Consider the following 288358-nt stretch of genomic DNA (forward strand, 5'->3'; position numbering starts at 1 on the left):
CAGTTTGCTCGGAGGGTGGTTTTAAGCGTTCCGAAGGCTTCAGGGAAGCCTCCGGACGGTCCCTGAAGCCTCCGGAGGGCCTCTGGGGGGGCAGGGGAGGCTCTTTTCACCCTCCCCGGGCTCCTATAAAGCCTCTGGACCCTGGGGAGGGCAAAAAAAGCATGTAAAAATGTGGGGTGTCGTGCGTTGTGCGCGCATGCACACTGGGGGGGTTGCGCATTGCATTATGGGTGTTGCACACCTGCAAACGACCCCCCTGCGCTCCCCCCACTTGTGGCACGCGAGCCAAAAAAGGTTCGCCATCGCTGTGATAATATATAAATATAATATCATATATCCATTCGAGGTAGCCCTTGAGTTCTGATCAGATTTTTCGTTATAAGTTATTATAGTCATAAGTTGAGTTATAAGCATTCATATTTTACCATACTTGATTTTACCACATCTTTTGCAGCATTAACTAAACATGTCATTGTGTTGGTTAAGCAAATGTGTATTCGTAAGTGATAATCCATTCTTTCAGGCAACACCCCCCCCCCCCCCGCTGCCCCAGCAAACATCATGTTCTGTGATTGTGGGACATAGCATTGGTCCTAAAGATAAACTGGTTGCTGAATCTTCCAAAGACAGTTTCATAAACTCAGGAGTGCAGGTGAGATATGGGATGAGATTTTATGATGACTAGAGATGCTTTGCATCACCTGGGTTCTGGATCTGTCTTAATTCTGAATGATTGTTAAGCGACTTGTCATAAGACGAAGACTGTCTACAGTTTAGGATCTTTTCTATATATGCATAGCTTTAGTTCTGCAAATCTTCAGAATTTAACTCATCTAAGAGGTATGCCACATTTCATATTAACATTTTCTGAAATTAAAATTATGTTAAATACATTTTCCCCTATTTCCTCAGGATCTTGGATCATCAGAATAGTCATGAGAATTCAGCATCTCCCCATCCCTACCCCCCAGCTATAGGCATAAGTATGTATATAGGATTTTTAGGCTGCCTTGCCTCCTGCCGTTTAGTAGACCTTTTTGGTTTAAGCAAAATTGGTTTTGCATAATGTGCATTCAGAACCTGAATTTCTGCATGTGGTATCTATTATTTCACATTATTCTAAATAGATTGCTCTGGGACCAAAATCATCAATAGGATTTTTTTTTAAAAAAAAGTTATTTAGGCATGAGTGCTGTGCATATCGGTGAAAGAATATTTATTCAGTTAACTTAATTTCCAGTTTACAACCTACCTAAAGAAGGTGAAGATGCCTGTATTGAAGAGTTCATTCTTTTACAGATGTAGCCATGCTTCAGTTCACACAGATTATTTTCCCATTTGCCATTCTGACCCTGCAATAACCCACAGGTTTTTCCTGCTTCTGAAGAGGGGCTACCTGTAACAGAGAGTGAGCCAGATTGCCCTATCACTGTTTGATGTCCAAGATAAACATTTTTTTAACTGTAAAAAATCATAATGGTTTTCTGCCTTCTTCTTCAATTGTATCTCAAGATACAATTTTACCTGCTATAATAAATATATAGGAGCTTTGCTATATCTACTGTGGAAGTCTCCCTCTGTGGCTGTGTACCTATCATTTGGGCAAGGCATTGTATTTCTATCCAATTAGACATTGTGTGATTTCATATTTAATTGATCAATGGTGGCTTTTGACAAATGCTATTTTTCTACTTGTTATAATGCTATTAGAACAGTTCAGTGCTTTGAAAGGATGAGTCATTTCAACAAAGCTTCAATACAAACCCCCAGACCAAGATAGTCAAACTGGTATTCTCCTTCAATGAACTGGACTGTAATGGCTGCCTACTTCCCATCAGTGATCTTTTGGGCCCAGCCAGATTAAGTCTGTATATGAGGCAATTTTTCAAGTCAAAGCTAAGTTTCCCTCTCAACTGTCATGAGCGACAGGAGTTATGTGGCACATCAGTGAGGAATGGAGCCATCTTGCACAAGCCTACAAACTCTACAAGAAGATTAGTTTACTTTAATGCCATTGCACTTCATACAATGAAATTAAGTACCATCTTCAGTGTACATCATACATAAGAAAACCATAAAAATAAAACAAAAACACACATCCTTCACATTCTATACAATTTAACTGAAAACCCTTAACACTGTATTAGTATTACACTATACACTATACTCGCGAGCCACAAGCGGCTCTTTACACATTTTAATGCAGCTCTTCTGTGTGCTGGATTATTATCCTCCCTAATCATTGTGGATCGAAAAGAAAAAAGGGAAAGGGGCGCTTGTTTTGAAGCGCCCGCTCCCCTCCCTCCTCTTGGGCACTTCAAAACAAGCGCCCCTTTCCCTTTTTTCTTTTCGACCCACAATGATTAGGAAGGATCCTGAAGTCGGGCGGGGACGAGAAGCGAGGAGGCAGAAAAAGAAACGGAGGCTAAGGAGCTTCCCCCCGCCCCCTCCCAGCAAAAATCTAACCGGGGAGCCGAGCAGTAGCAAATTAGCCAATCATGCGAGGAAAGCGAGGTCTGACCAGGTGGGCAGCAAAACTCCAGGGCTCTCTGTTCTAATTCCCTGTGAAAACTGTTGCCTCTGAAGCGTTTGCTCTACTGTTTGAACCTTTAAGCGTCCCTTTCCCTTTTTTCTTTTCAACCCACAATGATTAGGGAGGATCCTGAAGTCGGGCGGGGATGAGAAGCGAGGAGGCAGAAAAAGAAACGGAGGCTAAGGAGCTTCCCCCCCGCCCCCTCCCAGCAAAGAGCCGGTTAGATTTTTGCTGGGAGGGGGCGGGGGGAAGCTCCTTAGCCTCCGTTTCTTTTTCTGCCTCCTCGCTTCTCGTCCCCGCCCGACTTCAGGATCCTCCCTAATCATTGTGGGTTGAAAAGAAAAAAGGGAAAGGGACGCTTAAAGGTTCAAACAGTAGAGCAAACGCTTCAGAGGCAACAGTTTTCACGGGGAATTAGAACAGAGAGCCCTGGAGTTTCGCTGCCCACCCGGTCAGACCTCGCTTTCCTCGCATGATTGGCTAATTTGCTACTGCCTGGCTTCCCGGTTAGATTTTTGCTGGGAGGGGGAAGCTCCTTGGCCTCCGTCTCTTTTTCTCCCTCCTCGCTTCTTGGGGCTCCACCAATGGGGGAGCAAGGCCCAGCACCAGGCTTTGGGCTAACACAGGGGTCTGCAAAGTTGGCTGTTTTAAGACTGGTAGACTTCAATTCTCAGAATTCTGGGAGTTGAAGTCCACCAGTCTTAAGAGCCAATTTTGCAGATCCCTGGGCTAATATGATTGATGCCCTTGGTGGACTTCAATTCTCAGAATTCTGGGAGTTGAAGTCCACAAGTCTTCAAGCTGTCAGGTTTGAAGACCCCTGGGGTTTTTTTTCTAAAGGGTTAGGGGTGCAAGGATCTTGTAACTTGACAGCTTTAAGACTTGCATGCTTCAAATGCCAGAGTTTATTGAAACTAAAAACAGTGTACCATCCTATGTATTTCCGGTTTTAAAAATGTGGCTCTCAAAATAAATTTCGTGGTTTTGGCGAGATTTGGCTCAGTTGAAAAAAAAGGTTGCCCACCACTGCACTATACTATCATTACCACATTGAGCTAAACACAGCTACTGAGAGTTTTCTGTCAGTATCAAAGGCATCTTTGGGGTGATGAAAAAAGTGAAGGTGACAATACTGTAAGAATCAATGTTTATATACTTCATATAAGAATTCTAGAGCATTTCTAAAGAAAGTGTCAGTTAAATCAAAAATATAATAAATACATCTCATTACAAAAAAAGACTACAAAATATTTAAATTCTTCCCTGACCTACTTAAGAAGAGTAATTTTGGATAATACAACAAGAATTTCCAAATATTCTAATCTTATTATCCTTAAATGTTTACAATTTTCTTTATGAAATACCAATGGCCTTCTAACGATAAACTTTTACTCACCTGGAGCCCAGTTTAAATATTTTAAAGGTTGGTCACTAATCCACTGCCATCCATTGTCAAAATCTGGATTATTAAGACCAATCCAGTAGTCGGCTTCTGAATTTTGTATTAATCCTAGTTGAGAAAGAAAATTCACATATTGATCAACTCTGTAACTCTGAGGCTGAAGACAAAATAGACAAAGTACAACTGAACCCGAAGTACAACTATCATTCCCTTAGTCTGAAGCCATAACTTTAATATATACGTGTGTGTGTGTGTGTGTGTGTGTGTGTGTGTGTGTGTGGTATGTATGTATGTAACAGCCACTATATAAGACAAACAGGCAAAAGTACCATAAAATCAACTAGCAATCAGAAGACACAATCGAAACACAATGAAAACTTTACTAAATATGTTAACTAATCTGCATGAAAACAACCAAGGTCAGAGTGCACCAAGGAATCCTCAATTTGAGCATGGCCTACTTCTCTTCTATTTGTACAACGAAAACTCCTTAACCTCACAATACCTGGACAGACATAACCATGATTTTCACTGGGAAACCATGAGTATCTTATATTTATTTTGTATTGTATTTATTTATTTGATTTGTCAATCATTTACAAGATAATAGGCATAAGAATAAACAAGAGTATGAATGAAATGGGGACGAATGAATGGGGACAGTAGGACAGGTAGGCATGATTGTGCGCTTATGCCAGCCCCTTACAGACTCTTAGGAATGGAGTGAGGTCAATAGTAGACAGTTAAATTTAATCAAGTTAAATTTAAAAATGCTACGGAACTTTTGGAATTTGGCACTCAGACACATAAGTGTGTTGTTTTCTTCCTGTTCTTTGGTGAGATTATTGTTTTATGCTTAATTATTTGGTGTTGATGTCTCCTTATGGGATGTGGTGGCTCATTTGCTAAGATGCTGAGCTTGTTGATCAGAAAGGTTAGCAGTTCGAATTCCTAATGCCACATAACAGAGTGAGCTCCCATTACTTTTCCCAGCTTCTGCCAACCTAGAAGTTTGAAAGCATGTAAAAATGCAAGTAGAAAAATAGGAACCACCTTTGATGGGAAGGTAACAGTGTTCCCTTTGATGGGAAGGTAACAGTGTTCCGTGCATCTTTGGCATTTAGTCATGCCGTCCACATGACCATGGAGATGTCTTCAGAGAGCACTGGCTCTTCAGCTTTGGAGTCAGGAACGACTAGCGCATATGTACGAGGGAAACCTTTATCTTTACCTTTAATGTTTCCTTATCTTAGTGTTAGATGGTTGAAGGGGATGTGTTCTGATTTTTTTGTTTCCCTTTTAGCTTTTTAATTGCCACTTTTGAATGGTATGTAAATCTATATTGATATAGACACATAGAGGTAGCACCATTTACACCCTATTCAAAAGTGAAAGGAGATATTAACATCAAATAATTAAGTGAACACAATACTTTAACCAAAGAACAGGGAGAAAACACCACACTGAGGATGTTGCCTAGTTAGGTAATGAAACATCCTCAAGCAAACAACCAAGTTTAGAGGGCACCAAGAACAACCTGAGCTACAAGTATTTTCTTCTATTGATATTTATGTATTAATTTCAAATCAATCAGATAAATGTTCATCTTTGGAATCCAAATTCAGCGAAATACTTGTTCCTTGAAAGTGGATAATTCAAACAAAGACTGTTTCAAAGCATCAAATATTTTTGAGAAGATAATTTCTCTGGAGGAAAAATAATGTTTCTTATATGAATCTTTTGAGACTGCTTACTACAGATGACATTTTTTTAAAAAATCAGGAATGCCTTTAGAAGTCTTCTAAGAAATGTTTTGTTATGTGATACCTGTCAAATATGCTTGCTCATATAGTTCGTTGATGCTCAATAATTCTGAATTTTGTTGCTGACAGCTTTTTCTTGCTTCATCCCATGTTAGAGCTGAAATTGAATTTATCTGGTAGAGATCTTCCGTCCAGTGATTTTTGGTCCAGAAAAAGTTATCATTTTTATCTGTAAGCATTATGAAAAATAGAGTTAGCTCACTAGTAACAAAGTCCAAGTAGCAAGTAGCAAAGTGTTTATATTTTCATTGCATTATTTTTCATTGCATAGTTTTAGTTATTGAACAAGTAATCTGCAGATTTTGAATGGTGCTTTTCTTTGTCAAGCCACAGTGAAGTAAATCAACTCCCCACTTCTAAACAGCAACATTGTTATACAACTTCACTGGATAACAGAGACTTCTGTACATATGTTCTAGGAGTAAAGCCAAGCAGAGCTTTAGATATTCTCCTTCAAGACACCCTTGCATACCATGCACCTCATTTTTAAATGAGATGTTCATGGAGAAACAAAATGTTCTCAATCGGTTGTTCCAAGGTACTTTTTCTAAAAGGCAATTGGACTTTGTTAGATTTTAATTTGAAAACATTTTCCTTCTCATTCAAGAAGCTTCTTTAGTTCAAGAAACTTCAGAATTGAATAAGCTTCTTGGATGAGCAGTGAAATATTTTCAAAGAAAATAAACTATGAAAGCCCAGTTGCCTTTTGGAAAAAGGATAAGGAGACACATTTAGACTATTGCAACATGTTTCTATGGGGCTTTCTGTGTAAATGGGTGGTAGGAATTGGTTGAAATTGCATTGACCGTATTACTAATGGAGGAAAATCGTTTTAGTAGCATTACGTCTATACTGAGATTCCTTCATTGATTTCCAACAGACTTCTAAGGTGCTATTTTTAACTTTTAAGTCATATATTGTTTGGAACCCATATAGTTTTGTTTAAAATCTCTCTTAGCAAGAATGTGCCTATACAAGATAGGTATCTTGTACATACACTCTGAAAGTCTATATATAGTAAATGGATTAGGAACCCATAGATATTGTTCTTGTGGTAGCCTCTCATTATGCCCCCAAGACATCACCCACTTTACTCACACTTTGCAAAACTATTAAGATCATTCTTTCTAACAGATTTTTGTGCAAGAAATAGATCCCGGCTGCATTTGTGAAAATAACACGACTTTATTATGTTCAACTAGTTTTTGTTTCATTTCATTTCATTTATTTTATTATTTTGATTTCATTTGATTTTATTTTCCCATTTTTGAGCTACCCAATTCCCTCAGAATGTTTCTTCATTATAATGTGTGCAATAATGTTACTACAAATACATAAGACAATAAAATAAATAATGAGGCTCAGTCTAAGTCATTCCCTAAGTCATTCCCTGCTATAAAGATAGCAGCCCAAAGTACCATTATGCATTTAGAGGGCAAAGGGGCCACAAGACTCCTAGTTCTGCACAATTAGTTGTGCATATCTTTATGCCTGGATGGCTGCCTTCATCACAGCCATTAAGAGGATGGTGATATTACCTAGCTTGGGTAAAGGTAAATGTTCTCTTCACACATATGTGCTAGTTGTTCCTGACTCTAGGGGGTGGTGCTCATCTCCGTTTCAAAGCCAAAGAGCCAGCACTGTCCGAAGACATTTCCATAGTCATGTGGCCAGCATGACTAAATGCCAAAGGCACAAGGAACACTGTTACCTTCCCACCAAAGATGGTTCCCATTTTTCTACTTGAATTTTTTATGTGCTTTAGGTTGGCAGAAGCTGGGATAAGTAACGGGAGCTCACTTTGTTAAGGATTCAAACTAAGGATTCAAACCTCTGAATATTGACCTTGCTGACCTTAGCCACTGAGCCACCGCGTCCCTTAGTTTGGGTAGTCTGTAAGAAAACAGCCAAGCTCAGACAGCAACAAGGATCCCTCACTGTCTTTTAGCCTAGCTTGAAAGGAGGAGAAAAATATAGCCTTTGTATCTCCAATTATGAGTATTTTAAAAAGAGGTAAGGAAGTTGTTTTTAAGAAATGACTAATAAGGAACTTGTTGAGTGAATGTATGACTGACTGACTGTGGTTTTAGAAGTGTTGATTTTAGAAGTGCTAGCTTCCTTTTCCACTTCTCATTCTCTGAATTAGCAAATCAGAACAAACAAATTAACAAATCACCCAGTGGAGAGCTCTTACAGCAATCAGATAAAATTCATTTGCAAAAGGCAGGGTGCCATGCTAGCTTCATCCTAGCAAACCATGGTTGCCTGGCTTCTTCTGCCAGGCATGAGAATAACACTGCTAGTGGGGTTCATGAGGAAACATAGAGATGCCTCCAGGCAATCAGGAATCCCCTGAAAATTTTAGGATCTCACTATTATACTTTGATACCAAATTATATACAGGGAGTCCTCGACTTATAATAGTTCCTTTGGTGACCATTCAAAGTTACAACAGCACTGAAAAAAGTGACTTATGACCATTTTTCACACTTATGACCATTGCAGCATCCCCTATGGTCACATGATCAAAATTTAGATGATTGGTAACTGGTTTATATTTATGATGTTGCAATGTCCTGGAGTCGTGTGATCAGATTTTGTGACCTTCTGACAAGCAAAGTCATTGGGGAAAACAGATTAACTTAACGATTGTGTTACTAATTTAAGAACTGCAGTGATTTGCTTAATGAATGTGGCAAGAGAAGTCGTAAAATGAAGCAAAACTCGCTTTAACAAATTTTTCACTTAGCAACATAAATGTTGGTCTTAATTGTGGTTGTAAGTTGAGGACCAAATGATCCAGAATCCAGATCCACTTAACAACCATGTTACTTACTTAACAATTGCAATAATTCACTTAACAGTGGCAAGAAGAATCATAAAATGGAAAAAACTCACTTAATACATATTTCATTTAGCAACATGATTATGGTTGTAAGTCGAGGACTATCTGCATATGTATTAAAATATTATAAGACTATATAAAAAAATTAAGATTCCTTGAAAAGAAGTTTGATCCTGATCACTGAAAACAGAACAAAAGTGCTTTGTGACTTATTTCTTTTGGGATCTTTTCCTAAAATCTTAGTGTAGCCTACAATCTTCAGATTTCCTGGTGATCTCCTCTCACTCCACTACTAATGCTTTCTGGTCAATCAGGATCAGTGTTGCCCATTAAGGCAGAAAAGGTACAATTGAAGTCAATTTTATGTAATATTTTGATATAGTACAGTGGTGGGTTGCTAATTTTATTACTACTGGTTCGGGTGCACTCTCACACGTGCGACACTTCTCCTCATGCGCAGAAGCATCCTCGGGTTGGGGGAGCGGAGTGTATTGCTGCCGCTACTACTGGTTCAGCCAATCCGGGTCGAACCGGGAGCAACCCACCTCTTTTTTAAAAAGAGGGTTCCACATTTTGTGAAAATATGAACTCACAGTATAAAACATTAATAAAATGCATAAGAGATAAATTTATGCCAAAATTATTCTGCTGACATTCTGATTCATCTTTCTTTCTTTCTTTCTTTCTTTCTTTCTTTCTTTCTTTCTTTCTTTCTTTCTTTCTTTCTTTCTTTCCTGCCTTCCTTCCTTCCTTCCTTCCTTCCTTCCTTCCTTCCTTCCTTCCTTCCTTCCTTCCTTCCTTCCTTCCTTCCTTCCTTCCTTCCTTTTGCAGGGCCTCAAGGTGGAATACAAAACACATTTCTCCCCACAATTGCAATCCTGTAAGATAGGTTGGGCTATGATAAACTTTTCAAAATCACTCAGTGAGCTTCTAGAGCTATGGCAGACTTGAACCATGTTTCCCCAGTAGTAGTCCAACCTCTTTTTCACCAGATTCTGCCCCCAAATTGCACCCAACTTAACAAATGCAAACACATGCTCTAAACACCTTAACTATGAAAAAATAGTTACTTCTAATTATATTGCAAGGATGATTTTGAAAATTTTAATTAATCTTATTTTAAAATGTACTATATTAAGTTGTAATTGATAACCCATTACCAAGATGTTGTGACACCACCTATAGGGCACAGCTGCTTTAAAATATTGCAGTAGTAAACATGACACAGTCTATTATAAAAGGCTTGTTTTTAAACATAGCTATAGATATTCTATAGCCGTGATGGCGAACCTAAGGCACGCGTGCCACAAGTGGCACGCAGAGCCATTTATCAGGGCACGTGAGGCGCTGCCCTGTCAGCTGGCCAGTGCACATGCGCGCGCTGGCCAGCTGGGTTCACCTTTTTAAAAGCTATTTTTCACCTTCCCCAGGCTCCAGAGGCTTTATAGGAGCCTGGGGAGGGCGGAAAGAGCCTCCCCCGCCCCTCCGGAGGCTTCAGGGACCCTCCCTGAAGCCTTCGGAATGCTTAAAACCACTCTCCGAGCAAACCGGAGGGTTGTTTTAAGCGTTCTGAAGGCTTCAGGGACCGTCCAAGGCTTCCCTGATGCCTTCGGAGCGCTTAAAACCACCCTCCGAGCAAACCGGAAGTGACTTCCGGGTTGCTCGGAGGGTGGTTTTAAGCGTTCCGAAGGCTTCAGGAACGGTCCCTGAAGCCTCCGGAGGGGCGGGGGAGGCTCTTTTCGCCCTCCCCAGGCTCCTATAAAGCCCCTGGAGCCTGGGGAGGGCAAAAAACCATGTAAAAATGGGGGGGTCACGCGTTGTGCATTATGGGTGCGGCACACCCGCACTCGACCCCCCTGCGCTCCCCCCACTTGTGGCACGCGAGCCAAAAAAGGTTCACCATCACTGTTCTATAGCATGAAAGCCAGTTCAGGCATTAGGCTAAAAAAGAGAGATTGTGAGTTCAAATCCTGTCTTAGCCATGTAAGCTAGTTGGTAACTTTTAGCCAGTTACTCTCTCTCAGTCCAACCCACCTCAATGAGTTGTTGTAGTAGGGAAAATCGGGGGAAGAAGGTATGTTTGTTGCCTTGAGTTGTTTGTAAAAATAATAAAGGTAAAAATAATAATAAATAAATGCAAAATAAATAAATGTATCATCAAATAAGAGTTTACCATTTATGGGGCAATATCCAGTTAAAGAGTCTTTGTCCACATCTGGAGTTGTTCCACACCAAAGTCGTTGGAATCTATCATCATCAACTATACATTCAGCATACCATTTATTCATATACTTGAAAGGAAATATGCAGGGTGCTCCCAAGGAATTGCCTCCTATAGTGAATAGAGCTATTTTAAAAAAATCAAAAATATGCATGTTAGATTGAGAATACAATCTATAAATTTCAGAATTTATATCTTAGAATACAGTAATCATATACATTCATTTAGTGACAAATCAAAGTTACAACGGCATTGAATAAAGTGACATGGCTGGTTTTCACACTCATTTTTATTTATTTATTTATTATTCGTATTTATAGACCGCCCCCTCTCCCGAAAGGGACTCGGGGCGGTGTACAGTCACTAAAATGCGTTATAAAATACATACATAAAACAGTTAAATAATTAAATACGTAGGTGGAGGAGGTTGCAAGACTGTATATAGAATAATAAATATAGTACATTAAAAACTCTAATAACCCAAGAGTTAAAATATTACCCAAAATTACCCATTAAAATATATCCATCGGGAGGTAAAAACTAAGAATGTGCCAGGCCAGCTAATCGAAACAGGTGAGTCTTTAATTTTTGACGGAAGGAACGGAAGTCAGTGGTAGTTCTAATGTCGGGGGGGAGGTCATTCCAGAGGGTTGGGCCCATCACAGAGAAGGTCCTACCCCTAGGCGTCGCCCGCTGGCACTGCCTAGTGGACGGCACCAGTAGTAGTCCCTCCCTGTGAGAGCGGATTGGTCGTAGGGATGTGTGCGGGAGGATACGATCCCGCAGGTAACTGGGTCCTGTGCCATGGAGCGCTTTAAAGATGGTAATCAGTACCTTGAAACGCACCCGAAAAACCACAGGTAGCCAGTGCAGCTCGCGCAGGAGAGGTGTCACATGGGAGTATCTTGAGCTCCCCATAATCACCCGCGCGGCTGTGTTCTGAACTAGCTGTAGTCTTCGGATGCGTAGAGGGCATTGCGGTAGTCCAGGCGAGACGTCACCAGCGCATGAGTGACCGTGCGTAGGGCATCCCGGTCCAGTAGGGGGCGTAATTGAATGTTTCAGCATCCCGATGGTCCCAGGAGCAAAATTTCAAATGTCATATAATCATCTTCAAACAAAGTCAATGGGAAAGCCAGATTTACTTAATAACCATGTTACTAACTTAGCAACTACAATGATTCTATGGCAAGAAAGGTCGTAAAGTGGAGCAAAACTCATTTAACAACTGCCCTGCTTAGCAAAATGTTGGGCTCAATTGTGGCCTTATGTTAAAACTATCTGAATATGCCATTTTTTCTCAGATGATGTAAAAGACAACACTAACATGTTAAAGGACAACTAGGAAGTAATATAATTTGAAATTATACCTTTAGTATTATTATTTTTCAATTTTCAGGTAAAGAGATTCAAAGAGGAAGGCAATTTAGGTAAGCAAATTCAGGAAGAAGGATTAATGTTCAGATATTTACCTTCATATTTCTGGGAGCATAAGGTTTTCTTTGTTCCGTAAATCTTCCAAACACTCTTTTCGGTGGAGCTTGCTGATACTATAACCTTATTCTCATGCCCATTAGCAGGATTTAAAAATAGTTCTTCTGTTGCAAGGACAAGCGTGTCATTTCTGCATCCCCATTTTTGTTCATCAAGGGTTTTGTTGCATGGTGACAGTGTAACTGGAACCATGTTTGTTTTGGAAGGTACACTCAGACATAACCTTACTGCCATATTCAATAACTGATAATCGGATACCCACTTAAAATTTTGCTGGTCACTATACTTGTTGCAGATCTCAAGGGACAAGGAACGAGATTCTTGAAGTTTTAGGCAACGATTAAGATTTTCATTGTATATCAAAAAAGTTTCACTGTCTATAAAATGAAATAAACAATAATAATAAATATAGATTTCTACAACATTCATGCTGTAGAAATGATATATAATCATTTTCTCCCATAAAAATGTATAGTTTTATACTATACTGTGTTATATTATTCTACTTTTATACTATGCTATTTATACTATTACTGTGTTTTCCATCGTCTATACATTTTAAATATTGAAACAATTATGTTGTATCTCACCTATTTAAATTTAAAAATTTTCTATTATTAATTATTAAAATATGCCAACCAGTAGAAAAAAAAGAATTGTTTTTTTAAAAAAGGTATAAAAAGTTTTTAAAAAAACTTTATAATGTTAATCTCTAAATAATTATTTAGATACAATCAGTAATTATAGAGAATGCATCCATACATTAGTGCTGACAAAAAAATCACAAACAACTGAAGAACTGTGACCGAATAAAAATAAATTAAACAATTGAATAGTTAAATAATTAAATTTAAATACATATATTTTAAAACAATTTAAATAATTGAATACATTTTACCTGATAATTGAAAAGCTGGCTGAATGAGAAATAAAAAATTTAGGAACAAAAAAGTATTCATTGTAAATAATAAAACATTCCAGAAACTCCTAAAATTAAGAACCAACTGAGGAAGCTTTTTTTTCAGGAACTCTTTTATATATAAGAGCAAAGAAGACAGCAATATTTACTTCTGCCTTCAGTGTTATGAAATGTGTATTGTAATAACTAGGGCTATAAATAATATTCGGCTTCTATGTAAAAGACCTATTTCCAAAGAAATTTACTCATGAATTTACAGTTAATCATTAAACATCATTCATATATCTATACATGCTTACTCTGCCTATTAAAGTATGCCTTTTGTGAATGAAACAGTTTATATGAAATGAAACTTAGAACTAAGGAAAAATTTCCTGACAGTTAGAACAATTAATCAGTGGAACAACTAGTTGTGATTTCTCCAACATGGGATGTTTTTAAGACGATATTAGATTTTCATTTGTCTGAAGTGGTGTACTGTTTCCTGCCTAAGCAAGGGGTTGGACTAGAAGACCTTCAAGGTCCCTTCCAACTCTGTTATTCTCTTCTATTCTATTCAAAATACTATTTATTCAGTTAGTGACTAGCAAACTTTGAAAACATATAGCGTTAATGTAAAATCAAATGAGTGAGTTAAAACACCAGCATAACAATAATATATATATTTTACATTATAAAAAATATAACACATAACTATGATGATGTTAGTTATGTGTGCAAGTATAAATCTAAAATAGTAATATTAAATATATTATAATTTATTGAGTAAAATACATATCACCTAAAAAAATAGTTAACAGGTCTTTTTCCTTTTAGTTTCAAAAAAAAAGTCAAAATACAAAACTCTCACATTTTTTTAAAAAATAAACAAATGAAGAAAAAATCCAAAACGAACAAGACATTTAACAAGTGCATCAAAAAAAATAAAAAATAAAGAAAAACCTAACACATATATACATATTACCCTCCTACTTGAACACTGCTTAATACATTACTACAATATTACGATTTACCAGCCCTTGTGAAACAGCCCTCCCCAATTCTTAAACGACAGAATCTGTTTGTAAAGTATTAAACTATCAGCTATATAATGTATTAAGAGAAAAACAGAATGGAAGGAACCTTGGAGGTCTTCTAATCCAACCCCCTGCCCAGGCAGGAAACCCTATATCACGGGTGTCCAAACTTGGGAACTTTAAGACTGGCTGGGGAATTCTGGGAGTTGTAATTCTGGGAATTCTGGGAGTAATGCTGGCTGGGGAATTCTGGGAGTTGAAGTCCACAAGTCTTAAAGTTCCCAAGTTTGGACACCCCTGCCCTATATCATTTCAAACAAATGGTTGCCCAATCTCTTCTTGAAAACCTCTAGTGTTGGAACATCCACAACCTCTGGATGCTACTTGTTCCACCTATTAGTATAAGACACACCAGAGTGTAAGATGCACCAAGGTTTTGAAGAGGCAAATTAAAAAAAAAGGTTTTGCACTCTGTAGACCTCCCCAAAATGGGCCCATTTTTTTAAAAAAAGGGCATGAATAGCGTTTAGGAGGCTTGTAGAGATCTCCTGAGGGATGAGGGGACCCAAAAACGGGCAAAATATGGTCCGTTTTTCGTAAAACATGTCCATTGTTTGTTAAAAAGGGGGCATGCATAGCCTTTAGGGGGCTTATAGAGTGCTCCTGGGGATGGGGGGGGAATTGAGCAAAAAATGGTCCATTTTTCACTCATTTGTGCCCTCTCCAGTTCCCAGGAGTACTCTGGAAGCCTCCTAAAGACTCTGCATGGCCATTTTGGTGAAGGGGACAGGGTTTCGGGAGGTAAAAAATGTTGTATGCATAAGACGCACCCAGATTTTCACCCTCTTTTTTGAGGGAAAAAGGGGCATCTTATACTCCAAAAACTACAGTAATTATTCCAACTGTCAGGAAATTTCTCTTTAGTTCTAGGTTGCTTCTCTCTTTGATTATATTGCAGGGATGTCAAACTTGATTTCATTGATGGCTGCATCATTGTTGTGTTTGACCTTGGGGGGGGAGCGTTCAGCATGGCCAGGGTGGGTGTGGCCAGCTCAACATCACTTGTGTCAGGGCGCCTGTTTAGGCCTGAGTGTTGTGCCAGAGAAAACAGGCTCACAAACTTCGTTTTTAGCTGCCACGGCTTCCTGCAACCCTCTACCAGCAAAAACAGTTTTAGCCTCCAGTCCACTAATCATCTTTGTTGCTCTTTTCTGCACACTATCTAGAATCTTAACATCTTGTTTACATTGTGGTGACCAAAACTGGATGCAGTATTCAAAATATAGACTTATCAAGATATTATAGAGTGGTATTAACACTTCATGAGATCTTGATTCTATCCCTCGGTTAATGCAACCTAGGATTGTGTTGGCTTTTTTGGCAGCTGCAGTACACTGCTGGCTCATATTTAAATGGTTGTCAACTAGGATTCCAAGATCCGTCCCACAGTTATTACTGTATTTCCTCAAAAATAAGACAGGGTCTTATTTTCTTTTGATCCCTGAAATAAGCACTTTGCCTTATTTTTGGGGAGGTCTTATTATTTTTGAGGTGCAGGAGGCAGCGAGCATGGTCACCTCATGGCTGCTGCTGTGTTGCAAACTTTTTGAGGAGTGCTTATTTTGGCACATGTGTTCAAAAGCCTGATTGGGCTTATTATCTGGGGAGGTCTTATTTTCAAGGAAACAGGGTACTATTGAGCAAAGTACTACATATACTGTACCTGTGCATTTGGTTTTTCTTGCTAAATGCAGAACCTTACTTTTTTTTACTACTGAATTTCATTTTATTAGATAGGGACCAATGTTCAAGTCTCTCAAGATCAGGGGTGGGTTCCTGCCAGTTCTCACCTCTTCTATAGAGGAGGTTCCACAAATCTACAGTGCCATTTAGAACTGGTTCCAGCTTCCTCCCCCTGCCTGTCCGCACATCATCAAGATGAAGAGCGAGAGGAGGAATTCTGGGAGTTGAAGTCCACAAGTTTTAAAGCTGTCAAGTTTGAACACCCCTGGGTTTTTTTATAAAGGGGTAGGGGTGCAAGGGTCTTGTAACTTGACAGCTTTAAGACTTGCACATTTCAATGCCAGAGTTCCTGAGCCAACATGACTGGAGGAGGAATTCTGGGGGTTGAAGTCCACAAGTCTTAAAGCTGTCAAGTGTGAACACCCTTGGGTTTTTTTTCTAAAGGGTTAGGGGTGCAAGGGTCTTGTAACTTGACAGCTTTAAGACTTGTGTGCTTCAAATGCCAGAGTTTCTGAGCCAACATTTTGGTTGCTAAGCAAGAGCATTGTTAAATGAGTTTCACCACATTTTACAAATTGGCCACGCCCACCCAGTCACATGGCTGGCAAGCCACTCCCACAAAGCAGGCCACACCTACAGAAGAGGTTCTAAAAAAATTTGAAACCCACCACTGCTCAAGATCCTCCTGTCTCTTAAGCCTATCTTCTGGAGTGTAGGCTATTCTGCCACCTTGGTGTCATCTGCTAATTTGATGAGTTCCTTATCGATCTCCTCATCTATATAATCGATGAAGATCTTAAGGAATACAGGCCATAAGACAGAGCCTTGGGATAACCCATTAGATACTTCTCTCCATGTACATTCAGTTCCATTGAGAACTATACATTATGTGTGGTTGGTCAGCCAGTTACTAATCCATCTGGTGGTTATGCTGTCCAACACACATTTTATCAAGTAGCAGGTTATGTTCTACTTTATGAAATGCCTTACTGATTCTTAATGATAAAAATTCTAAGTTATAGCAATAGCAACAGCACTTAGGCTTACATACCTCTTTACCATGTCTTTAGAGTCAGCATATTGCCCCCAACAATCTGTTGGATATTTTTTTTCTTTTTATATGTTGGGTCAATTTGATTATTAGATAAAGACCTCCTCATCTGAAATGTTTGTTTGCATAATATATTTTTCTTGTTAAATAAGGATGAGAACCTTTATAACTATTTGCAAAACCATTAGGTAAGGGGAAGAGAATTTATCTGTTTCTCTATTTTTCTTTTTAGCATCCAGCCAGAGTGGTGGATTGGTTTTTGTTTATGTTTAATGTTGGATGTTTAGGTCATTTTTTAATTGTTGTTATTACTATTGGGTGTATGTTTTTTCTGTTTTTTTCTGTTATATATTTTATTCCCATTGATAAAACATAATACATATATACATTAAAAACTTTCTAAAATATCTTTCAGCTAAGGATTGTATGTTACCAAATGGTCTCTTTTCAGATACTATCCACATTTTGTTTGTCTGTAATCTGATATCTTGTTGCTCTGTGTAACCTAACAACAACGAATAAGGATAGCAGGAAGAAAGAACACTGAAGCAAAGTGAAGAAATAGATAAACAAGCAGGGAAGATATTTTCTGGATATTTATATCCAAAGTTAAAAGAAAAAGAAAAAATAAGCTACAAATGTTTTTCAAATTAATAAAAATGCAAAAACCCTGTGTTGAGAATCCAATATAGATGTAAATCAAATAGAAGCACTTTCAGTATCCAAGGATACAGCTGTGGTTCCTTATGGAAAAGCAAAAGTTATTCAAAACAACAACATAAATCAAAGGAAGGGGGAAACAGAACAGATAAATTCCAGCAGGGATCAAAACAAATCAGCTCACCAGTCAACTTTTAAAGAAAAAAAAAACAATATAAAACAGAAATTGAAAAAGTGAAAGTTAAAACTCAGGCTAATTAAGATTTTGTAATTGTTGTAATTAAGGTTTTGTAATTGTTGTATATAATGTTTTTTATTCTGTCTGTACACCGCCCCGAGTCCTCTTGGGGAGAGGGAGCGGTTGACAAATCCAATAAATGAAATGAATGAATGAAGAAAATGTATTGCCGAAAGGAAGATGGATATCCAGTGACTTTCTAATCACGCCCCCAGGGAACTGGAATCTTCAAGATTCCCTTTTCCAGCTGGGTCCACAGCCATTTTAAAGCAATCTTGGTTCATTCCTAATTGCTCCCATTCAAATCCAGGGAGCAGCACTGCTAGAGAACCAATTTGGCAGCAAAATCAGCATTGTCAGCAGGAAAAAGAAAAATCAGCAGCCATTTTGAGGAGGAGTCATTAATATGTAATAAATCTGAAATGCTAAATAAAGTGTTCTACATACAAGCATCCATGAATATATAAAATATATTAAACAATCAATAACATCCATACAATAAAATTCTTATTTTATTCACTTTTTAGTTATAATCTCTTTACCAAGCATTTTCTTTATTATCCCAGACTTGCATTGTATACTGTTCTTACTTCATTCAGCAAATAGATTTCTATAATCCAAAAGCAACTTCATTTTTTATCTTCATATGATGTGCCAAAGAATAAAGCTTTGATCTTCCTACCCATGCATGACATAAAGCTAATGTACAATTTCCAAATCTTATTCATTCAATTTATATTCTGTTACTTTTCTAAGTAACTTATAAATCAATATCATAAATACATAAGTATTAACAAAAGATTAAAAATGGAATGATTAATGAGAATTATAATATAATCTATTTAATAAACCACTCCTTGCAAACTCTTTATTTCCTGAACAGCAGTACATTTCCGGGTTGGTAGGATGCAAGCAACAGTGTTTTGGCTCAAAATGTGGTTTGGCTTAAAATGTGTTTCTAAGCTAAAGAACTTAGCTTGCATAGAGAAATGTGGATATACCAGCCAAAATGTGCCCAAACCAACCATGATTGTTGTTACTATTAACAGTAAATGAGTCATGTGGAATAATTACAATTAAGGTTGATAAGGTTGGTCTGCTCTTTCTTTTCTTTCACATTTGCATTCAGGAATTTAAAAAGAGCACAATGCTTTTGGAATACTCAAGTATTCTATTTTAATTTATTCCACCATCTCTAGGGTTACTTACTACTTGCATAGGTATTTCTAAATTGAAAATGATTAGTGCATCCTAAATAATGGAGTAATACATTAATGCTGGAGAAGAGTCCTACTAGTCCCTTGGACTGCAAAGTGATTAAACCAGTCAGTCCTAGAGGAGATCAACCCTGACTGCTCTTTAGAAGGCCAGATCCTGAAGATGAAACTCAAATACTTTGGCCACCTAATGAGAAGGAAGGACTCACTGGAGAAGAGCCTAATGTGCTGGGAAACATTGAGAGTGAAAGAAGAATGGGACAACAGAGAATGAGGTGGCTGGATGGAGTCACCGAAGCAGTAGATGTGAGCTTAAATGGACTCCAAAGGATGGTAGAGGACAGGAAGGCCTGGACAAATGTTGTCCATGGGGTCGTGATGGGTCGGACACGACTTCACAACTAACAACAAGAACAAAATAATGTCACCCAATGCAACATTTATCCCTTTTCCATCTTTCCATCCAGATCCCTTGCAGGCTTTCAAAGTCCAGACTTCTATTCCTAATGGTCCATTCTCATTCACAATCACCAGCTTTAGAGCTTAAACTGTGGAAATTCTACTCCTTCAGGTATTTACACATCTCATTCATTTTCAGCTAATTGCTTGTTTATTATATTTCTTTGTTGCCCATCTCTTTGTGAGGCAACTCTGTGTTGCTTACAACAGTAAGATGTAAAATGATAAAAAAAAGATGTAAATACAACAATAGTAAAAAAGGAGTATCAGTTTAAATAACTATAAGTAGCACAGGAGGGAGCAGGATGCACAGTGGGAAGTGGGGTCAGTTATTAGTCTAAGAGCTATCTCCAGCATGGTATTCCCCCATTGTGCCCCTGAAGTAACTATCACAGCTGCCCAGGGACTTAATAGGCAGTACCATACTGGAGGTAGCTAGAATAGTCTTCAGGCAGATGGACATGTAGATGGGTGAAAACTTCCCCCAGGGGTCAGTTCCAAAGGATTGGCATCATGGGAGAAAGCTCTTCCCCTGGACTCTTCCTTGATCGATGGGATACAGAATAGGTCTCCTATGTCGGCATGAGTCCTAGAGCCTGTCCTAGTCAGATGAAATGGTTCACTAGATAACCTGAGCACATTCCATGAAGTATCATAACCAAAACTTCGACCTGCACCCAGAAGAAAACCAACAGGCAGAGCAATTTGAGGAGAAACGTTCTAACAAGAGCTCTTCTAAGGGCTCAAAGATTGCTCATGCTGCCACACTTTATACAAGCTAAAACTTGCAAATGAATTTCAGGGGTAGCCCACGTACATTGTGTTGTATGTACATTGTGTTGCAGTTGTCCAGGTGATGATTAGCACTTGAGTAACTGAATACAGGGAGACCTAATCCAAGAAAAGCTGCAGCTAATGCACAAACCAAAGCAAAGATTTTCCTAGCCATCACTGTCAACTGCTCTTCAAGAAGGAGTCACATTCCAGGAATTTGCCATTAAAAGTTCTGTGTGAAAGCAGATCTGCTTAAGTTTAGGGCAGCAAGTTCATTGTTTCAAAACTATTCAAATTAAAGAACAAAAAAGAAAGTTTGCACAAAAAGTATTTTGTAACAGGATGCAGCCATTTTCAACATCATGGGTGGAGTAGATTGCAGTCGGAAGCATAACATCCCTCCATTGCTGTTTAAACTTCAGTGATGCTTTCTATCAAGCACAGATGTGAAAGTCCTGAAAGGCATAGAAAGCCTTCCATAATGTGACAAAATTAGTGGACCAGAGGAATGCCGTTGATATAGTTTACTTGGACTTCAGTAAGGCTTTTGATAAGGTAGACCATAACCTACTACTAGATAAAGTAGAAGAATGTGGGTTAGACAGCATCACCACCAGATGGATTGGTAACTGGCTGACCAACCGCACTCAACGTGTAGTTCTCAATGGAACTGCATCTACATGGAGGGAAGTATGCAGTGGAGTACCCCAAGGCTCTGTTTTAGGCCCAGTACTCTTCAACATCTTCATCAATGATTTGGATGAGGGAATAAATGGGGAACTCATCAAATTTGCAGATGATACCAAGCTGGCAGGAATAGCCAACACTCCAGAAGATAGGCTTAAGATACAGAAGGATCTTGACAAACTTGAACATTGGGCACTATCTAATAAAATGAAATTCAATGGTGAAAAGAGTAAGGTTCTACATTTAGGCAACAAAAACGGAATGCACAGGTACAGTATAGGTGATACCATACTCAGTAGTAGTAACTGTGAAAGGGATCTTGGAGTCCTAGTGGACAACCATTTAAATATGAGCCAGCAGTGCGCAGCAGCTGCCAAAAAAGCCAACACAGTTCTAGGCTGCATCAACAGAGGGATAGAATCAAGATCACGTGAAGTGTTAATACCACTTTATAATGCCTTGGTAAGGCCACACTTGGAATACTGCATTCAGTTCTGGTCGCCACGATGTAAAAAAGATGTGGAGACTCTAGAAAGAGTGCAGAGAAGAGCAACAAAGATGATTAGGGGCCTGGAGTCTAAAACATATGAAGAACGGTTGCAGGAACTGGGTATGTTTAGCTTAAGAGAAAGAAGGACTAGGGGAGACATGATAGCATTATTCCAATATCTCAGAGGTTGCCACAAAGAAGAGGGAGTCAAACTATTCTCCAAAGCACCTGAGGGTAGAACAAGAAGCAATGGGTGGAAACTAATCAAGGAGAGAAGCAATTTAGAACTGAGGAGGAATTTCCTGACAGTGAGAACAATTAATCAGTGGAACAGCTTGCCTCCAGAAGTTGTGAATGCCCCAACACTGGAAGTCTTTAAGAAGATGTTGGATAGCTATTTGTCTGAAACGGTATAGGGTTTCCTGCCTAGGCAGGGGGATGGACTAGAAGACCTCCAAGGTCCCTTCCAACTCTACTATTGTATTGTATTGTATTGTATTATTTTTACCCTTTATTATTAAATACAATCATGTGTGTAATAAACATCCAAAGTGGTCTTGGTCTGCCTACAAGACATTCCTATAATACGGGACAACCATACAGTGAACTGAAGGTTTACCAATTCTAATGCTTTTGGTTCCAAATACTGACAAAAATGGGTTGGTTTGTTATAATTGACTCTTGCTATTCATTTAACCTTTCTGGGTCTGTAATAAAATGGGAATAAGAAGAGAAGTCATAAGGAATCTAATTAATCAGTTTGTTTCAGATGGGAGGTTGATGGTGGACAAAGCTTCCTTCCTTCCGTCTCTTCTCTTCCCTACTCTCTTCTCCTCTCCTCTCTTTTCTTTTCTTTTGCATAATTGTAAACACCCATCAGGCTGAGAAATTGCTACAATAGACAATTGGTGGCTAGGAAGATATTCTACTTCTGTATGACCCAGCAGATCTTCTTTAGCTGGACTTCTAGGACCCAACAGAAAATAAATTGTCTTTAGAATGCAGAATTGAATGGCTCTATATTCTCTCCTCAAGTATACAGAATCACAGCAGTTAGCCTGATGTCGTCACCTAAAAAAAGGACAATGGCAAGGAACTTTCCCCCAACTATGCTAGGAAAAACCACTCATCTCTAATTACTGGGATTACTCTCTCTACTTTATATATATTTTAGTTTCAATTAATCTCCGTTTTTATTGTTGATTTTTATATTTTATAAAATATAAAATATGTTTTTATATAGGCAATATTTTTAATTGGTTAGTGTTAGATCTGGGCAACGAGAGACAGACTGCGGACACGAAGTAACTTAACAGCTCTTTATTAGTAGTAGTAGTGATCCAGCTTGCTCTGAGGTCGGAGGGTTCCCCTTTTATAGGGATCGGGTACGCCCCTCGACCAATCAGAGGGATACCTGTTTCCCGCTGTAGTAGCGGACCAGAGGGGAGACTTATCTTGATATATGCTAATATCTAACACCCCTCCCCTCCTAGATGGAACGTTGCGGTAGGTAACATAGTCTTTTAGGTATGTGGGTGTTTGTCTTGCTCGGGAGGAACGTCATAGTTCGGGTTGGTTTGAAGTGGTTGCAGGACCGGGTGCGGGTTGGTTCGAAGTAGTTGCAGGATTGGGTGCTTTTCCTGTTTCCCGTTCTGGAGGTCTTGTGCCTTCGTTGCTCGGGCGTTCAGGAGTCTGTTCGGCTGCGTTGTCTGGGGGTTGCTCTGCTTCGTGCGTGTTGTCTTGTCCCACACTTGGCTCGCCGGCGTCGTCGTTTCCTATGATGGGGCTTTCGCGTGGCTGACTTTCTGTAGACAGGAAACTCTCGTCTTCGTTTCGAAGGTCGGAGTGTGCTAAGCGACCCCGAAGTTGATCGATGTGCCTTTTCCAGTTCCGCCCATCTTCTAGTTCCAGCAGATACGATTGTGGACCCGTGATGCCAATGACTTTTGCCGGCATCCATAATGTTCCCCCTGCGTAGTTGTGGGCGTATACTGGATCCCCTACTCTGAAAGACCGGATTTTGCTTGTAGAGTCTGGGGGAGCCGTGGCAGAGTAATTCGGGTGAAGCCGGTCCAGGTGAGACCGTAGGCGGCGACCCATGAGTAGTTCAGCGGGGCTCCTACCCGTTGTTGCGCTTGGGGTAATGTGCTGAATTAGGAGGTAATGGTCAATGCGTGTTTGCCAATCACCTGGACCCATCCTAGCGAGGGCCTCTTTTGCGAATCGCACCATTCTCTCCGCCTGTCCGTTTGATGCTGGATGGAATGGCGCGACGAGGGCATGCCGAATTCCCAAACCTGCTAAAAATGTTTCAAACTGCATGGCCGTGAATTGGGGCCCGTTATCGGATACTAGGAGATCTGGCAGGCCATGGGTGGCGAAAAGTCGCCGTAGAACCTTTATGACTGCCTCTGCCGTGGTTGAAGTCATTAGGACTACATCTAGCCATTTTGAGTATGCACCCACAACTATAAGGAAAGTCTGACCTTGGAATGGCCCTGCGAAGTCGATGTGTATTCGCGACCAGGGTGCTTTGGGTTTCTCCCATTCTGTGGCGGGCGCTTCCGGGGGTGCTGGTCTCGATTCCTGGCATGGGTCGCAAGTGGCCACCCACTCCTCTATTTCTTTGTCCATGTTTGGCCACCACACGTAACTTCTTGCTAACGCCTTCATTCTAACAATCCCCGGATGACCCATATGTAAAGCATCTAATACATTTTTACGTAAAGCATACGGAATAACAACTCGATCCCCCCACAACAAACATCCCTGTAGCACTGAGAGCTCGTCCCGTTTTGACCAAAACATTTTGAATTCCGGGCCCACATTTCCCTTCGGCCAACCCCTCCAAACCCAAGTTTGAACTTGTTTTATTAAATTGTCTTTAGAGGAGAACCTTGCAACATCGTAGAAAGAAACCGGTCCCGAATCCAAACAGTCAATGAGCAATACCGGTACTTCTGGAGTGGGGTCTGGCAGAATGTCAGGTAATGGGCAACGGCTGAGTGCGTCTGCATGTCCAAGAGTGGAGCCCGGTCGATGAATCAATTTGTATGAATACGCAGCCAGGAAAACAGTCCACCTGGTCATGCGAGGAGAAAGGGAGACCGGAGTGGGGCGGTTTCCCGCCAGAAGTCCCAACAGCGGTTTGTGATCTGTGATCAGTTCAAAATCGCGGCCGTAGAGGTATTCGTGGAAACGCTTTACTCCTGCTACGGCAGCCAGCGCTTCCCTGTCCATTTGGCTGTAATTCCTCTCGGCCGATGAAAGAGTTCTGGAGTAGAAAGCGATGGGTGCTTCTTTTCCGTCGGGCATCCTGTGGCTGAGGACTGCTCCAACTCCGAAAGGTGATGCGTCGCAGGTCAATACCAGCGGTAGGGTCTGGCTGTATTGAACAAGCAGTGAGTCAGTGGTGAGCAGGCGCTTTACCCCGGCGAAAGCTGCAGCTTCGGATCGTCCCCATTTCCATGGTGCGTTCCTCTGGAGTAGACGGTGTAGTGGCTCAGCAACGGTCGCTTTCTGCCTCAGAAAAACGCTGTAGAAGTTAAGTAATCCGAGGAAGGCCTGCAACTCGGTCTGATTTCGTGGTGTGGGGGCGTCCTGGATCGCCTTAATTTTCTTTGAAGTGGGGTGTATTCCCTGACCATCGATTCTATAACCCAGGAATTCTACGCTAGGCACGTTAATTTGGCATTTTTCTTTTTTGAGGCGGAGGCCCTTTTCTCTGATTCTGGCCAAAACAGATCTGACTCTTTTGTTTAATTGCTCCTCATTTGCAGCGGACACCAAGATGTCGTCAAAATAGGGGACGACTCCTGGTATCCCTTGCAAAAGTCGTTCCATGACGCTCTGGAACAATCCTGGGGCAATGCTTACGCCGAATTGTAGCCGGTTGCATTTGAATGCTCCTCTATGCGTCACTATAGTTTGGGCCTCCGCTGTGGCGCTATCAACTGGCAGTTGCTGGTAAGCTTGTGCCATGTCTAATTTTGCAAATACCTTTCCTGGCCCCAACGAGTGCAATAAGTGCTGTACTACAGGCACAGGATATGCGCTCTGTTGTAGCGCGACATTAATTGTGCATTTATAGTCCGCGCAGATGCGGACTGATCCGTCTGGTTTGACTGGGGTCACGATGGGCGTTTCCCAGCGCGCGTGATCTACCGGCTCAAGGATTCCTTGCTCCACTAACTTATCTATTTCCTTATCTATTTTTGGGCGGAGTGCAAAAGGCACTCGTCTCGGTTTAAGTCGGATTGGCGCCACTTTGGGGTCTAAATTGAATGATATTGGTTTACCCACATACTTACCAAGACCGGGGCTGAACACATCCTCGAACTCCTTAAAAATCTGTTCAGCGCTGCTGTTTCTCACGGCGTTGATTCCGGTGACTTCTAACCCCAGGGCTTCAAACCAATCAAGCCCCAGAAGGTTCTGCAATGGCGCGCTGGCGATGGTCACGGGCAGCTGGGCTTCGATGTCCTTGAAATGGATGTGGAATGTGCCTTGGCCCACGATGGGGACTTGGTTCCCCTGGTAGTCTCGTAGCAGGACGTCTGGAGCGCGTAGTTGGCTCTTTCTGAGGCTAGGGATAGCCTGTTTCATGGATGCCCCTGAAATGATCGTCAGGGTCGATCCTGTGTCAACTTCTAGCTCGCAGGGTGAGCCCTCCAAGAGGACTGTGACTCTCAGCCTTTTGGGCCGCTTAGGGCGGACCTGATGTATTGTGGTGAGATACGTTCGCAACTCTTCTCTCTGGGTCAACTCTATCTCATCGTCAACATCCTGAAAATACTCTCGTTGAGCGTCTTGATAGAACGCTCTTTCAGCTCTTTGTGTGTATTCTCTCTGGGGATACGCTCGCTCAACTCCTTGTGAGTAATCTCTCTGGGGATACGCTCGTTCAGCTCTTTGGAAATATTCTCTCTGGGTAAACACTTGTGGATTTCTCTCTGGGCGCCCTTTTTGATTTCGCCAAGCCCCTGGGTTGGGCTTCTGTTGGCGGTACATGGGTGGCTGCCTTGAGGCAGGGACTCCGCTCCGGCACACTCGTGCGATGTGCCCAAGTTTGTTGCAGTGCGAACAAACAACGTTCCTGAACCTACAAGTAGACCTGGGGTGATTCCCTCCGCAGCTTGCGCAGGGCGGCAAACGGGATCCGGGTCTCCCCCCAGGCCTCAAGTGACTGCTCTGCATCAGGTGACTGTCCTCGAACTCGGGATTCTCGAAGTCGGGGCTTGTGTCCTCGTAGTGAACTCTGGTTTGTCTTGGTGCTGGCTGGTTTACGTTGGCCCCTCGTTGTATGGTCACTGATGATTTCTCCGCTGACTCTGACGCTCTTGCTTCGTTTAACGCTGTCTGTAGGGTTAAATTCGGGTTTGCCAACAGCTTCTTTTGCAAAGAAATGTCTCTTAACCCACAGATGAGCTGCTCTAAGATGTGCTCTTCCAGATCCCTGTATTCGCAGTGAGTTGCTGCTTTTCGTAGGGCTGCAACATATTGATTGATGGATTCTCCCGCCTTCTGGGTCCTCATGTTGAATTCCTTGCGGCAGACATGGCGGGAAGGTTTTGGCGCGTAATGAGTTTGCAGAGTCTGTTGCAACGTCGTCCACGATACTGCCTGTATTGGAGTAGGCGCGGTGAGGTCTCTGGCCGTATTGAAGACTTCCTTTCCGCAGTAGCCGAGGAAGATGTTTTTCTTCCTCGCATCGGTGATCCCCGTGTATTCGTTCGCTTCGAGGAAACACTCGAAACGAATCATGAAAGCTTCCCATTCGTCGTTTGCTGGGTCGAAAGGAGCGGGGGGAGCATGCATCGCCATCTTCTCAGTTTGAATTTTCTGCGCTGCGGTGATCTGAGATGGCTGCCGGAATTACTGCCGAATTCCTGGGCTGGATCAAATCCGGAGATTCTGGAGGTAGCGTTCTTCGTCCTATCTGTCTCTCAATCCCACCTTCATCGCCAATGTTAGATCTGGGCAACGAGAGACAGACTGCGGACACGAAGTAACTTAACAGCTCTTTATTAGTAGTAGTAGTGATCCAGCTTGCTCTGAGGTCAGAGGGTTCCCCTTTTATAGGGATCGGGTACGCCCCTCGACCAATCAGAGGGATACCTGTTTCCCGCTGTAGTAGCGGACCAGAGGGGAGACTTATCTCGATATATGCTAATATCTAACAGTTAGTGTACATCAATGAGAGTAATTTTTTCTGAAGTAGCTGTTTATATAAGAGAGACAGACAGACAGACAGAAAGAGAGACAGAGAGATAGAGAGAGGAGGAAAAATCCAAAGGGGGAAAATAGTATAGGCATAGAGACAATAATTTCTAGATTGGTCAAATTAAAAACCAGGAAAAGTCTGGTAGTACTTTTAAGGCATAAACTTGTAAGGGCTGCCATTTACCTCATCAGATATAAGTTCACAAAAATTTATGCCTTTTAATAAAATGTGTTAGTTGGAAAATATGCTATCAGACTCTTCCTGGTTTTTTGCCACTGTAGAGTAATTTTTTGTTATCTGTAGTTCAGATTTTATACCGAGATATACTTTTGAAATTTAGCTTACATCCACATGGTTGGTTCATAGTACCACTTTATAAAACCTTAGTAAGACCACAGCTGGAATACTCATCCAGTTTTGGTTGTCACATTACAAAAAAGATGTTGAGACTTTGGAAAAAGTGCAGAGAAAAACAACTAAGGTGATTAAAGTCTGGAGACTAAAACATATGAAGAACGGTTGCAGGAACTGGGTATGTCTAGTTTAATGAAAAGAAGGACTAGGGGAGACATGATAGCAGTCTTCCAATATCTCAGGGGATGCCACAAAGAAGAGGGAGTCAAACTAGTCGACAAAGCACCTGAGGGTAGAACAGATGCTTTGGGTATGGCCAGTCCAGAGAAAAGAAGGACTAGGAGTGACATGATAGCAGTATTCCAGTATTTGAGAGGCTACCACAAAAAAGAAGGGGTCAATCTATTTTCCAAAGCACCAAAGGGCAGGACAAGAAACAAGGGATGGAAACTAATCAAGAAGAGAAGCAACCTGGAATTAAGGAGAAACTTCCTAACAGTAAGAACAATTAACTAGTGGAATGCCTTGCCTTCAGAAGTTATGGGCGCGTCATCACTGTACATTTTAAAGAAGAGACTGGACAGCCACTTATCTGAAATGGTATAAGGTTTTCTGCTTAAGCAGGAGGTCACTAGAAGATCTCTAAGGTCCTTTCCAGCTCTATTCTGAATTAAATTGAATAGTTCAGTGTTTGTTTCTGAAATAGGTAGATTTAGTATATTTGTATTATGAATTCCATAAGAAATAGATTAGGATTAACACTTTAAATTATTTTGTATATTGTTATTGATGTTGTTATGTTGCATTATCTTACGTTGTATGTTATTATGTTATAGAGTCCTACAAACAGAACTGTCCCTGGATATTTTCAACTTCATACATTCAGATAAAAAGCAAACAATTAAGCACCAGCAAAATAAATAATAGCACAAAAATCAATATAAAGAAAATAAAATTTAAAAATCCTGGGAATATTGCAGTCAATGGCGCAAATTAAATCACTTTTGCTCATCAGTGGAGCAGTCATAACCTTCCAGCCAGATGGAACATCTTGTTTAATAGATTTTCCAGATGTAATTGTCTATGAGAATGACCTTGGGAGACGGGAGGAAGAGCCACAGACTAGACAATCATCATGCAAATGGTCTACAGAAAGAAAAGGAGCATGGACATTGTCTGTGAAAGGATCCCGTTAGATACCAGAATCAGTTACAATGGTTACACCAAGGTCCTCTGTTCCGGTGGGAACAGAGATTCAACCTGATTGGTCAAAGGGTCTGACAGTTCCCTATAAAAGGGCTGCTGTCAGACTGAACCTTTGCTGGATTGTACATAGTTGTTTCAGAGTTAATAAAGAACTGTTGCTGCCTAAGCCTGAGTGTGCCTTTCCTTTATCCGATCTAACAGACCCTCCCTCATTTTCAGGAAAGTAAAAGTAAAGGAGGGAAGAAAGGCTTTCAACATTCAAGATTCTGTTACTGTAACCTTACAATAAAGATAATATTAGTACTCATGGCTTTTGCATGTTGTCTGGATTACCTTGAAGAGCTGCCCCCAGTGAAGGTTGCAAAGAGTTGCAACAGATTACTGTATTTACAATCTAAGGGGTAGCACAGTGATAGATATGGAATAAAGATACTTATTTCTCAGTATCTGCTCTGATGAAGACTATCAAAATTATGAAAAAGAAGATGAGTAGTTTTAAATACTCCAAAATCTGTCTGGCTAACATGACAGTTGTAAAATTGCTTTCCATTAAAGGAGGATGAGTTGCTAGACAGCCATTGTGGCATCAGTCTACCTGTTCCTAGGCAAAGGTGAAAGGAGAAACAAAGGTGCTGTTTGAAAATTAAGCTATTAACCTGCACATAAAAGTCCTGTTGCTGAGCACAGATTAATTCAGTAAGAGCAGATTCTTATTGTCAGCTACCAGAGTCCCAAGTCTGGCAAGGAACTAGAAGAAGGGCTCCACAGCTTTCTGACAGAATGGAGATAATGTGAAGTATAAGGTGAGCTGTAAACTTAGAAATATTCTGCATGTGCTGAGGACTACCTCTTGAAATATATGAGCCATCCTCAACTTATAACCATAATTGAAACATAAACTTCCATTGCTAAACAAGACGGTTGGTGAGTTGTACTCTTACAATCTTTTTTGTTGTGGTTGCAAATCAAAATGTGGTTGTTAAATGAATCTGCTTTCTCCTATTGACTTTGCCTGATGGAAGCTGGCTAGGAAACTCATAAATGGTGAACACATGACCCTGGGACACTGCAGTTGTCATAAATGCATGCCAGTTGGCCACACCTGTGGTCATCTTCAATTATCATGTGAGAACCAGTTGCAAGTCACTTTTTTCGATCCTGCTGCAACTTTGCTCAGTTACTAAATGAGTGAATGTATGAGGAATATCTGTAATATATTAAAAAGTCAAAAGGAGTCAGAGAATTGTGTCTATCTGATCTCTGTTGGGTAGCCTTCTAAGGAATCTGTGGTCTGTGTATACTTTGCAGTATTAATAAAGGAGAATATTTGAGGCTCAGCATTGAAATGAAGGTTCCTTAGTGCTTTCTGAGCTTGCACGTTTTCTAGCACACATTTCATTACCCAACTAAGTGACATTATAAGTGCTAGTAAGTGCTAGTGGGATTTGATTTCAGTTTGTAGCTTGCCTTGTCAATTTTGATGGGTTGGTCTTAGATGTTCTTTGCTTGAGCTGTTTACTGTTGGTTGGTTTGACAGTTTCTAGATTGGGATATTGTTTAGTTGATTGTTGATAATCTTGGAATTAATCTCTGCTCATCTGGGTGTTGGTTGTTGGTGGGAAAGTGTTTTGGTGTATCTTTTGCATATGATTTTGTTTATGTCAATATGTCGTTTGATGGCTAATTTGCCAGAATGCCAGGCTTCTAGAAATACACTTTGGCAGTGTAGTGCATATTATCACTATGTAGGAGGTAATAGCAAAAGGGACATGGTGGCTCAGTGGTTAAGATGCTGAGCTTGTCAATCAGAAGGTTGGCAGTTAGGTGGTTCAAATCCCTAGCACCATGTAATGGAGTGAGTTCCCGTTACTTGCCCCAGGTTCTGCCAACCTAGCAGTTCAAAAGCACGTAAAAAATGCAAGTAGAAAAATAGGAGCCACCTTTGGTGGGAACGTAACAGCCTTCTGTGTGCCTTCGGTGTTTAGTCATGCCAGCCACATGACTACAGAGATGTCTTTGGTCAATGCTGGCTCTTTGGCTTTGAAACGGAGATGAGCATTACCCTCTAGAGTCAGGAATGACTAGCACATATATGCGAAGGAACCTTTATCGTTACTTTTTAGTAGGTAATAGCAAATTTGAAAAGCTTCTTTAATGGTCCAAACTTCCTTGTTAAAAAATAGTTTTACAGACTAGTACCAAATGCTCAAAAAAGAATGTAAAGGACCTGAAGTTACCTGAAAGCTATAGAGTAGATCAAAGCACCCTAGGCAAAATTAGCCCCAGACAGACAGAGTCAAGACAATGCAAAATGTATTCAAAAGTGAATGAGTCCCACTTAAACGTTAGCAAGATAAATCAATTGTATGATCAATGCTGCCAGATTAGGAATGAACATGAGATAAAGATTGACATAGCCGAAGAAAAACCATTTATCTTTCAGAGAGTACTGTGAAGTACTCTCTAGACAAAATGGACTGTACTTTTGTTGAATCGGAAGTATTTGTACCTTCCGATTCAACTAAAGTAGAGCCCATTTTGTCTCGAGAGTACTTCAAAGTACTCTCTGATAGATAAATGCAGAAAAACAAAGGCACATATCTCAACCCCAGCAATTTTGAGATATGTGGATTTTAAGTCCCAGCATTCCCAGCGAGACACTGACGACCTCCTCAAACTTGACTGATATGAAGAACCAGTTCCTGAAAATAAATTAGAATTGCTTTTAAATGAATGATCAAGAACTTCTTCAGAAATTATGAAACTATGATTCATATTATGAACTATTTGAAAGATAAACATTTTCTAAGCAGAACAGTATTAGTTCTTTCTATGATGAAAGTTCCTACATGAACAATAAAAAAATAATTAAATATGTGCCCCTCTTTCAAGAGAATCAGGCTGTATGCAATTTCCCACTAGGACTAGCTTGGTAAAGACAGACCTCTTCAGCAATCATTCTCAGAATTCAGAAATGAATAGGAAGGGAAGTTATTACAAAGGTTTGGGAATGTGGAAACTGGCCACCATGAACTGGCACAGTAGATAGGGAATTATACATTTTTTTTGACAAACATAAATTACTGGTAAGAGAGGAGGAAGAGCAGAACGTTCTTTCATAAGTTTTCATTCACATGTTTTACATTTTGTAATGACAATTCGCAAGCATTGCCGTTCAAACAATAGGACTTATCATGTAAACAGAAGATCAGCAGGGACAAGATTTGTCCTTTCCCTTCCCAAATTCATTTGCATAATGTAAAGCGGCCAGGTTATCTAACATATACCGATAGCTACAAGTTCTCTTTCATTTACAATCAGTTCCATTATAAGTTTAAACAGTCATTTCTTTAATGACTGTTTAAACTTACAATGGCACTAAAAAAAGTGATGTATGAGCTGGTCTCATACTTGCAATTGTTGCAACATCCCCATAGTCAGGTAATCAAAATTCAGATGTTTGGCAACTGGCATGTACTTATGATGGTTGCCCTGCCTGGGATCACGTGATCACCATTTGTAATCTTCAGAGCCATCTCTGACAAGCAAAGTCAATGGAGGAAGCCAGGTTCACTTAATAAACAAATGGTTGGTTTAACAACTACTGTGATTCACTTAACAACTATGGCAAAAAGGCAAAATTCATTAAAATAATTGTCTTGCTTAGCAACTGTAATTTTGGGCTCAGTTGTGTTTGTAAGTTGAGGACTGTTCTATAGGGAGAATGAGGCAGACAGAGACTGAGGCAAGGCAGGTTGAAGCTAACACAACCTTTATTGGCACAAAGACAACAGCTCAGAAGAACGGCAGCTCAGTAAGGCAAACAGCAAAGCAAATGACAGCTGACAGCTCTTTTATACTCGAGCTGTCAGGCAACAGTCCAATCAGGTGGCTGGATTCTCCCGCCGGCTGGCTGGTGCATCTTGGCCAATCAGGAGAGGCCAATGCAAGTCAATGGCAGGAGAGTTCGCAAGACAGTAGCAGGCTAGCTGAAGTTAGGAACGCTTCAATGCACAAGTAGCAGGCTAGCTGAAGTTAGGAACGCTTCAATACATAACACCCCTCCCCTCCCAGTTGGCACATGTGTAGTCTGACAAGTACGCAGGCCAACTTCTAAGTCGCCCTGAGCGCCATAGCTCTGGGGTGGCTGTCATCGAAGGAGTCTCTGCTGGTGGAGCCTGCGGAACTACTGGAGACTGAGTGGCCGGAGCAACTGGAAACGGAGCCATCGCTGGACCAACGGGACTTTCAGATAGGGATGGCGAAGAGGCCGTGCTGGACGCTGGTGCCGGAAAACTGTCAGGCGGGGTTAGTTCTCCAGGGTAGGATTGGGCCTGCCCTGGTTGAAGGTCTGGAGTGCCGGTCGTTCTGCGTCGAAGCTGGTTGATGTGCCACCGCCACTCTCTGCCATCGTCGAGCTGGACCCTATAAGAGTAGGGTCCAGTTAACTGAATTATGCATCCTGGAAGCCACTTTGGCTTAGAACCATAGTTTTGCGCAAAGACCAGATCAGGGATGACTATGGGGGTCTCCCAAGGGGAGTGGTCCACTGCCTCTAGCACCCCCTGAGCTATAAGCTTATCTAATTCCGTGTCAACCCTTGGCCTTAGGGCGAAAGTCACCCTTCTTGGCTGAAGGTGGATTGATGCCACCTGGGGGTCCAAATTAAAGGAGATGGGTGTCCCCGTATATTTACCCAGCCGGTCGTCGAACACGTCTGCGAACTCGCTGGTCAGCACGGCCAATGGGTCTGGAACCAAGGAGTGAATGCCGGACACGTTGAGCCCCAGCGCGAAGAACCAGTCCAGCCCCAGGAGGCTGGGCAACTGGCCATCAATGATGACGAGCGGGAGAGGCCCCTCAAAGTCTTGCCAGGTGACCTGAAACATGCCACAGCCCAAGATAGGAATCTGCTGCCCTTGATAATCCCTGAGGTGAATTTGGCATTGCCTCGGGGTAGCCTTAGTAAGGCTGGGCAGGAGCTGCTTGATGGTGGCCCATGAGATGAGGGATTTGGAAGACCCTGTGTCCACCTCCATCTTACAGGGCTTCCCCTCAATGTGGACAGTCAGAAAAATTTTCTGTGCTGGTTTAGAAATTGATGAGTGACTAACGGCCCATTCGGACAGCTGCTGGCAATCAGCACCAGTAAAATAGTCTCGGCGGCATGAGGGAGCTTGCCTTGGGGCTTGCCTCTGAAAAGAGGTTTCAGGAGGTCTGAAATTAGCTGGCATGGCCGCCCTGCACATCCTAGCCAAATGTCCCTTTCTGCCACAGCGTTGACAGGAGGCGGTTTTGAACCTGCAATTCTCTCTGGCGTGGTTCCCACCACAACTGAGGCAACCTGGCTGAGGGGAAAAATCATTCTGCCACTTGCTTTTTTGACTGGAGAGGTTTAGGCGGCTGATGTCCTCCTCAATGTCAGAGAGACCGTCCGCCTCGACCTCATCGAAGTGGACGGCATTGCCCCTGCTGGCTTGGGTGGCCAGAGGCAGAAATCTGTGTATCGCTGCTGTAGACCTGTCAGACATCTCATATGCTGTGGCATCGTCCAGCACAGGGAACTCACAGTGGAGGGACGCTGTTCTTAGGGACGCCATGTAATCCGACACTGATTCGCCCTCTCTCTGGACCCTCTGTCGGAAAGCATAGCGCCTAGCCAAAGGTGAGGGAGTTGGGGAATAGTGATTCTTCAGTCTCTCTAGAAGTGTCTCCCAAGGTATGGAGTGAACTGACAAGGGGCAGCTAGAGCCCGGGCTGTGCCAAACATCTCGTGGCCACAAGTGCTGAGGAAATAGCCTCTCTTACGGCCGCTAGACAAACCCGTGAAGTCGTTTGCCTCTAGGAAGCACTCAAACCTTTTGAGGTAAGCATCCCAGGATTTGGTGGCCGGGCTGAATGCCGAAAATGCCGGCTGTGAAGCCATCCTGAAAAGGACGGTATGGTAGCAGTGTCAGAAGAGAGAGAGAAAAAAAAATTTTCAGCGAAGAGCGACGTCTCGTCGCTTCGTGACTGGAATCAGCTCAAGCAGTGACTCTTCCTTTGTCCTGTACCTCAGACCTGTATCCTACCTTCATCGCCAGTGTTCTATAGGGAGAACGAGGCAGACAGGGACTGAGGCAAGGCAGGTTGAAGCTAACACAACCTTTATTGACACAAAGACAACAGCTCAGAAGAACAGCAGCTCAGTAAGGCAAACAGCAAAGCAAATGACAGCTGACAGCTCTTTTATACTTGAGCTGTCAGGCAACAGTCCAATCAGGTGGCTGGATTCTCCCACCGGCTGGCTGGTGCGTCTTGGCCAATCAGGAGAGGCCAATGCAAGTCAATGGCAGGAGAGTTCGCAAGACAGTAGCAGACTAGCTGAAGTTAGGAACGCTTCAATACACAAGTAGCAGGCTAGCTGAAGTTAGGAACGCTTCAATACACAACAAGGACTACCTGTGTAGGCCTTCTGTGCAACAATATAACTTTTAGTGAGCAGTCCAGCTGCACACGTTCAGCTTCTGAATTCTCTTATGTTCAGGGAGAAGAGGTGGAAGGTGGCTCAAAGTAAGCACTGGAGTCTTCTCTTCCCACCCGTCTTTTCCTGCAATATCTTGAATAATTTCCAGTTGGTGCAAAATGCAGAAACCTGAATGGTTTTGTGCAGACCTTGGTGTTCACATGTATCACCTCTCCTGTGGGAGCTTCATTGACTGCTGATTTGCTTCCGGGTGCAATTCAAGGTGCTGGTTGTCACCTTTAAAGTCCTTCATGGCTTGGGACCAGGTTATCTGAGATACCGTCTCTTACTGGTCACATCTACCTTACCCACTAGAGACGTGATGGCGAACCTATGGCACGCATGTCAGAAGCGGCATGCAGAGCCATTTCTCCTGGCACATGGAACCATCACCAGTTCCTCTTCTGGGTTCCAGCGCAGCAACCAGCTTGTCCTCACATGCATTAGCGTGCCACAAAGCAGAAGTGGAGCTGCCCAGTGTGCATGCACACCCCAGGAAAATGATCTTTTTGTTTCCAGGGTGCACATGGGCGTCGGCCATTTGGTGAGCTGGTTCCTGGCACCATGCACACGCAAAAAACAGCAACAGGAAGAGCAATGGCCGTGCGTGCCAAAAGACGTGGAGAGAGGTTCTCGGCCATCATTTCTTAACGGAGTAGAGCTGTGGTTGGGGTTTCCCTCCCTCCCCGCCTGAGCGGCTTCTTGCATGAACCCAGCCCTCCATCTGCGGTCCGAAGTGCCTGGCCGGCTCAGATGCCCCAGAAAAGCAGTGGCAGCCACAAGGGGAAGGGCAGGAGCGGGTGGACGGCCCCTGTAGTCAATCCCATCCCAGCCAGAAGCAGGATTATGACAGCCACCGGGAGCGAGGGGGCGGCAACAGCAAGAACAGACTTTCCTCCCTCCTCACCTGAGCGGGCTACTTGCACAGCTCCAGCCCACGGCTCTGATGAGGATCCACAGTCTGGAGTGCCTGGCTGGCTCAGGCACCCCAGAAGAGCAGCAGCTAAAGCCACAGGGGGAAGGATAGGAACAACTGGGCAGCCACCACAGCAGCTCCCACATCAGCGAGCCAGGCCCTCGGTGGCGTCTTTATGAGGGTAGCACGCCTACCTGCCAGCAGCTCCTCCAGCATCCCGGCTGGAAGCAGCAGCGCAACAGTCACCGTTACCAGGGGCGGAGGGGTGGCGGTGGTGAGAACGGGTGACCGCCGCCCCTTTGTCCCTTCCCCAACAGCGGCTGTTGTGCTTCTGCTTCCAGCCAGAATGCTGATGCAGGAGCTGCTGGCAGGGAGGCGAGCTACCTGCATAAAGACGCTGCCGAGGGCCTGGCAGAATATATCCCGGCTTGAAGTGGCAGCACTCCGGACTGTGGATCCTCATCAGAACCGTGGGCTGGAGCTGTGCAAAAAGCCTGCTTGGGCGGGGGGGATGGGAGGGAGGGAGGGAAGCCTGGGACCGCCCGTCCTCGCCATCGCCACCACTTCGCCCCTGGTAGCGGCGGCTGTTGCCCTGCTTCTTCCAGCCGGGATATATTCTGCCAGGCCCTTGGCAGCATCCAGGTACCAGGCGCAAAGGGGAGGCAGTGGCGAAGACAGGCAATCCCATGCTTCCTTCCCTCCCACCCCCACCCGAGCAGACTTCTTGCACAGCTCTAGCCTGCAGCTCCAATGAAAATCCACAGTCCGAAGTGCTGCCACTTCCAGCTGGGATATATTATGCTGGGCCCTCGGTGGCGTCTTTATGTGGGTAGCTCGCCTCCCCACCAGCAGCTCCTCCGCCAGCAGCTCCTCCGCCAGTATCCCAGCTGGAAGCGGAAGCACAACAGCCACTGTTGGGGAAGGGATGAAGGGGCAGCAGTCTCCCTTTCTTGCCACCGCCACCCCTTTGCCCCTGGTAACAGCGACTGTTGCGCTGCTGCTTCCAGCCAGGATACTGAAGGAGCTGCTGGCAGAGAGGCGAGCTACCTGCATAAAGACGCTGCCAAGGGCCTGGCAGAATATATCCCGGCTGGAAGCAGCAGTGCTCTGGATCGCAGATCCTCATCAGAGTGGGCTGGAGCCGTGCAAGTAGCCCGCTTGGGTGGAGAGGGAGGGAAGCCCTTGTCTGTCTCAGGAGGGCAGGGGAGGCTGTTTTTGCCCTCCCCAAGCTCCTTGAAAGCCTCTCGAAACTGGGGAAGGTGAAAAACGGGTCTATCGTGGGCCAAAAGGGGGGGTTGCGCGCACATGCTCAGGGTGCACATGCGCACATGCACAAGGGGGTCATGCACATAGCATTATGGGTATGGCACACCCGCATACGACCCCCTTGTGCTTCCCCCGCTTTTGGCACAGGAGCCCAAAAAGGTTCGCCATCGCTGCACTAGAGCAAGGAGTCAAGGAATGTTACGGGTCCCATACCCTAGGATAGCGATGGCGAACCTTTTTTGGCTCATGTGCCATAAGTGGGGGGAGCACAGTGGGGTAGTGTGCAGTTGTGCTGCATCCATAATGCAATGCGTGACCCCCCCAGTGCACATGCATGCACTACAGGCGCTCCCGTCCATTTTTGCATGTCTTTTTTGCCCTCCCCAGGCTCCAAAGGCTTTATAGGAGGGCGAAAATAGCCTCCCCCACCCCCCCTGGGGGCTTCTGGTTTGCTCATAGGGTCATTCTTTTGCCTCTGGAGGCTTCAGGGAAGCCTCCTGAAGGTCCCTGAAGCCTCCGGAGGGCTTAAACCAACCCTACAAGCAAACCGGAAGTCCATTCCCGAACTTCCGGTTTGCCCATAGGGCCAGTTTTTTGTGCTTCGGGGGCTTCAGGACAGCTCCTGAAGCTTCCGGGGGGGGTTGTGGGGGCAGGGGGACTCTTTTCATCCTCCCCAGGCTCCTATAAAGCCTCTGGAGCCTGGGGAGGGCGAAAAATGGCTTTAAAAAAAGCTGGTCAGCTGGCCAGCGCATGCATGCATGCTGGCCAGCTGACAGGGCAATGTCTTGTGTGCCCTGACAGGTGGCACACATGCCATAGGTTCGCCATCCCGGCTATAGGCTATAAACAGTAGTGACCAAAGGCAAATATACATATGTGTCCCAGAATAATTTTGCAGGATCCAGTCTGAGTTGGTCACCAGGATCAGAGGTTTGTTCTTCCAAGCTTTCAGACTCATTGTCAGGCCTGCAGCGGTTCCTTTAAGAATCTTTGGCCTGCCACACTCTCTCTTCTAGCTTCATCTTTAGTATGCATATTCATTAAGGGAGGGATAGCAATGGGTAGAATGTGTTGTTTTCAAAATAAAAAAATCCTTTCTAGAAGCTTATTCTTTGTCTCCACACCTTGGCAACTGACCGGAACCAGCAGGGTGGAGATGACAGCGTGGAAGAAGAAAATTGGAGCATATGATGGATTAGTGGGTGTGGGGACAAGATCATGAAGTTTCAACTGGGTGGGAATCTTATATAACTTCCAGAATTGGGATTCTACAGCACGATGCCAACATGTCTGTCTTATTAAATTGGAACTTTAAGGATAGTTTTGCCTTGGACTCTGATTTAATTCTGCATGATATTTGGAATGCTGACACTCATGCTGGAGCCCGTCCTCATGGAACTTCTCAATCTCACACATCCTGGAGATTGAGAAGTTCGCTGAGGATGGGCTCTAGTTCAAGTCTGAAAATTTGGAAGAGCAAACCTCTAGCCCTGATGACTGGCTCAGATTGGATCCTATAAAAAGTAAGTTACCTCAAGATTAGCTTTATTGTTGGTTACAGAAAGAACACTTTCATCAAAGGCAACAATAGTGTATAGCAGTTAATTTGTTTTTGCCATCTTTCAGATTGCAGGATCCAATCTAGGTCAGTCATTGGTGCCAGAGATTTTGACTTACGAGCTTTCAGACTTGTCCTCAAAGAGCTTTTCCTTAGCAGAATATGTATTTTGGGCTATTCTATCCATGGTATTTATGGTTGTATGTGGGAGTTTAGTTGTTGATTGGGGTGTTGATGGCTGGCTATGGCTATTAAGTCATTGGCTGTTGTTTCTTTGTGCTGCCAGGTTTAACAGTTTAACAACTGTTCAAAGTTTCAACAGTGTTGAATGTGTCATGCTTATTCACCGGTCTTCTAAGTTCCGATCATTGTAGCACTCTATACTCATTGGACTGCAATTTGGACATTCAGGAATAAATTTATAACAGTGATTGCAGAATCCACCCCTCACATGATTGCCATTTGTGACCTTCCCACAACCTTCCCACAAACAATCAATGAAGAAGCCAAGAGAGAAGGTCACAAGTTGCTCTAGTAAGTCCCTCCACCATCCTGTGCATCACACCACTGTATGATGGTATATTTATGTCAACTGGACATACAGTGTCTTTCTCTGGATTTTCAGATGCACTCCTTTTTGAAAATTAAAGTCCCTTCCCCCCTCCTTACATATCAGTAACCTCTAGTCACACAAGCATGGCAGGGTGATCATGAATCCAGAATTCCCTGGCATATGCTTTGTGTAAATGATAACACCTAATAAGGAATATTACTTGGAATTGTTTGAGATTTGGTGTAGCAAGGGCAGGCATAACATTCAGGGTCTAGAACCAAAAAAGGAGCTGCTTTTCTTGAATAATCTCTAGAAAAAGGTATTTATGTACATCAGTGATGTGCAGTCAGGTGAGGCCGGGGAGGCACAGCCTCACCACTGTCATCATGAAAAGAAAAGAAAATGTAAAAGGAAAAAGGCGAGAGCTGAGGTCAGGCTGAGCTAGTTGCTGCCTCACCGTGGATGACTCTGCTTAAATGTTTTAAAAAGCCTATAAAAAAGCACCCTCTACTATGAGGCAGGAGAACTGCATGCCTCATCTAGTCTGACTTTAGGCGTCTTATGATCACTCGAGCAGAGTTAAGCAAGGGTTAAAAGCCCAAAAATTCCTGACGTAGGTGAAGCATGCAGTTCTCCTGCCTCATAGTAGAAGGCGCTCGTTTGGGCAGGGCTTCTTCAGAGGACCCGAGGCAAGAGCAGAGTTGAAATCCTCTCTGAAACAGCTGGAAAAGGTACATGTGGGTCGGAGGGAGGGGAAGGAATTCAAACTTCATCCCCCTGGTGCGGAGCTTTGGGCAAAGGCTGGAGGGAAGGACTCTACCTTGTGCTCTCCCTCCCCAAGTGTAGTTTGATTCCAGGCAGAGCCACATTGCCTTTTCAAACCTGTAATCAATGAAGCTGGGCTGGATCCTTCCAGGGCTGGGGGAAAGTGTGTGTGCTCCAGTATGGCTCTTTGACTGGCTTCCTGTCTCCTCCTGTGGTCTCCTCACCGGTGCTCTACCTCCAATCCAACTTCGTGTGCGTGTGTGTGTGTGTTTGAGAGAGAGAGAGTGAGAGAGAGGGAAGGGGGTAGGAGAGATAGTCCAATCCAACGTGTGTGTGTGTGTGTGCGTGTTTGAGAGAGGAGGGAGGGAGAGAGGGAGGAAGGAGGGGAAGGGAGAAGAAAAAGAAAAAGAAAAAGAGAAAAACAAATGCTGTCGCTTTAAATCGGAACTGAGCATGCCTGGCTGTGGAATTCTGGGAGTTGAAGTCCACAAGTCTAAAAAAATCTGAAACCCACCACTGTGTCAGTGCCTCACCAGCCATAAACCTCACTGCACATCACTGATGTACATACACCTGTTGCACGCTGAGCAGTGTATAAAGCGAACACCTGTGGCCAGCAAGAAGATAAATGGGGACATTGCTGCCTGTGAGGCAGCAGGTGGCTTTATCTGGGCATTGATGCAGGATGTTCTTAGAAATTTGTTGAGATTCACATAAGGAAAAGAAAAAGACCATTTAACTGTGTGTTAAAGATGTAGTTTTGATTCCGCACACAGGAAACACTAATTAAATAGTAGAAACGTGATTCATATCTGGTTTAGGTGACATGATTTTGAAACCCCATATAAAGTTGCTTTGAAGAGAGCACTAAAGGAATCATAATAGATTTAATGAATGTTTGTATACTTTCTACACAGTGTGCAGAAGAACCACTTCTAAGTCTTCTTTAATTAAAATCTTTCATTTGAAAGTATATCATACAAAATATGTTTTTACTCAGTAACTAATAAATTCAGTCTTTTCATATCATGGGTTAGACCAATATACAATATATTGTTAACAAGGTCTATTCCCCCCCCCCCCAAATATTTTAATTAATTTATGAACAATATAATTCAAAATCTTACATTTTGAATGCATTGTGTCCAATAGATTTTATCTCTGGATACATTATTGATTAATTTAATTCTTGATTGTCTACAAGGAATTGTGAATCCTTTTGAAGAATAACCACATTGTCACTATACAAAGAATTGTCAAATCCAGCAGAGACTTGTTGTGGTCTGTTTCTTCTTCTATAGAAAATATAGGCTGCGATTCCTGCACCGATCACTATGAAAATAACTGGGATAACTACCACCGCAACTGTGCCGTGTGTTGATAGAGGTGCCACTCTTTTCTGCTCTAAAATACCAAAGAAAAGAAAAAGCACTGAATACAGTTATATTGTGATAAAAACGTTTTTTTAATTGAGAAAGAAACCAAGAGAGATTGCATCCTATCTAGTAGTCTAATAAACGCAGAGCTAACTAGAGTCAACTACCAATCCCAGGAATTTGTGAACGGTAACTCAGTAAAAGAAAATAACTGTAATGCATTGTTTTTTCCCATTCATTTCAGATCCCAAAGGAAATTGATGCATGTTATCTGTAGAAGATTAGGACTGACAGTATTTTGATGTAAAACTCGATGCTAGAAAATGTGAATTCTTCCACAGCAAATATAAGTATAAATTGCTATGGCTATCACTTATCGCTAATTATTTATTTGGGAACTGAAAATAATCACAATTATTTAATTACACTAATTGAAGAAGGAGGATTTTCAAGTCTTGGTTTCATAAATATAAAGAGATCATCCATGTGATCTCATCTATGGCAGGGGAAGTTAGGAATACAATTTTTGGACGTGTGGGGGGAAAAATACCCTTAGAGATTCAATAAGATTTTATATTGCTTTCGGCTGATTTTTTTTTAAAAAAAAAATCTCTTTCTTTCTTTCTTTCTTTCTTTCTTTCTTTCTTTCTTTCTTTCTTTCTTTCTTTATGTTCTGCAACAAAACATGTTACAGACCTGTCTTTTTACTTATTTTTTCCAAATGTATAAAGGTATAGTTGTTTGAGACTGTATCTATAAAATATTCTTGTTTATGATTGACAACTGTGATATTTGGATAGAAGCTGCTACAATCTCAAGGTTGCCTACAACAAAATTATTTCCAGTACATTCTAAGAAAAAAAAGTTAATAAAATGGCAATTGGCTGCCACCTCAAGGATCTTCACGGCTTCCATTTCATTAAAATAGGAAAAAATATGTAAAACTTAACTATTGTAACTTAACAACTCACTGGATATATGGTAAGTCTTCATAACAACTTTGAATACACTCTATTGTCATCTAAATCTTTTAATCTACAAACATAGGTTGCTGTATTTTTGAGCTATATTCAGCTCACAGATATGGAAAATGTATTTCCTGAACTTTAAAAAATAATATTTAAATTTACTTTCTTACCTGACATTTCTGTAGGCTTTATAGTTGATTCTTCAGTAACTGGAAAATAACCAAAATGTTTTCAATATGTAATTACCATTCATGATTTACTGTATATCACTAAGATAGCAATGAAGAAGGATATGCAAAACAATTTTTAAAAAATCAATTTTTCTGAAACAACAGATATTTATAGTAAACCTTTATGAGTTCAAAAGAAAGAATTATATATTTTCAGGACAATGTCTGAAAAGATTGTTCACAGATATTTGCTTCCATTAAAAGTTGATATTGTTTGATATGAATCTGAATTCATTGACTGTGTTTAAAGTATGTATCAGGAATAATTTAAGACACAAAAATTAAAATAATATTTTAGTCTATGGGTAGAATAGCCAAACAGAAATGCAACATTTCAGAAGTAATAATAAAGCAATCCAAAGTTTCTTCTTTAAACAGATGTAAAATATTATGAAATAAACTTTGTATAGCATCATTCTTGTCTTTTGATATTCAGTTTATTCAGTTCCATGTCCTGGCAATAAAATATTATTGTTCATTGGTGCCATAAAAAGTTGAAATAATAATTGAGGGACAGCAAATGATGAAAAGAAAACTTTGTTGATTTAACATTTATCAATTGCTAACAATATAATTAATTATCAATATTAATGTGTCAATTATTGGTAGCAAAAATTAATATATTATTTTATTTTAGATAATGTATTACTTGAAACAGAAATAATCTAAGAAGAAAGATGACAAGACAAGACAGGGAGGAAGGAAGGAAAGAAGGGATGGAAAAAGATAAATTATAATTAACTATCTAGAAAGACTGTCAAGTGAACAACAAAATACATTAAACGTAAGTTACATTGAGGATTCTTAACATATATCAGTAGAAAAATCTGTCCATCAAGAAATTAGAAATACAGGAAAACTTCAAATATTTTTGGATATAATTTAAAAATGACCAGATAATAACATGGTAAGAATAATTCCAAGTAGCATTCATCTAGGCAGAAAATAGATGAATTAGAGTATTTTATAATTGTATAAAATGATATGATTTAATATATATTCAATAATCAAATATTATCTTCAATCTAACATTGTGATAATGATAATAACTTACTTTTGTTTCTTTTACAAATAAATGGTTTTGATTGAAAATCTCCACAGTGCCCCGTGAACCATTGTCCCGAATTAACATCCATGGAAACACACTTGTCAAAAAACTCATCAAGGGACTCTTCGCTATCATAGTGCACAGAAGTGAACTGTTGTTCATCCCAGTTGACAAAAGCAAGTTCACTTTTATCTTGCCATATCCATTCTCCTATAGATAAAACAAATATATAGCATAATGTTTAAAAAGGAAAAGAACTGCCTGTGATGGAAAGGCATATGCTATGGAAGTATATTAACACTCAGTCTAATAATGATATCTAATTGGGTGATGTAACATCTGCAAGCAAACAACAAAGTATCCTGCCAGATATTTTAGTTGGGTTAATTTTAACTTTCTGGGGTATTTTTAGGGGTTATTTTTAACATGGTTTTAATAGCTTTACTTTAAGATACAGTCTTTTAACCTCCTCATCTAATTTAAGGATTTGTGTATTTATATTTATTCCTATGTATTTGTGTTTTAATTTGACTGTACCCCGCCCCGAGTCCCTTTTGGGAGAGGGGGTGGTCTAGAAATCTAAATAAAAGTAAAGTAAAGTAAAGAGAGCATCACAGACACCTCAGCTTTGGAGCTACAGACATGCTCTTTTATCAGAACCTCATATAGGAATTAAATGTTTTAGGAGGAACATAAATGGAAGAGATTTGCATGTAAGCAAACTTCACCAAGAATCAACTTATTCCTGCGTCATGAATGCATGATAGCGTTACCTATTCATCAATGTCAGATATAAACCCCTCAATAAACTGCACAGCTGGATGAAAAAATAGCTCAAACAAATGATCAGACTGAAGCCAGTTTGGTCTCTCCACTACTCAGTAAACCTTCATGGTATATTAGCTGCCCTATCCTTAAAATATTCTTCCAATGCCATTTTTTCCCCTTCAACAGTCTGATGGACTTGAAAAAGTCAAAACCCATCTATTTTATTTTAGTTTATTTATTTATATTTCATAATTCTAAACATCTCCCTCAAAGCGATCCTTTCTAAGTTATTTTCCTTGCTAAGTAGAGTCTGTCAACATTACTGTGTTGGCAGGGCTTCTAGTTCAGCCTGAGTTCAGTTCATGATTCCGATGTGTATATGATTGTAATTATCCAGGTATTAATAGCCTTGATGTATTTCAGTTTGGACTTCAAGAGTTTCTTCACTTTTTTTTTCACTAGCACATTAGCACATTACTTTCTGTAAGTTACATTTCATCATATTGTTTATAGGAGAGACACTCTTTGTCTGACAAAACCTAATCTAATATGGTTGAACCTCTGGCATAGCTCTCATATTTCTCAGAGAATACAAGCCCCAGCACAACATCAAGGCAGAGTTTAACTGGGGGATTATTATTATTTATATAGATAAATATTAGTTAAATAATTACCATCCAGATTTTTGTATAAGCCTATCCAAAATTCCCTATATTCAAATTGTTCCATTTTTTCTTGTAGAAATTGTAATTCAGTTGAGTCTTCAATTGAAGTCAAGGTGCCACCTATAAAACATGAGGTAGATCAGACTCATTAACATTCTATCCCCACCCCAACAAAACAGTGGTGATTTCATTCCCATCACAAGCAATAATTTTAGGTTTGAATATCTTAAATATGCAAATAGTCCTCCTCTGTTTCCAAAATCTATTTGATTTGCATTATGTAATATGTTTATGATGAAACACCATTGCAGTTTATTTGATGGGTATAATGATACAGAGATTAAACTTGGTAATTAAACAAGCATTCTGCACAAATAGAATTTTGCAGAAAGAATTACAGAAAACAATTTCTTTTGTTCTAAATTCTCCAAAGTATTTGCCACTCCAATTCAAATATATATATATATATATATATATATATATATATATATATATATATATATATATATATATGTGTGTGTGTGTGTGTGTGTGTGTGTGTGTGTGTGTGTGTGTGTGTGTGTGTGTGTGTATTTGTGCTACAACCCCTGGTATGACTAAATATGGGAGGAAGGTCACTACTCCCTCTTTCTGTCCTTCGGCTTATCACAGAAGACCATGCAGGCAGAAAACCATATTTTTATTTTTACTGTTGCCTTTTTATATTTGTGTTGTATTTGTATTGATAAATAAATAAAGGTAGACTAGTCTCCCTTTATTTATTTATCAGTACAAATACAACACAAATATAAAAAGGCAACAGTAAAAATAAAAATATGGTTTTCTGCCTGCATGGTCTTCTGTGATAAGCCGAAGGACAGAAAGAGGGAGTAGTGACCTTCCTCCCATATTTAGTCATACCAGGGGTTGTAACACAAATACATACCTATTTCCCTGGCTCAACTGATAAGGAAGAGAACCCGTGGCTTAGTGGCTAAGACTCCTGCCTATGATATATACAGCCCGGGTTCAAATCCCAGTAAGGGTATGGCTAGCTGATGAGAGCTAATTAGCTCGAAATAGATCTATACTAGTCTCCCTTTATTTATTTATCAGTACAAATACAACACACACACACACACACACACATATATATATACACACACACACACACATTTTTTTTCTTTAAAGAGAAGATATTAACATAAATTCACTCTTATATCACATGCAATTTGGAGAGTGTGCCATTAGCTATAGAAACATAATAAAATCATGGCACACAATAAATGATAAGTACCCAGAGTGATAAACACATTCTGTTTTGATGACCATACTATCTGTCCTGAGTCACTCCCTGAAGTTAAAGAGTAGTTGCTTGAAGGCTCAGCACAGATACATCATAAAATCATAGAGCTGGAAGGGACCTTCCTTAGAGGTGTTTTAGTCCAACCCACTGCTCAAGGCTGAAATCCTTATGCATCCTGGACAAATGAATGTCTAATCTTTTCTTGAAATCTTCCAGTGATGGAGCTCCCACAACTTTAGGAGGCAAGTTGTTTTCCATTGGTTAATTACTGTCATTGTCAGGAAATTTCTCCTTAGTTCTTAGGATGCCTCTTAAATGAGATTCCACTTATTCTTATCCTACCCTCAATTTGGTTTGGAAAGTAAGTCAACTCCCTCATCTCTGTGACCGCCTCTCAAGTATGGGAAGACAGCTACCACATCACCCCTAATCCTTCTCTTTGTTGAGCTAGACCAGGGGGGGTTGCAAGCGGTACGCCCTGGTACGGGTGTACCGGTGCCTGTTCGGAGCACCAGGTACTGTTCCAGTACGGTGCTCTGCAGGTCCCACCTGCCCGCCCGAGCTCCTTACCTATATTTGAGCTCCTTTGTGCTTCTGCCCATGCGCACGGATCACATGTTGCCTATGCAACGCTCCACTAACCAGCTGGAGCATTGCAGAGGCTTGTGGAGATGTTACAAGAGGTAAGGACACATGCGTGCATTGTGCGTGTTCATGTGGTGGACGCTGGGCCCCATTGCACCGTACTGGTTGCAACGGGATCTGGAATCCACCACTGAGCTAGACATACTTACTTACCTTAACTGTTCATCAAGGCTAATGTTAACTGTTAAAGTTAAGTTTAAGGTTCCATCAAGATTCTCTTGAGTTCAGCTGAGTACTTTTGAATATGCCCAGAAGATAATTCTATCAGGGTAGCTAGTAAGATAAAACCACTGCTACTTTTCTTTCTGAGCTGTCATGTGCAAATGTCTTCTAGGTATCTCCAGACATTTTGAAAAGACTTCAGGTGTCTTAAGCAACCATACCAAGCCTTAATTGACATAGCTGCTATGTAACTTTCTAGCTGTGTATCATTAAATTGAAAGAAGTTATTGCATGGTGAACTATCTTGCTTTTCATCCCAACAGATAGTTTTATTCAGTTGAAACCTTTCTTTTAATAATTATTTTCAAAGGACATGAAATATACAAAAGTATTTATTTATCTTTATACTACTTTATCTTTATACCACTCATGCTTTCTCCAAAATATGACCTAATAAGGCCTAATCTTATATTTTTGGGAGGTTCCAAAATAAGCACTAGGTCTTATTTTTGCAGAAATATGATTTTTTTGCACAAGAGGCGGCAAGTGCACGGGGAGTGACAGTATCCAGCAGCAGCTAAGAAAGCTCACTCTGGGGTTGTGCAGCACCATATGCAGTGCAGGTGAGTTGATTTCCTGTCCAAACGGCAGATGGAGGCAGGTGCAGGGGGAAAGGCAGGTGACCCAGACCATATGGGTCATGGGAAAGCTGAGAGTTGTTGGGCAGGAACAGGCAAGAGTCACAGGAGGCTCGTCTTCACGGGGCGGCATCAGCAACAGGCAGAGACAGAGGTGCAGAACAGAAGGCAGTTGATCCCAACCCACCTCAAGGGCCACAAACCAAGAAACATAAGGATTAGCCTTCCCCAGCCAATCGCCCATTCGGACCCACTGACTCTTAGCTTTCCTGCGGCCCACGCAACATGTCTGGATCGCCTGCCTTCTCACCACACCTCTGCCTCCATCTGCTGCTGCTGCCACCACACAAACATGAGCCTCCCACAGCCACCTACCTTTCCAGCCCACCAACTTTTGGCTTTCCTGCAGCCCACTCTGCGCATCTGGATTTCATGCCTCTGCCTTCACTTACTGCTTGGACAGGTACTCAACTCGCCCTATGCAGGTTATGGCTGCTTTCGGACACCATCAGATCACATGTGCTCACCACCTCCTGTGTTCGCCATGCCCTGCCCCTAATCTTATTTTTCACCAGGGCTTATTTTTGGGGTAGGACTTATATTAGGTTCATGCTTAAAATCAGGCTAGGGCTTATTTTTGGGTAGGTCTTATTTTCAGGGAAACGCAATATGCATATTCTATATAACATCTTCCTACATTCTCAACAGCTGTTCTTTCAATAGCTCTATAGAGTAGAATATAATACAATAAAAGTTGGGGTTGCTGCTGAATTTGACACAGATGTGTTTATTCAAAATCACTGTATATGTAGAACCTGGCAAGATTTCCCTAAGCATACTATTATCATTAAGCACCTCAAAAGAATACTAACCTATATGAGAACACAACAGGGATGCTTCTGGCCAAGACACTATTTGAAGGTAAATTTTATAGCAATGACCTCTAAAGGGAATCCAAGATATTTGGCTGTTTTTGGAAGTTTTGCATTTTCCTGGCAATTGTGGAATCTCAGTTGGCACTACACCTGTTATGAAACAAATATGTTTTCTTTATTAAAGAAAGTGCATATGCAAGCAACTAGCCACTAAGGAAAGTATTAATAATAAGCAGGATAAATAATAACTATAATAAAATAATACAGTAAGATATAACATAAATTCATTATTTTCTATGTGAAACTCATTAGACCCCTCCCATTTTTAAAATCTTAGCTTATGATATAGGTAGCACTCAAGTTATGACCATAATTGAGCCCCAAATTTATGTTGCTAAGTGAGACAGTTGTAAAGTTAATGTGGACCATTTTACTATCTTTCTTGCCACAGTTGTTAAGTGAATCACTACGATTGTTGTTCGGTCCCCAATCACATGGCTTGTCAGAAGGTGAACACATGACCTGGACACTACAACTGTCATAAATATGAGTGAGTTACAAAGCATCCCAATTTTGATCACGTGATTGTGAAAATGCTGTAACAATCGTAAGTGTGAAAAACACTTCATTTTTTTCAATGTCGTTATAACTTTGAATGGTTACTAAATGAGCTGTTGTAAGTGGAGAATTACCTGTATATGCCACTTTTAGTAATTAGGCACTAACTAAAATTAAAATGCAAATTCTATTAAAATGGACACATTATTTTTCTTACCATAATATCTCTCGCAAACAGAGAAGTATTTTTCACTGCAATTTCCTGTTTTCCAATAACCATCAGTGTCTAGGTAGACACAGGCTACCTTATGCAATGGTTCTCCAGCAGCCCAGTTAGTGTACACTAGCCTCCAGTTACTAATCCACTTGTACCTAGCATCACTCTGAAAACCAAAATGCATAAGGGAATAATTACAGGAAGTGCAAGGAAACGTATTGTTGATTTAATTTCACTATAGCCAATCCTCACTTAAAAACTCTAAGTGGGACAGGAATTTACATTGCTAAGCAAAGCACCCATTTAGTGAAACATGGTGTCATGACATCACTTAGCAAAAGCAGTTCCAGCAGTCCTGGTTGTTGTAATTAGGATACGACTGCACTGTACATCATCATTAGGCAACAACCTTGCATTATTCCTACCCTGCCACATGCACCTCTGCTTCAATTCCCCATACATTCTCTCTCCACCCTCTGCAATTTTGGCTATCTTCCACTCCACCACTGCCCCATCACCTGCTCTGCCAACCCTCCACAACAGCCTTGCAGAAGACAAGCAGCTGTTTTAGCCAGGTGTGTCTTGTCAGCAGGGAAATGAAAAAAACAGGGTGGGGCAGTGAGGAATATCAGGGTAGTTGTGGGCAGGAATCAAATCCAGGGCCAAAAGGTAGGGTAAGTTGAAGTACTTTTTGTCATCTGAAAAGATGGAATGCTGCAAAGAACATGCATTTTGATCATGTGATCCCAGGAGCGTTGCAATTTGAGGACCAGGCATAACTACCATTGAGCACTATTGTAACTTCAAATGGTTGCTGAGTGAATGGTTGTTAACTACCTGTACCCCTTTTTCATTGCCAACTGGACTCCATGTCCTCTTCCTTAACTGTGAGAAAAAGCCACCCAGAGCTGCTTAAAATAGGAACCATATAAATCTTTTACAGAAATAAATCAATTCTGTGAAAGCATTTAGTCTTCAAGGTCCATTTAGAAAATTATCACATATATGTCATGTCAGGGGTCTCATTTAGTGATGGACACTTACAGCAGAGATGAAAAAGGAATTTTATCTTTGCATTTACAACCTTTGGAGATCAGTAAAAACAAGGGAAAGCTGAAGTAAGATCATAAGCAGTTGCAATTTCACTTAGTGGGCTCTTTGTTTAACAATAGTTGCCAGCCCCAAATATGGTTGCTAAACAAGGACCACCTCAACTATAACACTTTCTACTCTTAGAAATCCGCTTCTTGAATCTTTTATCTATGTGCTAATTTTTCCAAGTATACAATTTTAAATATGGGGCTTCATTGTGAACATATAGATTCTGTTCTTACCTCTTTGCTGCTTAGTCCAATCCACACAGGCTTCTTATATTTGAGCACTTGCAGCCATATGAATGATTCTGCATAGGGGTCTACAATGGTGGCAAGTTTTGCATTTTCAGATTCACATTTCTTCTTTGCTTCTTCCCAGGTCATCTTGGTACTAACCATAGAATAGCTGCTATTTCCATAACTGATATAGTGAGATGCTGGAACTGTTGGTTCAGAGTAACGTTCAGGACCTATTTTTTAAAAAAAATCAGTCAAGATCTCACACTGTCCTGCTATTTTTTTTAATTTTGAAAACCCTTAATATTTAATTTCTATTTTTTCTTAAAATATCCTCTCAGTTCCATACCATGAGAATGCTTAATACTAAAAAAAACCAAGAGCACATTAAACAAATTGGTACAGTGAATCACTTTAAAGAGGCCTTGAGGTATAATATAAATGTATATCTTTAGTTATCCCAAATATGTGAACTTATGAACACAAGACATCTGCTGAATACCTTTTGGCCAATTAATTGATTCAATGCGACTAAAAGCCTTTACATTGGGCTTCAGATCGTTGGTATTACGATTGTGTTTGTTAGTTCACTTTATTGAAATACCTCCTGAAGTTGATGGTTCTGTGATTTAAATTTATTATTTCTATACTTTCCTTCACAATATATTTTCTTGATTACCATATCTGACTTGTTGCAATCTTATTTGGCTCAAACATGTTTATTTACCCAGGTTTTTCTTTTTATATATTCAAATTTTTTTAAAATTTTTTAAATAGATGATAAAATCTAACGCAAACTAACATAAAGTAGAGAAGAAAAAAATAGAAGTAATCAAGCAAAAGTAAAAATTCAAGAAAAGAAAAAAAAGTTGAAGAAAAATAGGAAAGAAAGAAAGATTCCAATGTTCTTCATAGCAGCTACAACTAGATATATCGATGTAGTTATATGCTTAACCTCTCCAACTATCCTAAGTTGCATCATATTGATCTTCTTCCTAGAATCTATATAATGATCAAAATTATAGCTTACAAATCCTCTTTTTTCAAATTCTGATATTGATTTGTAGAAGATAATCTAAACCAGAGTTCCCCAACGTTTTCAGCTTTGCGGACTGGTAGCTGCTGCTCATGCAAATGGAGCACGCATGCCCACACTCACCTGCTGCTCACACAAGTGAGATTGCGAACACACGAGCACACGCTCACCACCATTTCCATGGCCCAGTTGCAAACCCCACACAGCCAACTAGTGAGCCACGGACTACAGGTTGGAAACCCCTGATATAAATTACATGTCCTTATTCTCTGAAACTGAATTATTTCCCAAGATTTCTACAAACTTACCAGTATTTTTTTGGCAGATGTAGGTCATATTAGAAGAACAGTATCCAACTCTCCAATATCCTGCAAACCTTTCAGGTTTTGTCACCATAAAAACGCAGTTACCCTATAATGTATTTGCATAGCAAGAAAGCCAAATACAGTCACTGGTATCATGATTGGAACAGTGTTTTTCTCGAACCCTCCTTAATATCAAAAGAAAATAAATGTGTTTTTCTGTTTCTGGTAACTATAGAAGATGATTGCCATGTCAGTATCTGTCATGTGTCATGATGTCCTGTGGAGTCTAGCACAGAAGCATCCTGAAGCACATACCACAGAAGCCTATTGAGCCTCCATCATTGGATGAAATCTTTTCTTCAAAGGAAGATGCTGCCACTGACTATGGTATAGAATGGAGGGGATAGAAGGAAGTCAGTGGTCTCTAACAATAGCTTCAATGAACCTTTATAGCCAGGGTACTTCAGGAATGTTAATGGCTAACATGCTAAGGTTGTTCAGAATATGTGCCGTCTCAGGCAAAGGAACCATTTAGACAGCCATCTCTTCCCAAAAGTCCCATTCAGAGCCACTATGTTTCTTTGGCAAATCCTTGAAGAGACGTATACGCACAAACACAATCATGGAGACAAACTGGAGAAGCCTTCAAAGATGCCACACTGATCCTTCTAGGCCCTAAGATGGGGAATGAGTTCTTTGCTCGTGTCACCAAGCTTTGCCCTTTGGGATACTGTGCTCAGCTCATTGCATACATCAAAGCTAAGCAGCCATGAGAATCAAATCACTTCTGTGAATTTGAAGGCTGTAACTAGCTTTATGTATCGGGCATTCTAAACCCGGCAGGGTCCTTTCTTCTCCATACTTATTTTAATTTTACATATTTGTATTTTTTACTTCCATAGATTTTTTTATTTTAAATTTCATTTTACTGGATTGTTTTTTCCTTTAATCAAGTGTTGGCAATAGTAAAATTCTCCAAAACATAATATTCATGGGATTTTTCCATTCATAAAAAGAGCAACACAAGTAAAAGCTGATTTTTTTCCCAGTATTATATCACCCTCTATTGATGAGGAGAAAGTACAGCAGATTTTTCTTATTTAATAGACCGAAAAATCTGAAATATCACCCATTTTATTCATTTATGTATTCATTCATTAAATTGATATGGCAGCCATATCACAAAAAAAGGACTCCTTTCCATATAGATTTTATATTATTGCAGGAATTCAACATCAAGAGATTAACTACAGATTTGTGGGGAAATAGAATAAAACCCAACGAATTAGACTTACATGGTATAAACGAGGTGACCCTTTAGCCCAATTTGTAAAATAGACTCCACTCCCATCAGTCCACAGGAAACGTCCCCTCCAATTCTTGTCAGTCAATCCAGTCCAAATAGTACCACTAACACTTTGTAATTGCACTGTGAGAAAAGCTGAGGGGGGAGGAATACAGATATATATTTACAATAAAGTATGTCAGGCTCATAACCAATTACGTTTTGTTCCAACTTTTCAAAAGTTTACTTTGATTATATTAGATTTTAAAAACTACCTCAGTATACCAGACCAAACTCTGTTCACGTACAATATTTATGACTGCCATTTCTATGTTCCCATCGTAAGAACATTCCTGGTGATCATCTATAAAGCCTTTCATGGCATAGTGCTCCTATATCCAATTGTTTCTGCCTGCCAGGTATATTCTGGCAGGAGGATTCATTCCTTTAGTATACTAGAAGGTACCAAGACCACAGAACAGAACAGAATAAAAGGAGGATAGCAGAAGAAAAGATGCACAATTTATACTGCTGCCATAAATTGAATTATTCAGATTGTAGCTTCCATCTCATGTTCCTGATGTTTTAATAGCCAAAAACCATGCCTGTTCATCTTGGTTGCCAGTATTTGGAGTAAAAGTTGCTCATATGTTGATTAGCTAAACTATGGGATAAGTAAATTTTTTATTCTGATTAGTTGGCAGGTCACTGGACATTTTTACAAGAGTTACTAACTTTATTGCAATTGCTGTTACCATCAGATGCCCAATTTTTTAATAAACATGGCATTTTAGCTATGTTGGTCATGTTATGGTTGCCCAGTCTAGCAGACTCTAGGTAGCTTGCCAAATCCACCAATCCACAGTGCATGAAATAGCACAGACATATCCACCCAAAACAATAGCAATAAGATGAAACCACAACACCTGCCCCCAAAATTCATTAACCCCAGGTTTGGGATCAGAACTAAGTCTGAAGGGCTCTGGTCTGGCAAGCTCCTGCTCCAGATTGGGTAGGGGTAGGGGGGCTGCAATACAGAGGGCAAACTTCCCTCCCAGAGGATGACAACATTTAATAGAAGGGACCCAGACTGAATGTACCATATTTTCCGGCATATAAGATGGCCTTTTAACCCAAAAAATTATTTAAAAAATCGGGGGTCATCTTATATGCCGGGTATAAGAAAGGCCATACAAAAAACCAAAAGAAAAGAAAAAGCAACGCCGCCAAGCAAAAAGCCACGCTGCCACCAGAGCAGATGCCGGCCTTTCAATCCATAACCACAGCACTCCTGCCTGGGCAGTTGGATGGATGAGTGCTGGGATAGCTTAGTAAGGTCTGGCTGGCGGTCTGTATAAGGAAGGCGCTGAGCTCAAACTACAGAAGCCCAGCAGCATGGAGGCCTTCAGTCAGCTGGGGTGCCTGAAAGTAGGGGGTCGTCTTATACGCCCAGTCGCCTTATATGCCAGAAAATACAATACTTGGCAATCAGAAACCATTGGATCCAGACAATTCCACAGATAGCCAAGCTGCATGCCATGATAGGTTTTATAGATCACCAAGCACTTCAACCATACTTGGGAGCTGACTGGAAACCTATCTAAAAATGTATTTGATCAAGTGGGGACAAATAGCTCAACAGTCCTAACTACTTAGTGATATTAGGATTGAACTGAAATATGTTTTGCCCCACCCAGGCTCAACAGGCTTCCAGATTCTGGTCAGCACATCAACAGCTTTTCCTACCTAGCACAAGATTGAAATATAAAGCTATCTATCAAAATGTACTGATACAGAACTCTGAGCCAACGAATGAGCTCACTTCATCATATAATCTGTGTATTTTATCTAAGTTTCAGTTTATACTTTCCAGATAACTATGGGAAAAGGTTGGTTCTTCATCAACTTGACCGTTAAGCGCAATAAATAAATATATAAGTGTTGCTCTAAAAATATTCTTTCAAACTCTGCTTTGAAACAATCCAGTTACACATTTCTAACTGCTTTAACTGATACTTTACTCACATATTACTGCCAATGCACATTTTTTATATTATTGTAAAATTATTTTGGATTCTTATTTCCTTTATCATTTCAGCATGGCAACCTTTGAATTGGGAATGGACTAAGAATGGGCATGGGACCATAGAGAAGGAGCAGATCCTAAGAATTGTGGCAATTTCAATTTCATATCTTCTAATAGCAAAAGCTTATATAAACTGGAGCTGAGAAAAGAAAATTGGGCATAGTAATTCTTATAAAAGTAATTTTAAAAGAAATGTCTGGATTTTAAAAGAAACGTTAAGCTTACGTAATTCATATGATTTAGAAAAGTGATTGTACCTTGAACAGCTTTGCTTGGTATACTAGCCAGGTTTCCTCCTAGGTTTCTGCAGTGATCACGTGCAGCGCTCCAGTTTTTCTTCTCCTCTTCTATGAAACCAAATATTTTGAAGCACTAGAAGAATAAGAATGCCTCAAAAAATCCATCAATCAAGAAAGGATTTAAATAAATAAAAAGTAATAGAAACAATCAATATAGAATCATCAATCATTAAATGAAATCAGAATATTTAACAGAATTTAGAATGTAATTCAGTAGTAGTAAAACAGTAATAATAAAATCAAATTCACCACTTTCTTTTGGGAAAAATATAAGCAGTAATAAAGCTAACCTTTTCATGATTTAACTATATACAAATTTACTGTCTGCTTTTTATGATATAATTGACTTCTTAGTAATTTTGTATTGATGCTTGTTATACAGTCAGCTTGTCACTGCCATCCTACTTCTGGAAAGCACCCAGGAGAGAGGGACTAATGAAAAAAAGAAAGTGCCCGAATCTTTCAAAATCTTGCTGGCCTTGGATTTACCATTCAAGGAAGAGAGATGATGTTGCTTATAGATATGCCTATAGTCACTTAGCAAGCATTCACAGTTATGAGACACTCCCCAAAAGGGAGGTTTAAAGTTTTGATGATTCCTCTCTCCCACAGTCATGTGATCACATTTTGGGCACTTGGCAATGAGCCCACACTTATAGACATTTGCTGTGTTCTGAAGTCATGTGACCATGATTTATCCCATTTTCTGTTGTTGAAAACTGATTTTTTTTGTCCATTTCTGGCAAAAAAAAAAAAATGCCCATGAAGATATCTCTTGCTGAACTACCTGTATTCATTGACAGGTCTAAAAAGACCATTGGCTACCTAAAGCAATCTCAATGTATTTATATTTGCCTTTAGGATGTTTGAACAGTAATTCTACCTCAAAATATTTACATTAACTGTATCACTTACCTTGTCATTAAACCAAAGCCAACCTTCACTGCACCCTTTTGGAGTTGCAGGTAATGTGGGCGCTGGAGTTGAACGGACAGAGCTATTGTGTCTCTCACAGATGAAGCTTTTCTCAGCACCACAGTTTATATCATTCCATAAACCTGATCAAAGAAATTACATTGTCACCGTGGAAGATTAAATTATTCTTAAAATAAATAGTAACAGGTTAGCTATGTGTTACAACCAAAATAATAATAGTGCAAAGTACAATAGTACATACTAGAATCCTACAAGTACATGTGAAAGAACAGACCAGGGCTGTCAAACTCATGGCCTGTTGGCCAGATGCATCACGTGCTGGCCCCACCCACATCTGGTGTAGCGAAGGGGGGGAGTCCCAATATGTCACGCGATGATGCCATGACGGCACGAGTTTGACACCCCTGGAATAGACGTAATCCTCACTTACTGACTACTCGTTCATATCCTAATCATGCACATACAAAGAACTGCTGAAAACCTGAAGTTTATTTTACTTGCCTGAATCATAATACATAACTACACAGTGTTCATCTTCATTGGCAAAGTTGGGTTCACTGGGGGCCCAGGCTTCATATGTCACTGGAGTTCCATCCATCCAGCTGAAGAAAAATATTTCACAGTCACCTATGATGCTCTGAGCTCAAAACAACTGCTGGAAGCTCAAGAAGGGCTGTTCCAAGGCTAGGACATGTTCCCACCAATATTGACAATGTTAAACAATAGTAACTGAAAGACTATAATCAAAATGGTATGGCATGCTAACAAATATTGAGAAATTACACATAGTCCTTGAATTACAGTGGAAATTGGAACTGGGATTGGTGGATCTAAGAACTGTGGCTGCAAAGTGTGGTACCATGTGATTTCATTGCTTAGCAATGGCAATCCAGGCAGTCCCGATTGTGATTGTCTTCCCAATTCAGGCAAATTACTAAGTGGGAAGCAGAGGCGGCAGTAGGATACCACAGGGGGCTTGGGAAGGCACTAGGAGGCCGGCTGCAAGCCACTCCTGAGTGGAGCATGAGCTCACAGAGTCCAGAGAAAGTGGATGCAATGGGGTGTGCAAGTACAGGAAGGCTGGGGAAAGATGACAGTGCATCTATATGTATGGGCACAGGGAGGCCACAAAAGCAGGTCTCAGGGTGCATGCAAGCATGTGTCTGCACTGAAGAGAGGCAGGGAAAAAAGGATGTGAACTGCATGTATCTGAGTGAGTGAGATTGGAAACTAAGACTCTGGTTGTTGTGTGCCTGTCTGCTATCACAAGAGGGTCCAGAAAAGACCACTAGTCAGTGCACGCATATGTGCTTGCATAGGAAGGTTCAAGAAAAATGCAGGTGAATATGTCTATGTGAGCACAGGAAGGTCCTGGAAAGGAGGGCACAGGTGAGTGCAAGTGAGCAAAAAGGGAAGGAAGGCACATTGTGTGTGATCAAAGACATTACTGGCCAGGAGTCAAGAGAGGGTAGAGACTTTCCAGAACTATTAGTGATCTCCCTTGTTGGATTTCCCATTGAGTTTTCTTGTGGGAAGGTAGCTTGGAAGGTTGGCAATAGTGAACACATGACTATGGGATACTGCAAGTGCAAGTTCCTTGCCAAGGGACCCAATTTTGTTTATGTGTCCAAGGAGGCACTATGACAACCAGAACCTTGAGGGCTAGTTGTTAGTTCCTTTATTCAGTGCCACTCTAACTTTGAAAAGTTGCTGAATGAAAGGTCAATATCACTGTTCTATAAGAAGAAAACCTCAGAAAGCTTAATCTTACCAGAATGGGGTCTCTATTAAAGGAAAATTAAGTCCTGAGTATTAATTGGGTCCAGGATCCAAGATACAGTTTCAAGTCAAAATTGCAACAAAATAAATCAAAATTATGAGGAGGATGTAGGGTTATGCTCCATAATTTTTCTTAAAAATATGATATAGTAATGAGAATGGTGTCAGACCAATCATTATAAATTTATCTTTTTATTGACATAACTTTCCCTGGGGAAATTCCAGCAGTAATTGGCAAGCATGAACAGACTCCATTTCCCTGGTATCTTTTCTCCATTTTCCTTTGTATACTGGTGGAATCTCTCCCCATGCCCATCACTCACTGCCCCACAGTTCCAAGGAAAATAATCTAAATGTGAGTATAAGAAGTGAATTTTCAGTGACATATTTGCACCAAGTGCTTTATAGGACCTAAGCAAATTTTCCACATGTTTTTCATAGTCAACTGCCTTGATGTTCTCAAAGTGAAGATAAATTTATACACTTCCATGTAGTGCCATTTTCATTGTTCTACCGCACTTTGTCAAGAAGCTACGAGGCATCATAATTATTAGACATCTCCCTCCCTTGTAGCCAAATATTCTTGCCTGTGTATAAATCATTATTGTGAAATATCTTGAAAATTTTAGCCAACCAGCACCTTTATCACCTGTTTTCTAATTCATCTAATCAAAATATGTAAAATTAACACATTTTATCTTGGAGGTTGATAATTTCCCAAAGTTTGTAGATCAGTGTATGTATTAAAGCCATGATGGCAAACCTATGGCATGTGTGGCACAGGTAGCACATGGAGCCCTCTCTTGGTCCGAGGAGGCTGCAGTGAGGCCTGCTAGCCCAAAATGAGGCACAGTGGGGTTCCTGTGCACATGCACAGGGGGGCCAGGTCACATGGGCATGTCATCCGTGCATTGCATTATGGGTGTGGGAATGCATGTGCATGCTGTCTCACGTGCGCACACGCTTTTTGCATGTGAGGACAAAAAGATTAGCCATCACTGCACTAGAGGAACCAAGAGTGTTTGGAAGAATTAATGGTTAAAGGAAACCAGGCAGCCAAAGAACATAGCAGCTAGACATCATCAAAGCTGACACTAGCCAGAGTATAGAGCAACTGAAAGTAGTGCAAGATTGGAAGACATGGAGAGACCCAGCCCATGGAATTGCCAAAGTCGGACATGACTGAATGGATATCATCATTATCATTTATATATTTTGTTCACCTACCCAAACTTTTTGTCAAGACTCAAAATTAAACCAATATAGGAATCTTTATAAATGCCATAGTTGGAAGCCTAAAATGTAAAAGAAAAAAAGGTAATAAAAATAGTTACTTTCTGCTTTAATAGTAATAACATAGCATATCAACAAATCTAATCCAGCTATCATTTAGAGCAGGGGTGTCAAACTCAAGGGCCAGGGGCCAGATCCAGCCCGCTAAATGCTTAGATCTGGCCCATGGAAATAGCAAAGGACCAGCCCACAGTGCCTCTGCCAGCAAAAACAGCTTGGGAGAGCCACACGTGGCTCCCCCTGAACTCAGTTTTCACTGGTAGAGGGTAGCAGGAGGCTGTTGCAGCTGAAAATGGAACTCTGGAGCCCATTTTTGCTGGTATAGCACTTGTGTTGCCACAGATGCCCCCCACCACTAGTGATATTAAGTCACACCCACCCTGGCCATGCCCACCCCAGGCCCCAAGGTCAAACATAACCCTGATGCGACCCTCAATGAAATTGAGTTTGTCACCCCTGGTTTAGAGCATCAGAACCAATAATCCAATAAAGGATAGAATCTTTCCAAGAACCGGTAGGTTTGTCAAACACTATGTATAATTAAAAATATTCTTGCAAATCATGTTGAATAGAAGCAACTAAACACAAAATAATTAGCAATTTTGAAATATTTCTGCTTTTTAACAATATAGTACTGGAAAATTCATTTGAGTAAAAAGGTAAATCTAACCCATTTCATTCCTGAAATAATTGGTTTCCAATTAAGTTGACTGTGCTAAACATCCAGTTAACTTAATGCCCACCATAATACATATTTTATACAAAAGTTTAAAAGAAATTCTTCAGTTTCTGAAAAGTTCTGGCTATCATATACACATACTGTCAACTCTGAAGCTGGCCTGACTGAGGCCATTTTGAGGTTCCAGTGTTGCCACAAAGGAGATGAGGAATGGGGAGAGGGAATAGTGATAGCTGGGGTTTTGTAGTCAAAACAAAATAGTTTCCCCTGTGAGCGAAGGACATTCCCACAGATGGCTGAAGAAAGGAGGAGTAATGTTACCTAGCAACAGGATTGCACCTTGATTGGCCCATGTGACTGATTGTTTGGGGACAGAGGAAAAACTTTGACTTTTGATTAGGTGAAAACTATAGGAACATTTAGAGCCGGTTTTCACCAGCCTGTGCCAATATGATAGATTCAATAAAACTATTATTTGAGGAACATACCCATCTCGGAGTTCTGTTTGCTATGGGTATATTAGTGGGAAACCTGACACACACTCTCTCACACACACACATACACATGCATTATACATACACACAGATATACACTCACATCTATAAATTTTTTTGAAGCCACTTATTTTCATAGGTAATTATTACATATATTTCTTACATATTTCCACAAAAACATTTTTTCCGTTTGACTCTCAATGGTAGTAAGATCACCATGATGTTGTTTGCAGAACTTCCGGGCTTTTTCTGCAGGCATTGTTGTATTACTGAAATAATACTCATTGTTTTCAAATTCAATCCAGCCATCTTCAATTGTTTTATAACTATAATCTGCAAAAGAAAAAATAGAAGAAATGACTTATATATCCGAGCAGTCCTTTTACATCTATTCCACAAAACCACAAAGCAGTCATTTTGAAGTTTCCATGCTGTACTGTACAAAGCTCTTTCTTCAAAGATCTTCTGAATATGAACCTGCATACCCAAAAGATACATCCATATTATAGCTAACAAACAGACTTCAACTGAGTGCTTCCAATAGCTGGAAGTGGCTTCTATGCAAATGTTCCAGAATACACAGAAAGTCAACCCAGATTGTGAAGTTTAGACTGCAAGACAAAGCAATGCAAAACAACCAGGAGGTCATTTTAATTTGCTTTCAAAACTAGTTGGAGAAAGTGAGTTGTTGTCTTATGCATTACTTGATTCAATCAAATTACTATCAAATGCAATCAAAGCTTAGTATATTTTGGAAAGTTCTATTAAAATTTCCAATTATTTTTTAGTAACTCCTCTTTGGTTATAGCCATATTTCTACATATGCTTGGAAAACCCCTATTCAATTATTGCCTGTGAAGAGATCAGTCAATGACATCTACCTTTCATTTAGAAGGAAACACAATGTCTGTAGTTACAAAGCCATCCAGAGCCAACATCTGGCTTTCTTCAGTGCTCTTAGAAATTGGTTTGCTTACAAATTCAACCATCACACATCACATTTTAGGAATGCTTCTTTATGTCATATAGCCAGATTTTGTTCAAAGCAGCCTTATTCAAATCAAACTAAATAAAATGTAGAGCTGTATTAACACGTATATTATAATATTTTTGACATTAAATTGTCCAACATACCAAATTTGTTGCTTGGTTCTGGATTTAAAGGTGCACCTGAAAAAACAAATGTTTTCATTACCAAAAAAATCAAGCAGAATCATATCATATTACATTATTCCTTATTGAAGAAGGTAATTCTCAAAAAGTGAAATGTACCATGTTACTGTATTTCTACATTACATACAAATAGCCATAGATATATGGATCCCAGTTTCCCTAAGATTGAGGTGACTGCCACTTTTGAAAGAACCATGAAGATATGTATAAATACTATTAAATTGCACTCATTTCATATGATCAAAATCCGACAAGCTAGGTTTCAACTATTTGTGAACTGAGAGCTATCAGAAGCACAATCTGGATTTTGAAGAGGCAGAGGAACTAGAGATCAAATTGCAAACACTTGCGGGATTATAGAAAAAGCAAGGGAGTTCCAGAAAAACAGATTTTTGCTTCATTGACTACGCTAAAGCCTTTAGTTGGGTATATTGTAACAAACTGTGGCAAGTTCTTAAAGAGATGAAAGCAGACCACCTTATCTGTCTCTTGAGAAACCATTTTTCCACTTAGGAAAGATCGAAGTATAGAATAGGTGAGAAGGATGTAAAAATCCTAATGGAGAATCACTTAAGTATGAATTGTCAATAATTTTCTGTCAGTGAAAACAATTTATCAGTGGAATGCCTTGTTTCCAGCTATTATAGGTGTCCCATCACTGGAGATTTTTAAGGGATGACATGATAAGCAATGTTCAAATATTTAAGGGGCTGCCACAAAGAAGAGGGGCACCTGAAGGCAGGACAAGAAGAAATGAATGGAAACTAACCATGGAGAGAACCAACCTAGTACTAAGGAAAAATTTCCTGACAGTGAGAACAATTAATCAGTGCAACAACTTGCCTCCAGAAGTTGCAGGAGCTCCATCACTGGAGGTTTGAAAGAAGAGATTGGACAGCCATTTGTCTGAAATAATTCAGGGTCTCCTATTTGAGAAGGAAGTTTGAACAGGAGATCTCCAAGATCTCTACCATCTCTGTAATTCGGTTATTCTAAATAAACTACTTGAGAATAAAAAGCATATTACCTCTTGTAATTTGACAAAGCCAATCAAAAGCCCGATAACATAGTGCTGCTCTCCAGGCTCCAGGATATCCCCATAGCATTCTGCATTTTTCATTTTCATTAGAAGACAAAGTAAAAACTGGTTCATAGTTTACCTATAGTAAAAATTAAAATATACTTATTGTCCAAAAGCCATAATTTTTAACATTTGTAATGTTAACAAATGGCACACTCATTACTCCCCAAGATGCTGCATTCTGGATCAAGTCTAGCTTCTGTGTAGTCTTTAAAAGCAGCCCCATGTACAGCACAGTAATCCAAATGAGAGATCAGGATGTGTGTGACTGTGAATACTGAATAGTGTCTCCCATTTTAAGAAAGCTGCAAAGATACACTAGACGGAGTTCTGCAAAGATCCCTCCTTGTTATAATTGCCTCATGTATCTCAAGCAATATCCATGAGCCAAGAAGGATAACAGTACGAAACAAGAGAGTCTGATTCCATTGATAACTAGATAGTATAGCCCTGCACTCAGTTGGCTTCCTAACTCCAAACTGTTCCATCGTGTTGGGATTAAGATCTTATTTAAGTCTTCTCAGTTAATTTTTTTATATTCATCTTTTAAACATTTTGTAAATCACTCAGAGTAGCTTTATCATTAAGATGGGTGGCATATAAATTTAATAAATAAATAAATTAGAATGTTCATTCCCTGCCAGAACATAATAACCGCCAGATTTCTGGAAAATGTGCTATTCAATCAAAGGCGGGGATGTAAAGTTGTGTGCAACTTACTCGTAATATTTAACCCTGTGTTGGTGGATCACATCCTCCACTAATTGCAGGTAGATGCTAAATAAAAGTGGGTAAGGTATAAGACCTAATCCAGTTTCAACTAACTATTCCTCTCCCCCCACCTCACTCAATCTCTCTCTCTCTCTCTCTCTCTCTCTCTCTCTCTCTCTCTCTCTCTCTCTCTCTCTCTCTCTCTCTCTCTCTCTCTCTCACACACACACACACACACACACACACACACACACACACCAACTGGAATAACTCCTTAAGAAAGAAGGATCATGGCAATGGAGTATTCTTCATTCCGAGTCCTCCAACGTGATGCAGAAGGATACCTCAGTGATGGTAATTAAAGGCCATTGAGAAGTCAATAACAACAAGATTGCAACACCCCATCATGGCCTTGCCAAAATCATGCATAATTATATCTAATATTCTCAGTTCCACTTCAAGACCTAAAGCTGCACTGAAATTGTTCAATGTAATTAATTTCTTCCAAAGTTCCTTACATTGCAGCAAACAACTAATTAAGGAAGAGTTGGAAAATTGTCTAATATTTTTAGATTAAACTAATCTTCTCCTCAAAGCATGTGACACTGGCCCATCATCCAAGAATGCATTCATCACCTCCCCTACATAGAGACACACAGGCAGGCAGGCAAGCAGGCAGGCAGGCAGGCAGGCACACACACACACACACACACACACACACACACACACACACACATTGAATCTTTACCAACCCTATCACCTCTCTTTTATCCTGCATACTGATATAGGTTTTTGTCCTAGGAGAGAGAAGGAAGGAATGAGGATAAATCAGTACTTAGAAATGTTGCTTGCTCAGTTCACTCTTTCTTCCCTAATGTGGATCCATTATCCTTGCATTGTTCCTCTTTCTGGGCCACCACAACTATCAGATCTTTGTTTTCTCTGAATGTGTTTTGCTTCTCAATTACTTTGTAGGTTTTCAGTCTTTTCTCCAGGGACTCAGACATTATGATACTTAGTCAGCCACCATGCCCTCTGCTTTTGCTGCTCTCAAGACCATCTGCTTCATTTGCGCCACGTCATCTGGCACTACCAGTATCAAGTGGCTCAAATGGTGGACGATAGCAGTAACAGCAGTAGTTACCATACAGCAACAAAACACACAAATGTCTATGAAACTATCTATTCTATCTTATCATCTCACACTTGCCCCTTTAATACATTAAGAATACATCCCATATTTGACCTTCAGCTCAAAGTTGTAGGTGTTAGCCCATAACCAAACATGGTGCTTAAGGAAAGGACCATTCAATTGTTCTTAATTAGCTGGAGGTCCTGTCATTCCAGCAAAAATGGATAAAGGAAAAATTAGTAGTATGTGGAATGAAAGATTTCAGGTAGTTTGTCAGTTTCTGTATGAACAATGTAATCAAAACTTTTTTCAATAGCAATCTGAGGTAACTCAAAGAAATAATCTGAATTGGGTCAAATATCAACAGCATATTATATTAACATTTTTAATGTTTTTACACTTAGTTTAACACTTAAAATATTGTTACTTTTAAATCACTACAAGAAATATTATTAATACCCGTGCTCCAACAATCCCCAACCTTTCTGGCTCTGTGGAATGGTAGTAGCGGTGACAGTCAGGGGTGGTGGCAGTGGGTGGGTGTTAGGTTCAGCACAAATGGACTTGTCCGCTCACCTGCCACTTGTGTAAACTGGTTGCATGTAGGCCATAGCCAGTAGCAGGCCATGGACTGGGGGAGGGGGGGGCTGAGCATTCCTGCTGTACTCCATAAATATTAAGAATACCAGAAATTACAGATAACAATTGCATTATAAAGCATGCATGTTAATCATTTACTTACAGGAGATCCATCAGTCCAAGTGTATCCTGTGCTAGAGTCTGAAATTTGCAAACCAATCCAGGTATGTTCGGATTTTGATCTAAAATGTAACAATCAGCAAATATGTTAAAATATATTTTACGCATGTGTCTTGTTGAAATACAACACTGCAATTTTCTGTCTGTGTTTTCTTTTTCACATAGGACATAAGCATGTCAACAAGTGAATAACCCCCAGAAATAACTAAGCTATTAAATATGACATACACTCTTATAGCTGTAATATGATAGATACCTACTTAAGTGGGAATATGTTCTTTAGATTACAATGGAATTTATTTAAGTAGTCATGTACAGGATAATACCAGAAGCATTGTTACTTTATTGAAATGATAATGCTTATGACTGAATCTACATTTCTGACCATTCTTTCTTATTTCTGCTATACCCACTGGAATTTCCTTTCTATTTTCTTTAATAATGATGATCAGTAAAATCATGATCTTTTTCTTCCTCACTGAATTGGAGCTCTAACTAGAGTATTCTAAGAGAAATTTTAACTACATGCAAAATACTTTGCTATGAATATATGTAGGTTTATGAAACTTTCACTAGTTATATATTCCATGATGATGAATTTAGTGCTCCAATAAACTCTTTGCCAGGAGTATGTCTGCCTTAAGATGTAAGAAATAATCAGTTAATTATACTCACAGTTTGTTTAATAATTGTTCCTCTAGTTTATCATGAAAAGAAGCTAGGTCTCCTCCAATTATTTTACAAAAGTCATATGCCTCAAACCAAGTTTTCCTTTCAACTCTCTTCCCTGTATAGGCCTAAATGCATAGAAATATAACTCATTACAAATGAGCATTAACACTATATAAATAGTCTTTGATTTACGACCACAATTGAACTAGAAATTTCTGTTGCTAAATCAGACATTTGTTAAGTGGAGTTTTGCCTCATTTTACAACCTTTCTTCCCACAGTTGTTAAATGAATCATTGCAGTTGTTAAGTTAGAAACATGATTTAAGTGAATCTAGCTTCCCTATTGACTTTGCTTATTAGAAGGTTGCAAAAGGTGATCACGTGACCCCAAGATACTGCAACCATCATAAATATGTCAATTGACAAACATCTGAATTTTGATCATGTCATCATGGGAATGCTGCAAAGTTTGGAGGAGACAAAATAGTCATAAATTACTTTTTTCAGTGCTGTTGTAACATCAAATGGTCAAGTAAATTGTTGTAAGTCAAGAACTACCTGTAGTTGTTTGTTTCCCCTTATGGCTCTTATTATTTATCTTTTCAAATAATCCTCTAACTTTTATATTCAAAATTTTCACTTTTACATATTAAGGAAGACAGAAGCCTTAACACTGAAGTTTACTGAAAACCCACACATGGAGATCAATATTTACCTTTTGATTCCCACCACCCACTGGAACACAAAATGGGATTTATCAGAACCCTCACTACTAAGCTGAAGGCCTGCCTACCAGCAAAGATGGGAAAGAAAAAGAACTAAAACACATCAAGAAAGCACTCAGAACATGTGGCTATCCCAAATGAGCCTTCATCAAATATCCCAAAAAAATCTAGCAGGAGCTCCTCCAGAACAGACAAAGAAGAAAACAATAAACAAAGCATTGTTGTCATTCCATACATTGCAGGAATATCAGGAAAGCTCAAGAGGATCTTCAGCCAACACAATATACATGCACACTTCAAACCTAAGAATACACTAAGGCAGAAGCTTATTAACCTCAAGGGAAAAAACCATTCAGACACAAACTGAGCAACATGGTAAAAGCAGTACAATGCAGTGAATCATATGCAGATCTGTACATTGGGGAAACAAAACAACCACTTCATAAATGCATGGCACAACATAGGAGAACAAACGTATCCGGATAAAATGCAGTAGTCCATTTGTCTTTAAATGACAAAGTCCACTCTTTTGAAGACAGAAAAGTCAACATTTTGGACAGAGAGACCTCTGGTTTGAAACAGGGGTCAAAGAGGCCATCTATATCAAAACTGAATAGCCCTCTCTCAACAGAGGGAGTGGGATATGACATCATCTATCACCTGTCTACAACATAGTCCTTTTCCTGGACCAACAATCCCTGCTCACTGTCATTCATGCCCTAGGCACAAACCTCCATCTTGACTATTGAAACATGCTCTCTATATACCTGCCCTTGAAAAATATCCAAAAGCTTCAATTGGTTAAAAATGCAGAGCTTACTTTTATTCAGGCCTAGTTGTGCTTATCTGTCATCTCTCCTGCAGAAGCTGCATTGTCTGCCAATTTGCTTCCAGATCCAATTCAAGGTGCTGGTACTCACCTACGTGGCTTGGGGCAGGTTATTTGAAGGACTATCTACTCCTGGTCATCTTTATCTGATCAAGGAATGCTTGCAGGTCCCCTTTCCTAAGGAGGTGTGTCTAGTGGGATCAAAAAGAAGGGACCTCTCCAGTAGCTCCCTCCTTGTGGAACATCATCCCCATAGAATAAAATAAAACTGGTCTCACTTTGACAGTCAATTGCAAGGCCCTGAATACTTAGTTTTACTCACAGGCCTGAGTAACACAAGCTGGGATATAGCCCATCAAGTGGCTTATTTGAATGATTGTTGATTGTTGTGAATTGAGCTGAGAAAGAGTGATTGGCTCAAAGTTAGCTAGCCAGCATTCATGCCTAAGAGAGGTTTAGAGGTCACAGCCTCCTGGTTTCTAGGCCAACACCTTAACCACTGCACCAATTGATAATATCCACTTCAAACATATCTGCATAAAAGATGATGCTTCTCAGGAAACCCTGAGAAATTCTGTTGCCAGTAGCCACCTCATCATTAAGACTAGGGACTAGCATGAAGCGCTACAGAAACCCCACAAAATTAATTGGTCCGAACTGATTTTTCATCATTTATCAATCACCTCCTGCTGGCACATAACACACACACACACACACACCAGACATTTAGTGATTTCTTTATGATTGCAAGACATTTATCAATCCCTTGGGTAACGCATCAACTCAGGGGTATATATTGACCACTTTAGAGAACCCTGCCTTAAATCAATTTAGCATTATAAAAGCTATATATCTGAAGACAGAGTATCAGGCCAACTGACTACCTATCACCTTATGATCACTCTTTAACAGTATTGTGTCAAAGGATCTAAGCTCTTCCTTTATTATAATTCAATTAAAATTCAAGATAATAATATCAATTCCTATAGCTCACCTATAAACTAGTCTAAAAGACAGTTAGGCAGCCAGTTTGGTGTAGTGATTTAGTCATCATGCTAGAACAGTGATTCTCAACCTGTGGGTCAGGACCCCTTTGGGGGTTGAATGACCCTTTCACAGGGGTTGCCTAAGACCATCAGAAAACACATATTTTTGATGGTCTTATGAACCGAGACACCAATTTTAGGGTTGGGGGTCACCAAAACATGAGGAACTGTATTAAAGGGTCACAGCATTGGGAAGGTTGAGAACCACTGTGCTAGAAGAAGGGAAACGGTGAGTTCTAAACTCGCTTTAGACATAAAGCCAGCTGAGAGACTTTGAGATTATCACTGCCTCAGACCTAGGAATGAGGCAACAGCAAACAAACAAAAAAAAACCAAAGCAAAAAAACTTTATCTCAAAGCTTCAAAAAAAATTTGCCGAAATAACTGAAGGGATTTATCCATTCTTCAACTGAAAGGGAGAAATAAACTGTTATGACAAATCCACACAAATGAAGCTGTGAAGAGTTAAAATATATGAACTATTGATAGCAACAAAAATGCCAACTTCTAACGTCATTGTCTTAGGCTAATAATAGTTGTTACATTGATTGGATTGATTAGACCACGATTTCTTGGTACATAGTAACTCAAAGTGTCTCAAGACAATTAATGGGGATTTCAGAAAGAGGGCTAGCTGCAAAGGAATGTGACCACTTCCATTTTCTCTATGATTCCTTCCTTGTTCTTCCAATCACTCTATTTTCTTTTCAAAGGAGAGTTAATCATGACTGAAGGGCCCTAAATTTCCCCTGGAAGGGATAGGAGGAGAGGCTGGGATGCCAGCTGCTGTTGCAGTTTATGCCTCTTGACCTGACCTGTCCCAAAGGGCTGAATCTGGTTGAGCAGATTCCAAAATGGGTTGACCCACCTTAAAGCAGACATTCCTTGTTGGACTTGCGGTCCATCCTTCAGGACATGGGGGAGGGGGTGTTGTTTTCGGGATTGGAGGAGGTGTCACCCCTTCAGCCAATTGTTTGCAAAGAAAGGCGGCCCTCTCCTCGCAATTGACAACATCCCACAGTCCAGCAGCATCTCCCGTTCTCATGACAACACAGCCGGGATTTGGGCCTGGCAGAATGGAAGACCAGAGCCAGTTAAATGTAATGCATCTCCATAGACAAGCTAAAAAGGATGAAAGCTTTCCTGCTAGGATGTATTTGCTCTGACAGACTCCATACCAGGCATTTTTGCATTCCAGTGAGTGAACTGAATGGGGTCTCCATTGGTCCAGTTGAAAGTCCCTGGATTTGCTACATCTGAAAGGCCGATCCAGAAATATGTTTCAGGACGGTGTCCAATTTGGCTCGTCAGGAAGGCCTGCTCAAATCTGTGGTAAAAATAATTCAAATCAGGATAATCTCTGATTTTCTTCATTTCCAGATTCTGCAGAAGGTTAATCTTAGGTCCAATTTATACTTTTACTAGTTTTAGTGTTGTGGGGAAAATAGGAGGCAGGAGGATTCGGTACATTTCTATACAGTAGAACCTCTGGTCACAACGATAATTTGTTCCATAACTTTGGTCACAAACTGATTTGGTCATGACCCAAACCTAATTTTGGAAATTGGGTGCTTACAAAAAAAAAAAAAATAGCGCGAAAGGGAAAATCGGCCGTGAAAACAAAAATTGTGAATGCTCTCATGGTCTCTTGACCTAGCTGTCTGACCAAGACTGCAGTTGCATCATAACATTCTCTACAACAGTATTTCCCAATTTTGACAGTTTTAAGATGGTAGGCTTCAACTCCCAGAATTCCCCAGCTGTCTGGGGAATTCTTGGAGATAAAGTGCACATATCGTAAGGTTACTGAATTTGGGAAATACTATTCTACAGCAGTGGTCTCCATATATATTTTTATCACACTTCCTTATTAGTAGAAAAAATAAACATGTAAATATTTATTTTGAGATATTCATTAATCACAAAAGCAATTAGTAAATTAGTAAACTCGTATAAAATTCAAGTAAACCAATCTTTAGATACTATGTCAAATGAATTCATGTAAAGTTAGTGCAAAATTAGGCATAATTAAGAAAAATGAATAATTAACAAACATCAGAATAAAATAATATTTTTGTGAGTAGGCGGATCTATAATTTTTTTTAAATAAATAATTTAGAATATAGGAATAAAATATCTAAAAATATTTTATTTATGCCCAGATAAAATATTATTTCCATGTGCATTACTAGGTCTCACAGCAGAGTTTATCTTAAAGGAAATGTATTTTAAAAGTAGATAGACCTAGGAAATCTGTTTGGTGTTTTCTTTGCTAATATAAATGGATAATATAATATTTTGTTCTGTCCCTTTCACCATATTTTACCTATTCTCCACAGAGATCAGAAATCCTTGGTTTGTTTCACAAGATGTCTTTGCTTCTGAAAATGTTCCAGGTGTCCCTCCAATTAAGTAACAATAGAAACCATATCTTTTCCAGCCCTGTTAACGTAGCATACATACACATACAGAACAATATTAGCCTGGATTTATTGGTTTATATCTCACATTTTTATCCTGTCTCAATCCACAGACTCTCAGATTCACTTATTCAAATGAAAGAGCAATTTTTAATTATTTTAGGTTCATATTTTATGTGGCAGTGAGTGATAGTCTCACTATTCTATAGTATCTTTTGAACCCAAAATCTAAAAGGAACTGTGAAATAAATGTTGATAGACATAAATTCACAGCATTCAACTTCTGTGTCAATAGCTTCAGATTTATTTAATTTTATAAGAACATTGCTGCAATTTGGGTGTCCAATTCCTGTGGCTAGTACAAATCAGTTTCAGATTTATCCCAATCCAACATTTCTATTCTGAAAAAAGATGTGTTCCTTCTGTTTATCTATTAGGCTTATCTATTTATCTGTTTAGCTATTAGCCTTTTTTTGCCATATGGTAAAGACGGATAACTTGTGTTATTATAAAATTGCAAAGAAAATCTTTCTATCTATGGGGTTCCTCAGAGTCGACATCAATCTTAGGAGTGGAGGCGAATGTTCATCTCAAAACAAAATTAGCTTTCTGGATGGTATCCCCAAAACTTCATAAGATGAATAACTATTATAAAAGATCAAGAGCTACACAGTTCCTTGGGCTTACTTTCTGGCATTTTGGATCAGCAACTTCATCTGTTCCAGGAAGAAATTCTGAAGGCTCTTTTTTACAGATGTATCCTAATTCCTCTTCACAGAAATGATCTGCCCAGTATCCATTCTGAGGATGGAAAAGGTGAACAAACCTCAAAAAGAATCTATTATTTTTACCCTGTTCTATTTTGTTGATCGTTTATATAATTTTATTGTTTCAATGTCTTCCCTCAAAATGACACTATAGGGCATTGCACACCAGAACAACTAGACACAAGGACAGTTTTTTGCCTCCCTCACTCTGCTAAACAACTAATTCCCACAACACTGTCAAACTATTTACTAAGACTGTATTACAAATTCCTTGTGAGTCCAGTCACACTTGGCCAATAAAGAATTCTATTCTATTCTATATTGCTTTTGTTCCCATGAACTGAACTACTGCACATTACTTGTTATAGCTGTATTTGTCTAAAATCTGTAGCCATACTAAGATCTTGCAAAGGGATGTAAGTAGTAAGTGTTTAAATGAAGTTGGGAATGGCGAACATAGCTTTTCACCCACAAAAAAAAATTATTTCAAAATATAATTAATAGATATTATGCCAAGTTTCTAAAATGTAAAATATAATTGTATTTTTTCATAAATAAACAGCTAGTAGCAAAGTTAATCCAAATTTAGCATGCCTAAACTTTCATTTTTTTTAGTCACTGCAGGTTAAAAATGTATTTCCAGTCTTCTGAAAAAAAATAGTCAACTGAATTTAGAATTTGTTTTTTTTTTGTTTACCTACTTATTATAATGTAATATACTTTAAAGCAGAGTATTAATTATGTAGTAGCAATCCTATGCAATATGAAGGGACAGCTAAAGAATCTCAGGGTCCATGAGGCCTCTGAATGTTTGTTTATTGTTTTAGCAGCTCCCAGAGCCTTCTCTAATTACAAAACTGTACAATAAGCCAAAACGTAGGCTGTATGTTTCATTTTTAAACCAAGATTTTTATTCCAAACAAGGTTCATTAGTATGACTAACTCTTCTTACTTTACATAATTAATATTAATTACTATCCCACCTAACCATTATATTTATTACTATCCTCCAAAGCCATTATGTGATATCCTTAACCACAAAATCCATACTTTCTTTTTAGACTTAAATACTTAAATACCCTTAAGTATTCATTCCTAACTCTGATAAATAATAATGCCTTTACAAAACAAAAATGCAATAATTATTATCAATGAAATCAGCTCAATACTAACAGAAAAAAATAAGCAAATATTAACATTAAACAAAATCAACAGAACAATATATTTAAATATACTCTGGGATGAGTCCAGAATATAAAAGTAAAGGTAAAGGTTCCCCCCGCACATATGTGCTACTCTTTCCTGACTCATTTTTTCAGGTGTGGTCATAGAATCCTTGGATCGGGGTGGGTTCCTGCCAGTTCTAACCGGTTCGCTAGAAGAGGTTCCACAAATCTCTTCCCTACCCCCTCGCTCACTGACCCCCACCTATTGGGAGACTGCTCATTCGCTCACTCATCCCTGCCAGTCCAGAAGCTGCTTGATTGTCTGCCCATCCGCACTATGCTAGCCCCATCCACCACTCACTGATTGGCTGGCTCACCAATCACCCCACCCGCCTCTAAGAGCCCTATCTAAACCCACTTACCTTTTTTCCTGCTTGGCTCTCTATTGCTGCCTGCCGACTCTGAGGAGGTAAGTAAGCTGCAACTAAGCACGGGGCAGCGGGTGTGGGGTTTGGGAGGGCGGGGTGGGTGGGGGAGCGGTGGCAGGCCAGCTGGAGTGGCCTGTCATGTGCCTGCACTATAAGCAAGTCCGGTGACCTTTTGCGGCCTTGCAAGGATCCAGGCTCGCTTATAGCGCAGGACAGCAGGGCCACCAGCAAGCATGGCGTTGGGGTGGGGATGGCAACGGGAACTTACATGGCATGGCTGGTGTCTTTGGCAAGTTCAGGGACTTCGCAAGGCATTTGAAAGGTCCCCAGACTTGCCTAAGATGCCTGGCCACCAGCAAACACTGGCTCAGGAGTTGGGACGGTGGCAGGAGTTTATGCGGTGCGGCTGGCATCTTTGGCAAGTTCGGGGACCTTGCAAGGCCTTTGCAAGGTCCCTCGGACTTGCCTAAGATGCCTTCCCACCAGCAAGCACGGGCACCCCTGGGTTTTTTTTGTAAAGGGTTAGGGGAGCAAGGGTCTTTTAACTTGACAGCTTTAAGACTTGCGTGCTTCAAATGCCAGAATTTTTAAGCCAACATTTTGGTTGCTAAGCAAGAGCATTGTTAAGTGAGTTTCATCACATTTTACAAGTTGGCTACGCCCACCCAGTCACATGACTGCCAAGCCACTCCCACTCAGTCACATAGCTGGCAAGCCATTCCCACCCGGTCACATGGCCAACAAGCCACTCCCACAAAGCAGGCCACAGCTACAGAAGAGGTTCTAAAAAAAATTGAAACCAACCACTGCTTTGGATCCATGAAAGTAGAATTATTTGCCAACCCATATTGAAAAATAATACAATACTAAAATACTATCCAACAATTGTGGGAGGTCTAGCTGCAGCATATGTATCAATTTTAATTTAGTAGGATAAATATCAGTAACTCATACAAACAAAAGTTCTTTAGGAGTTCTCCATGATTTTTAAATGCGGAAAAATTTGTGCAAAGGAAGAAGTTTAAGAAACATGTGTAGAATAAATTATGTTATGGAATAATAGATTGTATCAGATAAATTTCTAGACACAAATTTGATCCAGGAGAGAACTGAAGAGGAGGAAAAAATCTCCACAAGACAATTAAGGTTTTTTTTTGTTACCTTCCCAGTCATGATGACACAGTCCTCCTGCACGTTGCTTACAAGTGTGGGTTCTCCTTTCTGCCATTTGATGAATCTCACTGTAGTACCATCACTCCACTCAAAATAGGAAGGAGTTTTCTGGTCATTTAGTCCTATCCACAAATTATCAGTTGATTCTAAAAAGATAAATCCATGTTATTCATTTGATCTCAAATTTAACGAATGAAGTCCAGAGGTTGTATATAATCCTCCAGCTCATAGAATTCTGCTATGTTGGTCAGGATATAAGAAAGTTTATATGTGACATAATTGCCAAATGTCTGTCCTAATCTGCCATGAATGTATGCATCATTTAAACCACACAAGCTGAGTAGATTTTTTACAAATATTTTAAGGCCTAAATAAATACTCTTTTTTTCTTGTGATGGCAGTGTCAGCAGCTATTTCTTTTTTTTTCCTGGCATCCATGTACCAAAGAGTATATGAAACAGGAAATAAGCCTTCTAAATATACTTACCATAGCCAAGCTGAGAAAAAACAAAGCTGTATTCCTCAATGTCATGTATGCTTAGTAAATGTCCACCATCCTTTTGGCAGGAGTCTGAGGCATCTTTCCATGTTTTGCGATCTCTCTTCAGACGGTAACAATGCTTTGCATATCCAACCCAGTTCTCTGGACATTTAATTGGCTTAAGATCCTCTAAAAAAGACAGTAATTATATGTCAAGAATTGGGAGTAGCAATAGGGGGCAAATCTCAATCTTGTGTTACAATGTAATTGATTCAATAACTAAAATTTAGTTAATGCAAATCTGACAAACCATCTTAAAGATAAAGGTAATTTGTCCATTGTCATGAGGACATTTTTTAGAAGTGTCATTAGGATTTACTATAATCAAATCTAATTTTTAGTCTAATTTTTTGTGGAACAGGCAGGTACTAAAGTAGCATTTTCTAATGTCCTGCATCATTTTTTAAATATTCTAAAATTACCAATGCTTTTTACAGTGCATGTTAATTGGAATAATTGGAATTTTACCAGATCATTGCTTTCCTTCAAAGCTTTCGGTTAGATACTTGTACTAACTGCAGTGGCTTCCGGCAGGAACAGAGGCTGCTGTCAGACTCAACCTTTGCTGGATTGTTCTCACTTGTTGTAGTTAATAAAGAGCTGTTGTTACTGTTAAGCCTGTGTGTGCCTATCCATTATCCAATCTAACAGTGGTGATGAAGGTGGGATTGGAAGGCAACTAGGCGAACCAAAAAGAGTGTAGCAAACTAGCAAGTACATGCAGCCCGGAGCTCAGCGTGGCTTTGAGCAGCCATTTTTGAGAGGCAAACTCAAAATGCCCTCTGAACATAAAATGGCCATCCACGCCTCACCGACTCCGTATGACCCAGTCACCGAGCACTGGGACTCGTACATGCTAATATTTGACTGTTTCCTTGAGGCAAACAACCTCATGGGCATTTCTGAAGGCCGCAAGAAGAACATGTTCCTCAGGTACTGTGGCCAGGAAGTGTTTGAGATGGTGAAAGACCTTTCTGAGCCGACACCGCTCCAATCAGTTGCCTGGTCCGTGCTCCAGCAGACGCTTAGGACTCATTATGTGCCCAAGCTGTCCATGCACATTCGCCGACATGAATTCAACATCAGAAATCAGAAGGAGGGCGAGTCAATTAATGAGTATGTTGCTGTGCTCCGCAAGGCTGCAGTGTACTGCGAATTCCGAGACCTAGATGAGTTGATTCTGGACCGCATAATTTGCAGTGTGCAGGACATTAACCTACAGAGGAGGTTACTCACTAAATCTAACCTCACTCTGCAGATTGCCTTGGACGAAGCCAGGGCACCTGAATCAGCCGTCAAATCTACTGAAACTCTGCAGTGCCAAAGCACGCCACAAGATGAGCGGAAGAGCACACACGTACATCGCCAGGCTGCAGAGCCCAAGAGTTCAGAAGGAGAAGAAGATGACAGCTGCCACATGCACAGTAGCCGCGGCTAGCCAGCGTGCAAATTCAAACAGCATCTCCCGCCTTGCATGACCTACAGAGGAGACCATGCCAGATCAGGTTGTCTTTTCCGCAACGCAACCTGTCAGCGCTGCGAGTGAAAGGGGCACATCGACAAGATGTGCCAAAGCGAATTCCCTGCCACTACCTGGCAGCCTAGAAGTGCACCAAACCACCAACCGAGGCCCTGCCAAGGGGCCTGGTAGAAGCCACCATGGTGCTAAGTGGGTGACAACAGAGTCACCAACCACATCAATCGGCCAAGTCTGCACCCGAGGGCCAAAAAAGCTGAAGGTCACAGTCCTCATCGATGACTCTCCATGTGAGATGGAGATCAACACCGGGTTGTCACTGACCATCATACCATGGTCTACCCTGAAGAAGGCTATCCCTAGCCTAAAGAAGCAGCATCTTCGCACCCCTGAAATCTGCCTACGCCATTACCAGGGAAACAAGGTCCCCATCGTGGGCCAAGGCATCTTCCAGATGAAATTCAAACAGTTCAGCAGAAAACTCCCAGTGGCAGTGGTCAGCAACAACCTGCAGAGCCTCCTAGGGCTAGATTGGTTCCAAGCCCTGGGCCTAGAGGTGACCGGTATCAACAGTCTTGAAGACGATGGCGCTGAAGCCATCTTTAAGTAGTTCGAGGATGTCTTCGGCACCTGTCTGGGTAAGTATGTGGGAACCCCATCATAGCCCCAATAAGGTTAAAACCCAGGAGAGTACCTTTTGCTCTTCGCCTCAAAATTGACAGGGTAATTGACAAGCTCATAGGCCAGGGAATCATAGAGCCAGTCGATCACACACGCTGGGAGACTCCTATAGTGACACCTGTCAAATCTGACAGGTTTGTCCACATCTGCGCGGACTACAAATGCACAATTAATAAAGCGCTACAACAAAGCGCCTACCCTGTACCCATTGTAGAGCACCTCCTTCATTCGTTAGGCCCAGGAAATTTTTTTGATAAATTGGACATGGCGCAGGGATACCAACAATTGCCTGTAAATGGTGCTACAGCGGAGGCCCAAACCATTGTGATGCACAGGGGTGCATTCAAATGTCACTGCCTGCAATTGGGCGTTAGTATCGCCCCTGGACTGTTCCGAAGCATCATGGAACAGCTTTTGCAAGAGATTCCAGGAGTCGTCCCCTATTTCGATGACATCATGGTATCGGCTGCAAATGAGGCATAACTTTTAAAACATGTACAAACAGTTTTGGCTCGAATTAGAGACAAAGGCCTCTGTCTCAAAAAAGAGAAATGCCAAATTAACGTGCCAAGGGTTGAATTCCTAGGGTACCTAATCGATGGCTCTGGGATTCACCCGACCACACAAAAAATCAAAGCTATTCAGGATGCCCCCACATGTCGCAATCAAACCAAGCTGCAGGAGTTCCTCGGGCTTCTTAATTTCTACAGTGTCTTTCTTAAACAGAAAGCCACCATTGCTGAGCCCTTACACTGTATCCTGGCTAAGAACGTGAAGTGGTCCTGGGGCAGAGCCAAGGCTGCTACATTTGCCATGGTAAAACGACTCCTGTCGGCTGACTCCTTTCTGGTACAATACAGCCAGACCCTGCCATTGGTGCTGATCTGTGACTTTTTCCCGCTCAGCGTCGGCGCTGTCCTCAGCCACCGCATGCCCAATGCAACCAAGGCCCCTATTGCCTTTTACTCCAGGACCCCGTCTGCTGCAGAGCGGAACTACAGCCAGCTGGACCGTGAGGCTTTGGCTGCAGTGGCCAGAGTAAAGAGGTTCCATAAGTATCTATATGTCCATGACTTCGAACTGATTATGGACCACAAGCCGTTGTTGGGCTTACCGGCTGGGGACTGACCTACCGCCGTGTCATTATCTCCTCGAATGACCAGATGGACCATCTTCCTAGCTGCCTACTCCTACCGTCTCATCCAACAACCAGGCTCCACTTTGGGGCATGCTGACACTCTAAACCACTGCCCGCTGCCTGAACTTCCTGCTGACCCTACCCCTGAGATGCCCGTCCTCCTCATTGACTGCCTGGAGACTGGGCCTGTCTTGTCCACTGATGTTGCCCGTCACTTTGCAAAGGACTCCACCATCAAGCAAATTTTGAACTGGGTGTTGAGGGGGTAGTTCAAGGGGCCTGTTGGGGCTGATTTTAAAATGTATTTTACTAAACACGATGAGTTATCGGTTGTAAATGGCTGTTTACTGTGGGGGACCGGGTTGTTGTTCCACCCAAACTGCACATTTCAGTATTAGAGGCTTTACATGTAGGGCATCCTGGAATAGTCAGGATGAAGTCTTTGGTTAGGAGTTACATGTGGTGGCCTAACATGGACAGGGAGATCGAAGAATGGGTGGCTACCTGCACACCGTGCCAGGAGTCCAGACCAGCTCCCCAAGAGGCGTCCGGTAAGGAGTGGGAGCGACCTCAAACACCATGGTCTAGGGTGCACATTGACTTTGCTGGCCCAGTTCATGGCCAGACATTCTTAGTAGTTGTGGATGCTTACTCGAAGTGGTTAGAGGTAGTCCTGATGACCTCCACAACGGCAGAAGTGGTCATCAAGGTGCTAAAGAGACTTTTCTCTATGCATGGCCAGCCTGACATCTTGGTCTCTGACAATGGGCCACTATTCATGGCCATGCAATGTGAGACCTTTCTAGCAGCTCAGGGAATCGGGCATGCCCTGGTCGCGCCATTCCATCTGGCCTCCAATGGTCAGGCGGAGAGAATGGTGAGATCTGCAAAAGAGGCCTTTTTTAGGATGAGCCCGGTAGATTGGCAGACACAGGTTGACCATTACTTGCTAATTCAGCACATCACACCCAGTGCCACTACTGGGAGAAGCCCCTCCGAGCTTCTCATGGGTCATTGGCTAAGGTCCCACTTAGACCGGTTACACCCCAATTATTCTGCCTCATCGCTCCCAGGCTCCACAAGCAAGATTCGGACTTTTAGCATAGGGGACTCGGTATACGCTCACAACTATGCCAGGGGAACTCTGTGGATTCCTGCCACAGTGATAGGCATCACCGGCCCTCGCTCTTACCCCCTAGAGCTCGAAGACAGTAGGAATTGGAGAAGGCATATTGACCAACTCTGTGGCCACCTCTCCAACTCCACTCTTAGACAACCAGAGGTAACTCCTGCACGAGTTAGCCAAAGCCCAAATGGAGCAAACGCCTACTCCTTTCATGGCCAGCTGAAGCCCGAGGGTACCGGGAAACTTATCTGGTTTTGTTGCACGCCTGCAGTGAGCTCCAAGCGAACTGGCTCCAGAAACTCCAGCCACGGGCTGTGAAAGTTTCCACCAAGCAGAGCTGTGGAGCAAACAGGTCCGTCCGACCTGTCCAAGGAAACCCCTCCTACTGAACTGCACAGATCAGGCAGAGCTACCCAAAAGCCCGCCTACTGCATGACTACGTTACCAGTAGGATTGTTCCATCTAAGAGGGGATGGGTGTTAGATACTAGTACTAACTACAGTGGTTTCCACCAAGGTCCTCTGTTCCAGCAAGAACAGAGGTTTAATCCTATTGGTCTGACCCTATAAAAGGGCTGCTGTCAGACTCAACCTTCGCTGGATTGTTCTCACTTGTTGTACTTAATAAAGAGCTGTTGTTACCATTAAGCCTGTGTGTGCCTATCCATTACCCAATCTAACACTTTCATTTTATTTTATAGAAACATGTAGACACTTTCTTGAAAATAATTTTGGAAATGAATATAAAGTAAAACTACCCCACCTTGTAGAGAAGTATATATAAAATTAGTACAGGCAGTTCGGGCCAAATTTCTGGTCATTAAGTCTTTCTAGTCATAAGTTGAGGCATCTGTCTGATGGAACCTCATTTTACAATAGTTTTTGCACAGTCATTAAGCAAATAATTGCAGTCATTAAGCAACTGTAGTCATATAAGTGTCAACCGATTCTTCCAGCAAAAAAGTGGTATAAATCATGATTATGTGACAGTGGAATGCTGCAACTGATCATAAAGGAAACTGATTAGCAAGCACCCAAAGTTCAATCACATGACTGTGGGTGGTGACATAATATTTTATGGTGGCCAGGAGTGATTTACAGGACTCATTCTAGCCCTGTCTTAATTTTGAATGATTGTTAAGCAACTTGTTGTAAATCGATGACTACCTGCAGATTTGGGCCTTTCCTATGCATGCATATCTTTAGCTCTGAAAACATTCAGGCTTTAATTTATCTAAGATGAATGTTATATTTCATATTAAAATATTCTTAAATAAAACTGATGCAAAATATATTTTTAAAAATTTCCTCAGGATATTAGATAATCAAACTACTGATGAAAATTCAGCATCTCGCCCCACCCTCAGCTATAATAGTAGATGTGTATATAGGATTTTTAGGCTGCCTTGCCTCCTGCTACTGAGGGGACCACCCTGCCCTAAGCAAAATAAATTCTGCATCATGTGCGTTCAGAATCTGAATTTTTGCATATTCTCCACCTCAGTAGGCCTATTCCATCACATTACTCACAAAACCATCAGTAGGAAAAGAATGCAAAAATGTTATCTGGGGCACGTGTGCCATGCATATCAGTGAAAGTATATTTATTCAATTAACAATTTCAAGTTTACAACCTACCTGAAGGAGGTGAAGATGCCTGTATTGAAGAGTTCATTCTTTTACAGATGTAGCCATGCTTCAGTTCACATTGATTGTTTGCCCATTTACCATGTCTACCCTGCATCAATCCACAGTTTTTTCCTGTTTCAGAAGAGGGGCTACCTGTAACAGAGAGTGATTATCCTATCACTGCTTGATGTTCAAGATGATAACATTTTTATCTGTAAGCAAATCAAAACTGATTTTTTTTCTTTATCTGCAATAGCTTTTCGATAACATGCTATCCACATATATAGATCAGATCAAATGAGCCAGCCAGATCAAGTCTGTATATGAGGCAGAACAATTTTTCAAGTCAAGGCAAAGCTTCCATCACAACTGTCATGAGTGACAGGAGTTAGATGGCACATCAGTGAGGAATGGAGCCACCATGCACAAGCCTACAAACTCTACACAAGAGGATTATTACCACATTCAGCTAAACACAGCTGCTGAGTCTCTTTTCAGAATTTTCTCTCAGGGTTAGGGCATCTTCCAGGTGCTCAAAAAAATGGTAACAATACTATAAGAATCTATGTTTATATACAATATACATAATTATAAACATGCCAGCACACTTCTAGAGAAAGTGTCAAAAAACTCAAATACATAATAAACATATGTCAATATTTTATACATGTATTAATCATTATAAGAAGACTGCAAAGTATTATTTTAAATGCTAACTAATCTATTTAAGAAAAACTATTTTGCAAAGGATGGTAAAGAATTTCCAAATATTTTAATCTTAATATCTTTAAATGTTTACAGTTCTCTTTAGGACTTAAGAAAGACTTTATAACTGTATACATTTACCCACCTGGAGCCCAGTTTAAATATCTTAAAGGTTGGTTATTAGTCCACTGCCATCCACTGTCAAAATCTGGATTATTCAAACCAATCCAGTAGTTGGCTTCAAAATTATTTGTTAATCCTATTTGAGAAAGAACATTCACATATTGATCAATTATGTAGATCTGACTGAAGACAGAGAGTCAGATAGAACAGACACAGTACAATTCAATGTGAAGTACAACTATCATCTTTCTCTTGGTTATTTAATTTGTTATTAAATGTTATTTAATCTGCATGAAAACAACCAAGCTCAAAGTGCACTAAGGAGTCCTCAGTTCAACCCTGAGCTACATATATTCTCTTCTATTTGTACAATGAATATTCCTGAGAACTGTGATCAAACTAAATTAAAAAAAACTTGGTAAGGAACTCTTGAAATTTTGGCACTCAGACACATCAGCCATCAATAGGCACATAGAAATAAATCACATTTACATATGATGCAAAAGAGACATTTAAAATTTAAGAAGGAAACAAAAAGACCAGAACACATCTTCTTCAGCCTTAACATCCAGAAAAGGAGAAATTAACACCAAACAATCAAGCAGAAAACAATACCATAATCTAGGAACAATTAAGGAGAAAACCAGAGCCCCATCAACATTGGCAGAGGAAGATACTGTTGTAAACAGGGGGCAACCACTGAGGCTATTAGATAGTCAGGTAGGCAAACAACCAAGCTGAAAGAGCATCAAGGATTCCATAGTTCAACATGAGCTATCGTTACTTATATATTAATGACAAATCAATCATATAAACTTTCATTTTTGGAATTGAAATTCAGCTGATGAATTTCAGTTTGATAAAGGTAGAGGGAAAATGTAAAAAAAAAAGGATCTTTGCAAATGGATTGTTCAAACGGAGATTGTTTGAAAGTGTCTAATATTTTTCATAAGGTAATTGCTCCAGAAGAAAAATGATGCTTTTTATGTGAAGCATTTGAAATTGCTTACTACAGATGAGAAAATATTTATTATCAAGAATCTTTTAGAAGCCTTTCAAGAAATGTTTTGTTATACCTGTCAAATATGCTTGTTCATATAGTTCATTGATGTTCAATAATTCTGAATGTTGTTGCTGACAGCTTTTTCTTGCTTGATCCCATGTTAGAGCTGAGAGGGAATTGATCTGGTAGAGATCTCCCGTCCAGTGATTTTTGATCCAGAAAAAGTCATCTTTTTCATCTGTAAGCGTTATGCAAAATAAAATCAGCTCATTAGTTGCAGAGCCCTGGGAGAATTTAAATGTTTTTTTATTTATAATTTCAATGCATAGTTTAAGAACTGCCAAATACTGAACATAGGTTCTGGCACATTTTAAATGGTGCTTTGCTTCACCAAGCCACATGGTGAAGTAAATCACCTCCCAGCTTATTGCCATATACCTTCTCTGGATAACAGAGATGCTGTATCTGTTCCTGTGTATCATAAAGAAATCCAAGCATCCTTTAAACTTTCTTCTTCGGGACATCCTTGCACAACACTGAACCACCTATCTCATTTTTCTACTACTGCAACATGCTTGTATGGGACTTTAATTGAAAATAGATGTAATTGTAGGTAATTGAGGGTGACTCAGATGCTAAGGCGCTGAGCTTGTCAATCAGAAAGGTCAGCAGTTCAGTGGTTCGAATTCCTAGCGCTGCATAACGAAGTGAGCTCCCATTACTTGTCCCAGTTTCTGCCAACCTAGCAATTTGAAAGCATGTAAAAATGCAAGTAGAAACATAGGGACAACCTTTGGTGGGAAGGTAACAGTGCTCCATGCGCCTTTGGCATTTAGTCAGGCCAGCCACATGGAGACGTCTTCAGACAGCGCTGGCTCTTCGGCTTACAAATGGAGATGAGCACTGCCCCCTAGAGTTGGATTGGATTGGATTTATTGGATTTATATGCCGCCCTTCTCCCAAGGACTCAGGGCGGCGTACAGCATTAAAAAACACAGTTAGGAATGACTAGCACATATGTGCAAGGGGAACCTTTACCTTTACTTTTAATTGTAGGTAGTAATCTAGTAGTCCTTCCAAGAGCTCCCTGTTGAAATGGAAACCAATTGGGTTTTTTCCTTTTAGTTAATTTTTGGCTGAGCTTGCTTTTCAGCAGCAGACAATTGTCACAAGTTTCAGTCTTTCTAGATTTGACATTTAGTGCTGTCCTATCCAATTTTTGTTTATTGCGAAACAAGTCTGGGTGGTGGAACTTACTGCAATTCACATACTGGGATTGAAAAACAGCTCAAAATGTTGCAGTGAAATGAAATAAAGTTGTATTTAGTCATACAAGAGTATAACATCTGACCCAGGTTCAGATATTTCTCCAACCAATTATTCTGTCTTTTTAGCCGAGTTTCAAAACAGGAGGAAAAAATGTAATTATCATGCCTCCAATTATAATGAGAATATTAATAAAAAAGAAGTAAGGAAGGACTAGTTTCAATTTTTAAGAAACTACTGATCAAGAACTTGCTGAGTGAAGGTTTGTAAGATTGACCAATGTAGCACTGATTTTAGAAGTGCTAGCTTCCTTTCCCATTCTCTGAGTCAGCAAATCAGAATAAACAAATACACAAACTACCCAGTGGAGAGCTGGTAAAGCAATTAGAGAAAATTCATTTGTAAAGGGTGTCATGCTAGTTTCTCCAATGAATGATGAAAAAAAAAATACAATACAACTGTGAGAAGTTTGATTCTGATCACTGAAAACAAAACATACACACACACACGTGTGTGTCTGTGTGTGTGTCTCTGTGTGTTTTATAACCGGTTATAACACATAACACATCTGTAGCTGCTTTAAAATAATATATTAGTGAACATGAAACTATTGTAGAATACTTGCTTTTAAACATAGATATATATGTTCCTATGCATGGAAGCCAGCTTGGTCTAATGGTTACAGCATCAGTCTTGAAAGGGGAGATTGTGGGTTCAAATCCCACATTTGCCATAAAAACCAGTTGGATGACTTTGAGCCAGTCAATCTCTCTCAGTCCAACCCACCTCACTTTTGTAGAAAAAATAGGAGCAGGAAGGTATGCTGATATGTCTTCTGTCCTGAATTGATTATAAAAATAATAAAGGTGGAATACCAAATAAATAAATGTATCATCAAATAAGAGTTTACCTTTTACTGGACAATATCCAGTTAAAGAGTCTTTGTCCACATCTGGAGTTGTTCCACACCAAAACCGTTTGTGTTCATCATCATCAACTATGCATTTAGCATACCATTTATTCATATACTTAAAAGGAAACACACAAGGTGCTCCCAAGGAATTGCCTTCTATAGTGAATAGAGCTATTTAAAAAATCAAACATATCCATGTTAGATTGAGAAGTACTGAATTGAGAGTAGCAATGCTATTCAAAAATATCTCAGCATTTAGTTCTGAGGAATGTGTATTATTTGTGTACAATACATGTAACCATGATTACTTCAATAAAGGAACAATTTTTAGAATTTAAGTATTAAAATAAATATATGACATTTTTTCTCAGATTATGTAAAAGACAAGAACTCTACTATATTAAAGAAATACTAGGTAGTAGTATAATTCAAAATTGTATCTTTAGTATCCAATTTATTTCAATTTTCAATTAAAAAAGATTTTAAAAAGAAGGAATAGAATTTAAGTAAGCAAATTCAGCAAGAAGGATAAATATTTGAATATTTACCTTCATATTTCTGGTCACACAAGCTCTTCTTTGTCCCGTAGATCTTCCAAACACTTTTTGTGTTTTTGGATAATATAACCCCATTCTCATGTCCATTTCTGGGATTTAAAAACAGATCTTGATTTACAAGGGCAAATCGAGTGTTATTTCCACATTCCCATTTCTGTAATTCAATGGTTTCGTTGCACGGTGACAGTGTAACTGGACCCATGTTTGATTTTGAAGGTACACTCAGGCATAACTTCACTGCCATATTCAATAACTGATGATCGGATACCCACTTAAAATTTTGCCACTCATTAAACTTGTTGCAGATGTCGAAGGTGAAGGAACGAGATTCTTGAAGTTTTAGGCAAAGTTGAAGATTTTCATTGTATATCAAAAAAGTGTCACTATCTAAAAATGAACCAAATAATAGTAATAATACAGAGTAATCATATTGTTGAGATGATAGATAGATAGATAATGGATGGATGATAGATGATAGATGATATGGATATAGATATATACTATATAAATATAATTTTTCCATGAATAAAATTTGGTTTAGTATGATTAGCTTCTTATTGTGTTATCCATCTCCTATACAACTTAAACATTGAAACAATTCTCTTGGGTGTCATTTATTTAAATTTAGTCCTTTCTGTTTATTTATTCTTAGCACACTATACAAACAAATAAAAGTTTTTTTAAAGGTATATAAAAAAAGAGAAAAAAACTTTATAATGTTAACTTCTAAACTATTATTTTACATGAAATCAATAATTACAAAGATACATTACTATTAAGACAATAACTCAAACATAACTGTAGAAGTGTGACATTATTTTTTACAGAATAAAAAGTAAACAACTGAGTATTTAAATGATTGGAATATAAATACATATATTTAAAAACAATTTAAATAATTGAATAAATATTACCTGATATTTGAAAAGCTGGATGAATGAGAAATAAAAAATTTAGGAACAAAAAAGTAGGCATTGCAAGCAATAAAACATTCCAGAAAACTACCCTGAAATTAGGAACCAACTGAGATAGCTTCTTTTGAGGAACTCCTTTATATATAAGAGCAAAGAAGAAAGAAATATTTACTTCTGCCTTCAATCTTACGAAATGTGTATTGTAATAAGGAGTACTATAAATAGTATTTGATTTCCATGTAACTGGACTTATTTCCACAGAAATTTCTGCAGGAATTTATAACTAACATTAAACACTAACTACTCATCTATCTATACAGTACATTCCTATTACACCACTCTCTTTGAGAATAAGAAACTTTATATATGAATTGAAATAGAGAAATACTAAATGGTAGATAGATAGATAGATAGATAGATAGATAGATAGATAGATAGATGGATGGATGGATGGATGGATGGATGGATGGATGGATGGATGGATGGATGGATGGATAGATGGATAGATAGAAAGATGGATGGATGGATGGATGGATGAATATTTTGTTCTATAACTTTATTGTCACTTTGAATGTACACTAATTGACATGCATTCAAATGAAATTTCATTGCATATAGCTCTCAATGGCTCATCACCTCCAATATACACTAAATAAACATGAAAAAACAAGTAAATAAATTCAAAATTATGCATGTATATCTACATATATTATATGACAAAAACAACATAGTCTAGTATGTGTACATCTAAATGGCAAGAAAAATGAATCTTGTGAGTTTACAAGATGGATATCATAGGGAAAAAAGCTGTTACAGAATCTGGAAGTCCTGCTAGTCCTTTGAAGCCTCCTCCCAGAGGGGAGCCACATAAACAGACCATGAAGTGGGTGTGTGGGGTCTCTGACAATGCTTTGAGCTCTAAGCACATAGCGTTTATAAGCGGTATCTTGAATAACAGGAAGCCAGATTCCTATAACTTTCTCAGCTGTCCTTACCACTCTCTGTATGGGCTTTTTATCTGAGGCACTGCTGCCATAAAACTAAACAGTGTTACAATTTGTTAAAATGCTCTCAATTGTGCCTCTGTAAAAAAATGGCCAGGACAGAAGAAGAAAGATGTGTATCTTCATCCGACGCAGGAAGTGCAGACACTGGTTTACACACTTCACTAAGGATGATGTGTGAAGAGGCCAGTTCAGATTGTTAGTTATCTACACTCCCAGATACTTAATACTGTTAACCACTTCTACAGCCGCATCCATAAAACTGTGGAGTATGACCATGCCAGCTCTTTCTAAAATCTACAATGATCTCCTTTGTTTTATTAACATTTAGTACCAGGTTACTTTTATTGCACCAGTCCATCAGAGCCTTCACCTCTTTCCTATAGCATCATCATTGTCATTGCAGAAAAGACCCACCACTGCCATGTCATCCGCATACTTCACAATATGATTCATAGCAGATTTGACACAGCAGTCATAGGTCATCAAGGTGAACAGTAGTAGACTCTAGACACAGGCCTGTGGGCAACCTGTACTCAAGGAGATGGAAACTTTCCTTCCCAACTCGCACAAACTGGGGCCTATCATTAAGGAAATCCAGCATCCAATTACATAAAGGAGTTTTAAAACCTAATAGGCCCAGTTTGTTCACCAAATGCTGAGGAATGATTGTGCTGAACGCTGAACTAAAATCAGCATTTGCACAATAGTATTCTGCTCTGCCAAGCTAAAGTGAAGTACACAGGAAAGTGCATCATGTATGGAGCAGGTCATCTAATAAGCAAACTGTAATGAGTTGGGAACAGAGGTTTAGTCCTATTGGTCAAAGGGTCTGACAGCTCCCTATAAAAGGGCTGCTGTCAGACTCAACCTTCGTTGGATTGTTCTTACTTGTTGTGTTATAATAAAGGGCTGTTGTTACTGTTAAGCCTGTGTGTGCCTATCCATTACCCAATGTAACACTGGCGACAAAGGTGGGATTGGAAGGCAACCAGGTGAACCAAAAAGAGCATAGCAATATAGCAAGTACATCCAGCCCAGAGCTCAGAGCGAGGCTTCGAACAGCCATTTTTGAGCGGCAAACTCAAAATGCCCTCTGAACACAAAATGGCCATGCATGCCCCACCAACTCCGTATGACCCAGTCACCGAGCACTGGGACTCGTACATGCTACAATTTGACTGCTTCCTCGAGGAAAACGACCTCATGGGCCTTTCTGAAGGCCACAAGAACATGTTCCTCTGATACTGTGGCTGGGAAGTGTTCGAGATGGCAAAAGACCTCTCTGAGCCGACACCACTACAATCAGTCGCCTGGTCAGTGCTCTAGCAGACGCTGAGGACCCACTATGCCCCCAAGCCATCCAAGCACATTCACCGGCATAAGTTTAACATCAGGAACCAGAAAGATGGTGAATTGATTAACAAATACGTTGCAGCGCTCCGCAAGGCCGCAGTGTACTGTGAATTCCGAGACCTGGATGAGCTGATTCTGGACCGCATAATTTGCAGTGTGCAGGACATTAACCTACAGAGGAGGTTACTCGCTAAATCTAACCCCACTCTGCAGATCGCCTTAGACGAAGCCAGGGTCAGCTGTCAAATTTACTGAAACTCTGCAATGCCAAAGCACTCCACAAGACGTGCGAAAGAGTACATGCGTACAGCGCGAGGCTGCAGAGTCCGAAAACTCAGAAGGCGAGGAAGATGACAGCTGCCACATGCGCATTAGCTGTGCCCAGCCGGCGTGCAAATTCAAACCACGTCTCCCACCTTGCACTATCTGTGGAGGAGACCATGCCAGATCAGCTTGCCATTTCTGTGACGCAACCCGCCACCACTGTGAGTGAAAGGGGCACATCGCAAAGGTGTGCCAGAGCGAATTCCATGACACTGCCTAGCAACCTAGAAGTGCACCAAGCCGCCAACCATGGCACAGCCAAGGGGGCCTGGAAGAAGCCACCATGGTGTCCAGGGGGTGACGACAGAGTCACCCACCACACATCAATTGGCCAGGTCCGCACCAGTGGCCAAAAAAGCTGAAGGTCACAGTCCTCATCAAGGACTCTCCATGCGAGATGGAGATCGACACCGGGTCATCACTGACCATCATGCTGTGGACCTTTGGACCACACGGCGTTGTTGGGCTTACTGTCTGGGAACCAACCTACCCCAGTGTCATTATCTCCTCGAATGACCAGATGGACCATCTTCCTAGCTGCCTACTCCTACCGTCTCATCCACCAACCAGGCTCCATTTTGGGGCACGCTGACACTCCAAGCCTCTGCCTGCTGCCTGAACTTCTCGCTGACCCTACCCCTGAGACACCAGTCCTCCTCATTGACTGCCTTGAGACTGGACCTGTCTCGTCCAGTGATGTTGCCCGTCACTCTGCAAAGGACTCCACCATCAAACAACTTTTGAATTGGGTGTGGAGGGGATGTTTTGCCAAACGCGATGAGTTATCGGTTGTAAATGGCTGTTTACTGTGGGGGGACAGGGTTGTTGTTCCACCCAAACTGCGCATTTCAGTATTAGAGGCTTTACATGTAGGGCATCCTGGAATAGTCAGGATGAAGTCTTTGGCTAGGAGTTCCGTGTGGTGGCCTAACATGGACAGGGAGATCAAAGAATGGGTGGCTATCTGCACACCGTTCCAGGAGTCCAGACCAGCTCCCCAAGAGGCACCCGGTAAGGAGTGGGAGCGACCTTAAGCACCGTGGTCTAGAGGCCGGTGCACATGGCCAGACATTTCTCATAGTTATGGATGCCTACTCAAAATGGTTAGAGGTAGTCCTGATGACCTCCACTACGGCAGAAATGGTCATCAAGGTGCTAAAGAGACTTTTCTCCATGCACGGCCTGCCTGATGTCTTGGTCTCTGACAATGGGCCCCAATTCATGACCATGCAATTTGAGACCTTCCTAGCAGCTCAGGGAATCAGGCATGCCCTGGTCGCACCATTCCATCCGGCCTCTAATGATCAGGCAGAGAGAATAGTGAGATCTGCAAAAGAGGCTCTCTCTAGGATGGGCCTGGGAGATTGGCAAACACGGGTTGACCACTATTTGGTAATTCAGCACATCATACCTAGTGCCACTACTTGGAGAAACCCCTCCAAACTTTTCATGGAGCTTCCACCAAGCAGAGCTGCGGAACAAACAGCCCTACAAAAATGGAGCAAACACTCACTCCTTCCATGGCCAGCTCAAGCCTGAGGGTACCGGGGAACTTATCTGGTTATGTTGTAGGCCTGCAGCGAGCTCCGAGTGAACCGGCTCCAGAAGCTCCAGCTGCGGCCTGTGAATGGTTCCAGGAGCTTCCACCAAGCGGAGCTACGGAACAAACAGGTCCATTTGACCTGTCCAAGGATATCCCTTCTACTGAACTGCACAGGTCTGGCAGAGCTACCCAAAAGCCCACCTACCTGCGTGACTACGTAACAAGTAGGATTATTCCATCCAAGAGGGGAGGAGTATTAGATACTTGTTCTAATTATAGTGGTTTTCATCAAGGTCCTCTGTTCCAGCGGGAACAGAGGTTTAATCCTATTGGTTGAGGAGTCTGACAGCTCCCTATGCTGTCAGACTCAACCTTCACTGGATTGCTCTCACTTGTTGTATTTAATAAAGCGCTGTTGTTACTGTTAAGCCTGTGTGCCTATCCATTACCCAATCTAACAAGTCAAATGTAGGGGGAAGGCATGAAACCATATACTATTTATTCAATCAATGACTGACAAAATGTGAAAATATATGACATAAAAGGAAAATCAAATGAATGATATAAAATACTAGCATAACAAGGATTTTCTATTATAAAAAATATATAATACTTTCATGATGATATCAATTACACCTGCAAATATAAACCTAAAAATGTTACAATCTATTGGTAAAAATACACATTACCTAAAACAAAATAACTAATGTGATAAATTTGAAATATTGATTGTTTTCATACTATTATCCATGAATAATATGAAATAATCAGGAAGCTATCATAAATCCTTATTTTACTTTTCAGTGATGATCCTTTTCTTTATTATCCCTCACTTCCATTGCATGCTACTTTTAATCATTCAGCCACCAACTTTCTATAATTCAAATTTATTTCTTACTTCCATTCCATTCTTTGTGATTTGCCAGAGGAAAACTTCGGTTTTCTTACCCCATTCTCCCTACTCCTTACTCCTTTCCAAATATTATTCACTCCATTTATATACTGTTCTTTTTTCAAGCATCTTATCAATTAATATCATAAATACATAAATATTAATAAAATATTCAAAATGGAACAATTAATGAGAATTAACATACAATCAGCCTCATAAGCCACCACTTACAAACTCTTCATTTCCTGAAAGGTGATATATTTTCTGGTTGGTTAGATATAAGCAACAGTATTTTGGCTTCAAATGTGTTTTCTGGATTAAAGACCTTAGGTTGCATAGAAAAATTTGAATATACTTGCCAAAATATGCCCCAAACCACCATTGCTATTGTTACTATTACTATTACATTTACTATTGTAAATGAGCCTTGTGGGATAGTGAAATTAAGGCTGAAAATCGGGTCTGCTCTTTCCTTTTCTTTCTTTCTTTCTTTCTTTCTTTCTTTCTTTCTTTCTTTCTTTCTTTCTTTCTTTCTTTCTATTTCACTAAAAAGTATTGTATGATAGTCATCCAGAATATCTAATCCCATTGATTTCTATTCCTTCTATTGATTCAGTACAAAGGCAGGGTACCAGTGCCTCCATTGTTCTGTTGACAGAGGTGGGTTTCACATAATTTTACCACCGGTTCGCTGTGCACCGAAGACCTTCTGCGCATGCACTTTGCTTGCACGCATGGCTTTTACATATGCACATAGCTTAGAAAACATGGCTAAATAGGACGACATAGAGCCTGGTCGGGTCGGCAGGCCCATCCGCAGGTCACCACTACCAGTTCATCTGAACCAGGTCCGAACTGGCTGAATAACACCACTGGCTGTTGAGCTCTACTGAACTATGATCCTCCTCATACAAACTGTTTTTATCTCTTTCCATCCTAGCCATCTCTTGGGGCATTGAAGGGGCTTTAAAGTCTTTGTCTTCAGTTTTATATTTCCTCCTTCTTTCCTGAGTTAGCACGTGTAATTTGGTGATCTTTTCTTTTCCAGCTGGCTAGTCTTCACACATGATAAAAAATTATGTAATTGTAGTTTGCAGGGTGCTTCAGGTCAACTCTCTCTTTTTCTTGATTGAATGGGGTTTCATATATGATCACTTTCTTGGCTGAAAGTCCCTGGGTTAGCCATTTCAGTCTGAACCAGCATCTTATATCTTTGCAGACTTGGCCCCTGCTACATACATAAAGGTATGCACTAATCAAGTAATGATCCATCACAGGTCCTTTGCATATGAGAAAGATGTCTGCTCCAACACCTCTGTATTGGCACTCTAATTCTCTGCAATGACTTTCACCCAGATCTCAGGTAGATACAGCTGGATTCCTATGAGCAATAGTGTACACAGTTAATCTGCAGTTTCTTGACCTTCCTTTTTTCCATGTCTTCCAGAGACAATTCTGGACACTATATAGGTGTTTTACAAAGTGACATAGACATTTTTTTACTGTTTCACATTTACATTCAGGAATTCAAAAAGAGTACAATGCTTTTGGACTATCTAAGTATGCAGTACCTTAATTTATTCCACCATCTTCAGGGACACTTACTAGGTGTTTGTAAACTGAAAATGATTATCATATATTTTGGTGTTGTATATAATGTCACCCAACTCAAAGTCTTCTTTTAGAATGCAACATTTACCTCCTCTTTCCATCCAGGTCCCTTACAAGTTTTCAAAGTCCAGATTTCTATTCCTGATATTTTATTCTCATTCACAATCATCAGCTTTAGAGCTCAAATCTATGGAAATTCTTGTCTTTTCGATGTTTACCTATCTCATTTGGCAAAACTTTTTGCCAAAACTCTGCTCAAAGACAAAATGAGGACTGCTAAAAGTCACATATGGACATTCTAGGAATTTGCCATTAACAATTCTGTCTGAAAAAAGACCTGTTTAAGTGTAGGGCAGAAACTGCATTGTTTTCAAAATCATTTACCTTAAGGAACAAAAAACAAACTTTTCACAAAAAGTATTTTGTAAGTATTTTTAACATATGGGTGGAATAAATTACAACCAAGTAGAATAATATGCCTTCTTTGTTGTTCAAAGCTCAATGAGGTTGTCTGTCAATGCAGATGCCAAAGTCCTGTAAGGCACAGTAAGGCAGACATTCATTTTATTTGCAATACAATACAATACAATAGTAGAGTTGGAAGGGACCTTGGAGGTCTTCTAGTCCAACCCCCTGCCTAGGCAGGAAACCCTATACTGGTTCAGACAAATGGCTATCCAACATCTTCTTAAAGACTTCCAGTGTTGGGGCATTTACAACTTCTGGAGGCAAGGTGTTCCACTGATTAATTGTTCCAACTGTCAGGAAATTCTCCTTAATTCTAAGTTGCTTCTCTCCTTGATTAGTTTCCACCCATTGCTTCTTGTTCTACATTCAGGTGCCTTGGAGAATAGTTTGACTCCCTCTTCTTTGTACCCTGAGATATTGGAACACTACTATCATGTCTCCCCTAGTTCTTCTTTTCATTAAACTAGACATACCCAGTTCCTGCAACCATTCTTCATATGTTTTAGCCTCTAGTCCCCTAATCCTCTTTGTTGCTCTTCTCTACACTCTTTCTAGAGTCTCCATATCTTTTTTACATCATAGCGACCAAAACTGAATTCAGTATTCCAAGTGTAGCCTTACCAAGGCCTTATAAAGTGGTATTAACACTTCACATGATCTTGATTCTATCCCTCTGTTTATGCAGCCTAGAACTGTGTTGGCTTTTTTGGCAGCTGCTGCACATGGATAGCTCATATTTAAATGGTTGTCCTCTAGGACTCCAAGATCCCTTTTACAGTTACTACTATTGAGCAAGGCACCACCTATACTATACCTGTGCATTTTGTTTTTCTTGCCTAAATGTAGAACCTTACTCTTACTCTTATTATTAAATAGCAAGGTGCCTTTAATACTTTACTTGCTTTATATTTTTTTAATAATATGTTAATTTTTTAAAGAATTTTATTGGTTTTTAACCATTTATGGGAAAAGGTAAGAGGATATATAAAAAATTTTGGCAGCTCCCACATTACTGATAGAAATCCATCCAAATCTCACAGTTTTTACAATCTTAAAAACAAAAGATAAAAGATAAGCAGAAAACAGAGTCTTATTCTATGTTGTCAATCGTGTTCAATCATTTTCCTTTGTCACTTTCTAGAATATCAACAATTACTGTTATTTCAAATACTTTTATTTTTGTGACCTGAGCCTTTTCGATATTGCTCTTTCCTCCCTGTCCCCAGGGGGAGCCACAGCCCCACCTCCTTCTTGTCTTGTACCTTGCTGTCCTTTTCACTACCTTCGCTGTGTTTGTCCTCTAGGAGGGAGGGATACTTTTTAATGAAGGCTTCAGCCTCCTGCACTGTATTGATTCTAATCCTATTTCCCTCCCAGAAGATCAACATTCCCTTTGGCAATAACCATCTAAACCAAATTCCTTTATTGTATAATTTCTTTGATAAGGAGGAATACTTCCTCCTTCTCTCTCTTATCTTTTTCGGAATCTGCTTAAGAATGGTAATTTCTTCATCTTTATATTTCAATGGTCTCTCCCTTTGGGTCCCATGCACCTCGTCCCTTGTGGTCCTCCTGAGGAATTTAACATGCAGCTCCCTTGGAACGTTATGACTTCTAACTTATGAATTTATCCTATAAACTAGATCGATATCCCACCACAGCTGTTTTTTTATCTCTCTTAATATAATCTGCTAGAATTGTACTCATAATATCCTTAAGGTCTTCATTTTCTGTCTCTGGTAGGTTCTGGAATCTGAGAAAAAAGGATATTCTTTCAAATTCTATTTTTGCCAAAAAGTTTTCCAGTTCTACATTTCCCTTCCAGACTGCTTTAATCTCTTCCCCCAGCCCAGCTGCTCCCTCCTCTAACACCACAATTCTCTGTTTATTTTCTGCAATATGATGTTTAACATCTCTGAGTTCCTCTTTAAGGTCTGTCATTTCTTTTTTCAACTCATTTTGACCCCTCATAAGTTCTTGAAACATTTGGGAAACAGATAGTTCTTTGGGGCCTTCTCCAGTCCCTTCTTGCTGCAACAGTGAAGTAATTTTTGTTTGTTTCATGCTTGGACTGGAGGTGGCAGATGAGGGAGCTGAAAATGACTTGTCCGTCAGTGGTTTCTTGGGCCACATTTGTCTGAAATTCAGAGATGTGTATAAGTCTTTTCCAAAGATGATGGCATCTGAGGATTGTGCAGCTGTGCCGATTCCGAGGAGCAAACAAATCCGAAAGTGAAGCACTAACTCTCCTTCACAGTTCCAAGGCACTGAGGCAAACCAGAAGAAAGAAAATCGGATAGTCAGAGTTCAGGAAGACCATGTATCAGGAGAGGTTCCGGTCTCCCTCTGAGAGAGTAATAAAGCAGTTCCAAGGTTTTTTTTTTTGAAGGTAGTTTCAAAAGGCAGACTTCATTTGTGAATATACAAACAAAGAAGGGTGGGCGCCATCTTGGCTCCTCTTTTCACAGGGAGAAGAAACAGAGATCTCTATAAGACTTTTAAAAGGAGAACAGCTCAGCTATCATCTCTGGCAATTGTGATAACGATCTTTCTCAGTTAGTTAGTTCAAGTGACGAGTCAGCCTTTGTTCTCCCTCCATTCCAATATAGAGAGAGATAGTTCAAATGCCACTTAATCTGAGGGGGGTAGAAAGAAGAAACACCCCCCCTCTAATCTCCATTCAAGTAAATTGAACACGAATTTACAGGAGTCTGCTGCTTTTCCTTTAATGACGATTGAAGAGATCAGGATGAATCCCCCACCCCCAGGATCCAGCCACACTTCTCCAGATAAACTCTTTCCTCTGGAGCCATTCGGCAAAAGGACGGACAGCCCAAAGCTGTCCCGCACCCCCCCTCTGCTCCCCGGCTCCTAGGTGAAGCTGAAAAGCACCCTTGCCGGCTGCTGCCGATTCTGGGGGGCTTCAGCAAGCCACCCTTCAGCGGGGGACCCCTCCAAGGCCCCCTGTGCTCCTTACAGAGCCAACCGGGGAGACGAGCAGCGGACAACACGTCCGTCACCAGCAGGAACCGGAAGTGATCTTCAATAATATGTTAATTTAATGGCATGAAATTAGAGAGCTCAGGAAGACGTCCAAAGTAGTCTTGATCTGCCTACAAGACATTCCTATAATATGGGACAGCCATATACAAAATAGGTAAGATCTTTGTAATAGTAAAAAGGAAGAGGCCTACCCAGCAAGTGGTCCAATTGATTGAAAAGTGACTTCTTTGCTTCTTCTTTTCTTAAATAAATTATTCTATCTGAAATATGACCACTTTATGACCCATCTATGTAATCTTGAGCTGCAGCTGATTTTGAGGAGGGATCTGCAAGCCCTCTAGGTCTCATCCAATGAAAGGAGAACCAGACACAAGCTAACTAGTTCTGATGGTGAATTGGCTTTATGTTCTATGCATCTGAAGGAGAAATGTACATTGTGTGTGGGATTTAAAATTCTAATATGCATAGGGTCATGGTATCCAGCAACAGTGATTTGACTGCAGATAAGGGAGCAAGGATATTTCCAGGCTCTCTTTCAATAGGTGGAGAGCCTTAAAGACAGAGTGTATATTCCAGTGGTGGGTTTCAAAAATTTTTGGAACCTCTTCTGTAAGTATGGCCGGCTTTGTGGGAGTGGCTTGCCACCCATGTGACCAGGTGGGAGTGGCTTGCCACCCATGTGACCAGGTGGGAGTGGCTTGCCGCCCATGTGACCGGGTGGAGTGGCCAAGATGATGTCACTGAATTATTTGCTCCAATGTATAAACTACAATAAGATTAAAATAAGTACATAAAACAATAAAAGAGCTACTTACAGAAGGAAGATAACTGTCCTTGCCAGTCTTCAGTATCACTGACTCCAATGAATAGCCTGCACAAAGAAGAGACACAGAAATGAACTCTTCCATTGCATGCACTGCATTAGGATGAAACAAGCACATAAAACAATAAAGACAGCTACTTACAGAGGGAAGATTACTGCCTTGCCGGGTCTTCTGCACACCACCACTTCACCACCTTGTTCCAATAACCTGCATAAAGAAGAGACACAGAATGGAGGACTTTAATCGCATGCACTGCATTAGGATGAAACAAGCACACAAAATAATAGAAAAAGAAGGTTACTGTCCTTTTGTGTGTTGAGGTTACCCACTGACCACCTTGCTCCAATGAATGGCCTGCAGAAAGAGATACAGAAAGGAAGAATTTAATTGCTTGCACTACTATATTAAGGATGAAACAAGCACACAAAGCAATAAAACAGCTACTTACATAGGAAAGATGACTGTCCTAGCGGTCATACTCTGTTGCCTCTTCATCCTGTTAAATAGTACTAACTGCAGAAGAAATAAAGCAATATTGGACTCAATTGTGGTTGTAAACTGAGGACTACACTACAGGTAACAGAAGGGACCTCTTTTTTCATCCAAAAATGTACAGGAAGGATGTCCCCCAACAAACAGGAAAGATATAGTCTTTCATCCAAGAAGTTAGATCAAGAATGAATGTCATAGGTAGATTCACAAAGCAATAAAGATTTCTTTTTCTGAAATCTAGTTCTCAGTTCAAAAAAACAGGAATATATGAATTAGGTTCAGTATTTAGTTCAGTCCAAGTAGCTATTCAAAAGTTAGTGGCTAGAAGCAGTGGTAAAGCAAGATATGGATTTAAAACCAGAAATATTTTGTTGGTTATTTGAAAGGGAATACAATACATATTTAATTTTACACATGTTAGCAGCTACTGGAATTGTGTTTGCATAACAGTGGAAAAACAGAGATATGAAAATGAATAAATATTACAATGTGCAGGGAAAAATAAATTGACAATTAAAATCAAGAAGGTTTTGAATACTTTTTCACATGGGATTTGTTTTAGCAATTGCTAACTAACAGAAACAGAAATTAGAAATATAAAAGTATGTAAGAAAACACCAATTATGAAAGGAAAGGTCACTAAAATGTATAAGGAAATATTATTAGTACTTGATCATTATTAATGTGTAGATAACTGCGGGACATTACACACCCACAAACTATGACAGTGCCAGGAAAACACCAAACAATTTTCCCCCAAAAGACTGCAGATGAAACCAGTTTTTTTCCCTAACCCTAAGGACAGGAAAGACAAAGCCACTGGAATAAAAACCATCAAAGCATTGTGGGAAATTATAGATGACAGTGCCGGGAAGCTCACGGAACCAGCAACCACCTCACAATTTACCTAAACAACCAGGTATCACACAGAAACACACAAAATCTGGCAAAGCTGCCTTGCACCAACCTGGCCTGCCCATAGAAAAGCAGCCACTTTGAGACACATAAACCATGAACCAACCTGCACACTTAAAAGCAACATATTGCATAATAAATAAACCATTTGCAAAAAGAAATAACATTTCTTGTAATAAACATATTCTATAAACAATAAATAAATAAAATTTCCCTAAAAACAATTAAAAAATATTTATTCTATAAATAATTTTAAAAGTCCTTAAAAACCATTAAAAATATTCCATACACAATAAATTACAATGAAACCATTAAAAATATTCCATACACAATAAATTACAATGAAACCATTAAAAATATTCCATACACAATACATTACAATAAAACCATTAAAAATATTCTATACACAATACTTTTAAATGTATTGAGTATAGAATATTTTTAAATGGTCTATTTCAATGTATTGTTGATAGAATATTTTTTAAAGTAATCTAAGACAATTTTAAAAGGATTCTACAAACAATAAATTGAAATCATTTTTAAAAATTCTATACTCAATACTTTTAAATAAAACGATTTTAAAAAATTCTATGCACAATGAATAAAATATTCTTTTAAAAAGCATAAAAGAAAAAAAACTGGGTCACTTACCAGCAGGCAGAATCAGCAGCTCTCTGATGCGATGGATGCTGCAGGAAGCAGGCAGGCGACGAGGCAGCAGGTAAGTTGGACTGAAGGGACAAGAGACAACCGGGTCTTAGCCAGCCAGGCGAGACTGGAGATGGAGAGGAGGGAGAGGGTGGTAGCAGGAAGCCCCCTTTCAGCATGCGGCGTACGCGGAGCTCACTGCTTTCGTGAGCGAAGGCTTAAATGCCTTCTCTCGTGAAAGCAGCAAGCTGGCATGAGCTAGCCTTTTCCCCACTGCCTCCACCACCACCTCCACCCACCTCCAAAAGGCCACACAGTGTACGCAAGCTCGCCGCTTTCATGAGCGAAGGCCTGAAGGCCTTCCCTCGCGAAAGCGGCAAGCTGGTGTGAGCTAGCATCTCCTGCACCGCTGCCACCTCCACCGCCTCCTCCGCTCACCTCCAAAAGGCCACGCAGCATATGCCAGCTCACCGCCACCGCCACCACCGCCCACCTCTGAAAGGCCACGCGTTGTACGCAAGTTTGCCGCTTTCTCGAGGGAAGGCCTGAAGGTCTTCCCTTGCAAAAGCGGCGAGCTGGCATGAGCTAGCCTCTTCCCCCGCCACTGCCTCTGCCTCTGCCTCTGCCTCTGCCCACCTCCAAAAGGCCACGCGGCATATGCAAGCTTACCGCTTTAGCAAGCGAAGGCCTGAAGGCCTTACCTCGCAAAAGCAGTGAGCTGGCGTGAGCTAGCCTCTCCCCCCCTGCTGCTGCCTCCCCCCTGCCTCCCCCCACCTCCAAAAGGCCACGTGGCATATGCCAGCTCGCTGCTTTCGCGAGGGAAGGCTTGAAGGCCTTTCCTCACGAAAGCACCGAGCTGGCATGAGCTAGCCTCTCCCCCCCACTGCCACCGCCGCTGCCCACCTCCGAAAGGCCACACGCCGTATGCCAGATTTTAAAGAGGAGTTCTTTGTAGTAGTTTGGAACAAATTGAATGGACACAATCTTTCATAATTTGGAAGATAGACCTGGAGTAATATAATGGAAATTAAGTTATATGTTACACTAAACATTTAGACAGAGAATTTATTTCTCTGACCTCTAATAACTGCTACAATCCCCAACAGCACTAGTCAAAATGATCAGTGTTGGTAGAAATGTATGTTTAGCAACTCTAAGACCTTAGGTTCTCCATCCTGCTGGGTTCAGAAAATTCAGAAAATTCCTGAAAGCGGAAAGTCTTGGATAGTGGCATAAATACTTTGGTGAAGTGGTAGATTCTCAGTTGATAGAGATGTTTCATCAAAGATTGAGGTGTTTTGGAGTAGTGGGGCAAAGGAGGACAACATTTGGCTATGCATAGTTTTGCAAAAAAATGGTGTTTCTGAATGAATATCCGTTTCCTGCCTTCAGAATCCAAACCACAAATGAAAGAGGGACAAAGAAAAACAGAAGTGAAAGTGGCATCAAAAAGTTTCCTGGAAAAATGGGAGTGGTTATACAATATGGCATGAGTGACAATGTTTCATACTCAATGAGTATTGTAACAGAACAAATAGTTATTTGAACTAGGCTGAGCCCTGTCAAGACTGAGTGGTTTTGAGCTGGGGTGGGGGGCTGCAGATTCTAGGCCTATGCTATCTTTGGTGCTGGATGGGATTGCACAGCCCCCGACAACCCCAGTGCACAATCAATGGGTCCTCCCTAGATTCACAAATTCTGTTTGTATAGCAGTTAATAGTTGTGACTAGAATGTTCTTTGCACCACTTGGAGTTGTGTGTCACTTGCACACAACGTGGTGGCTCAGTGGCTAAGACACTGAGCTTGTCGATCAGAAGGTCAGCAGTTCGGTGGTTCGAATCCCTAGTGCCGCGTAATGGAGTGAGCTCCCATTACTTGTTCCAGCTTCTGCCAACCTAGCAGTTAAAATGCAAGTAGAAAAATAGGAGTCATCTTTGGTGGGAAGGTAACAGTGTTCCGTGTGCCTTTGGCATTTAGTCATGCTGGCCACATGACCACAGAGGAATCTGGGTTGGACAGCGCTTTGAAATGGAGATGACCACTGCCCCTAGAGTCAGGAACAATTAGCAAGGGGAACATTTATCTTCACCTTTAGCAGTTGGTAGTTCTGAGTAGAATGTTCTTTGCACCACTTGGGTTTGTGTGCCAGTTGCACTCATTCCTGGATGCTTGCAATCACTCATGCTCTCATTACCTCCAGATTGGTGGTAACTGGTGGTATTTTAAGGTATTCTACATGAGTTTGTCCTTGACGTACATTCAGAAACTCCAGCTGATGTATATATAGTGGCACAAGCAGTAATGGGTATCCTAAGACAGACCTATCATATGCGTACTATGTTGATGCCAGTTTCCTTCCAATTGTTGGTTTTAACCTGTAAAGCCCCTTATGGCATGGTACCAATTTTTCCTTGATTATATCACCCTGATCCATTAGATTTGGCACAGGCATGCTGAGACTACAATCTGCTAGGTAACTACATTTGACCAATCCCAGGAAACAAGACTTTTCTGTTCCACCTTATGGAACTTTGTCTACCCCACTTCCCACCCCTGACATTATGTTAGCTCCATCTCTTTTGATGGAAATCCTTCAAGATCTGGGTGTGTCATCAGGTCTGGGAAATGGAGATTTTTTTTTCAGAGTGCTCTATTATTATGCATAAGGATAGTACTCATTCTCTGTCTGCTTTGTATGTATATATGTCACCGTGAAAGACTGAAATTGGTGAATGTCGACATTCACCGGTGAATGTCGACACATACCAATTTCGGTCTTTCACGGTGACATATATAACGAGTCAGCGTAACGCTTTACTTTTGCTTTTCAATTCGCGGTCCTGGAAACTACTCGTTCCAACCGCGCAGGATCGCAGGTTTTTTTAAAAAAGAAGTCCGCGAATAGAAGACGCTTAAAAGGAAGCGAGGAGCCGAGGTATTAGGGTAAGGGTATTAGGGTAAGAGTGTCGAGAGGATAAGGACATACACCAAGCGACTATGTGAATGTCGACATTCACCGGTGAATGTCGACATTCACCGGTGAATGTCGACATTCACCAGATTTCGGACTTTCATTCACCGGTGAATGTCGACATTCACCAGATTTCGGACTTTCATTCACCGGTGAATGTCGACATTCACCAGATTTCGGACTTTCACAGTAACATATATATTAGTTTTAATTTATTTTTAATATTGATGTTTATATTTTTAGATATACAGTATATGTAATGTTTTTAATTGACATTTTACACTACCCAGTCACATATTTAACATAGTTCTTTACTTACAATCATAGGAAACTGGAGCTGTCTGTTTTCTAAAAACATTTTGGAGGGACTAAGTCTCTTGAATGCAATATGAGTCAATAAAATTTCTTTGCACTATGGAAATTCATAATAGTATTTCATATCAATTATCTCTGGTATTTGTTGATTTTGTCATCACCTGTAACAGAGCTTCTTATTTAGTTATGTTTTATTAGCTACATTTCATATTTTAAGGGTCCATAATCCTTGTTTTGGAATTGGCTAGCTTTGGGATATGAATTCTATAAGAAATTAGAATAGGATTCACATCTTAAGTATCATATCCAGTGGGGAAATTCAATTTTTTTACTACCGGTTCTGCGGACGTGGTTTGATGGGTGTGGCCGGGAAGTATACTGCAAAATCTCCATTTCCACTCCACTCTGGGGCCAGCCAGAAGTGGTATTTGTTAGTTCTCCGAACAACTAGAAATTTCCGCTACCGGTGCTCCAGAACCTGTCAAACCAGCTGAATTTTACACATGATCATATCATATCTCATATAATATCAGCATTACAACTTATCAGGTCCTCCAGATTGAGCCATCTCTACGTATTGTCAGAAATTCAAGTGAAAAGCAAACAATTAAGCACAGCAAAATAAATAGTAGAATAGAAATAAATCAATAGAAAGAAAATATTTTTTTAAAAAAAACTGGAAATATTGCAATCAGTGGCCCAAATTAAAACACTTTTGCTCATCAGTGGAGCAATCACAACATTACACCCCCATGTGTGCTACAGGTAGCATGCAGAGATCTCTCTGCGGGCACACGAACCGTTATCCTAGCTCAGCTCCATCACACATGCACATGCGCCTCCCACCAGCCAGCTGATTTTTGGTCTTCTGCCACACATGTGCAGGGGGCGGGGCACATGGAGACGTGCATGTCTGTGTGAGGGTAGGGGGTCACATGCGCATCTGTGTGGGTTGTGCAGGAGCACGGGGGGATGCAGTGCACCCGCTGTGGTCCGTTTTTGATCCCAGGAAGCTGCAGGGAGGCCTAATAGGCCCAAAACAGGTTGGGGGGTTTGCACACACATGCGTGGGGGTGGGGGAGCATGGGGACAGTCACGTGTATATTGCATTAGGGGTGTAGGCACCCAGATGCGCTATTACATGCCCGCACGTGCTTTTGGCATGCAATGACAAAAAGGTTAGCCATCACTGCCCTACGGCCAGATGGAACGTTGTGTTTAATTGATTTTCTAGATGGTGATTGCCTATGAGAATCACCTTTGGAGATAGGAGGAAGAGCCACAGACTAGACAACCATCATGCAAAAGGTATCTCATCCCATAGAAAGAAAAAGATCGTGGAAAGTATCTTAGAAAAGACCCTCCCTAGTGTTCAGGGAAGTAAAAGTAAAGGAGGGAGAAGGGGTTTCAGCATTCAAAATTCTGTTACTATAACCTTATAATAGAGATAGTACTCATAGTTAGTGCTTTCCAAGACTACACTTGGAATACTGCATCCATTTCTGGTCACCACAATATGAACAAGATGTTGAGATTCTGGAAAGAATGGAGAGAAGAGCAACAAGAATGATCAGGGTCTGGGGGCTAAGACATACAAAGAACGGTTACAGAATTTGGATATGTCTAGTCTAATGCAAAGAAGGACTATGGGAGATATGATAGCAGTTCCAATATTTGAGTGGCTCCTACAAAGACGAGGGAATAAAATTATTTTCCAAAGCACCAAAAGACAAGACAAAAACAAAAAATAGATTGGAAACTTACCAAGGGGAGAAGCTACCTAGGATTAAGGAAAAAATTCCTAATGGTGAGAATAATCAACTAATGGAAGAGCTTGCCTTCAGAAGTTGTGAGTGTTCCATCATTGGAGGCTTGCAAAAAGAGATTAGTGAGACAGTTGTCTGAATTGTTGTAGGATCTCCTAGAGCAGGGGGTTGGACTAGAAGATTTCCAAGGTCTCTTCCAACTCTATTATTCTATATTATAAGAGCAGAATGCATACTCTCACTTACAAGAGACTCCCAAGTCTAGCAAAGAACTAAAGAAAGGACTCAAATGTTTCTTGACCAAATGAAGACTGTAGAGAGGGAGTTGTAAACTAGAAATAAACTATAAATATTTTGTATTTTGTGATAAAAGTTTGTTTGATATGCTTGAAATGAACATGTAGTCCTCAATGCATGACCAAAATTGGGACTTAAAACTTCTATCAGTATAAGTGAGTTTCTCCCTATTTCACAAACTTTTTTGCTACAAACATTAAGTAACACACTGTTGTTAGGTAAATCTGGCTTACTCCATTGACGTTGCCTGTTGGAAGCCAAATAGAAAAGTTGCAAATGGCAATCACATGACGCTAGGATACTGCAAATGTCATAAATACATCCTAATTGCTAAGTATCTGAGTTTTGATCATGTGATAGTGGGAACGCTAGAATCATGTGGGAACCAGTTGTAAGTCATTTTTTTCAGTGCCATTGTAACTTTGAACAATGAGTGGTTGTAAGTCAAAGAGAACCTGTAATAGATTAAAGAGTCAAAATGACTAAGGGTAGGCTTCTAAGAAATCTGTAGTTTCTGAGCTCTGGCGGTATGGTACATACAATATTATGTACAGTAGGTGGTAAATCTGAAAAAAAAAATCTTTAATGGTCAAAACCTCCTTATTAAAAATATAATAGTTTTACTGACTCATAAAAGGCAAAGGTTTCCCCGCACATGCATGCTAGTTGTTTGCGGCTCTAGGAGGCAGTGCTCATCTCTGTTTCAAAGCCAAAGAGCAAGCACTGTCCGAAGATGTCTCTGTGGTCATGTGGCTGGCATGATTAAATGCTGAAGGTGCACGGAGCGCTGTTACCTTCCCACCAAATGTGATTCCTATTTTTCTATTTGCATTTTGTATATGCTTTCAAACTGCTGGGTTGGCAAAAGCTGGGACAAGTAATGGGAGCTCACTCCATTACGTGGCACTAGGGATTCAAACTGCTGAACTGCCGACCTTCTGATCAACAAGCTCAGCATCTTAGCCACTGAGCCACCGTGTTCCCATTACTGTCTCATAGCAATTGTCAAAAGAGAATTTGGAGGACAGGAGGTTAACTGAAAACTGTGGAAAGGGATTGGGGAAAAAATCAAAACAAAGCACCTTAGTCAAAATAAGCCGCACAAAGGGATAGGCGGAATCAAGATAATGCAAGACGTATTGAAAAGTGAATGAGTCCAACTTAAAAATTAGTGACATAAATCAGTGGTACAATCAATGCTGCCAAGTTAGGAATCAACTTAAGATAAAGATTGGCCCAGTCTAAGAAAAACCATTTATCTTTCAGATTGCTGTGAAGTACTCTCGATGGGTTGTATTTTAGTTGAATCCATCTGAATTTTTTCAGAAGGTACCTGACCGTCAAGTGCTCTAATCAGTGGTGGGATTCAAATAATTTAAAAACTGGTTCTCTGCCCTAATGACCAACTGGGTAGGCAGGGCTCAGTGGTCATGTAATTGGGTGGACATGGCCAACTCAATGTCACTCAAGTTGATGGGTGCTTTGCCTTAGATGTAATTCTCCCTGTGTCCCATCTCCTGAATAGTTGCAAACTGGCTGAATCCCACCACTGGCTCTAATGCAGAAAACCAAAGGCAAATTTCTCAACCTCAGCAACTTTAAGATAGGTGAATTGTCAGTCCCAGAATTCCCCAGATGGCATTGAAGAATTCCTCAGGTTTGATTATATGAAGAATCAAAATAAATTAGAATTGCTTTTAAATAAGTTATCAAGAAGTGCTCTACCCCAGAAGTTACAAAACTGTGATTCATAAATATTTTAGATATAAACATATTGCAAGCAGAACAGTATCGTTCTATGATAAAATTTCCTATGGCAAGAATCAGAAATAGTTCAATATAAGTATCCCTCTTTCAAGAGAATCAGCTTGTAGGTACTTTCCCATTAGGTCTAGCTTGGTGAAGACAAACCCCTTCAGCAATCATTCTCAGAATTCAGAAGTGAGTAAGAAGGGAAGTGATTGTAAAGGATATGGACTGTGATCATCATGGATTTTACTGTAGATAGGGAACTATTTTCTTTTGACAAAAATAAATTGCTGATGCGGGAGGAGGAAGAACAGGACATTCTTCCGTAAGTTTTCATTCATATATTTGACATTGCGTAATGACATTTCATAAGCATTGGGATTCTGACAATAAGACATTTTGCAAGTGGAAGACAGAATCTGCACTTCCTCCTTCCAAATTCATCTGTATGTGTGTATGTTATTGATAACAAATACAGGTAGTCATCCTCATCCTACTATCAATCATTTAGTGACTGTTTGAAGTTTACAACAAACACTGAAAAAGTGACTTACACTTACAATCATTGCAGCATCCCATGGTCATGTGGTTAACATTTGGCAACTGGCATGTATTTATGATGGTTGAACTGCCTGTGGTCTTGTGATCAGAATTTTTAACTTTCCCAACCAGCTTCTGATAAGCAAAGTCAATGGGGAAATCAGATTTGCTTAATAGTCAAATTATTCACTTAACAACCGCAATGATACACTTAACTGTGTCAAATGGGACAAATCATACTTAACTGTCTTGCTTAGCAACTATAATTTTGGACTCAACTGTAGTTGTGAGGACTACCTATATAGGTCTTCTGTGCAATAACACAAATTTTATTGAGAAGTCCAGCTGAATAAGTTCAACTTCTGAATTCTTATATGTGAAGGGAGAAGAGGTGGAAGGAGGCTCAAAGCAAGTACTACAGTCTTCCCTTCCCACCTGTACTTTCCTGCAATACCTTGAACACATCATTAATGCTCAAACCTGGATTCTGAGAATGCTGATATAAGCCCAGAGACTGCTTTGTAAAGTTAATAATACTCTAGGCTAGTGTTTTGAAAAATGTCCCGTGTTCCACTTAAAACATTTTTTAATAGACTAAGTTAACCCATTAATGTTGCTTGGGACCGAAAGATTGATAGTTATCAAGGCAGGGTGTCGAAAATAAAAACTTATTTAGATTACCTCCATCAAATGACTCTTCTGATCAATGGAAGTTTGTAAATAGATTAAAAATGTAAAATAGGTCATATTTAGTAACAATAATCACATTATAATATGCATGCTGAGATTGAGAATTTGGAAGTTTTGGAGGTGAATTTTATTGTAAACTATGTTTCAATTCACAAAATCAGCATTCAACTTGGAGTATACATATCTGTTGCTGTTTATTGTAAGAAAATGCAGAGATGATCTAAGTAATATTTTTGTTCATTTATATTTGAGAAGGTGAATCCATTCAACTCTGCTGTAACATTTACATTGAGCAACATTTACAGCTTGAAAACAGTACAATTTCATATGGTCCCTCTTTAGGTATAAAAAGCACCAAAATATCTTCGAGTTATTCTAAGCATCAATGAACAGTTTCAAATACACTTTTGATACAAATAGAGAAGGAAAATTTCAGATTTATTGAAATAGTCAATTATTTCATCATATGAATTTTAAAATTATATAAAATGGATGTGTGAAAATAATTACAGGATTAAAATCACATGCCATAATGAGAGAATTAAGTTTCCCTTCTCCTTTCTTTTTGATAGTTTCTTTTTCTCTACATAGTCTAATGTAACAGACATGGGAAGCAGAAGATCATATATCCCAAAATTCTGAACAGATGATTGGAAAGTAAGATGAGAGCCTTAAGATCAAGGCTATGGACATTTGTTGCTTATCTATCTACTCATCATATCTACCCTTGTTTCCAAAGATTTGTTCAAGACGAGGGGTATAACTCATATGTTTCCCCATTTTTCCTCTGGCAATGTTTAGGTGGAAATACCATGGAATAAATGTAAAGAAGCAGTCAACAATACAACATATCTAAGATGGTATCTTCATAAATCCCCAAATGAAAAATACTTTTTAATGGCCTAAATCTCTCAGTTATTTGGTGCAAGGATATCTGAAAGATTTGAGGCCATTTTAAAAATGATTAAAATTACAATCCATGAAATATGCCAAGTCATGTAGTGACACCAAAAATGACTGCTTCCCCAAAGTTTAGCAGGTTAAAACAAGCTCAAACAAAGGAGACAAATCATACCAAGGTACGTGGAAAAAAGACGGTGGAAAGGAAATAGTGTTTGAATACTGTACATGAAACTATATCAAAGAGAAAATGTTACATAATTAATTTTATTGTAGTAACTGACCAGCATACAGAGAAGATAGTCACAAACTATTTTGCACTGTCCAAAAACTAGAACCAGAAATAAAATAAAAACTTTGTGCTGGTCCAATGGAAAGTTAAAGGTTGTTGTTGGTTTAACCTTTTTAGATTGGTCTAATTGATTTTCCTGTGTAGGACAAAGGGTAAGATTAGAGGATCCTCTGGAACCTTAGATGTTCCTTGGGATCCTTTCCAATTCTACCAGTTGACTATATGAATCTAATCTGAAATTCTTCCTGTAATACTAATATAATGCCAATACTTTGGTATGCAATTTGCAGGCTTCTTGTTGAATAACAATTTGAGCATATGATATATTACAGAAATATATGTTGGATACATTTGCATTTGCAAATTTGCTACTGATTTAAGAAGTATAGCACATTCAATAAAACAATTAAATATTTCAGTAGAATCTTAGATCTGCCTTCCCAATAGGGAATATATCAAAATTTGCTATGTATTCATTTATTAAATTTAAAACTTGCTATCCAGTAATCAAATGATGTTATCCTGTGAATAATTTAGACAGAGGCAAATTTAGTGATGCAAATAGAAGGAACCAACTACAATACTTCTCCAGACAAGACACTTTTTCATATCTCTTATTTATTAGGCCCTTCAAATTCATGCAAATTATTCCATTATTTTTGTTTCACGAATTCAGCATTAGAATATAGCTTACTGACTCAGTAATGCAGTTTTGTTGTTCTTTCCTCTCCCACCTTCCCCCCCGGTGTCAGAAATACCATCAAATTTAGCGGTTGCAATGTTTTCCTCCAACTGCAGTATGAATTTGAGAATAGATCTTCACTTAAATGTTGCAAGTTGCCTCTTGTTATCCAACAACGTAGCTATCGGTAGTATTGTTACTTTGAATGCTAAGCAGCTGCATTACTTAGTGTCTGTATAATATGTAACAAAAATGCTGAAACATATAGGATCATTGTAATTATTTTGTCAATTTCACAATTAGAATGTGGTAGTGTGCTTTCAGAACTCAGTGTTTATTAAACAAGGCACAGTTTAGATTGTTGCCAGACTAATTGGTTGCCTGTTCATTCTTCTCCATGTTCATGACCAGATCTATTCCATCGCTAGTTGTTGGAGAAGCTCCACCAGTAAAATAAAAAGAATTCTCAAAATTGTTCTCTACCAAGCCATGCTGATTCCTTTTCTTGTAGAAATAGAAACTTGTGAGAGCAGCTCCAGTAACAATGAGCATCACTAGCACCACTACAATGATAGTTTTGTTGTGAGTTGCTGAAGGAATGACATCTGTCTTTCTTGATTCTGTAAATACATGCAGGGTAATCACAACACAACATTCAGGGAAATTCGTCTTAACATAGTTGGATCTGGTCCTTCAAAGACCACTGAGTACCATTCCTCCCTATTTATTTTTTTCAATATCATTGTGAGGCAGCTAAACAAGAATCCAGTGAGCTTGGAAGTCATGTGGCATTTGAATGCATTTCTTTGGTTGTTTGTCCAATACTGTAACATCAACACTAAAACATCGCCATACTGGACCAATATGAAGCTGACCCCAGATCTATCTGACCCCCACTTTGGTCCAAGTTTCTTCCTTGACTCAGTTTTACATGAAACTGGAAAAAGCTCCCCCCCCCTTTAAAGCTGAACTGAATCTCATTGGTGAGAATTTCAGTTAGGTCCTGTTTCCCAGCTTCTGTGCTTAAGTGACATTTTATTATTTCTTTCCTCGCCTCCCAAAAGGATAAATGCTTTGTTCCTGGACACTGAAATTATTTATTTCTGTTTCTTTCCCTGCAACTTATCTGCAACTTCTGCACTGAATGTCATGGGGTTTATCTTCGAGGAGAACTTGCACTATAAATAAGGATTAGGAAAATTCCTTATGGGTGGTATTGCAAGTTGTTCTCTGATTTGTTATTTCCCCTGCCCAAAGAATTTATTTATTTATTTTTATTTACTAAGCGCTTATAGACCGCCCCCTCTCCCGAAAGGGACTTAATTTAAATCAGAATTAAGAATTGCTGGATGATGTTCTGACTCCAGAAGGCAACAGTATGAACAATATTCTAACTGGTGCACTCTGATTGCATTAGATCAAAACTCATGTGAATTGGGAATGATACATATTTTGTTTTAATACTTCTAAATACATCAGGTTGAAGGAAACTGAAAGATTCATTTCTTTGGCACTGTATTTTCAAAAAGGCAACGAAAACAGTCCCACATCTTAATATTTAAATTGAATCAGCTAATTGAGAAATTGATTTGAAAATATAATAATATAAAATTAATTATTTTAAGATATATGAGAGATGGGAAAGAGCAAGAGAGAGAGAGAGAGGCAGGCAGGCAGGCAGGCAGTAGGTGACAGAAAGATATGTTTCTCATCTGAGTTTTAAAATTTATTTACTGTGTATAAATTCTTACCTTTGTTTTCTAATATCTTCTTAGTAGGTACTGTTTCAACAACTTAAAAGAAGAGAAATATTATGAAGTGTATTATGTTCAGTCCTTTATATTTCAGTGCTTATAGGCAGAACAAATTCAGTTCCTTCATAAACTATCATTATCATTTATCACAAATTGAATTTTGTATAAATAGCAAGCTAATACGATAGTCAAAACGATAAATGCAGTTTCAGGTTTTACCAATAGAAATATAGTTCATAGGAAGCAAAATTCCCACTACATTCTGCACCAGTCTGACTCATCTGTTAATACTGGGATGTGCTGCTAATGTTTAGCTTTGAGGAAAAGAAATAAGAGCTGAGGAGACATAGGAAAGGACTTTTCAAGTATCTCAAACAGTCTTACAAAGAAGTCCAAGGTCTGACCTTAATCACATCCAGGAAAAAAAACAGTGGCATTAAATAGCAGGAAAGCAGATTCTGGTGGAATATTAGAAAAGACATCCTAATCAGTGGTCACTCAAATTTTTTTACTAACGGTTCTGTGGGCATGGCTTGGTGGGCTTGGCATGGTTTGGTGAGCATGGCATAGCTTGGTGGGCATGGCAGAGGAAGGATACTGAAAAATCTCTGTTCCCTCCTGATCACCTGGGACTCGGGAGGCAAAGAATAGATGTGGGCGGGGGCTAGTTAGAGGTGGTATTTACTGGTTTTCTGAACTACTCAAAATTTCTGCTACCAGTTCTCCAGAACTGGTCAGAACCTGCTAAATACCACTTCTGATCCTAATAGCAAGACAATTCAGTATAAGGTCCAATTACCAAGGAAGTTCCCCTTCACTTCATATATTCAAGCAAAGGCTGGACAGCCATCAGTTTAGGTGCTATAATTTAGATTCATACCGCAATCAAAACATTAAAGTGGAAGGTGAAAAATCATGGACTACCTATAAATCTTCTTGCTTGAAATGTCTGAGGAGACTTATGAGTCATCTCTTTACAAAATTTCAGAGGTGCTGATTTTTCTCTCTCTTTCTCTTCCTATGGATATCTATTATTGCCAGTACAGGTCACATTAGATGCAGGAAGACAATTTGGTGATCGGGTTAGGTGAATTAACTGGATTTTTTTTTCTAGACTGATTTCATTCAAGTTCAAGATAAACATCATCAAATAGTTGCTGATGTATACTTATATCCACATTCAGCAGGTTCTGACCAGTTCTGGAGAACCAGTAGTGGAAATTTTGACTAGTTTGTAAAACCAGTAAATACTACCTCTGACCCGCCCTGCTCCCCATCTATTCTCTGCCTCCTGAGTCCCAGCTGATCAGAGAAAATGGAGATTTTGCAGTAAACTTCCCCTGGAGTGAGGAAGGAATTGAGATTTTACAGTATCCTTCCCCTGCCATACCCACCAAGCTACTAAACTACTACTAAAACATTTTTGAATCCGACCACTGATTTGCTCCCTTTCTCCTTCTCATTTTCAATTATGTTGTGAACAAAAAGGCCAAATGGAGAAAAGCTAGGAAAATAAAATGATTAAATAGAATAATAGAAATATATTACACATTACTTACTTTTTGGTTTTTTACAAATATATCCCTGATATGAATTGCAATAAACATTATTCCAAATCCCATTTGAAGCAAACATTTGTACACAATGTTCATCATTCTGACTTGAACGTTCTCCAGTGTTCCAGTTGACAAAGTTCACAGCAGCATTGTCAATCCATAACCAATCACCTAATTTGAGTTAGAAAATACACTGAGATAATCAGCTCTAGCAATGTCTTCCTTCTTTCCTTCTTTTTTCTTTCCTTCCTTCTTTCCTTCCTTCCTTCCTTCCTTCCTTCCTTCCTTCCTTCCTTCCTTCCTTCCTTCCTTCCTTCCTTCCTTAGCCTATTTTATGACTAAGTGCCTGATTCAATTAAAATGCCTCTAGATTTAAACAAAAGTAAAAAACTTCAGTCATGTACCTTAGCTACAGCTATATGCTGCAGTTATTAGAAATTTAAATTTGTTTTAATTTGCTTGCAAAAATAAAGCAGGAAGACTCTTTCCTGACCATATAGAATATAGCATTTGGAAATATTCTTTTCCTTTGCCAATTTAATAAAATGAGGATGGGTTTTTTTTTTTTTGTTCATTTGGGCTTAGATAATTAGGCAGAACAAAATCATGTGCCAATTTTTTAAACCATGTTATTTAAATTTATCATACTGTTGAATTCATAAATGTAAAAGCCATGAATCATAAATTACAAAGCATAAAGTTAGATTTATACATTACTCTAAGGCAAAAATATTTTTTCAGACAAAGTCCTTATTTTGTGTATTGTATAAAATGACAAGGGTACATGCAAAAACAGTGGGCCAGGTCCCCAAAAAACGGGGGATGAGCTATGGGTATCCATAGAGGCATCAATGGACAGCACACAATGAAATATCACTTTGCAAACTCTGCCTCTTTCATACTTATCATATCACATACAATGGTGGACCTTCAGTTATGATGACATAATAACTTTTTTCTCATTTGTATGAGCTTATCACAAAACAAATGGCTATAACACAAATAAATTTGATGTCATGTTATGTTTCATTTATTTAGAAATTTTATATGGGTGCCCACCCACTCAGTGACTCTGGGCAGCTTACAAAAAATAAAACCCAATATAGAAACAATAAAAATGATAACCCCCTTGCCACTTTAAATGTTTAATTGTTAATTTATGTATAATTAAAGGTATATTACCGTAATTACTTTTGGGGGAAACTCTCAGGGTACTCTAAAAGCTTTTAGGGAGCAGATAGAATGTGTTCCTTCAAGCCAAAACCAAGTCCTTTTACTTTAACCTAATGGGTAAATGTACTCATTTTGCTTTAAGTATTAGATGCATTTTTTTCCAGAGCAGGACATGTAACAAAATGCCTTGTGATGTATTGAAAGTGAGCTGTAGGCTCAAATTCCCAGCAGAATCAATGAAACACTTAACCATATGTGCATACCCCACCTACAAATTCCTACTGATTGATGCTATTAATAAAACCACCTCTGCATTGAATAACCGACTCATCTGCCAGTTAGCTAAATAAATTAATAATGTATTTTATCTTGAGAAGCATTAGACTATGACTGTGTGAAATATCTCAAATATGCTTTTTATTTTTTCTTAATTTTTTGAATTATAGTTTGAGCTATAATTAGAAGTCATTACAATGTCTACATTTTTCTCTGCTTTCTTCTTAATATACAAGGAAAAATTGTAAGGAGTAATCAAACCTTCTTTGATACTTGCCAGAAGACTCAACTGTGATTATAATAAAACATTCACAATGCAAACAGCACTGAGCTTAAAACTTAAATTAAAATATACCATTTAGATTTTTGAACATTCCTATCCAAAATGCTTGGGATTTGCTTTCAAGATTTTCTGTAAATTCTGTTAGAAAGTTTGCTTCAGCTGAATCCATTACTGACACCAGAGAGGCATCTGTAAAAAAAAAATCATCAAACACGCTCAGAGAAAATACTACTTGAATAATTTTTTGACCCATAACAAGTTGAGTAGCTAATTAAAAGAAATATTTTGTTTAACATCAAAGCATGGTTTTTCTTTGATTCCCCACTTTTTTATGTATGGATGCCCTGATCAAGCCAATCACTTAAATTTTCAAAGAAAGAACACACATGTCAAGCCGGCCTCCCTCAGCAACCAAGAAAGAAACCACTTAACTCCATTTTGCAGATTTAAGAGTAATTTTACTGGTTATGAAAAGATAGCAGCTAAGTAAAGCAAGGTCTGAGGCAAAAGCATGCGAAATCATACATATCAATATTTGTCCAACCCCCTCCCCTCGCTATCCCCCATCCCATTGTCCAATCTGCAAATCCCTCAGGTGTCATGTGGGTTTCATCCCCAAGGAGCATCATCAGGTTGGTATGCAGGACGGTTGGCCTTGACCAACTCTAAGCACCAGCCTTCAGCATGTGCAGTAGATGGTGAGAACAAAACTCCCTCTTAACAATCTTTCCTGTACCAAATCTTCCCCTCCCAAATACCAGTCCCCCCTCCCCGTTTCAATGGCAGCCGAAAACAAATAGCGAAGCAGAAGCTGACAACACATCTATATCCATCATGTTATTCGCTCTCAGACATTGTGTGAAATGCAGAAAAAGAGTAAGCAGTGGTAAACAAAAGAAATTAAAGCAGGAATTAAGAGGGAAATTAACTCTAGTTTATAGCAACACTTAGTGCTATATTGTATATCCTTATATATTTCTATTTCTACAAACTATCCTTACTTTCTCTGATTCTGCACACCAGTTTATAAATTGCTTCTTCTTTAAAATTCTTCTCTTTCTAAGGATCTTATCATTTTTTTCCATTGACAAATTTCTTGGGCTTCCTGTTCTTCCCCATTTATTCATTTACCTCATATAAAAAACTATAAATTTTGAGATTAGAATCTTATTCATTCCCTCTCAACCCTGCTCATTGTTCTTCTTTCATATTTCTATTTTATTGGTCACTTAATTTTGTATTCAATCCCCACTCCTTCAGTACCCCACTTCAACTGCATGCAATTTGTGTTTATGTTTCTCCTTACATGATAAAATCACATAACAAATTGGTTATGCGCATAGAGAAAGCCATTTCACTTCTTTTGACAAATCTCAATTTCTTTAACATCAATCCTTTTTCCTGCATTATTCATGTAGGGATGAATAATATGACAAAGATCCAGAAAAAAACATCAATAGACTATCCACAGCTTGGCATGAAAGCCAAGGAGCTAGGGACACAGGTGGTATTTTCATCTGTACTTCTAATGGAAGGTAAACATCCAACTAGGTAATGGAAGATTCTAGAAGTAAAACACTGGCTTAAAGGATGGTGCTGTTGAGAGACCTTTGGATTCCTAGATCAGGATCTACATTACATACATGAAGGCTTCTGGCAGAGGACAGACTGCATATCACATGAATCAGGAAGAATGTGTGTGAAAAACAATCAGCTCAGCAAATATGAAGAACTAAAAGTGGAAGGGCGGGGAACCAATCTTTAGTATCTTTAGGATCTAATCACAAGCATAAGTCCCAAGACAACTAATCAAACAGGGAACTAGGGAATGATAAGAAGATAGGAAAACTCAGATACAAAGTAGGAAAAATAGGAAATAAATGCAGGGACTCAGATGTCTATATATTAATGCTCAAAGAACAAATAGGTCATACCTGAAGTCTTAGCATGTGAGGTCAGGTATCTTATAAATGCCATTACCAAAACTTGGTAAGATGAAACTCATGACTGGAATGTACTGCTGGAAGGATATAAATTGTTCAAAAGAAACAAATCTAACGAAGAGGAGATGGAGTTGCATTATATGTAAGAAATCACTACACCTCTAAAACCAGGGTGAAAGTCTTTTTGAATATATATGGGTTAGTACAAAATGAAAAGGACATGATATTAAATAGGTGCATATCACAGTCCAAACTACCAAGCAGAAGAAATATAAGAAATTTTTGCTAGTCACTTAGCTAAGCTATGAGGGAAACACACCATAGTAGTTGTTCTGACCAGTCTTCACAGGCAATGAGAAACCACTTACTCACAAACAACCCCCTTTTTAAAACAGGGCAGGCTTTATTCACATTGGATAGACAAAACCAACAATCATTAGTCACAAATGAACATCATTTCCCTTTCTGAAACAGAGCACAAACAGTCTCTGTTCACATGAGAACTCAAGATAAAAAGTCCTTCAATGACTAAGTCAAGCAGAAAGAGCCCCCGTTCACACCTGCTGAAGCAAATTCACTCCCTGTTATTTTCCAGCAGGGAGACTCAATTGGCATTCAAATACAAAGCAATTAGTGTTGACAAACCTGATTCTGGCAAAGGAATCTGAACTGATTGATATACACTGGAAAATGAACAGTTGTCTGCGACAACAGGCCACTCCCAAATCCCTACTATTTATTTCCCAGCTAAGGAGGGGCTGTTAGCACCAACAATTTATTTCCCTGAAAGGTCATCACTTCTGGTTCCTATAGGTGACAGATGTGTTGTCCGCTGCTCATCTCCCTGGTGGGCTCCGTTCAGGAGCACAGGGGGCCCTGGAGGGGTCTTCTGCCACAGAGCGGCTTGCTGGAATCCCCCAGACTCGGCGCCAGCCGGCAGGGGTGTTTTCAGCCTCGCCCCAGGAGCCGGGGAGTAAAGGGGGGGCATGAGGCAGCTGCAGGCTGTCTGCCCTTTCACCGAATGGGCTCTGGGAGGAAAGAGTTAAGCAAAAGAAGAGCGGCTGAAATGCCGGTGGGGAGAGATCCGCCCTAATCTCCTTAATCATCATTAACAGATAAGCAACAGACTATTGTAAGTTTTTGTTCAATCCATTTGAAACTGGAAGATTAGAGGGGGGTGTTTCTTTCTCTTTACCCCCCCCCCCCAGTCGGACAAAGCGACATTTGAACTCTCTATATATATATTGGAATGGAGAGAGAATAAAGGCTGACTTGCCACTTGTGCTAACTATCTGAGAATGATTGATATCACAGCTGCTAGAGGTGACTGTTGAGCTGTTTTCTTAAAAGGGAAAAAACTTCATGGAACTCCTTGTTCTTCTCCCTGCGAAAGGAGGAGCCAAGATGGCGACCCTCCATCTTTGTTTTTGTACCTATAAATGAAGCCTGCCTTTTGAAACTGCCTTCAGAAAAAAAAATCTCTGGTAATTGTCTTAATATCCCCTCTGAAAGTGCTCTGGACCTCTTCCATTACATGGTCTTCTTGATTAATTCTGACTATTTGACTTTTCCTCTTTCTGGTGTACCTTTGTGCCTGGGAACTGTGAAGGAGAACTAACTTTTTACTTTTGGATTTGCCTGCCGCCTGGGACCGACACAGCTGCATGCTCCACTGATGCCATTCTCTTTGTAAAAGACTTATCATCTCTGAACGCAGATAAATGGGGCCCAAAAACCTCCAACGGGCAAGTCATTCTCGGCTCCTGCCTCTGCCACCTCCAGTCCAAGCATGCAGCAGACGAAGATTACTTCATTGTTACAACAAGAAGGGACTGGAGAAAGCTCAAAAGAACTATCTGTTAACCAAATGTTTCAGGAAATTATGAGTGGTCAAAATGAGTTGAAAAAAGAGGTGACAGATCTTAAAGATGAACTCAGAGCTGTACAACAACATTTAACAGAAAATAAACAAAGAATTGGAGTTTTGGAGGAGGGGGCAGCTGGATTGGGGGAGGAGGTTAAGGCAGTCCGGAAGGGAAATTTAGAATTGGAAAATTTTATGGCAAAAATAGAACTTGAAAGGATGTCCTTTTTTCTCAGATTCCAGAACCTACCAGAGACAGAAAATGAAGATCTTAAGGATATTATGAGTACAATTTTAGCAGAATATATTAAGAGAAATAAAGAACAGTTATGGTGGGATATGGATCTGGTTTACAGGATTAATTCAGCATATGCTAGAACACACAATGTTCCAAGGGAAGTACATGTTAAGTTTCTTAGGAGGACCACGAGGGATGAGGTGCTAGGGGCCCAAAAGGAGGGACCATTAAAATATAAAGATAAACAAATTTCCATCCTTAAGCAAATTCTGAAAAAAATAAGGGAAAAAAGGAGGAAGTATTCCTCCTTATCAAAGAAATTATACAATAAAGGAGTTTGGTTCAGATGGTTATTGCCAGAGGGAATGTTGATTTTTTGGGAGGGAAACAGAATTAGAATTAATACAGTGGAGAGTCTGAAGCCTTCATTAAAAAACATAGTCCTCTTCTAGAGAATGAAAATCGGGGAGGTGGTGAAAAAGGTAGTAATGTGCAAGATATGAAGGAGGGGGGCTGTGGCTCCATCTGGGGACAGGGAGGAGGGAGCAATATCGAAAAGGCTCAGGTCACAAAAATAAATGTATTTGAAATACTATGATAATTGTTGATATACTAGAAAGTGACAAAGAAAGAGATGATTGAGCATATGGTTGATATAATGTAAAACAAGATTCTGTTTATGCTTATCTTTTATACGTTGTTTTTAACATTGTAAAAATTGTGAGATTTGGGGGGATTTCTACCACTAGCACGGGAGCTGCCAAAATTTTCTTTGTACCCTTTCTACCTTTCCCTATAAATGTTCAAAAACCAATAAAATTCTTTTTTAAAAAAATTTATTTCCCTGAAAGCCTGCTTATTGCCTTTTGTTGCTCTCCTCTCCTCTCTATGCCTATGCATATCTGGGATTGGATGCATCTGCTCCTCCCACTCACTCAGCTCAGGCCCTGAAGACAGCTGCCTCTCCACCTGGGGGAGGATAGAAGGCCCAACACTGCATCTGCTTCTGCTTCCTCATCAGAGCCTCCCAAAGGCTCCAAAGCTGACCCAGGCTCCCCCCCCCCCAACCTCCTCCTCATCTGCTCTGCTTGCTAGTTCTACCGGCTGCCAATAGACCACAATAGTAGTAATCAGGGACGTGAACTAAATTGATATCAATTGAGAAACAAACTCTGCAGTAAATGGAAGATCAAAGGTTTCTGACAAGATTAGCTGACAGCTTTGACATCCAAAAGATAGAGAAGGGAACTAAAGGGTCAGCTGAATTGGACTTAATTCTATTAACAGAGATGAAATGATAGAGGGGATGAAGTTGTAGTCATTTTGGAGGAGAATGACAATGTCATACTGCAATTCAACATAACCCAAGCACAAGTAATAGAACAAAATCGAACAAGACCCTTAGACTTTAGAGTGCTGACTTCAATAAACCAAGAGCGAGTTTAGGAAGTAGTCTATGGATGGAAATCCTAAAGCGGAAAACAAGTCAAGATGCTTGGGAAATTCTTAATAAATGAGATTATAAAAGCCAAATATAACACAATATCACAAAAAATAAAAACAAGAGACCCCAGATGAAACCCGCATGTTTTCATAAAGAACTTTGTGACAAACTGAGAAAAAAGAACAAATATAAAAAAAAATGGAAAGAGGACATATAACTAAATAGAATACAATCAAATAGGCCAAGTCTGCAAAGATGAGATCAGGAAAGCTAAGATTAAGAATGAAGTAAGACTTGTAACAAATGTCAATAATACCAACAACAACAACAATAATAATATTTCAAATGTAAAAACAAGGAAAAAGCAAAAGAAGTAATCAGTAAACTAACAGGAGAAGATGGCAAGGTGATGGGTAGCAGGAAGAAAGTAGAACTGTTTAATTCATTCTTTGTATTTGTCTTCATGCAAAAAGAAAAAAAAGTTCAATTTATCAAGAGGGGCACCATAAAAGATAGATTAGGAATACAAATCAAAATAGGCAAGAAAATAGTAACCTATCTACTCCAATCTAATTCAAATCACCAAGATCAGATAGATTATATTCCAGAGTTCTGGGGCAGCTGTCAGACATGATCTCAGAACCACCAAACAATTTTTCCCAAAGCTCCTGGACCATGAAGGAACTACCAGAGGACTAAAAAAAGAACTGATGTGGTTTTAGCATACAAAAAGGGGGAGGAGCGAATGTAGGAAACTACAGATCAATCAGTCTGATATCAATATCTGGGAAAATCCTCTAGATAATCAAGCAGAACATTTGTGAGAATCTAGAAATATTGACAGACTTGAACACTGGGCTCTAAAAAAGGCCAAAGTAGTCCTAGATTGCATCAATAGAGGGACAGTTTCAAGATCATATGAAAAGATAGTAGTACTTTATACTGCACTGGTGAGACAACATTTGGAATATTGCATCCAGTTCTGGTTACCACAATTTAAAAACAATGTTGAGATCCTAAAAAGAATGTAGAAAAGAACAACAAAGATGATAAGGGCTCTAGAGACTAAACCATAAAATGAAAAATTTAGAGAACTAGGTATCTTCATCTAACAAACAGAAGGATTAGGGATGATATGATAGCTGAAGTTTAGTTTGCCCTTTAAGAAAACTTAGTTCCACTGCAACTATGCAGTTTCCTGGTTCTTCCAGTACTTGAGGATCTATCATAGAGAAGTCAGGATCGGCCTATTCTCTAAAATACCTGAACGTAGGACAAGAAGTAATTGGTGGAAGATCATTAGAGATCCAACCTAGAACTAAGGAGACATTTCCTGACAGTAAAAACAATTAATCAATTAAATGACTTATCTCCGAAAGTTGTGGATGCTCCATCTCTGGAGGGTTTCAAGAAGAGACTGGACATTTGCCCAGAATTTATAAGGTCTCCTTCTCAAGTAGGGACTAGAAGGCCTCTAAGATCCCTTTCAATCATATTATTCTATGTTCTAAGGGATCCACATCCTTTCTATTAAAATATTTGCAAATCTTAGTATTTCTTCAATAATTGTTTCTTCTGCTTGCTTTAAAATGAAATCAGGTATTATAATTAGTGAATGGGAACACTTACCTAGTTGCAGACAAGCTAATGATGCCTTTGGCCAATTCATCTTTGATGAGGCTTCAAAATGATAGCAATGACCACGGAATGGAATCCAAGATTTCTCCACTGCAATTGGGCAGATTCCTGGTTCTTGAGGTGGTACAGTAGGTGGAAACACTGTTTTTAAAAAGCAATACAATTTTTAATTCTGATTAATTTATTGAGAGATTATTATGAGGAACCTTGTCAAAACTACAGTGTTTTTAGTAAGCATCCTTGTTCTTTTTTACAGCACTGTTACTGTTAACTATTTTTTAATTTTACATCAACGCAGGGAAATAGAGATAGAGCTTTAATTAGGTCATTGTGGTCACTATCTTCACACTTCTACAAATATACACTCACTGATCTATGCCCTGGTGGATGTATAACTATTCCTAATATGCTCTTTTATGGCACACAGTCATTGACTCCAAATATAGATCACAAAACTGAAATAATGCAGCATGTGAAAAATAATTGTGTTCCACTGTAGTCTTTTAAAGTCAAACTACTTAAAGGGCAGACTAAATTTGCCAGTGTCTTTCTTCCTTAAACAGTGTTATAATTCAGAAACTGGCTTAACTATCATAAAAAGTCAGAAGTCTTCTCATCCAGTTAAGGTTTAAGGGACAGGTCTTCTCCTAAACATCATCTGAGCTACACAGGTGGCATTTATTGATCTATTTTACATATTAGAATTGTACCCTTCCTTTATTACTTTATAGGCAGCTCTAAGTGACAAACATATCTAATGCTACTTATGCCTCGCATTTCCCCCACAACAACAACACTGTAAGGTGAATCAGGCTGAGAGAGAGTGACTGGTGCAAAGTCACACATCTGGCTTTTGAGCCTAAAGCAGGACTAGAACTCCCAGTCTCCTGGTTTCTAGACACAGCATTTCAACTATCACATCAAATAGTCTCCTCAGTCTGTGATTTCTTTAAGTTTTTGCCAGCATGTATACCCCTACATCAGAGAAGTAAAATTTGGAACTCCACCCCCTTCCCCACATTGCTGAATTACAACTCTTAGCAAGCATCAATATTATTCATGACAAAGACTGCTCGGCATGTAGTTCAGGAATATTTTACTATGTCCAGTCTATAATAGCCTTTAAAAATGACATCTGTGCAAAATGCCCCATCTTAAATGGAAGTATATTCCCTATAAAAAGTAATCTAGATGTCTATGCCACTGTTCTACATTATTCTGAGTCAAGGTTGACTCAGCTTTCCATCCTTCAGTGGTCGATAAAATGAGGAACCAGATTATTGGGGGCAATATGTTGACTCTGTAAACCACCTAGAGAGGACTGTAAAGCACTGTGAAGCGATATATATTGTAAGTCTAAGCGTTATTGCTATTCCAATTTGTGGCACTCCAACATACCTAGGGCTAGAGAAAATTGCTTTAGTCTGAATACGAACCATTAAGAAAAATGTTGACCTATCCTTTAACTTACCTTTGGGATATTTGCAAAGAGGAAAATACTTTATGTTGCATGAGTCTGTCTTCCAGGTCCCATCCAAGTCCATAAAAACACAGCCAAATTTTTGTTTTGGTTCATTTGCTGCCCAATTAGTATATTTCATCCTGAACTTATCAATCCATATGTATTGCCCACTAGTCTAAAAAACAAACAAACCAATCAACAAAAAACACACACTGAATGACATGTTTCTTCTGAGATACACTAATCTGAGCATGTTGGGCTGATCTAGGATTACAATGCAATACAATAGCAGAGTTGGAAGGGACCTTGGAGGTCTTCTAGTCCAACTCCCTGCCTAGGCAGGAAACCCTATACCATTTCAGACAAATGGCTATCCAACATCTTCTTAAACACTTCCAGTAGTGGGGCATTCACAACCTCTGTAGGCAAGTGTTCCACTGATTAATTGTTCTGTCAGGAAATTTCTCCTCAGTTCTAAGTTGCTTCTCTCCTTGATTAGTTTCCATCCATTGCTTCTTGTTCTGCCCTCAGGTCCTTTGGATAATAGTTGGACTCCCTTTTCTTTTGGCAACCTCTGAGATATTGGAACACTGCAATCATGTCTCTCCATGTCCTTCTTTTTGTTAAACTAGGCATACCCAGTTCCTGCAACCATTCCTCATATGTTTTAGCCTCCAGTCCTCTAAGTATCTTTGTTCCTTTTCTCTGCACTCTTTCTAGAGTCTCCACATCTTTTCCACATTGAGGCAATCAAAGCTGAATACAGTATTCCAAGTGTGGCCTTACCAAGGCATTATAAAATGGTATTAACACTTCATGTGATCTTGATTCTATCCCTCTGTTTATGCAGCGTAGGACTGTGTTGGCATTTTTGGCAGCTGCTGCACACTGCTGGCTCATATTTAAATGGCTGTCCGCTAGGATTCCAAGATCCCTCTCACAGTTATTACTATTGAGCAACGTACCACCTATACTGTACCTGTGCATTCCATTTTTGTTGCCTAAATGTAGAACCTTACTTTTTTCACCATTGAATTTCATTTTGTTAGGTAGTGCCCAATGTTCAAGTTTGTCAAGATCCTTCTGTACCTTAAGCCTATCTTCTATAGTGTTGGCTATTCCTGCCATCTTGGTGTCATCTGCAAATTTGATGAGTTCCCCATTTATCCCCTCATCCAGATCATTGCTGAAGATGTTGAAGAGTAGTGGGCCTAAAACAGAGCCTTGGAGTACTCCACTGTGTACCTCCCTCCCTGTAGATGCAGTTCCATTGAGGACTACACATTGAGTGTGGTTGGCCAGCCAGTTACAAATCCATCTGGTGGTGATTCTGTCTAACCCACATTTTTTTACTTTATCTAGTAGTAGGTTATGGTCTACTACTTTATCAAATGCCTTGCTGAACTCCAAGTAAATTATATCGACGGCATTCCTCTGGTCCACTAACTTTGTCACTTTGTTGAAGTATGCAATAAGATTAGTCTGGCATGATCATAGGAATATTACATTATTGCTTCACTGGAAATAGATCCTGTCAGTATTTTGTCTTCATTTGCAGTAACAACAGCAATCCAATTTGAAATACAAATAGTATAGTAAATGCAATGTTGGTTTTTACAAATTATTTCACAAGAGCACCAATCCATCCTGCTTGCTGTCATGAACCAAGAGAAGTCTTTGATTTCAAATTCCAATTCCCAATATTGTTTTTCCAAATGCTCATGAAGTCACATAATAAGTTTATCTTATTAATAAACTCTGACTTGGTTAAAAGTTTTGAGCAGCGGAAAGAACAAGAACTGCTTCAGGGTAAGGTTGGCTTACTTCATTATTTAGTTTGTTCTGAGAATCCACATGCTATATATACATGTTTGAACCTGGCCACTAAGAGTGTGTTTAACAAATACATGATTAAAAATTAAAAATTGGCATATTACCAATATGTTTCAGGGTGGAATTCAAAGTGCTGGTAATTACCTATTAAGCCCTACATAGTTTGGGACCATGGAACCTGAGGGAACATATTCTTCCAAGAGTTTCTATCTGTCCAATTAGATCAAATAGAATGGGCATGCTGCAGATCCCATCAGCCAAAAAATATCAGCTGATGGGGACTAGACGGTCAGTTTTTTCTGCAGCAGCCCCTGTTGTGTGGAACCTCTTCTGTCTGGATATTAGAATGTCCCCAACTTTGTTAGCCTTCTGCAAAGCTTGAAAGACTTGAGTCGGTTCCTGAGCCCTGCCTCCTGGATATATTGTTAGCAGGCCATACGTTTTGCTTTGAATGAACTTGAATTAGACATCTTTATGTTTTTTAGTGTTGTAATGGTTTTTACTGTTCTTGTTCTTTTAAAACATTTTTTTCAAATTTTAACTGCAATATGCATTTCTGAATTGTGAGCAATCCAGAGTCTTTTGCTGAAATGGGTCACTATAGAAATCAAATCAAAACAAAACAACAAATAAATAAGTAAATATCGGTATGTGTGAATTCAGACTTTAGTCTGGGAGAGCGAAGTCATATTATATTGATCTGTAGCAAATACCATAGTCATTTCATTAATTTTTGATAGTTTTCTAATTTTCATTTCCACTGAATGGAACAAGTACCACCCAAAAGTAATAGCATATTCTTGAATGCTCCAAAATAAACAAACAAATAGAACTATGAATAGATGGAACTTTATGGACCGATAGAAGTTGCATTTACCAGATTACTGTTGAGGCCAAGCCATACAATCCTTTTTTGTTTTAGTAATTTTAGCCAGAGATATGAGAGGCCAAAGGGATCTAAAATGCTAGCAAGACTCGAGTCTCTCCTTTCACAACTTTTTTTTGCTTCTTCCCATGTCATTTTGGCTTCAATGATGAAGTAGCTGCTATTTCTATAACGGAAACGCTGCTCTGGCGTGGTGGGTGGAAGAAAAGAATATTTGGGGTCTACAAAAGAAAAAGAACATTGTAAGGCTCTTTTCAAAACTATGAAGACATAAAATGCAAAATGAGAAAACCCATTTTTAGACATACAGTGGAAATGATATTTGGGGTAAAATGATACTTGTTTTAGGAAAATTGGGCATAAAATGGGAAATGTGTTTTTTATTTCAGGGTCAAAACAAATAGCCCCCCTTGAAGAAGGCCACTGTTCCCTGTTGTTGTTTTATTTCATGACCAGGTAATAAATGTGATACCTCCATACTTCTTAGCTGGACTAATGCAATTCATTCTGCATGGGATTGACCTTGAAGATCACTCAGAAGTTACAGTTAGTTCCAACTGCAGCAGCTTAAGTAATGGGTTTAACTCAGTTATCTCTTTGCTTTAAGACATGCACTAGTTACTAAGTGCAATTCAAGGTGGTAATTGTCACTCTTAAAGCACTGCATGAATCAGGACTTAAGTATCTTTGCGATCATCTGCTCTGAGTAAAAGTTTCCCTAACTGGCAAGATCTGGTAGACTAGACTGCCTTTAGGTCTCATCACCAAGGACCATATAGGACAGGGGTGTCAAACTCACAGTGTCATCATGTGATGTATCACAACCTTTTCCCCTTTCACTAAACCAGGCATGGGGGTGGCCAGCGTATGACACATCCAGCCAACGGGGCGTGAGTTTGACACTTCTGATATAGGAGAAACTTCTCCCTGGTCACATCTCTTCTCTGGAACAGTATCCACTCTCTGGTTGTAGGCTGTCCCATCCTTGCTATTCACAAAATAAGTGAAGTACTTGCAGTTAGCGACTGATGAAATTTTACATGAACTTATCACGCATTTTGACCTTATTATTGCATTAATCAACTGTTATGATTCTCAGTCATTTTTCAAGTGGAGAAGCATGTCTTAGTAAATAAATAAAACACCTAATTATTACTCTGCACCATAGTTATGCTCTGAGATCAAAAACCATCATGGTCTTGCTGTGTTGAAATATTGGAGGGGAAAGTTAGAGATATTTAAATCAAAGTATGCTTTTCCTTTCAAAAAGAAAAAAAGAGGTGAGGAAGCAAAAATAGGCAAAATACTCACGAACGTTGGTTTCGCATATGTACCCTTTCTTATAGTAGCAATAACTATTTCTCCATAAGCCTGCACTTTTGTAAGGCAATGATTTCATTGCAATACAATCTTCCTATATGAAATAAAAAACAATAAATGTTGAAAGCGGTATGAATAAACTCCTTAATCCTTCAATCATACCATTGTAACAGCCATGAGAAAACAGGGAAAGTTGGTAGAGAAGGTTATAGGTAGTCCTCAATTTACAACCACTTGTATCAGTGACCATTGATTACAACAACAGTGAAAAAACTGACTTATGGCCAGTCCTTGCAGCATTCCCAACAGTCACATGATCCAGATTGGGACACATGGTAATCAACATATATTTATACTGTTATAGTATCCTGGAATCATCTCCATTTTCAACCTTTCCAGCAGGCTTCTGTCAACCAAAGTAATGGGGTAAGGTAAGGCAGATTCACTTAGTAATGACACTTAGTGATGACTGCAGTGATTTGCTAAACAGCCTTGATTTTAAAAGTTTGTAAAATTGGACATGATTCATTTAACAATCGCTTTACTTAGCAATGAAATTTCTGGTTCCAATTGTGGCCATAAATCAAGAACCTCCTGTACAGAATGAGTCACCACAATTTCTGCCAATATGGAAAAGCAAGAATGTCACATGCCCATGAAGTCACTAATCAACTGGGTACTGCAAATAGTAAATCCCACCCACCCACTCCCCCAATCAAAAGCCAGGGGTAGTTCCACAGAATGTTCCTGGAAACATACAGTAGTTGGATGCATTTGTCAAGATCTGGGATAGAATAAGGAAATATCAGCTCTAATAGCTGCTCTTATTCTGTATGCTATCTTATTACGAAACCTGCTATGTATCAATACAATTCACAGGTAGCCTATCTGTTTTCCTGACAGAGGGCATTGGTCAAGATCGGCATTTGTGTGAGTAACAATCAGAACAGTTACTTGCCCAGTTGCTATCCTTAATTGTTTTGTCTAGTCGGCAGGATTCTCACTCACTTGTCCCTGCTAGCTGATTGTTTAGATCAGCAAATTGGCTAGCGGATTCTGGGAGTTGAAACTGACACTTCTTTTAGTTGACAAGGTTGAGGAACACTGGCTTCTCAAAGGAAGTACCTTGAAATTTGATTTTCAATATTGCCTCTGCTGATTTATTCTACTGGTAGAGATGTGCAATCAAGCTAAAAAGTGCTTCAGACTGCATGGAATGCTAACATAGGCCCTGTCTGCAACTCTTTACAGCAGTCATACTTTTTCCTGTGATTGCATAGCTGCCCTTGACAGTTGCAGCATAATCCTGAGAAATGACACACATCATAGAATAGAATAGAATAGAATAGAATAGAATAGAACAGAACAGAACAGAACAGAACAGAACAGAATAGAATAACAGAATTGGAAGAGACTTTGGAGGTCTTCTAGTGCACTCCCTGCCTAGGCAGGAAACCCACACCATTTCAGACAAATGATTATCCAATCTCTTGTTAAAAACTTCCAGTGTTGGAGCATTTACAACCTCTGGAGGCAAGTTGTTTCACTAATTAATTGTTCTAACAGTCAGGAAATTTCTCCTCAGTGCTAAGTTGCTTTTCTCCTTGATTAGTTTCCACCCATTGCTTCTTGTTCTGCTCTCAGGTGCTTTGGAGAATAGTTGGACTCCCTCTTCTTTGTGGCAACCCCTGAGATATTGGAACAGTGCTATCATATATCACCCCTAGCGTTTCTTTTCATCAGACTAGACCAGGGGTCAGCAACCTGTGGTTCTGGAGCTGCATGTGGCTCTGGAGCTACTGTGGCTCCCTGTCACTAGACAGCTCCACAATTGATAGGGCTTTTGGTTAGGACAGGTAGAGGAAAAAGGATGTTGCACTAGGAGGAGATTCTATGGTCGGCTCCAGAATTGAATGGGGGGGGCTTTCATTTAGGACCTTTGTGGCTGTTTGAGTGTTTAAGGTTGCCAACCCCTGGACTAGACATACCCAGTTCCAGCAACTGTTCTTTATATGTTTTTGCCTCCACTCCAGTCCCATAATCATCTTTGTTGCTGTTCTCTGCACTCTTCCTAAAGTCTTAACATCTTTTTTTATAACATGGCATCTAGTTTTGGAAACTGTAAGGGAGTATCTTATGTGTGCTCCTCTGTGTATATAAGAGAACATCTGCCTTCAAACCTAAATCAAATAAAAACAAACCAATTACCACTCGCAGTTCTCCATTAAATTATTTTGCCTACTCATGCTCCTTTTTTCTTCTAATCATGTGACTCTAATTTCAGACTCATATAACAAAGGTTGAGGGGGGGGGGGGACACAAAGCAAGGAAATTGGGAGAAGTTTTCAAATTATATCCTGTAGTCAAATACCTACACTGTTTGGTCCATAGCTCAGTGGGAATCCTTTTTCCCAGTTTGTGTAACTGACCGCTCTTCCATTTGTCCAGAGGTACATTTGATCCTCATTGATGTCATTTAATCCTATCCATACATCAGTTTGGAATGTATTTAAATGGAAGGTGAGAAAGGCTAAAAAGAAAAAGTAATGGAAGAAGAATGTGAGCAGAAAAAGTAAACATACCTAACATTTGGGACAGCATGAAACCAAAAGTAAATACTTCACTAAATAGAGAATTCTGAAATGAACTAAAACATGTTGAAAAGTAGACTTAAATAAATGCATAATGAGTATGTGAAATAAAAGTTACTGAAGTCTGAAATTTGGTTTGGAAATGTACCTAGAAATTGTGGGAAATAAACACACCTTGAATGTTATAATTCCACTGAGATACTTCTTTTAGTTACAGTAATTTGCCATTATTAACACAAGTTAGCTCAAGCTTTTATAATTTGTATGAACCGCACATTTATTTATGTATTGATTAAAATATTTTAATCTCCCTTTGATCCTAGAGCCATGATGGCGAATCTATGGTAACCACAGGTGGCATGCAGAGCCCCCCCTGCAGGCATGCAAGTTGTTGCCCCAGCTCAGCTCCATCGCACATGTACGTGTGCTCCCCAGTGGCCTGCTGATTTTTGGATCTTGGTTGCGCATGTGCAGGGGGTGGGATGCATTCATGAGATGTGCTTGCATGCACGGGGTGGGGGTCACATGCACATGCATGGGGGGGTGGCACCCTCCCTTGCAGGCAGTTTTTGGTCCCAGGAGTCTGCAGGTAGGCTTGCTAGGCCCAAAATGGGGCACGGGGGGGGGGGGTGTCGTATGTGCATGTGCAGGGGGTGCACAAAGGTTGTTGTGCATGCATTGCATTATGGGTGCAGGTGTGCTTTCGGCACGCAATGACAAAAAGATTTTCCATCCTAGAGCAATACAACTGAATCATAAAACAAATGTGTCTGTGTGTTATCAATATGTATAGCACTTCAATTACAGAAGATGCTCTAAATGATTTACACATTTTATGACTGCAAAAATCTGTAAATATTATGGCTGTGTAAATACTTGGAAAGTGATGTGTTTGACTGTTCAAGAGAACATATAAAGCATCTGTTTTTCAAATTGTTAAAACAGTCATGTTTTTTTCAGGACTGTTCTTAGCTGTCTTAGCATGAATAACCAACAGGGAAGATGCAAAGCAAAGGTTTTTCCCATCTCTAATAAATATATATAGCAGGTACATTCCCTCTCCCCTCCTTTGCTTTTAGTATGAAAGGGAACATCTGAAACTTTCTTCTGTAATTTCTATCAAAACACAATTTTCAATTTTATCTTAAAGATGAAAAATGACTTTTATAACTATATTTGCTTTGGGGCAAATATAGGTTTACCATTATGTCTATGTAATAGTAAGAAAATCAAGGCAGAAGAAAACAGTTGCTCTAGCAATAGCAATAAAGGGGAAAATATGAATTAAGGTATTATAACTTCGCATTTAAAATTCTGGGTTCAAACTAGTATTGTAAGCTCCATAGAAGTGGTCAGGTGGTTTCATCAATGGCATATTTATCCCATAAAACATAATCACCCCAAAGATGATGTAAAAACTCATAGATAAGTAAACATTTATTAATTGATACGGTGCTTATATATACCTTGAATCCTTTTATTGAGTATTGAAACCAGGTTTCCTCCAAATTCTTCCTTCTGACAATCTTTCCGTGCATTTTTCCAATTTTTTTGGTCGGCTTGATTAAATCCAAAGAATTTATAGCACTTTAAAAAAAAATCCAAATGCAAGGATAGAGACAAATAAAGTTAAAAGTTTACTTCATTATTAATTTTTTTTAGAAATGTATATGGTCACAGACAATAAAAGCAACAACAAAATACAGTTTAAAATTCAAACATCCAGGAAAAGAGCAAAAGCAGTTAGAGGCCAACACATTACCCATTTTGCCATTCTTTTTGATCCAAAGCCTGGGGGGAAGCCAAGTTATCAAGATGGAGACCACACAGATCTCAGCTGGGAGGGTCTTTTAGAGAGTAGTGATTGCAACCGACAGCAATCTTACAAGTGCTTTTCTAAGTACATTCACCTGGATTTTGTGGTGCAGAAACTAATTCTTGATTAATGATTAGATTTTTATCCCACCTTAGTTTATAAGTAGCTCAAAGTGGAGAATGTTCATATTACTCCTTTCTCCTCTTATTTCACCCACTACAACAATCCTATGAGGTGGATTAGGCTGGGAAAGAGGAACTGGCCCAAAGTCACCTAATCAGCTTTCATGCCTAAGGGAAAAATTATAACTCAAGTCTTCTGATTTCTAAACCAGATCTTAATCATTATACTAAATTGGTTACATATTTTAAAATTAACTAGATTGACTGATTTTGAAAAATTGGATCTTTTTGGTAAACTGACACGCACCCTCTGTTGCAGGTGTGTCAAACTGGTGGCCCATGGGCTGGATGTATCACACACACAGACCAGACCCACCCCAGCTCCGCGAAGAGAAAAAAATGTTGAGAAACATCACATGACGGCAGCGTGACACCCATGCTCTACTGGGAAATCAAAAGATATCCCAGAAAACCACCTGGGCAATATGTTTCGTTGTTGCCAAAGAAACTGCAGGAACTGATATTGGTACCTATGGACAGAGGAGCAAAGAGAACCAAACCAATAGAAGCAGTGGTCTATAGGCAAGCCCCATCCATTTTCATTTATGCATTGCAATGGTGCACACATGGATAAAATGGACTGAGCTTGCAAGATGATAACGTTACACTGCTTCTGCCATTTCAAGAAAGTAGCAAATACCTTCCAACTATGTGGCTCTGTTATTTTGTGAATGACATTGGGACTCAAGTTTAATGTGAAGGAGCCTTGTAATGGTATGTGCGAAAGCCCTTGGGAGTGTGTGTGTGTGTGTGTGTGTGTGTGTGTGTGTGTGTGTAGAGATGCTACCTAGGCAACTGTCAGACAACATGGCTATAGCTGAATAGTGGGCAGAGCAAGAGGCTTGGAAAGCTCTTGTCCAGAAAAGGTGATAATAGAAGAATTGTACTTTCAGATTTGCAATATTCTGGTAATGTAGTTTCACCATAAAATAGAATTAGTTTCTTTGGTCATGTGTTCACATTGTAAGGCTGATGAGAGTTTACCTTTATTTTATGTACATATGCACAAAATTCCTCTCTGATGCCATCTTATCAAGGCATTTATTTTAATTGTCTAAAAAAAATACTCCATAGAAAGTCCCTCTCTTTTTGTTATTTTTTTGTTTCTTGGAGTGATTCTTTTTTTTAAAAAGGAAATAATTACTACACCTTGTTTTCAAACAAAAGCCAAGATTCAGGGCATCCTCCTTTAATGGAAGGTGGTGTGGGAGCAACAGTTGCATTGACTGAGTTGTTATGTCTTTCACATATGAAAGAACATGGGTAGCCACAGTTTATATCGTTCCAAAGTCCTAAGCAAGAGAAAAGAAATGGTTGAATGTGAGTAGAGGAAGGGGACCAGTGGTGACATTCAACATTTTTTACTACCGGTTCTGTGGGTGTGGCTTGGTGGGCGTGGCAGGGGAAGAATACTGCAGAATCCCCATCCCCTCCCCATTCTGGAGCCAGCCAGAGGTGGTATTTGCCAGTTCTCCGAACTACTCAAAATTTCCACTATCAGTTCTCCAGAACCTGTCAGAACCTGGCGAATTTCACCCCTGAAGGGGACTTCAGAGTGGTTAAACAGCCAAGAAGCTACACTCAACCTTGCAACCAAAGCCCCACACATTTCTAATGTTTCGTGACAATAGCTAAAATCAAATGTCATCTACAACTTCATGAGCTGCTATTGCATCTGTTGGCAGACAAAGATGTCATTAGAGGAGCATTTATCTAGAAAATCCACAAACCTGGATTCATCCATGCTAGAAATGAATATTGGTGGGTGTCTCACAAGACAGCACTGTCTCCAGATGCCTCTTAGCCTTTATATTACTCAGACCATCTAGTCTGCATAAATTTTCCCATTTGTAGTAAGGAATTGATTCCTTTCTATTTTATTTGCTATTAAACATAACATTATTTTTGTTCTTAGGAAACTACTGGAAAGATACAGGTTAATGCTAACTGACTAATGAAATTCCAGATTCTATATCCCTATATTCTGAGCTCAGAATAGTAAAAAGACATTTTAAACACAACTGATTGTTGGCAAAGTAATTAGAAAGACTATGTGGCCAGTATATGAAACAAAATCTAACATTCATAACAATCACAGTACTGAGAATCAATCAACTTCTTCCTTCAGCCAATCAGCCTACTCCAAATTCCTTTCAGATTTGGGGAAAGAGCCACAGCTGGCTATCCAATCTATAGAAGTGAATGTTCTAAAAACAGCATGTTTCAAACTTTTGAACAGGAATCTGAGCATGCTAGCTTGATTCATGTTCAAATATCATATGCATATTACCACTGTTTTTTCAACGCCCTTATTCTGGCAGAAGACAACATTGGTGATATAGATGCACTGTGGTTAACCAGACTGCATGTCAACTGCAGACATCTCTATTGATCAAGGGGAGTCACAGAATATATTGAAAACCAGATTTCACAGCTACTCCAGATGTACCTAATCTCCAATTGCAGCAAATAAATAAACCCAGTCAAAAGAATGGTACTCAGCAATTAGGAAAACGAAATTTGTCCAGAGAGCAGCAGCTAAACCAAAAGGAAATATCCCAATTACCTTCAAGGCTAAGGAAGGACTACAACTAAAGGTCAGACATTCAAGAAAATGTGAGACAGCCTTGAAAAAAGTGGAGAAGGCTGAGTCCTTTAAAAAAATCATAATCTTATAGGATACTAGTGCACAAAATACGTTTTCCCGCAGTCAGAATCTTTCACTATATATAAATATCATGACAGTTATTGATTGCAAGATATTTACAATCAACTTACAATCGACTTACAATCGTTCATTTAGTGACTATTCAAACTTATAATTATATTGAAAAAAGTGACTTATAGCCTGTCCTCACGCTTACGACCATTGCAGCAACCCTACATGGTCAAATTTTGGGCTCTTGGCAGCCAGCATGTATTTACAATGGTTGTACGCTCCTGGGATCATGTGATCACAATTTGTGATCTTCCCAACCAGTTCCTGACAAGTAAAGAATGATGGGAAAGTGAGATTCACTTAATCTGTGAGTCACTTAATAACAATGGGGAAAGAGTAATAAAATTGACCGTATTCACTTAACTACTGCCTTGTTTAACAGCAGAAATTCTGATCCCAAGTGTGTTCATGAGTCAAAGATTATCTGTACATATTTTTATATATATATTCTGCATTGTGACGTACTAAAACTATGAATTTTAGCATGCATACAGAAATACATTTGAAATTGGTATCATCAATTAGCAAGCCATATACCTGTATTCCTATAAATGACCACACAGTTTTCATCATTGTTTGCAAAGTTAGGTTCATGTGGTGCCCAGGCAACATATTGGACAGGAGTTCCATCCATCCAGCTTTAAGACAAGTTAACATATTGTTGTCAATCAATGTAAAAGCAAAAGCTCCCATTAGAACAGTGTTTCTCAAACTTAGCAACATTAAATTATATGGATTTCAATTTCCAGAATTCCAGAACCGGTGTTCCCCAATTCAATTCCCTGAGAATTGAAATGCATACATCCTGAAGTTGCCAAGTTGAGAAACATTACATTATAATGACGTCATGCACAGGAAACCCTTTCCCCCTACTAGAAACTATGAATAGAAACTAATCAAGGAGAGAAGCAACCTAGAACTAAGGAGAAATTTCCTGACATTTAAAACAATTAATCAGTGGAACAATTTGCCTCCAGAAGTTGTGAATGCTCTAACACTGGATGTTTTTAAGAAGCTATTTGTCTGAAATGGTATAGAGTTTCCTGCCTGAGCAGGGAGCTGGACTGAAAGACCTCTAAGGCCCCTTTCAATTCTGTTATTTTGTTAGTCCCCACATGGAGTAATAAGGGCAATATATCATGTGAACTAGTCCAATGTATTGGGCTTTCCTAGATGGATATCCTAATTAGCTGTATGAGGATAACAAAACAAGCAAAAAGAAAATCATATGCTGCAATAAAATGCAGTGGGTTTTTTTGTTTGCTCACCTGGTTACTTTATCAAGGCTCAGTTGCAGTCCAATGAAATAACTATTCACCTGTTCATTTTGTAGGATCTAAAGAATCAAAACAAAAGGCCATCACATATATTTGTAACCCGTGAATTTTCTCAAGCAAAAATATATTACGCTTTAAGAAGCTATATTAGAAAACAAACACCATTCCTTTAAGAAAAAAGCAGTAAGAGTTGCTAATAATCCAGGTATTGGCTCTTTAAAAAAAATTATGACCCTATAATCCAGGGGTGTCCAAACTTGGGAACTTTAAGACTTGTGGACTTCAACTCCCAGAATTCCCCAGCCAGCATGGCTGGCTGGGGAATTCTGGGAGTTGAAGTCCACAAGTCTTAAAGTTCCCAAGTTTGGACACCCCTGCTATAATCCCTTGATTCAAGGTAAAGTCTTGGCAAATGAATGGAGTTGAGTGTTCACTCGTTATTGGCTCCTAAATGAAAATAGAAAAATATCAGGCAGGGAAATTGGTTAAACACCTCAACTCCAGCCTTTTCTTCTTGTATTCCATAATATGGATTTTTTGTAACTTTTAGTAATGGCCATTGCTTTATCACAGACGTACTTGATAAAAATTTTAGTTCCTCCCAAGGTACAACTCTGGCAGTTCCTGTTTATCAAACCAATAAAATCAAGAATCAGATTATTTTAGCAGCATGATTTCCCCAATGAGGCATAGAGATGCCTTAAGGAGATTTTCAAAAGAGGATTATAAAGAATGGAATAGGATCTCCTGCTTCAGCAGACAGTTGGACTAGAAGACCTCCAAGGTCCCTTCCGATTCTGTTATTCTTTTAAGTCAGTCTAACCTAACAACAGATGGATGACGTTGGACACTAGTGGAATTCTTAATAAGTAAATATTTGCCAGCTTTTAATTGCAATCATAAAGCAGGGCTTGTCGGGATCCAGTATTTGTTAACCTAACATCTTGATCCTTGATTAAAAAATACAAATATAACTAATAATCTAAAATGATATCGGATTTCCTGCTTGAACTGGAGGTTGGACTAGAAGACCTCCAAGGTCTTTTCCAACTCCTTTTTTCTGTTATCTTGTTATTCTATTCTGATTAAGAGGAATGACTTTCTTGTGAAGATATTCAATAAAACTAATGTTGGAGCATGAGGGTGCCTATAGATTGTGCCAACTAGACAGGACTGTGGCTGGGGGAGCCCCAGCTCATTTTATAATGGAACTGGTGGAAATGTATATGGGAAACCACCAGGAAACCCTAAGCTTTATTGTGGCTCAAGGGATGGAGAGACTCCTCTTACTGGGACTGGCATGGCAAAAAAAATGGAATATAGACCAAAATGTCTGAATTTTAGATCAAGTTGTGAAAATTAAAAGTTGTCCTTCCCTACTTTTTCCAGCACTTCTAAAGTATTTTGACATGAACAATTGTAGAATAGATGCAATTTGTATGCTACTTACATTTTAATTCATTAATGAGGAAAGCTCAAATATACTCATTACTCCACAAAACAGATTTTCTGCTATAAATTTATGAAGAAGGCTGTGGTTATTGTATGCCATCAAGAACCATTGTTTCACAGCCACAGAAACCCCTTAAATAAACTAAAAAGAAGCAAATAATACACATTCATTGTTCTCATATCAGAAATAATATATGAGTGTCTTACAAATTTCCAGATAAACTTTCTTTCAGTGTTATCTTCAATGACAAGCAAATCTCCAAAGTTTGCTTTGCAAAATGCACGGGCTTGTTCCATTGGAAATTTGTTGGTGTTGAAATAATACTGCTTGTCTCCATTTACGAGCCAGCCATCACTAGTAAATGGATAACCTATGAGAAATAATATTTGTTTATTTGCTTGTTTATTCATTATATTTTTATTCCACATTTATTATTTAGTAGCTTAAGGCAGCCAAGATACACAATACTCTTTCCTCTTCCTATTTTCTCACAACAACAATTCTAGACAGTGAGTTAAGAGAGAAAAACTGGCCCACAGTTACCCTGTCAGCTTTCATTCCTGTCATGGGACTAGAACTCATAGTCTCCTAGTTTCTAGGCTACCAGTACACCAAACTAATTGTCATATTCTATGGTCCCAACCAGCCAGCCAATCAGCAAACATCCTTCAGTTTATGAAAAGATCTGACAATGTTACAAATGTTATCAATTGCAAGATTCTCATTGGGTGATTAGGGATATTCTCTTTCAGTCGAAGGATTATTGTGGTAATCAAATTAGGAGACAACACCTCCCCTCCCGCCATGTACACTGGAGCACAAATCATAATATAATATAAACAGGTGGAATTAAGTCTTTTCTTCTTGCATTGCAGCTAATAACAGATTGAGATTCTCCAACTTGTTAGGAAATGTTAACAGAACAATAGAATAAGAGAGTTGGAAGGGACCTTGAAGGTCTTTCTAGCCCATCCTCTGTTTAGGCAGGAGACCCTGTACTAGGGGTATCAAACTCACAGCCTATGGGCTGGATGTGTCATATACTGACCACGCCCACCCCCAATTTAATAAAGAGAGAAAAAGTCATGATACATCATGTGACAACATGATGCCACAAGTTTGATACCACTACCCTTTCAGACAAAGGGCTGTCCAATCTCTCCTCTAGTTATGGAGCACCATAACTTCTGAAGGCAAGCCTTTCCACTAATTCATTATTTTGTCAGGAAATTTCTCCTTATCTCTAGGTTGATCTCTCCTTGATCAGCTTCCATCCATTGCTTCTTGTCCTGCCTTTAGGTGCTTTGGAAAAATAGGTTGTCTCCCTCTTTTTTATGACAGCCCCTCAAATATTGGAACACTGCTATCATGTTACTCCTAATCCTTCTTTTCAATAGACTAGACATACCCAATTCCTGTAACCGTTCTTCATCTTTGTTGCTCTTTTCTGCACTCTTTCTAGAATCTCAACATCTTTTTTTGTATCATGGCAACCAAAACTGGATGCAATATTCCAAGTGTGATCTTAGCAAGGCATTATAAAGTAGTACTAACACTTCATGTGATCTGGTTCTATCTCTATTAATGCAGTTTAGGATTGTTGAATTTTTGAACAGCTACAACACACTGCTGGCTTATACTAAGTGGCTGTCAAGTGGGATTTCTAGATCCCTCTTGCAGGTACTACTACCTGGTACCACATATTCAATACCTGTACATTTGGTTTTCTTTCCTAAGTATAGAACCTTATTTTTCTCACCTTTAAATTTAATTTTGTTAGATAGGACCCATTGTTCAAGATTGTCAAGTTCCTTCTGGATCTTAAGCCTATTGTCTCTCTAAAGGTTTTGTACAGGAACATTTTTTTGGAAGTATTTGTTCCTTATTATGTTCAGTTTGGATAAACTTTTCTTACTTTGTTTGGAGTTTCTCATTTTGTAGGTTGAGTTTCATAATATCTAGGCTTGCCTCTTGACCCTTTACTTTTTCTTCAAATAGTTTATTTGGTTTACATTTAATCTATGTGCAATTTGGGTCTTCTATGGGCATGAATATGTACATGGAACATATGCAAATCACAACAGCATCAGTCTCTTTGTCCATGGCTGTATTTTATCAATAGTTCATTGATAAAAAATATATATATAAAAGATGTTTTCAAAAATTTTTAAAATTTTAAAAGTTCAAATTTAAAACTATTTTTCACTATTTTCAGCCAGCAGTGCCCTCAGCAGACTGCAATATACCAATGTGTCAATGAACAAACTATCATCATGCTGCCTTTACATACTTGTGTCCTACATTTAACACAGGTATATAAGTAATGATATTTGCATGGTAATGGCACATGCCCAATTTGTCCTCAAGAAGACAATTTTAGTTTTACCATCAGCACACAAACATTTCATCGTAACAAGTCATAGAAACGTACTTGGAATGGGTGAGTTTGTTGGTTCTGGCTTTAGTTGCACACCTGAAAAAGAAAACTTAAGAGTAAAATCTCATCAACATATATGGTTCCTCAATTAAAAGGAACCATGAAATAATATCATACTTTTATTCTCATAAATGATTGAGATTGGGTGCTTTCAAGTCATTTTCGACTCCTGACAACTGCATTTTTTTTTTTTAGTCTTCGACTTACAACCATTTATTTAGTGATTGTTTGGAGTTACAACAACACTGAAAAAAGTGACTTACAAGTCCACACTTAGGATTCTCACAGCATCCCTAGGGTCAAAATTTGGGTGCTGGAAGGTATTTTGTTGAGGGCACCCTGGGGTCATTTGCGACCTTCCCAGCCAGCTCCCAAGTCAACGGAGGAAGCATGATTCACTAAATGACCACGTGGTTGCTTTAACAACTTCCGTGATAAGACATCCCATCGTGCAATCCTCCTTCCTTTGCTTAGCAGTGGAATTTCGGTGTCCCAACTGTGGTCGTTAAGTCGAGGACTACCTCCATATTTAATGCAGACCAAGGAGCAAGAGTGATCCCTCTTTCCTTCCTCACAAGGCTGTTGTGCAAGTAAAATAGAAAACTTGGTGGGGTGGGGGTTCAGTGTTGCGGTGGCTCAGCATTTGAAACGCAAAGCCCTGCAGTGAAGGTGATGGAGTTGGCTGAAACGGCAAAAGTGGCTATTTTTTTTTTATTGAAAAAGTTTTATACAAACAAGTTGACTCCTGACAACTGCTTGAACTGTCCCTGCACTTTCCTTGGCGAGGATTTTTTTGGAAATGAGTTGCCTTTGCTTTTTTCCTAAGGATGAGAGAGAGTGCTAGGTCCAAATTACCCAGTTGAGTTTGTGCCTAACAGATTCCCAGTTTCTAACTTGGTGCCATAACTATTACACCAAACAATATCTCTTAATTAGTTTAATTATCATAAATTAAATAAATATTTCAAAAATGTTCCCTTGGTGATTTAAAAATTGTAATTTAAAAGATATATAAGATATATATTTATATAGTTACCTAGTTATATAGTTATATAAAAATATAACAGCCTTAATGAGTCAAGCAAAGAATTTAGCTAAAGCAGCATCCTTTCCTCTGCACTGGTCAACTAGGTGACAATCAAAAGTCCAGAAATAGTTATTTACTTTTGTTGCTGCTCTCTGGAAACATTAAATGAGAATTATGCTTATCCCACGTGTAGCCACTGTTTTTTTAGAAAACACTAAATATTTACAGTTTCCACACTCGTTTCTAGATTCTAACAAAATTTACTTTGCTATATTTGTTAAACGTGACCTAGGCACATATACATTGATGGTTTTTATTATTTTTACACTGTATAAACATTTTATTCCTTAATATCAATGAAAGGATTATGCCAACTCCAAATCTGTCATAATTTTTAAGTTTCCTGAAGGGAAGTGTAAGAGACTAAAGGCATTTGTGAATATGGTAAATCCACTACTATCTCTGATTGCCCTGTTAATTTACACTGCTTGGACAATAGGTTATCACCAAGGTATAAAATACCACTAGTTACTTTATTGATAGAAGTTTTAAACAAGGATACTTAATGTTTGTTATTCCTCAAACCGAGCCAATTTACAGATAAATTTTTAAAAGTAAAGACATTATTATTTACTGATGCTATTAATCTGATAACAATCTGAAGATGTTTGATGTCACATGACAAAGAAAGTTGTACCTTTCGTAATCTGGCAGATCCAGAAAAATATTTCCTCACAATGTACATCATTCCAATACATACTTTCTGGATTTATCTCTCCACAGTGTTCCACTCCATTATAATTATTGGGTTCTCCATATCCCCAATTGACATAACCTAGCTAATATAGAAATAGGGAATATTAATTTGTTGAAAAAATACATTTTATGATGCAAAATTCAAACTAACTGTACATTAAAAGTTCCCCACTACTTTGCTACTGAGTCAGAAAACTGGAAAGCATTGCTTACACTGATAGGCAGAGAGTCACTGCCAGAGGTCAAACTAGCAGCGTCACGTTGTCGTCACATGATGTATCATGATGCTTTTTCCCCTGTGTGGATCTAGGGTGGGCATGGCCTGATGTAGCCAGCCCGCGGGGCCACCAGTTTGACACTCCTGCCAGAGCTTTAAACTGGATTTTTAAAATCTATATTAGTGGTTTCATGTTTAATACGTAGGTATTCTGCCATTGAAACAATCAACTGCAACAATCAAGGAAATCTACTGTATTTTTCAGAGCACCGGAGTATAAGACGCACCAAAGTTTTGAAGAATAAATTTTTTTAAAAAGGTTTTTGCACTCTGCAATCCTCCCAAAAATGGCCCATTTTTCACGAAAATGGGCCCGTTTCCCCCCCCCCCAAAGGCATGAATAGCCTTTAGGGAGCTTGCAAGTGTTCCTGGGGGGTGGAGGGCCAAAAATGAGCAAAAAATGCCAATTTTTCATGAAACCGGGCCCCATTTTTTCATTAAAAATGGGATGGATAGCTTTTGGGAAGCTTATAGAGTGCTCCTGGGGGCTGGGGGTTAAAATTGAGCAAAAAATAGCCCATTTCTTTGCTCATTTCTGCCCTCCCCATCCCCCAGGAGCTCTCTGAAAGCCTCCTCCAAGCTATGTGCAGCCATTTTGGCAAAGGGGCGGAGTTTCGGAAGGCCAAAAATGCTGCATTCAGTGTATAAGATGCACCCAGATTTTCAGCCCCCTTTTTGAGGGAAAAAGGTGTGTCTTATACTCTGAAAAATACGGTAATTTCTCAGGGATACTTTTGGAGAATTCATTTTGCTTGAATTTTAAAAAGTTAATGATATCATTTCTCCACAGATTGTAGGGCTGAGCAATGTTAGATTGTTAGCATGTTTTCTTGCTTGCTTGTCTGTTAGGCGTGATTGATTTTTATCCCATCTTTATTATCAAATTGGCAAACTTATATAATGTTTCTTCCTCCTCTTCTTTTCTCCCAGCAACAACGCTGTAAGGTGAATTGGGCTGAGAGAAATTGACTGGCCCAAGGTCACCCAAGTGGCTTTTCTACTTAAGGTGGAACTAGAACTTACAGTCTCCTGGTTTCTAAGCGAAACTGTCATTTCAGCTGAAGGCCAGGTTTCATTATCACCATTTATCAATATTATTGTTGGCTTGTTTGTAATCCAACTTTATTATTTTAGAAATAACACATCCAACACACCTCCCTCCTCCTATTTTCCCAGCAATAACAATAACCCTATGAGGTGGGCTGGGCTTAGAAGAGTGACTATCCCAAAGTCACTCAGCTGGATTTTATTATGATCATCTACCTTTGGCCACTGAAGGGCTGATGCAGTCACATTGCTGGAAGGGGGCATAACAGATATTTTTGGCTTTGTTTTTTACATTGTGTAGGGTACGTTGGGGTAAAAGATATTCCTTTATAGAATATCTGAAATAAATACATCAGCAAACTAACCTTGTGGAGGTTTAATACTTATTTATTTAATTGAAAAATAACTGAATGTGCTCCTTTGCCAACAAAATTTGGCAATTAGATTTCTGGAAATTTCTAGCTATATTCTGGAGATTAGCAAACCATTCAGTTCTGAACTAAGGCATAGAGTTTAGTGATGAATATGTTACCTCAATTAGCAGCCAAGATTTCTTCAAGTTGTCCCACCCCCTTTTTTTATCCCCCTGATGGTAGATGATCTCACTCAGTAGATGTTAAATAGGAGTGAGAATGTAAAAAGCCTTGAGGGAGCAACCATGGACTGGATCTCTCACTTCCTATCAACCCTGATTGGGACTGATCTTGGAGAAAGAAACCAAACCAGCACAAAACTGCATGCCCAGCCTTACACCCTGCAGCTGGCCCAAAAGGATATTACGGTCAATGGTATCGAAGGCCCCTGAAAGGCCAATAGAGCAATGGTGGATGTGCTCCCCCCATCCTGCTCTCACCAGAGATCAATGCAATAGTCAATATTGTTGGGTGCAATATTTCAGTGCAACATTCCAGATTCCTTATTTTTTCAACTCGATTCCCCAGTTTACTTTGCCAAAGCATATTTTTTAAAAAAACAAACAGGAAGAATACTGCATGAGAAAAAGTTGAAATCACTCACTGGTGAATCATCACTCCATTTAAACCCATCCTGTGGGTTTAAATAATTTAAACCAAGCCAGTAGTTGAAACTGGTGATTCCAGAGTTCCTGCAACATAACACAAACACAAATAAAAGCAAGGTTTTAAAAGGTGAGGTAGACCCTGCATGATGGTTGATTTCCCTTAAAATCTGAAAAAGTCTGAACATTTCTGAAAGAATAAACCAATAAATGTTTTTGATAGGTAGACTCACTGTGCAATGGAAATGCAAACCAATTTTCAAATGTTCTTATAAAATTATTTTAAAATAAGGTTAATATGTATATATTACCAGCATATAAAGAAGAAATGGAATTTGGATCATGGCCCACCATCTACTGGCAAAAAAGGAGAATAGTGGGAGTATCAACAGCAATTAGGATGGGATATTGACTTGGTTTATAGAGTTAACTCATGCTAGAACACACAATGTTCCAAGGGAGGTTCACATTAAATTTCTTAGAAAGGCTACAAGAGATGAGATTCTGGGGGCACAAAGGGGGCAAACATTAAAATATAAGGACAAAGAGATAGCCATCCTGAAACAAATCCTGAAGAAAGTAAGAGATAAGAGGAAAAAATATTCAATATTAGCAAAAAAAATTATTTGATAACGGATTTTGGTTCCGGTGGCTACCCCATTCCTTAAAATTTTGTAAAACCAATTTAAAAAAATTTCAAAAAAAAGGAGAATAGTGGGAGTATCAATATGAAGAATGGTGATTAGTCATCTCAAAGAGAATGTGTTACGCCAGGGGTGTCAAACTCGATTTCGTTGACGGCCACCTCAGGGTTGTGTCTGACTTCAAGGGGCCAGAGAGGGTATGCCAGCTCGATGCCACTCATGTCGAGGCATCTATAGAGGCTTGAGCATTCTGCCAGGAAAAGCAGGCTCCTGAACTCCGCGTGCATCCCTCCAAGCTCAATTTTTGCTGGCAGAGGCACTGCTGGCCAGTCCTTTGCTGTTTCTGGGGTGGCCCGAAGGGCCAGATCTAAGCATCCCACAGGCCGGATCTGGCCCCTGGGCCTTGAGTTTGATACACCTGTGTTACATGCTATAAAGTCAGAGTCTGGCCCTAATATTTAATTCAATGTTTCTCATTTTGGAACTTCAAGGTGCTTGGACTTTAACTCCCAGTATTCTCCAGTCAGCTAAACCACATAATTTAATATTGCCATGTTTGAAAAACCCTAATTAGATTGTTCCGTCACTTTATTTCAATTCTTAGAATCTCCAGCCTAGTACTAAGCAGTGATATGTGAGTTAAGGTATGTGAATTCCAGCTTATATCTTCTTTATTGTCAACAAAATGTATGGGTTATGGGTTCAAAGGCATTTTGATTATATTCCTAGAATGAAAGAGTTTAGACTGTAGGGATACATACATTCATGGACTCACCGTAAGTAATTCTGCAGCGTATTGGATTCTTTCGCATTAGAAAGGGAAGCTAGGTCTCCTCCAATTGCTAAACAGAAACTCCGAGCCTCTGCCCATGACCTCTTGCCTTGGTTTATGAAAGCCTAATGACAATACATTATTTTGCAATTAAGCAGGAAAACAATGTGCACATGATGAATTGAGAAGTATATCATTAGCAAAGCATAGTAATGATACCGACAAAATCACTGGAGTCACAACAGTAAAAGAAATATGGAACTTAACAGTCCACATAACATGTAATAATTTCATCTCCATTTTTTCTACTTCACAAAGAATGGAAAACTTCCTCACCACTAGCTAGGACTGAATTAAATTGCTTTTTAAATTACTTCTAAATTGCTTACAGCTTAAAGCTAATAATGATTCCACTGAGTCTCCCATAGATGGAAATGAAAGACGATATTTATATTATTAAATTCCACCCATCTTACTCACAGGTGGCAATAGCTACACAATATAATAGAAAACTCAGTTTTTAGTAAAGTAATGTATTCACATAGAGCATAAACATCTGGTGATTCGGTGGACATGTAGACCTTTTTGTCAACAATACAAATGAAGTTCACCAATGCCTTCTTCCAAAATTTCTCCCCTATCCATGTACAAAATAATTCCAACCCTGCTTAGTTTTAGCTGAATAAACCAAGGTTTTCATATCTAGTGAGACAGTTTCAAAAGAAAGACATGGAATTGTATTGGATTGGTAGGATGTCTCTCGAGAGATGTGGGAATGAGAAAAATACTACTATATAAATATACCCAATAGCAGTGATGGAGAACCCTTTTGGCACAAAGTGCCCAAACCTGAACGCACAGCATGCACACCGGTCACCTGGTCTTCCGGCATGCACCCTCTGGACTTCATGAGTGCTGGAGTGCCGATAACCCAAAGGTCAGGTGGCTGGTGCATATGAGTGTTCAATGCATGCAGGCCAGCTGGTCTTTGGGTTTCCAGCACACACAAAGACTAGCTGGCCGGCGTGCATGCATACCCCGGAAACCAGAAAAGCAACTGGACATGGTGTGCATGCCCACAGAGAGGGCTCTGCATGCCACTTCTGGCACGTGTGCCATAGGTTCGCCATCATGGCCCTATAGATACAAAAATGAAATGAAAGATGCATTTATAAGATTCGCATACATTTGGTGTCTCAGCAAGTGGCAGCACTTAGCTCTGGTCCCCAGTGGAGGGACATCAACCTTGTCAAGATGACAGTCACAACTATACAATCAAAACCCTGCCCTTTTTATGGTTTCAGCATGTGTGAAAAGCAGTGGAGCTTTCATTGTTGGGGCCAATGTTCTCTGTCTCCCCCCCCCTCACACACACACACACCACTCCATTGCTGGCTTCAGAAGTTGAAACTCTGTGTTTCGATTTTGTTTAGATTTTGTAGGCGTCTGTGGTAGGAGACCAGAAGGAAGAAAAACTAGTAAAGTATATCATGGTTGTTATTGTAGAAGGCGAGGCAAATTACAGCCATATTGTTGCTAAAAAGATTATATGCAACATCCATGTACCAAGAACTGAGTTTAGCTTTCCTTATGTTATACATTCTACAGAGAAGGGGCATACTTTGAAGCACATATTTCTTTCTTCACTTGTTACCCAGCCTTCAGGACACTGAGGGGCGGGTGTGGTAGTTGGTATCGGTGGAGGGGTCACGCCATCAGCAAAGCGCTTACAAAGAAACTTTGCCCTGGTCTCACATTTCAAAAGATCCCATAATCCAGCTGTAACTCCAGTTGTCATTGCAACACAGCCTGGCTTCCGACCTTCAAGACAGATCAAGCAATAAACATGTCTGTATCATTTAAAGTGAGACATCTGATTCAAGATAAATACTTGGTTACTTCTTAATTTATTTTACTATAACTTCCCAAACCATTTCCCCAAAGGATGCTATTGTTTTTTTTTTAATTTGAGAGTACATTGTTTGTAAAGACTAATAAAGAAGGAAAATTATTATTAAAGAAAACAACTTCATACCAAATTGGCATTGTGCCAGACTTGTTATCCTTATCTTCAACAAAACAGAAAAGTAGAAATCTGAGTGAACATCTTTCCAAATATTGTATTAATTCATTTTTGGATTTAATCAGATCAAGAGCTAATTCTAATAAAGGAAGTAATTAATAATAAGATGACAAATTAAATAAAATGACCAAGAATAATCTATTTGCATTCTGTCAATTCCAAGGAAGCACATTTTCAGAAAAAAATGTTTGTGTGACTGAGAAAAATAAATGGATGTATCCCTAGACTTCAGTGAGATCAAGATATGAAGTGAGCACTTTATTAAATTCAATAGGTCAGAGTAGAGCCATTTCCAAATGTTAATTATATGTACCTGGCATTTCTGAATTCCAGTGAGTGAATTGGATTGGTTGTCCATTGGTCCACCTGAATGTTCCTTTTTCTTGTATGTCAGAAAGACCAATCCAGATGTAAGGTTCAGTCTTGAAGCCAACCAAACTGGTCAGAAAAGCTTGTTCATACCTGTAGAAAAGAGATAATTGGCAATATTTTTGCCAATTTTATCAATTTTGCCCATATTTGTCATAATGTGCTATGTGTGCCAATGTCAGCGTCCAAAATTATTTCTAAATTCTTTAAAGCAATTACATATTTAAGAAAATAAATCCAGATTATTCTTTGGAAGGACAGATATTGAAGCTAAAGCTCAAATATTTTCAGCTTCCCACAAAATAGAAGAGGAGGACTCATTGAAAAAGGCCCGGATGTTGGCAAAGATTGAAGGCAAAAGAAGGAGACAGCAGACAATGATATGGTTAAATAGTCAACACAATGAGCATGCATATGGGAAGTCTCCTGGAGACAGACAGCCGAGGGCAGAGTGGCATGGTGTTCTGTGGTCCAATGGGATCGTGAAGTGGTGGGCAGGACTGAACAACAAAATTGCATATTTGTTTAAATTTCAGGAATGTTTTAGATGATTTATTAGAAAGAAAGCATGTTTACTTCTATAGACCTACTCTCTGGTTGTCAGCAGAGAATTGTCTGAGCACATTGATGAGTAGAATATGGTAATAGTTGTGCTTGAAATGAATTCTCGGAGTAAACAACTTCCTGCCATCCATACAAGCAATAATCCAGACCAATCAGCCCAAAGACTATTAGCATGGCTCCAACATTCGGAGAGTATTTTATCAATCTGAACTTAATGCTCCATACTAAATGGAATAGATCATACTCCTAAAACAGGAATTGTCTATTTTTTTCCTCCTTCCCTTTGAAACCTCTTTATCGTTGTAAAATTGCTCCTGTTAGTTGGAACAGTTTTAGATATCGTCTGTCTTTTAAATTTAGTTAAATGTTGCACCAAAGCTAATCTCAAGGGAGTTAAATATTTTTCAATTTGAATATCTGTTACTTTACTCATTATTTACAACTATCTAAACTTGTATTTGGTCATGAAGACTGGGCATATTGAAAGTTGAAGCAGACTACAACTTCATGGTGCCAGACTTGTCTGCAGAAAGAATGTATTTTTTTCAGAAGACACTGGAAATATATATATAAATATATATAATTAGTACTCTTTAAACAAAACCATTTTAAATCAATGTTTATTACCTATTTTCAACATAAGCTAAAGTAGCCCCATTATCTGTACACTTTTGACCCGCTTGAGCAAATGATGCAAATGTATTTCCAATCATGTAGCAGTATAAATAGTATCTTTTCCAGCCCTGGAAAGAGAAGAAAATGAAACCTAACCATATATAAGTAGCCTTTTTGCTATAGCTAGGCTGTCCTATACAGCATTGTGTAAAGATTCACTTTAACCATTACTTAAACTTGAAGGAGAGCAGGCAAAGATTTCAAGGGCACCGATTTTAATAACACAGTTTTATTACAGATAATACAAAAAACTTAAATGCGTCAGAAAAGCAGGAACTCTACATTTATCTAATCCTCCCTCTTTTTCTCTCATCTTCAAAGTTCAAATCCGACATCCCTTTTCCGTGTCTGCATACTCTAACAGAACAACAGACTACCGTAAACCATATCTCATGAGGAAGGGTGATTAATATTTCAGCATTGTCATCATAACTGACGCATCTGATCTCATGCTCTTTGCTCTGACCTTCCTCCTTCTCATGGTATGTACGCATACTATGTTCTTTCTTTCTTTTTTTTAAGTATGGAAGATCACAAGGAAAATATGTTGAAAACTTATGCTTTTTAAGCAAAAGCAATAATCAGTTTAGAGGGAGAAAATTCAGACATATACAAAAATAATTCTGCTACATACTTCCTTAAATGAAATATGATAAGAGCTTAATCGATGAAAAGCCACTTTCTTCTCTTCTGTTGGGATATCCATGCTGTTATGAATATGTTATTAAAAGGGATATTAAACTCATATAATATATTACCATGTAAGAGATAATATTTACTCTGCTTCTCTTTTTTAAAATATTTAAGTACAAATCTCTTCTGAAAATATTTTTGAGGACATTCACATTTTGAAATAGTTTTAATATTATATAAATTATTGGTTGCTCCCCCATTTTGAATTAATTGCTTTTACAAGTATGTATCTTTGCACTTTTCTTTTAAGGTCATTTGTTTTATAAAATAATATAGGACACATTTTAATATTTCATTATATTGAATCCAAAACATAGAAGACAGAACTTTAAAATTCCTTCAAGCAATCTGTGAATATCAGCACCTGATTACATAAAGATGAATCAATAATCAGATGATTTTTTTAAAGTTTTGTTCCATTTTCATACTTACTGAACAAATTACATAAAACCAGGAAGAGTAACTACTTAGCACTTTGATCTCATCAATTTTCTACTTACTTTCGAGCATCCTTCATCAATTATATCCTTTTCTGGTGTTTGTTTTAAAGGTTTCCTTTTGCAAATGTATCCATATTCCATTTCACAAGGTTCATCTGCCCAATACCCATCCTGTGTTGGGCAGAAGAAAATGTCAGAATTCCTCTATCATCTGTCAAGTTTAATAAACTTTTTTAAATCCCAAAACCATACATACATACATACATACATACATACATACATACATACATACATACATACATACATACGATGTTTTCTCAAGGCACCTGGTATGCCCCAAATATGGGAGGGAGCATATTACTTTTCTTTAGCCTTTTAACTCCACCCTAGGAGCCTTCCAGACTGAAACCATTCTTGTATTGACTTTTTTTTACTGATAAATAAATGAAGGGAGATTAGTATAGATCTATTTCAAGCTATTTAGTTCTCATCAGCTAGCCACACCCTTACTAGAATTTGAACTTGGGCTATTTTACCTGTTAGGCAGTTATGATAACCTCTTAGCCACAACTTCTCCTCTCTTATCAGCTGAGCCAGGGGAGTAGCTTGAAATAGTCTCCATTTATTTATCAGCAAAAAATTCAATACAAAAATGTTTTTCTGCCTGGAAGGCTCCTAGGATGGACTGAAAGGCAAAAGGGAGGTAGTATGCTCCTTTCTATATTTGGGGCATGCCAGGTGCCTTGACAAAACATCTAATCATTCCTCTGGCTCAGCTGATAAGGGAGGAGACCTTGTGGCTCAGAGGTTATTATAACTGCCTAACATGTAAAATAGCCCAAGTTCAAATCCCACTAAGGGTATGGCTAGCTGATGTCAGCTAAATAGCTTGAAATAGATCTATACTAGTCTCCCTTCATATCACCAAAAAATTCTATATATATATATTAAATGGATGCATCAGATACAGTAGAATTTATTCTGCTTTATTTTATAGAAGTAACATTTTATTACTAAGGGAATTGAAATTATAGTAACAAATTAAAAAATAAAATAAAACACAGCTCTTAATACTACACTTGTGGAGTGATATCAGAACTGGTGCAGATTATAGATTTCAAAATTGAACTTCATGCACTTTTGTCTCGTGCTGGTCTACCAAAGCTTGTTGGTTCTTCTGCAGGATACTGCCTTAAAGTAAAGCAAAACTATTATCCAATTATCTCAGTATTCTCTTAATGATAAGATAGGTTTTCCAGCTTTATTTTAGAGATGTCAGAGAGATGTCAGATGTCAGAGGACCTTTTATATGTAAAACATGAGCTGTAATTTCAGTTAATCTAAAGAAAGGTGGAAAGTAATTGTCTAAATTAGTTATCATTTCATTATTTATTTATTTAAAGTTAGTGTGGAAACTAGTATGTAGTAGTGCAGATCCCAAAACCTTTATTTTTAATGCTGTTCTTCTGTTTCTATTATCTTTATTCAGCCATTTCAATATCCTTACCCACCTGGTCAACGTGAGGTACTAACATTGAGGATTCACCATGCACAACAGATTCAATAATAGCAATAGCACTTAAACTTATATTCCACTTTACAGTGCTTTGCAGACCTCTCTAAGTGGTTTACAGAATCACTATATTGCCCCAACAATCTGGGTCCTTATTTTACTGACCTCGGAAGGATGGAAGGGGGAGTCAATCTTGAGCCTGGTAAGAGTCGAACTGCCAAATTGCAGGCAACTGGCAGTCAGCAGAAATAACCTGCAGTACTGCATTCTAACCACTGTGCCGCTGTGGCTCATAATACAAATAAAAAGATTCTCTCCATTTAATCAGTTGACTACATATAGTAGCCAAGTATTAAGAGGATTCTAACAATAATTAATTAGAATATAGTGAAGATATCAAAACTTCATTTACCTTTCCTTTCATGACCACACAATCTTCTTGCCTGTTATAAGCATGTGTTGGCTGGCCACGGAGCCATTTGGTATATGTCACAGGACTCCCATCTGACCATTCAAAGAACATTTGAATCTTGCGATCATTTAGACCAATCCATAATTCATCACTTGGTTCTAATTCATTACAGGTAAACACAAAGTATATTAATATTTTCAACATATATGCTACAATATTTTTTTTCTAAATAACCAATCTTCTACTTATATTTTTAGTGTTTATAGTTTACTTTGCATTTAGTGAATGTTTTAGTATGCTTGTTTAATATGATTTTAGAATGTTGCAAATTATTTTGGGAGAATGGGTTTAAAGGATATCATGCACATTTTTAAGGTTAAAAAAAATTAAAACAACAATGTACTTTTTCCACAATCCATATCAATCCTGGATGCTATCTCCTGTATTGAGGTCTCCTACTGTTTATCGAAGGTCATTTAAGTTACTTTCTTCAACCTGGTATATTCCAGATGTGTCAGGATTACAATTCCCAGAACTCCCAGTAGTATGATCAAGTCACCCACAAATGGTCTCAAGTATACAGGTTTTCCACTAACTCTTTCCTTCCACCTTTGAGTAATATGCAAGGACATCCACAAGGAGATCAAGCATTGTCAATCCCACTAGGTAGACCAGACAAGGAACTCAACTCCACAGAAAGATAAAAACTACTCTTATTGAAATAGTCTATAATAGAACCTTGGAAGTCTGATTGTGCTGCACCCCTCTTCCTTCTTATAGTTCAGTAAATCAGGGATGTCTCTGGTTGAGTCATTTGTGAATGTTATCTTCTTGTTTTGTATTTAAAAAGAAAATCAGATCCTTTTGCCTGCACCAAGATCATCTTCTTAGCAAGCATTAACCATTATGAACAATGAGACAAATGGTCAGATTAGGGGAAAGTTGTAAAGCTGTGTGAACATATCTCTGCCTCTCCCATCCTGCCAATCAGTCCTCACTCCTGTGATCCAGGAATCTTTGCCTCACAAATGGTATATAAGGAATGCTTGCAATGAAACCCTTCCTCCACTGGAGAGCACTGAAATATGAAGGGATTGCTTTTCAGTAATAATTTTCTAATTTGATGCCTTCTACAGACATTTTTTATACTAATCAATCATTAATGTCCTTGTGGACAACCATTTAAATATGAGCCAACAGTGTGCAGCAGCTGCCAAAAAAAGCCAACATAGTTCTAGGCTGCTTAAACAGAGGGATAGAATCAAGATCACGTGTAGTGTTAATACAACTTTCTAACACCTTGGTAAAGCTTGGAATGCTGCATTCAGTTTTAGTCACAAATGTAAAAAAGATGTGGAGACTCTAGAAAGAGTGCAGAGAAGAGCAACAAAGATGATTAGGGGACTGGAGGCTAAAACATGAAGGAACTGGGTATATCTAGTTTAATAGAAAGAAGGACTATGGGAGACATGATAGCAGTGTTCCAATATCTCAGGGGTTGCCACAAAGAAGAGGCAGTCAAACTATTCTCCCAAACACCTGAGGGCAGGATAAGAAGCAATGGGTGGAAGCTAATCAAGGAGAGAAGTAACCTAGAATTAAGGAGAAATTTCCTGACCGTTAAAACAATTAATCAGTGGAACAACTTGCCTCCAGAAGTTGTGAATGCTCCAACACTGGAAGTTTTTAAGAAGATGTTGGATAACCATTTGTCTGAAGTGGTGTAGGGTTTCCTGCCTAAGCAGGGGGTTGGACTAGACGACCTCCAAGGTCCCTCCCAACTCTGTTAGTCTATTCTATTAAACAAGAGGAGATAACTTTAAAAAGTCCTACATAGAAGATGGCCAATATAATCTGACTCTATGCCAGAATATAACAGGTGTTTCCTTTCCATGAGACTAAAATGCTATGAATAAAACATCATGTACATATGATTTCCTCAGAGTTCTACAAAATCCAAAAGAACAGAGCACAATATACTATTTGGCTTCCTGTTCTTACTGTCATTTTGATTGTTGTCTCATGACAGAGGTTCTTCTTTTTGAATTCCTGAAATGTTCACATGGTTTGCCTATTTGCTTTCATGCCCCTGCCCTGTCCCTACACATCCTATTACTAACAATGGAGATATTTTGGTGCAAGAAACAGAGTAATTATCTCAGATATGGAATGTTGTGGTCAATGCAACATTCTCAACATTTCACTTTAACTGAAACAGTTTCAGTAGATTTGAAACACATAGCAAACATTGCCCAAAAATATTTTTTGCAACCCACTATGCTCCACCACAGTTATGCTGCTCATATATAGAGAAGTCTCATAGGTTTCATCTCTCTGATGGAGGCCAAATATGTCCGGTATCTAATCATCCCAAGGAACATATGTCTTCCAAATTAAAAGTTCTGCATTAAAAAAATCTTAATCTTGTAGCTTGCATTAACTATGGAACTTCAATACTTGTCTGCTGCTTCTTCTGTATTACTTATTTTGCTCCAACTATTGAAAAAACTTCACTGGTTGAACATCAAATTCCCATTTAACATATATTTTTTAAAAAGAAAAAAGGAAGCAGCTTCGAGCAAAACCGAATAGTCCAGTTGCCATAAAATATTTAGACCCATTTAGCAGTGGTTCCTCAAAAAAACTGGGCTAATTTTTCCCCCCAGTCATTTAATATCAGATCCTTTGAGCTCACATGCAGGAGTTGAACTTGTGACCTTCTATATCCACAGGATGAATTATGCTAATGAGCAACAACTCCTCCCTTCTAATTCCTCAAAGATCAGTAGGCATTGCTTGCCACACCTTCAAGCAAAACTTTCTAATCATGATAGATGAATTTATTTATTTATTTATTTATTTATTTGGATTTATAAACCGCCCCCTCTCCCAAAAAGGGACTCGGGGCGGTGTACAGTCAATGAAACACAGATAAAATACATAAATAACAATATAAATAGTATACAAACAATTAAATACTTGAGCATTTGAGTGGAGGAGGTGAGACTGTACAAAGAAATAAATATAGTATAAAAGCCCTAAAACATCCCAATTAAAATACCCAAACCCAATTAAAATATATCCCCGGGAGGTAAGACTAAGAGTGTGCCAGGCCAGCTAATTGAAACAGGTGAGTCTTTAGTTTTTGACGGAAGGAACGGAGGTCAGTGGTGGTTCTGATGTCGGGGGGGGAGGTCATTCCAGAGGGTTGGGCCCATCACAGAGAAGGACCTACTCCTAGGTGTCGCCCGCTGGCATTGCCTGGTGGACGGCACCAGGAGGAGTCCCTCCCTGTGAGAGCGGATTGGTCGTAGGGACGTGTGTGGTAGGATGCGATCCTGCAGATAACTAGGTCCTATGCCATGGAGCGCTTTAAAGATGGTAATCAATACCTTGAAACGCACCCGAAAGGCCACAGGCAGCCAGTGCAGCCCACGCAGGAGGGGTGTTAAGCGGGAGTATCGTGCACTCCCCATGATGGCCCGCGCGGCTGCGTTCTGGACTAGCTGTAGTCTCCGGATGCGTCCCAAGGGGAGCCCCATGTAGAGGGCATTGCAGTAGTCCAGGCGAGACGTCACCAGCGCGTGAGTGACCGTGCGTAGGGCACTCCGGTCCAGTAGGGGGCGCAATTGGTGCACCAGGCGAACCTGGTGGAACGCCCCCCTTGCCACGGCTGCCACATGGTCATCCATTGACAGCCGGGCATCAAGGAGGACGCCCAAATTGCACGCCCGTTCTACAGGGGACAGTTGTTCGCCCCCTATGGCCAGCGATGGTATCAGCTGGCTGAACCGAGGTGCCGGTAGCCACAGCCACTCAGTCTTGGAGGGGTTGAGTTTGAGTCTGTTGTCCCCCATCCAGAATTGGCTAATATATGCATGTTTAATAAAACCAATAGACTGATCTAAATATGCAACAGATTGATGTGAAAATGCAACAAAAAGCAAAGATGTATCCACCTGTCAGTTGGAAATTCAAACTCTGAATGCTACTTCCTGTTCCTAGAGTTCTCAGACTACTATCTTATAGGGAAAATAAATCTGTATTTTTTATTCTCCAAGTTATTCTTCAGTTGGATAAGAACAAGGTGCTTTAAACGTTTCTTTTAAAAGAAAAGAAAACTGTAGTGAAATTATCAAGGGTGGAAATAATGCTCTTGAATTATTATAACATACTTGATGTGGCCCTGATCTTCAATATATCCAGGAGCATCAACTGGTCCACAATGCAATAAAGTAAGACATTATATCTGCATAACTCTACTCTGCAAAATGAAGTAGCTCATTAAGTTTCTGGGTTTGTGTGTGTGCGTGTATTTCTGTCTCTGTCTTTCTCCTCTCTCTCTCTCCCTCCCTCCCTCCCCCTTTCCCTCCCTCCATCACTCCGCCCCTCCCTTCACCCCCCCTTCCATTAACCAACTAGGTAACATCATTAGTATGCATAAACTGGCAAGTAGACTAAAATATATTAGCATTTGTGTATAACCTCTGAGCCATGCTTTATACATACAGTATTTTCTTAATTACAAACCCATTGTTTAATCAGTATCAGCTCTCCATGTGAATGCATAGTCTTCCTGATTCCACACAGGTCAAACTGAAAACTTTTCATGGAACTGGAAAACCCAGTCAGGCCCAAATTTTGCAAAATGTTGGAAAGTTATATAACCAAAAACATAACAGAATAATAATAGAATTCTTCACCAGCTCTAATAATAAAGTTAAACTATCCCAAGAAGCAACCTGAGAATAAGACATAAGCAAAAAAGACTTCTTTTGCAGGGAAAGAAATTGCAAATTAAATTTGCACCCAATTTCTCAACGTATAATATCTCTGCAGGAGTAATGTCATTCTAATATTCATGAACATCTGTAGAATCAATGCAACTGTTCTCAAAGATAGGAGGAAATACACATATAGAAATTTTCAGAAAATTCTGCGAAAGGGCTAAATTCACAATTAAAATTCTTAATGACAATAGGTCTTTATCATTTAGCAAGATATATGAAACTATTATTGTCAAAATAAACCATTGTTGTTACTTTCAAGTAAGCCAACTTTTTAGAAAGGGCTGAACATTCACAGAACCCCATACCGATACTCACTGTACCCAAGCAGAGAAATAATAAAACTGTACTCTTCCACGTTATGGATGCTCGCCAGGTCACCACCTTCCTTTCTACACAGATTAGAAGCATCTTGCCAGGAGGTAGTTTGTCTGCGAATCTTATAACATTGACCCATATATAATATCCATCCTTCAGGGCAATCAGCCAGTATATCAGAATCTGAAAAACATCACAACATCAACAATAATCAAAGCTCTGCTTAGTTCAGACATTTGTTGAGTGCTTGATTGATTACATTTATATGGCTGCCCACCTCAACCAGGTGGGCTGGTTGTGGAGGGGCCTTTGGTGCTCTCTGAGTTTGGTGGTTTTCTTGCAAACGTTCCATTAACCGACTAGGCAACATCATTAGTATGCATAAAATGGCAAGTAGTCTAAAATATATTAGTGTTTGTGTATAACATCTCAGCCATGCTTCATACATACAGTATTTTCTTAATTACAAACCCATCGTTTAATCAATATCAACTTGCTACTGTGGGATTGCTTAGGTTAGGACAGAAGAGGATGAGGTAGACATGGATAGAGCCAGAATTTATTTTCCTGTTATTTTTGGAAAAAATCTGAAAGCAAAGATGTTAGACTGAATATATTACTGATTCACTATCACCTTTCTTAGAAAGATATATTTTTCTTGGCAAAGAGGACTGGAACTGTCACATCCATCTTCCCAAAACTTACTAGTTCAAGGAGCAATATTTTAGCACTGTTTAACTCCAGTGACCAGATTATTGACATAACTAGGGAATCAGATAACTGGGAATTTCTCAAAGTAAAATACAAAAATGCTGAACTTGGAATTAGAAAGATCTAACTTTTTTAAAAATGCATGTTAGTACTATCTGAAAATCAGCTAAAGAAAAATGGCTTGGTACCTTAAAGCAATTCATGTAGTATTTGGAGTTTGATAATCATTTAAGAACTTAGAGACGCCTGAGAGAGTACAAGAATACTTAATAAAACCTGGAATATCAATATGCCAGTAAAGAGATACAGAAAATATAATGTTTTGCTGTCATCTTTTGCTGTAACTGGATTCTATTTGTCTTCATTGACTGCACGGCAATCATAAAACTGGGACATCTTTGGAAGCATTCACACAAACATGTATATTGCACAAGTCAAAAATAGGGCTGTGAAAATATCTACAGGCCCCTCACATCCTGGACATAAATTGTTTCAAGTTCTACCCTCAAAACAGCACTATGCACAGCAGAACAAATAGACACAAGGACAGTGTTTTCCCAAATGCCATCATTCTGCTAAACAACTAATTCCCACAACACTGTCAAACTATTTACTAAGACTGTATTACTATTGTTCTTCTCATCCTTCCTATTATCTATCTCCTCCCACATATGACTATAACTGTTGCTTATATCATTATGATTTATATTGTTTTATTTGTTTCCTAGTATGGTTTGATTGCTTATTTAGTAAGCTATGACTATCATTAAGTGTTGTATCTTATGATTCTTGATGAATGTGTTTTTTTCTTTTTAGAAAAAACTGAGAGCACACATACCAGACAAATTCCTTGTGTATCCAATCACACTTGGCCACTAAAGAATTCTATTCTATTCTATTCTATTCTATTCTATTCTATTCTATTCTATTCTATTCTACTCTACTCTACTCTACTCTATTCCACTCTACTCTATTCTACTCTATTCTATTCTAACATGTTTCCCTAGATCAGAAAGTAAAGGTAAAGGTTCCCCTTGCACATATGTGCTAGTCGTTCCTGACTCTAGGGGGTGGTGCTCATCTCCATTTCAAAGCCAAAGAGCCAGTGCTGTCTGAAGACCTCTCCATAGTCATGTGGCCGACATGACAAAATGCCAAAGGCACATAGAATGCTGTTACTTTCCCACCAAAGTTGGCTCCTATGTTCTACTTGCATTTTTTTATGTGCTTTAGAACTGCTAGGTTGGCAGAAGCTGGGACAAGTAATGGGAGCTCACTCCATTATGCAGCGGTAGGCATTCGAACCACCAAACTGCCAACCTTTCTAATCAACAAGATCAGCATCTTAGCCACTGAGCCACCACGTCCCTAATTAGGAAGAGGTAGTTGCATTCTTTTCACACTTCCTGCTTCTGATTTAAACTGACAATTACAAGGAACTCTAATAAAGGCCTGGTTCTTGAAACAACTTTAGCCATAGTGGATGTGTTTCAGTTTCAAAAAGTCAAAATGAATTCACATACAGGCTAACAACAAACCTTAAAATATAACTAGTCTTTGCTTGCTAACAATAATTGGGACAGACAACTCCATCACTAAGTGGTGCAATTATTAAATGAAACATCATGTGATCATGCCAACTTATGATGTCAATTCCAATTGCAGATGTTAAGGGAGTCAATGCATATCACTATGTGTATGATCACTGACTTTGACTTCCTGCCAACTTCTCCATTGACTTTTCTTATTGACAACTTGCAGAAGATAAGTCTTCAAATTAGAATCACATGACTGCAGAATAGTACACTTAGACTTATATACCTCTTAACAGTGCTTTACAGCCCTCTCTAATCAGTTTGCAGAGTCAGCATATTGCTCCCAATAGTCTGGGTCCTCATTTTACTGACCTCAGAAGGATGGAAGGCTGAGAATCGAACTACCAAACTGCTGGCAGCCAGCAGTCAGCAGAAGAAGCCTGCAGTACTGCATTCTAACCACTGCACCGCCACGCTCTTTAGAAAAGAATGCTGTGATCATCATAAATATGCAATCATAATTTGGACTCTTAGAGCCAAGTGCCCAAATTATAATCATGTGACTATAAAGCCACTGCGACAACTGCAACTTTAAGGACCTGTCATACATTGCCTTTTTTAATGTCACTGTAACTGTAGGCTGAGCTCAAGGGAGGGGATCAAACATATCATCAGTCTTGAGTCCTTTCATGCCCACAAGAGATCTAAGTCCAGCCCAGCTTGGATTCCATTAACTCTTATTACTACCTATTTGTTTTGATTATTAGTAGTTCAGATTGTTGTAAGGAGCATAAGCTTGCAATAAACCTGTATATTCTTTTGAATGTCTAGACTTCCTTATTTTTCAGTGCTTGACAGTAACTTGGAATGGTGGCTGAACAAGTGGTTTCTGAGAGAGTATTACTTATAAACATTATTACTGACCTGTTGGATTCTAATGCCATCCAAAGCTGTTTTTACCATTAATGCTAAAGTGACACAGAAGCTGTAATGTCAGCCTTCAAAGTAGAAGGTTTCTAATTACAAAACCAAGAGAAATGTATGCAAATCTTAAATTATTTATATAATGATATAATGATATTTGTTTATTTTTATTTATCTGAGCTATTCTGTGACAATAACGTAATATTTATTTATCTGAGTATGAGAATATATCTCCAGCATTGCATTGTTTCATGGATTTTTGAGTGATTAGAAAAACCATGAACATGTATAACATTTGACTTTTTGAAAGAAAATCCATGGAAAAATAGGAAGCTCAGGGGAAAATATACTGTTTTTAAAAATTATGCAGTATTTTGAAACAAAAGCTTTCCTTTTATAAGGCAAGTGTTAGAACTAATGTGTTATTATGGCATTATTGATAATCACTGAAAACTTTATAGAAGGGAATTATAATTAGCTCAGCTTATGGGCTGTTTGTGCCTTCACAAAGTAGTTTGTGAATTGCTGGGGCTGACAAGTAACAAAGCAGTCAACCAAAGAAGACAGAGCACTTGAGGTGACATTAGGGAGGAAAATGTCTTTAAAATAGAAGCAGAAATATAGACACAAATTTTGCATTTGTAATGAGAGCAGGTCAATACAGAGCAATGGTTTTTCTTTTACCTTCCAAAAATGGTTGTGGCCTGTTCAGACAATGCAGATAAGCCCAGAGAAAAAGCAAGCTATAAATATGTCTAGGAAACACCTGGATCTGTTTTCAGGAAACACCAAGGAGAAATTAGAGGAAAGTATACCAATGAATTGGCATGACACATTGGGATAATTAACAAATATGTTTTTACAAGCAATCTGTGTTTTTCCTGATCACTAGATCTGATCTTCCTTCTCAAGCTGAAAACCCTTTCCTCCCCATATACCTGCTAGTGATAGGGAACTTCCATGCCTCAGGGGATGGGAAAAGTAAGATTTAGGAGTTCCTAGCCTCCATGAGCTTCTTTAGGTAATCCCAAATTCAACCACATAATTGGACAGACAGCAAATTTCATTTTTTGCATCAGAATAGTTGCCTTGTGATATGATTAGAGAGGCTATTTCTATCACTCTTTTGCCAGATCTGTACTGGTCATATCTGTCCTGGTCTAGAGAAGTTTGTCAGCTACTATACAACCTCAACTACCATTGACATCTGATTGATTGGGATGGTTCTCAATTAAACTATTCAGAAACCAAAAGAGGTTTTTCCAACAATCTGGCAGGCAAATCTATCAAGAACTTGGTTGTCCATGACAATGTGAGGCAATCCAGACTTTTCATACAATTATTCCCAAATGTCCTTTCTCTGATGGCCAGTTCTAGTTTTCTCTTCGGTTTACTGAGGATGTGGAAATGAAGGGGAAGAAACAATGCATAGAGTATTGATAGAAGAAGACAAAAAGAAAATGTGACCAAGTTTGGGTATAGACTAAATTTGGTCCTGCACTATGGTAAGAAGACCAGCAACATTTCTTTTGTATTCACAGATTTTCACAGATTTTTTCAGATTTCAGATTTCACAAATTCACAGATTTTCTTGATAAACATTTAAACTGAAGAGCGGGGATAGAGAATTAATAGATACAGAACATCTCTGTCCCCAGCAAACTAAAATTCATAGGGTTATAAATGCATGTAACATAGATGTGTGTGTGGGTAAGATTATCACTCCTGCTGTCAAGCAAAACCAAGCATGTAATAGTGATTGCCATACCATGTGCATGAATCACACAAGTGGCAAGAAAATAGGGGCAGTCAGGCATAACACAGGTTATGTAGACAGTAAACACAAGGTCAATCAAAATGGACTCAAATGTCTATATACCAATGCACAGAGTATGAGGAATAAACAGGGAGAATTAGAAATTCAAGTAAAAGAGGGCAGATATGATATTATTGCCATTACAGAAACTTGGTGGGATGAAACTGACAAATGGAACATACAGCTAGAAGGATTTAAATTATTTAAAAGAAATAGACCAAATAAAAGAGGAGGTGGAGTTGCATTATATATAAGAAATAACTACGTCTCTACAGAAATAGAGCACAACAATAATGAGAACTATCTTGAATGCATTTGGGTCAATATTAAAGGTTGTGGGGGAAATGACATTGCCATAGGTCTATACTACAGGCCACCCAACCAAGCAGAGGAAGAAGATGAACTTTTTGCTAGTCAGCTAACTAAGGTATGTAGGAAGCACACCACAATAGTAATGGGAGATTTTAACTACCCTGACATCAACTGGGAAACAAACTCTGCACCAAGTGGAAGATCCAACAGGTTCCTAACAAACCTAGCAGACAACTTTGTTTTCCAAAAAGTAGAGAAGGAAACAAGGGGATCAGCCATACTGGACTTAATTCTCACTAACAGAGAGGAAATGATAGAAGGTGTTGAAGCCATAGGAACCCTGGGGGCAAGTGACCATGAAATATTGGAATTCAACATTATCCAAACACAAGTAGTAGAACAAAGTCAAACTAGAGTCTTGGATTTTAAGAAAGCTAATTTCAATAAACTTAGAGAGAGCTTGGGAAAAATTCCACGGATGAGAATCCTCGAGGGGAAAACAACTCAAGAAGCTTGGGAAATTTTGAAAAATGAGATTACAAAAGCCCAGTCTAACACAATACCAATGAAGAAGAAAAATAACAGCTCCCAAAAGAAACCAGCATGGCTGCATAAACAACTATCTGACAAACTGAAAGACAAAAAAAGTAAGTATAAAAAGTGGAAGGAGGGGGACATAACTAAGGCAGAATATCAGCAAATAGCCCTAGCCTGTAAAGATGAAGTGAGGAAAGCTAAGGCTCACAATGAAGAAAGGCTTGCCACAAAAGTAAAAATTAACAAAAAAAGCTTCTTCCAACATGTTAAAAACAAGAAAAAAGTTAAAGAAACAATTGGTCCATTGCTAGGAGAAAGTGGCAAGAAGGTGACAAGCAACAGGGAGAAAGCAGAACTATTTAACTCATGTTTTGCATCTGTCTTTACACAAAGGGATAAAACAGTCCAACCTATCAAAAGCAGCACCACAAAATTAGGAACACAAATTGAAATAGGGAAGAAAATGGTAAGTGAGCACCTGTCTACCCTAGACGAGTTCAAATCACCAGGACCGGATGGATTACACCCCAGAGTTCTGAAGGAACTAGCAGACGAGATCTCAGAACCACTGAATTATATCTTTCAGAGATCCTGGAACACCGGGGAACTACCAGAGGACTGGAAAAGAGCTGATGTGGTTCCCATCTCCAAAAAAGGGAAAAAATTAGATCCAGGAAACTACAGACCTATCAGCCTAACCTCAATACCAGGAAAGATTCTGGAAAAAATAATCAAGCAACGAATTTGCGAACACCTAGAAGCAAACAAAGTAATAGCCAAAAGCCAACATGGATTTGTCAAAAACAGATCATGCCAGACTAATCTTATTGCATTCTTTGATAATGTGACAAAATTAGTGGACCAGGGGAATGCCGTTGATATAGTTTACTTGGACTTCAGTAAGGCTTTTGATAAGGTAGACCATAACCTACTACTAGATAAAGTAGAAGAATGTGGGTTAGACAGCATCACCACCAGATGGATTCGTAACTGGCTGACCAACCGCACTCAACATGTAGTCCTCAATGGAACTGCATCTACATGGAGGGAAGTATGCAGTGGAGTACCCCAAGGCTCTGTTTTAGGCCCAGTACTCTTCAACATCTTCATCAATGATTTGGATGAGGGAATAAATGGGGAACTCATCAAATTTGCAGATGATACCAAGCTGGCAGGAATAGCCAACACTCCAGAAGACAGGCTTAAAATACAGAAGGATCTTGACAAACTTGAACATTGGGCACTATCTAATAAAATGAAATTCAATGGTGAAAAGAGTAAGGTTCTACATTTAGGCAACAAAAACGGAATGCACAGGTACAGTATAGGTGATACCTTGCTCAGTAGTAGTAACTGTGAAAGGGATCTTGGAGTCCTAGTGGACAACCATTTAAATATGAGCCAGCAGTGTGCAGCAGCTGCCAAAAGAGCCAACACAGTTCTAGGCTGCATCAACAGAGGGATAGAATCAAGATCACGTGAAGTGTTAATACCACTTTATAATGCCTTGGTAAGGCCACACTTGGAATACTGCATTCAGTTCTGGTCGCCACGATGTAAAAAAGATGTGGAGACTCTAGAAAGAGTGCAGAGAAGAGCAACAAAGATGATTAGGGGACTGGAGACTAAAACATATGAAGAACGGTTGCAGGAACTGGGTATGTTTAGCTTAAGAGAAAGAAGGACTAGGGGAGACATGATAGCATTGTTCCAATATCTCAGAGGTTGCCACAAAGAAGAGGGAGTCAAACTATTCTCCAAGGCACCTGAGGGTAGAACAAGAAGCAATGGGTGGAAACTAATCAAGGATAGAAGCAACTTAGAACTGAGGAGAAATTTCCTGACAGTGAGAACAATTAATCAGTGGAACAGCTTGCCTCCAGAAGTTGTGAATGCCCCAACACTGGAAGTCTTTAAGAAGATGTTGGATAACTATTTGTCTGAAACGGTATAGGGTTTCCTGCCTAGGCAGGGGGTTGGACTAGAAGACCTCCAAGGTCCCTTCCAACTCTACTATTGTATTGTATTGTATTATTGTATTGTATTATTTGTTGGGTAATATGGGGGAGGGGAATCAACAAGTCTCTATGAGCAGAAGCGGCAAATATCTCAATTCCCCATTTCCTGGATGCATCCACTGTGATCAGGAGCCAGAAAATATGCTGGGATTTTTTAAAAAAATCCTGCCAATGAAAAAATAGAATAGCCACAAGTTCACTGCAGATTTGTTGCTATTGTTTTCATTTTAAACTGTGATTTAAAATAAATTGCAAAAAAGTCAAAATTAAATAATCTCTAGTCTTAGAGGCAGCTGTTTTCTGAATTGGTGCAATGTCTTCTTTTGAAAATGGTCTAGGGGCAAACTGATGTATACAGGAAACCTGGGCTTCCAGAGTCAAGAAATAGGATACAGAAAGTTAACAGAGTCAAAAAAGGGGCACGTATAGTTAATAATGAGGAGCAGAAGGATGGAAAAGAAAAGAAACAAAAAGATTGTCTGTGGGATCAGGATGGACAGGAACTAAGGAACTGTCTGGATGTTTTTTCTACAGATAGCAAAGAGTTTGACTTCCTGTTGTCTAATTGTGCAATTACAAAATACTTCCCTTCGCACCCTGAAATATTATGGTGAAGAAACAAAGAAAGTTTGATGGAACAATGACATTTTCACTTCATTTTCATGTTCAGTCCAATCCTAAAATTAGACATTTGTGGGCTCCGATTTTTTTTTAATCTAAAGAGATGTCTTTAACTTCACACATGCCTTGGTAGATTTTACAGGTGATGTGATGGTTATGGGAAAATGTGATGGTTATGTGATGGTTTTGGGGAAAGGATGGCATCAGAGGTATCCACCTTTCTCCTATTCCCCACCTTCCAATCTTGTGTAAGAGGTTGGGCTGAGAGACACTGGCTGGGCCTTTAGTCACTGAAGGAGCTTCCATGCCATGGAATGGTGGGGAATAGGAGGAAATAATTATTTCTACACCATCCTGAACTTCTGAAGTTATCTTGGGATATAAATCTGATGAGGAAATAATGGAAAAAATCAATACCATATGCCTAAATTATGCCTACCAAAGTTTTATATAGGAATGTATTGAAACATTCCTATTGTTGACTAACACTGATGGGGTTTTCTAGTTTGGATAATCAAATGTCTGCAAAAAAAGAACCGAGCTCAGAGAGCACCAAGAACTCCCCCAGTCCTCATCAATTGTTATTACTGGAAGCTAGAGGCTTCTGAACATGATATAGTTGATTATATATTTGTGAGTCAGCTAGTATTAGTTCCTAAAGACAGACTTTCACAAGGCTAGAAAATGTAAAGGCTTCCCTTGGTATGGACTTTATGACAGAACTCACAAATGCATTTTAAGAAAACTTAGAATATTATCTTTCCCAAGAACACTATGATGCAGTGGTTATAATACAGCAAGCTATTTCTGCTAACTGCAGTTTGGCAGTTCAATTCTCAGCAGCTCAAGGTTGACTCATCCTTCCATCCTTCCGAGGAAGGTAAAATGAGGACCCAGATTATTGGGGCCATATGCTAACTCTGACTCATCAAGGACAAAGTGGCTCTGTGGCTAAGACGCTGAGCTTGTCGATCAGAAAGGTCGGCGGTTCGGTGATTCGAATCCCTAGCACCACGTAACAGAGTGAGCTCCTGTAACTTGTCCCAGCTTCTATCAACCTAGCAGTTCAAAAGCATGTAAAATGTAAGTAAATTTGGTGGGAAGGTAACAGCATTCCGTGCACCTTTGGCATTTAGTCATGCCAGCCACATGACCACAGAATCATCTTCAGACAGCGCTGGCTCTTTGGCTTTGAAACAGAGATTAGCACCCCACCCTAGGGTTGGGAACAACTATCACATATGTGCGAGGGGAACCTTTACCTTTATGCTGACTCTGTAAACTGCTGAGAGAGGGCTGTAAACACTGTGAAGTGGTATATAAGTCTAAATGCTATTCCATCAGGGCAACACCAATTTTCAGTTTGTCAGTTTATCTCCATATTGCATTTACTAACCTACCTGAAGGAATAATGAAGTTGTTCAGAGTGGAATTTCCTCTTTTACAAATGTAACCAAGTTTTTTATCACATTCCAGGTTTTCCCACTTGGCTGCTTTACCAGGATTTAATGCTCCACAGATCTTCCCAGGCTCTGGGGAAGGGCTTCCTTCAGGAAACAAGTAGAAGGCAAAAAGGATATTATTAACTTCTTACATAATTTTGTACAACTTTATTGAACCTAAAAGAGATGTGGATACGAACAAGACTGTGCAATGTGTTCAAAAGATCTTTAGAATATGCAAGAATATCAAGACTGGGCTCATACCTGCACAGCACCTTATAATATACTGTAGGGTCACCCCTACTATCTTTCAGTCCTTTTTTGCTCTCCCTGTCCCCAATCCTGCACCTTTCTTCCCTAGGTTGTGTGTGTTGGAAACACAAAGTACAGGCAATGGCATTCCACACTGTCCAAAAAATAACCTATGTTGGCTTTTCTGTGCCTGTTTGAACTGAAGACGGGAATTATAGCAGGGGTCTCCAAACTCTGGTCCATGTACTGTCACTGGTCTGTGGCATGACAGAAACCAGATCACACAAACAAGGGAAGCCCCATCCAAGGGATACAGGCACCACTGAAAACCATGCCCCCTCCAATCCGCAGAAAAACATCTTTCCATGGAACCAGTCCTTGGCTCCCAAAAGCTTGGGGGCCACTGAATCAAAGCATTCAGAAAGAGTAGGTGGGAGGGAGAAATATGCAGACTACTGAGGAAACAATTTAATTTCTTTTATCCAAATAAAATAGCAAAATTAGGTGACAATGTTTTAATGCAAAAACAAAAGAGAAAATTACCGGGTGCCCAATTTAGATATCTGAAAGGATAGCCACCACTCCATTGCCAGCCACTGTTGAAATCCAAACTGTTAAGACCAAACCAGAGTGCTGTACTCAAAGTAGAAGTTAACCCTGAAAAAGAATCAACATTTAGCAATGAATCTGTTTCAGGAATATACACTGAGTAGCATGCAGTAATAATTACAACAATTATTGGGTGACATGAAGCATACAGTTAGTTGCTCCTCATATTTCTGCAACCACAATGCTATAAAGCTTGTTACATCCTAAATTGTTTATGGTTGAAAAATACTAACAGTGCCATCTTCCCTGCCAAGTCAGTTCATATTCATAGTTCATGGTAGAAGCACTTCTGAACAACTGTTCGTCCTGTACTGTATGAAATACTACAAAATATTAATGGACTTTAGATTATTTACCTGTAAGGTACATTTGTTCATGTATCTCTGTGATACCCAACAAATTGGCACCTTGTTGTTGACAACTTTTACTAGCTTGGAACCAGGTTAGAGCAGCTTCTGAGTTTATTTGATACTGGACATTTGCCACGGGGTCTGTAGTCCAATAGATGCTTAAATCAGCTGCTAAAAGAAAGATGTATCCATATTTTCCATGATTTTAAAACAATAACACAATATCATACTACATCTTGCTTTCATAATTCAATTTTAACTCAGAACTGTGAGGATTCTTCTTATATTTAAAAATAAAATTATTTAGTCAAGCAGCCAAAAGAAAGCATAAGACTTTAATAGGCAAAGACTAGATGTCTAAATAATGGTTTATACAGAGAAAAGAGGCAATTTTGCACTAATGTCTCTGGTACATTGGAAATGTGTGAGCTATCACTCCAGGCTTCCCCATCATTTTTCTATTGATATATTAGACTATGGATTCCATGATTTATTTACTAATTTGTGCCTGTTAGTCAATCTTGTCTTAGGTTTATGTAGTGGGAATGTTAACACAGCTGAATGTCTTCAGAATTCTGAAAGGCTACACGAACCATAGGTAGGTGCCACTGATGACTCGTGTGTGTGTGTGTGTGTGTGTGTGTGTGTGTGTGTGTGTGTTTAACAGCTTTTTCTCCATCTAGGTCTAAGTCTAATTTCATTAGAATATATCACATTAAACAACATTAATTAGATGGTGTAACAAGTTGTGATTAAGTCATAAATCATTTATTTTTACTTTAACTGAGCATAATATGTGAATATGTTCACAGCAGCTATAGATGAACAAATCATCCCTTAGTTTCATAGATGAATCATAGAACAATGGCTTCTGAGTTTTTCTATACCGGGCACATGTCATAGGGACTAGGATCAAATGATTAGGGCGGGGAAAGCTGAATGATTACAGAGATTCTCAGTCATCCAGGTCATGGTTGTCACTTGAGCTTCTCATCCAGAAGCTTCCTCAGTTCTGAAGAACAGAAAAAGAACTGAATAAGCTTCTTAAGGAAAAAACAAAGTCCAGTTGAGTTTTGAAAAAGAACCTTTGGAAGAAGAAAATTGGTTACTAATTCATAACTGCTTAATATAAAAGTGGTCTGCAGAACAGTATCTCCATTATATCAATATTAACCCTAAAAGAAGAGGCAGAAATGAAATGCTTTGAAATGAAAGTTCTTCACTTATAAAATTCAGGAAGGAGATCAGTTATCTGTCATGCTTCCTGTAAGCTAGACAATTTTGCAAGAACATACAGAAGACAATGTACAAAACAAATGTGTCAAAAGGTCAGGATGCAGTTCCACTTTTTCCTGAATTAGCTTTCACCATCTAAACAATACTATAGTTGTTGCTTATCATACAACCCAAATACATACTAGAAATGAGTTATATAGTATGCTATATGCCATATTTTTCGGAGTATAAGGCGCATCGGAGTATAAGATGCACCAAGAGGCAATTTTTTTAAAAAATAGGTAGGTCGATAGAGGGTTAGAGAGGGAGAGAAAGAGAAATGCAGTAGGTAGGTAGTGGGGGAGAGAGAGTACTTAGGTAGTTAGGTAGGTAGATAAAGGGGGAGAGAGAGAGGCGGGGAGAGAGAGAGAGAAAGAGAGAGAGAGAGAGAAATACAGTAGGTAGGTAGGGAAAGAGGCAGTGTAGGTAGGTAGGTAGGTAGAGGGATAGAGAGATAGAAATAGAAAGAGAGAGAGAGAAATATAGTAGATAGTAGGGAGAGAGTGAGTAGGTAGGTTGATAGGTACGGGGAGGGAGAGAGAATAAGTAGGTTGGTAGTAGAGGGATAGAGAGAAAGAAATAAAGAGAGAGAGAAATACAGTAGATAGATAGGGAGAGAGAGATAGGTAGGTTGGTAGGTAGAGGGATAGAGAGAAATAGAGAGCGAGAGAGAGAAATACAGTAGATAGGTAGGAAGAGAGAGAGAGAGTAGGTAGGCTGGTAGGTAGAGGGATAAAGAGAGAGAAAGACACACACTCAGAGAGAAATACAGTAGATAAGTAGGAAAAGAGAGAGTAGGTAGGGAGGGAGAGGGAGAGAGGGAGAGAGAAAGAGTAGGTAGGTAGGTAGGTAGATGTTTCCAGGTGTATTTATCCATGTGCTGAAGAAGGAAATTGCTGACAATCTGCAGCACCTAAGACTTTGATTCTGCGGGCACAGCACTTGATCAATGTAATTCTCATCAATCAGTTAAAGAGCTTTCCAAAAGGAAAAAAAAAAGTTTTTGCACTCTGCAAACCTCCCGACAACGGGCCCGTTGTCTTTTTTTCAAAAAAAGAGAGGCATGAATAGCCTTGAGGAGGCTTGCAGTGTGTTCCCGGAGGGGGGGGGGCAAAAACGAGCAAAAAACGGACCCATTTTTTGTCAAAAAAATTGCATGCATATGCCCTATGGAGGTTTATAGAGTGCTGCTGGTGGCTGGGGGCCCATTTTTTGCTCATTTCTGTCCTCCCCAGCCCCCAGGAGCTCTCTGAAAGCCTCCATAAGGGTATGCACGGCCATTTTGGTGAGGGACGGGTCTTAGGGAGGCAAAAAATGCTGTATTCGATGTATAAGATGACCCAGATTTTCAGCCTCTTTTTTGAGGAAAAAAGATATGTCTTATACTCCGAAAAATATGGTAATGTGCTTATAAAACATGATCTGTTCTTAATTGATGGTTTACAATGTAGTGCTTAATCATATTGCATATTCATTGCATACATTTACACTGACTCCATAATACTTTTTGAATTATTGTAACATACTTGATATGGCCCTGATCTTCAATATATCCAGGAGCATCAACTGGTCCACAATGCAATAAAGTGAGAAATTATGTCTCTGTCTCTCTCTCCCTTTCTCTTGCTCTTTCTTTCTCTCTCTCTCTTCCTCCCTCCCACCCCCTCCATCTCTATCTCCATCTCTCTCCCTCCCTCCCTCCCTCTCCCTCTATACAAGTCCTCTGCAAATCTTTTTTTGGTAAGGTTTTAGAAATGGTTTGCAATTGCCCTCACTATCCAATGTCACCCAACTGGCTTTCTGATTAACATGAACTGGCTTCCTGCTTTCTAGTGCCATGCCTTAGCTACTACACTAAACTAGTCCCTGCCACTATACATTGCATAGGAGAGGGCTACTTGTGAAACTTTCTGCTCCCAAATGTATTTGACAGTTCCACATATCCAACAAAATGAACGCACACCTGGTTCCCTTACTGAAGTAATGTCACCTTATGGATCTTAGAAATGTACCTTCTTGGTACCACTTCCTACCTGGAACAATGTTCATCCATCTTCACTATTGGCCCCAACCCTTTCAGAAAGACTGTCAAGGCCTAGTGTTTTTCCCAGGGCTAATCTATATAGCTATAAATTCTGCCCACTCTTTGGCTGCTATTTAATGGCATGTGTTGTTTTCTATGTATTTGGTGTTTTATTATTTTTATATACCACCCAGAGATAATCTGTTTGTATTCTCTCACTAAACAAACAAATATTAGTCTTTTAAAGGCAAGTAATTTCCTCTATACAACAGTGTTACATAGTTCTATGATTAACACTTTTCTCTTGAAAAATCCTTACAATTCATAGGACAGAATCCATATTTCTTCTCTTTGTTATAATCTCTTGTAGTTGAACACCACAGCAAACCATCATTCCTTCCTTCAATTGTACAGTGTGCATACCACTTGGTAGTATACTGGAAAGGGAATACACAAGGAGCCCCATTGCTGTTGCCCTTTAAGGTAAATAAGTCTGGAATGAAGGGGAGAAGAAATAATTAAACAATTTTATATATTTGCAAGAAATGCTAATTCCTAGAGAGAAGAAAAAGGAAAGTCCTCCTGCCAAAGTCAATGGTGCAGTGTCCAAAGTGAGCTCTGTGAGATCTTCAGTATATCCCTACTTTCTGCATACATGATTGTGTAAACAAATTGAAGTTGGCAAGAGCAGTGTGATATGGAAGGGGGTTTTTTTTTGGGGGGGGGATCTGCATGACAGTATGAAGGGCTCTACTATTTGGCATAGAGTTTTGTGTAGTGGTTAAGGCAGCAGGCTAGAAACCAGGACAGTGTAAATTCTAATTCAGACCTAGGCACAAAGTCAGCTGGATACCTGGGGCCAGCCACTTTCTCTCAACCCTGGGAAGAAGACAATAAAATATTGCCCCAAAAAACTGCAGGGACATGTAAAGCAGTGGTGGGATTCAAATAATTTAACAAACGGTTCTCTGCTCAAGGCTTCTGTTGCTTCAGTATTAAACATTTACTATAATAGAGGCAAATATGCAAAAATGATCAACGAAAATATAACAATTCACTTTGATTGCAAGGTTTAACTTTTAATAAAACAAAAATGAAATCTTGAGACTATTTCATTTGAAAGGTCAGAAATATTTTTAACATCTTCCAGTGAGAAAGACTTTAACTTTTTAACTTTTATTTAATTTCTAGACCGCCCCTCTCCCAGAAGGGACTCGGGGTGGTGTACAGTCATATTAAAAACAGTAAATATACATAATATAAATATAAAATAAATATAGATGTGGCTGGAGGAGGTAGCAATAGTTTACTGTACAATAAAGAAAGAGACTGTTGTAAATATAACAATTTGTTTTGAATCATTATTTTTCATTTATGGTGGCAATGCAAGAAAGCCAGGCAGTTCTGCAACAAGATTCATTTTAGGATGAAGCAATTTTTAAATACTGACTTTTTCTATCAATTGTTTGTGTGTGTGGTCAAGAGGTAGAGAGCAAGCAAGCATGACCAGTTTACCTTCATAGCCCCGGGAGCATAAATCATCTTTAGTTCCGTAGACTTTCCATCTACTCCATAAGCCTGATCCTTGGTACAACATAATTCTTTTTTCATTTTTGTTGCCGTAGTTGAAATACAGGCTTGCATTTTCGATAGCAAAAAGTGTGTCATTTTTGCACTCCCATTTCTGAAGGCTACTTGTTGTGTCGCATGGGTACAGCTCAACTGGTGTCCAGTCAATTTTTGAAGATACTCCCAAACATAATTTCTTGGAAACACTCATCAACTGGTATCTGGAAATCCACCTGAATTTTTGTGCCTCAGTTTCATAACTACAAGCAGCCGTTGTGACATAGGTGGCACTCTGAACATATACACAGACCTTATGCTCTTGATTATATATTAGAAATATGCTTGTATCTATAGATATAAAAATAAGTTAATAGTAAGTAAAGCAAGCATTGGCCATAGAACTGGTTAAAAAAAAAACTAGTCTTGCATATCACTGAATTAAACATATGTCTTCCAGATTAGAAGACTGAATATACAACTAAATAGACAACTTTTAAAAGTGAGTTAAGGGTTAACACATATTAAATTTGAGCATGCTAAACTTTCATAGGATTGATAGATTTACATAAAATGAAACATTAGAATCAATATTAACAGCTACATTTCTGGACATAGTTTTGAAAATTGTAATATACTATAATTAATTTCTTTTGGTAATATTATAGTACTTAACTGTTTTCCTACAGACTGTAGTATACTAAATATATTAAAATGTATATTCCAGGTAGTATACCTGGAAATTTGAAATACTATTGTATTTAACTGTACTATGTGAACTTCAAAAATATGGATAATGACTAGATAACTGCAAGAGATTTTGGTTTGCTCTGATGGTCTTTTGGGATTTTATTGCCAGATAAAGTAAAGCTAGTTTTTATTGTTTATATTTATCATGTAAGTAATTTCTAAATCAATTACACTACATTTTACTTTATACTTTCTTCTTGAGAGGCAATAGACAGGTTTTCTGCAGAATTATGACCTAGAAAGTCTTCTGTTTCAGTAAAAGTTTGGACTAGGCTTATCTCATCCATAAACCAATTACGACCTCTTGTTGTGTTTGGCTTAAGTCATTAGAAAACAGAATATAGCTCATGAGAACGAACTCTTGCTGTTTGACAGTTGGTCTTTCTCACTGACAATACCAGGAAACATATAATTATCACCAATAGTGACAAAGCTTACTATTGCATTGTTCTAGCAATACTCAAAATAATTAAACAAGCTAATACTGTATACGCAGTGTTTACAGAATGTCCTGTTTTATGAAAATATCTAGTCTTAAGGGTTTTTTTTAAAAAAAAAAGGTTTCCAATGTTATAGATCATTCTTCTATATTGCTCTATGACTACAGTAAATATTGTTTTGAAAATAAAAAGGGGGTTGGGAAGAGAATTTCATGAACTTCCAGAAGAAAGGCAGAATGCAATGGGGATAATTGTGGTAATGACCCAGACAGTGGAATGATAATTATTACGGTAAATCATGTGTGAAAGGGATGCTTCAAAATGCATAAGGATATCTTCTCAGGATGTCTTGTAAGCAGCATATCTTTTTTTCAGGCTTGGGCATATGTCTGAAAGAAGACATAGCTACTTTAAAGAAGTCTTGTGCTTAAACTCACATTCAGGCGCAATTTGAAGCATCTCTTCCAACTAATTAAAACATATATAAGAATAACCATAATCCAAACATTATATACAGGACACTCTGCATACCAGCAGACAGTATAAAATCTATCTCCAAGAAAAAGTTATAGAACAGCTGTGAAAATAGGTCCTCCCTTCCTTTCCCCAGCAGTAGGAAAACTAAAGATTGTCTTCAAGGCTATGCTATGCCAAAAAAGAGAGTGTGTTTGGTGTTCAAACCAACCATGAGATCCACAGTTGTCCACATGACAAAATAGAACATAAGCATCTCAACTTTGGGAAATGTATGAGTTCTGCATAGAAGATACCAGTTGAGATCCTGTGCAGAAGATTTGACAGAGAACATGAGATCAAGGTATGCAATATAATTACTTTGATTCCTCCTTCTATTGATTGAAGCAGTTATGCATACCAGGATTAACCAAGGCTACATTTAGAATACACAGGCTCATACGTCTGTATTTAATAAAAGTGGGTTTTCTTCTCAATAAAACCTTAAAAGAAGATACACATATATTCTACATATATATATTCTATGATGGGTTTTTTTGTGTGTGTACGTGTGTGTGTGTGTGATCCCTGACTTAGGATCACAATTGAGCCCAAAATATCTGTTGCTAGATGAAACATTTGTTAAGTTAATTTTGCCCCATTTTGTGACTTTTCTTGCCACTGTTGTTAAGTGAATCATTGCTGTTATTAAATTACTAACATGGTTGTTAAGTGAATCTGGTTTCCCCATTGACTTTGCTTGTAAGAAGTTTGCAAAATGTGATCACATGACTCTAGCATATTGCAACCGTCATAAATACGAGTCAGTTGCCACGGATCTCACTTTTGATCATATGGGGATGCTGCAATGGTCATAAACGTGAAAAATGGTCAGAAGTCCTTTTTTCAGTGCCATTGTAACTTAGAACAGTCACTAAATGAACTGTTGCAAGTCAAGGACTACATGTAGTACATGCTCAACTCTTTAATTATGATTTTATGGAGGTGAAAGAAAGAGCAAAATGCTTTTCAGATATTTATCTAATGCATTAAACAAAATATAAGGTATCTTTGCAATTTCTGAAATTCCTGAAATCTTTTGAAAAGTAGTCATTTAAATAATGGTTATAAATCAGTATTTCCCAATGAGATCAAATGAGATTGCCCGAAAAGAAGTAGGCGCAAGATTGTAGTTTTAATGTAGTAATCAGGAGATTTTATAAGAGATAACTATTTTTGCCCTTAGAAACACTGAAGTTATCATACTGCTGCTTTAAAAACTTACTCAACCCATGTAAAACTGTATCTTAACAGAATGGCTAACTAGGAATAAATATACTTTTTTTTTTGTTGGTACAAATTCATATTTCATGCAATATGAGTTTATGCTGCGTATTACAATACCCACCCCACTCTGTAATCTTCAATGATTGTATCAGAGATGATGAAGGGTGTTTGGGATTTTTAATCTTTTATTTAATATTCAGAGAGACAAAGAAAAATTTGACAGATGACAGCCCTGTGCAATAGAAACTCTCACCTGTACTATTTCATCAGACCCATCTTCCCAGCCTGTTGTTATTATTAGGGTTAAATCATTGCACTAAATATCAATGTGAAATATATATATTCTCACATGGGAGGAATGCTATGCTATTTCATATGAAAACCCCCATTCATGGCAAAGGCCTGAGAGCAACTTACCCACAAGTGAAACAGCGCCGTGAAGAGCAGAAAGGAAAAAGAGAAGACAAGAGATGAACATTGCTAGCCAGTTTCCACTCTTTTTCTTTCTGCCAAGATATGTCATATCATGAGCTCCTTTTGTAGCATATCTTATTAAATCCAGCCAAGAGGAGAGATGGGCTCATTTCTGAGAACTGATAGTTCCGTGAGTACATTCTGCAGCTCAAATGATAAGGAAATGTGCTTCCGCATGGACCATTTTGGAATAACAGGAATTTGTCATTCAAACTTTGCTTCCGTAAGCTAATTTCACTGCTGAAGTGGGTGGGGGAGAGGACGGTCTGCTTCCATAGAGTCACAGGTGATAAAGCAGTGATTGTTCAGCATTTTTTCACTTCTGGGATTCTAAAAAGATGGAGGCTAGGAACAGGGCAGTCACCATTTGCAGGAAAGAAATGGGTTAGAATGCACTGTTGCTGCCAAGAAATGTATTTCAGAAAGCTGATTTTCAAAAGGAAAAAAGTTGATTTCACTCTTTAGTAAGGAAAAAAAAAGCCTGATTTTTTTAAAAAAATATTTTTTTAATATACGTTTTCCTTTCTTATATATAATGTTTCCATTTCTCAACGGCAGTGTACTGCCTATATCAAATCTCTTTTGAATGCATATAATATTATACACACCCAGAGATAGGTTCCTACTGGTTCAGACCAGTTTGGGTGAGTAGGCAGTAACTCGGCTAACCACGACCCCAAAATGGTTCTATCGGTGGTGCCATAGGCCCTGCCATCTTGTTTTTTGCTTCTGTGCATGCGCAGAAGCAATTTTTTTTACCAAAATGCGTCCCTGAGCAAACTGGCAGTAGAAGAAGCCGGAACCCACCTCTGTATACATCATAATTATAACCATTATTCTCATAATACATACAATATAATCTTCCCTTCCAATCACCCTATACAATTTCATCTATAATCAAATATAATCCAGTGTCAATACAATACAATGCAATACAATACAATACAACACAATAGCAGAGTTGGAAGGGACTTTGGAGGTCTTCTAGTCCAACCCCCTGCCTAGGCAGGAAATCCTATACCGTTTCAGACAGATGGCTATCCAACATCTTCTTAAAGACTTCCAGTATTGGGGCATTCACAACTTCTGGAGGCAAGCTGTTCCACTGATTAATTGTTCTAACTGTCAGGAAGTTTCTCCTCAGTTCTAAGTTGCTTCTCTCCTTGATTAGTTTCCACCCATTGCTTCTTGTTCTACTCTCAGATGCTTTGGAGAAGAGTTTGACTCCCTCTTCTTTGTGGCAACCCCTGAGATATTGGAACAGTGCTATCATGTCTCCCCTAGCCCTTCTTTTCATTAAACTAGATATACCCAGTTCCTGCAACTGTTCTTCATATGTTTAACCTCCAGTCCCCTAATCATCTTTGTTGCTCTTCTCTGCACTCTTTCTAGAGTTTCCACATTTTTTTACATCATGGTGACCAAAATAGGATGCAGTATTCCTTACCAAGGCATTACTAAGTGGTATTAATACTTCACGTGATCTTGATTCTATCCCTCTGTTTATGCAGCCTAGAACTGTGTTGGCTTTTTTGGCTGCTGCTGCACACTGCTGGCTCATATTTAAATGGTTGTCCACTAGGATTCCAAGATCCCTCTCACAGTTACTACTATTGAGTAAGGTACCACCTATACTGTACCTGTGCATTTCGTTTTTCTTGCCTAGAACCTTGCTTTTTTCACCATTGAATTTCATTTTGTTAGATAACACCCAATGTTCAAGTTTGTTAAGATCCTTCTGTATCTTAAGCCTGTCTTCTGGAGTGTTGGCTATTCCTGCCAGCTTAGTGTCATCTGCAATTTGACTGCTTATGATGTGAGACAAAAGTTATCCCACTTTGGTGGGAGGTGGGAGCCTCTCCATCAAACTAGATTCTATCTTTACCTTTATATATAATTGTTCAATTGGAGGCAATTTATCCAAAGAAAGGGATACGGTGGCTCAGTGGCTAAGACACTGAGCTTGTCGATCAGAAAGGTCGGCAGCTCGGCAGTTCGAATCCCTAATGCTGTGTAACGGAGTGAGCTCCTGTTACTTGTCTCAGGTTCTGCCAACCTAGCAGTTTGAAAGCATGTAAAAATGCAAGTAGAAAAAATAGGAACAACCTTTGGTGGGAAGATAACAGCATTCCGTTCCAGCCACAGGCAGCCCTCCTGAGCTCTGTTTTCCCTGGCAGAGGGTTGCAAGAGGCCGTTGCAGCTGAAAATGGAGCTTGGGAGCTGTTTTCTCTGGCAGCACACACAGTCCACCACTGGCACCCCCAACAAGAGTGACATCAAGCTGCTTACACCCACTCTTGCAGGCCCCCCCTGCCCCTGAGGTCAAACACAACCCTAATGCAGCCCTCAATGAAATCAAATTTAACCCCCCTAGTCTAGCACAATCTAATTCATCTGTATCACTTTTTCTGTTCAAAAACTTCATTAAAAAGACATAACAACAAAATCTTTCTAGTTTGGTGAGTTTTTACATTTTTCTATTGCTGGAATCTGTCAGATGATGGGTAGGGTTATATTAAATCTTCTTCCACTACAGAGAGCAATACTTTTCTGCAATTGTTTATAATTCTGCTTTAGGCAACCTGGATTTTGTGGAATCGCTAGTGACCAGGATAGAACTGCTGAAAAATAAGTAATTTTAAATTTTCAAGTTCTCAGTGAGAAGCCTTTTCTTTTGCTGCTGCCTGTGAAGCAATATATATACTGTGTGATAGGAAATATTGTAAACCTCATGTTTCCTTTGTCAAAAACAAAGGACAAAAAATATTCTTTATTAGAAGTTCCTGCTCTTCATTTCCGTTAGCTATAAATCACAACCATTGAGTTTTTCCATCTACAACCGTACAAAAGTTTAATAATTCTGAATCTCATATAATGATTTGATTATTATCCCCATGCATTGAAAATGCTTGATACTCTTTAATAATATTGATGATACCTGCTCAATGGTAAACTTTGAGTTAAAAACTTATCAAAAAAATGCTCAGCATCTTGCAATGGTATTTAATTGATTATGTAACTTATTATTTTAATCCATTAACCACCTAAAAGGATATAATAGCATCTCTAACATGCAAAACTAGAAGGAATATTAGACAATGAAACATACATATATACACACAAATACATACGTACCAAAGGAGCATACTTGGCCTTTGAGTGGTGCACAAGAGGTCACACTTTTTAAAAAATGGGGCTAAAGAAGTAGCCAGTTCCAGCATTAAATTACATATAATTTAATTAAAACGTAATAATATGGTTTCTTCATTAATATAATATATTTCTTTTTGCATATATTGAAGATTAAAATTTGGTGGCAATATTTGATGGTGTCCAAGCTTGGAGTTGCATATAAAGTCTGGAACTTAAGCTCCCCCTCTTTTACATAGGAGTCAATTTAAAAAGGGATGGGATTGAAAAATGTTAGCAACCAGTTCTCTGCCCGGTTGCTGGGTGGACGCGGCCATGGAGGGCATGGCCTACTCGGCCTCCTCACAGTGTGGAGGGGTGTTTTCACCCTCCCCAGGCTCCGGAGGCTTTTCTTGAGCCTCTGGGAGGGCGAAAACGGCCTCCCCCAGGCTCCCGAAGACCTCTGGAAGCCAGAAACAGGTCCGTTTCCAGACTTCCAGAATGTCAAACCTACAAGCCATCTTTTCTTTTTTGGACTTCAGGCCTGCCACACTTTCTAGTATTCTACTATGCATTTTTCTACTGTGGGAAAATGGGAGGGGGGATTATAAGGAGTTGGGTGATATGTAGCCATAACAAAATTATTGCCAGAAAGCCAAGGTCATCTTTTGTCTCTGCATCTGGCCGGAACTGGATGGGTGGAAGCTGCTAGTGTGGTAGTGGAAGATTGAAGCATGTGGTGGACTTGTGGGTGTGGGGGCAGGATCTTGAACTTTCAATTGGGTGGGAAAACCTGGAAGCTTTCAGATTTGAGTTTTCCCAGATGTGCCAACATGGCTCTTTTAATAAATTGGAACTTTGAGGAATCCTTTGCCTCAGACTCTGATTTACTTTTGGATGCTATTTGGAACCCTGACACAGAATTTCTGGTAGGCCCATTTTTTGCCCTCCCAGAGCCTCCACACAGGCCCTGTGCTTACCTGGCATGATGATTGAGCCACCTGGAGACTCCTGGGAGGAGAGGGGCAGGGTGGGAGGGACCAGCCAGTCCTTGCAATAATCAGTTCAGTGAACCAGCCCAAACTGGCTGAATCCCACCCCTGTTCTTATCTAAATGTGGACTGTTGGTATAGGATTAAAGACTTCCAAACCTGGCATGGTAAGTGTTCTTTTGAGAAATCAAGAAGGGGGGAAAAGAGCCTATCAGAACTTTAACCATAAATCCCATGGAAGGGTTTCAACTGAAATTAAATTACAATGTACTAATCAGGGAATCTTGGCTGATCTTGAAATGCTAAGCTGGTTCAAGTCCTGATCCACACTTGGATGAGAAGCCACTGAAAAACAAACTAAGGCTGTAAAGTGGATTGTGACATTGAAAAAGAACATGCTTAGAGAAGAAAATGTCAGACCATTTTTGCATTGCATCCCCAACCACCACTAAAAGTGGTGGAATTTCACCATCAAAAATGCAGCAATTTTTTTTCTTCTAGCTTCTTGTTTGTGATTTTAATATATTAAAAATTCATGCCGTTCCCCCCCTCCCAACCAAAAGGCATCCTGTTACTTTAATGGTAATTTTGCCCATAACAAATAATAGTCACATCGAGCTAGGAAGTATAGGGGTTATATTCATTGCCGTAATAAATATTCTAGTTTATTAATCTAATTCTTTTTAAAGGAATTTATCTTGGCAAGCAATATATCCTCTTCTGAAAAATAGTGAGTATGTTAGTTTCACTAAACGTTGCTCAGAAAACAGTAACCTTCAGGAACCTGGGTAGTGAAATCTGTTTCCTTGTTGAAATCAATTATGCAGTGAGGTTGCTTTGACTTCAGGCGTGGGCCAAGCATCTGTTACATATTGCAAAACAGGGAAGATAGTTTCCTTCTAGGTAAAAAGCGCCACGTAAATACCATGGTGTTTCCACAGAATGTTCTTATAGTTCTGAGTAATTGATCTATCTGTAACACGTGAGCAAGCTGAGTTTTGGGGGAGTCTTAAAAAAAAGAAAGAATCTGGTCTTTTACAGGAAATATAAATTGGAAGTGACTTATTTATATATTTATTTTCTTTGTGTTACTTCTTTTTTCTTTTTTTCCCATCTTTTGTAATTTTCTGGGTTTTTTCCCTTTCCATCACTGAGTTAAATTTTTTCAAGTAGTCCTCAAATTTACAACTAAAATGGAGCCCAGAATTTCTGTTGTATGTTATGATGGTTTTATGTCAAGGCACCCATGTGACAGTGGTGGGTTACAGGCGGTACGCCCCGGTACAGGCATACCGGAGCCTGCCCGGAACACCGGATACCATTCCGGTATAGTGCTCCGGAGGGCCTACCTGCCCGCCTGAGCTTCTTACCGGTCTTTTAAGTGTTTTGCGCTTCTGCGCATGGTGCATACAGTGCCTGTGCGATGCTCCACTGAGCAGCTGGAGCATCAAGGAGGTGCTAAGATGCATGCACAAACTGCGTGCGTCCATGTGGACACCCCATTCCAACCGTACCAGTTGGGATGGGATCCGGAACCCACCACTGCCATGTGACCAAACCAATCACATTTTGTGGCAGTTGTTAAGAGAATGCCATGGTCATTAAGCAAACACTGTGGTTGTTAAGCAAACCCACTTTTTACAATGCACGTTTCCCCCCCCAAAAAGGGAACACTAGCTTTTTCCAAAATTGTAAATTATAGTCACATGACCGTGGCATGTTATAAATGATTACTGAATGCCTAAAATAGAGTCACATGACTGCATGGAGGAAAGCAGTTGTAAGAACTTTCAACCAGGTCATAAATATTGTTTTGTGGATCCATCATACCTTTGAGCAATCCCTAAGTAACTAGTTGAAAGTCAGGGACTTTCTGTATTGGTTGTTATTATTGTCATTAAAATCTTTAATACCATATTGGCAGCTATTGACAGTAAGCTGAAGTGGCAGTGGCTAAAAAAAAATTCAGTCCCAATTGCATATCAAGAATCTGTACAAGTAATCCTTATTTAATGATTGGTTGCTTAGTAACTCTTCAAAGTTATAACAGACACCCAAAAGGCTGTTTGCAGCATCCTGCAGTCATATAACTGCAATTTACAACTTTTCTGCCAGAAACTGGCATCTACGTTAACCCAAGAAAGTTGCATAATCACATCAGTTATTTGATGATCTGCTTAATGATTTACAACTGTAATTACAGGCTCAATTATGGTTGTGAGTTGTGGACTAGCTGTTCATAAAATCTGTTCTAGGATTTATATTACAATGATTCTTACATGAAAGGGTCAAGAAACATCCTACCGACTATGGACATCTATGATTCAAGGAAGCTCCATTAAGTATGTAAAATGATTTTGGAGGTCACATATGATTGGTTGTCCAATTTAACCAGAGCAAGTAATGGTACATCTTTCCTCTTGATATGTTTTTTTCTATATTCCTGAAAGTGAAGCGAGCTTGATTTTGACATAAGTTCCTCAGCTCTGTGATTGAAGAAAAATATCAGAATTTGTGTGTGAAATTCCCCCCTTTCTCCAGGGACTTAATGACTTAATTATTTCAATTTTAAGGAATAGCAAGATAGATGGGCGAATGACTTGATATGGCCATGCTTCCTATCAAAACATTTCAATGGATAATAATTCCAAGCTAGTAAGTGAAAATTAATTACTTAGCATAGGATTTGTCAGTGTATCAATATAATTTTACACAAACGTTCATTTGAATTTAAATTATCTTTTACTGAGCAATAGCATGGACTGTGAACTATGCAGCACTGCTCTGAAATCTAGCATCCCATGAAGCCCTTAAAAGCAGAACACAGGCAATACGGAAGTAAGCAGAACTTCTGTTCAGAAAACTACAAAAGCTGAAGTGAGAACTGACCTATTTTTTGATCCAAAACTTAAATATCCCAAAGGCCAGATAATCAAACAACTCCATTGTCATCTCCAAATAGAAAAACAACACTTTAAGAAGCAATTATCATTTATGTTAGGTAAATTATAAATTGTTGTTGATATTGCCTGATATTTTGACCACTCTAGTTTTCACCTTATTTTATATTTTGCCTATTTTATCTCATAAAATACACAATTGGATAATTTCAGTTTTGATCTCTCCTGAAATGATAGTTTCCCTTGAATTTCGTACCTTCGTTGGGAATAGTGCTTTTCACCTAATGCCTTCTGATGCTTTAGTCTTCCTGCTTCCTTGCTTTAACTATCCTGCTACCACTGTCATTTTGTCTACTTGATTAGCCAAATCACTCAATTTCTCAATCTCACTGCCCTGCTCCTGTCTAAATCAAGGATCTATTAGATTTTAGAGGTTTGGCTGTTGCTCCATCTATTTTACATTATCACCTCCCCACCAGTGACGTGCAGTCAGGTGAGGCAAGTGAGGCAGAGCCTCACCACTCTCATCATGAAAAAAAAAGTAAAAGGAAAAAGCTGAGCTAGTTGCTGCCTCACCGTGGATGACTCTGCTTAATCTCACTGGTGCTCTCCCTCCCCAAGTGTAGTGACTTCCTCCCCAGGCCCCCATTCATTTCTCTCTCACACACACACAGCTGGATAAAACTATATAAAAATCTAGCCCAGCTTCACTGATTACACGTTTGAAAAGGCAACGTGGCTCCACCTGCAATCAAACTACACTTGGGGAGGGAGAGCACAAGCGAGCACTGAGGAGACCACAGGAGGAGGCAGGAAGCCAGGCAAAGAGCCATGCTGTAGTACACACACTTCCCCCCAGCCTCTTTCTTTTGGAAGGCTCGGCTCGGCTCCCCTCCGGCTTCTCTGCCTCTCCTCTCACCCCAGCCTGCCAGCAGGAGGTGGTGGGTGGGCTTTATTGTGTTCCAGGCATTTCCCACCCAGACAGCAGGCTGCATTTGCAATGGTGGAGGTGTTTGGGAAAGGCAGCAGGGGAATGGGGGGGGGATGGCAGAGGAGCTGCTTTCAAGCCACTGGAAAAGATATCCAATCCAACTTTTGTGTGTGAGGGGGTTTGTTTGAGAGTGAGTGAGAGAGGCAAGGGGTAGGAGAGATAGTCCAATCCAACTTGTGTGTGTGAGTGTGTGTGTGTGTGTGTGTGTGTGTGTGTGTTTGAGAGAGGGGGAGGAAGGGAGAGAGGGAGGAAGGAGGGGAAGGAGAAGAAAAAGAAAAAGAAAGAAGGAGCAAAGGAGAAAAACAAATGCTGTCGCTTTAAATTGGAACTGAGCATGCCTGGCTGTGGAATTCTGGGAGTTGAAGTCCACAAGTCTAAAAATATTTGAAACCTAGCACTGTGTCAGTGCCTCACCAGTCATAAACCTCACCGCACGTCACTGCTCCCCACTATAATGCTCATCGTCTTCACTTTGGATTGTGTTGTAGAAATGAGACCAGTCAGCCAATAACCCACTCAAATGTTCCCACTTGTTTTAACAATACAGAACTACCTTCCGCAACATAGATTTTTGATCATGAATTCCTGACCAATTTTCAGGAAGTACCTAGTGCTCCACGGTCCCTTCTGCCAAGATCACACTTACTAAGGTGCTATGACATTTTTAGCTCATCCCATATGAGCTAAAGCAGCAATAGGCGATAGGACTAGATAAACAAATTGACAGAGTCACTTGGTTGAGTTGGGCAGTTATAGAAATTAAGTAAAGGATAAACTCATTGATTGACTTTGGTGTTTCCACAACAGAACTAACTGGATTACATTAATGTAATACCATGAAGATTAGGTTTACATTATTTTCTGCTTGAGTTAGCTGATTAGTTTAACAGACTTTTTTTGATGTTTTCATGATGTACAGTATTATTCCTCTGATGAATTCAATAGAAATGATACTATTAAATGTATCTCAAGACCACCAAAAAGCTTCCCACCCCCGCCTGAGGACACTATTTTATCTATTATTAACCCAGGCACATTCAATTGTATGAATGTTAATGGATTAGGTTGATATTTTGGATCCCCATATTCAGAAGCTCTTGCTGAAGAAAATCTAAGGGGCTCCAGTCAGATGCCAGCTTAGCTATACTAGTCTTCTGTTTCAGCAGGCCTTTATGGAGTATTTAGTTACTAGAATTTAGGAATCTTATATGGTTACTTAAATATATGCTAGCAACAATGTTACTAGTAGAATATAAAGATTGTTAAAGGTTAGATTCTGGGACACTCTAAACCAGTGGTTCCCAAACTTTTTCAGTCCACCGCCCCCTTGGTGCTACAAACTGATCCTCAGTGCCCCCCCCCCCAGTGGTGGAATTCAAAAATTTTTACGGCCGGTTCTGTGGGCGTGGCTTGATGGGCGTGGCTGGGGGAATCATGTGACTGGGTGGTTTGCATGAAGGAATAAAGATAGTAACAGTAAAATTCAAAACTGTAACAATTAATTGCACATTTATTCAAAATCCAATTTAAAAACCTTTGTAGTTAGTTAATTCAACAAAATTGTTGAACATGATCCAGTGACACCAGGTTTTCAAAGTCTGATAGTCATTTATCAAGAACCTTAGTAACTACTTCACTGTTCAGTAAATTCTTAATGTGATGGATGGGCTTGATGAAGTGATACCAGTTTCCCAATGTCTGGTTTTAAGTCACTTAGCAGGAGTCTTAAATCACCACATTCAGTAATCTGGAGTCATTTTCTTTGCTTGGAGACCACACTGAAGCCACGTTCCACCAAATTTGATGTTGGAAATGCAACAAGGAGCTTCTTAACCACTGTCCATAGTGCAGGATAGCGACCAGAAATTTCTTTCTGTAACTAAAACTCTTGGTACAATTTCTTGAACTTTGGCTTCAGCTCATTGTCACCAACATTTACTTGAATTATTTGATGAGATTATTGCATGGTACCTAGGGATCCCCAATATGGAAAGTGAGAATGGGAACATTTTAACAGATCTATATGTTCTTGGGTTATAATTTTCACTAAAGAACCATGGGGATGGAAAAGGAAATATAGACAATGGAGTCCAATCCCCTTCCTCAACAGTTTGGAAGCAAAGAATAACTCTAGCAAAATGTAGCCTTTTACCTCTTTGGGGAATCATTATTATTATTATTATTATTATTATTATTATTATTATTATTATTATTATTATCAATTTATTTATTTATTTTTCCCAATACAACTCATGCAAAGGGTCATCCACAACTACATTACATTTTCCACACTCATATTTGTGATTCCTTATAACTTCTTTAAACTAAACATTTTTAGTACAAATCAACACATTGACATATATATCACTAATGCAGTTTCCTATCTCTTCCATTGACATAATTAACACCTTATGTATTGAATACAAATATATCAAGTATAGGTTAAACATGAATTGAATAACATCTAATTCAAATATATAAGCTGTGAATTTATTATATAATCACAGGCAAACATTGCACTTATGCCTAAGTCCTCTACCCACGAACATTACAAGAGATAAAACTATCTTAGCTGGCTGTTGTAAATATTATTCTGCTAATTCAACAAGAAATGCTACTGCATGAATTCTTAATGCGGAACACAACTAAAAGTGATTTTAGCAATTTTCTTTCCAAGTTAATTCAAAATGTATATCCAAATGTTCCTCTTATTTTTTCCCCAAGCACTAGGGAGGATTATATTCAAAATCAGACAGCGCCTCCCTGCCCCACATTCCCCAGCCCCACCTCCTCTGTGAAGGCTCTGGGGAGGGGGGAATGCAGAGCCCCTGCAGAGAGCCCCTGCTGCTCTTCCTCACCATTCACTCTTAATCCCTCCCTCTCTTCTCAGGCCGAGCGGCCGCAGCGTTACTGGGACGGTGATCATGGATGTGCTGTCGCCCCAGGGAGGGGAGGTCTGGCCACCAGCAAAGGGCTTCCGCCGAGGCACCCCATGCAGGCAAAATAGCGAGCAAGCAAAGGAGGATCAGGCAGGGCACCGAGGCCCCTTCACCTCCCACTTTGTCTTGATGAGGTCACTGCAATTTCCGGGAGCGGACAGACGGAGGTAGCCAGAGCGGCCCGGGCGGGCGAGCAATGGAGGATCAGGTAGCTCTCTCGCTCGCCCGCCCCCCCGGGCTTCCTCTGGCTACCTCCGTCCATCCACGTCCACAGCTGCAGCGACCTCATCAAGACAAAGTGGGAGCGAAGGGAGGCAAAATGGCCTCCCTTTGATCACTCGCTCCCCCCGCCTGTCCTCACTATGCTAGCCCTGCTCTCACTGATTGGCTGGCTCACCAATCGTCCCGCCCACCTCTAAGAGCCCTATCTATAGAAAGCCAAGCAGAAAAAAAGTTAACTGGGTTTAGATAGGGCTCTTAGAGGAGGGCGGGGCAATTGGTGAGCCAGCCAATCAGTGAGTGGGCAGGGCTAGCATAGTGCAGATGGGCGGGGGAAGCAAGCGATCGAGCAGCTTCTGGATGGGCGGTGGTGAGTGAGAAACTTGTTCTGAATAGCTCTCTAGAGGAGGCCACCTCCAGCACTCCTTTGCCACCCCCCCCTGCCTCTTACCGCCCCTCTGCCGCCCCCCTGGCCTCTTACTGCCCCCCTAAGCCATCTCACCGCCCCCCAGGGGGAGGTAGCGCCCACTTTGGGAACCACTGCTCTAAACAGATCCTCTGTAGCCATAAGACTTTTTGTCCTAATTTATTTATTATTATTTTCATTTTTTACTAAATTATAGAGTATTATAAAATACAAAAGTAAATAGAAGAACAGTGAGGGGGAAGGGGGAAGTGAAATGAGGAAAGATAAGGGGGAAATAAAGAAAAAGAAACGTTGATTTCCGACTCTCTCTGTTACAGTAAAATAAGACATTAACATCAAATCACAGCTTTTTGCTTTTCCATAATAGAAGGAACAAGTCATTTCTATAAAGATCTATCAATCTAATCTATTAAACCCAAAGTCAAAGTTATATTCTTTTCCACATCAAGCACGAAGTCTGAACTTCGTGCTTGATGTTTGTTTCTATGTCGAAACAAAAGTACATACGTTCCAGTGATGTACAGTCAGGGGAGGCACAGCCTCACCACTGTCATCATGAAAAGAAAAAAAATGTAAAGGGAAAAAGGTGAGAGCTGAGGTCAGGCTGAGCTAGTTGCTGCCTGAGTCTGCCTCACCGTGGATGACTGCTTAACTGTTTAAAAAAGCCTCTAAAAAGCGCCCTCTACTATGAGGCGGGAGAACCGGGTGCCGCTCCTACGTCAGGAATTTTTAGGCTTTTAACCCTTAAGTTAAGCAAGGGTTAAAAGCCTAAAAATTCCTGACGTAGGGGAGGCACCCAGTTCTCCTCCTCATAGTAGAGGGCGCTCGTTTGGGTGGGGCTTCTTCAGAGAAGCTTTGTTTGTGTGTGTCTGTGTGTTTGTTTGAGAGTTTGTTTGAGTAAGAAAGGGAAGGGGGTAGGAGAGGTAGGGAGGGCAGCCCGGCTCCAGTCCAGCCTGCGATGCTTGCAGCCCCCGCCAGCTCCTCCAGGGACTCCAGGCTCAATGCCGGAGAACCACCGCAAGAAAGGCTGGCCAGGTTGCCCGGGCAGTGGCAGAGGTTCCCTTTGTTCTTTCGGGTGGGAGAAGTAGGGGGAGGCTTCCTCTGCTCCATCCATACCCCACCTGCGCTGCCCTCGCCCGACAAGCACGCCCCAGATGCCGCGCAGCTCTGGTGCCGTGGCCGAATACTGGGACGGAGGGCGGCAGGGAGGCCAGGCCGGACTCTTCAAGGGGTGGCTAGCCTCCTCTGAGCCAGACCGGCCTTGGTTGATCCCGACCAGAGGGCTCGGGTGCCAAGGGCACGGTCAGGGGAGCCAGGCCAGTGCCGCTTGGCTTTTCTCTGTAGAGAAAAAGGCAGATGGTGGCAGGTGGATGCTCAGTCCCGGGAGCCCTTCCGCCAAGCACGGTGCTCCCTCACAGCTCCTGTCGCCCCATCTGGCAGGCACTGCCGGCCCAGGAAGTAGCTCAGCTGGGGAGTCCCGGCCGGCAGTTCGGTTTCCAGAGCGGGCGGTGCGGGCACCAGTGGGCTCCTCCGGGCTCCCACCTTCCCAAAGTGTGTCCCTGTTTTTACAGAAAGCAAAAGAATGGAGAAGAAACGGGGAAGCTTCGAGTGTGAAATGAGGCTGTGGAAGAGGGTTTTGTCCTTTGCTAGTGAACATGGCCCCATTTCATACCCAAAGCTTCCCCATTTCTTCTCCATTCTTTTGCTTTCTGCAAAAACAGGGACGTGCTTTGGGAAGGCGGGATCAAAGTAGTCAGTTTTGCCATTTTCACCAGTTGTCTGCGGACGTAATAAGAGTGGGAAAATGTTGCCGTTTTGCCGCTTTTATCGCCATGAAGTAGGGTTTATATAATTTATATAATTTGGATTTATTAGCCGCTCCCTTTCCAAGTAGGACTCGGGGCGGCGTACAATGGAGCATAAAACATAAAAGATATATAACAGCACATAAACATACATAAATACAAAACACACATACACGGATACACGGAGGAGGTAACAAATTTCATCATTTAGACAGCTAAAAATCAGCATTAAAATACCCCAAATTGTAAAAACCCAATATGCAATTAAGAATTAATATTTAAAGACAATTTAAAAAACAGTTAGGAGGAATAAGAGAAATTACGATTGAGCCAGGCCAGATAATTGAAAGAGGTGGGTCTTCAGCTGTACACGGAAGGAGCGGAGATCGGAAGTAATCCTGATGTCACGGGGGAGGTCATTCCACAGGGCTGGGCCCATCACAGAGAAGGCTCTGCTCCTGGGTGTCGCCCCCCGGCACTGTTTGGCGGACGGCACCCGGAGAAGTCCCTCTCTGTGTGAGCGAATTGGTCGTAGGGATGTGTGGGGCAGGATGCGATCCTGCATATAACTAGGCCCTGTGCCATGAAGCGCTTTAAAGATCATAATCAAAACCTTGAAACGCACTCGGTAGACCACAGGAAGCCAGTGCAGCTCGCGCAGGAGAGGTGTTACAGGGGAGTATCTAGTCCTCCCCATAATCACCCGCGCGGCCGCGTTCTGGACCAACTGTAGTCTCCGAGTGCATCTCAAGGGAAGCCCCATGTAGAGAGCATTGCAGTAGTCCAGGCGAGATGTCACTAGCGCATGGGTGACTGTGCGTAGGGCATCCCGGTCCAAAAAGGGGCGCAATTGGCGCATCAGGCGAACCTGATGGAACGCCCCCCTAGCCACGGCTGTTACATGATCATCCATGGACAACCGGGCATCCAGGAGGACGCCCAAATTGCGCACCTGTTCCATGGGGGCTAGTTGGACGCCCCCGATGGCCAGAGATGGAAGCACCTGGTTGAACCGGGAGGCCGGAAGCCACAGCCACTCCGTCTTGGCAGGGTTGAGTTTTAGTCGGTTGCCATCCATCCAGACCCGTACGGCCTCCAGACACCGGGACATCATTTCGACGGCCTCATTGGGGTGGTTCGGGGTGGAAATGTATAGCTGAGTATCATCAGCATACAGATGATATCCCACCCCAAAACCACGGATGATCTCGCCCAGCGGTTTCATATATGTGTTGAACAGGAGAGGCGAGAGCACCGATCCCTGTGGCACTCCACATGTGAGTGGCCTCCGGGTCGAGCTCTGCTCCCCTGCCAACACACGTTGCGTCCGATCAGAGAGGTAGGAGCCAAACCACCGTAACACGGTGCCCCTGACTCCTAGCCCCTCTAGCCGGTGCAACAGGATACCATGGTCGATGGTATCGAACGCCGCCGAGAGATCTAATAGGACCAGGATAGAGGAACAACCCCTATCTCTGGCCCTCCAGAGATCATCAACCAATGCGACCAAGGCCGTCTCCGTGCTGTGCCCGGGTCGGAAGCCGGACTGGCGCGGGTCTAGATAATCATTTTCCTCCAGGTGACGTGGGAACTGCTCTACCACCACACTCTCTACAACCTTCGCTAAAAAAGGAAGGTTGGAGACAGGACGATAATTGACTAGGTCCGTCGGATCCAGGGAAGGCTTCTTGAGCAGGGGCCTCACCACCGCCTCTTTCAAGGCGGCCGGTAGAGACCCCTCACCCAGCGAGGCGTTCACCAGGCCAAGGAGCCAGTCGCGCGTAACCTCCCAGGATGCCAGTACAAGCCAGGAGGGACACGGGTCCAATACACATGTGGTGGGTCGCAGACGTCCACGTAACCTGTCCAAATCCTCGATGGCAACCGAGTCAAACTCCTCCCAAAGCGGTCCCTCAAGACTCGCCACGGGCGTCTCTACTGAACCACTGAAAGGGGCCCATCCCATCCGGATTTGAGCGACTTTGTCCTGTAGATATTTCCCAAACTCCTCTGCTCTGCCCTGTAATGGGGCTTCCCGTGGTCTCTCAAACAAGAGAGAGCGGGTCACCCGAAACAGGGCGGCAGGGCGGCTATCTGCAGACGCAATAAGAGCGGCACAATGTTGACGTTTGGCCACTCTTAATGCCACAAGGTACGTCTTCAAAAAGGCTCGTGCCTGTGCTCGGTCAAGTTCGGAACGGGAGGATCTCCAACGACTCTCTAGGCGTCTCTTGTGGCGTTTCATCACCCTTAGCTCCTCGGTGAACCAAGGTGCCAGGGTGGTTCGTCGCCGCAGGAGAGGCCGCAAAGGCGCCACCCGGTCTAGGACCCCGGTAGTCGCACTATTCCATGCGTCTACCAGGTCCTCCACTCGGGGGCGGGTCAGGGCCACAGGGGGTGGCCCAAGTTCCGTCTGGAACCTATCCGGTTCCATCAGGCGCTTGGGGCGGAACCATCTAATACCTTCCAGTTCCGCCTCCTCGCGGCGGGGGGTAGCACCAGGGAAGTCCAGCCGGAGAAGTGAGTGATCCGACCATGACAGGGGAATAATGTCTAGGTCCCCTATTCCCAGATCACTCGTCCACTGGCCAGAGACGAAAACAAGGTCCAGGGTGTGGCCTCCCTCGTGAGTAGGGCCCTGAATTAACTGGGTCAGGTCCATGGCTGTCATGGAAGCCATGAACTCCCGAACCCCCTCAGACGCTTCTCCCATCGACGGCAGATTAAAATCCCCCATCACTAAAAGTTTGGGGGTCTCAACCGCCACCGATGAGATCAGTAAAGGAGTTCGGGCAGGGCCGCTGAAGTATAGCGAGGAGCCAGGTATACTATCAGCAGGCCCAACTGCCTCCCTGGGCCCCATCTCACGACGAGGGACTCACACCCGGATGTCTGCGGCACGGTGAACTCTCTCGGCTCTAAGTCTTCCCGGATAATCACTGCTACCCCACCGAATTCTTACTAGTGTTCGATCAGATTCGGATCAGCTGGCCCTCCAACCACTCTCTAGGCATCTTTTGTGGCGTTTCATCTCCTGGAACTCCTCGGTAAAGCAGGGAGCTACCCGGGATCGAAACCAGGTCAGAGGCCGCAAAGGCACAACGCGATCCAAGGCCCCAGTGGCCGCCCTATCCCAAGCTTCCACTAGGGCTTCGGTTGAGTTGTGAGCAAGGGATTCAGGAAAAGTCCCAAGCTCCATCAGGAACCTTTCAGGGTCTATCAGGCACCTGGGGCGGAACCATCTAGTCGGTTCTGCCTCCCTGCGGTGAGGAGTAGCAGTATGGAAGTCAAGCCTGATGAGGAAATGATCAGACCATGACAAGGGTTGGATAGAAATATCCCCTAAATCTAGATCAGGGGCACAGTGAGGGGGCATTAAATTATGGGTATGGGCACACAATAGCGCACGTGTGTGATTTTGGCACCCAAGGCGACTGAGCTATACAATAAAATTGGCCATAGAGTGCGATATAGGCAGGTAAGGGATCTTTCTGACTGTATTCAGGTTATCAGGGTAGGGGTGGAGGCGGTGGTAAAACAAGGGTGTAATTTATCACCATTGCTTTTTAACATATATTATGAACTCTCTGATTAAAATATTTCAGAGTGTTGATATGCATGTGCCTAAAATAGCTAATTGACATTTCCCAAATATACTCTATTCTGACGATGCAATTGTGTCATTTTCAGAAGAATGAAGTGAGTACTAAGAATCCTGGTAGTTTCCTTTTTTTCCATTAGTTTTACTTTTTTGGACAGTTGATTCCTATGAATTAGAGCAAGTAAAATGGTTTAAATACTTGGGTGTAGTATTTCTAGGAGATTAACAGCCAAGAACATTATTCCACTTCTACTGTCAAAAAGAGCACACTAATAATAACTAAATTTTATAGGCAACAGGGGGCAAACTACATTCCAATAGCAATCAAATTGTTTACAGCTGAAACAGTTGTCCAACTGTTAGAAATAGACCAAATAAAAGAGGAGGTGGAGTTGCACTATATATAAGAAATAACTACGTCTCTACAGAAATAGAGCACAACAATAATGAGAACTATCTTGAATGCATTTGGGTCAATATTAAAGGTTGTGGGGGAAATGACATTGCCATAGGTCTATACTACAGGCCACCCAACCAAGCAGAGGAAGAAGATGAACTTTTTGCAAGTCAGCTAACTAAGGTATGTAGGAAGCACACCACAATAGTAATGGGAGATTTTAACTACCCTGACATCAACTGGGAAACAAACTCTGCACCAAGTGGAAGATCCAACAGGTTCCTAACAAACCTAGCAGACAACTTTGTTTTCCAAAAAGTAGAGAAGGAAACAAGGGGGTCAGCCATACTGGACTTAATTCTCACTAACAGAGAGGAAATGATAGAAGGTGTTGAAGCCATAGGAACCCTGGGGGCAAGTGACCATGCAATATTGGAATTCAACATTATCCAAACACAAGTAGTAGAACAAAGTCAAACTAGAGTCTTGGACTTTAAGAAAGCTAATTTCAATAAACTTAGAGAGAGCTTGGGAAAAATTCCATGGATGAGAATCCTCGAGGGGAAAACAACTCAAGAAGCTTGGGAAATTTTGAAAAATGAGATTACAAAAGCCCAGTCTAACACAATACCAATGAAGAAGAAAAACAACAGCTCCCAAAAGAAACCAGCATGGCTGCATAAACAACTATCTGACAAACTGAAAGACAAAAAAAGTAAGTATAAAAAGTGGAAGGAGGGGGACATAACTAAGGCAGAATATCAGCAAATAGCCCGAGCCTGTAAAGATGAAGTGAGGAAAGCTAAGGCTCACAATGAAGAAAGGCTTGCCACAAAAGTAAAAATTAACAAAAAAAGCTTCTTCCAACATGTTAAAAACAAGAAAAAAGTTAAGGAAACAATTGGTCCATTGCTAGGAGAAAGTGGCAAGAAGGTGACAAGCAACAGGGAGAAAGCAGAACTATTTAACTCATGTTTTGCATCTGTCTTTACACAAAGGGATAAAACAGTCCAACCTATCAAAAGCAGCACCACAAAATTAGGAACACAAATTGAAATAGGGAAGAAAATGGTAAGTGAGCACCTGTCTACCCTAGACGAGTTCAAATCACCAGGACCGGATGGATTACACCCCAGAGTTCTGAAGGAACTAGCAGACGAGATCTCAGAACCACTGAATTATATCTTTCAGAGATCCTGGAACACCGGGGAACTACCAGAGGACTGGAAAAGAGCTGATGTGGTTCCCATCTTCAAAAAAGGGAAAAAATTAGATCCAGGAAACTACAGACCTATCAGCCTAACCTCAATACCAGGAAAGATTCTGGAAAAAATAATCAAGCAACGAATTTGCGAACACCTAGAAGCAAACAAAGTAATAGCCAAAAGCCAACATGGATTTGTCAAAAACAGATCATGCCAGACTAATCTTATTGCATTCTTTGATAATGTGACAAAATTAGTGGACCAGAGGAATGCCGTTGATATAGTTTACTTGGATTTCAGTAAGGCTTTTGATAAGGTAGACCATAACCTACTACTAGATAAAGTAGAAGAATGTGGGTTAGACAGCATCACCACCAGATGGATTGGTAACTGGCTGACCAACCGCACTCAACGTGTAGTTCTCAATGGAACTGCATCTACATGGAGGGAAGTATGCAGTGGAGTACCCCAAGGCTCTGTTTTAGGCCCAGTACTCTTCAACATCTTCATCAATGATTTGGATGAGGGAATAAATGGGGAACTCATCAAATTTGCAGATGATACCAAGCTGGCAGGAATAGCCAACACTCCAGAAGATAGGCTTAAGATACAGAAGGATCTTGACAAACTTGAACATTGGGCACTATCTAATAAAATGAAATTCAATGGTGAAAAGAGTAAGGTTCTACATTTAGGCAACAAAAACAGAATGCACAGGTACAGTATAGGTGATACCTTACTCAGTAGTAGTAACTGTGAAAGGGATCTTGGAGTCCTAGTGGACAATCATTTAAATATGAGCCAGCAGTGTGCAGCAGCTGCCAAAAAAGCCAACACAGTTCTAGGCTGCATCAACAGAGGGATAGAATCAAGATCACGTGAAGTGTTAATACCACTTTATAATGTCTTGGTAAGGCCACACTTGGAATAATGCATTCAGTTCTGGTCGCCACGATGTAAAAAAGATGTGGAGACTCTAGAAAGAGTGCAGAGAAGAGCAACAAAGATGATTAGGGGACTGGAGACTAAAACATATGAAGAACGGTTGCAGGAACTGGGTATGTTTAGCTTAAGAGAAAGAAGGACTAGGGGAGACATGATAGCATTATTCCAATATCTCAGAGGTTGCCACAAAGAAGAGGGAGTCAAACTATTCTCCAAAGCACCTGAGGGTAGAACAAGAAGCAATGGGTGGAAACTAATCAAGGAGAGAAGCAACTTAGAAATGAGGAGAAATTTCCTGACAGTGAGAACAATTAATCAGTGGAACAGCTTGCCTCCAGAAGTTGTAAATGCCCCAACACTGGAAGTCTTTAAGAAGATGTTGGATAGCTATTTGTCTGAAACGGTATAGGGTTTCCTGCCTAGGCAGGGGGTTGGACTAGAAGACCTCCAAGGTCCCTTCCAACTCTACTATTGTATTATTGTATTATTGTAACTTGGTCCATACACTAACCTAAGGGTTTATGAAACTATTCAATTAATTTCCTTAGTATTTAGTTGTGAATAGCAAAATATTTCTTACATTAACTACTGGTTTGAGGTTATGCCACTGCAGTATTACTGAGTTGAATCAATTCATAATGGAGGAATTGGCTAAAATTCTACATGCCAGATCAAGGAAGCATTCAAAGCTATTGTGGCTAAGTTGATACACCATTTACTGAGCATGTGCTTTTTATGCTGACAAACAGTATTGAATATTCCATAATACTTCATAAAGAAAAGCACTAAGCTCTGATATTATCTTTACACAGATTAAATATCACAAGGAATCAAAAGAAGCTGTGAAAACATTCCATGACAAAATAATGAAGAAAATTCAGAAACCCCAAACAAATGCCTATTCACAAATTGAAAGATGAATACACACAAGAAATTAATTTTTTTCATGAAAACTTTTATTTTATTGGCATGTTCCTAGAGAGAACTACAACACTGAAACTATTCTGACAACTTAGATCAGCTGTCACAAGCTGTGGGGATTTACAGATTTGAATTCAACTTCACTTTTTCAATTAAATTAGGGGGGTTTTCTGCCAATTTTGTAATTTTAAAATCAGTATGCATATACAAATAAAAAAGTATTAACATCATTAACATTTTTTTTGTCTTTGTGCAATTTGAAAGTGACATCATATAGTGTTTATTCCACCCTTTCCCAAATCTCCTTATTTGTGGAAAATTTACTTTTTTAGAATGAACTCCAGGTTGGGAAAAGCTGAAGTAGTCAGTAGGGACATAGCTTAATTAAATGTTTATTCTGTCAATGAATTATATCCCCTTTAATTTTATATTCATCCAATTATTAAGTACTATTTTCAATATGCTAATAAATTACTATACATAGTTCAATTTAATATATAGGTATTTAAAAAGAATCAGATTTAATTACTTATCTTCAGTATCTTTGTTCTCAGATTAAATATTTGCTATTTTTTCTTATTTGTTCTTCTGTTAAAAGCTATGTTAAGGTTGTTGACAAATTCAATCCAGCAAAAGTTTCAGAACTTTATCTGGAGTACCAGAAGGTTATAGATTAGCAACTGGTGAAAGAACAGGAAATACAGAGCAGGAATACATGGGAAGCTTTCACAATGGAGGGAAGTGAGATTCTTCACAAGGATACGCAATAAACCTATTCATATAGATAATATGCATTAGCTTGCAAATAGGACACACTAAAATATTTTTAACTCAGTGCCCTGTAAATCCTTCTCTCTAAACTAGCCTAATAGGCAACAAAACAGCAAATAATAAGTATTATAAGGATTTCATTTAAAAAACTGAATGGACATAATCAAAACGAAGAAAGCAACAGTTCCTAATCTCAACTGGAACTTATATATGCTAATGATATTTGTTAAGTATAGTGATAAATGCACATGTAACAAGGTCATGTTTTTTAAAATGTAACGTTTTCATGAATTTTAAAGTGGTTTGAATAGGCTTTACCTCCTAAAGATATTTAGCGTTGTGTATTAATAAAACTGAAACTGAATAAATAACATATATTTTGATTTATTAAGATTCAGTCCCTATAAGCACCCCAATCAAGTAATAGTCATTTTTAATAAAAATAGCTGTTGTTGTGGACAGTTGAGTGGATTGGTCTCTGCAAATTGAGCAGGAAACTGATTGGAAGTTTATATTAATCAAAATCATGGCAAATCTTGGCTCCTATGTTTTTCTATTAGAAAGTAAAAGAGTTGGTTTATTTCTTTTTTATATAATTTTTTTTGAATAAACACAAACAAGACACACCACCATAAAAACATATTCCATTACAAATTATAAAAAGTGTGTCAATTGGTTACAAAGAACTTTCGTGCATCCCTTCCAGTCATCACCTAAAATCCATATCAAATTATATATTTTACATCAAATATATTTATATATATATTACTATCATCATACCTCATCCTTCATATGACTATAGTTGTTTTAACATCCCTTTATAACAAATATTCCAAAATTCAAAGCAAAACCACATAATGGCATTCCAACAACATTCATCCAACAACATTCTATCTTTGTGAAACATTCTAAATAAAAATTAATTATGTTTGATAACAAAGTTTCTAAACCTCCTTTCTTAATCACTGTTTACAATTTATATCCAATTTCAATACTATAGGCTTTCCTACATAACTAAGTTTCAAAACTTCCTTTCATGGTCACCAGTTAAAATTTATACCAAATTTCCTCTTGTTGAACCAATATATATGTATACATTATATCATTATCAATTATTTATCTAACTATATCCATGATCAATCCAATTTCAATATTATAGGCTTTTATACATAACAAAAATTTCTAAACTTCCTTTTATGGTCACCATTTAAAAATTTATACCAAATTTTCTCTTGTCAAACCAATACATATGTATGCATTATATTATTATCAATTATCTATCTAGCTATATCCATTATCACTTCATTTTTAACATAATGCTCTAATTTTAACTATTTAGGTAGTATTTTGTTAATAGTTTTGATATCTCAACCTGTGTCTTTCCAGTAGTAGTACAGTCTTATTTCTTTTGCCTTATGTGGGATTAATCTTCTGGTTATTTCCTTAATCAACTTTGTGTGGAGTTCCCTTCGCACCTTGTTGCTTGTTTTATAAACTCTCGAAACCCTCCATCAGCTTCTTTAATCAGCTTATCTTTGGTTATCAGTAGTGCTTTTGTCAAAGTTCCTCTCCTTAAATCCATCAATCCTTCTCTTTTTTCTCCTTCTATACCTTGAAATCTGGGGTAGAGCTCCTTTCCATCTCTCTTCCCTTTCCATGTTCCATTCTTTCCATTTCCAACCATGCTCAGATCACTGTCAATATCCAGAGTTATCTTGCCTCTTTGTTCATTTTTCCCTTGGGTTTTTGAGACTCTAACCTCTACTTTTTCCATTAGCTGGCTATCTTCAATTTCATCAAATTTTGCTATATTACCATCTATATTTTCCAATTTCTTCTCAATTCTCTGATGTTTCTAATAATTTTTGAATTTCAAACATAATCTGTTGTAATGCTATGGTTTCTTCTTTGTATTGTGTCATTGTCCAATTTATAAACACTGCCAATCTAGCTAGAAAACAAAGCTTTGTTTTTCACTTTTTTCTCACTGCCAAAGAGACATCCAAAGGGCACCTGCATAAACAACCCATCTTATCTCTTTGCAAGCTAAAACCTTTGAAGTGCAAGGTCAAAATGATCAAAGAAAAGAGAGAGAAAAATATTTCCAGAACTCAGCCTCCAACCTCCAAGTGGCAGTGTAACTTCTTTTCCCTCTGATGTTCCTGCTCTTTTTATATTCCTTTTATATCCTCTTTATATTCCAAGCTTAAAAGAAACAAGGCTCTTAAATGGAACAAAATGAAAAGGAAAAAAAACCCATCCAAGCCAGTATTATGAAAATAAAAATAATAATAATCCATAAGTAAAAAAGAAATAAAAGAAAAGCCAATACTTTCACTTTAAAAAGTAGAAAGTGTTTGCAAAACTTTCATCCATAGAAGACAATTTTAAAAAAGGATAACACACAGTCCAAAATAGCTTAAATTTCCCGCTTATTTTCTTTTCTTTACAAGTTTAATTTGGTTTAATCTTTTTTGGGCAGTCTCTTTTGTAAAAATAAAATTTCCTCACCAGATGGACACACTTTCTCTTTCCGCTTTCCTCTGGTTGCGAAGCTGTCCCAACTTCAGCAGCTTGGGGCTGCACTTCTATCGCCGGCTAGAAGAGATTATCTTGGATCAATCAGAGACTTTGCGATGTCCCTGAGATCAGCAAGACGTACTCTTCCCTGTCACTGTCTCTTCAGGACAGTTTAGATCCAGATGGACCACCCAGCGGTAAACGTATCGGCTGCGATCTCGGAGCTCCGAGATCGCATGTCCGTATCGTCGCGACATCAGCTTCTCCTTCTCAAAAGAGTTACTTTTCTGTGTTTAGCCTTCTAACTGTACCTAAAATGTAGGTGACTGTAGCTCTAGAAACTTAAAGAAATGGTTTTTAAAATGTATAAACATAATTGTAATTCTCTTAATGCCCTATTTAAAAATGAAGTAAGTAGATAAATATCCAAAACTACACACCATAACTTAAGAAAGAATCCAAAATAATGTAGAAGTTGCTGTTTAGTAAAGTATTTTAGAAGCAATTCTCAATTCAGAAAATATTTGTCAGAGAAACCAATAATAAACTAGTTTCTTTAACTTTATTCATTCATATTTGACTCTACAGTTGAATCATTTAATCAATTTCAGGACTACATTCATATAGCTCAACTTCAGCCATGAATAGTTAAATTATTTCATTACTTAATAAAGCCTGATCTTTGAGGCATTTCTCTGGCCATGAAATTGTCAGTTGAAATTGCTCTCTACCCCATGACTACAAGAATAATAATCCAACGAAGACCATAAAGAGGTTTTTTTTTAGAAAACAAACACAGTCAAAGAAAGTGGCAATGATGGCAGCCTTTAACAAGACTTTAATAAATGTAGTGTTTCATTATTCCAGTTTAGAAATGTCATTCATTCACATCCAAAGTGTCCCACTCAGCAGGTTACTGAGTTAAAACTAGCATGGAAATGTAAGTCATATCATTTAAACAGTAAAGATAAAACAGTTTTGTTTCATGGTTCCATAAATTTAGCAGCCTGCCACTTATTGTTTTGAAACCATTACTGATAAGCATAAAACATTTTCTGAATGAAGAGTGTCTGAAGTTCTAGCCTACTTTGGTAGATAGTCATTTTATAGCATCCACAGGCTACAGGAAGGCAGAAAACAACACAATTGCATTCAGTGTATTATTAATGAAAACCAAGCAATTCAGGTTCAATAACATATCCACAACCTGCAAATATTTGACATACAGTATATGGGTTAAAGCAAACATTCTTATAAAATCCATGAACATGGTCCATCTATGACCATGGTTCATGATTAATAAAACAATAATGTAAATTTTAACACATTTTTATATTCACATGATCACTATAGTAATTCAGAACAATCACTAACACAAACATATTGTATGTACATTACATATATGCCACAATAATTTGCTGAGTTGGATCTTCACAAACTCAACAGTTTCAGCAGACATAAATAACTTTGTACCAACGTTTAGGTATTTTAAAGGAATTAAATATTCTAAATATTTTAATTCCCTTTGCAAAGGTAAAACAAAAATCTTAAGAGTCAGTGCAAATAGAATCATCATACTTCTTCACCAAGAGAGATTCTTATTAAACCAAGGATAACCCATGTTTAAGATATTAAAGAAATAAACTCATAACTTTGTAAACTGCCTTCCACAGAGGTTAGAGTAGATTAGGAATCCAAAGTCCTGTATCCTATAGTAATGCCTTCTGTGATGATGGAGGCTGTTGTGGTGGTTGGTTTCCTGGAGGTTGGGGAAGAGTTGAGGTGACTAAATTATAACCTGGCACCTGAGACAGAGTTCCAGAATTTTGATAAGAAGTAGCCTCAGTAGCTGCAGGGGTTGAGCTGTAGACTGCAGCTTGGTTGGAGTAAGTGTTTCCTGGAACAGAACCCACCATCGTGCTAGAAATAGAGATAGGAAAGGAAAGAAGGTAAACAAAAGGATACAAAACAAGGTTGACAAAAGTAATCAAATTCTTCTATAAACATATATATATATATATATATATATATATATATATATATATATATATATATATATATATATATATATATATATATATATATATATATATAATATATATATATATATATATATATATATATATATATATATATATATATATATATATATATATATATATATATATATATATATATATATATATATATATATATATATACACACACACACACACAATAAATTTGAGCTTCTTTTCCAACTTCAGTGAATAAATAGTTAAGAAAAAGTACTTGAAATAGAAACATGAAAGCATTTAGTCAAATCTTTCCAGCCCAGTCTTTTAAACCAGTTTCTTCAGGGAACACAAAACTGTTTTAACAGTTCTTGCTTTACATGAATAATATCTTAACTGTACCTATTCAGGCTGGGATAAACTAGCACATTTTGATATTCTTCTATTTTCTAAACTGTCATCTTGCCTTAACTTCTTTCACTGTTTTTATTCTTGAAATAGAATACAATTTAAAAGAGAATACAAACCGAAATTTCAGAAAGCTAGGTAAGTTATGTGACATGATTTATAAATATTCAATAAGAATTATTACTAAGTACCATTGGAGGACATATCAAGTTTTCATGGATCTCATTCACATATTACTCTATAAAATCAATTCAATTTTTTGTCCTGGAAGACCTTCTCAAGTTATGGTAACCTGTAATTTATCTTCAAAAAAGCACCTTTATCAAAGGATTTCAGGTAAGAAAAGGAAAAGTCAGCCAGAGATCTAAGAAGTTACAACTGCAGGCATTTTAGAAATAACAGGAATGTTATTTTCCTCACAAAATTAACACTCCAAATGAGACTCATTCCTGAGTAATCCTAAGCAATAAAACTAAATTATGGAACTCAATTATTCTGATTTTATCACGTTGTTTTCAAATGAAGAACAAATCAAATATTTAAAAAAAGATTTTTGAGATGAATAATTGAACAGTTTGATGCTGAATGTTTCTTGTCAATTTTCACTTTAAGTCTGGCTAGTTTAGTTTAAGTTAAAACTTAACTTAGTTTTAGAGTAGAAGCATAAGTAGAAGCATAAATATATATATATATATATTTTCAATTACTTTGTGTAAGATGCCTGAACTGGCTGGCTAGCTAACCCCGGACTTGCTACTGGAGGAACTGTGCCTTGATTAAGAGATGGAAGTTGATCTGACGGAAGGCTGTAGCCTTGCACGTGACTCATCTGTGTATTTCCTCCCACCAAGTAAGCATTGCTTTGAGGCTGTCCTTGATAAACCTAAAAAACATGAAATAGGAAGAAACAAATCATAACTGCAAGCCAATTCATTTCCAACTTATGCTTATTAATTTAACCCTCCTCCCAAACAAAAGACTGCAGCAATATTCACTTGCAGCTTAAGAAAAAGAATCCAGGCTCACTAAAATCTTTTCATAATGTCTATTATATAACAGTACATCAGAGTATTTCCTCACATCCAAGAATATGAGTGTACCCAACTCGCACAAATCATTAAACTTGAAGTCATTTCTCTCCATGTGGACTCAATTACAGTGTTGGTCAGTGCATAACCGAAGGACTAAGTTAGGGGAAGACTATCATGAAAAAAATCTATAGGTAGTCATTGCGAATCAATACCAACTGGATGGTACATAATTCCATCAAGCAATCATTTCTTTCCAAGATTATTGAAATTTATTATGTATCAGTATTTTGGTTGTATACAGTAGAATTGGAGTGTAATAAATTTGATTTCATAACTCTGGGCAGATGATATAATCTCACCATTATATTTTGTTAAGATATAATTTCCCATTAATATTATCCCCATTGTTTTCAACAAATTTATAACATAAACCTCCCACATTATGAATAGCACTGAATATTTATGACCAATATATGTTAACAACTTTATAATGATTTGGCTTAAAATGGTACAATATCTCTACAGTTTTTTAAACATTCAGGTGCATACCTGAGAATTAGAAACATTAGACTGAGTCATGTAGTATTGAGGGTTTTGTAATTTTGAATACATGGAGTACATTGGGTCTTCATTCATCAACTTAGTATATAATGAGAGGGCTTCCATCACTTTTATATTGAGTTCCGAAAGTTCTGAATGCTTCCTGGATGAAACAAATAAAAATAAGTAATATTTTTTAAATACAAGATTGTATCATGAATTATTTGTTAACAGCTTGTCAGTTAATGAATAAAAATCATTCCATTGCAAGTCCAAAGTAGAAGCATAAAGCTACTAGTAATTGAGTTTTACAGAACGGCAATCCTCTTGCCTCCTAACTCCCTTTTTAAGACTCTATAATCATGATGGCGAACTGATGGCACGCATGGCAGAGATAGCATGCAGAGCCCTCTCTGTGGGCATGCATGCTGTCGCCAGCTGTTCTTCTGCCAAAGCGCCTGAAAATGGCCCGAAAAATCCCCCCAAACCAGGACATTTTCTGGTCCATTTTCAGGCCGTTTTTCGGGCCAAAAACGGCCTGAAAATGGGCAAAAAACCAGTCTGAAAATGGGACAAAAAACAGGCAAGCGCGCACTGGCCAGCTGGTCTTTGGGTTTCCAGTGCTCCGGCACGTGCACATGTACGTGCATTCTGGTTTCGATACTCGGTGCCGAAAGGTTCGCCATCACTGCCCTATAATCCCTTAATTCGGGTTAGAGTTGGGACAACTGGATGTAACTGGGTGTTTACTAGCTGGATGCACTTCCTGAAGCCACACGTAGTTCCCAGCAGATGCAACTCTTTTGCTTCCTAATAGCAAACAAAAACCTTCTAACCCTCTTAAAGTAGTAAAGAATTGCAAGGAAATAGTCACAGGATGAAAATAGCTTTAAAAAAAGTTGACCATCAAAAGCAGTGAATATGTGGCCTGATTCTCAAGTATGCCTTCTCAAATGGGAAAATGGAAACAATAATGGCTACTATTAAAAAAGCTAAATAACATTAACACATATCATTTAAAAAAAATATTGTGTAGAAATGTAAGCTGTGGTATAACCTTTAAAATAGAACAACTAGTTATAAACCTGCCATAAAAAAATTCTGAAAGCCATAGCTTTGATATAGCCTCGAAACTTTGCAGTTTTTTCCCTGTCCCCCTCCAATGTTATGTGATGTGTTTGGCATAAAGAGGCTGCCAATCCCTACTGTAAGATACTAAGCTTACTGCTATTCTTACCGGTCAATATCTTCTAGCTTTTCATCAATGAGAGGTCCCATTTGATGGCACATTGCTAGAAATAGAGATATTAATATGCTTTATTTGCTCCAGCTGTTATAAATGTTAACATTGTATTACTTCCAGATTCCTTATTCTATAACATCTCAAACAAATCAACAAGTGCTGTAGATAAATGATGTTATTAGACAACAGAACTAAGCACTATTTCTTTCACCGAATTAATAAACAAATAAACAAATAAAAAGATTTAAGACTGTTAAAGAAAGCTAATTTTGCAGAAATGGTAGGGATAACTTAGCTTAGCACAGTTTTTGAAGAGGTTTTAGGTAGGAGGTCTGTTGTATGACATTGTTACGTAGCATTAGGAAGCTTACTTTCAAGGTGGACCAGCTCTGGAAGGTCTGGCTCGTCATCTGCTGGATCTGCACTTTGCAACATTTGCAACAGCTGGTCCATTTTATCCTAGAACATGACATAAAGTTCTTTATTTGTAACTGCACGAGGTGTGTGCAACAACACACCTTTTTGGGAGAGGGGCGGTCTAAAAAATCTAAGAAATAAATAAAATAACTTGACTATACTTGATTTTTTTTTCTTTCCTTCAAAATGGAATCCTTTTCTTCTACCCTCAATTGCCTTGAGATATTAGAATTTAATTTTAAAAGTCCATTTAAATGCAAAAAGGGTTGTCATGTGGCACGGAAATGCCTATTGACTTAAAAAAACAGAAGATCAAACCACAAAAAAACAGAAGATCAAACCAAAAATAAATACATTGTTTCTATATATGAGTTATCAGGGATTGGGGGAAGAGAGGGTTTGCTTTCAAGTTAGTCTTTATTCCTGGAGTCTATGGGCTCCCCAAGCCAGTTAGCTTTGTGCCAAGGTAGAACTAGAAGTCCCAGTCTTAACCATTACACCAACTGCTTTGCATGAATTATATAGTATCATTTTCTTCAATAAAAATAAATTATATGCCAAATAGTCAAATATTCACTTTTAAGAGAGAGCAGTGCCAGTATTATCAAGCCAGTCACAAGTAGGTTTAATAATGCAGTTGTATTTTCACACCAGATTTCATATCTTTATGTAAACAAGGAAGTTCTACAATATCCTTTGTAGAAAATAAATTTTGTGAACTGACACCATACATTTTAATATATTTCTGGGGAAAAAAATTAGTAAGTATCACTGAGTTAAAGAAATACTGGTCAAATTAAATTTAATACAATTGTTCTGCAACTATAAATATAATTTTAAAATATATTAATTGATAACCTCAAACAAAAGTAATATTTCATATGTTTCAAAATTTGTATGTATATATGAAAATATGAATGCCATCCACACACTCACTCAGTGACTCTGAGCAACTTACAGAAATATAAAGAATTCATAATACTATGAATAATTTCCAATTACACTATCATTAATACAAATAGAATATTTCAACATATATAAGCTATTTTAGAAATCTTTAAGAAGCAATAGAATAGAAACATGATTGCTACCGGTGGTCATTAACTATAGCAACACTACCACCTAGTGATTAAATAGCAAATAAAATGAAGCAAGGGAGTAGTGAAATACACAAACATAATGTGGCACAAATTCAGTAAATTCTTCTAAATCATGCATTTTCCAAATCTTTTGTTATAAAAAATAAATACTGTAATAAAACAAGAAACTGGACTTTAAAATGTTTCAATCATTTTGTGTAATATTTATGAAAACAGATATTTGTTTATATGCTACCCATGTCATGATCCAAAACAACTCTGGGTAACTTATAATACAATAAAAATATAAATAAAAGAACAACAATTGACTTTTGATAAATATTTGATTTGTTTGCCACTCCAAAAATAAATCTATATATAGGAAGAGGCAGTAGACTATAGAAGTAATAATTGAGTATGAGCCAATGGATGACATACAATATTAAATCTTTGCACTTAAGATTCAGGGAAGAATTTGTGTACTTCCCATTATTCAGACATGTCTCTTTTCAGCTTCTATATGAGTTGTTTTAAGAGTCACACTGAGCTGAGAAAACCTAAAAAGAGCTGAATGAGCAAGAAGTTGAGACGTGCTGTGCTGGTACGAATTCTGAACCATTTCTTCAAAATAATTTTTGAAGCATGCATTTTATTTCTTTCCTAGCAAGTATGTTTATTAATGTTTCAGTTAAAGAGCAATGAAGATGCTACTAAGGGGAAACAATAAAGGAAAAATAAAAGGTATTGGGATTACTTAATATGCTTAAAATAGAAGAAATTTTGTCTGAGGGTTTGGGTTTTTTTGTACTTTCATCTATTGAGAGCGCTCAGCCAATTCTGAAATCGAAAGACAGTACTTCACGTATTCTTTACTGATAGCTGGATTTTGTACATACTTCATCAATATACATTGGTTCAGGTTCTGGTTCAATTGTTTCAACTTGAATTTCATCACTAAACTGTACCGTTTTCTTTTCAGACTTCACTGCAGAAACAAAAAATGAAAGAATACTGAACAAAGTGACAAATGTTTACAATGGAAAATAACTTTACATCAGAGGTTAATCTAGATTCAGAGTCCTACCGCATTCCAAATGTCCAGAATCTTCCAACCACCAGCCAAAATATTACTGTGACTGTTAGATCCTGCTGGCAGTTGGCTGCCAGTTTAGGAAGAATAGCAATTTCAGGGGCTGAAAAGACTTTTCACAGAAGAGGAAATCAGAAGGGCAAAAAGAAATCCGTATACAGCATCTCAGCTTCCACTCCAATTTGATTTGGTGAATTGAATATAATTTTCAAGTGAGTTATGTCCACATAATTGTCATCCTATCCAGCTCCACTTTATTACTTACATAATCAGAATATAATGAGGTAAAATGTGAAATGATTTGCTGAAATAAAGATATATCTTTAGCATTTCCATAATCTTCTATGAAAGCTACTTGATCATAAAATAATGTATAAACCTGGCAAATACTTGTTTTTGACAAACACATACTGACTTCTGGTAATTATTCATTGCTTATAAGGTGCTTACACACTAATGCTTTTCTGATTAGTCCTATAAAATTTCCAAGAACTGATTTCAGACCATTCTGTAGTTCCATTATGTGTGTTAGTTTAGTTCCGCACTGACATCATAACTTCATTCTTCCCTGACTGCTATTTTCTAAAAGGAATAAATATTCTAGGAAATAAGACTTTATCACATGGTTTATGGAAACTGTGAAAGGATTTTACAATAGCAAAGTGAATGACTCAGTTAATAACAGTCAAGGCTGCCTGCAAACAATCTAGCAAAGGTGGGCAAAATCAGAAATGTCACAATTAAGCTTATTATGTTTTAATAGTGTGAGAGGAAAGATGCATAGCAAAAAAAAAGTTGTTTGTGCCCCTGTTCTCCCTTTATCTTCAAAGTTGCCTGCCCTTCCTTTATTTAATAGTTTGAATCTATTTGTAAAGGTGTCTGAAAAGAAAGTGTGGCACTAATGGCAAAAAAGAAGGAATTCTTGAGACAGAAAGAAGCCCTGGAAAGAGCTGAAGCAAAAGAACTGAGCTCAGCAAAGGGAAGATCCCAGCCTTTCCCCATAGGAACAGCTGGTCAGCAAGCCCAAGCAAATAACCAGTATGTACAGTATCACCAACAACAAAAGTCATAATGCCAGTAGTGTTGTAACTAGCTTTGGCAATCATGCAACATGGTAACAGAAAGTGAAAAGTAGGAAGCGTCAGAAATATGAAACTCCAGAAAGCTATAGTATATTCCACCTAGGCAACTAAATCAGAAAAAGAGTCCTGACTTTAAATCACACCAACACTAAATCTCTGATAGCACTGCAGCTTTGACAAAGCATTGAAAAAGCAGGCAGGATACCAGCCCTTCCTCCCCCCCCTCCCCCCCCCAGTACCGAGCTATTAGGCTACATAAGTAATTGCAGACAGAGGTGGGGAAGGATTTAGGGGATATTGAAAGCTAAAAAAAGTATTCCAGATTAAGTTAAAATGGAAAATAGATTAGGAGATATTAATTAGAATATAGGACCAATGAATTAGAACTGGACAGAGAGTGGGGTAGAGGGACACAGAATAAAATAAAGAAATAGAATCTAAAGCTAAGGGTCTTTTATTATAAAGAAAAATATTTTCTGTTATAGTAATCCTTTTTGAAGGGAATGATTTTTCTTCCACCATTTATCCATGGCTTTTCTCTCACTGTGCTACTTACTCATTTCTGGTTCAGCAGTAAGATCAGCGGTTACAAAATTGGAAGGAAATAATCCTGTTCCTTGATGAGTTTCACCTTTCCACCAGTTTGTATCACTATGAATGATGAAGAAAATAATTACTTAGAATGGCAAAACAAAGGGTCGAGCAGTGACAAGTTGTATTCCCTTTCTACCCACCAAAATACTTTGGACAGCATCATTAATTCTTGAAGCCACTAAATTAAATACATCCTCTTATCTACTTATCTGTAGGCTTATTAAGAAATGAATAATTCATATGAAACTAGTATAAAGAGCAACTATTCAGAGCATTCTAAGGAATGTGAAACACAAATAATTTTTAAAAAGCAGCTTTCTCCTAGTAAAAGTCAAGGTTCAGTAAAACCTTGATTTTACAAAGGAAGAAAAATTAAAGTTAAGACCTTGATTTATGGTGTGTAATAAATTTTACATAATTTACATATAATGTAAATAAACAGTGTGAAACATCTAAATTTAAGTATTTGGTCATTGCCTGATATTTTTTGTTGACAGGGAATTTTACTACATTACAAATTAATTGCTGTCATAAAAATTAAAAAATCTTCTTTGGATTACAATTTCAAACTTAAAAAAAAAAATTAATGTTCTATATTAGCACCCTTTTATAATACCAAATTGCATTAGCTTTCCTAAATTAGTTGCCCAAAATGAAATTGGAGAGCACTAGGATAAAAACAGTTTTATGCTGATATATAAGGAAGTAACTTTTAAAAACCCAAACTGAGTTTCAATCAGTTTTAAGAAAGATAAATTATCCAGAACTTGGGTACTGGAATACCTTGATTTGAATATTTAAATAAATTGGAAATTGAGTAGACTTCATTTCTGTTTACATTTATATTAGATAATATTGTGCTAATATTTTTTCTAAATAATTAAGACAGAATCATAATCCAACACAATTATCAATGAAGTGGCAAGCTTTATTAGACTTATTAGAGCTAAAATGTTAGTGCTTGTGCCTTCTTTTCCAGTAATTTTGTGGGACATTGTGGGACCATGGGACATTGCACTTAACAATGGTAGGTAATTTGCTCAACGATGGCAAGCAGAATTGCCAGCACTAAGAAGTGCAGTCACATAACATCATTCTTTACAACTGTTTTATTTAGTAATAGAATTCCTATTCAGGCAATGCAAGCATTAATCTGAATTTGCTAAAATACAAATAATGAATAGGGAAAAAATACATCACTGGTAAAGATATTTTACCATTTCAGATATATTACTGCTACAAAATTCTATTCTTCACTTTAAAAGGATTCAAAAAATACTGAATTCAGTTTTTTGTAGGCCTGTGGGCAATTTAATTTGTGCCTTGCTATGAGACCAAAGACAGAATTTTCATTTCATTTTTATTATCCTACATAGGAAACTATTGTACTTTTTTAATATATCACTTAACACTATGTTCAGATTTTAGCTCCTATTATATCTCATTCATTATATACATCTGTTTATTTATTTATTTATGCTTGTATGTATATATGAGCAGCATGTTGGCTTAGTGATGAAAACACTCTAAGTGAAAAGTTTCCCCCATTAACTTTGCTTTTTGGAAGACAGTTGGGTCATAAGTCACAATCAATTGACTACAGGATATTGCAATGACATTAATGGGAGTCAGTTGCCAACTATCCAAATTGTGATCACATGACCACAGAGGTGTGAGTGTCATAATTTCAAGGACGGGTTGTAGGTGATTTTTTTCAGCACCACTGTTAACTCCAAACCATCATTAAATGAATAGTTCTAAGTGAATGACTATATTTATGTTCTGTGTATATTTATTTATAGCTCTATAAAATATATTTTATATTTTACTTAATAACATTTAATAGGTAGAACTTGTATTTTCTATACACTTTATTTTTATTAATTAAAATTACTCTTTTCTGTTTCTATAACTCAAGTTTTATTTTTAGTATCCCGAATTATAGTAAAATATTTATGAATTCTTATTGAAGTTTTAGAAAAAGTTTGGACTTTAGACATTTTTACTGTCTTCTCTAAACAATGTCCATCACCTTTTGAAAGGCCTAGGGATATACAAACCTGCTGAATATGATTACAAGACAATATATTGATTTCACTCCAAAGAATCTTCATGGAAATACTGTTTTTCTGATACAGCAAAAGAATGCTGCACAAGAATATCATAAGAGAGGCCATGCTTTATTTAGTGACCAAACAGTTGGAAAATGGGCATGCAACTCATCAGTAAGTCCCTACAAACAATTACGAGGTGCTTTGCAAAAGGAAATGGTTGTATGCTATTGCCTTAGATTTCTCAGATGACAATAAATGAATTCATTCTGCCTATACTTTTAGAAACCACACCCCCAACTATTTTCTTAATTCCAAATTTAGGCCATGTAAAAGAATCTGTTCAATAATGCTGATGCTCCAGAACAGATGCACTATCAGAAGGTACTAACTGAATAAGTTACCTGATTTGAATGTAAACTGAAGACTGTGTTTATATATCACTTACATGCCAAACATGCTAAGTTCTATGCGTGAATCAAAGGCTATGGCATACACATTTTACAAAACCATACTTTTTGAAGCTCTGAAGGACTAGCCCCTTTTGGACACTTGTGTGGAAAGCTCAGAATGTAATAAAAACAGATCCCAAATGCCGCTCTGCCCCACCACTTCCCAACTTCAATATATTCAGGCAGGAGGTCAAAAGAGAAAATTATACTTGCATTCACTTAAATGCAAGGACCATGATCAGCCTTTTGAAAGGCTGATTCAACATTAAACAAACAATTGTATTCACATATAGTACTAATGGTTTTCCTTCTTTTCTGGAAGTGGCATTATCTGTATTGAACCCATTACATTTAAACACTTTTCATTTCAGTGGATCCTTTCATTAAAAAAAGCACAAAGATTTAAAAAACGAATTAGCAATACTAGGCTACTAGGCCTAACAGGTAAGCAGAATCTAATTCATGTCAATCAAAAGAATATAAAATGTTAAAAAGTCTAAAGACTGTAAAACCTAGGCCACAGTCCTACTGAACTGGACAGCATCAAACTGAAAATAACAAGTATGTATCAAAGTATTTAACAATTTTGTATTTTCAAGAGACACTCCTTTTACCTGTCATCAAGGACAGTGATAAGTTCTCCAGCTTTAAATGTTAATTCATTATCTTCAGCAGCTTCAAAATCATAAATCGCTCGAACATTTCGCCCCTCGTGTTTATGATTTGTTGATAGAGTTGTAGTATTTGGATAAGGAGTGGAAAGTGGAGTTTGCTGTTGTCTTTGTTCTTTCAGTGATAATTCAATAGCTGTGAAGTAAAAAGAAAATAAATTCTCATTAAATTTATGCCATTTCAGTTGTGTGATTATTTGCATAATATACAGTTGCAAGAAAAAGTATGTGAACCCCTTGGGATTACATGGAGTTTTGCATGAATTGGTCATAAAATGTGCTCTGAACTTCATCTAAGTCACAACAATAGAAAAACACAGTCTGCTGAAAATAATACTACACAAACATTAGATGTTGCTATGGTTTAATTGAACATAACATGTAAACATTCACAGTGCAGTGAAAAAGTATGTGCGCCCCTAGCCTAATGACTTCTCCAAGAGCTAATTGGAGCAAGGAGTGAGCCAACCTTGACTCCAATCAGTGTGATATTGGATGTGTTGCTGACAGCTGTCCTGCCCTTTAAAAACACACACCTGTTTTGGGTTTACTGGTTTCAAGAAGCACTGTCTGATGTGAACCATGCCTTGCAGAAAAGACATCTCAGAAGACCTACGATCAAGAATTGTTGACTTGCATGAAGCTGGAAAGGGTTACAAAAGTATCTCCAAAAGCCTTGATGTTCATGTGTCCACGCTAAGATAGACTGTCTACAAATGGAGAAAGTTTAGCACTGTTACTACTCTCCCTAGGCGTGGTTGTCCTGTAAAAATGACTGCAAGAGCACAGCACAGAATGCTTCATGAGGTAAAGGAGAATCCTAGAGTGTCAGCTAAAGACCTACAGAAATCTCTGGTACATGCTAACATTTTTGTTGACACATCTACAATAAGGAAAACATTAAACAAGAATGGAGTACATGGGAGGACACCACGGAGGAAGCCACTGATGTCCAAAAAAAATATTGCAGCACATTTGAAGTTTGCAAAAGAGCACCTGGATGTTCCACAGCACTACTGGCAAAACATATTGTGGACAGCTGAAACCAAAACTGAGTTGCTTGGGAAAAACACACAACACTATGTGTGGATAAAAAAAGGCACAACACACCAACATCAAAATCTCATCCCCACTGTAAAACATGGCGGAAGGAGCATCATGGTTTGGGGCTGCTTTGCTGCCTCAGGGATTATTGTCATTGATGGGAAAATGAATTCCAGAGTTTATCAAAACATTTTGCAGGAAAACATACGACCATCTGTCCGCCAACTGAAGCTCCGCAGAGGATGGGTGATGCAACAGGACAATGACCCAAAGCATACAAGTAATTCAACAAAAAATGGCTTCAACAGCACAGAATATGCCTTCTGGAGTGGCCCAATCAGAGTCCTGACCTCAACCCGATTGAAATGCTGTGGCATGACCTTAAGAGAGCGATTCACACCAGACATCCCAAGAATATTGCTACACTGAAACAGTTTTGTGAAGAGGAGTGGTCCAGGTCGTTGTGCAGGTCTGATCTGCAACTACAGGAAATGTTTGGTTGAGATTATTACTGCCAAAGGAGGGTCAACCAGTTATTAAGTCCAACGGTTCACATACTTTTTCCTCCCTGCACTGTGAACGTTTACATGTTATGATCAATTAAACCATGGCAACATCTAATGTTTGTGTAATATTATTTTCAGCAGACTGTGTTTTTCTATTGTTTGACTTAGATGACGTTCAGAGCACATTTTATGACCAATTCATGCAAAACTCCACGTAATCCTAAGGGGTTCACATACTTTTTCTTGCAACTATATCCTTAAAAATAAAAATAAAAAAGTGGAAATATTCATTTAAATAGCCCAACATAACTTATACTGAAGATACACGATTATGCCTACTAAAACAGATAAAGTTCATGAACTGATTCTCGTGTCTACATTTAATATTATTGAATAACATATTCCAACTTTTAAAAATTACTAAAGTTTAAGGAGCCTGTTATTTGGGGACAAGGAGATTATGCAAAATAAAAGAAAGGGGAAATGCTTCATAAATTACATATCAGTATAAATGAGATGACTTACCAGATACCAATTTAAAAGATATATTAGATATATAAGACCTGCTTGTTTAAAACAAAAAAGACTATTTCCTGGGTCATTTCTAAGAAGTGGAATGCCCCTTTGTAGAAGTGATTGATCCATTCTGTCATCAAAAACAGTTTTAAAATATATATTTTATATTTAACCTAACATATTAACTAACAGACTAATAAATTAATAATGGTCAACAGATTTTATTAGCTTTTAATCTTTTTTGGTGTAGAGTTAATTCTATTTTTAATATATGTTGCATGGTGTTCTTATTAGCCAGCTTAAATACCTTTTTCCCCGATGGAAAAGTAAGATATAAATCCAATTCAAGTATTATCCTGTTTATCATATCTCCCTGATCTATTTCTGGTCAGTTTAATCTTTATTATCACATACATAAAGGAGTAGCAGTAGTACTAATAAATTACAATCTGCCTGTAATTAAATGCAGGGCAGAAATTAGGATTTTGGCCCTAGTGTTCATGACTTCTCACATTTGCATTTCTTTCTGGTGCTGTTATTTGTATTGAATTTAACATTAAGTCTTTTTCTAGCAATTTTCCTTCTTCTTTGCAGGTTATTTGAAATCTTAGTGGAATTTGGCCAGAATGTATTCTACAGAGCCTTGAAAGTAAAATAAGATTAAAACAACACAGATTAAGGTGTTGTCTTAATCTTACATTACTTTCAAGGCTCTATAAAATACATTCTGAACAATGTTCACTAAGGTTTAAAATAACATGTAAGCATTATAGAACCTCTTAATATTTTCTTTTGACTTCCTATTTACAATGCTGCTTTTATAATAATTCTTTTTTAAAGCCACTCTGGTTGCCACTTCTTTGGAAAATAGTTTCTTTCATAATTGGTGCTCAGCAATAATTAGGCTTTAGTCCAAGTACATCTGTTCACACATTACTTATATAGCCAAGTATCTTTTGGCATCATTGTTTAGGCCAGTTTTTCCCCCTACTTTTTCATTTCACAACAAAAAAACAATTGAATATATGTTACATTTTCAAAACTACATTTTTATTCAAAGAATGTAAATATATAATCTAATATAGCATATTAACTGTACGATCATTAGTTTTTATTAGATTTTTAAAACACCAACTGTAAATGTTGAATGCTTATATTGTCTTTAAATTAAACCAACCTTTAGCTAAATCCTCTTCTTCTTTCTTATTTGCTACTGTTCCAGGATCTTTGGCTACTAGAGCTGGGCTTGCTTTTGCTTGTTCTGCAGCCTGATCAAAACATAGAGGAACAACACTTACATACATTTAAAAGAATCACTGAAATATATTCAATCTATTAAAATGGTCCCATTGTTTTCTTTAACATATTTCAAATTGGCTTTGAAAAGTCAAATAGTTCAATGGTCTATGAAGGGAGCATACTATTCTAAAAAACACAATTCTGCAAGTAGCCACTCAGAAAAAAATTACTTAAGTTTCAGTCTAAATTCATGGGTATATATGCATGGCAGGAATTGACAGAACTTGGTGTATCTGGTTGACATTTGCTAAACATGTAACACCTAAAATATAACAATATAATCTATATGAACTACGTAACAGTAACTTGTTCATTAAATAAAAAGCAAAATCTTTTTGCAAGGGTCTTTGTCATTATAAGAATAGCACCTACAGATATGAATATGATGCATCATTATGTTCACTCTACTGATTTCTTTGTTGAGGTCAGGAAAAAAGTAGTCTAGAGTTCCTACAACAGGTCAGGCATGCAATCTTTCAAGGTTAGGAGAGAGTTCATGCGTGCTTTGGTATTTAGGCTTCACTAGACGTGCTTCTTCACCATTCAGGCTACATAACTCTGACAGCTTCTGACACATCAGTTTTAAAATCAATGATCCTGAATATAGTAACAATGGCAAGTTTTACTGCTTGCAAAAGCCCAAGCAGTGGTAAATTTTGTTAGCGGATTAGAAGATGTCAAGTCAAGTCTTGTCAATTTCTTCTTCAGTGATTGGGAATTCAAATGATTAGCATCTGAACATCAGGCAATTTGTATTATGAACTGGCGGATCTGAAAATCAATGTATTAGAAACCAAGTTGCTTGCCTGAGACAGAAAATCAATTCAGCATGAATTGTTTACTTGAAAAATGTGTATAAATGAGAAAAGATAGGGTGAAGAATAAATAAATGCTGAACAAATATGGACTGAATACCAATTGAGTGAATAATATGAAAGAAGTTTGTTGAAATGAACCAGTTCTACTGAGAGAATTATTTCTTATTTCTATTTCTTAGATTTTTAGACCGCCCCTCTCCCAGAAAGGGACTCGGGGCGGTGTACAGTCAATACAAATAAAATCAGTCATAATAATAAAATACATTTAAGATACATTTGGAGGGGGAGATATGCTGTACTAAGAAATAAATATATTCTAATCCTAAAAACATCACAATTAAAACCCCAAACCCAATTAAAATAAAATAAATCCCCGGGAGGTAAAACTAAGAAAGTGCCAGGCCAGCTGATTGAAATAGGTGAGTCTTTAACTTTTGCCGGAAGGAACGGAGGTCGGTGGTAGTTCGAATGTCTGGGGGGAGGTCATTCCAGAGGGTTGGGCCCATCACAGAGAAGGATCTACTCCTAGGTGTCGCCCGCTGGCATTGCCTAGCAGACGGCACCAGGAGGAGCCCCTCCCTGTGTGAGCGGATAGGTCGCAGGGACGTGTGTGGTAGGATGCGATCCTGCAGATAACTAGGTCCTATGCCATGGAGCGCTTTAAAGATGGTGATCAATACCTTGAAACGCACCCGAAAGGCCACAGGTAGCCAGTGCAGCTCGCGCAGGAGAGGTGTTACGTGGGAGTAACGTGTACTTCCCATAATAACCCGCGCGGCTGCGTTCTGAACTAGCTGCAGTCTCCGGATGCGTCCCAAGGGAAGCCCCATGTAGAGGGCATTGCAGTAGTCCAGGCGAGACGTCACCAGTGCATGAGTGACCGTGCGCAGGGCACTCCGGTCCAGTAGGGGGCGCAATTGGCGCACCAGGCGGACCTGGTGGAACGCCCCCCTTGCCACGGCTGCCACATGGTCCTCCATTGACAGCCGGGCATCGAGGAGGACGCCCAAATTGCACGCCCGCTCCACGGGGGACAGTTGTTCGCCCCCTATGGCCAGCGATGGAGTCAGCTGGCTGAACCGAGGTGCCGGTACCCACAGCCACTCGGTCTTGGAGGGGTTGAGTTTGAGTCTGTTGTCCCCCATCCAGACCCCGACGGCTTCCAAACACCGGGACATCACTTCGACAGCCTCGTTGGGGTGGTTTGGGGTTGAAATGTACAGCTGAGTATCATCAGCGTAAAGATGGTACTCAACCCCAAAACCACGGATGATCTCACCCAGCGGCTTCACATATGCGTTGAACAGGAGAGGCGAGAGGACCGACCCCTGTGGCACCCCACAAGTGAGTGGCCTCAGGGATGACCTCTGCCCCCCTGTCAACACACATTGCTTCAGGTCGGAGAGGTAGGAGCCGAACCACCGCAAAACGGTGCCTCCGACTCCCATCCCCTCCAACCGGCGCAATAGGATACCATGGTCGATGGTATCAAAAGCCGCCGAGAGGTCTAATAGGACCAGGATAGAGGAACAACCCCTATCTCTGGCCCTCCAGAGATCATCAACCAACGCGACCAAGGCTGTCTCAGTGCTGTGCCCGGGTCGGAAGCCGGACTGGCGTGGGTCTAGATAGTCGGATTCGTCTAGGTGTCGTGGAAATTGCTGCGCCACCACATTCTCAACAACCTTCGCCAAGAAGGGGAGGTTGGAGACTGGACGATAATTAGCTAGCTCCATTGGGTCGAGCGAAGGTCTCTTGAGCAAGGGTCTCACCACCGCCTCTTTCAAGGCGGTTGGTAAGTATCCCTCACCCAATGAGGCGTTCACCAGGCCCAGGAGCCAGCCTCGTGTCACCTCCCAGGCTGCCAGTACCAGCCAGGAGGGGCACGGGTCCGTTAAACATGTGGTGGGTCGCAGCCGTCCACGCAACCTGTCCAAATCCTCGGGGGCAACAGAGTCAAACTCCTCCCAGAATGGTCTCTCAAGACTCGCTGTTGGCGGCTCGTCTGGTCCACTGACGGAGGTCCACCCGCTCCGGATCTGATCGATTTTGTCCTGAAGATATTCCCCAAACTCCTCTGCTCTACCCTGTAAGGGTGTCTCCCGCGCCCCCTGCGATAAAAGGGAGCGGGTCACCCTAAACAGGGCGGCAGGGCGGTTATCCGCAGACGCAATAAGAGCAGCACAATGTCTACGTTTGGCCGCTCTTATTGCCACAAGGTAAGTCCGCAAATAGGCTCTTACCTGTGTTCGGTCAGATTCGGAGCGTGAGGACCTCCACCTGCTCTCTAGACGTCTCCTGTGGCGCTTCATCACCCTAAGCTCCTCAGTAAACCAAGGAGCCCGGGTGGGTCGATGCCGCAGGAGAGGTCGCAAAGGCGCAACCCGGTCCAAGGCCCCAGTCGTCGCCCTATTCCAGGCAGTCACTAGGTCCTCGGAGCGGGAGCGGGACAAAGCTACAGGTATTGGCCCAAGCTCCGTCTGGAATCTATCAGATTCCATCAGGTGCCTGGGGCGGTACCAGTTTATAGAGTCTGGTTCCGCCTCCTCGCGGTGGGGGATAGCGCCAGGGAAGTCCAGCCGGAGGGATGAGTGGTCTGACCATGACAGGGGCGTGATGACTAAATCCCCTATTCCCAGATCACTCGTCCACTGTTCAGATACAAAAATGAGGTCCAGTGTGTGGCCCCCTTCGTGAGTGGGGCCCTGCACTAATTGGGTCAGGTCCATGGCCGTCATGGAAGCCATGAACTCCCGAGCCACCTCGGAAGCCGCTCCCGTTGAGGGCAAGTTGAAGTCCCCCATGACCAAAAGTCTGGGAGTCTCAACTGCCGTCGCTGAGATTAGCTCGAGGAGCTCGGGCAGGGCTGCTGATGCATAGCGAGGAGCCAAGTATACAATCAGCAAGCCCCACTGCCTCCCTGGGCCCCAGTTCACACCAAGGGACTCACACCCGGGTATCTGAGGGACAGTGAACTCCCTCGGCTCTAAACATTCCCGCATAACCACCGCCACCCCACCACCCTTACCCAGGGCCCGAGGCTGATGGAATGCACGGAAACCCGGTGGGCACATTTCCACGAGGGGTAAACCACCCTCGTGGCCCAGCCAGGTCTCCGTTATCCCTGCAAGGTCTAGCTCCCCCTCTGAGATCAACTCATTAATGAGGGGGGCCTTGTTGGTGACAGACCTTGCATTGCAAAGCATCAGCCGCAGGCCCTGGCTCTGTAGCACCTGTCCACCTAGACTGCAGGGGTTGGTACAAGCGACCGGGCGTAACCAGCAGCCGCGGTCTCCCAACCGACCTTGGGATCTTATCCTGTCCTCGCATCCCCTCCTCCCCGCGACCGTTGTAATAGGACAACCCTCTGCTTTAGTGACCTTTATATTCCCCCCCTCCACCGCATCCCCGTCCTTCCTGGACTCACCTGTCTGTCCGGCGCTGGCTCTCCTCCCGGTCTGATTAGCCCTCCCCCCCACCCTGGAACCCCCTAAAAAAGATAAAAAACATTTTACTAAAAATCCCCTTAGCTTCCGATTCCTACAATTAAATTTCATTCCTTCCATATAAAGGAAGAGTGAATAGTGCAAGAGATAGAGGAAGGCCAAGGAAATCATAATTAGATTTTGGTATGAAAAAACATCTGTGTGATTTTGGACCAGTTGCTCTCTCTCAGCCAAACCCACTTCACAGGGTTAATAAGGGGAAAACCGGAGGAAGAAAAAGTATCCTCCTTGAGTTATTTATAAAAAGAATAAAGGTGGAATAAAAATAGAATAAATTGATGGAACTAATGAAGGCCAAAAAAAGAGAAACATGTAGTTTAAAGAACAAAAGGTTATGTATGAAGTAGTATATAGAAATGTACTAGAAGTATAGAAGGATTAGAAATGAAGGAAGAAAGAAAGGTTTGTAAGGATACAAAGGTAATAGTTATTACCACTTTACCTGTGAACCAATAACTGGAAACATGACACCCTGTTCCTTAAGGTTTTTTATCATAGCAGATATTAGACTAAGTTGAGGATCATTCTTGAATTCATCTGTCCATTCTACCATGAGTGCCTTTAACTTTTCACAGACCTTCGGATGACCCTGTGAAAAAGATGAAATATTTCATCTGTAAGATCATCAAACTCAGCCTTAATTACTTTTTCAGACTGATATCACTGGACAAATGGACTGATTTCTAATAGCATTCAGAGGATACAAAACCATTTTTTAAAAAAATGTGCTGTGAATCTCATACAAACATAGAAACATTGGCTATTCTTAAAAACAGCCAGTTTTTTTCAGGCTTCCATAGAGGACTCAAAAAAAAAGAACAGTTCATTTAGGAGTTTCATAAACTTTTAATGACTGATTTTTATTATCACAAAATTATGTTTAAGTACTATATTCAATTAAGAAGAGTAGAGACAACATGAACATCTCTTCCTTGAAAGTGTATTCAGATCAATACAGTATATATAATGGATGATTTTCTGTGATGAGCTTTATGACAGAAAGAGGGAGTAGTGAGCTCCCTCCCATATTTGGGCATACCAGGGGTTGTAACACAAATGCATACCTATTTCCCTGGCTCAGCTGATAAAGGAGGAGAGCCTGTGGCATAGTGGCTAACAAATCTGCCTAATATGGAGGGCTTTTTTCTGTCTTCCCTTCCCAACCTTGGTCTTTATTATGATAATTTAACAAAAACATATAAGCACTTTAAGAACCAATACATTTATCATGGCATTAACTTTTTTGAATGTGCTTATTATTTTATATTCGTTAAAGACAGCATTCCTATGCTAATCATATAGTTATTTATCCTTATGTATATTATTCATGTTGAAGCGTATCTATCTTTTATACTATGATTCTTCTAAACTGACAACTGTATAACCAGCTTTAAACTATATTACCTTATTTAGCACATTGCTTACTTCGCTTGCAAAATCTCTTGAACAAACTTCCAAATGAAATATTTTACCACAATTTGAGACACATGCTCCAAGAAGCTAAAGAGAAGAGGGAAAAATCAAGATTAAATATTTATAAATTTAAAATAAATTTACTTTAAAAATTTATTTAAATAATAAAAAGCCACATACTGTCAATGCCTGCATAGCAACATGAGGATCCTTGTGGTTCACCCTCTTCATAATAGAACGAAGACAGTCCTTAGGCCTGAAGAAATAAAATAAGTATTTAAAAATATATATTGACCAACGCTGCTACAGCCTGAAGGAGACAATTCCTAAGATACCCTGAAGCAAAGGCATTAGAGGACTTTATAGGTTAAAAATAGCTCTCTGAATTGGACTCAGGAGATAATTGGCAGCCAACATAACAAACAAGGGGAAAAATGTTATGCTTGCATAGTAGTCCTTACCCATCAGCATCCTTGCTGTATTCTGCACCGTGTTATTTTCAAACTAATCACATGTACAGTCACCTAAATGGATGGCAATTCATAGTTTATTGTTGCCAAAAACATCCCAGCCTAAGTAAAGAACCACTTGGCCCAACCAGTCTTAGCTGATCAAATGACATCCTGACTATGGTTCCCACCTGACATTCCAGCAAGAGTCAAAAGTCCTGAATGGACCTTTCCCTAGAGGAGAAAAGTGATGTCATCCAAAACCAACAAACTTGAAGCCAGGTATTTTAGGACAAACACCAATTACCTCTTGCTGGAAGTTTGTTTCTATTCTTCCAGACCTCACAACTTTCACTGTAAAATTTGCAAGGTAATCCAGACAAAAAGCACACACAGAAGTACTAATTACAACTTTATTGTAAGATTAAGTCTGAAAGTATATCTCTCCTTCCCTTCCCTAACCTCACAATCCAAGAAACTAGGCAGAGTCCCTTCTGAGAGATTTCCCATACCCACATTCATTCTGCTGATTCAGCCGCCATTCCCCTAACCATTGTCAGGTTTATGGACCTTTCTCCCATCTCCCAAGGTCATTTTTGCATACCATTATTTATATATATATATATAAAATATAATACAATAGCAGAGTTGGAAGGCACCTTGGAGGTCTTCTAGTCCAACCCCCTGCCTAGGCAGGAAACCCTATACCATTTCAGACAAATGGTTATCCAACATCTTCTTAAAGACGTCCAGTGTTGGGGCATTCACAACTTCTGGAGGCAAGCTGTTCCACTGATTAATTGTTCTGTCAGGAAGTTTCTCCTTAGTTCTAAGTTGCTTCTCTCCTTGATTAGTTTTTACCTATTGCTTCTTGTTCTACCCTCAGGTGCCTTGGAGAATAGCTTGACTCCCTCTTCTTTGTGGCAACCCCTGAGATATTGGAACACTGCTATCATGTCTCCCCTAGTCATTCTTTCTATTAAATTAGACATACCTAGTTCCTGCAACCGTTCTTCATATGTTTTAGTCTCCAGTCCCCTAATCATCTTTGTTGCTCTTCTCTGCACTCTTTCTAGAGTCTCCACATCTTTTCCACATTGAGGCAACCAAAACTGAATGCAGTATTCCAAGTGTGGCCTTACCAAGGCATTATAAAATGGTATTAACACTTCATGTGATCTTGATTCCATCCCTGTTTATACAGCCTAGGACTGTATTGGCTTTATTGGCAGCTGCTGCACACTGCTGGCTCATATTTAAATGGTTGTCCACTAGGATTCCAAGATCCCTCTCACAATTACTACTACTGAGCAAGGTACCACATATACTGTACCTGTGCATTTTTTTCTTGCCTAAATGTAGAACCTTACTTTTTTCACCATTGAATTTCATTTTGTTAGATAGTACCCAATGTTCATGTTTGTCAAGATCCTTCTGTATCTTTAGCCTATCTTCTGGAGTGTTGGCTATTCCTGCCAACTTGATGTCATCTGCAAATCTGATGAGTTCCCCATTTATCCCCTCATCCAGATCATTGATGAAGATGTTGAAGAGTACTTGGCCTAAAACAGAGCCTTGGGGTACTCCACTGCATACCTCCCTCCATGTAGATGCAGTTCCATTGAGGACTACACTTTGAGCACGGTTGGTCAGCCAGTTACGAATCCATCTGATGGTGATGCTAACCAACATTTTTCTACTTTATCTAATAGTAGGTTATGGTCTACTTTATCAAATGACTTGCTGAAGTCCAAGTAAATTATATCGAAAGCATTCCTCTGGTCCACTAATTTTGTCACTTTGTCGAAGAATGCAATAAGATTAGTCTGGCATGATCTGTTTTGGATAAACCCATGTTGACTTTTGACTATTACTTTATTTACTTCTAGGTATTCGCTAATTCGTTGCTCAATTATCTTTTGCAGAATCTTCTCTGGTATTGAGGTCAGGCTGATAGGTCTGTAGTTTCCTGGATCTATTTTTTTTTCCTTTTTTGAAGATGGGAACCACATCAGCTCTTTTCCAGTCCTCTGGCAGTTCCCCGGTGCTCCAGGATCTCTGAAAGATATAGTTCAGTGGTTCTGAGATCTCATCTACCAGTTCCTTCAGAACACTGGGGTACAATCCATCCAGTCCTGGTGATTTGAACTTGTCTAGGGTAGACAGATGCTCACTTACCATTTTCTTCCCTACTTCAACTTGTGTTCCTAATCTGATTTTTGTGGTTCTGTTTTTGGTAGGTTGGACTGTTTTTTCCTTTGTGTAAAGACAGATGCAAAAAAAATGAGTTAAATAGTTCTGCTTTCTCCCTGTTGTTTGTCACCTTCTTGCCATTTTCTCCCAGCAATGGACCAATTGTTCCCTTAACTTTTTTCTTGTTTTTAACATGTTGGAAGAAGCTTTTTTTTTGTTATTTTTTTATTTTGGGGCAAGCCTTTCTTCATTGTGAGCCTTCGCTTTCCTCACTTCATCTTTACAGGCTCGGGCTATTTGCTGATATTCTGCCTTAGTTATGTCCCCCTCTTTCCACTTTTTATATTTATCCTTTTGGTCCTTCAATTTGCCAGAGTTCTTTATGCAGCCATGCTGGTTTCTTTGGGGAGCTGTTATTTTTCTTCTTCATTGGTATTGTGCTAGACTGGGCTTTTATAATCTCATTTTTCAAAATTTCCCAAGCTTCTTGAGTTGTTTTCCCCTTGAGGATTCTCATCCATGGAATCCTTCCCAAACTCTCTCTAAGTTTATTGAAATTAGCTCTCTTAAAGTCCAATACTCTAGTTTGACTTCGTTCTGTTACTTGTGTTTGCATAATGTTGAATTCCAGTATTGCATAATCGCTTGCCCCCAAGGTTCCTGTAGCTTCAACATCTTCTATCATTTCCTCTGTTAGTGAGAATTAAGTCCAATATGGCTGATCTCCTTATTCCCTTCTCTACCTTTTGAGAAACAAAGTTGTCTGCCAGGTTTGTTAGTAAGCTGTTGGATCTTTCACTTGGTGCAGAGTTTGTTTCCCAGTTGACGTCAGGGTAGTTAATCCCCAATTACTATTGTGGTGTGCTTCCTACATAACTTAGTTAGCTGACTAGTAAAAAGTTAATCTACTTCCTCTGCTTGGTTGGGTGGCCTGTAGTATAGACCTATGGCAATGTAGTTCCCCCCCAACCTTTAATATTGACCCAAATGCATTCAAGCATTGGTGGGTTGCAGGCGGTACGCCCCGGTACAGGCATACCGGATCCTGTCCGGAGCACCGGGTACCGTTCTGGTACGGTGCTCCGGAGGGCCCACCCGCCTGCCCAAACTCCTTACCTGTGCTTTAAGCCTTTAGTGCTTCCACACACACACATGGTGTGTACGGCACCTGCACGAACCTCCGCCGAGCAGCTGGAGCATCGCAGAGGCTTGCGGAAGCGTCGCAGGCAAGTATGATGCAGGCACTGCGCGCATGTGCGTGCACCGCACATGTCTATGTGGGTGACACCAGGGCCGTTCCAACCGTATCGTTTGGAACAGAATCCAGAACCCACCACTGCATTCAAGATAGTTCTCATCATTGTTGTGCTCTATTTCTTTAGAGATGTAGTTATTTCTTATATATAGCACAACTCCACCTCCTCTTTTATTTGGTCTATTTCTTTTAAATAATTTAAATCCTTCTCGCTGTATGTTCCAATTGTGGGTTTCATCCCACCAAGTTTCTGTAATGGCAACAATATCATATCTGCCCTCATTTACTTGAATTTCTAATTCACCCTGTTTATTCCTCATACTCTATGCATTGGTGTATAGGCATTTGAGTCCATTTTGATGGACTCTGTGTTTACTGTCTACATAACCTGTGTTTACTGTCTACATAACCTGTGTTATGCCTGACTGCCCCTTTTTCTTGCCACTTGTATGATTCGTGCACATGGTATGGCACTCACTATTAAATGCTTGATTTTGCTTGACAGCAGGACTGATAATCTTACCCGCACAAACATCTATGTTACATGCACTGATAACCCTGTGAGTTTTAGGTTGCTGGGGACAGAAAGGTTCTGTATCAATTAATTCTCTGTCTCCGTTGTTCAGTTTAAATGTTTATCCAGAAAATCTGTGAATTTAATGCCAAGTAACTCAGTCCCTTTCTTGGATGGGTGCAAACCATCTCTTTTGTACAGTTTTTCATTGGACCAGCTTCAGACATCATGACTAATAAAACCAAAGTCTTCCCTTTACACCACTCCTTTAGCCACACATTAAACTCTGCTACACGCTGGCCCTTCTCTTTTTGTTCCTTATATACTGATATAATCTCTGAGAAAAGCCTACAACCTATACTACTAAGTTCATACCCCAAGCTCTGGAAATCATTCTGCACAGAAAGTACATCTTTTTGGGACAGATCATTTGTGCCAAGATGTATAATAGCATCAACATCACAGTCCTTACTTGCATTCTTGACTATCTTAGGAATACACCTCTTGGCAATAGCACCTGGCAGACACCTGATCTCTTTCAAAACCTCCATATCCTTTCCTAAATTTACATCCCTTATCATTGAATTACCAACCAGAAGGTGACTTCTCTTTCTGGATACTTTGCTCTTCTTGTGCGACGGATGTGTGATACCTGATTCACACTTTTGCCTTTCCAAAGTAAGTTCTTTGTTTTGGACCATGATCCCCTGCTTATTTGAGTCATTATTATCACAGCTACCTTGACCTATCACTTTAGTGTCCCCATTAAGGTCAGCAAAGGCGCTATATCTGTCATGCTGGGACACAGCAAAAGCTTTGTGTTTATGGTTCACATATCTCACCCTGCCAGATCCCACAGTTGTCCAGACTGCTCTTCTCTTGTGGGATCTTTGCGGTAGAGGGGACTGGTAGCCTGGCATCTCCATAGAGTGGAATGGCCAAATTGGGCACCTAATTTTAGCTTGGAGAACCAGATTCAAGATTCTGGTAATGTGTCTATGTAGTCTAGTAATTTGTTTACAAGGGTGACAGTATCCAAATTTGAAAAGAGTTCTGCGAAAGACAGGTGCAAAACAACTATTATATTGAACTAAGCCGGTCATTTTGAAATAAAATAAAATCACAGTCTCAAGCGCACTAACCCAGAATGTATTATTGCTATTTTTTGGTTTATAGATATATGATTTGTGCGCCGTTAGGTTTATAGATATATTATTTGTCCGCCATTATGTATATAATATTGAATATCTACTACTTCAGGTTATGCTGCAGATGTTGGTGAAGTGCTAATCCTATATCTATAACTCTCTCTATATCATCTATCTATCTTTCATCTATCTATCTATCATCTATCTATCTATCATCTATCTATCTATCATCTATCTATCATCTATCTATCTATCTATCTATCATCTATCTATCTATCTATCTATCTATCTATCTATCTATCTATCTATCATCTATCTATCATCTATAATCGGATTAGCACTTCAACAGCATCTGCAGCATAACCCGAAGTAGTAGCTGTTCAATTGAATACCATCAATGCACAGTTAATGCCTCACCCTAAAACAGCATATGACATCTTCCAAATGTCTTATGGATGCTGATTTGTAGTGGGGAGAAACAGAGTCCTGTTGCAACAGACAGGAACACCCAGTAATAGAACTGCTTCTTTTCTACCACTGTTGACTGCAATTGCCTTTATTAAGGTAGAAGTGAACCACTGCAGAAAAGTTCCTCCAACTCCCAACCCCCCGAGGTGGTCCAATACGATAGCAGTGCTGTCAATATCAAAGGCTGCTGAGAGATGTCTGGATGAATGGGGTTATAATTCCCACCATCTAGAACCCAAACGCAGCCCATCTACCAGAAAGCAATGTTGTTTTGGTTCTGAATGCAGATTTGAAGGAATCCAAATGATCTGCTTCACCTGAAATTCAAACGAATCCCAAGCAACATCTCAAAATTCTGTCCAAGAGGTATTTAACTTGAGTGAATATGAGAAAATCTATTGGGGGGGGGGGGGGAGCACTAACAAATATATCATAATAAATAGTGAAAGAGCCTTGGAAAAAAGGCCTGAAATGACCAGCAACTGCCTTGCAGGCTATAGGATAAGACTGGATATGCTTTGTCAGCAGTGGAAGAAAGACCACAAAAGTCAGTGGATTCAGCAGGTTTGTGGAATGCAAGATGTCAGGGCAACTGGGGCTTTGCACTATTATATTATGTGGCTAACTGTAGTCTGAGGCTTGAGGCAGCATTTCTCAGATACAGTGGCAACAATAAGGATGAATTAAGAGGCTTGGGTCAGAGGAAGCTGCTGAAGGTCCTGAGCTTCCTCTTTAGTCCCAGCCACTGTGCTGCCAAGTGTTTCTGTGCAAGGCAGCCAAAAGGGCAGGAAGGCGGGGTGGGAGATAGGAAGGTGGGAGAATTGAAGCACCATTGCAGCTGTAAGGGCAAGTGCCTGGATTTTGATCACATGATCTTAAGGATGCTGCAACAGTCATAACTTTGGGCATGGGTTACAAGTCCATTTTTTAGCAGCCGTGTAACATCAAGCAGTCATAAGCCAAGTACTCCCTGTACAGACTTCTACTCTGTATATTCAGGGTAGTCTGATGGAATATACAGCAAAAAGGGAGAGGGGTTGTCTGCCATAACACTGCAGCTTTCCAAAAAGAAACAGCACATTCTAGAGGAGGGGCAAGGCAAGAGACTGTTCCATCCTGAACAAAATGGGGGAGGAGGAAAAGATTCAGGGTACCATATCCTGGAATGTCCCAGGTATATAAGGTTAGACGATTATTAACTTTAGTACAGCAAGATTCCGTCTGTTAAGGGTAAGCAAATAAAGAACTGAGATTATGTTAACATGTAGTATCACTTTGGTATAGATGCTGAAACCTAGAGTTTGTGAGTTCTCGTCCTTTAAGCATGAAAGCTGGCTGGAGGAGTTTGGACCAACAATTCTGTCTCAGCCTTACCCACTTCACAGGACTGTTGTTGTGGAGAAAATAGGAGACAGAAATATTAGCTATGTTCATATACATATAAACACAAACAGGTATAATCAAAATGTAATAATAATATAGAAATGTAGTATTTTTCATCAAGTATCAATATTTAGCTGAGGGGAACTATAGTATAATTATACTGCATATGGATTATCTTTATTTGGTGGTCTCTATCTTTGTAAATTGCTGCATCATTCTATTACTCCTTATTATGAAATGTAAGCCAAATAATATGATCATTTCACATTCTATGGAATGGCAATCTTGTCATATTCCAGGCAGTAGTCTCCATTATACTTTCCACAAAAGTAATTAGAAGAAAAAACAATTTGGTAAAATAATTATGTTCTATTTTATATGAAAAAATGAAGGAAGGCATTTCATCAAATGAATATTTATCATTACAACCATATATTTTAAGATAGTATTAGAGAATAAGGCATATAATACAATATGTTAGTTCAGATTTATTTTGTTATTTGTTGATAATCATTTCATTCTGCTTTTCTACTACTTAATTGAAACTTATTTAAGTAAACAATTGATTCAATTTCACTTAATAATTTAAAAGTCTTATTTGAAAAGCTGAATTTTAATTTTGCTTAGTTTTATTTTGCTTGACTCGGTAGGTCTGAATGTACCGAAAGTGCATAGCAACATTGAATCATAACAACACTGAATCACACAAAAGAATCTTTAAGCAGAAGTAATATACAGCATATCAACAAATGCCTCAGTATTACAGCCTTGTAATAGTAACTACAATGTTACAGAAAAGCATTGTAAATAATCCATCAAGCAGTCATAAAAGATAAATGTACCAAGATATATATGCTAAATTATACATTATACAGGACAATGAAGTAAAAGAACAAATTATAACACTTACATATCAAACAATTCTATTAAAATAAACTGTTTATTTTTAATCTGATTTCCAAAATGTTATTAAGAGGATTGGGTACTTTTATAAAAACAGAATTAAAAGTAATTTTATTTTATTTGATACAATTTTATACATCAGGTAAAAATATTTTAGCAGCCCACCAGAAAAAACAATACCAAACTGCACCTTGATTATGATAATTAGATGCCAACTCTTAGAATTCAACTCTTAAAAGATCAGTCAGTACTTTGGAAACACTTAATTTGAAAATAACAAACAATTCATCTTATTTACAAGATCAACTGCAATTTGAAGAGTACATGAATATTATAATAAATGAAAGATACAATTATGGACTATCTAATGTAGGCTTTAATAAAATATTATATTATTAGCATACACAATTCTGCTAAATGCATTCTTAAATTTACTATCCTTCTACAAAAAAAGCTAAAACTATAAATAATTTGCAAGCGTGGGCATTACCACAAAGGGTGCCTTACACATTTTAGACGTCTAGGCTCTTCATTTCAAATGTTGCCAAATTAATTCAAACAAGATAGTACTTACCCAGTCCGTGATTGACCAACTTTATCACAGATATCTAAGATGAGTCCCCAGTCTTCAGCAGTATTCATTTCACTGGTTGCTTTCTCTTAACAAAGAGAGAAGTGAAGTATGAATAAAAAATTAGTACCAAAATTTGTGCTGAATTACGTACCATAAGTTTTAAGTGGATATAAAGCATTATATTGTTAAAAGATTATAAAGTTTTCTTTTAAGCAAGCATACCAATTTTTTACTATTTTAAGATATATTTGTAATGTGAACATATTTAACAGCAGAATTTCATTACTGAAAACATTAACACATTGCTTCATCAAGTTAACACATTTATGCTACAGCTATTGCTGTATATCTTACAAGCCAGTAATAATTTGTTTCTCAGTGCATGCTCTATATTTTCTTTTAAACATAATTTAGAACTATTCATAATTTTTGACTTCTACATTTAAGCTAGGAAAAACACAAAAAGTGGGTCAGTTAAAGTCTTTAGTTCACAGAAATAATGGAAAATATATGGCAATAGTTGTGAGTGCCCTGTAGTTCTTGCCACTGCTATCTTTGCCATCTGTTGTAATCATGCTTAATTATACGGTCTAAATACAAAGCCTGACAATTTAAGCTTACATGTCATGCTGAGCTTGCCAATCATTCCCATAATACAACACACCTTTTTGCCCCCCCCCCCCCAATCCCCAGCAGCACTCTATAAGCCTCCATAAGGCTATGCATGCAATTTTTTTGACGAAAAACGGGCTGTTTTTTGCTTCTTTTTGCCCCACCCTCACCCCAGGAGCACTCTGCAAGCGCCCCCCCCCCAGGCTATTCATGCCTCTCTTTTGGGGGGGGGAACCGAGCCCATTTTCGCGAAAAACAGGCCAGTTTTGGGAGGTTTGCAGAGTGCAAAAAAATTTTTTTTCCTTTCGGAAAGCTCTTTGGTTAGAGTGATTGATGAGAATTAGATTGATCAAGTGCTGTGCCAGCAGAAACAAGTCTTAGGTGCTGCAGAGTGTCAGTGATTTCTTTCTCCAGCACATGGATAAATACACCTGGAAACATCTGCCTACCTACTCTCTCTCTCGCCGTACCTACCGACCTACTGTATTTCTGTCTCTCTCTTTCTCTCTCTCTCTACCTATTCTCTCTCTCCCTACCTATCTACTGTATTTCTCTCTCTTTCAATTTCTCTCTCTATCCCTCTACCTACCTACCTACCCCCCTTCTCTCCCTACCTACCTACTGTATTTCTCTCTCTCTCTCTCTCTCTCCCCCTTTATCTACCTACCTACTACTTTCTCTCCCTACCCACCTACTGTATTTCTCTCTCTTTCTCTTCCTCTATCTACCTACCTACTTTTTTAAAAATTTGCTTCTTCAAAACCTTGGTACGTCTTATACTCCGGTGCGTCTTATACTCTGAAATACAGTAAGTAAAGATGCTTTCTATCAAAGATAGAAAGATCAGCAACTTTATTTTTTGTTCCATATTTGACTTAGAACCTCAAAAATGAATCATTTAGCATTTACTCTGATAGTGCTGCAACTAATAAAGTGATGTTATTAGTATCAGCAATTCATATATGTCCTACATTAAAACTTAAAATTTAGAACTTATCTGCACCAGGAAATTGCATGTGCAAAATGTAATTCAAATTACTGGTATATACTGAAAAAAACCTTCACAATAATGGATCAAACACATTATATTAACTAAAATTTTATTTGTAAAATAGATTTGTTATAGTCATTTTGGTGTAGTGATTAAAGGTATCAGGGTGAAAACCAGGAGATTGTGAGTTTTAATCTTGTCTTAGTCACAAACATTTCGATTGTCTTGAGGCAATCACTCTCTCTCAGATCTAGGAAGAAGGCAATGGCAAATCACCTTCAAAAATCTTGCCAAGAAACTCCTTTTAGCATTCAGCCCTATAAAAACAGAGACAGAAATGTATGTTTCCCCGAAAATAAGACACGGTCTTATTTTCTTTTGACCTCAAAATCGGGCTTTTGAGCACATGCGCTAAAATAAGCCCTCCCCATAAAATAAAAACTTTGAAGTGCCTGTGTAGCCAGTCCCTGCCATTTCTTCACGGGGAGAAAGGCGGGGAACATGCCCCACATACACCTGCCATCCATGTGGAATGGTTTCGTGGAGGCCGCACTCACAAACCATAGCTACCAAGCCCTTCTCTTAATGGCGGTCACAAAAAGAGCAGCAGGACCAGCGACACGCCTCACAACTCCTCCTGACCTACAGGTAATGGTGCGATGGTTGCAGCAAGCCATCCCACCATTCACGAAGCAGCTGCTTCACCGTTGCTGCTCAGGCCGCAATCTCCAGCAACCATGGCCGTTTTTGTAGCTACAAAAGCGGCAGGAGGATCAACAATGTGCCCCACACATCGCTAGGCCTCCTTGTTGCTTCCCATGCAAACAGCATGAGGTAAAGCAAGGTGGGGGGAAAGGGGGATCCACGCACCCCACACGCACCTGACATCCACCCGGAACAGCCTTGTAGAGGCTGCTCCCACAAACCCTAGTTGCTGGGCCCCTTCTCTTAGTGACGGCTGCAAAAAGAGCAGCAGGCCCAGTGACACGCCTCGCGAGTCACACTCTTGCTAGCCTTAGCCCTGTCAACCTGTCCATTTCTGACTTCCAGTGGGCCTCTAGGGGGGCGAGAAAGCCATTTTTGCCCTCCCCAGGCTTCAGGAAAGCCTCCGGAGCCTAGGGGAAGGGGTGCATGCGCATGCACAGGGGGTCATGTGCGCATGCGCAGTTGGGTGGGGAATTGAGTGAGCATGCGGGGGGTGCAGTAGCGTGTGTGCGCGCAATTCTGGCACACCGTTCTAAAAAGGTTCACCATCACTGCAATAGAAGATGAGTTCAAATCCTGCCTTCACCATGAAAGGCAACTGTGTAACCTTCAGTAATTCCATCACTTTCTCTCAGCCCAACTCACTTCACAGGGTTGTTGTTGTGAGGAAAAGAAGAGATGGAAGGGTGAGTTGGATTTGTTCACCATCTTGAGTTATTTATAAAAATAATAAAAGTGGGATATAAAAAATTACTAAATATGTAAAGTCATAATACATAATCAGTCAGCATAATCCTGAAGGATACTGAGAGACAGAAAAAAATATACTGCATTTTCAATAAAAGTCGTTACATTACAATCAGAACTATTTATGTCCTTCATTTTAAAATACTTTAATGCTGTAAGAACCCTGTAAAATAATATGCCTGCAACTGTAAACATGGTAGCAGGAAAATATTAAAGTATGCCCATGGTTTGCTTATGCATGTATGAATACTCCATCTTAACCGATGAACAATGTCATTATTATTCCCTTATGAAAAGGCAAGTTATGCAAGCTATGAATATAAAAAAACATAGTTATTTTAAGTTGTACAGATAGTCCTCAATTTATAATACTTCATTTAGTGACCATTCAAAATTACAACGTGATTGAAAAAAGTGATGTGATAATTTTTCATACTTATGATTGTAGGAGCATCCTCATGATCATATGATCAAAATTCAGATGCTTGGCAACTGACTCAAATTTACAATAGTTGCCGTGTCCTAGGGTCGTGTGATCACATTCTGTGACCTTCTGACAAGCAAAGTCCATGGGGAAGCCTTAAAAGTGTGTTATTAACTTAACAACCTCAGTGATTCACTTAACAACTGTGGAAAGAAAAGTCATGAAGCAAAACTCATTTAACAAATGTCTTATTTCACAACAGAAATGTTGGGCTCAGTTCTAAGTCAAGGACTTCCTGTACAAAAATGGCCCCCCCCAATTTTTTTTTTAATGTGTACCTTACTTCAGCACTCCCAACCTTTCTGGCACCAAGGACCAATTTCAGAAGAAAAACTGCCTTTCACAGATTGGGGGAGAGGGGGGATTGCACACCACCTCGATCCTACACATGCGCAGGATACTTTGCTGGTTTGTCCAGCCCATGTGTGACCCAAAACCAAAAAGAGGTCATGGTCTGGTCTATGGGCTGGTGGTTGGGGCTTTTATTTGATTTCATGAAAGATGGGAAAATTGATGGAGAAATTTAAAGATGTGGAAATTCCGGTAGAAAAGCAGTATGTGGTTTGTTACTAGGAATAGTTTATTGAACTAAGTCATATACAGCTGTGTGTTTCTGCACATTATGTTATATGAAAATAAGAAATGGTTATGCCAGAAGAAACATAAAAGTTGTATGAGGTGGGAATGGGTGACTTGAGAAATATGTGTGGTGGATACAATTTAAAAAAATGAATGGATACTGAATAAATGTGAATAAACCACAAACTGAATGACCAATAAGAAAGACCTAAGTGATCTATTCACTTTGACAGAATGAATGAGGATTGAATAGCGAATGATATATTCAGGGAAAGTGAAAGGCTTAAGAGGAAGGGGGAAAACAGAAAAAAATTGTGGTTGGATGGAATTAATTAGCTTCTCAAGGTGAGAAGTTTAAAGAACAAAATACAGTTTATGAAGCAGTATATAGATGTGGTAATTATCTTTGCAAAAATAGAGATGTCAAGAGATCTAATAAAGATATTTAGCTATATCTCCTTCTCTTTTTCTTATTCTATGCCTTAAATCTTGAAATTTCAAATATTTAAACAGCTCATTATAGGAGGAAGTATATGGAGGTGATTTGAAAAGTTTACAAACAAAAGCCTATTCCTAAATTCTCTGTTGGAAAATCCCGATAGGAAAATAAAATGTAGATAAAAAAATATGATCTATTAACAAATTGCTTCCCTACTAGCTTGATAAAACAAGGCAGGGCTTGTCAAAACATTCATTGTGTCACTCCGAGAAGTCATCCTTGAATTTCTCAGTGAAGACTTTAATACAAATGAAGCATTTTCCTTTCATATATTGTTTCAGTTTACTACATATTAACTAATGCAGCCTTGTGACAAACATGTCACAAGTCCATATGAATCACTGATGACTGTGTAACTAATGAAGTTATAAACCAAATTAACTTCATTTCATATTTGTTAAATATCTTTCATGCTTTGTTGGCAACAAATTACAGTAGTCTGCATTTTCATTTTTCTACCTATCATATAACTTTAAATTTCAAGATTCTTAGTATTAAGCTTTATATGGAAAATAATTTTCAGAATCAATCTCTTGAGATATTTTGGCAATGTTGACCAAGGATATGTTGACCCAAAAGACTACTCTGTCTTAACCTCTGGACTCTCAGTTCACCTCTTTCTCTTGGAAAAAGAAGAGTTATTTAATAATTAATAATAAAAAAGCAAATCATTTACAGTATAACAATACAGTTGCACTGTATAAATTCTTATACCAAAAAGACTTTGGTGTTTTTTTCATAATAAAATATGAAATAATAAATATCCTTTTGGTTATAATATGCAATGATTTAATGTTAGCATAGGAGTGCTCCTCATAAATTTCAGGTTAAAATCTACTTCCAATCAGAGATGAAAATCTACCTAACGCAACAACTATTCCATTATTATAAGGCTTTCCTCATATTTGTTTACAACAGAAAACACCAGTAAGCCAATAAAACAGAAAACCACTAATATTGTATAATACTCAAGCATGATGCTGAGGTTGCATCAGCTTTAAATGTTCCTGAAAATGTAGTTAAAAGACTCAAGGGAATAACTAAAATAATATTATTTTAAAATTGTCCAAAGTACATGTCCATTTAATGTTTCTAAACTGAAGACCACACAGATCAAAATCCCATGTGGTATATGCCACTAAAATTAATTACTGGGGCTATTATTTGGAGGAAAATGGTTTATTTTGTAAACGTGGTTAATTTTGGATCATCCTCAACTTGCGGGGTGGGGGGGAGTTATAGCAAGACTCCAAACAACGTTATCCACACTAAGCGGGTTCATGTTATAAACGGTTTAAGGTAGAAAATAAAAGATAAAAGGGAACTTTCTCTTCACGTTTTTAGCTTTCCCCACTCCCGAGACCCCCGAAGCGGGGACGAAGGGGACAGAAGTTCATGATTCTGAAGGGCACCGCGTCAGGAAAAGGTTGGATGTAAAGACGGCTGGCCTAATTCAGGGGGACTCAACCCCGCTTTGCTCCAGTCCCCGGGGCAAAATCCAAGGCAGGGCAGTCTTCCGAGGAAGAGAAGAAAAAGCGGGGAGGGGGCCAGAAGGATGAAGCAGAGTCTCACAAAGACCCGGATGACGACAACATGAGGACCGAAGGGCGGCGGGGGGGGGGGGGGGAGAGGACCGCTCTGGACAGGGCCCAGGCTGCCGTGACGACAGGTGGGCCTCCCTCACCCACTCACCCACATCCTGATCGAAGGGGTTGCTGGTGAAGAGAGGCATCTTTCCCGGGTGGGCGAGCGGCTCAGCAAGGCGACTAACGCCCGCTTCTCCCCGATCTCGTGAGGTAGGATAGAAGACGGATGCCGACGACTGGACTCGACCGAAGGCACCGGCCACCCGAAGCGGACCAAGCTCCTCCCCGAACCCGCTCCACGCTCTCCTCCCGGAGCTCCCCCCTTTCTTTCGCCGCTTGGCGTTCCAGACGCCGCCTCCGTGGGAACCGGCCACGCAGTGCGTGTCGGGAGAGAGAAAGAGGTGTCTTCCACATTGCCTGCAGTCCGGCGTTTCAGCGGCCGAGAGGCTGAGGGGAGGGTGGGGGTGGTTTTACGCTATTGGACAGGTTCCTCCAAATTTCAAAATGAGTTGCATTGAGTGAATAGGGACACGCGGGTGAAGTAAAACATGTAATAATTTCAGGCTCGGTCAGGGCAAGAGCCGGTGGGCCTTCCAGTGAGGAACCCTCGGGCACAAAACCATAGAGATGGAAGAGCCATTTGGGCCAGGTTTTTGTTTTTAAAGCGTCAGCTGTAGATGAAGCTGAGAATGGAGTGCCTACGGACGAATTGTTCGAATAGATAAAAATTTAAATCAAATCTTTTTACTGTGTGTTAGGAGGGCCTTACTACCTGCTATATTCCTTCAAGTTCGGGGGAGGGGGGGCAAGTAGTTTATAAAGGCCATTATTATAAAGTAAATTAGACGGAATACTGTGCTATAATAGATTTCAATTATGAGAAGACGAGTTCCAATTGCCTATTAAGATAAATTTTGAATGAAATCAAAACCTTTTTTTTCAGCCATTAGCTCACAGAGCACTACAGTAACAACATATGAACCTGTAATTACTAATACATTAGTAATTAGTATTTAATAATAAATTAATAATTACTAATAATTCTAAAATCAATAAAATGCAATAGCAGTAACAACATTTTAATTTTTTAGAATTTTTATCCTGCCTTTCATATATGAACTCAGGGCAATAAGTAAACAGCTCCATCCTATAATGATAATCCTGACAGCTGGACTGAAAAAATGACTGGCTTGGTCACACAATAAGCTTTTGCAGCTGACTGTAGACTTAAAATCTGATACTCACTTATGGCAATTCAGCTCTGCCATATCTCATTAGCTTTACAAATTCAACAATGGAACAATTATTCACCAAATAACCAGAGAAGTGGTGGGCTCTCCCTCATTGGCCATGGAAAGACTTTGATTGTTCAGCAAAGACTACACACATCTGGGATGCTTTACTCTGGATTCTTGCATGAAATAGAGGAATGTTTTTTATTTATTTACTAATCAAATTTAATAGTTCCCATCTCAGGTAAAATAGTTCTGAATAGGTACAACTGAAGCAAACAACAAATATAAAAATAATGTATATAAAATCCATATTGAAAGATAAATATTATATAAGAACAAATATGCAAACCCTAGGCAAAGAAGATAAAAATGGCCACCTAAGCAATAGTGCAATCTAGGTATATCTCTGGAGCCTTAAGCCAAATAACACAAACTTGTCTTAAGAGACTTCTGGAATGTGAAAAGATATGGAGCTGATTTAATCTCAGGGCTGGGGGCAAGAAACTTTGATAAACAGGTTCTGCAATAGTAAAAGCATAACTCATCAAATGTAGGCCCTTAGCTGATGCAGCATGACTTATTTGCCAGATTTAATGTGGCTGGCTGTAATAGTCAAGGAGAGTTGGTTCCTCAAATCTCCTTGGTTCCATAACCAATCCAATGGTATGAAGGGCTTTTCGGGTTAAAATTAGTAATTTGGAACTGGAAGCAAAATAGCAACTAATGTTGCTTAGGAGCAGAGGTACAACATACACTGTTCTAGGAGTGTGAACAACTACTTATGATTCTGCATTCTGTAATTTAACCATCCTTTTCAAGGAAATATAGAGCCTGTTTGCAGGAATCCAGTTTTAAGGTAATTAGGGCATGATGTAAATAGGACCTGCTGATTCAGGAAAGGATGCAACTATTGCATAAGATGAACATCTAGAAATAAAAGTATAACTAAAAGCCAGCATGGGTTTGTTAAAAACAGATCATGCCAAACCAATCTTATTACATTATTTGACAAAGTTATTAGTAGACCAGCAAAATGCTGTGGACATAGTACACTGAGGCATTTGACAAAGTAGGCCACAACCTATTTCTAGAAAATGTGGGATAGGCAGCATCACCACCTGATGGATTTGTAAGTAGCTGACAAATGGTACTCAATGAGTCATCTTTAATCGTACTACATCTACATGGCAGTGACGTGCAGTCAGGTGAGGCAAGTGAGGCACAGCCTCACCACTCTCATCATGAAAAAAAAAAGTAAAAGGAAAAAGCTGAGCTAGTTGCTGCCTCACGGTGGATGACTCTGCTTAACCTCACTGGTGCTCTCCCTCCCCAAGTGTAGTGACTTCCTCCCCAGGCCCCCATTCATTTCTCTCTCACACACACACAGCTGGATAAAACTATATAAAAATCTAGCCCAGCTTCACTGATTACAAGTTTGAAAAGGCAACGTGGCTCCACCTGCAATCAAACTACACTTGGGGAGGGAGAGCACAAGTGAGCACTGAGGAGACTACAGGAGGAGGCAGGAAGCCAGGCAAAGAGCCATGCTGTAGTACACACACTTCCCCCCAGCCTCTTTCTTTTGGAAGGCTCAGCTCCCCTCCGGCTTCTCTGCCTCTCCTCTCACTCCAGCCTGCCAGCAGGAGGTGGTGGGTGGGCTTTATTGTGTTCCAGGCATTTCCCACCCAGACAGCAGGCTGCATTTACAATGGTGGAGGTGTTTGGGAAAGGCAGCAGGGGAATGGGGGGGGGGGAATGGCAGAGGAGCTGCTTTCAAGCCACTGGAAAAGATATCAAATCCAACTTTTGTGTGTGGGGGGGGGGGTTTGTTTGAGAGTGAGTGAGAGAGGGAAGGGGTAGGAGAGATAGTCCAATCCAACTTCTGTGTGTGTGTGTGTGTGTGTGTGTGTGTTTGAGAGAGGGGGAGAAGGGAGAGAGGGAGGAAGCAGGGGAAGGAGAAGAAAAATATAAATAAAGAAGGAGCAAAGGAGAAAAACAAATGCTGTTGCTTTAAATTGGAACTGAGCATGCCTGGCTGTGGAATTCTGGGAGTTGAAGTCCACAAGTCTAAAAATATTTGAAACTCGGCACTGTGTCAGTGCCTCACCAGTCATAAACCTCACCGCACGTCACTGCTACATGGAGAGAAGCAAGCAGTGGGGTGCCACAGGGGTCCCTCTTAGGCTCAGTATGCTTTGATATCTTCACAAATGACTTAAATGAGAGAATAGAAGGGGAACTCATCAATTTGCAGATGATACTAGCAGGAATAGCCAACTGACAGGAGTAGCCAATATCCCAGAAGACAAAATTAGAATCCAAAAAGATCTTGACAAAATGGGCCTAAGCCAAGAATATTAAATTTAATGTAGAGTAAAGCAACGTTTTTACACATAAGCAGGAAAAATCAACGGTACCAGTACAGATTAGGCAAAACCTGGCTCAAAAAAAGTAACTGTGAGAGGGACCTTGGACACTCACTTAAATATGAGCCAGCAGTGTGCAGCAGCCGCCAAGAAAGCTAATACAATTCTTGGTTGCATAAACAGGCATAGAATCAAAATCAGATGAAGTATTAGTACTACATTAAGGCCACACCTAGAATACTGAATCCAGTTTGGTCACCGCATTACAAAAAAGATGTTGAGACTTTGGAAAAAGTGCAAAAAAGAGCAACTGATGATTAAAGGCCTGGAGAATAAAACATAAGAAGAATGGTTGCAGGATTGTGCAACCCCAACCTGAAGGTGCCCATCTCCAACTCTGTCCGCTGGATTTAGATGTCATCCTAAATTCTGACTGAGCTCTGCCAGGAAGGCATCAGCATTCCCTAATTCCAGCACCCCTTCCCTGTAAAGCTTCATCACCCAATCTGCAGCTTTCCCTTCAAGGTTGACGACAATGGCATTGTGTTGGTTTAGTCAGTCAGAACCTTGACATTGGCTTGGCTAATGTAGAGAAAAGAAGGACTAGGAGTGACATGACAGCAGTATTCCAGTATTTGAAAGGTTGCCACAAAGAGGAGTGAGTCAACTTAGTTACTAAAGCACCTATAGGCAGTACAAGAAACAATGGATGGAAACTAATCAAGGAGAGGAAACAACCTGGAACTAAGGATAACTTCCTAACAGTGAGAACAATTAACCAATGGAATAGATTGCTGTCAGAAGTTGTAGGTGATTCATCACTGGTGTTAGGGTTCTAAATACCATGCAGAAATAAATCATTGTCCAAGGCAAAACATCCTTAATGGTGCAATTTATTCCACAGGCATGTTAGCACGGCTATGGAAAATTCCAACTCTAAATTACATCCTGTAAGTTCACCTAGTTGAAAGTTCATGATCTCTCCCCACACCCACAAATCCATCACATGTTCCAATCATCATCTTCCACGCTGGCATGTACACCCATCTTCTTCCGGCCAGGTGTCGAGATGCGAAGACAAAAGATGACCTTGGCTTCTACAAAAGAATGTCAACAATCCATTCTACAATCCTACTCCTTTCTATTCCCCCTTCCCAACTACTACACTATTGAAACAGCATTGAAAATTATAAGAAAGTGTGGCAGGCCAAAGATCCTAAAAAGAACATAACTACAGGCCTGACAGGCGGCCTCTCCTCAAAAGAAAAACGTTTCCTGCAAAGAGAATAACATAAAAGTTAACATAACAAAATTAACCACCTTTTCTCCACCCAGGGGAACCCCTTGACTTCTCGGGAAACTTCCCATTGACTTGCTTTACTAACTTCTCCACTTTTAGGTTCCCACTGTTCACCCAATTAGCTTCAGACCAAGGGTAACCCTTCCAATGCACTAAGTACTGTAAGCAACCCCTATTCAGCCTGAAATCTACAATTTTTTCCACCTCAGATTGGGTTTCCCCTTCCATCACTAAAGGAGGAGCTTGGGTGGATGCTCTTCTGTTAGACCCAATTATTGGTTTCAACAAGCTACAATGAAATTCTGAGTCAATTTCCCCTAGACTTCTTGGTAGACTGAGTTGAACTGTAACTGGGTTAACTATCTTCACTATTGGGAATGGACCAAGAAATTTTAGACCCAATTCCTTGCTAAGCATTTCTAATCTTATGTATTTGGTAGATACAAAAACATTATCCCCCACACGGTAGGGGTTTTGGAACGAGCGACGTTGATCATCTTGCTTCTGGTAGGCTTCTGCCGCAACTGCTAGAGCCTTCTTCGTATTCTCCCATCCTTTCTTTAGCATGTCCATCCATTCACTCAAAGACATGAAAGAAGGAGGTTCTCTAGGCAACTCAGGCATGGCAACAACTTCCATGCCACTGGTAATCTGGAAACCCGCTAATCCTCTGCTGCTGTGGACCGCATCGTTGTACGCCACTTCGGCGAAGGGTAGCAAGTCCGACCAGTTGTCGTGCTGATAGTCCACAAAACACCGGATATATTGTTCCACCACCACATTGGCTCCCTCTGCTGCGCCGTTCATGCTGGGATGAACCTCTGAGCTCAATTCTTGTGTGGACCCAATGGATCTCAGGACCTCTCTCCAGAACTTGGTTGTGAACTGGACTCCGCGGTCTGAAATGATTCTCTTGGGTACTCCGTGCAGGCGATAAATGTGTTTCACAAACATTTTCGCTAATTCGTTTGCGGATGGCAATCCTGAGCAAGCAATGAAGTGTGCCTGCTTAGAAAACAAATCAATAACAGTCCAAATTACTTTATGCCCACTGCTGTCTGGGAGTTCCACGATGAAGTCCATTGCGACCTCTTCCCATGGCCGTTTAGGGCTCTCTGCTGCAGGTGCTGTAGGTTCTGGGCTCTTGGATTCAATCATCCACGGCTGGCCTTGTTCCTCCTCCGAGGCCTCCCCCTTGGTAGGACTCTTCGTCACCTGAAGTTGAGGGTCCTCTTCCAGAGGTCGGTTGGGCATTTCCCCCTCCGAGGCCTCCCCCTTGGTAGGACACTTCATCACTTTAAGTTGGGGATCCTCTTCCAGAGGCTGTTGGCCCAGATGACTTTTCTGTGCGGGCATCTGGGGCCCTCTCTTAACCACCGTGGCAATTGGTACACATGTTTGTTCTTCGGCAATTCCCTCCTCCGAGGCCTCCCCCTTGGTAGGACACTTTGTCACCTTAAGTTGGGGATCCTCTTCCAGAGGTCGTTTAGGCTTTTCCCCCTCCGAGGCCTCCCCCTTAGTTGGACTCTTTGTCACCTTAAGTTGGGGATCCTCCTCCAGAGAATGCCTGCCCTTTTCCTCTTCCGAGGCCTCCCCCTTGGTAGGACACTTCCTCACCTTAAGTTGGGGATCCTCTTCCAGAGGTTGTTGGCCCAGATGACTCTTCTGTGGTGGCATCTGGGACCCTCTCTTTACCGCCGTGGTGGTTGGTGCACACATTTGTGGCATTGGGGCTGGAGCCAAGCACTCTGACGCTCTGTGGCCAAGTTGACAACAATGGTGGCATTTAATTGGGCCCCACGAGGAATGGAACCTAGTTACCTCTCTAAACTCAGGAACCGTTTCATCACACTGCCTTGCTCTCCAACTTGCAGCTGCCCCCTTGGTAAACCCTTCTTCCATGGTGGAGATTGCTTCTCTGTAGGAAGGGGGAGTAAGAACCTTTTGGGGCATTGCAGATGCACCTTGTCCCGCTTCCCATCTTGCAGGCCTGGCTTTGGTAATCCCTTCTTCCATGTTGGTGATTGCTACTCTGTAGGAAGGTGGGGTAAGAACCACTTGGGGCCTTGCAGGCGCACATTTTCCCGCCACCCACAATGCAGGCCTCTGTTTGGTAATCCCTTCTTCCATGGAGATTTCTTCTCTGTAGGAAGGTCTGGTAAGAACCTTTTTGGGCCTTGCAGGGGAGACTGGAACCGGTGGGGAGATCAATCCCTCGGTTGGCCACAGCCCAGCTTTCTGCCATGGTGCCATCTGCTGAGGGAGGGCAGGTGCCCACTGGCATCCCTCCCATCCATGACCTGGGGTTAAGACCCATCCCGGGGTTGCCTGCTTCACAGGTTGCAGCTCAACCAATGATGGCTGGCTAGGGGGTTTTACGTGCCAAGGACCCTCCTGCTGGCTTGGAGGAGTTATGGGCCAAGTAGGTGCCCTTTGCTGGCTTGGATGAGTTATGGGCCAAGTAGGTGCCCTCTGCTGGCTTGGAGCATTTCCCCATGCTGATGGCAAAGGAGTTGGTAAGTAGCATCTCTTCCATCCAAGTCCTGGGAGGAAAGCCCAATTTACTGCCCAATTTGCTTCATTTACTGGTTGCAGCCCCATTTGTGGTGGCTTGCAAGTGACAGATGCTGGAAAAATTCCTTCTTCCTGCCTCCTTTGAAATTCCCATTTTGAAAGGGAATCTTTCTCCCATCTAGTTGCAGGGTGATAAGCCATTTCATTTATTGCCGTCTGGAAGGAGCCCAAACCTCTGTTCTAGGTTTTTTTTTTTCCAAGCTGGGGGGAAGGAGGGGGAGCATGCACTCACAATTTTCCTGAAGAAGTCCGTCTGCGACCTTCCTTCGTCTTGTCGTGTCTCCTCCTGCATTCCTCCTGATGCAATTAAACTGGAAGCAGCATTCCATTGCCTTTGAAGTTCCGCACTCAGCTTCTTATCACCAAAAGCTTCTCATTTATTCTTCGCTGATATTTACGCTGTCCCGGTCAGCATTGGGAATGCCGAGACCCCATCACCAGATCTTCCATCACCAGCCCTTCCCCCTTGATAGGGGGAGGGAGCTAGTGAATTATTTTAAAGAGCAGAGTTGGAATAATGTTAGGGTTCTAAATACCATGCAGAAATAAATCATTGTCCAAGGCAAAACATCCTTAATGGTGCAATTTATTCCACAGGCATGTTAGCACGGCTATGGAAAATTCCAACTCTAAATTACATCCTGTAAGTTCACCCAGTTGAAAGTTCATGATCTCTCCCCACACCCACAAATCCATCACATGTTCCAATCATCATCTTCCACGCTGGCATGTACACCCATCTTCTTCCGGCCAGGTGTCGAGATGCGAAGACAAAAGATGACCTTGGCTTCTACAAAAGAATGTCAACAATCCATTCTACAATCCTACTCCTTTCTATTCCCCCCTCCCAACTACTACACTATTGAAACAGCATAGAAAATTATAAGAAAGTGTGGCAGGCCAAAGATCCTAAAAAGAACATAACTACAGGCCTGACAACTGGAGGTTTTTAAGAAGAGATTGGACAGTCACTTGTCTGAAATGGTATAGGATCTCTTGTTTGAGCAGGGGATGGACTAGAAGACCTCCAAGGCCCCTTCCTGCTCTATTCAGATTAAAGTTGTGCAAAACACCTCCTAGCAATCATTTGCTCCCTGAGCAGGAATTATGAATCTAAGTGACCCTCAAATTGTGCATTGGGACTGTCTAGGGCACTGCAATATCATCTAGCACCAAACCATAGTCCTGGAATCAGTGGGCCCAATCAGAGTTATCTTGCAAGGATTCAGCTGAAATCTTTAAAATGTGGATCTTAAAGATGAAAGGAGAAAACATTGATACCTGTGTCATCCAATGTAGTAGGGCCCAAGGGTGGAACATACCCTAAAAGCCTTTCCAGTTCTACTGTAACATGGACAGCATATGCATTTAATAAATAAATAGAATATTTCATTTCATTGCTTGTTACTTTTAACAGGGCACCTGTCAGGCACAGTGGATCAGGACCATAGGCTAAGTTGTAATTCAGAAATATTACAAAAACGTATAAACAAATATATAATTAAGTAATAGACAGTACTAAATTGGTGCTAGATAAGGATCAATGGAATTCATGGGGTGGAGGCTGGATTTGGATCTCTTGTGGCAACACAAGGTACCTAAACTGATGGTGCATTTAACTTCCTCCCCAGTTCTGTCTGCTGATTTCCTACAGCATCATCAATTCTCTTCTAACTCATCTTTCAAAGCCAGCTACAGATTCAAAGCTGGCTTTGAAACAGCACAGAGCTAATCTGTCAACTTTAGGATGAAAAATCCACACAATCAATAGATAGCCACAAAAAAATTTTCTTTATTGGCTTTCTTAGCCCTAACAAAGCTTTCTTGTGGACCCTGGTTCATTAAGATACTCAACCTGATAGTTATCCTTCAGCAGAGAGCCGAAAATACTCATTTCTGATACCAGTGCTACTAATCTGAGTACATAATTAACAAAAACAACAACAACCCCACATCTCTGCCCTCGCAATTGCTGCTGCAACTTTTATATTTTATAAAAAGTAACTGATGAAGTTAAAGGTAAATAACAAAATGTGGAAACATCAAATGCTACATTTGATCCTCATGGGAATAAGACTCTTAAAATAAAACCTTAGCAATGTTTTTTTTTAGTTATTAACTCTGCAATACATTATTAAAATATATGTAATTGTTTGATTCTTTATAGGTGTGCCAGTATTTTACCAATGATTTCAAATATCTATTGAATTCAAATATTTGGTGAAATGCAACAAATTTAAGAAAGTATAGTGACTTGTGTTCTTATTTATCTTCTTTCCATAGTTACATTTATGATTTATTTATTGTAATAACAATTAAAATGCTTGGCACTTTCTGAATTTCAGGGAAGTGTCTTTTCACTTTGAATGATATTTGGTTAACACTGTTCTGGTTGTCATGCATCCTTAAACAATTCCACTTTACACCTCTATAAAATATGCCTAAAGTGGAAGTCTGTTTCATTGATATTGTAGATAGATAGATGATAGATAGATGATAGATAGATAGATAGATAGATAGATAGATAGATAGATAGATAGACAGACAGACAGACAGACAGACAGACAGACAGACAGACAGGCCTTTCTTGTCATTTTTTTTACCAAGGGCATGTTGGCGCACATTAAAAATAAAATTCTGTTCCCTGCTCTCAAAAGTGTACATATACATAACACACACATACACATGCTATACACAGGCAGGCAGGCAGGCAGGCAGGCAGGCAAGCAGGCAGGCAGACAAATAAATCACTGCCCATTTTGATTACATAGTGGAAAGAGAAAACTTGAGCGTTCACAAGGTTGATGTGATATGGAACAAAATTGTGACTGAATCTAGATGTTCTGTTTTGGATCCCACAAAGTTTCCTCCCAGAAGGTAACAAGGAAAACTGGTTGTGAAGAGGATGTATAGCATCCCTGACAATCCTGCATACCCTGCTCAAGCACCACTTATATGCTATGTCCTGGATAGAAGGAAGTGAACTACCAATAATCTTCTCTGCCATCCTCACCACTCTCTGCATTGCCTTCCTTGTCTGAAGCAATAATGCTTCCAAACCAGATGTAATGTAGTATGACATGATGTTCTCAACCGTCTTTCTATAGAAAGTGGTAAGGACAGGGGAAGGAACATGTACTTGTGTGATGCAGAAAATGCAGGGGCACTGTGTCCACTTCACTTGGTTGAGTAACCAAGCCAGCCTACTTATTAGCTGCGTACCTAGAATCCTGATGCTGCTAACCACCTCCATAGGTGAATTATTAATACTCAGATGTGTGGCTGTGCCTGACTTTTATGAAATCACAATGATCATTTTAATTCTTCCAATATTTAAAACAAGTCTGTTTTTATTACGCCAGTTCACCAAACCCTTTACCTCCTTGTGATAAGCACCCCATTGTCGTCCTGAATAAGGCCCACCACTGTTGTATCATCCACATACTTCACAATATGATTGGTGACAAACCTTGCACAACAGTCATGGGTCAACAGGGTGAACAACAGCAGACTTAGGGCACAACCTAGAGGAGAACCTGTGCTCAAGAAAATGGCTAAAATATTAGTCCCAACTCACACATACTGGGATCTATCAATAAGAAAACCAAGAATCCAATTACACAAAGGAGTATTGAAGCCTAAAAGGCCCAGTTTGTCTTGATGCTGAGAAACATAAAATATGTACATAAAATCTACATAAGATCTACATAACCTTGGAGATTTTGTTCATCTGGGTACAAGTGATGGTGATTCACTACAATTTGCTAAATTTAGAAATAATAGAACAATTGCTGGATATTCTGCAGGTGTGCCTCTCAGGTGAGCTTGGATGATTGAGAATCTCCATAGACATTTTCCTATCATATCCTTCATTCTTTTTTTAAAAAAAGGCTAAAGATCTATTTGAGTTGGGTTAGTATACTTAAGAAGTCCAGATTAATAAATCCATGTTAGATATATTGACCTGTCAGTTTTTCCTCTTTTGACATATTTTTAATTATACTAGAATATAAATATCAAGAATGAAAATAGAAAATTTAGAAATCAATGTGCATTCTTAAAAAGCTTAGAGGACTAGATTTTTCATTACATACATACATGAATAAATATTATTTCAATGTTTTTAAAATTCCAAAGTGATGTTCTATTTTTCATCTCATTTTGAAATGATCATTTCCTTAACTCCAGTCTCAGCACCCCACATCCATTAAGCTACATGTAACTTCTCACCCAAAGACAAGTAATTATATAATAGGGTGTCTGCATCCTATCTTATTTTCATTCATCATAGACTGAAACTGTACCACGTTCTAGGACACCTAATTACTGGTTTAACTAAAAACCAGTTTTTCGAGATATATCACTCCATATCCCCCATGGCAGTTCTAATGAAAATGGTTATGCTTTGTTCTTTATGAACACCAGCTTATTTACAAATTCTATCCCATCCCAAAAACAAAAGTTACATCCAAATGTTTTCACATATTAATCAATATGACAGCTATCAGGTTCTATGAAATCTCTTTAACATCTAGGTAACATGTGAATTATTCAGACTAGAAGTGACTGACTTGAAACTGACTAAGGTATTTCATAACCTCCGTTGAGCTCTCTGCATATTTATGAACTTTATTTTGCAGAGCAGAACAGTGGTTTGGAATTCTCTGCCGAATCTTTTTTTTTTTAGTTGGTTTGTTTGTTTAAATGTTCTTCCTCACAGTGATGTTAACCTACACTCCACCTCCCATCCTTAAACCAGCAGAAAAGTATATAGGTAGTCCTTGGGACCTGAACTTCCTTTGCAAAGTGATGTGGTTGTTAAGTAACTTGTATCTAATTTTTTGACCATTTCCCTTTTGATTGCTAAGGAACTCATACAGCCGTTAAGCAAACTGGCTTACCCCATTGATTTTGCTTGTCAAAAGGTCGCTTGTCAAAATGTGCTCCTACACAGGATGCTACAACTGTTGTAACCATTTGCTGATTGCCAAGTACCTGAATTTTGATCATGTGACCACGAAGATGCTGTGATGGTCATAAGTGCAAGAGGCAATCATGGGTCAAAAGTCTGTAGAGATTCTCTGTCATCAAGGTCATGGTTGTCCCAATGTGCTTTTTTCAGGAGGCAACTGGACTTTCTTGTTTTTTCTTTGCAGAAGTTTCGCTTCTCATCTAAGAAGCTTCTACATCTCTGACAGGATGCAAATGACAGGTGTCTGCAAGGCAGGGGTGGGTTCCTGCCAGTTCTAAGGGTTAGGGGTGCAAGGGCCTTGTAACTTGACAGCTTTAAGACTTGTGTGCTTCAAATGCCAGAGTTTCTGAGCCAACATGACTGGAGGAGGAATTCTGGGAGTTGAAGTCCACAACTCTTAAAGCTGTCACTTGAACACCCCTGGGTTTTTTTCTAAAGGGTTAGGGGTGCAAGTGTCTTGTAACTTGACAGCTTTAAGACTTGCACACTTCAATGCCAGAGTTCCCGAGCCAACATGACTGGAGGAGGAATTCTGGGAGTTGAAGTCCACAAGTCTTAAAGCTGTCAAGTTTGAACACTTCTGGGTTTTTTTTCTAAAGGGTTCAGGGTGCAAGTGTCTTGTAACTTTAAAGCTTTAAGAGTTGCACACTTCAATGCCAGAGTTCCTGAGCCAACATGACTGGAGGAGGAATTCTGGGAGTTGAAGTCCACAAGTCTTAAAGCTGTCAAGTTTGAACACTTCTCGGTTTTTTTCTAAAGGGTTAAGGGTGCAAGTGTCTTGTAACTTGACAGTTTAAAGACTTGCACGGTTCAAATGCCAGAGTTTCTGAGCCAACATTTTGGTTGCTAAGCAAGAGCGTTGTTAAGTGAGTTTAACCACATTTTACAAATTGGCTGCGCCCACCCAGTCACATGACTGCCAAGACACTCCCACATGGTGACATGGCCGGCAAGCCACTCTCACCCAGTCACATGGCCAGCAAGCCACTCCCACAAAGCATGCCACACCTACAGAAGAGGTTCTAAAAAAAATTGAAACCCACCACTGCTGCAAGGAATATAAATCCTTCCATTCCCCACTATTCTATCAGAGCTGAAGAAGCTTCTTGGATTAGAAGCAAAACGTCTTCAAAGAAAAAATAAGAATGTCCAATTGCCTCCTGAAAAAGCACCTTTGGGACAATCATGGGTCACTTTTTTTAACACCATTGTAACTTTGAACAGTTATTAAATAAATAGTCAATATGAAAACTACCTATACCAGCATAATTTGCATTGCTGACACAGACAAATTTTCACCATCCTCTGTGAACCTGTCTGCATAGATTTCCTATGGAACAATTTAAGAAGAGTAACTGGTAGTTTTTTCCAGTCTTCACTTCCTTTCCCATCTTACACATTCACCCAGTTGGAAAAGTAGTTATCAGTTGTACTCCTTAATATATGGTGGGAAGGCTTGGGGAATTGAGGGTTTGACCATCTTTCAAAATGTTCGACAGACGGGTAACTAACATGAAGATATTCAACCATTAACCTGTCACTCGTTAGCTCTGAACACAGGCTACCCATTTTCTAAAAGAAGAAATACATTACCTGAAAACTGACATCTTAAAAGGAACATAAAGTGTTCCCATGCTGGACTGAGAATGAGGCAGTCTACATTATGACAATATCTTTAAAAATGAGAGTAATTATCTCAGGCATGCATGCCAATGCATTCATTCTCATATTCAAAGGAAAGCACAGTGGTACAAAGAGAAATTCTGTTGAATCATGTCAAATTATTAAACCTCCTATCAGTTTAGTGATGCCTTAAGGAAGAAGCAATCCTCCCTGGAATTTATCCATAGCATGTATGTTTACTGTAATGTATTGTTTACCCACAGAGGTCAGCTATCGTTGATTTGGAAGTTCCCTTTTGCTCTCCCAAAAAACCCATGAAATTCTGATTATAGTCATTTCATTAAGAGTAATCAGAAAGGAACCAGAATCACACATAAACTACCCTTCTTTTCAACCTAGCAGAAATCTCAAAGTATGCAAATAATTACTGAACCCATTTTTCTTTCTCTCAATAAAGAGAATTGGTGACTTCTTGAAATGTGCAAACTGCCTTGCAGAAGAAGCCTGTCTGAAGCTTTCCAAGTGTGCTGAATCACTACTTGCAAACCCCACTGGCTATTCTTTTGGATGTGGAAAAGCCCAAGAGTTGATATAGTGCAACCCACCTAGAGAGCAGCAGGTTGGGTAAGTCTGGTTCCTACTAGAAGATTTTGCACTTCCCATTATTATTGTGTAAGCAATGAGGAAGGAGGTCCGAATATATCTGGGATGGAATATGTTCACTTGGCTATTCTTGAAAATCGCCCTTTGTAGGACAAGCAAAAGCCCATTCCCCCCAACCCCACCCCCAGATGACAACTAGGTGGTTCAGTGGCTAAGACACTGAGCTTATGAATCAGAAAGAGGTCGGCAGTTTGGGGGTTCGAATCCCTAGTACAGGTCTCCTGCATGAGCAGGGGTTTGGACTTGATGACCTCCAAGGTCCCTTACAACTCGGTAACTGTTAATTAACTTCTTTGCCGACATGAACCCAACACAAAGTTGCGAGCGGGAGGCACCTTGTACAGGAAAGGAAAGGGAGGCGGAGATAGTGGCCGTCGCTTGAGTGCCCAAATTCTCTCCTGCCGCCCCGCCCAGCCTGCTCTGCTCCTCCCCTCAGTCCCTTTCGCGGCCGCGTGTGCCTCGATCTGTCTGCGCCTGGCCTCGGGGGAAGAGAAACCATGGCGTCCAACGAAGAGGAGAGCGGCACCGGCAACGGGTCTGTGGAAGAGAAGGAGAATGGCAAGAAGATGCTTCGGCATCGCAGCTCTGTGACCACAGCCTGGCTGATCGTTTACAACATCACCATGACGGCCGGGTGAGCGGGGTGTTGCAGGGGAGCCAGTGGTGGGTAGAAAACGGAACTTTTCCTTCTCCCCGTCCCAGGACCTAAGGCTTCCTCTCTGAACTACCGGCGGGGCTGTACCTGCTGGGCACTTGTGGCGAAGGGAAAAAGGGGGCGGCATTGGCGGGGCAGCGCACGGCGACTGGGGAATAAGCCCTGGCTTGCTTGCATTGCCTAATACGGTGCAGACTTCCAGCAAGACGAGCACGTCATCCCTCGAGCCCGCCGGAGAGGTTAAGTATAGCCCGAGCCCGGAATGCCGGCCGGGGGGTTGTGGAATGGGGCAGACTGCATCCCTCGGCATAATTTATTGCGGTGGCTGCCGAAGACAAGAGTATGTTCAGTCGGCACTCAGTCCCCTCCCTCTGACTTGAGCCGGCTTCCTACGATAGCACCTGCCCCGGCCAGATGGCCGCGGTAACCCGAGCCTTAGGTGGATCAGGGAGCATTTAACCCCAAACCTTCAGGGTGACAAGAGGGTTAGTGGGCCTGTTGGAACCTCCTTAAAGAAGGACTTTCTAACTTTGGTACAAAGTTGTAACTTTGTTTGCTTTCAGCTTAGCCTGTTGTGTTGCTTTAGCCGGATTTAAAACTAAACAGGCCTTTACACAGTGGTTCTATTAACCACCATGCTTTGTTTGATCATCGCATATTGAATAAAACCATAATTAGCTAACAACATACATTACATTACCGATCTGTTTTGTACTTTGAAACTCTTCTGAATGTTCAATTAAGAGATGTTCCTTCTTCCATAATAGATATAAATGACAATTGAAGGTTTTCCCAAAAAGAAGGCTGCCGTTATCAACTCTGCTTTTGCCTGAGCATAGCAATAGCAATAGCACTTAGACTTATATACTGCTTCATAGTGCTTTTACAGCCCTCTCTAAGCGGTTTACAGAGTCAGCATCTTGCCCCCAACAATCTGGGTCTTCATTTTACCCACCTGGGAAGGATGGAAGGCTGAGTCAACCATGAGCCTGCTGAGATTTGAACTGTAGCTAGCAGTCAGCTGAAGTAACCTGCAGTACTGCACTCTAACCACTACACCACCTTGGGTCAATTTTTACTATTTCAAATCATTAAAAAGATTGGAAAAGAACCTCATCTCCCCCCCCCCCCCCATTTTTTTTCTTTTTGCATGCTTCGTGTTCTTCAAACATGCCAAGCCAAAAACCAAGAAGGGCAATGGTCATATGTCTTCCAAGGTCTTCGTTTCACATATATAGAAAAATTCTTGCCAGACTGAAGACTCCTGAGGACCCACCTGCAGGATATTCTATATCCCTTTATTAGAGAGAGGGATGTCTTCTCTTTCTGTAGTATCTGGACTGAGTTGCCTCTCACTCTTCTGGAATGCACCCTCTTCCTCTGGGGAATCCAGCCCTTACTACAGTCCTTTACAAACATTAATAAACCCAACCTTTGTGTCTTACGATTCTATTCCCATGTAGCTACTTCTATATTTTAACTCCTAAATTACATCTATGTATAAGATCACTAGGAATCTGGCTTGATTCATTTATTTTATTTATGTATATCTGCCTTTATCATTTTTAAAAATAACTCAAGGCAGCAAACATATCCAACACAGCTGCTTCTTCATATTTTCTCCAAAACAGCAATCCTGTAGGTGGGTTGAACTGAGAGAAAGTAACTGGTCTATGATTAGCTTTCATGGCTAAGCAGGACATGAACTTATGGTCTTCTACTTTCTAGCCTGTTAGACCAAACTGATTTACAGAAGATGTGTCTTTCTACTATGTATAAATTGTTTATATTTGCTATTTATAAGCAGTCAGATATTCTTATTCAGCAAACAGTTGTTAAAGCAATTCATAACTTGGTGCCTTGTAGAAACTTACTAGGCTGGACATGTTATGAGGAGCTTCTATTCCTGGTTAATAAAACATGTTTAAAAAGATGTTCAGACCTCACTACCTAGAGGAGAGCTTAAGATTTGTTTTCTTTATTTACTCAATTACATTCATCCTGGAGAAGGTCTAGCTGTGAAGTCTGTATAATTGTTACTTGATAGCACATAATCAATCATAACCAATCCAAACCAGATCCTTTATTACTTATTAAACTTTTACCAAGGTCTATGAAAGCTTTTTTAAAAGAGAGAACTTACAAAAGTTTGGAATGAGATAACGGAAAACTTTTCTTCCTTATACTGTATAATAATAATAATCCCAAAGAATATTTCACTGTCAAAAGCAGAATTTAGCTTCTTTCTTCCTTGTGCTGTCTCTTGAACTATTCCTACCATAAACCCTTTGACTTGTAAAAATGCTTTAAAGAGGCTTGTGGTTATCAGTTTTTGCTTGTGTATCTTCCTTCATTTTGCTACATAATAGATACTTTCCAGAATTTTGGAATCATAATTGAACGTGCGGGCAGAAAAAAAAAACTTCCTAATTAGCTGCATATTAATGTACTTATCTAGTAAGGGCCCAGTTTTTCTTAATGGAATGATTTGCTCCAGAAATTTGCATGGAGGCTTCCATTACATTTTTGTAATGGGCAGTTAAAATCCAGCTGTTCTATACAGCTGCTGACTGTTGAAAAACATAGAAATCACTCTTGTTATCAGGATTATCAAAATATACTCCTGTTTCTGTTTGTTCATGATTTATGAATTTTGCATGACTGTAAATTACCAGAAATTAGTGGTACAAAATGTGTAAAGAAAAGAAATAAAATAAATTCAGTTGGGGCATGAATAATAGATGAGATTAGAGAAAGGAATCATCTGAAATGTTGTCCTGCTGCAGAGCAAACTTGATCTCCATTCTTTCCAGTAATTTGGAATTTCTAGCTGTGCAAAAACACTTTCACTTAGTTATAAATACAAAACACAGATGAATGACAGTGCCTAAGAGATGGCGACTTATACATAACTGATATGGGACAACATGAAAATACTTTTAACTGTTCATTATTCCATTAAGGATATTGTTTTTTCTATTTAGGTGGCTTGTACTGGCTATTGCCATGGCCCGGTTCTATATGGACAAAGGAACATACAAAGGCTTATATAAAAGCATTCAAAAGACACTTAAATTTTTTCAGACTTTTGCTTTGCTTGAGGTAAGTTTTTAGTAAATATATCTTATTTGAAAGGAGAATGTGAATCTAGACAAAAAATAGTTAGCAGCCTAAACTAATTGTTGTCAGACACTTGGGCCATTAGTGAGATCAGAAGGTACTTACAGATCAGTGATGGATTGCAGGCGGTACGCCCCGGTATGCGTGTACCGGTGCCTGCCGGAAGCAGCAGCCGCCATACCAGAACAGTGCTTTGGAGGGCCCTCCCGCTCGCCTGCCCTCGTTCCTTACCTGTATTTGAAGGAAATGGGCCATCTGTGCTTGCAGCGTATGGCGCATGTGCGACACTCTGCCAAGCAGCTGGAGCATCGCAGGCGGTGGGTGCACATGCATGCAACGCGCATGCCTGTGGTGCACGCCCGCCCCTCGTTGCAGCGTACTGGTTGCAACGGGAACTGAAACCCACTACTGTTACAGATATATTCTGAGGTGTCAACTGTAGCTTTTAGAATGTCCTTTGCAAATTGTTCTGTGACACGTTATTAAGTATTCAATTATGCAAAAAAGGAGTTGGAGCCAGAGTTGATAGTTAATTTTCCAGAATGCCTCTGAGATTCTGGTTTCCAGACCAAGACCTTTTTTAAAATGAAAAGCCCTAGAAGTTGCTAGAAGTCACTGCAGCTGCATTAGATGAATTAGTGGCTTCAGATAAGAGCTGTACTTAGCTGTCACTCATAAAATATATGCAACTATAATAGTTATTTTGTGAGATGTCAAGATCAAATTATAATTCATAGACATCCCATATGAAAGTGCTATGAGAACATTTCAGCTTACAGACTTTAATGCTGCAAAGTTGATAGTAACTCTGGGTGCTCATTTAGAACTTCTCCAGGTGACTGCAATGTAATCTAAATTAATTCAGTTAGTATATGTGTAGTTCTCAACTAATGACTGGAATTATGGTTGTAAGCTGTGACTATGTTCAGTTTTACAATCTTTTTGCGGTGGTCATAAAGTAAACATCATGAATTCTAAGTGAACACCAGTGTCATTAAATAAGTCTGTTTTCCCCAATATATATTTTTTTCCTGGAGACTGAAACAAATGCCAGAAACCAGCAAAAAAAAAAAAAAGTGGTCAAGTGACTGAGCGATGAGTGCAGCTGTCAGCTGACATTTGAAAACAAGTCATAAATAACTCTGGGAGATCTGTCTTAACTTTGAACAATTGCTAAGCAACTGGTCATTAATCAAAGACTATCACTATTTTGTGATGCATCTGAAACTTGTTCAGAAATTCCTGAAGGATCAGGAAGATCTGCATAGGTGGGCTTCTGTATTTCCAGATATCCAGCCCTCTTTCTTTGTGCTGGCTGTTATCCAGTATGATGTCATTCCCTGTCAATCAGTCTTTGAGCAGTTTGATGTCTGTTGCCGTTCTTCTAAAGCAGGGGTGGCGAACAAGTTCGACAAAAAGAGCCAAAATTTTAAACTGTGAGAGTCAGAGAGCCACACCACGCAGTGACCTGCCAAAACAGACCCGGAAGCAATGTTCCCTCTAATTTTTTTTCGATGTGAGCAGAAAAGTATAGTGTTTGAGCGGCACATTTTCATGCCTGAGCACCCGAATTTTTTTCACAGATGTCACCTAAGACAACAACGAAATCAGTATTATTTGAAACTCAAAGTTATGTTTCTTCAAGGTACCTGCTTAATTCAAAGTGTTATATAATATCAGTATCACTTAACAACGCTCCTGCTTAGCAACCAAAATGTTGGCTCAGAAACTCTGGCATTTGAAGCACGCAACTCTTAAAGCTGTCAAGTTACAAGACCCTTGCACCCCTAACCCTTTAGGGAAAAAAACCCCCAGGGGTCTTCAAACCTGACAGCTTTAACACTTGTGGACTTCAACTCCCAGAATTCCTCCTCCAGTCATGTTGCAGCGACGTCATCTGCGTGGATCTGCTCCATCTTTGCTTTCTTCATTGTGGGCAGGGCTTCTGCTGAAGATGCCGACGAGTACGAGTTGCCACCAGAATAACTGCTGCTACCTCCTCCTCCTCCTCCTCCAACAGAATCACCAGATTTGCTCCTGAGCTCAGCGCTGGGTTACCTCTGCCCCCTCCTCCTCCTCCGTGCTTTTGAGGAGCCATGAGGCTTTTTTTTCCCTGCTCCCCCCCCCCCCGCCTTCCTACTGGCTCCTCAAAAGCACGGCGGAGGAGGAGGAGGGGGCAGGGGTAACCCAGCGCTGACTGAGCTCAGCTGCTCCAAGCGGAGGGGAGGCGCCGCTGCCACGCGCGGAGATGCCGGCTGGAGCTTTGGCGGCTTCATCTCAGCCGCAGCGCCGGGCGGCAAATCCGGCAGTGCTGCCTGTTAGAGGAGGATGAGGAGGAGGTGGCAGCAGTTCTTCCGGTGGCGGTGGGGGCTTTGGGGCTTCACAACTAGCCTCAGTCGCCCCGTGCTCCACAAAGCAAGTCTGGGGAAGTCCTTTGCAGGCGGCCCGTTCTAGCTGCCTGCAAAGGACCTCCCCAGCTTCCGAAAGGGAGTGCGTGATCCGAGCCACAGTATACAAAATAATGATAAGAGGCAAAGAGCCTCATTCATTTTGGCCGGGAGCCGCATGCTATTGTTCTAAAGGTTCCTTAATATGTTCTTATCTATTGAGTATCCCTATAGTTCATTCATGCTTACTTGCAGTAATGTAGGAAACATCTTCCTGTGCTCTGATATCCTGAAAATTTGTATTTGTAATCATAAATGCCAAATGATATGCACTGATTGGAAGAGAGTAAAGCACATTAATACTCATAAGGTAGTGGTCAAGAAATATAGAAACCCATACTTATGTCCCAACTCACTCCTGGAACTTATTAGGTGGCTTTGGGACAATCACTTTCAGCTCAGATTCTTTCACTGGGTTGCTGCAATGGGGATAAACTTAGGGGAGTTCATCCCCATTGCAGGGGTTGTCTTGAGTTGTCTTGTGAGACAAAGCAGAATAAAAACGTTATAAATAAATAAGAGTTCTCCACAATGGAGAATCCTAATCCTAACTGTAATCATCTAAAGCAGGGGTGTCAAACACAAAGCCTGTGGGCAGGGTCCAGCCTGCGAAGTGGTCAGATCCGGCCTGCGGGGCCATTCTGGAAAATGTAAGGGGCTGGCTCGCGTTGCTTTGGCCAGTCTACCCAATGCGAAGAGGAAACATCAGGCCAGTGTGGCTTCAGCCCAGTCTACCCAGCCAACAGTTTAGGGAATGGTGGCAAGCTGGCCACGCCCATCCAGTTGCCCACACCCACCCAGTCGGCCATGCCCACTTAGCCCTCTAAGGTCAATCACAGCCATGATGCAGCCCTCAATGAAATTGAGTTTGACATCCCTGCTCTAAAGTCTCTTTGAATGTAAGTGCCAGAGAAATCATATATAGCAACCTCCTGTAGCCTGCATTTAAAGCTTAATTTCCACAATTTCCTAGTTGTCCAGGGTGGATTTTATATTAAGACATGAATAAGAAACATGGCCATCCAAATTCTTTGGAATTCGTCCCATCAGTTACAACCAGCATGACCATTGGTGAGAATTAGTGAGATATGCTGGAAGCATCATTCATTCTATGTGTTTTGTGACTATATTATTTCTCCAATTTTGCTATTTTTAATTAAGATTTATTTAATGTGGTTTTTTTTTTCAAGATGTTAGACAATTTTACAGGTTATAGGATTGGTTAATTAGATATTGAACTCTAATGCCATATAATTATTTGCTTATTTTTTTCAACTTGTAGTCATGCCTTTTCCCCCCTCAGGCATTATTGACAACAGTGAAAATGGATACACAATAATAATTGTCATGGTTGAGTTGGGGATGCATGTTAGTCATAACTATGAAAAAGTGAGAAGAAGAGAGAAACAATGAACTAAATTATAGACAAATGATGTCATTTTACACTAAGTAGCACCAGTAGTAAGCACTGTGCCAACAAGTAAGATTATGTCATTTTATCCACTTGTAACTGGGGGACATCATAACTCACCTCTTTCAATTCATTTGTATTGCATTATAATTACCTAATTATAATGAGTAATTAATTTCAAATCATAAGGAAGATGCCAGGCTGGACAAAAGTGCCATAACCAGTAATCTGTATAATCTAAATTGGATACATTTTGGCTGAGGTAAGAAAAAAGGACAGCCTGCTATTATATCACCTTTCATTATTGCTGCTGTTTTTAAATTAATATTGAATTAGGTAACCAGTCTCTCTCTACTCCCAAATTGGCAAGTGAACATGCTTCTCCAGTAATTTCTCCATGGTTACTGTACAGCTTGTATTATCCATATTAAAACTCATCCTTGATACAAAATCCTTGTACAAATTAAATTTGTTATTTCCATGTGTATTTGTAAGAAAAATATCTCTGAAAAGAATACAGCTAAGCAGAGATTTTCCAGCCATAGGTCAAATCTGAATACTCACGTTCCAATTCCTTCTGTCTACCCCTCCTTTCAATTTTACAGATAATCCACTGTGCGGTTGGTGAGTCTCTTTTCAGTTCCTCAGTTAACTAAGCCCACTCTTTATTGGACAACGGTGACCTATTTCTCTTTTTAAGGAGTAGTGCACACTTCTGTGCTTGTGACGGGGGTCCAAGTGAGTTCCAGAATCTTCATGGTGTGGTTTGTTACACATAGTATAAAACAGGTAAGCAACCAAGTGGACATTGCATCGTTCGGTCCACAATATCCTAGTATCACTGAAACAGTTAAACATTTAGAGATACATTGAAAAATTTAAAATATAAGTTAGTATAGACCAGTGATTCCCAATTTTTGGGGGGTCATGTCCCACCTAAGCATCTCTAAAATCCCATGACATATAATTCTTATTATTCAAAAAGTGAACCCCTACTCATGCAGATGAAACCTAAAAGGCCATTAACTTGGTTTAAACAAGGTTTCAAAGAAGAGGGCATCCATGAAAGAGAAAAATAAAAGAATGGAAGACAGTACAAGTACTGAGGAACTTTAAAAAAATAATAGTATGAAGGGACATGAAAAAACAGCAAATAAAGTTTTAGAACATACAATAGAGAACTGAAATGCATAAATATGAAATAATTTTAATGAAAGCTTTTTCTGTAATACTTTGATCATATTAATTACTATGCATATTAAAGGAAAGGTACCTAACAAATACAGTTTGAGCTTACCCCAATATCGTATTTACAATGCAATCCTATGCATGTCTACTCTGAAGTAAATACCCTGGTTCCCTGAAAATAAGGCCAATTGGGTGCATGTGTTAAAATAAGCCCTCCCCTGAAAATAAGCCCTCCCTGGAAATATTGCAACCCAGCAGCAGCCATGAGGTGACCATGCTTGCCGCCTCCTGCACCTCAAAAATAATAAGACCTCCCAAAAAATAAGGCCAAGTGCTTATTTCGGGAGTCAAAAGAAAATAAGACCCTCTCTTATTTTCGGGGAAACACGGTATCATTGTCTTCAATGGGACTTACTCCCGGGAAAATGTTGTAGGATTGCAGCTTTAGTCTATTTGTTAGTGAGATCCTTGTGCTTGATGCCTGCTGCAGAGAGATTTTATATTAGGCTCCAATTTAGTCAGCTTCGTTCTCAAGTCTCCTCGTTCAGTCGATTTCTTTTCTTCTATAGCAAATCATTTACTAAAGCCACATTCAGCTAAATATGAAGACGGGAATGGTAACTGCAGTTTTCTTGCACAGTAGGTTGAATTTGGTATTTAGTTTCTGTCTCATCACAAAGGAAATTTAAAAAAACATTCCTGGCTTAATTTATGAATAATAAGATTGCCGTGAACGAAAGGGACCTCCCTACTCGCCCACTCAGTTTGAACCTGAAGCTTAGTAGGGAAATGCTTTGGTAGTTCAGTAGGTAAAGGTGAAACACAGAGGTCTGTCAAGGCCTACTCATGCCTGGCTCAGCCCCAGATTTCTCTGAGGAAAAGTCTTGTAAAACATGGCCTGGGAAAACACAGACTAAAAATAATTGTAAATCTAATAATTTCTTATTTAAACTTGGGTCCTGATTCTGTATCTTCACTATTGGGCTTCCCCCAGCAGTCATCCACTCTCTCTCCCCTCTGAGCAGCTCTCCCTGCAAGCACCCAGCAGCAAAGCCCACAGGAAAGAGAAAGAGAGAGAGAGAGTCTGCCTGTCCCATTATTCCTTAGTGGGAACACATCTGATTTGCTGGCAGTTGCTCCATCACCCCCCCTCCCCAGCTGGCCCTTTTCAGACCAGGCCCTAGGACAGTGATGGCGAACCTTTTTTGGCTCGGGTGCCACAAATGGGGGGAGCGCAGGGGGGTCGAGGGCGGGCGTGCTGCACCCATAATGCAACGTGCGACCCCCCCCAGTGTACATGCGCGCACAACACGTGACCCCCATTTTTACATTTTTTTTGCCCTCCCCAGGCTCCAGGGACTTTATAGCGTGCCCTGACAAATGGCTCCGCGTGCCACTTGTGGCACATGTGCCATAGGTTCGCCATCACGGCCCTAGGAAATGCACTTTAACAAAGACAACAATAGGTAAATGAAACACAGCTGTTTCATCACAAATATATAAAAACAAATTAGCAGGCTTTAAAAAAATCAGTTAATAGCCCATTTTGGAATTGCCCCCATTAAAAATCAAATGTTGGGAACCACTGGTATAAACCCATTGTCAATAGTCTTAAAAAAGACTGAAATGCATAGAGCTATAATGTGAATGAAAAACTCCCTAGTAATTACATATGGGTGAAGAGGTTGTAAAAGCCATTGAGGTTAGATATACAACTTTTATGTTTTGCCATTCCAACAGTAAAGTGTTCCGTATTAAAATAACCAAGAAACAGTACCCATTCTTGCAATGCATATTATAAACTGGAATTGGGTAAAGAGATTTTGGTTTGAGGAGAGATATGCAATTTTAGGAAGCTGAATTTTTGGATATACGTCCTAAGAGCAATTATTATGCATTAAGTAGTATATCTGTGCTTTTGACTTGTTGAAAAATAGAAGTAAACAGAAGAATGGAGCCTAGTCCCTCAGTGTCCCATTAATTTCAATTGTATTTAATAGTTTGTAGCTTCCTTCTGTTCTGATACACTACAAAGAGATTATTAGTTGTTGATCCAGCCAGTAAGTGTTTCGAATCAAGAATGCAATTCTCCTTAGTTGAAGAAGTTATTTTTAGACGAACATGGAAATGCCAATCTTAAATGCATTCGCTGGAAGATCATTTCTTATTGCACAAAAAAGTGAGAAGAAAAGTCTGGTTACCCATATATTCATGACTGCCTTACACTATTTTTGTTGGCTGGGGTGCAGATTTATTATAATAAGGTAAACAGCATTTTATGCTATTTCATAGCCTCTCAGAGCAATTGTGTTTAGCAATTTTTACTACATTGATTGTGATTACTATTTGAAAGGATCTTAGATGTTAGAACTTTTGCTCACATAAAGCTGGTTTGTTTTTGTATATCCCTGCACTTTGAAACAGTTGGATCTCTCACCAGCAGATGGCACTTAGTGATTTCCTTATGTGTGAAAATAAGTAGGAATGGCTTCTTCCCTTGATTAAAATCATGTGGGTTTTTTTCTCATCCTGTGGTACTTGAAAGTTTATTTTTTATTAGACTAGATCAGGGCTGTCAAACTCCCAGTCTGCAGGCCAGATGCGTTATGCGTTGGCCACGCCCATACCCAGTTTAGTGAAGTGGGGGGAAATCCTGATAAGTCACATGATAACACCGTGACGACATGAGTTTGACACCCCTGGACTAGATAATTAAACATGGTTTATATATAAATAATTTTTCAGCATCAATAGAAGGTATCACCTATTTTCTAAGATATTGATTATGTTAAGTTTATGTTTCTCAGAAAGAAAAATGTAAAAAAACACATTGATTCCAGAGAATACTAGAGCCAATATGGGAGTGGGGGAGAAAATACTACAGCTCGTTCTCAACTTACAACAATAATTGAAGATTTCCATTGCTAAGCAAGGCAGTTATTAAGTTAGTTTTGACACAGTTATTAAATGAATCACTCTGGTTATTAAATAAACCATGTGGTCATTAAGCAAAGCTGGCTTCGCCTCTTGTTGCTTGTTGGAAGCTGGCTGGGAAGGTTACAAACGGTGATACCATGAGTCCGGTATAGTGAAAGTGTTATGTGCCAGGTGTCCAAATTTTGATCATGTGACCATGGAGATACTGTAACAGTCATAAATGTAAAAAGCTATCAGAAGTCACTTTTTTCAGTGCTGTTGTAACTTCAGATGGTCACTTAATGAATGGCTATAAATCAAGGACTATTTGTAAAAGGCTATCCAACCAGTAAAACACGTTTAAAAATAATTCTGGGATGATAATGTTATTAGCAACAACAAAAAGGCTATGAAGCTTTCTGATTTATAGTGCATAAATTAAATTATACTATGCCATATGCAAAACAAGAATTCAGGTTTCAAAAGAGCTTTGAAAACCTCAATGTGTGGTAATCCTACACTTGATTTTCTATAGCAATAAATCAGGATACGCAAATTTAAAATATTGTTTTAGCATGTTATTATAAAACACAAGTAGGAACTTATATATGGGTACAATGGTATTTATACAGTGTTGACTAGATATTATTAACACTGATGATTTAAATAACTTTAAAGATAAAGAGAAAAAAGTTTTAATGAGTTTTCTAAAATGTTAATATTGCATAATAAGCATAAGATTGCTTATATTTTATACCCAGAGGTGAGTTTAGTTTTGATAAACAACTTAAAAATGCTTAAATTATTGTATAATAAAGGTTTCTACCTTAATATGAAGGTCTTCATAGTATTGTTATTGTTTTCTTCAAATTAGAAAGAAAAGGTTAAAAAGCAATTTGATTTCTATCTTATCCCTTCGTCATGCCTTAACCGATTTGCATTGTTTATAAGAATTTAGTCCCCCCGCTCCCAGAAACCACAGAGTAAGTGCAAATATAACAACCCTTGTACAGAAGTTAAACAAAAAATATTCCTATTCCTTTAACAATTTTAGAGAAAAAAAATGAATGCATGTATTAATTGCAGAGGGACACTGGCTAAGACGCTGCCCTTGTCGATCAGAAAGGTCGGCGGTTCTGTGGTTCAAATCCCTAGTGCCACCTAATGGAGTGAGCTCTCATTACTTGTTCCAGCTTCTGCCAACCTAGCAGTTCAAAAGCATGTAAAAATTCAAGTAGAAAAAATGGGAACCACCTTTGGTGGAAAAGTAACAGTACTCTGTGCGCCTTCAGGGTTTAGTCATGCCGGCCATATGACCATGGAGATGGACAACGCTGGCTCTTTGGCTTTGAAACGGAAATGAGCACCGCCCCAGCGTCAGGAATGACTAGCACATATGTGCGAGGGGAACCTTTATCTTTATTAATTACAAAATTGATATTCTTAAAACTAATATACAATCTTTGTATTAGTTATTGTTAGTCATCATAGCACATTAGCTGGAAGTATTCAAGGTCCTCTTTTCTCTTAAAAAAACAATTTTGAAATTTTATTTCTCAGATGCCATTGGAATGTGTATTAGCAAGAAGATCTATTACAAATTCTTCCTATTTTAATGAACGGAAAAGTACTTGTTTATAATGATTTTCAGAAACTAATCAATAGATCTTAGTTTGTAAATCTGGGCATTAATTTAATCCACCCTAGATGCTGATATCATAAAAGAATGGCTAGATCGATAAAGCTCTTGGGACAGTGAAATGACTAAGGGCTTTTCTCCATCTGTCTAAGAACAGCAAAAAAAGGTTCTTTATTACAACAGTGTTAACATTTTATTTTGAAAAGCACGTGCAAGAATTTTTAATTTGTTTGCTTTATCCTTTTATGGATCAAGGGTGTTTTGCCAAAGAATCCCTCAAAACCTGAGCCAATATAACCTGTGTAAAAAAATAATTATTTTTTTGCCAGTTATTTGAATAGTTTAGCACTCCTACATGTACTTGGGATAGAATTCTAAAGAAGTTGCTTCTGAGAAACTACATATAGTAGCATTCTTTAACCTACTGCTCCCCAGATGTGTAGGATTTCAATATTCAGAATTCCCCATTTTTGACGAGATTCTGAGTTTTGGAATTCCATTACATCTGGAGACCACCAGGTTGGGGGAAGGGTGATGGAGATAGTGTTTATGGGACCAAATATAAATGATATAGGCATCATCTTAAAAAAGGAGAAACAGAAGAGAATGGCTAGTTTTCAAATAAGAAAAACGTTACAGTATGTATCATTTCTTTGCTTCAGGGGTGGGTTCCTGCCAGTTCTAATCTCTTCTATAGAAGAGGTTCCACAAATCTACAGTGCTGTTTAGAACCAGTTCCAGCTCCCTTCCCCCCGCCCATCTGCACATCATCAAGATGAAGAGCGAGAGGAGGGATTCTGGGAGTTGAAGTCCACAAGTCTTAAAGCTGTCAAGTTTGAACACCCCTTGTTTTTTTTTTCTAAAGTGTTAGGTGTGCAAGGGTCTTGTAACTTGACAGCTTTAAGACTTGCACACTTCAATGCCAGAGTTCCTGAGCCAACATGACTTGAGGAGGAATTCTGGGAGTTGAAGTCCACAAGTGCCAGAGTTTCTGAGCCAACATTTTGGTTGCTAAGCAAGAGCGTTGTTAAGTGAGTTTCACCACATTTTACAAGTTGGCCATGCCCACCCAGTCACATGGCTGGCAAGCCACTCCTACCCAGTCACATGGCTGGCAAACCACTCCCACAAAGCAGGCCACACCTACAGATGAAGTTCTAAAAAAGTTTGAAACCCACCACTGCTTTGCTTCTACATATTTTGCTGTTTAACAGTAACCTACTCACTTAGACTAAAATATAGACAGCGTCTAAATTCATCCTAAACTATATTGACTTTGGTGAATTATCTGAGAGTCTGTTGCAATTCTAAGGATTCAAGGAAACATTGGCTCTTTATACTTCCACAGATCCAGAATGAGGAGAGTGTTATTCTTTTTCTGGTTGTTTGGACTGTGACTGAGATTACTCGATATTCCTTCTACACATTCAATATGCTCAACCATTTGCCATACTTCATAAAATGGGCCAGGTGGAGAATGCCTTGCAGTTTAGTTTCTCATTGTTCTGGGCATGCTTTTCATGCATGCCTAATCAGCTAGGAAGAAATTTGCTTTGAGAGTTTTCCGTGTATGTCTATAAAGTGATTTGATGTGTTTGAAACTCACTTCTTAGAACTGGATGTATTTTAAAAGCAGAATTCTGTAACTTTTTGTTAACTTTCCCTTTGCTTATGCCATTAATATTCCTAAGGCCTGCTTGTGTGTGTCTTTTAAAAAGAACTGACTATTGAATTTATTTTAATTTCCTTATTAGATGTTTATCCCGCATTATACATTTTTATAAATATCTCCTCCTATTTTTCATACAACAACTCTGTGAGGTAGGTTAGGCTGAGAGAGAGTAACTGACCCAAGGTCACCCAGCTGGCTTTCATCTTTAAGCGAGGACTAGAACTACAGTCTCCTGGTTTTTAGGTCAGCATCTTAATCTCTACACCAAAGTGGCTTTTGCAGTTACAAATTGCATATTTCCTGGCTCTTATTAGATAGTCAGTGAACCATTTAAGGTGTCTTCCATTTTTGCATATTGTAATGCAAAATGTTACTTATTAGAAAATTTGTAAGATGCTTTCTGTTCTGCCATTTTGAGCCATTATTTTGCTGGAATTAAATGTAAAAGAAGGTAAATAGAAGTAAAGTATGGTTTCTGGAAAGGCACGTCATATGTACAAAATTAGAAAGTGACTTATTACAGAATTTACATTTCCTCTATTCTATTCATATTCAACCTGAGCTTTTCTCCCAGGTAATTTCTCCTTCAGTAGCTAGTTATTGTAGCCATACTGGTTTTCACAGAGTATATGGACTGAAACTGAGCCTCTGGACATCATGATAGTGATTATTATAGTATGCTGCTTTTTATGTCCATCCAGTAAAAAAGTGTTTTTCACTTTGGAGATTCAATCATAATAGTATATTTTGCAAAGGCCTACACAATTAACATTTGGGGCATTTTTTTCTACTTCTCCAGGTAAACCAGGTTTTTATTTTAACTAACATAAAATTAATTGAATTTCATGAAGAGCTTCCAAGCTGAATAGAGAATTGAACTTGGGTCTCTTTAGTAAGATAGGATCATTTTCCATTGAGCTGTATTACGTGTTCAGTTAAATGTTAATATTGCTATACATCATTACAATACTACATAAGTGGCAGTAACTAGCAATAAATTATAAACAATGCAAAGTAAGAATGCCAGTAAATTAGCAATTTAAATTATCAAACATTTCAACGAGGCTAAAAGAAAGAAATAGAAACTACCACTTTGCTGATCCCCCCCCCCCCCGAAAAAAACCTTTGCTGAAGAAATAAACTGGTTTGCTAGAAAGTTCCTTGTGAGCATACAGAATTTAAATTTTAAACCTGATTTACAGGACTGCATATATGTAAAGGCTGAAACAATTTTCATATTATTTTTCAGAAGAAGATAACAGAGTAGTTCATTAAACAAAACAAAAAATGAGAAAATTAATTCAATTTTTTTGAAAGGTAAGAAAATGCATAATGACAATAATAGTCAAACACTGAATTCTTCTGAGTGTAAATCAGAAATTCTACAAGTTGTCTGAATATCATAGAACAAAGACAACCATAATTTAAAATAGAATTGCAAAAATCCATATGACAATTAGATGGCAGCCATTCTTTTGTGAAATGAAAATGATAGCCCTAATCTGAACTTTTCCACTTGATTTTTTCTAAGTGGGTGTTCAAAATTTAAAAGACTTTTTGGTGCAAAGACTTTTTGGTTTAAATTCTCAAATTTTGGTTTTGCAATATTTTTTGTTTGCATATGAATGATTTTAACTTTAGCTTTATTGATTTGCAGTTGTTATAGTTAAAGTTGCATTAATTGGTTTCTCCTTCAAGATATTTTGGGGCCTCTTTTGATTCCCATTCATTCCATTCCTGTTGACCTATATATTCTCTAAGTCTATTAAATCTTAATGAAGTTTTCATGTTCTGGGGCTGTTGCTTTAAATCTTAACTATTTTCCTCATGGAATGCCCTTTGTGCAGTTTTTGTAACTGTCTCCTTGCTTTTTCCAGCATGAGTTGAAGAGAGGTTTATTTTATGGAGACTACATTTGCATGCTGTATCTTGCATGAAAACTCTTCAAGTATTTTCATATCCTTTTGAAGGTTTTCAGTGTGTGACTTGACAACAAGTAAATAAGGCAGTGCTTTTCAAAGCAGACGATCTTTCATTTTTAAAAAAAAATCACCGTAGCATTTCCCAAGATGCTATTCCTTCAGTTGTGAGCTTTTATCCATATAACATCAATAGTTGCCTATAAGAAATAGCTGTGGGGACTGCTTGACTGCTGTTCCTCAGTTCATTTTTAAAACATTCAACCTAGCATTTTTAATGCCATCGTAAACCATTGGAGCATATACTCCAAGCTAAATTTATAAATGTCACTATAATCCAAGGCCTCAGGTCATTATAGGGGAAAAAAGATGAAGAAGAAAAAAATGAATAAATTAACAAAAAAAAATTATAAGTAAGGAAAAATATAGCAGTAATAAATTTTAGAACATTTTAGATTATGAATACTAATCTCTAAAGCCTCTTATTAGTGAGAATAAAAAGTTTTCCACCTGATATAAAGACTCAGTAAAATCCTTATAGATCTGCTGAATTTATAAAGCCTATTTCTGAGTAGATAGCCAGTACATTATTAGAGTATGCCCTTCAGTGGGATGGTAACAGCGTTCCATGCATTTCAACATAGAGTCGTGTTGGCCACATAACCATGGAAATGCCTTCAGATAACATTAAGAAATGGAGATGGGCACCACTCCCTAGAATCAGACACAATTTGACATGGGAAATCTTTACCATTGCCTTTCTTTATGCAGTTATATTTCAAGTAGGCAGGGGTATCTACAAGGGAGAATGAAAATTATAGCCATAGCCTTGTGATTGAAGCCATGTCTTTTTATAAGCATCCACATTATTTATTTATTTATTTATTTATTTATTGGATTCCTAGGCTGCCCATTTCATTAATATAGCAACTCTGTGCAGTTTACAATATAATAAAATGTAAGTGCAAAAACAATTAAAACAGAATAAAAAGTTTAAAATTAAAATTAAAAACCAATGTAATAGGAAGCTTGAGGGAAAGAATATTTTCTATCTCATCAGCTGCTCCCAATATAGTAGGCCCCAGTGGTGACCCCAGGCCAAGTGGCAATGCATTTCCAGAAGGCCACGAGTGTGAGACTGGATCTCATGTCTGATAGGAGAATATTCCAGATGATGTGGACTACAGTAGAAAAGGCTCTTCTTCTGGATTCTACTAGCTAAAATCCTTTGACTGACGGAAACCCTTTTTGTTGGAATGAGTGAGACAAGTTAATCCCAGTGGGGTAAGGCAGTTTCTCACATGCAAATATGACATTTGGCTGACGTTGTGGCGAGATCGGACATGAGGAGTGAGTCTCTGCACTCCCCTGCTGTGTTCTCCCCATTGGAGGGCTCCAAAAGGAGCTAAAACCATCCAGTAGGGCTGGTGAAGAAAAGAGGGACACCCTGCAGGTCACAGTGAGTCACAACTCTCCCACTTAATCCAGGGCTTTCTTCCCTCTCATTCACGACAAGGAGAAGAGGCAGCCACTATGACTGCCAAAAAGCTGGGACAGCCAAGGCAACAAAAGAAAGTGCAGGAGCGCTGTAGATGAACAGTGATTGGAACTGTGTGAGATTATTCCTTTTCACCTAGAATCTAACCCTAAATGGGCGGGGGGGGGGGGGGAATGCAGGACACTTTAGATGATGATTGCAAACTCTTTCCCACTGACACCCCTATGAGCAAGTTTTTAGGCAGGGCTTCAAAATAATATGGATACCTGAGAAAGATACTCTGCTGTTTGCTTGCCCACTAGAATGAATACATATTTAAAGCAATGTTAAGAACACTACATTATGCTGGATACAAATATATTTTCCCATGACAAACCGTCCTACACTGAACTTATTTTAGATAAATGCACATAGACTTTTGGTTGATCTTTCCTTTTCTAGTTGTGTATTGCAAAGTAGAAGACAAGCAATTTATCTGCTGTTTCTTTCAGGTACAATTTTTTCATCATTCTATATCCAGTAGGAGTTGTTGGTGAGCTACTAACAATATATGCAGCATTACCCTTTGTGAAGAGATCAGGCATGTTTTCAGTGAGACTTCCCAACAAATATAATGTGTCTTTTGACTACTACTATTTTCTGCTCATCATCATGGCCTCTTATATACCATGTAAGTTTCAATGAATATATATATATAAATAATTGTTTATGTTGTATAAAGCTACTTTTTAAGAATGCTATGAATGTTATACTTATTTGAAATTAACTACCACTTAAAACATGGATTTCCAGTGAAATTCTGTCAGGCATCACAACTCCTTAGGTATGATACCTAAAATTAAAAAGGATTTTGATTAGCCTGGAAAATTTTTTTGGAGCCAGAGATCATGAAGAACTGCTATTTACCGGAATAGGCAAAACTGCACTAGATTGATCAGTAGTATATTTCACATGTTCCAGATGTACTGGATTTGCAAAGCCTAAAATTCCTTCCCAGCATGTCTTCACTATAAATCAGGAACATGAAGTTATTGTCTTCCCAAATGCTCAATATGATTCATTGAAAAAACTATAGTGAAATACTGTCCAGTGTTATTAATTTAATCATTAGTGAATATATTAATTCAAAAGTATCATTTTGAAATAGTAATAAAACCTTATCAAAGACTAATACACAATAAGCGAAAAACAATTCTTGGACTTTCAGATTTGGATCATTCAAGCCAATTTACTAATCCAAGATTCAGTTCCATATTTTATCAATTCAGTGCACTGAAGTTTGATTGCACATTTTATTTTCATCATAGTCTAACTTGTTTTATTTTTGGCCCTTTTTTTTTTAGTGTTTCCACAACTGTACTTTCACATGCTACGTCAAAGAAGGAAAGTGCTTCACGGAGAAGTGATTGTAGAAAAGGACGATTAAAACAAACTTTGTAATCATGGTGCTTTTTCAGAGTAACAATCAAATCCTTCATGTTACCAAGTTTGATCTGGAAATTATGGGACAAAATAAAATCAACACAGATCATGATATTTTGTAGCATGCATACTCCCAAGGGCTTATATGAAATTTTAGTCTTATTTTTCAAGCTGTTTTATATGCTTTTGGTCACACATCTCAGCAGAAGTTGAGTAAGATTGGAATTTGTTATTCAGAAATTCCCATTCATCATTTTAAATCATAATTCATTATTGAATTGAGATTATTGCACTAGCTTACCGTGTTTCCCCAAAAATACAACCTGTCCTGAAATGAAAGCCTTGCCACATTTTTCGTGTGGGCAAAAATATAAGCCCACCCCCGAAAATAAACCCCTTGGACAACCCCCCCCTCTGGCCAGGCAGAGCACCACTCACCGACATAGCGGTATCCTAAAGGCGCCAAGCCGCAGGAGCCGGGGGGGAGAAAGGCACATTGCTTGGCGCCTTCGGGATACCTCTAGGTTGGGAAGTGGCGTTCTGCCTGGCTGGAGGGGGGAGTTGCCAGGTGGCTGCTCCCTTGCCTCAACTTGTCCGGGTCCAGCTCTCCCTGCAGCAGCAGCAGAAGCTTCCGCGCTCCGAGCATAACGTCTTCTTCGTTTCCAAACTCGGCTGCCGAGTCTTCCAGTAGCGGCCGCTCTAGGAGTGCACTCTATGGTTGTAGGTTGACTGCTGGAACTCTCTGTAAGAGAGTCTTCTGGACAGAGAGTCTTCCAGCAGCCAGTCCACAACCACAGAGCGCACTTCTAGAGCGGCCGCTGCTGGAAGACTCGGCAGCCGAGTTTGGAACCAGAGAAGACGTTATGCTTGGAGACCCACGGCAGCCGCAGCGGCTGCTGCAGCGAGAGCTGGGCCCGGACATTGAGGCTAGGAGGCATGCCTGCTGGGGGCGGAACAGGCGCTCGTGCAACCCCCTTCTCCAGCCGGGCAGAGCTCCTTGACCTGACCTGGGGGGTATCCCGAATGTGCCAAGCCACGGGAGCTGGGGAGTGAGCAGAGCGCCACGTGGCTTGGCACCTTTGGGATACCCCCTAGGTTAGTGAATGGCACTCTGCCCGACTGGAGAGGGGGTTTGCCAGGCGGTTGCTCGTGAGCTTGGTCACCTCATGGCTGCTTCGCCCCTGAGGCTGTGCCCAGCTCTTCGGGAGCCAGTTCGCAAGGGAGCATCCGCCCGGCAACCCCAAAACAATAAGCCCTCCCCTATAATAAGTCCAAGGCCATATTTTGTAAATAAAAAGAAAATAAGACCCTGTCATATTTTCAGGGAAACACGGTATTTGGCTAAGCTTTACTTAGGAAATGCAAGTTCTGATCGTGCTCACGAAATCTTTTTATCTGTCCTTGAAGGTAAAGGCAGCTTTGAGTCAATTAGTAGTGACAACCTGGAACAAAACTATGTAGTTTTTGTGACAATACTACGGAAACAGCATACCATTGCCTTTTTTTAGATGTTTTTATCTTCCAAGGCTGGGCTACAACCTTGCTGCTTTCCTTTGTGATTACACATCCACATGCCAACCAGGTATAAGCTTAGTTAGCTTTAGAATCTGGCCAGATGATGCCACCTATTGAGCAGCATTTGAAAGTAGTTGGAAGAGGCATGTGACCACCTCTTTCTATGTTATAAGATGATTGTTAAGGCCCCTAAGTAATGAAAACAGTTTTCTTTGTTAACAATATTGCATTCATAAATTTTCATTTCATGCTTAGAATTTTTAACCAATCTTAAACTTAACATTCATTAGAATTATTTGCATTGAATATGAATAATTTTTAAAAGCATCACCATGAAATAATTACAATAATGTAAATGAATATTAAAAGTAGAAAATAAAATAAATAGATAATAGATAATAGAAATTAGTCTTAAATATAGAATAATTCATAACTGGAAGCAGCTAACAAGCAGATAAATGCAATATCTCTTCAAATCCAAACCTGCTAAAATCCAGAATAATTTTTAAAAGGAACATTTAAGTGCACAAATAATTTTTAAATAACTGTCAGAATAGCATTTTGTATTTAAAAAAATACGTATACAAAATGTATGAAAACATTATCACCCACTAGTTATGTAATGAAAAGCCACGATAAACAGTCAATTTTTGGTGTAGCGTGGTGATGTTTAATGGATCTTAATCGTTTTAACTCTTCTGATTAAACAGCAGAGCAGAGGTTAAAGTTACAGAGTGGGATTCAAAGAAGCAAACAAAGGCTGAGTAGAAACTTTAGTTTCAATTCCAGAAAAGTAACCTTGGAGCACATGGGAGTGTGACTGCCACAATTGTCTGCAACTCTTTTAAAGCAGCTATATCTTTCCCAAGATCTTGTTGCAGATAAGACCACATCTAGTCCCATGCTAGGACCAGATGTGCATTTTAAAGAGTTGCAAGCAAGTTTCCATTTCCATCTGTCCCAGAATTTACTTTTCACAGTTATTTCCAAAATGAAACAGTTCCGTAACAATTAGTTCCAGATGTTCCTGAATTTATATTTTGTAAGGAAAAAAACTTTTATTTGGTCAAATAGATTAAAAAATTTCCTGATGGGAAATAAAAATACAGCTTTTCCTCCAAAGAAATGCCATGTACATAGGCTATTTAATTCTTTGAATTCTTGTCATTATAGTTTGAATAAAATAATAAGTTTGAAAAATGAGTAACGCTTATAATTTTAGATCAATCTGAAATCTGATTCCAGAGACATTCAAAGCCAAAGTAAGCAATTTTTTTGGCAATTTTTCCAGTAGTAAACAATTATAAATAGGGGATAGTAAGAGAATGACAATATAAGAGAAAGTTTAGCTGTTATTATTTTGCCTATTCATTATTGTGGGGATGGGTGCTAAGAATTCCTAATCAGAACCATGACCTTTCTATTTTAGGAACAAATTGCTTTTCAGGGTGCCTTTGGATTTCAGAAGTGTGATCTGCAGAGCTCTATGGGACATAAAAAGGGGGGAAGGGACATTTCCATTTGGGGCTCATGGGATTAGGGACCTTTGCTATACAGTATTTCGGTTGTAGAACCTATGGGGCAGCTACTGACTAAATCTAAGTGATGGTCTTAATTCTTTGAGTCAAATCCTTATGCAATTTTAAGGAAAAGTGCATTAAAACTACATTTAAAAAACTCGTTTCCACTGTTCAGATACTGTATTTAATTGAAATTTGTTTCTACAATAACATGATGAAAGGTGCTCTGTTTATCTCAAGTAGAAAGCTTTAAGATAAAGTACCACGAAAAACCTTTAGCTATACTTGTATGTAAAGATTTCAAGAGGAATCAATTGTATCTTTGCAATAACTACTTGTGTCTTCTTTTAACCATTTCATCTGTCACACAAAATATCCTGGCAGCTGTTTGAAACAGGTTTCTGAATTAGTATAGAGAAGAGCAATATGAAAAAAAAAAGTTTGTTAATGACTGATGTCTTTGTTTTCTTCAATGTTTTAACACTAAGTACATATATCTTCTTCATGCTGTTATTTTTTTCTGGTCTAACTTGGAATTGCTCTAGGTGTTTTTTGGATATAAATATTTGGTTCTAATATATGCTTTCATTAAACTGGAGATGTCATTCACTAAACAAATGACTATGATAAGGTGTTTTTTTTAAAAAAAAAATCATTTTGTACATCCCATTAAATAACACCACTTTTGATTTTCAACACACACAATACTTGGAATGTCTTTCCATACATATTTTAAGAACAAAAAATATTTTATTCTGGAAAACTGCATTTCTAATAAGTCAATAAATCCACATCCCTATGTTTTAATGATTTTGCTACCATATTTCCCTGAAAATAAGACTGGCTCTTAAATTTTTTGGGGGACTCCAAAATAAGCACTAGGGCTTATTTTCAGGAAACGTGATTTCAGGGTGATCAGCTTGACTGGCCGCCCTGCCCACCCTGGCACACATAGAAAAGATGGTGAGCACACAGGTGCCAACATCCGGCAGCAGCTACAGCCAGCTGGCCACTTAGTTGGCCCATTCGGGTTATGCAGCCTGCACAGCACAGGTGAGGTATTACCTGTCCAACCATCAGGTGGTGGCAGAGGCATGCAATCCAGATGTGCCACATGGACTATGGGAAAGCTGAGAGTCATTGGGTTGGAGCAGGCAGGCAGCCATGGAAGGCTCATCTTTGTGTTGTGGCACTTGCAGCAGGCAGAGGTGTGGGGAGGCACACAATCTGGATGCACTGCGGGTGCTGCTGGCAAGCCAAGAGATGGTGGGAAGGAGTTGGCGGCCAGCTGAGGGAGACTTATTTTCTCAGGCTTGCTGTGGCCCGTGCAGTGCGTTGGGATCACCTGCCTTCCTCCCCATGCCTCCACCTCTATCTGCTTCCAGTACCGTCACATGAAGAGAACCCTCCTGCAGCAACCCACCTACTATGGCCCATCGACTCTTGGCTTTCCCACAACCCATGTGGAATATCCAGATCACCTGCCTCTCCCCCTCGGCCTCCGCTTGCTGCTTGGACAGGTAATCAACTCACTTTTACTGTGTAGGCTGTGGCTGTTGCTGGACACCATTTGCCCCGACCCCCTCTCCGCTTCTGGTGCTGGCCATGCTCATCAACCCCCTAGCTGATGACGATCTTCATTAAATCTTATTTTTGAAGTAGGGCTTAGATTAGATATGCTTAAAAATCAGGCTAGGCTTATTTTCAGGGTAGGTCTTATTTTTGGGAGAAAAATTATTTCCTGTTCCCAGAAACACAGGACATTGGATTGTTACTTGTTTTATAGGATTAAGATTTAGTGTTGTCACACATTTAACATTAAGTAAAGCAGGCAGAGTTCATTTCTTACGACAAACTGAAAACAAAGGATTCATATAACTATATGTAAATCAGCTTCAGTCAAAGGATAGATTGATAGTTGAATAGAGCATGTTTCTCAAACTTGGCAACTTTAAGATGCATGGACTTTTAACTCTCAGAATTCCTTACCATATTGCCTGAAGAATTTTGGGGATTTTAAGTCCATATATTTTTAAAGTTCAAGTTGAAAAACACTGGAACAGAGAAAACAGAGAACACTCATGTTTGTTACTAAAGGATATAAAAAGATGAAATTCCTGATGTAGCTTTTCCTTTTTCCTTCAGCCTGCAAATTATGTTGGAGCATTAAGAATAAAATGCCTTCTGCCCAAGTTCCCTAGTGTTTTACAGTAACTCATCAGTTTCATCTTATATTGACTTTAATTCACATTGAGAAATTTAAAGATGTTCTATATGATGCTGAGCTGCTGATGTTTTATTCTTTAAGTCATTTTAACAGAAGAATAAAATCTGTAGTCAGATGTCTTTCTATAATTTTGGCTGCTGGGCTTTGAATTGCAGTATTTATTACTGCCATTTCTGTGAAAAATAGAACTCTCAGGCCGGTTTTGAAAATGGAGTCAGGCTAGTTTTCAAAATCACAGTTTGTTCATAATTCAATTTCACAGGCTCATTTGCAGTTGTGGATGCTTAATTGTTGTCATCCTATATGGTATGTTTAGATTTACAAAACACTAGATTACCTTTAATATGTGTATTTAATGCATATGGCTGTATGCATATTTTTTCTTACACTTTTATTTTCAATAGCTTTCTGAATAAATCTATCCTCACTTACTCTTGTTTTAAAGTATTTCATAAGGAAAGAATCTGTTCATATATTTGATGTTTCCCAAAATGCATTTTCATAAGCATTGCCAATGCTACTGAAAAGATACATGTTTTTTTTTAAAGGAAACAGCAGAAAAATTGAAATTAAATCATTTCCAACTATTTACATAGCAAGGCTTTTTCAGATGACACGGTACATTTGCCTTTCAGAATGTATTATTTGTAATCTTGAAGCTGATCAGTGGGATAATTCTGTGAAAAATCTGTTGGTGATGTGGTTGTGCTTAATTTTAATAAGCATTGATAAAGACACAGATCGGCTTATGCAATTAAAGATTTTTCGGAAGGTTAAAACAGGTCATTGCATAAAAACAAAAAAAGTATTTCCATGACAGGAATATTGCACAAAATATTTCTTTGGGATGGATCGCACACTTGGGTACATTAAAAATATTCGTGTATTTTCAACACTTGGAAACATTTGGTTCAAGTAAGTATTGTTAGTAACTGCTCTTTAACTTGTAATTTACTTGGGGTTTTTATTTTTCTTTCTTCAGTGTACTGAAAGGTGTAAGAAATAGTACCTATGCTCCACTTATGATGAATATTGATTTCCTGCTTTACAGGTAATCCTTGACTTATGGGACCAGTATTTCCATTGCTAAAGCAAGGAGGATGTTACCTAAGCCTCACCCAATTTTATGACATTTTGTGTCAAAGTTGTGAAGCGAATCAAGCTTGCCTCCTTGACTGGTTGTCAGAAGCTGGCTTGGCTGGGAAGATCACTGTTGGTGATTATATAACTCTAGGATGCTGCAACCATTGTAAATACATGCCCATTGCCAAATGCTCAAAATTTTATCACATGACTATGATGATGCTATCCCAGTTGCAAGTCACTTTTTTGGCTGCTATTAAAACTTTGAATGGTTGCTAAATAAATCATTGTAAGTCAAAGACTATCTGTAATACAGTTAAATGACTACAATCATCACACATCTTGCCATTCTCTTTTATTCAACCCTACAAGATTGACTTTTAACTAATCTTTCTATAGATATATATGATACCATCTCTTTGTTCTTTTAACTTTATAAAATTAAGTTATTTTCCCTTCAATTATATCAAAGAGCCCTCTATTCTTTTGCATGGTATATAGTTATATATGATTATCTTTTTTCCCTTTCTGCAGTTGTGTTTTTGTTCATGTTTCTTTTATCCAGTTCTTTGTATATTCAGTACTTTTAATGGGAAATGCCTTTCCTTCCTTCCTTTTCACTGTTAACTATATATTATACCAGGGTGGCATACCTAGGATAACAAATACTTTTGAATTCTATTCATCTTGTCATCAATTAATGACTGTATTAATTGACATGAATTTAATAATAGGTATTTATAATGGGTATTGAATTTATAATGCCATGTATCAGAAGTATTGTTATGAAATTATTTTCTCAGAGATAAACTAACTCCTCTTAAAAGGTTTCTTTTCTTAAGAATATTTCAAGATGTGTTTCCTTTCGAAGTGGCTATAGAATATCTTAATTTCTTTTGTAATACTTTCTGTTTTCTGTCCTCATATTGAGTTTCCAATCTGCATCCACTCATTCAAAAGAGGCGAGATCTCACATCCTTAAATAAAAACATGTATGTTGAGTCTAATATTTATTATTTATTTATTTGTATCTCACCCTTACTATTTTAACAAATAACTCAAGATGGTGAACATATTCAACAACCCTTTAAGTTGAAAGAGATTGTCTGGACCAACTGGATCTAGGACAACGCTCTACAACCAACTTGCCTCAGCCAACTCTCTATGGGGACAACTTTGCATGGATCAATTCAGTGCTGTATTAATCATTTCATTCAGTTACTGTTATTCTTGGTGACCATTTTTCATTGAAATTATTGTAACTTTTGTATTTCTGGGTTGATTTTCTTTATTTTATTATTATGGGCCACCATTCAATTGAAATTGATTTAACTTTTATATTTGTTGAGTTGTCCCATGGCAAGTTGACCCATTCCGGCCCAAGCTCACCCTTTTACCTAATAATATGTATTAACCAGGCTACTCATACAGTACATGAAAATTGCAATGAGATTTAGGCAAACAATTTTTATTAATGAATGTATAACTAATATTTTTAAAATGTCCAAAAGGGATTAAAATGAAGAGAAAAAAATAGATGTTGGGAATTACAATTCTTTGAAAATCAATTAAGGTAACTCCCTAGCTATTTCCAAATGTATTATTTCTTTCCCACTGATAGGAAGGATTTGCTGCTTAAATAGCAAGAAACTTTATGACACTTGGTTTGAAGCTGCTACGAGGGAGGTGACAGCCATACATGATGAATGTTCTATGAGCATGGAGTCTCTGGTGCTTTCCAAACTTGATTGGTTTTTTTGCAAATATTTTATTATCCAACTGTGTAACAACTTTAGTACATTGAAGATTTTACCTAGATGGATAAAGAAACTTTTACAAGAAAATAATCAAGCTCAGAGAGCACCCAGGATTCCATGGATCAACTCTGAGCTACAAATATTCTCTTCTCATGGTCTACTATGATACATTACCTCAATTGGACTGTGAAGCAAGGAACAACATAACTTTGGTGTCCAATAGGACTAAAGGGTAAAGGTTTCCATGTCCAGTCATGTTCAACTCTAGGGTGCAGTTCCCATCTCCATTTCTTGACCAAGAGAGCCAGAGTTGTCTGAATACAATTTCTGTGCTCATGGCTAACATGGTTATATGCTGAAGGCACATGGAACACTGTTATCTTCCCATCAAAGTGGGAAGCTACAGTACAACTGATTTCTTGCATTAATATTTTGCAATTTGACACTTTCACAATGTGGTGATACCCATTAATCTACTTGTAGATACATGCTTTTTTACTGCTAGGTGGGTAGGACCTGGGACAAGTATGGGATCTCATCCCATTGTGCAGCATTCAGGTCTCCCATCCATGTTTTCCAGCTGACAAGCTTGGTATCTTTAACCACTGAACTATTGCAGTTAAAGGACTATAACTAATTATTGGCAATTATTATTAATAAATTATCAATATTAATAATTAGCAATCATAACTGGCAATTGGTGATTTGCAAATTATCTTATAGTACCATCATTATGAATATTAGGACTACCAGCAGTAAAAAAATCATTGATGTTGATCGGTTTACTGTAAAACAAATATTTGACTCCTATGTCTGCAGTTATCAGCTATGACTACATTTTAATCACACAACATGTCCAAAACAGACAGTGATGATCAAACATTAGTTGCTGTGATATTTTCCATTCAAGTAGCTTAACCAAGTTAACGTTATACACTTGCTGACATTTCTACTGTTCTAACCCAGTAACATTTCAACTGTTCCAAGAGTGGTATTAATAACTGGCAAATCACCACTGCTGGGTGGAGAGGTTTTCATAATTTCTGTTAGAGATCTGCTTTTAAATTGGCAGGTTCAAGCTGTATCCCAAATTGTATTTTTGTGTCAAAGTTCCAAATGCTCTACAGCAGTGGTAGTCAACCTGGTCCCTACCGTCCACTAGTGGGCGTTCCAGCTTTCATGGTGGGCAGTAGGGGTTTGCTGTAACTCTGCTTTGTAAATTTTATAAAGTAAAGTTACTTCCCTACTTTATAAATCACCATTACTGTGGAACGGTGGGCGGTTAGAAAATTTTACTACTAACAGATATACAAAATCTGTTGGGCAGTAGGTATAAAAAGGTTTACTACCCCTGTTCTACAGTATCTCAAGTCTTGCTTGAAATAATGATGCAACAGATTGATGGAGATATACTTCTCTTTTTCTGACCCTTTTAGTCCTTGTTTCTCCCCTTAATAGCTACATTACAACTGATTTCTTGCATTAATATTTTGCAATTTGACACTCGTAATGTGGTGGAACCTCTAGTCTGCACACAGCCTACATTTATTTAAACATAATTAGATTTATGACAGAGGGGTTCTCTAAATAAGCATCAGGCAAATTATAGCATGTTCTTATATTTTCCTCAGACTTTTCCCAGCAGCAGCTGCAGAATCCGATGATTTCAACAGAGTATTAAGCATCATGGCAGACATACAAAATGGCAGAATTTGTGTTGTGATGGCACAATGATTAACTTTGTCTTCCACTCAGAACGCTTCTGCCTTCAACCACCTCTGTCCAATGTTACTGAAAATTGGTAACATACTATTACCTGCAGTGTTACCACAAACCCTTCCACCCCAAAATAAACTTCCTGCTCTGTACTGCACTAGTGAGGCCACTTTTGGAATACTATGTCCACTTCTGGTCGCCAAGATACAAAAAAGATGCTGATGTCCTAGAAAGAGTGCAGAGAAGAGTGACAAAGATGATAAGAGGTGTGGAAGCTAAATCCTATGATGAATGATTAAGGGAACTAAGTATGCCTAGCCTAACAAAGAGAAGGATTGGAGTGACATGATAGCTGTCTACCAGTACTTGATGAACTGTCATAGAGAAGAGGTGGTCAACTAATTCTCCAAAGCATCTTCTTGGGCATTTGCTGCTTAAGACTCTCTCATTCTATCTAATTGTAGGGCCAGCCGTATCTCTAAAATCAGGAGAGTGGGGCTAACAGTGCATTCTTTAACTGACAAAGAATGCAAGTCATCAGATTGCATGCCTGATGGGAATGGAATGGAATGGAATGGATTGGATTAAACTGGATTGGAAAGACCCACTGGTCCTCCTTTTCTCCATCTCTTTCTTTCCCCATCCTTATGGTTTTCTAGGACTTGACCAATGGCAATGAAAATGTGTAATATCTCTTATCATTATCCTGAGTTTATTAAATAACAGTTAATAGTTTTTTATTATTTTGTTTTTTGACTATTATTTCCTATATCAGCATTCATTCATTTCTTATGTGTATTACAGACAAAAATCAGAAGTAAAATAGATCACAGAATCACTTGGATATATTATAATAAAAGTTTAGTACAACCTTTTACCAGAATTATTTAATATATTTGAAGGATTCCAATTGTATCTTATCATTTTTAGCTCACAACTTATTGTGCATATTTGCAACATACCTTCTGTATCTTAAAAAAAAACCCTACAAAATAGGTTTTCATTAAGCTAATTTCTATATTCACTCATAGACAATGTACGCAGATTCATTTTACTTTTGCCAAAATAAACATGTAAAGGCAAATGAAAGATCCGGGAACTATTTTCTGGACAAGGTTGAGTTGATAGAACTGTGTAGATAGCTACTCAACAATATACTTAGTGGCCACAGAAAAAAATAATTAAATATTATTGCATCATTTTGCAATTTTCCTATTGCTATATTGGTAATAAAATTAATTGAGTCCATAATACCTGTTTCTATTTTTATAAAATACAAAAGATTTAAGTGATCCACTAGGGAAATCCATTGTTCTCTGCACTGAGCAGAAAATCAGATTTGACTTCCAGCTCAATGATTGCATGTAAAAAATGCCTAAAATATAAGAAAAAAACAAGTAGCTGGTTTCCTAAAAGGACAAAAACTTTAAATTTAAGAGCAGAAGCCATAAACTACAAAAAGGTAGTATTTTTCCAAACTGAATGAAAGATACTACTTTAATACATCTGATTTTGGAAGCTATCTTATCATATATCAGTTTTTCCTTAAACCTTTACTCTGTCAGATGGATTTCTTTTCATAAGAAATTTGATTAACCAGAGCAGTTCCATTGAAGTAAATATTTATTAGGAATTACTGAAAAGTGGAAAAAAAGAATTATTCAGGAGTAGAATATAAGTTTTATATTGTTTCCTGATTTCTAAGGTCCTGATAATGAAGATTTTATATGAACATATTAACTTTCTACTATGGATTTATTCAAGATTCTAGAGCAGTGATGGCGAACCTTTTTCGCCTCGGGTGCCAAAAGCACATACGTACGCACTATCACACGAACTCGAGTGCCCACCCACATAACTTAATGTCCCCCCTCACCTGTGTGGACCGTGCATTTTTGCACAAGGCTTCCTCGCCACTCCCTGCTCTGGCTGCTTCCCCTTGGATAACACCCAGTGAGGGAGAAGTTGCTCTGCCACAAACGGGCAGAGATTGGGGTGGGGGTGGGGGGATGCACAAGTGTGCTCCTGTGTCAAAAAACCTTCCCTTATCATTCTCCTGTGTAAAGATTGGGCCCTTTTTACTATGGCAGGTGTGAGTCCAGTAGCTAAATTCTCCCCTTGTATTAAAGAGGATCCTGGGCACTACAGTCAATAGACAAATGAGGAAGGGAGCTGCTGGCACAGGGGAAAGAAAAGCAGCAAGGAAATAAGGAAAAGCAGCTTTTTTCCCTCAAGGTGGCTGCTCTGTTTCCCCCCCCCCCTACCCCATGCTAGCACAGAGGATCCTGCCTGGTCCCTGCAATCCAAAGGGAAATGAGGAAGAGAGCAATCTGCATGAGGGAAAGACAAGCAACAAGGAAAGAAGAAAAAACAGCTTTTTTCCCTCAAGGTGGCTGCTCTGTTTCCCCCCCTCCCCCATGCTAGCACAGAGGATCCTGCCTGGTCCCTGCAATCCAAAGGGAAATGAGGAAGAGAGCAATCTGCATGAGGGAAAGACAAGCAACAAGGAAAGAAGAAAAAGCAGCTTTTTTCCCTCAAGGTGGCTGCTCTGTTGCCCTTTTCTCCATTTCAGCACCACTCCATGGAGCCTGCCCCACCCCCCATTGCCCAGGTCCTCGCTTCTCCCAAGCATTTCTTTGCCTATTCAATTTCCCCTCCGTAGCATTTTTCCATCGTGTTTCTTGCCGTTTTGGACAGGAAAACAAAGTTTGTGGGACTAAAAAAAACTCCTTTCAATCAATCAATTCCAACTTTACAAGATCTCTCCCCCCCCCAAGTTGTAATTGATTGAAGTTTTGTTTTAGTCCCATAAACCTTGTTTCTCTGCACACGATGGCAAGAAATGCGATGGAGCTGGAAATCAGGTAGGCAAAGAAATGTTTGGGAGAAGCGAGGACCTGGGCGTTGGTGGGTGGGGCAACCTCGATGCCATATCACTGAAATGGAGAAAAGGGCAACAGAGCAGCCACCTTGAGGGAAAGAAGCCTCTTTTCTTGCCGCTTGTCTTCTCCCCCTCCCCCCTGCTGGCAACTCTCATTTCCCTGTGGATTCAAGCGATCGGGCAGGATCCTTTTTAGTAGCGGGGGAGGAGGGGGGAACAGAGCAGCCACGTTGAGTGAAAGAAGCCTCTTTCCTTGCCGCTTGTCTTCTCCCCCTCCCCCCTGCTGGCAACTCTCCTCATTTCCCTGTGGATTCAAGCGATCGGGCAGGATCCTTTTTAGTAGCGGGGGAGGAGGGGGGAACAGAGCAGCCACGTTGAGTGAAAGAAGCCTCTTTTCTTGCCGCTTGTCTTCTCCCCCTCCCCCCTGCTGGCAACTCTCCTCATTTCCCTGTGGATTCAAGTGATCGGGCAGGATCCTTTTTAGTAGCAGGGGAGGAGGGGGGAACAGAGCAGCCACGTTGAGTGAAAGAAGCCTCTTTTCTTGCCGCTTGTCTTCTCCCCCTCCCCCCTGCTGGCAACTCTCCTCATTTCCCTGTGGATTCAAGCGATGGGCAGGATCCTTTTTAGTAGCAGGGGAGGGAGGGGGAACAGAGCAGCCAGCACGAGTGAAAGAAGCCTCTTGCCACTTGTCTTTCCCCCATTCCGGCAGCTCTCTCCTCATTTCTGGTTTGCATTGGGCCGTTTTTCACCCTTTGGAGGCTTCAGGGAATCCTCCGGAGATTTTTAAAAAAACTATCGAAAATCAGCTGGCCAGCGGGCGCATGCGCACTGGAGCTGACAGGGCAATGCCTCGTGTGCCCTCAGAAATGGCTCTGCATGCCTTCTGTGGCACGCGTGCCATAGGTTCGCCATCACGGTTCTAGAGTTAATGTGGCTTGCAGCCAAGTTTAACATCAGTTATTAACCACCACATTTCCCCCAAAATAAGGCGGGGTCTTATTTTCTTTTGACCCCCAAAATAAGTGCTGGGCCTTATTTTCTTTTGATTCCCCCCCCCAAATAAGTGCTGGGCCTTATTTTCTTTTGACCCCCAAAATTAGTGCTGGGCCTTATTTTCAGGGAGGTCTTATTATTTTTGAGTTGCAGGAGGCGACGAGCGAGGTCACTTCATAGTTGGTGCTGTGTTGCAATATTTTTGGGGAGGGCTTATTTTTGGGGGAAGGATTATTTTAACTCATTTGCTCAAAAGCACGATTGAGCTTATTATCCGTGGAGGGCTTATTTTTAGGAAAACAGGGTAGTTTTGGGAAATCTGGATGGGATGGAAAGTAAACATCCTTGATTTATGGACACGTTGGCTTGATATGGAAATTGTCATTGCTTTATTACAGGAAGCCGTTTTGTTTTCCTGGTTAAGCTCAGGTTTCTCAACCTTAACAATTGGCTGGGGAATTCTGGATGTTGAAGTCCACCATCTTAAAGTTGCTAAGGTTGAAAAACCCAATAGCCCTGAATATAGTGTCCAGTGAAGTGTCCCTCTGTAAGGGAGATGGGCAGTTAATAATAATAATATTTGTGTGTGTGTGTGTGTGTGTGTGTGTGTGTGTGTGTGACCTTCATTACTTCTTCAAAGTTAGCTTGGTGCTGCCACTTACTATGTATCAGGGAAACTACTATAGAAACTAATATTGCTGGATATGGGTTAATTTCTAAACAGGAATGGCAAATTTGGAATACTTCCCCTGAATCCATGCATCTCATTCTTCCCTGTTAATTCATAAAGCTCATTAGTATGGTTTACTTGCCAATTGAGAAAAATCTGATAGGTTCACAAAATACACTAATGCCTAAATAAGTTTTAGCGCAGTGAACTCAGCCTCCAGCAAGAGCAAAAGATAGTTTATTTGCTCATGTCCATAAATCTGCTTGTACTCTCTGTTTAGTGGAAAACACTCTTGCTTTCACCTAAAGCCTTTATGAGTGGAAGGAAACAGAAATTATTTTTTCCCCATTATTCACCCTCTAATCAATGTGAACCCCTTTTCAGTGCAGGAAATTCAGAGTTTTGACCACTTTTAAAAAGTTTCCATAATGTAAACATAACTTTAATTATGCATATAAAAGGGGCTAGATGTCAACTTCTAAAGCGTTGCCATGACTATTATCAGGCTGGCATGGGGGCCA

General features: G+C 39.5%; 5 protein-coding genes across 7 annotated transcripts in view; 1 reads left to right on the forward strand and 4 right to left on the reverse strand.

Moving 5' to 3' along the window:
* Positions 1-13333, reverse strand: part of LOC309401937 (macrophage mannose receptor 1-like) — a 55150-nt gene extending 41817 nt beyond the window's left edge. The window contains exons 1-6 of the mRNA XM_081971316.1: positions 13217-13333; positions 12297-12695; positions 10777-10950; positions 5763-5927; positions 3930-4043; positions 1253-1396 (exon numbers count right to left, since the gene is read on the reverse strand). Of these exons, the coding sequence (XP_081827442.1) occupies positions 1253-1396; positions 3930-4043; positions 5763-5927; positions 10777-10950; positions 12297-12695; positions 13217-13277 (1057 nt within the window). The 5' untranslated portion in view covers positions 13278-13333. The remainder of the gene's footprint in view (positions 1-1252; positions 1397-3929; positions 4044-5762; positions 5928-10776; positions 10951-12296; positions 12696-13216) is intronic.
* Positions 13334-41999: 28666 nt separating this feature from the next.
* LOC309401934 (macrophage mannose receptor 1-like) lies at positions 42000-88145 on the reverse strand. Its single transcript, XM_081971312.1, has 30 exons — positions 88032-88145; positions 87109-87504; positions 86558-86731; positions 84455-84619; positions 83401-83514; positions 82560-82703; positions 76447-76629; positions 75948-76105; positions 73113-73226; positions 72332-72447; positions 71184-71332; positions 70874-71073; positions 67408-67529; positions 66716-66794; positions 64077-64209; positions 63011-63046; positions 62040-62209; positions 60638-60705; positions 58133-58233; positions 57611-57753; positions 56654-56768; positions 54321-54466; positions 53029-53131; positions 51688-51917; positions 50354-50519; positions 49576-49728; positions 45983-46093; positions 44547-44750; positions 43433-43471; positions 42000-42322 (listed from the first exon to the last, which is right to left on the reverse strand). The coding sequence occupies exons 1-30, from the start codon at positions 88090-88092 to the stop codon at positions 42096-42098; spliced, it is 4320 nt and encodes a 1439-aa protein (XP_081827438.1). The 5' UTR covers positions 88093-88145; the 3' UTR covers positions 42000-42095.
* A 21420-nt stretch (positions 88146-109565) lies between these two features.
* Positions 109566-178380, reverse strand: LOC309401933 (macrophage mannose receptor 1-like). 2 transcript variants are annotated; one of them, XM_081971311.1, is made up of 30 exons: positions 178193-178380; positions 174795-175196; positions 173599-173772; positions 169988-170149; positions 169566-169679; positions 168729-168875; positions 158855-159037; positions 153750-153907; positions 151885-151995; positions 150644-150759; positions 149397-149545; positions 148622-148821; positions 147004-147125; positions 145584-145671; positions 143184-143325; positions 141454-141495; positions 139229-139392; positions 137561-137628; positions 136830-136930; positions 134723-134865; positions 133042-133162; positions 131360-131514; positions 128976-129078; positions 127656-127885; positions 124955-125120; positions 123475-123624; positions 116429-116545; positions 114628-114795; positions 113066-113107; positions 109566-111934 (listed from the first exon to the last, which is right to left on the reverse strand). In XM_081971311.1, the coding sequence occupies exons 1-30, from the start codon at positions 178296-178298 to the stop codon at positions 111684-111686; spliced, it is 4395 nt and encodes a 1464-aa protein (XP_081827437.1). In that variant the 5' UTR covers positions 178299-178380; the 3' UTR covers positions 109566-111683. The 2 variants fall into 2 exon arrangements, with proteins under 2 accessions (XP_081827437.1, XP_081827436.1); XM_081971310.1 differs by having other exon boundaries at positions 169988-170152.
* Positions 178381-202833: 24453 nt separating this feature from the next.
* On the reverse strand, positions 202834-239277 carry STAM (signal transducing adaptor molecule). Of its 2 annotated transcripts, none has more exons than XM_081971315.1 (14): positions 238962-239277; positions 232653-232737; positions 223946-224021; positions 223778-223852; positions 222795-222941; positions 217907-217997; positions 214607-214799; positions 211452-211546; positions 209620-209708; positions 207599-207686; positions 207222-207276; positions 205994-206147; positions 205121-205296; positions 202834-203931 (listed from the first exon to the last, which is right to left on the reverse strand). In XM_081971315.1, exons 1-14 carry the CDS (start codon positions 238999-239001, stop codon positions 203721-203723), a joined length of 1575 nt encoding a protein of 524 aa, XP_081827441.1. In that variant the 5' UTR covers positions 239002-239277; the 3' UTR covers positions 202834-203720. The 2 variants fall into 2 exon arrangements, with proteins under 2 accessions (XP_081827441.1, XP_081827440.1); XM_081971314.1 differs by having other exon boundaries at positions 223757-223852; positions 238962-239273.
* A 14238-nt stretch (positions 239278-253515) lies between these two features.
* HACD1 (3-hydroxyacyl-CoA dehydratase 1) lies at positions 253516-274113 on the forward strand. Its single transcript, XM_081932328.1, has 8 exons — positions 253516-253549; positions 254003-254222; positions 257228-257345; positions 261827-261845; positions 261922-262010; positions 268313-268434; positions 272545-272723; positions 273397-274113. Exons 2-8 carry the CDS (start codon positions 254086-254088, stop codon positions 273477-273479), a joined length of 747 nt encoding a protein of 248 aa, XP_081788454.1. The 5' UTR covers positions 253516-253549; positions 254003-254085; the 3' UTR covers positions 273480-274113.
* Positions 274114-288358: the final 14245 nt, after the last annotated feature.

The sequence above is a fragment of the Natrix helvetica genome (assembly GCF_964273705.1).
Source record: "Natrix helvetica genome assembly, chromosome: Z".
Lineage (NCBI taxonomy): Eukaryota > Metazoa > Chordata > Lepidosauria > Squamata > Natricidae > Natrix > Natrix helvetica.

Coding starts and splice junctions, on each gene's coding strand:
- LOC309401934 (XM_081971312.1), bottom strand. CDS start 88,092: ATGCCTACTTTTTTGTTCCTAAATTTTTTATTTCTCATTCATCCAGCT. Junction 50,520..51,687: donor TTGGACTAAGCAGCAAAGAG/GTAAGAACAGAA, acceptor TTTGGTTTTCAG/AGTGATGCTAGGTACAAGTG. Junction 43,472..44,546: donor TATTTGTAAAAGAAACAAAA/GTAAGTTATTAT, acceptor GTTATTTTCCAG/TTACTGAAGAATCAACTATA.
- HACD1 (XM_081932328.1), top strand. CDS start 254,086: ATGGCGTCCAACGAAGAGGAGAGCGGCACCGGCAACGGGTCTGTGGAA. Junction 254,223..257,227: donor AACATCACCATGACGGCCGG/GTGAGCGGGGTG, acceptor TTTTCTATTTAG/GTGGCTTGTACTGGCTATTG. Junction 262,011..268,312: donor TTACACATAGTATAAAACAG/GTAAGCAACCAA, acceptor ATACTTCCACAG/ATCCAGAATGAGGAGAGTGT.
- LOC309401933 (XM_081971310.1), bottom strand. CDS start 178,298: ATGACATATCTTGGCAGAAAGAAAAAGAGTGGAAACTGGCTAGCAATG. Junction 143,326..145,583: donor AATGGAGTGATGATTCACCA/GTGAGTGATTTC, acceptor TTTCTATATTAG/CTAGGTTATGTCAATTGGGG. Junction 116,546..123,474: donor ATTAGCTTGTCTGCAACTAG/GTAAGTGTTCCC, acceptor TTTTTTTTACAG/ATGCCTCTCTGGTGTCAGTA.
- STAM (XM_081971314.1), bottom strand. CDS start 239,001: ATGCCTCTCTTCACCAGCAACCCCTTCGATCAGGATGTGG. Junction 222,942..223,756: donor TAAGCAATGTGCTAAATAAG/GTAATATAGTTT, acceptor TCTTTTTCACAG/GGTCATCCGAAGGTCTGTGA. Junction 211,547..214,606: donor ATCACTGTCCTTGATGACAG/GTAAAAGGAGTG, acceptor CATCATTCATAG/TGATACAAACTGGTGGAAAG.